Genomic DNA, 260,813 nt, shown 5'->3' on the forward strand with positions numbered 1-260,813 from the left:
TGGCCTCATGGCACTTTATATTGTAAGGTAGACCCTACAATAATTCATACAGAGAAAAACCCAACAATCATATGACCCCCTATGAGCAAGCACTTTGGCAACAGTGGGAAGGAAAAACTCCCTTTTAACAGGAAGAAACCTCCGGCAGAACCAGGCTCAGGGAGGGGCGGGGCCATCTGCTGCGACCGGTTGGGGTGAGAGAAGGAAGACAGGATAAAGACATGCTGTGGAAGAGAGACAGAGGTTAATAACAGATATGATTCAATGCAGAGAGGTCTATTAACACATAGTGAGTGAGAAAGGTGACTGGAAAGGAAAAACTCAATGCATCATGGGAATCCCCCGGCAGCCTACGTCTATTGCAGCATAACTAAGGGAGGATTCAGGGTCACCTGGTCCAGCCCTAACTATATGCTTTAGCAAAAAGGAAAGTTTTAAGCCTAATCTTAAAAGTAGAGATAGTGTCTGTCTCCCAAATCCAAACTGGAAGCTGGTTCCACAGAAGAGGGGCCTGAAAACTGAAGGCTCTCCTCCCATTCTACTTTTAAATACTCTAGGAACAACAAGTAGGCCTGCAGAGCGAGAGCGAAGAGCTCCAATGGGGTGATACTACAAGGTCATTAAGATAGGATGGGACCTGAATATTTAGGACCCATCTAATCTTAAGGCTCTCACACACACACACACACACACACACACACACACACACACACACACACACACACACACACACACACACAAGTGTATATTTTTCAACATTTCTTACTGAACAAAGTATTGACAATGCTGTTGAGGTCCAAAGTCCTGGGAATATTCTCATCGTTTTGTCTTCTCTCCTTCTTCTACTTTGAAGCACCATGGTTTGTTTTGTTTTTTGCTTGGCTTGGTTAACTAAATTTATAGTGCTGTGCTGCATGTCAAACATCCAACTGTGACATAGTTTGTGCGGTTTGTGCTCATTTTCCATAAATGACAGCACAGTTAGGAAGTACAAGTAATACACTTACCTGGTATGCCAAACACTATCAAAACTTTTCAGAAAACTTTTAATCAGCACAGTTCAAATTGACTTAGCATGTGCAGCTAAAATTCAGTTCATAAGAAAAACTTAACTGCATAAATTAGGCTTTGGTTCACAAGGTAGAACCATGACTTAAACATATAGTGACATTTTTAAAATACTTCCAATATTAAATGTAGTGAATACATATGCATGCCATGTAATGCAAATTTGATAATTATGTTGACTGGGCCCATTCTACAGCTGCCTTCCAGCTGCGTCATTGGAAATTACATCTTTGACAATGACCACATCCATTAGTAAAGAAGAGACACTGAATAGTTTGAGTATGAAAATTACATTTTTTGAAAACATGATTGGGATGTTGTTTTTAATTTTCCCATTGGTCACATAAAAAGTTTAAAAACTAACAAACAAAACAAAAAACGAAGCAAACAAACAAAAACACTACAATGCCTTGAAAAAGTGTTAATTAGTGGTCTAGTCAAAGTCTGGATGCCCAACTAGTTATTAGATTTAAGGACAATTACTTTTTCACCTGGGTCCAGGTAGGTTTGGGTGTCTTTCAGTTAATATATGAAATCACTGTCATTTACTCAGGTTATCTTTGTCTAAAATTAAAATTTATTTATCTTACACATGTGTGAAAATCTGTGCAAAAAAACCTACAAAATCAAGAAGGGAAAAACACTTTTTACAGCACTGTACCTCTCATTTGAAAATGCAATGAAAGCTACATTTATACTGTCTTATTCAACTAAGAACAAGATGGTGAAGAGAGTGTGGCAATTATTGAAAATTGCAGGTGCCAATAGCTAGATATTGTGACAGAGCCAGTCTTTCTATTTCAGTCTTTATGCTAAATTACCATAACCAGCTGCTGGCTTCAGGCATATATTAAATAAACACTTATGAGGAAGGTGTTGATTTATTATTTTTTCCACCAACTTTATGCCAGAAATCAAAAAATCGAAACCTGGTACTTGTTTTTAAAAACACAGATGTGACTGAAAACACAGACTGGATGATGCAAATTATTTTTTTAACCTTCAAATTACAGTTTCTGGTCATTCCACGGTGCAGCACAGAAAATCACATCACCAGCAATGTGCAGAGACAAAATAAAAAGCATTTTCTTACTCTAAATGCTGGGGAACAATGCAACGATCAAAGTTTTAATTTGATCGAATTTTATTTAAAAGAGTTTTAGTAAATTTTGAAGCAATTTTACAAAGCTGATAAATCATTTCTGAACTCAACTGGAAGCAATTTTCAGACATTAATCAACTAATCTAACTCCAGTCTCAGCTGTGCTGCTGTTCTGTTGCAAAAAGTAATTTTACTTAGAGTAGGCTTTCTTTCTCTCTTTTTCTTTCTGTCTCTTGCTCGATGTAATGTATGCTGATTGCAGAGCCTATAGAGAGTGAACCAGCTGCCTCTGATAAGCTCTGCATTGTAATCTGTGCCAGGTGAAAAGAAAAAATAAACTTCCAAACTTCCAGATGCCAGTTGTGAAATTCAGTCTACAGCACATTTAACATAGGGTGGAAAACAGGTGTCAGTAGATGTTTATAGGATGGTGCTGTTAAATAAAAAAGGGTAGTTCCACCAGTCTCATTTTGAATGAGTGTAATTAGTTAGAGTTAGTTAACAAGTTTAATGTCCCCCAATTTGTACCATAGCACAGTATTTCTGAAAGAGAATGGGGGAGAAACAATGTAAACATTTTCAAATATGCACTATTTGGATCTACTGCTTACTAGACTTTTAGAGTGGATTAGTTTTGATTTATTAAACCAGTGCTTTGTTTGATGAAGATAATTCCCAACAGAACCATGTTTCCCACAACTGCATCAGTTTCCAGTTCAAAAAGCCTCGAAAAACATCAATAAAATTTGTATAGTGTTAAATACCCCAATTCTTTGATCTTTGGGCTGAAGGAAGAGCAACACTCGGTGTATAAATGCTCAATCAACAATCTCTTTATTCCATATGATTCTCATTGTTCCATACAACACTTTGAGCATTACAAATGTCCGGACAGGAGATGTGCACAGGAGGGTGTCTGGCAACATCTCGAAGTATCTAACAGTTACTCTTATAGCTTCTTCCCAGGGCCATAAAGCCTAAACCATATTCTTTCTAACTTACGGTGCCTAAGTGACGGCCTTGGCTTCCTGTTTTATCTCCTCCTGATGAGATGGGGCAGGAAACTCTACACAGTATGTTCTCTTCTCTTTGTAAATGTAACTAATATGTAGTAAGAATTGGCTGGCGAAACATTGGTAGAGTTTCTGAAAGTGTATGAGTGACACCTAGTGGAAGACATGATATGAGCCTAACCTAACCCAACACACTGCATTGTTCAAATTTTGATTAACTAAATAATCACTGAAAAAAAACTTTAATGAATCTAAAAACTAATTTGGTATTTTAGATGCCACCCATCTATAAAATCAAATAAAAAAAATATTTATTAAGTAATTTATTCATTCAGTTATGGAATATGTTATTTTGAAAGGAAATCAAAACAAATAAGTTCAATCAGTGGGAATAGAATTATAAAGTTTTAACATTATAATGTTGGAAACTCAGTAAATCAAACAAGTTGAAATGTTTATGTTTTTAAGCACAGGGTAACTTTTTTTAAGAATGTGAGGACCTGCTTTGATTGCCACCCTCTCAGTGTGAAGCAGTGGTAGAGACTGTAACTTGACCTTGGCTCTTAATGGCTGTGCGACAATGGTGCCCCGTCCCACTGGCCTGTCTGCCCCTTTGTTGTGTCTATTTATATTGTCCAGACACAGTGCAGAGGTTATTCAGAGGTGCCAGTGAACAAAGGAACAAAGGGTGAGAAATATTTCTCTTATTGTCTCCACTCTTATTGCTTTTTTCAAAGAAAAACTTTGAGATTTGTGGTTTTCATATTTTTTTTTTCTTTTTAACCTGAACATATAATTCAACTTATCAGCTGTGAATTTCAGTTTTTTGGACAGCATGTGACTGTAAACATGTTTCTGGTTTGACTTGTTCTTAGATGATCACACTGCTGTGTTCTTAAGCCAAAATGGTATGTAAAGTAATTTTCACTTTTTAAAACTATCAGAAATTTTTAAGTCTTACTCTACTTGAAAATTTTACTACTGTTACTACCTTCTGTGCTGGGTTATCTCTCTCATTAGGTAAAAAGCATGAAGATGCCAGTGGGCTATCATAAGCATTGTGACAAGTGTTACAATGTCCACTGTCAAGTCCCTGCGCAGACCTCTGTTTCATGTATAGTCGTGAAATGTCACAAAAACTGTGGTGCAAGCCTCCACATGTGCAAGCAAGAAGAGCACCAGCTTCTCTGTCCAAATGAGATAGTCCCTTGCCTTAATGTTTATTATGGCTGTCCTCTCACCATGCTGCGCCACAGGTTGGCCAAACACTTAGAGGTCTGTCCTGCCAGCTTGGTCTGTTGCTCTCAGGAGTGGAACCGCTGGCCTATTTCAGAAACTGACCTGACCTTTTATAGAAATGTTTCTGAAAACCCTGTGGTAAACACTGAGGAAAATCTTGATGTCGCTATGGCTCATAGGGACCAAGAGCAGCTGTTTCAATCAATCAAAATGAAGAACATTTTTCCCGAGTTGATATTGGAGGATTCTGCCGTGCAAAACATTGCTGCTGGAATCAATAGTCCTGCAGATAATGCTTGCTGTTCTGTAGACGGTGGTGAATATACAGAAAATGGCAGTGCAAAGTTGGACGAAGAACTGAGTCAAGAGGAGAGAGATACTTTGGCAAAGTGCACGGATGTGACAAGTATTCAAAATTATAGCTCCTGGGAGAAAATATTCAATAAGGAGAAGGAGGGATGCAAGGAAACCATCAAAAACCTGAATAAGGGAGAAAAAGGAAAAGAAAAGGAAGACCAAGAATCATCAAAGAGTCAGAAAGAATTACACCAGGGTGGAGAATGTCCTGTAACTGCCAGAACCATGGACGGTGCCACTGGCCTTGCACCATGGCAAGATGGGGTCCTTGAGCGTTTAGGCAAAGAAGTCAACATTGCAGAATATAATATGTATCTGGTGCACAATGGGGTAATGCTGATTAACTTTGGGCAACTTGCTGCTTGCACACCAAGAGAAAAGGATTTTGTCTATGGGAGTCTGGAGCCCATTGAGGTGAAAAGCGTCCGAACATTTAATGTGCCTACCAGCTATCGAGCAAAGCGCAATCACTTGAAAGACCCCTCACGCAAGGCCCAAACCACACACCAGAGTGTTGACACTTCAGATCTGGGCATTTCAATTGAGGATCTTCCAAAGTGTGAAGAGGTTAGCACAACACTTCTGTGCTCCCTGGAAAAGGAACTGAAGGGACATTCGATCTCAGAGAGTGTGTCGACAGATGGTCTTTACACAGATATAGGAACACAAACGTACATCTTTTCTTCTGCACCCTTCAAGCAAGATGCTTCCTTAGCTGATGTCATAGCAGGTAAACCTTGTCGTCTTTATTTATACATCGAAGCAGAATCTGTCACTAGAAGACACAACAAAACAAGTTCAGCCTTCAGCTACATGTGTGGCCACTACTTTCGCCGTGATGAATACTGCTTTCACTTCAAGAACGTGCATTCTGACATACAAGCCTCTCTAAATGGCTGGTTTCAGCAGCGTTGCCCTTTAGCATACCTTGGTTGTACTTTCACCCAGATGAGGTTTCACCCAACAGGTCAGGAAGCAATAGTTAAGTTCTCCAAAGATGGCAGCACTCTGGTACTCCAACCAAAAGCCAATTCATCACTCTGTGCAGGTGGGAAAACCTTCAGTCCTCAAAGGAATGATGCACAAAATCTGGATCCCCTAAGCAGCCTTCCTTTGGAGATCATTCAGCATATTGCTGGTTACCTTGACAGTTTTACATTGTCTCAGTTGTCCCAAGTCTCCCATCTATTGAGAGAGATGTGTGCCACATTGCTGCAGGAGAGAGGGATGGTCTCCCTCAAGTGGGAGAAAAAGAAACACTCCAGTGAAGGAAGTTCCTGGATTTGCCAAAAGAAAGCAAGTATTCTTATTTATCTAGATATATTGGTTTTCTTTTGCAAATGTGTTTTTTTTTTTTTTGTTATAGTCACTTTATATTCCCTGACCTGTAAATTTGATTGCATTCACAGATAAGTGTGTGCACCATATTGTTTTACCATTTCTATTTATTTACATCATGTCAAACTTCTCTATCAGTTTCCCTTTAGTACCTGGCATCATTCTATTAACTTTCACTGGAAAATCTGAGTCATTCATACAGTATGACAGCAGCTGCACTGTAAACACTCCTGACTCTCAATAGTCCTCTCTAACAATATTACAAACTGAGCCGCAGTTGTGTTGGCAACAGTTATTGAGTTCCCACTGAATCAGACCCTGGAGATTTACTGCCTTTGTCTGTGTCCTTGCAAAATATCAGCTTCTTCTAAGGTCAGGAACCACAAGGAAATGAAATTTAGTTTTCTTTCCTGACGTTGGTGTCCAAGCAATGGTTTGCTAATTAACAGCAACAGAAGAAAGAAAGAAAAACAAAAAAATAGCACTACATAGCATATTAAAAAAAAGTACGGCGATTGTAATTGGGCATTATTAGAGGTTCACCTACGACAACTAGAATTGAACCCTGGTTAAAGTCACACAGTTAGCTAGCTTGGTGGCTCAGGCCACTACCCCACAAGGATGCCTGTTGGTCCTGGAGCCGGAAATTAACTAAATCCTCTCTGGAATTATTAGAACTGAGTAAAGGGTTCACATTTTAAGTGGTTCAGATTTATGAATACTGAGCTGTGGAAATTGAAATGCATGTTTCATTAAAGTACCATCTCTTCAGGACAAACGTTGAGCTGTGCAGAACTTTTGCAGGCTCTGTAGATGCCTGCTTATCATTATTATTAAAGAATTTTGGTAGTTTACAGAAATACCTGAATTTGGCAGCTAGGAAGTTATAACAAAATGAAATAATTAAAAGCTTTTGACTGAGAACACAACTATAATGTCCCAGATTTTTTGAAGATCAAATTAAATACGCTGGTAAAAAAAAATGACTTGTTGTTGGTGAGCAGCGAAAATGGAGGTGGGATAGATAAGACATCTATTTTTCAGTTGCAATTTGGTTGTACTTGCTTTCATAATTTTTTAGCTACACTAAGTAGTTTTCCTGCTAACAAACGTGTGATCAAAGCCCCTCTGCTGGAGCTAATGAAGCAAAAAACACTATCAATGCACGTGTGTATATTTTTGCATTGACTATCTCTGTACTGCAGTGATCATGAGACAAAGAGCATGCCGATGACATCAGTGATGTGGAATGGCCTGAGGCTTTGCTGCCAGTAAACAGAGTGCTACCATAACAAGTCAGATATGTGATCATTCATGGAAACATAGGATGTTAATAAGACTGTGTAGGCAACAGCTGGGTATTTGCTCTCAGATGAATTGCATAATTTGTATACATTTGTCACGGATCAAAACAGAAATAACACCATGCCCTAACATGTGATAAAAGTATTATGCGATCTAGATTCCATGGTATTTAAAAATACATTCCTCCTCATCGCAGTATACTGTAGCTGCAAAACAGTTGATAGATGCCATGACAGCCTCCCACACCTCCTTCAATTCTGCCTCTGTGTTTTACAGGTTTGGAAATTCAGCTCTCAGTTTTCCTCTGTGGACAGATGGAGCTTCAGCGATACTCCTTCCATGTCAAATCACCTGGGAACCTGCTCCTTCTACCAGAGAGAAGATCGCACTGAGCCGGTGGCTTTACCCTGCCTGGGAGAGGTCAGAGACAAACATGGGAAACTAAAGCATAAAAGATAACGCTCACGTTTCAGAGCACAGCGGGCAGACCACAACACGAGTTATGCCTTGTTTGAAATCACTGAGACGTAACATGTATGCACTCATCTGAAAAGTGGAAAAAGCCTCCGCATGTAGAGCTGCTGTATAAAAACAGAGCTGCAGTGTGTTAAAGCCCTGCAGAAAGACAATCTGTCGTATATTAGAAATAAGAATAATTTAGTGTAACAGGATATCTTGGTGATGTAATCATCTTTTTTTTTAAAGCATTTACTCAGATCATTTTTCTCGTTGGTGTGCAAAATTCTCTGAGATGGATCTTGTCATGCATTGTACATGAATGCTAAAAGTCTTTTTTGCATTTCGAATTTTCGCATTTGGGCATGTTTTGCCTGGGGAACATCCTCTTGATATTAGATGAACCATTTGGCATGACTGAGATGACAAGTGCTGTTTGTTCCAGCATATTTCATTCTTATGGTGAAAGGCAATGTTTGAAAGAAAAATCAAGGAAGGGGAAACGCTGATGACTGTTTCAGTATGACAAGACTGACATCTAGTGGATAAAAACTTAAGTATCCCATCTGTATCAAATGGTGTGGTTTGGCATTTTAATGCTGGAGATTACATCACATGCTGCATGTGTCATATTTAATAAAATACAGCAGTGCTTGCTTTGTGATGAGAACAACTCAGTTTGAAATAAGTGTGATCTGCATATGTGAATAAATGTGATTTTTAGTTGGATTCGTGACTTTTTTTAAAGCAGCACAATGAACAGAATTTAAAGAACATCATAAAAAGGTTAATTTATTGATTTCAGACTTTCAAAGAAGACGAACACCTAATGTTTTACATCACTGCATGTCAGATGTTTCAGGGTTGCGCAGTTTGTTGATCACCTCTGACAGCATTTTGTTACACAGGGCAGCATATGGATTGAGGACCACAGCCTGTTGTCGAGCAAATTCACTTCCAAGTGCAGCTGCTTTTTCAAAATCTGCTCTGGCTTCATCATTCTGGCGTGCTAGTCTATGTAAAAGGCCTCGTTGCACCAGCGCCTGGCAGGCAGTACGCCCAGTGCTGCCGCTCAGAGCAATCGCTTGGTCCAGATCCCCCAGGGCTCCTGCAAAGAGAACAGCACCGTGAACCAAACACATGTCTGGAAAGTTGATTTTTTTTTTTAGGCCATGATGTTCTAAGATACTCAGCTTTGGCTTTGGGTAAGGCTACTGAAAAATTCATTCTGATAAACACAGCTGAAATGTGCTTGAACTACTTTTCTCTCAAGTACTGTGGAAATCAAATAATGAGGAAAAAACAAAAAGTCATTCTCAAGTAAACTGCTCATAACTGAGCATTATCCATTCAAAAGCTTTATATGTATTAGTAATATCCTTGTTCTACTGGTTCAACAACACATAACAATGACTTTCAGATGAATAGACGTTCTTTTAGAAATCTGCAGTTGCTAGTGACATGCTAGTCATTAGTGAGTCAAGGACTGTTGTTTTTGCCTACAAACCTGCCCTTCTTATGTCAGGCAGCAGGTAAAAGCAACCAAACACCACACTATCTCAGAGCACCATCGCTGTTGACAAAGTGCATTAGCTAGACAAAGCTCCGGTATTCACGCTGGCCTTAGACTCGGCAGTCTGATAAGTTGGCACACCATGGCATCTCTGGAAAGGGTTATTATTGAATTTGTTGCACATACCTGCTGTGTCCCCCTTCAGTCGCAGGGCCTGTGCCCGGTTGTTATAGGCAGAGGCTCGCTGAGGAAGAATCTGGATTGCCTGGCTGAACAGCTGAAGCGCAGTTTGTAAATCCCCAGTCTCTGCTGCTGAGACACCCCGCATCTCCAGCTCTTTCACTTGCTTCAGCAACTCTCTGTCAAAGCCACTGTCTGGCAGGAGGAGATAAACAGGTTGAAAAAGGACTCAAACTCAATTGACAGGTACCGTGGAAAGGAAAACAGAGAAATGTCACTCGGAAATCAGTTTGGATTACAATGTCATGTTTTTCGCAGCCCAGAAATGGAATGTGTTCAAATAAATTCAATATACTGTGACATGATATGTTGAGACACACCAGTCAGAAGCTCATGCTCACCATCATCAATTAATTCCTCCTCTTGGTTTAGGCTGGGAATGTCTCCAAAGGGGGTGGTGGGGTTGAATATAGCCTGCAGTACAGCTCTGTCATGTGCCGAGGCCATCTTACTGTCTTACTGGTGTCTGCAAAACAAGGAGAGAAAGACAGGAAGAAAAAATCATTCCACCAAAATTACAGCAGGACAGAGATTTCTTCCTCCCCTAACTTTTGCCATTTCTATTAGCCAATCAGAGAAGGGGGCGGAAGCAGAGGTGGACTTTGAGATTTTCTGGCACTAAATACATCTGCATCCTGTTAACTAAAAAATGCAGGCCAGTAAAAACTGCATACCGCACAGCACAGACATAAGTACAGCAGAACAAACTGGAGGTCTGCAAACATTGGAAAAACTCTTATTGTTCACTTTTATTACAGTTCGTATATTATCAAGATTCATTTTTATCATGATTGTATGTGTTTGCTTTATATCATGACATGTTCACATATGTTTAGTGTCTCTTTCAACCCCTCTGTAAAACACTCTTGCCATGTTTGAATAGTATTATACAAATACTGTTGGCCTGGGTTCATTTGACTCTTGTTGTTTTGGTAGAAGGAGACAGAATAACTTTAGAAATGTTTTATATGATAGTTTGTGTTTGCTTGTTTGATTTATCCATAAGCATACTCTATCCATGGTGGGTCATTTTATTAACCACACAAACTGTTGCCATGAGTGGCAAAGTGGCTACTTTATAAGACCGTAGGTGTACCCAATAAAGTGGCCACAGGTGAATGCACACGGTGCGCCAAATTAAGTGACCAGGATTTACTTAATAAAGTGGCTGGCCATAGGACTTTATCATAAAATAATAACCATTACAACAAATACTGGGTGCTTTTATTTTCCTTTGGTTTGCTAAATTTTTGAACAATTTATCGCCCCAAAATTTACTGTTCATTTTATTCAATTTATTACATTTTTCCAGGAAAATCAAATCCCACTGATGATTTGATTTTAGTCTCAAAAACACAGAAAAAAAAACTCATGTAAAAAACATGAGACCCTTGCATAGACACATTTGGGTGTTTGTGGATTTTGTGCAAGAGGTTGTTTCTCAGAAAGCTCTAGTAAGTTGTTTGTGGTACTAAAAACACAGGAAGGAAGGAAGATGATGCCGCATCCACACAGATCAGAAGCTATATTTGCCTATCATCCCTACTGCTTGCAGATGTTCCTCCACTTAGCAATATCTGCACCAAAGTATATATACACATTGATCAACTTGCGTATTTGAAAACTGAGAACCATCAGTAAAAATATCTATGATGGTTCTGTTCATCACTCTCCTTGTGCTCTCTACAGGTAACTGAGCTCTTATACCTCTAAAGAAAAAATGTTGCTTTATTGTATGTGATTATTAATATCATTGCTGCTCCTTTGTGCTGCTTTTATCATATAATTTATGCTTTATTTTAGTACTTCTCTTAGTATATCTCAAATTACTGAGTAGAGAAATAAAACAATTGCATAATAACTCATTTTTGATGTAAAGAAGCTATGTAAAGGTTTGCATTTAGTGCAATTTCAACAAGTTCCAATACATGTTTGTGGTGAGTGTGACTCAAGAAGTACAGTGGGTTGTCTGTTAATCATACGGTTGGTGTTTTGGTCCCGTCTCTTCCAGTTTGCATATTGCAAACTGATAATATACCCCGAATAGCCCCTGATGCATTTATGCTAGTCTATACATGTTAAACAAGATGCTTAGGCATAGAATTGAAGCACTCTATGAATGTGTAGATGATAAGGTAAAAAGAACTCTCAGTGTTCAATTAGAGTAACAAAAGCACTATATACGTACCAATCCAGTCTAGGTACTTGGTAAAGTTGCTGTAAAGTGGTACAACTGAAAGTTTCCCAGAACCTTCAGTTGTAGTACAGGCTGGTACCACAGTAATGATCCTTTAACCACATGTACCCACATTGGGGCACACAAGTTTTACCACAGTTCTGACCTTCTCAACATTTATAATTGTCATCAAAAGGCTTTCAGAAATACTAAATTGAGCATGTGTAGATATCCAAATAAAGCTCTGCTAATCTATGGTACTTAATGTACTGGCACAACAGCAGTGTGGGCCAATGACACAGAGTTTGGAGTTTTGGTTGGTTTATAATTTCTTTTAGTTTTGAAAGTGGATTATATTTGTCGGGTTTTTTTTTTTTAAATAGTTTTTTGTGTTTCCTTGTGTTCATGAATTTCATTACCACTTTGATTGATCATATGTTTTCCTGTTGTTTTATTATTTGCACCTCTACTCTTCAGGTTTGTTAGTCTCTCTTTCCTTCCTGTCTCCTCTGTCTTGTCTTGTGTTCAGTCCTCGTCTCTGTGTTAGTGACTTCTTGTTTTATTTTTCTGTTAGTGGTTCCATGTGTTTAGTGCAGGGGTAGGCAACCTTTCTGATAGCCATTTAAAAGAAGTCACACACAATATAAAGAACCACTTTATAGAATTAGATTTGTTTGCAGATGTTGGCAGCTATCAGCGAATAGTTATCAGCTATATGAAACAAATCCATAACAAGAACTCCATAACAGCAAATGAACTGTACAACAGAAAATACAAATGCTATTTATGGTCTCCTCACAACAATGATAAGAAAAATAAACTAAGCCAATATGGCATGTTTGTTAATACAGAGACACACATGTTAATCTGATCTCTGGTCTCCCACTCAGAGACACAGGTCTCCGAGTGTCCAGCATTCAGACGGCTACCTGAGGACACTCATGTGAGAGAAAATCTGCTCACACAGATATGTAGAGCCAAATACTGTCAATAAGGCCTCTGCAATGTTCTGAAGACAGTTAAACTTGTCAGGTAGTGATGTCCAGCAGGTGAAAATGCAAGCTCCATGAACACGCACAGCTATGGATTCCAGCTGCTTCGATGTTGCATTAACTGGCATTAACTCAGCCAGTTAATGCGAGACAAATCTAGCTGCTCATTAAAGATTTCTGGTTTGATCAGAAAATAAAACATTGGTCCATACACCTGAAAGTCCCAAAAATGCATTGTGTCTCGAGTCTACGGATGTATCCGTGTATTTCCGTGGTGCTGATGTACTGCGTGTCGTGCCCAGGCCTGGACTGAGACAAAAAATCGAGCCCGGGCATTTGACTAGAGACCGGCCCCCAGGTATTAAAGCCATAAGCAATGAAAACAAACGCTGTTGTGACAGTGATGTACAGTCTTGTTGGTATATGTATGATTGCTATACATTTTCACGATAAAAACTTTGGTTGTAAGATTCAGATAATTATTTAATAAAGCCAGACATTTTAAATGAGAATAAGAAAGTATTTCTTTGTGCCCCCCTTTCCCTGTTAATGCCCGTACCCCCCCTGCCACAGTTACCAGCTGTCAGCTACCTAAAAAAGGATCCTGGTGTTATTTGTCTCTCAGAAACAGTTCATAACTTCCCTTCAACTCATTCATGTCACCTAAAAGGTAAACCTGTTTCTCCATCACCTGTTCAGCTCTGATGATTCCAGTAAGGACATCTCCTGGTTTCATCTTCATGTTTCCCTCTCACCAGATATACAAACCGATATCATGACCAGCAGCTTTTACAGCTGTGGCTCCAGCAAACATCAGCTGATACTAGAAATTAATATTAAATAAATTCTAACAACAGCTGATCAAGCTTAAACGTGCTGCTGTTGTTTAGCGCGACATCCGGCGGTTTCCTCTTTCTGGCGCAAAGTGGGCGATAAACAAACAAGAGAGAAAAGCCGATCAGCTGATCATTGATCAGTTTCATGATTAAAGTAGCAACAAGGAGAGAGAGGGGAGAGAATGAAGAAGAGGCAGCTATGCAGCCTAACCACAGAATAAATCCACATTTGTGTCTCAAACTGCGTCCCTTCTCAGCTCAACACGAAACGCGTAATAATTTCTCTGAATGCGGGACGATTCCGTTTTTTACGGGACGGTTGGCAACTCTACTAACTACCTTATGAATAAAATAAAGTTCACTATCAGTAACATCATAGCACCCACCCAGCTGTATAGAAACTCTGTCATGCTAGCTAGTACGCAGTACGAGTTATTGTAACTGACTGTAAAAAGTCAGCACAACGAAAATAAACTCCACCTAAACTTGGTTTATATCTGACCCAGATAGACTGCAGGTCATAACTTCTTACCTGAAGTTCAGTTCACCTGACACTCGGACCGGCGGCCGCCTCGGGTCTCTGCCTCCTCCTGCCTCCCCTTTCCCTCATCCACCTGCTGGCCTCCACCACTTGTTAATGTTACTGAATCTGTGGAAGCTCCGCCATAGCCACCACCAAACAACTGAGTTATTTTTACACACCGGCCAGCATCTGGCCAATCCACCACCTTTCATTGTTTATACCGTTACAAAGGAGGAAAAAAAAGTCACTGGGCCACAGAGCAAATGCCCGGTATGCCCGATGGCCAGTCCAGCTATGGTCGTGCCATCAGTTAACCCTTCGTGTGCCAGCTGTGGCACGCGTGCCTAGGGTTGCCGACCCCTGCCCTATATTATCGTTTAACATCAACAGCAGAAATTTGCTGTACTTTGCAATATAAACTATCATTTCCAATACTGTAAATAAAACATAGCAAATAAAAAAAAAACATTAGTGGTTCGTGACCCCCTTCAATCAAAGCAATATCCATTTGAAAACCTTTGTCGCAGTATGAACAGTGTAACCAATGGGAGATTTTGCCTGCTCAAAGAGTTTCATGTGAATACATTTTTCAATGTTCCACAAAGAGAAGCAGCAGAGATAAAAGGAAAATATTCATTCTGCACAGTAATAAATTACCATAACTTTATGCAACCCTGACTGATTTTTTTTCTATCCTGCTAAATATTATATATTTTGTATACACTTAATGTGAATAAAATAAATCAAAAAATGGAAAAACTCACTTGATTGCAATATTTAGTACAGCACAGTTTAAACTCTTTTTATCAATTAAAGTTATCCAAATTTCAAATAATGATCTTGTACATTTTTCTCCAAAATAGTTAAGATAATATATCAATCTCAATTTGCAGCATACAGGAGCAATTTGGTAACTAGACATCAAAATTGGCCTCCATCACGCCTCTGTCTGTGGCTGTAGAACTAAATGGAAAAATCCATGTAGTTCTACAATCAGCAGAAGCCAATCAGAAAAAATCAGACTATGTGAAAGAAAGTAGCAGTATGCATCTGGCTCATCAACAGTTGCCCAAAGCATTGCAAACTTTTTCTGGGTGTCAGAAAATGTGTTCTTTTTCCAATACTCCTACACCTAAGGTCATAATATCAAAACTAACTGTGGTAAGTTGATGAAACTAACACATTACATGGTTAAATAGTTCTTCTAAAAGTTGAAATAGATTTTGTTTGCATAGGATTCCTAGAAATTGGTGAAATTTGAGGAATGAAAAATGACGCCACCATATTTGATCATATGCCCTGTTTACCTATAACTACAGCAAATGATGGTAGGCCCATTTTCAACATATACCATGTGCATCTATTAAGCCATACTTAGGAATAAACTGTAGGACAGTGATGAAATGAGAAATGTAACTAATTTTGGACATTTTCAAGCAATAAATAGTGAAAGGTGTGATTTTGCTCCTTTTTATGACTTTATTAGTTTATATTATACTGATATGACAGATAATATACTTTATTATTTTACTTCATATGGTTTATTTTTTCTGAGTTTTAATAATGCTATAATTTGTCTAGTAATTCAGTAAGTATTTAGTATAAGTATTCAGTTTAATATTTGTCTTTTTAGATCATTTATAGAAAGAGGAATTATCAAGTGTTAACGAGTGAGGCCCAAAATACAGAGATGCCGATTGAATTTAAAAAGACAAGCAGTTTATTTGTGCTAATGATATATGCAAACACCCGGGAAGATAGCTGAAACTGACTGCAGAAACAAGACTGGGAAAGTAAAACTATACACTAGGGCTTGATATGCACCATCTGGGGCTGATTACTATATTACTGATAATAAAGTAGACAAATACAAATATTTGAAACCTATACAATTCAATTCAATTTTATTTATATAGCGCCAAATCACAACATAAGTCGCCTCAAGGCACTTCATATACAGAGAAAAACCCAACAATCATATGACCCCCTATGAGCAAGCACTTTGGCGACAGTGGGAAGGAAAAACTCCCTTTTAACAGGAAGAAACCTCCGGCAGAACCAGGCTCAGGGAGGGGCGGGGCCATCTGCTGCGACCGGTTGGGGTGAGAGAAGGAAGACAGGATAAAGACATGCTGTGGAAGAGAGACAGAGGTTAATAACAGATATGATTCAATGCAGAGAGGTCTATTAACACATAGTGAGTGAGAAAGGTGACTGGAAAGGAAAAACTCAATGCATCATGGGAATCCCCGGCAGCCTACGTCTATTGCAGCATAACTAAGGGAGGATTCAGGGTCACCTGGTCCAGCCCTAACTATATGCTTTAGCAAAAAGGAAAGTTTTGAAGCCTAATCTTAAAAGTAGAGATAGTGTCTGTCTCCTGAATCCAAACTGGAAGCTGGTTCCACAGAAGAGGGGCCTGAAAACTGAAGGCTCTGCCTCCCATTCTACTTTTAAATACTCTAGGAACAACAAGTAAGCCTGCAGAGCGAGAGCGAAGTGCTCTAATAGGGTGATATGGTACTACAAGGTCATTAAGATAAGATGGGGCCTGATTATTTAAGACCTTGTATGTGAGGAGCAGGATTTTGAATTCAATTCTGGATTTAACAGGAAGCCAATGAAGGGAAGCCAAAACAGGAGAAATATGCTCTCTCTTTCTAGTCCCTGTCAGGACTCTTGCTGCAGCATTTTGGATTAGCTGAAGGCTTTTCAGTGAGTTTTTTGGACATCCTGATAATAATGAATTACAGTAGTCCAGCCTGGAAGTAATAAATGCATGAACTAGTTTTTCAGCGTCACTCTGAGACAGGATATTTCTAATTTTAGAGATGTTGCGCAAATGGAAGAAAGCAGTCTTACATATTTGTTTAATATGTGCGTTGAAGGACATGTCCTGGTCAAAAATGACTCCAAGGTTATATACATTTTATACCATGTATAAGATGTATATAATTATTATGGATATGTGATAACAGAGAACTTTCTATTTGAAACAGTGTAATAGTTCTGCTGTTGAATTGTTTTCTACTGACATGTTCAATGGAGCTGCTGTGTGGGAGATATTAGCGCACTCTACAGAAATAGAAATGTTCAGCGAGGGGAGGGGAGAAAAGTGGTGCAGTTGTATAAAATGTGCAATGTAAACTTTATTTTGCATGCTCAGTTCTGTTTTTGACTGTCATATTGGTCTAAAGTCATGGCCATTTACCCACTCTCCCAATAGATTCAGTGGATTTATCAGGGCTGATAACAGTAATTATCTTAAAGAGGTGTCATGAAGTGATATGTTAACTGTTATAGTCAGTCTTACAAATACAAAGTTGCAAAGAGGATACTGAAGCTTCATCAGCTATGATCAAACCCCTTTGTTGAAACTTAGCTAATTCAAAAAATGTACAGACAAATTAAAGCCAAACTGTATCTGTTATTGATAAACATGAATAAGCTTTGAACACATAAAACTAACTTGATCTTGATCTTTTATTGCTATTTTGACTTACAGCTCTGTGGTTAGATTCATCTAGTTCTCTGTGCTGCTCCAGTACATCTGCTAGACAGGAGCACTGAGTGGTGTAGTTGAACTTACTGCTGAAGTGAAAGTGGAATTCACCACAGTTTGAGATGCACAGCTGATAAGAGTGAACTCTAGTTTCTAGCGTGTTCATAAAATTGTACTACAGCCTTAAAGAGTGCTGAATGTCACACTTGTTTTCTCAGTTCTTCGCAAAAGGAACAAAGAAAATAGTTAACTGGCACATCACAAACTATTCACCTTTTTTTAAAGAGAAAATCTAAGGTTAGGGCTACCACCAAATGATTGATTCAGTTACAAATACTCTCAATGCCAGTTGTATGCTCTTTGATTTTGAATTTAACTTAGGAAATGTCTCAGAGTTGATGTCTCTGTTTTTCTATCTGAATTCCTGTAAATGAGTAATTTACCTGTGACATCTAAACAACCTGTGATCACTATGGGCAGGCTATTTAGCCAGAATAAAAGCAAAATAAAAAAGGTGATAACCAAGCGCACATTTTTCATTTAGTCTAAAATCAGATCAGGGACACTCAGCTCTTAAAAGTGGAAAAAATATGTAGTGCACATCCTTGTTCACCAACGGTTATACCCATACTGCAGGAAAACGATTACAGTATCAAAAGAATGTCACTGCTACTGTCATTGGTGAAATGAAGAGCACTGAGCAGACTCGGGTATAGGGAGACTGAAAGTAATAGCTTCAAATAGAGGTGCCGTTGTGTTACAAATGGGTGATAACAGCAGCAGGGAATACCCAGATGATCAAACATGGAAACACTGTGGCTTGTCAAGGTTCTCATTGGCTTAGAAAGTAACTGCAAGTATCTCCACAAATATCTGTAAGTGAGTCCCAGAGATGAAACTGGTTCCAGCTCAAAGCCTTTTCCAGTGGTTTCCAATTACTGACAGCAGTGATCTGGAACAAGAGGGAGATTGTGGAGGTATGAGTTTCTGGTACCTTTAAAAGGATAAGGCAGATCTGACATTGAACTGTAGTAGTTGAAACACAATGTTTGTCTTGATAGGGGGTCCTCGGTTATTATGAACTGCATTTTTGGTTCATTTTTAGCTTTGTGAATCTTACTTTACTCAAATGATGTGGCTGTTTCAATTGGCACACAGATCCTGTGGCATTCAGAGTTGAGGTCTGTAGCTAAACACTTCTTTCTGATATTCTTGTTGTGCTGCATTATGCTGACATATTTATTATCAACTAGGAGTATAGGGTTTTGCTGCATGCTTCTATTCAAAGAATATCCACAAGGTTTACCCTTTAGCTAATGTATTAAAAATGAAATGAAATGTATAAAATTGTGCATGTTGTGAAATATTGTGGCTGCAAGGCAATGGCTACTGTTGGCTCTACATGATGTAGGCGTATTTGCCTATTTATTAGTGATCAAGAAAAGACCTCATGACCTGAGCCACAGAGGCAGACTACCTCTGGGAGACCTCACAACAGAAAGGTCAGGCTAAGGTTTATTTAAAAAATACAAAAAAATACAGAATTAGAGTTCTGGAACAAAGTGCTGTAGACTGATGAGATAAAATCTAAAGCTAGAATATCTCACGATAGCTTGAGCTTAAAAGCTGCCAGTAGAACTGGCACACTAGCATTTTCAATTTACTGCTGATCAAGGAAATGGGATGCACACAGAAGTATATAAGAGCTTTGGATGTGCACAGATTCCAGAAACTCTCTGATAACATTATATTATTAGGGAGTTTTTTTTTTCCTGTTTTTAAAGTGGCCAAAGATTGTTTTAGGGTAAAGAGGTGGAATGTCATTGATTAAAGTGGCTGCTGTGACTGGGAGAAAAATTTTAAGCATGTACTGTTTATGCTTTAAACATTTAGGGCAATGGCTGCAAAGAGTTTGCAGATTATATAATGTTTTTTCCACATTTTGGACAAAAAGATCTGTCTCCCACTTCTTTGAATGTTGATTTAAATATGCTTAAATTAAAGGTTAGATTTGGTACTTAATATCTATCATTTTAATTCAGTTAGAATGGCTGTAGCACATACCCTGAAGAAAGAAAGAAAGAAAAGCAATCATTCAAATACTTACAGTTGGGGCTCTGGATTTAAGTGTCTGTTATACTTCTGCATTTTTTTCTGAAGTTAAATCCTTTAGGCAGAATGGTTGCTTTTGTAGATGAGGGGAATCTGTGAGAAATAAAAAATGACTGAGAACCTTCACAGACATATGTGAGAAATAAAGGCTTGATTGCTGAGCTGAGAGAAGTTTCATTTTTAACCACTTGAGAGAGCTCTTGCTGCTTTTATTTCAGCTGGGCCTCCTGCTCTCCTTCCACCAAGTCAGCACACATAGCTTGATCCTGCAGGACTCCCATTTTCCACAGGGTAATACAAGTTAAAGAGTAAGGGCTGGGCTATCATGTCCACGGTCACTCAGTAAGAAGTAGATTTTCTGCAGACCCATGGTGTGTTCCCCATGGTCTCCCTTATAGTGCAAAAGCAGAAAGGCAATTGTGTGCGGATTATCGGTCTCCTATTACCACAAATGTCATTGCATCAGCACCACTTAGCCTGATTATGTCAATAGAGAAACACATTGACAGTATTAACAGACAGAGGGTGGTGGTGTCTTCGGCATAGACCAACAGGGAAATTGCCAGATAATCTAAAAGCATTGACCAACAGTGGCAGCACTGCGGTAAAATCCACACATAAACAGCAGTGAGTGCATTCTTTGTATTTCTTCTGAGCAGTTGCAAGGACAATAGATTAAATCTGACTGTAAAGGCAGAGAATAAATAATGGAGCAGCATTAACTGGTGCTCTAACAGGGAATTAAAGCGAATGCTCATTAATTGTTAGTAAAATGGAAATTTCCACCACCAGTGAGATTTTGTTTTTTACAAGATATCCACTGAGTTTAGCTGAGCAGCTAAATACAGATGATTAAAATTTTGTAAGAAATGTTTCTTTTCTTCTGCTTCTTTCATTTTTAATGTCTGGTAGAGAAATTGACTTGGATAACCTAATAACTGTGAGAGGCTTTAGCTTTGCTCCACTACTGTCTGTAAATCTGACATCAAAGCTTGTGCTCATAATCCTTCTGCCCTATGGAGGTAAACAGGGGCCTCTGTGTCGATACCTGGCCTGTTATGATGACGAAGGACTGTTGCGTGCTGTGCAGGGGCATTCTGAGCTGGATTAAAACAAAATAATCTGCTCTGCGGAGAGTTAGGGAATAAATGCAGTGGTATTTATTGTGTTAGGTAAATAAACAATGTATGCCTTTTATGGGAAATCTTTGCTAACATTGTCTGTGCTGCAGCTCAATAAGTACTACATCGTCTTGTCTCAGACTTGCAGGGAAAATATTATCCATTATTTCTGAATCCTGTATGCTTAATTTAAAGCTAAAAATGGATGGCTACCCAATTTAGCCACCACCTTTGTCATTTTTTTTAATTTGTAAATTGCACAAAATGCTGAACACCAATATGAAAACACTTCACAGCTTAAAGCCCTTTTGTTGAACATTGTAATGGGTTGTCCATGTTCTCAATCAAGTTATCCACTCTTCTTTGTGTACTCTATGACCTTTTGTGAATTTGTAAACAAGCTCCAATAAACATGCTCCGATGTGGAAATTCCTTCTGTTTGCCTCATGTTTCAGCCAGGCTCAATGTGGAAACACTGTCAGGCGCCACTGATGTCTCCCACAACGTGTGAAACGTGCTGCATGTTGGGGAATCCATATTCAAGCTCATTATAATTTATTACCAGCTCATATTGATGTTGTGGTTTGGTTTTTCTATTCAAAGAGGCTACTCAGAGTGCTCTAGTTTCAAAACTTTCAAACCCCAAACTGATGAATCCAAAGACTTGTGTGTTAGATTAAATGGTGATTTCTAAATATGCTGAAGATGTGGATGAAGTGTCAGATTGTAACCTGCGTCATGGCCACTGACAGCTAGGATAAGCTTAAGCATTCTTGCAAAGCAAGTTGGATAAGCTGTTAAGAATGTGGATGGATAAGGAAATGGATAAAATAGTATGACCTTGATGGCTCTTTGTGTGATTGTGCGACTATATGATGTGACTCCTCGCCTTGAAAAGCAACCATAGACTGTGTCTCTCTACCATCAGGGTGATTCTAAGACAAGAAACCATTTGCATGTTTAGATTTAAATATTGCAATGCTGTATTTCATAGGCAAATGTCAATGGACTCGTGGACATATATTTATTCTCTGACTGACGTGTGATGCAGACAGATCTTTACTGTATTTGCTGCAACTTGACAAAAATGGCACACAATAGTAATTTTAAATGCTAATTTTAATCCTTAAACATATGCATTAGTTAGCCAGGTTCTTGTTAACATCATTTCCACTATGCAAATTAATATATTTGGAACTGTCACTGCACTGCTTCCATCAGGCTGAGATGCATTACATTTACCATCCAAGTCATTCTTGTATGAGATGTCATTTATAAATGGGTTAGTAAAAACATTAAAACCCCAAACTGATGAAGTGAACATTGATCACCTTGTTGCAGTGTGCTGTAACAATCTTGGGGCCTGACACTTATATGAATGTACTTTGAAATGGAACAGCTACCAGAAAGTTGTTGTAGTCCAAGCACACTGCTTTATGTCCCTCCAGAATACTTGCTTCCTGAACTAGCAAACGTTCCAACACACTACAAAACTGGAACACGACAAAGAGCTCAAGGCAGCGATCGAACTCTCCAGATCCTGCAGATCATGGGCATTCAAAGACTGCTGTAACAAGTGTGATATCCCCACAATCCACAGAAGTTGCCTTCTGAATAATGCTGTCTGTCACACACCACAAGACATCATTTGAAGTCACATATCTATACACAAACAGGTCGGAGATGTTTTGACGGTATACAGGGGTGGTTTTAATATTGTGGCTCATTAGCGTATATCACACGTTCGACTTTTAAACTGCCAGGCCTAATTCATTATTGACTGTAAAATAGGCAGAGTATATATTTTTAAATGGTAGAATTGACATTGTAATATAATGTTGGACAAGACATACACTAACTAAGAACCATCATGGTTTGTGTTTTGAATGCAACTCTATCTTTTGAGTTTTAAAACAAAATTAGATTCACGTGGGCATACACATTCCCTCATGCTTCCAACGAACCAACCAACCAACTATGATTAAAATCATGATTGCATCAACTGAGGCACAGAGGAAAAACTAAATCCAAATAGCAATTTTAGGATTCGGGATATCTGGACATGTAACTGTAATGTTTTCCCAAAGTAAAGTGGTGGAGCGTGGCCGGAACTGTCATAACGAACCAAGGATGATTTATGGTTTTTACTAGGGGGAAATACAGTGGGATTTAAGAGGAACAGGTTGCTTTGTTAGAGAGGTGATGTGTACACCTCAGCTGTTGATATAAAACAACACACTGAAACTTTAGGACAGAACTAAAACTAGTGAGGTGAGCCATTCCAACAGATTTCCCCAGGCTAATGTACATTTCAACCCTTCTGGGATTGTTTTGCAGATGTTGAGTGAAATTTGATCTCGGTTTGGAGTCATAGTGCATGCGCACAGATGTGTGTCTTTAAGGTGAAATTTAACACATCTGAACGCATGCACTTGAATTAATACAGTGTTAGCATGCAATTTAAAAGTGTAATCTATCTATATTTAGAATATAGAAGGGACATTAAACAAAGAACATGAGTGGAAGCTTTTGTCACTAAATAATTAACTTTATTGAGAGACAAACATACCAGTGCTTAATGATGTATTCAATTTTTTTTCTATTGATGTCTAATGTTAGATTAGTGCACAGAGCTCTGTTGTACGTGCTAGTACAAAAGAGCAAATACATGCACTAGTATGTGCTAGTGCATGTATTTGCAAATCATAAGTCAAATTATTCCAATGCATGTATGAATATAAATAAAGTTAAAACAACCAATCAGTATCCACTCATCCATCCATCTATCCAAATTCCTGGTTACAAGGTTTTAGATTACAATATTTTAGAACATTTCAGGCTTTTGTACAAATCACCAAAATAGAACATTGTGTGACTAAGTCAGGGAACTAGAAGTACAGCCATTTGGGATACTGAGTCATGGAGGTACTCTTCATGTGATCCAAAGGTCCACTGCCAATAATGCTAAGGAAGGGATAGTTTAACTACTTACCTTGGAAATCGGTAATGCAGTACCAGATGCATTGCAGTCTGCTGTTTTGGTTGCTTAAAAATGGTTTCCACTGAGGTTCACTAAGTAATATTGGCTTCTTCTTTTCAAACCAAGGTATGTAGCTGAAAGGGAAGTGAGGAAATTCATCCACTGGGAGCGAGGGAAACGCCACCTTTTGTTCCAAAAGTCCAAGCCCTGTTTAAATCAGTGACAAAAACAATACCCAAACCACTCTGCTTCTTCTTAGAGAGACAGAGAAGTGTGTTAAGTGTGTTAAGCTCTGTAGCTGCATTTTCTTTGGCAACAATAAACCTTGATAAGTTGGTAACATCAATTCCAGCTGATGCATGTGAGTCTGATATCTGCAGGGAATTAAACACTATATCATAGTTAGAGGCAGTGTCTCAAAGAGGAATATCATTACAGTTTGTCCATGAAAAATATAAATGATAGATGAACACATAATCCACAAATTCACTTCTAGTCTCAAAATTTGGCAACAAAGATGCTTTATCTTTATTTCCTTTTGTACTATAATATTTTCAGTATATTTGGGGTGTATTCTCTTTTATACTGTGTTTGTGTTTCTTTCTTTTTTCATATTACACATTAATGATACAATATCAACTGCATTTGTGAAGAAAATTACATTTTGCTATTAAATGTATTCCTCTACAAAACAGGTATTATGCTCGCTCCACCGCATTGACAATGAACACATATAACACTATTCAATCAGTGTTACTCCTCTGCTCATCTGACAGCTCTGTCTGGGTTTATAAACATGAGTAAGAGTTTTTCACTGCACTCGCTGACATTTTGATTGGTGCTGAGGGTTTCTTTAGCAGAAAGAGTAATAGTCGGTGGTTCTGACTGTGGAACAGTGAAATAAACAGTGTTATATTAAACAGTTACATCACAATTAGATATTCTGTCAGTTCATGAATTTGGTAAGAGTGCAGATACTTATATAGGTGCTTATTTTGAAAAAGCAAAAGATAGAAATATTCTGAAAGATCTAATCTAAGGGGCAACGCACCTTTAAGAATCAAAACACGTAAGCGGAAGCTTCTGTCATTCCTAAATTACTGTAATTGAGTAACAACAGAACGAGATTGCTAGAAGATGTATGCAAGCAAATATTTTCTGTTGCTGTCTAAGGTAAGATTGGTGATACTGAATATTGCAGTTTGATTCCAGTGTTTATCTACAATGTATTACATTGTACCTTTAACATCAGAGGCAGAAAATAAATACAAAACGCTCCTCCACTTGCAGTTTTCCCTAGAAAGCACACATCATCCTACCATCACATTTCTCATGCATTTTTTAGAGTCAACTGTTCTCATGCCAGGATGCACTTGAGAAGGTCTAGTTGATCTTTGTAAGGTGCCATCTGCATGTCTTTAAAGTACCCTTTTAGAAAGTTAAACAGGCACATGAATATCCCTGGAGATTATTTACCTGAATTGTATAGAAAATACGATTTTTATGGTGGAGTAGACATTACAGTTTAGCCACAAAGTAGAATGGATAGCCTTGGTCCAAAGCTTATTTAACACTTGATGTCATGCGGCTACACCATTTGTGCAGGCGGGATAACTCATTTGGAAAATGAAAAGTCCCTTGGAATGATGTGTGAGATCTAATCGGGCGCAATATTGTATGGTTTGTAGATTACTTCTTGTCAGCCAGTTCACCGGGTGCAAAAACGGTTAGTTAATGTGTCAGGCAGGATTGTTTGAAAAACTGGGCATAGCTGTATAGAACTCAGAGAAACATTTCATTTCAAAGCAATATTGTTCAATCTATGTTATCCTCAGAAAGCTTGCAATAAATACACAATATACATAAAAGTAGTAACTGTGAAATAGATCATATTCATTGCTATTTCCCACCAAGACTATTCAGTTCTATGGAAAGCCTTAACAAGCCTGTGTGCTGATGCAGTTATGCATATTGACCAAAGGATGGAGCCCAAAGACAGAGCTTCCTGGGCCTGCTGCTGGTCACTTGAAGGGATACAGTCTGTGAGGTTCATGCACGGAGACTGAATAAAACATGATGCCTCTCTTACACCTTCAGCAATACAACAGCACTGAGCCTTCATTTCATCACCGTCTAGCTGAAGCTGCATTTGATTTCTTTTTTCCACATTAGAGTATTCCAAGGGCTTATCACTCAGAGCAAGATCTCAGGTTTTATTGTGGTAATTGAAAGCTCCAAGGTAGTTTCCATTATTATAAGTCAACAAGGTATTAATAGAAACAAAAAAGGAAAAGCATTAAGGGCAAATTTGCTGGTCTCTTCTTTAGTGACTCATAACAGTTGTATCTGGAGGCTGCACTGTTTTCATCTGGCGCAGGTCTTTTTGGAGCTGTCCGCCCACTTGCAGTTCCCATGTAAATACAGTTGTTTGTTATGAGCTATAGTTCTTGCTGCAGGTTTGAGGCACTGACCTCAGTCCAAATCTAATTAATCAACAGAGCAGTGCCACGTCCCACACCATTAACCTTTTTTAGGAGTGAGACAATCATAAAAGGCACAAGCCAGACCTGTGAGATAAAGCCCAGTGATTTTATAAACTCAGCCTCTGCTGCTACTGTTGGTTCAACTGTTACATCAGAGTAAGTTTCCAGCAAGCAGCTTGTCCTGTTTAGGCTGTTTTTGTTTTACATTGGAGACTGTAATGTACTGTACTATACTGAAGTAGTTTGCTTAAATAGTCATAAACAAAAATGTTTTTACGTCTTGTTTAGTTAACAGTTAAACAAAAAATGGTGTTATGTGGGCAGCAGCACAGTGGTGCAGTGGTTAGCCATGTTGCCTCACAGCAGGAGGGTCCTTGTCCCTGCATGGGTTTTCTCCAGGCACTCCAGCTTCTTCCAATCTGTTTTCTAATAGATTGGCAAACTGTCGAAGGTGTACCTCCACCTCTGTTGCTATGACAACAGGGACAGTCTCCAAGGATTTTAAATTGTTTACAAAAGATGTTTCGAATGGATGTTATATATCAGTATATTATGCTTTACTTAACATTAAAATCTATTTTTTAATGTATGTCACAAGGTAGTCTGAGAAATAATTCATGATCAGTGTATAAAATGCTCCAGCATGTTCCCTTAAAGCATGATGCAAGCTTTAAGGGACAGAACAGAACAGTGGGCTTTACACTGTTGATTTATTTTAACTGTGATTTATTTTTTTTCTAACCCTAATCATTTAGTTTTGGTTGCCAAACCACAAACTTTTCTCAACATTTATCAAGTCATTTGGTGTGACTTGCCACATTAGCAGAATACTCGCATGAGTCATTTTTAAACACAATGACAAACTATTTTGTCATTTAGGCATGACTGAGGGCAATACTGAAGATGATTTAACTTTCATGTAATTAGGTGCACATCTTCAACCCTTTAATCTGCCAACAAGCAGCTCCAGAAGTTGCACTGGATACTTTTTGTCTTTCACCTAGGCATTACTTATGCAGGAGAGGAGGACATTTCCTTATTTAGTTTCCAATCTTCTTTTAAATTCAAACTGTAGTCCTTCCAGTCACAAGTCTGTTTTTCAAAGGTCAGCGAATCTCCAGGAGAAATAACCATCTGTTTCACAGTTGTCTTGTGTACTCTGTTTGGAGATGTGAAAATAGAGAAAATACAACTTGCCATGTGCACAGCGAACTAAAAAAAAAAAAGGGGGGAAAAAGGTACACTGTCAAGTGCAAGAAAAAAAAAGAAGAAGAAAGAAGAAACTGAAAATCAGCCAAGCATCACCTTGTGCTCTACTTCGCATTTTTTTAAATAAAAAAGCTACTCACTGTTTTCCATATTTGGCAGTGTGTGGTAACTGATTATTTAAATGGTCTTTACTAATAGTAAATCATATATTGCACATCAAAGTTTACTTAAGAAACAGAATGTGTAAGCACATGGTTATTATTACTACTGAGTACTTTCAGAAATGAATCACACAGCAATGCTAAAACATAACATTCTGAAGTTATTTAATAAAGAAAGGGATAGTTTTATATTTCTGAATTTCAAGCTGATACTTTTTCTTCATTAAATTCTTGTCATTTTGCTTTTTATCTGTAATGGAAGTCAATGCTTATGCAGCAGACCTGATTCAAATTAGGTTTCCAACAATGAAAATCCATCGTCTGATTCTCTTTCAGACTTCTCAGAGCTTGACTGCAAATACCACCATTCTAGCAGTAATCTGTAAAAGGGAAATTTAGGTGGACCTATCTGGGAGACCTTTGGATGCAGTACTTTTGCAAAAATAGACTTATGTACATAATTAAGTTACATTAAGTTACATTTTAGTATTGGCATAATTAACTTAAGGCTCCTGATGATGGCATAGTGTTGAAACACTAATGAAGGACCACTTGGATTTAGCAGAAACAACTTCTGCAACATACGTACAGACACACATTTAAAAACAATTAACAATGCTAATGGGCATAGCAGCAAGTGACCCTGCAATAAGAGCCAGAGGACTACGGTTGCAGAAAAAGCAACATAAAAGTTAGAGGACTATGTACAATAAATCAGAGAAGGTGAGGCATCAAGGACAACAAATGTAAATGTGATGACTGCACAGCACTATTGGAATTATTTCCCTGTAGTCAAACGCAGCCAGTTCTCTTTCATAGAAAGTGTGAGGAAAGTTCAATCTCTGTGCCACCACTGATGCTACATTGCCAGGTTTTATCTGACCAACAGGTCAGCTTGCAGTTTTTCATTTATTGTGGCTTGGGCCTTTGCGACTCCATTAACTTTGGAATTCTTTCACTGTAGCTTATCTGTACATTATTTTGTAATTATGATAATGAGTAGTTTTTTTCATCATTTCCACTGCTGTGGAAAACTAGCTTCTGGCTGGTCGATTAGAGACTGAATTAGCACACATATTAATAAAAATGAGGGTCGTACTGTAGGAGAGAATGGTCTGTGTCATGTCGCTTTAGGTATTTAGGTAGGTATCCCCTTTGTCAAAAAGTGTTTTTTGAGTGATTTTACTTACTCTAAATCAACCCTCTTTAACAAACCTTAGACTGGGTGTCCTTGAGATGCAAGTAGCTTGACTCACTTGTAGCAGGACTTTTGTCACACACAAAACCATAAAAAAGGACAAACAAGCATATATGGTAACATTTTCTGACATGATGCAATGAGCAGAATTTTGAAGTTGTTAAGAAAAGAAACATCTACTAGTCAGCCCCCGAGAGGCTTTTTACTCAGGCGTTATTTCAGTTTGTTGGTGGCATCCTTGGTGAGATAAGATGAGATAATCTCTGATTGTGCCCTTCTCAGCTGAGTGGCAGGTTTCATCTGCGTGGGATGCCACCTAATGTGACAGGAGGTGACACCCTGGAACTAATTTATTCTGCTCTTAAGAGAAATTCCATTTCTCATCTGTCTGTGACACATGCAGCAGTACATATCATGTAGTTAGCAAATTATAGAGACGTCTCATTGGCTGACCAGTGTGAGAAATGAAGTGCTCCTCTGCATGTGCTGAATCCACCTTGGCGCTGTAGAAATTATTTTAGTGTAACAAAAATCTGAAAGTGATACTTTGAATAAAGTATGAGGTAGTCAGCTCATGCCCCGCAAACAGGGGCTGATGGCAAAACAGGTAAGCACATGAAAAAATGTATGTCACTTTAATAAATGTATCAGACTGTGGAATCAATTATAATTGATCCCCCATTTATGAAACTTGGCAGGGACATTTATTAAACATCTGAGGGTTTGGGGTTTGATTAAATGGGCTGAGTGGCTGGGTCTGGTTGTTTTCATGTCAAGACAGCACTTAGTTGTAAAGTGCTTTAATAGTGTGTCAGATAACATTTACTTGCTGGTTGTATATTGTCATTTGTGGACAGGTGTTGGCTCCGTGAAGGGTGTAAAGCAGTAACTTTGCCTCACATTAAAATGTGTAATAGCTAGGATTGTAAACAACACAAAACACGTCGTTTTCACAGGGAGGGTTCTAAAACTGTGACATGCTTGTGTGTTTTGGGGTTTTTTGCTTACTTTTATTGTAATGGAGACGCAGGGTTCCTGTATTTTACTCATTCATTGATGATTGATGGACTGATCCTGGAAGCTAAATATGTAAGGCCCAACATTTTATTAGGGCTATTCTTTATTGTTTATTTTGAGAGTATTATTTAAGTGGCAGTTTATGGAAGGTAAAAATAGCAGAGAGGACGACTGTCAGAAAGAAAACCTCAATCAGAATTGTTCACAACTTGCAATTACTTGTCTTGTAGACTGTAATACTGGGTTTCATATAGTAGTTTACTAAAAGTGTGTGTTGATATAGATATTAGCTGTTCTCACCTTTCTTCTCAGCAGGACATGAAGCAAAGGAGTGAAATTAGCTCAGTCAGCTGCTTGGGGCAATCCAAAATGGCAAGTTAGGGTAGTGTTGTCATGGTATCTCTAAAATGTGCAAGTGATTTATTTACAGGATTTTTATATGTATATAAATATTGTTCTTTGTCTTATATTTTAGTTTGATTCTCGTTTATGAGGATATTTAGCTTTTTACTCGGTTTTGTTAACCCCCCAGATTTATGCCCTCCAGTTGCATTCAGAGTGTTGATGTTTGTGAAATCCTGTCCAAACAGAAAGACCGTTTCAATCTCATTCCTCTTTGTTTGAATCTGAAGCTACTGTTTGCCAAACTGACACTTATCAGTTGGCCATGAGTATCTCTGTGTCTTTGCAGATGGTCATATTTCTCTCTTATTGTTTGCCTTCTGTCTTAGGACAAGAAGATTGTTGTAGCTTTACTATTTTTGTGTTATTTTAAGTTTTGGTTTTGTAATATTTTTCATTCAGCTTTAGTTTTTCGGTTTGTTTGTGTTTCCTGTGTGGTACAGTCATTTCACGTTCTACTTATAGTCTCACCTTTTTCTTATATTTAAACTTGCTCTTCTTTTTAGTCCCCGTTTGCCTTTAATGTAACATGCTGCTCAGTTAGGTTTACTCAGTCTCACTGGTTTGCCTTTACATGTGCCCTTTTAGGACCAAATTGTCTGGTTGATGAGTCATGCACCAATAAGATTACTTTTATGTAAAAGCACCTTTTTTTTTGCTTTGTTTCAATGCTAAAAAGAGGGTGAGAATTGCCTCGGTATAAGAAGCAAATAAATTCTAATAGTGACCAGGAGAAAATCACGACACGCGGGCTGGTAATAGGGAACACTACACTACTTTTTTTTTTCAAAGCAACCTAGTGGGCCAGGATTGTGATTCTTGCCTGCAGTCCATGGCCCAAGGAGATCCCCTAGGCACCCTCACGCTCACTGTTTGATAATGAAATTTACATCACAGCGACCCAAGTGGACCCTAGCAGACTCACAGACACAGAAAGTATAAAATCCATTGAAGTCTTCTGGCTAGGGCCTAGGAGTGCAACTCTCAATCTCTTCCTCTAGTCCTAGGTGCATCCATCAGGCTGGCGACCTCATAAATGCACAGTAAGCTTTTTCTCCTTAGACTTCTCTATCACACAGGTTCATACAGGAAGTTCCCAGTCCAGTCCTTTGTTAAAAACGTCCCAAAAGTGGATTAATATTTCAATAGAAAAACAGATTATTAAAAAAAAAATAGAAGCAGCCAGATTTTCTCTGTACAGCTAAGGACTTCAAACAGCACCAAGCAGTATATTCAAAACTTTGCCTTGGCTTTTACTCGGTGGTAAAGTTCTGGCAAAAAAATGTATGGCTACGCAAGCACTTCAGAAATACTTGGTTGAATTTTAGGTAATTGGTTACATTTAGATAACCTACTAAAAGTTGGAGGCAGATTTACTAAATGGGGTAAAACAACATGTGACCACAATCCTCCACTAGCATTCATAGGTATTTTATGGGGGATTTACAAAGGTTGCACAGTTTTCTAAACACAGAAGCAGTCTCTTCATTTTATGATGCCTTTGTATACACCCCCTCAATGTTTCTTGTAACTTGCACATTGTGCACCTTTGTGATCTTGCTAGCTAATTTTGCTGTGGAGGCAGCTGTACAATGACAATAAATAAAGTTCTAAGTTCTTAATATCTAATATCTATATTTAATAAACAAAGCACGCTTTTTTTGTATTAAATATGTGATGTGGAGTGAGCAGTGTCTGTATTCATCACATTCTGGACTATCATGCCACAGTAAAAAAATACTTTATTACATATTAGATATTCTATTTTAAAAATGGAGCTAAATATTTGATAAGTCAGTGTTTTTATAGGCACATGACTGCACATGCCTACAAAGGTGGCATTTTAGATATTCAAGTTAACAGTCTTTAGTCAGCTAATCAAAAATAACATTAACACAGCAAATGAGCCAAAATGGGAGTGTAGCAGCCAGTGGTAGATTACTTTGTAGGAAACATTATTTATTTGAGATTATCTGAGATTAAACCCCAGACTGGATCAAATGTATTTCCTGTACTTAAATTTAAAATATTACAGTCAAGATAAGCAATGACTTAGCTTTTAGTGACATTAGATTTGCATTAGTGCATTAGATTGCATTTGGGTTGTTCTCCCTACTTTCCCCTTACGCTCTCTTACGCACACACGCATGCACGCACACACACACACACACGAAACCTGCAATTCAATTTCAGTAATCAGATTTATTTTCACCATAGACCATGCTGTTTCCGCCAGAAGCTAACATTGGAACCTTTCATCAACATCTTGACACAATCACAAGTCAAATGTCTAATTTACATTTGGCCTCGTGCCACTGAGCTAATTAAAGATTTAAATTTGTTTGGATAGTGAACACAAATCAATAGTTCTTCTCTTTAGACACTTTAGTGGAGTCATCAGTTGCAAAGTTTAACACACAAGTTGGTTTAAGAAGCCGTTGCAGTGACTTAACTTGTGCCATTTGAAAATTGCTTCCCTGCTTCCTCTGATTCATCTGATTTCCTGGTTGCACAAGCATCGTGCATAATGCAGTAATGATGAGTTAAATCTAGTGTCTTGCATTTTGTTAGAGAAGGAAATGTCAGATGTAAAATTTCACAACTTAAAGTCATGAATTTAGGTGGAATTGGTCTTTTATTAATTCACTGATCATTTATTCACGTTGTGCTCTTCAATTCCTGTTTAATACGTAATATTTTATTTTGTAGCAGTCATTGCAATGGTGAAGAGTGCTGTAAAGGTCCTGTAAATGACAAATAACCATGTTTAAGATGATGTGAAGTGTCTGCCCAGGCACTTCACATCATCTCTTGAAATCCCCTCAAAGTCTATGAAGGTCTTTGGAAGAGTTGAGAAACAGGATAGAGTTTTATAGACTTATAATGAACAACTCTCCCTGTCCTCTTAGAAGCAGGGAAAGTCTGCCTGTTGCCCTGTCTGGCCTTTTTGCCTTTTTGCCCGTGTTGATCGCAGTGAAGCACCTGAAAACCCTAGCAGACTGAGATTAGAGAAAGGATAGAAATAAAGTTGCTGCTTGGTGAAGTGGTCATGAACTCGAGGTTTGAGATGTGCATGATGAATGTAAAAGTAAGCGAGACTGAAGAACACCATTGGTTCACTGGAATACAGATAACCTGAAAAGTTCAAGTAACATGCAATATATCAGATTCCAATTCAGTGAATATATGCCAAGCATCATTAGGTGAGGAGTGAGGGGTAGAGTAGTCCTCTGGAGATCAGGCATTGTGGCAGATAATCGTAGGGTGCAGGCTTTTAAACTGTAGTGAGTCTATATATTTTTTAAGATGGCAATATTTTATTGCAATATTAAAAAGAACATGCAAAAGTGCTTCAGGTGTTCAAAGTTGTGGATTCAACTGATGGTTTGACCATAAAGCACAGGATTCAGACAGCTAATCCTTGAAAGGAAGGCCCAGAGTTCACATGTCTAGTTTTCTATTGTGTAATAGTGGGACCTTTCATTCACATATTTTACCATCACCCAAAATGCAGCACTATACTACTAATACTATTTTAGAATTTTATGGGAAATGATGATTCATTTTCTATAATAATGTGGAAAATTTTGATGGCATAGATTAAAATGACACTATGATGCATCGCCTCCATTTGTCTGAAGGTCTTCCATGATGAGCTACAGATATATTTCCTGGTAAATTAATGTCAAGTATGTGTCCAGCAGTTATGTGGATGCCGTTGGATTTCATATTGTGGCACTTTCACCTGAGAATTGTCTCACTTCAGCTCTGCTCTCAGAGCATTAGTTTAAGATAGCTTCCCGAGCATGCTGACCTATTTGTAACATCTCTGCACTGCATTCTTAACAACTACAGTGTGAGTGAATCAGTTTGACTTCAACAGTTGTTGCACTGATTTGGACTGTGATGTGCACATGCTTTGCACATTATTGGATATTTGCGCCAAGATTTCAAGATTTGATGCAATTAATTTGTACTTCATCATCCCAGAAAATAATAACTTCCTTCATAAAAAGAATTGGAAATCAGAACAGCTAAAAACCCTTAAAAGAAATGTCAAAAAGATCTGTAAAAGCAACGTGATGTGAGTTTAGATGTGACGATGTCCTACTATTCGGTTGTCGAAATGAATAGTGAATAATCATTTTCATCACAGAGGTTCAACTCTTCTCCTGTTTTGGGTCTTATCCATGTGGAACATTTTAGTGTACAAGGCTAATCTGATTATTCATCCATTGATGCCTGAAAGCTTGCAGGCAATGCATTTTAACTTGGAGTCAAGCAAAGTCAATTTTTACTCCATTACTTCTCCCTTCATACATATTTCTCACAGTCCTTAAAATTCATTTTAATCAAAATCTATAAAAGCTAGTTAGCATTGTGGTAATTGTGGTCATGGCCCAATAATTAGCATTTTGTGGATGCTTTGCTGGGTAGCCACAGTTTCTAGTGTGTATTATGAGTCTGCAGGTTTGACTGTTTTATTGTATCAAATGAATATTCCTTTATTCCCAGACTCTGCCCTTGGCATTCTTGCAGTCACTTTAAAAATGTTTGGCATTTTTGTCTCTAATGAGCAACTATGCTGTTAAAGCCTGATGGCATCACAGGTTTGACTCACACAAAAGTGCTTTATTTCCTGCTATGGGAGAGATTTCTTCATGATTGCAATTAATCTCTGGGCTATTTCAGGCAAAGTGAATAACAGGAAGATTCAGAAACTTGAGTTCTCCTACTGTCTGCAGAGAATTTAAAATAAACTTTCTGCGAGCTGTGTAGCATGAAATGATGGCACTGTGTAGATAAAAAAAAAAAAAAGAAATGTAGGAAACCTGTCTGTAGAAGCAGAATGTTCATAAATGCTACAGTTGATCAACTGGAATCCAAAAAAAGGTGATGTAGAGCAAAATAAATAAATAAATATCCTGAAATACATCACTGAATTTTGATATCAAACGAAAGATTCTATGCGATTTGGAATTACCTTCTCAAGTTTTTAGAAGCTATCTCTCCCTAAAAGATCTGACAGTTCAGGGTGTTCCCAAAGTTTAATTTGCCCTGTTCATCAAGTGTTCACGCAGAAACCTACTGTCAGAAACCAGCTCAAAGAACACACTCACCTATAATAGATGACCTGAATGAATGTGAACTTTTATCTGGTGTTTTCAGGCCCCTGGTTTCAGTGGATGTACTTGGCTATTAATTATTTACGTCTTATTTAGAGCAGATTGCCCCATTTGGCTTTTGAATGAGACAATCAAACTTTAACACGCTGTTCATGAGAAAAGGCACAACAATCATGACTTCCCTTGTCTACGTCCTTGTCAGTGACTTTAGTATCATTGTTAGATCAGCCACAGTGCTTGCAGGCTATAGTTGCAAAGCAATGAGAAAAAACATCATGTTCCCTGTGCATCTTGCACTCTTGCACTTAGGAGCTGGGACGTTCATACATTCATGACTTTCCTGTCTGATCGCTCTCTTGTGCTGCTTTCATGTTATATTTTTCAAAATTCATGATTTCTTGCAGTTCCTTGCTTTAAGGTTTGCTTTAGGGTTGCTTTAACCTAAAGTTGGTGTGAGGTGTAGGAGCCTAGGACCCCAACTCAGTAAAGGTCCTCCACATTGGTTCAATTGTCTTCTTCATTTTTCTTTTTTCTTTTTTCAGTTTACCTCATTCTGGCCATCAGCACTACCCTGCTGTCTAGCCGATTACAGTATTAGATTTGATGAGGATTTACACATGGTGCATTTACATGATGCAATTGGAGCAAGAATGAATAGTGATACTGTTTCTAATTACTAGATTAAACAACAATAATAAGAGTAATTTATTGTTGCAAGTGTGTGCGTAGATCATTTTATGTTAGATTGTTTGTCCTCCTGATAGGAGCAACATTAAGCTGTAACACTCAGGCGGGGATTCCCTTAACTGTAGGATTATGCCTTCATTTGTCAGCAGCCCTGCTCATTATACTAACCTATATAACTCATGAGAGTTATATAGGTTAGCATAATGAGACATTTCACATGAGATCTTAGGGAAGAAATGGACGAAGGTTTGGAGTACTCTGATTCAAAGGAACAGGACAGGATCAAATAGAAGAAAAAGGTCTTTTGCCTTTTCAGTAAGCCAAAGTGAAACTGCTTAAGTTTTATTTAAACAAGCAAAGGTTATGCAAAACATGTAACATCTGAAGAGGAGTACACAGCTGCCCTGGAGGTTCAGGGATGGGGCAATGGAAATGTTCAGAGAAACTCAGGTGACTAAATGTGTACTTAAGAAAATGCACGGCAGCACCAGGCAGGGTAATGTTTGCACTGACAAAGCCATTCAGGGAGATTCAGACTGTATCAGCACAGAAGAGACAGGTAGCAGGGAAACATCCAAGCACACAGTTTAACTTTTAAGGTTTATATATTTAACAGCACATCTTCGTAAAGCAACAATGAGTTTAATGTTTCAACCGTTTATTAAAGCCGTGCGCTCTCTTCAAGCTAGGATTAAGATCCACTGTTAGCCGCTCCCATATTCCAACAGTGGAAGATGCTGGGAATATCTGAAGACATTAATTTGTGAGAGAAGAACTAAACTGCAGAAATTTAATCTAAAGCCATCACCACCGGCAGTTGTAGCTAAATCCAATCCAGTATTGCAAACGTAGTTGGTTTATCTGTTAATAAACTTCTCCAAATATGTAACACAGGAACAGAAGCGAGTACAATTACTATGTTAGCCGTGGGGAAGCCATATTGTAATAATACTTCTCAGTAAGATTCACAAGACATCTCCGCTGGCTTGTCGGACTCGGATAATAATCAGATTTCTGTTGACTACTCAAATGATTGGCTAATTATTTCAGTCAAAAGTGAGAATATATATATTTTATTTGACTTAATAACATGCTTATCAGTCTAAAGCAAGCTATATTTGGATGTTTCATGTAGAAAAACAGAAGGACAATTGTCAGGACAACTCCAAGGACTCCCAGTTTTATTTAAGGGTGTTGAATAAACAAGGACTCATTAGCTCTCATCAGTTAGAGGACACAGTGATATTGTGCTTAGGAAATTGTAAACTGATTGTCAATATCTTTATAATAATATAGGGTTTTTTTAGCCCTTCCAAACCACAAAATGACCTTCAGTAACATATTCGACTATTTCATTTCAAAATACATCACTGATATTATGTGCTTCCTTATACCTCATTAATAAAAGTGGATTATTAATCCCATTTTTGCAACATTTGTATCTCTGAAAATGACAAGCAACCCTCAGCTGAGAATTTGTTGACTCTTGCAAAGGATAAATTAGCCGTTATCTGAGACCTCTTTAACTCTGACTGCTAAACAGGTTTGTGCTGGTCCACAAAGTCTAAACCACATATGGCCAAAACATACCCCAAGCTTAAGGTGAGGTTTACAGTAATAATATAGCAAAAGTTCCCAGATGCTTCTGTGTTTTAACATTGGTCAGTCAATTTAGTTTCAACTAGAAGCAAACAGAGAATAATCCTTGTGATTCTGTATGAAATTAGCGTATTCTTACAGATGCAGCAACAAAACAGCTTTTTTAATCACTCGGACTATTTGAGTCTCTTCACGACACGCAGACTAAACGCTGCATTTTATTAAGCTCACATGTGATATTCTCATCTGTGCCTTCCTGCAGGGTTATATAACTCAAACATCCCTGAAGCCAGTGAGATAGAAAATGTCGTCTTCAGTTCACTGAGGCATACCAGCCCCTGACAACCATTACTGTGGCCCCGTGCTTCTTCTACATTGTGAGCATGAATACATTTCAATGACTCCCACATGCTCAATCTTTCATGACAGGGATGTGTGTGAATTCTTAAGCCAGCCTCCCTACCTATAGTGCAGTAGAGCTATCAGGGTAGTAAGCTGACTGGCAGAGGAAGAGGCATTTCCTTTTTACACGCTGTCACAGCTTTCTTCACTTACAGCCTGCAAGATTGTTAAAAAGGAATAACCTATCTTTTATGAGCAAAGCTGTGTCAAAACAAGCTAAGGATGAGCCCTGGCAATAATAAAATAAAGAGTTGGGGATTTGATTCAGTTTCACATTAAGAAAAGATCCTTTCAGTGATAACTAAACTTACGGGATGATTGTAATGGTCAGCTAAGAGTTAAATTTTTATGTAAAGAACAGCAGCATAAACACTAATCGTCTTGCTACACAATTGATTGCAATGCCATCCATTGCTACATGAATGTTACCATCACTAAATATGCAAGTGAGAGCGGTGGCTAATGGTGCTTGCCAATAGGGGCTTGAGTTGATATTATAACAGATTGCACTCCAGTCAGGGTCTAGCCAGTGGGAGAAAGGCACAGCTTCTTTATTCATGTAGAAAATTGCAAGCACAAAGAGGAGAGGTAAACGTCATGGATGGGAGAGAGTTGTTTACACTCTAAGGGAAATTTTACACTTCAAAGGATTGACTGTGTCTCAGTTTTGACAGTGAAAGATAAAGGTTATTTGAAATACATTTTTCCCTTTATAGTTTCCAATCCAAGAAGCCCTTATTGGTCCTGTAGTATCTCAGCCGTATATATGTATATTTTTTGGAAAGCTTATTGGAGCGCTCTTGTAAGAAATTTGCAAAATTGAACAATAGTATGTCCTCATTTGTGATGCTTAACTTTCTCTTTCATTTGTCACATCCTGCGAAACCCCACACATGCTGTGTGGCACATCAAACAGACAATGTGGATGTGTGATTCTTATTAAAAAGAATGACAAATGCGGAGAGAAGATTAGGGTCTGGGATTTACTGTTGAAAATGAAAGATGGTGCAGGAGCTGCCAAAAACAAAAGAGAACATCTAGATTTATTGAATGATATATATCTCAAAAGAATAAAGGGGGGGGGGGGAATTTTGCTACACATTTGTATGAGGCGATCTCATCTAACTTTGGCCAGAAATCTATCTTCCATCTCTCTATTTCAAAACTATAAATCAAAATAAATATACGAGTGGTCATCTTCCATAAAGATGGGTTTCGCAGCAGTAACTTAGCTCACAGATAAAATGTACTCTTTCAATGGTTGTGACTGAAGCCTGAAAGTGTGTACGCTTTTTATGCCAACTATTTTCTCCCAAAACCCGAGTGCAGCAAGCTTTTACCTGTATGATGTGTCAAATAAGTTGTCGTTTTCCTTCTTTTGATGTGCAGTGTTTTGTCGTCTTCCTGCAAGAGCCCTTTTTGAGATCTCACTTTCAAAAAAATTTCCATCTAAGCTAACAAGATGAAAAGTGGTTTGAGGCAAAGCTAGCATAAACATCATCTGCGCTGAGATTAAAGCGCTGTTTCTATGATGAAAGTGCATGCTTAGATGTTCTGCTAATTTTCACCTGTTTCATTCTTAGCGCTGTCAGCTCCCGTTGTCAGGATTGTGTTGGTGTGGCAAATTTGAATGTCTGGATGTGATTAAGAAAGTATGGCGGAAAATACACTGTTGTTAGATGTGCTGAAATACTGAAGTACTTTTATAATGGAAACAGTGTGAGACTCACTGAATTTGACTAATTGAGTTTTATGATGGGGGGTCTTCAAGTGTGACTGTGATTTAGACGTACTATTATTGTGTTGGCCTCTATTCATCTGAATGACAAAAGTCACAAAGAATCAAAGCAAAAGTGCTCTTTTAAGATATCTAGGACTAGATTCATCTTTAATTAATCTGTCCTTGAGTAGTCTCTCTTATATACATTTAGCATACGAAACAGGAATATCATGAAGGCCGCTGTACACATTTGCTGAATGCCTGTCATTTTGTTTGACCTATTTATATTTCCTTTCGTTTATTTTTTATATGTTTTATATATCTTTTTAACAAAAAAATGTATTACATTTTATTTCAGTATATTTTTTTAATTATGCCTTTTTATCTTTGAGAGGGGCAGTCCTCTCATGACATTGCATATATACTTTAGGTATAGTAAAGCTGCTGCATTCCCCTTAATTAAAACATGACAAGGGAATTTAATTAGTCATACACTAACCTTATTTAACACATACTTTCTTTGAGCAGCACAAATATTTACACGTCCTTTAAATATTATACTAGCAGATATACAGTATGTTTTAACTGACAGAGGTAACTAAAAGATGGAATACTGTTCCAGACAAAGTAAACACTAATCCTATAAATCAGGTTACTTTCAGAAAAAGATAGATGGCATTTAGGTCACTAATTTGTGTGGCCCCCAACTTGTCAGTGATATCCGAGAATGTGGTGAAGGCTGTTAAACGTGACAGAAAAGAGAATGAACTTGCTGACACATGTAACCCTCAGAGATATCTAGAAGACTTGCCTGTAGTCAGGCAATTATATGAAGTAACCTTGTAGGAACCAAGAGCCAAGATGCAGTGGTAGGAAGAGGGAAAAAAGGAACAATATAGCAGTGTGTCTTTCAAAGCGACTCCACTGAGTGTTTTGACAAAACCCCAAAGCCCTGCAACAGAAGAAAACTGGAAAGCATAGATATATGTAGCTCTGCCAAGGCCACATAAACCACTAGATTAGTTCAATATTAGTTTTTTTTTCTCCTTTAATCTGCCTCAAATATTAACACTTATAATCATATAGGTTGTCTGAATGCTGCCTGGTTCAAGTCAAATGAATTGTGTGCAGTCTGAATTGGCTGCAGTGTGACTAACAATGTTTAAATAAAGTTAATACATTGTTATTGTAATCTCTGCTATGGAAAAATAAAGCTAAGGATTATTTTATCACTGGAAATCTTTTCATATCAGTTCCGTGTGAGAGTCCTCATTAGATTTTGCTTTCATTGAAGGTCTTCCCTTTGGATTCCTGTCTTTGATTCACAGTGTGTAGACTTCTCAACAATAATAAAAAGTCATAATTTTATTGTGCAATTTAAACTGAAAATCCAAGGATTTAATAATAGCTAGGTGCTAATAGATAATGATAGATTGTTGCAAACCCATAGATTGAGAAGCACCAGTCTATATATTTATTTTGGGTATATTTATTTGAATGCAATTTTTAAAAAATGCTTTAAAAGTTCAGTTTTCAATGAAATGTTATTTATATAGTGCCAAATCATAACAACAGTCACCAAGGCTGGACTGGGACAAAAAAATCGGCCCAGGCATTTTGACTAGAGACCGGCCCACCAGGATAAAGATTGAAAATGTGACGTCATTCAGGGGAAAACCGCAAAGGATTCTGGGAACTTGTGGCAAGAGGTACTAGCGCACGCAGGCGTTCAATTGAACTCAGTTACACAGCGATAAAAAGAAACCCAAAAAATGCCAAGAAGCTGTTGTATTATTAACTGCAATAGCCGGTCGCATGACAGCCACGGGAAGCCGACGGGTAAAGAGATCGTTTCTTTTTTATTGGATTACTTCGTTGAAGAGAAATTTTTTAAGCCATGTTTCCGAAGTAAGAGCCGATGGATGGTCTGGATATACCAAATATAACGTCTCAGAACACTCCAGCTCACATGTTAGTCTGCTCCAAGCATTCCCACAAAGGTCAGAGTTTTGTAGTAGTTAATATGTCATTTTTCTTAACATAATTGGTGATATAGGTTACAAGCAAGTCTGGCGCTGAACAGAAAGCCATTGGAACCGGAGAATGAACGTTTTGCGGTGCTGCAAATGCTTGCATTTGATGCGGTACTTTGATTGTTTTGCCACGGGTTCCCGGCATGCAATGCGCGAAAATCACGTGATTGCTAAACAAGGGGGAGGGTGCATCCGGCCTCCTCGGCTGTAATTGGTCCAGCCCAGAGTCGATCATGACCAATTGGCCAATCCAACACCTTTCACTATATATACACCCTTCCTAAAAAAGAAAAAAAAAATCCATCGGCCCATAAAAACAAAAAATCGCCATCGGGCATACCAGGCAAATGCCCGGTATGCCCGATGGCCAGTCCAGCTATGACAGTGACCTCATGATGCTTTATATTGTAAGGTAAACCCCAACAATCGCACGACCCCTTGTGAGCAAGGACTGGAAGTAGCTTATTTGCGTGCTGCTACAATATGAGTGTATAAATGTGACTCTTGGTGTCTGCATTGACATCGTTCTAGCCGAACCAAGTTAATGTAATAACCACCATAAAAATCATGCTGGCTGAAGGAACCTGTTTGAACTTTTACCTGAAAAGGACAAACTGAAAGACCAGACTCTTCATTCTAAGAGAAAAGCAATGCATTTATTTTACTTTTGAGATTCTTTCACATCAGCATACAGTAAATTGATTTTTAGGATGAAGGTCTTCATTTTAACATCCCAGGCCATTTGTAACCGCGAGAGCGAGAGCTTCACATCAGCTCTTTAAAAATTAAGAATTATTGGCTTCCAGGAGAATATGAAGAGGAGTTGTTCACGCTCAAAATACAACTCTCTAAAGCTTGACTCATATGGGATGATACTTTTGATTCTTTGATCATTTTCATTGCTTGTTTACCCAGCAGCAGTTGGCCCAGGAGAATTTGAAAGGTAACTACAGAGAAAACCAGTACTCTTTGCTTTGTTCGTCCCATAAATTTCTTTTATTTTTCATTGAAGATAAAGTCAGTAAGCAAGATTAACACCAACACTTTGCAAGCTTCTTTGAACACCAAAATAAAACATTTTTGTAACAGTTATTTATTTATACTTTATATTGAAATATTTGCTACCCAGTAAAACTGCCTTATGTGTTTGGGGGTTTTTTTTCCCTCATTTGTGAGGAAGGATCATTACGTTGTTTCACCAAGCTTCCAGATAAGTAGAACACGAAATAAAGTCATTATGCGGGTGTCAGTGCAGCTTAAATGAAACTAACGTGTAAACATAACCCATGTGTGATAGACAGCTATTTAATATAGTCAGTTGCAATCATATAACAACACTGTTTATCAATTTTCTGCTCCTGTCACCTCCCACAGAGATGCTGGCTTTAGATTTTGTAGAGGAACAAGTTTAACATTTGATTGTCAGCATGAATCAGTGGTCGTCATACAATCAGGAGATGTGTATGCAGTTTTGCTCAAATTTGAGCTTTTAGCTGAGTTTTTCTGAACTCCATCAAAAGACATTATCTGTGGAGAAATAATTTGTTTGCCTTCTCATTGTGTTTCCTTTGTAGTTGAAGTTTAGCACTTCAGCACAAATGATTTAAAATCTCAGCTATGGGAAGCTTTTGAAGTCCCTTTATTTGATGCACATTTCAGCTAGACTTAATTATTAAAATAGAACTCAAAAGAAAAGCTTTGCATATGGCTTGCTGCTCAGCACAAATTACACTTACGCTATGGGAGAGCCTAACAAAGCTTTTTTGCACAGCTTCTGCTTGTATGGCTAAACACATCTGCTGATTCAAAGTGTGTGTCTGTGTGTGTTGTGTGTCCTGTCTAGCTATCTTTGTGAGGACCGAAATCTGCATTCTCTATACTTGTGAGAACCAACAGTCACTTGTGAGGACACACAACCGGTCCTCACAAATTTGAAGGCATTTAGGCATTTTTGAGGCTCAAAATGTGGTTTTAGTGTCAGGGTTACAATTAGGTTATGGTTAGGTTTAGGGTAAGGGTAGGGAAACCATTATGTCAATGAGAGGTCCTCACTAAGATAGCTGAACGGGGTTGGTGTGTGTGTGTGTGTGTGTCTTAAGTGCACGCTCTATGTCAATGAAGGTCCTCACTAAGATAGCTGAACGGGGTTGTGTGTGTGTGTGTGTGTGTGGGTAGCACAGCATGTGGCAGGCTACTATCCCCTTATACAGTTTGCAAGGACAGATGTTGTTTTCCATTATTTCTATTGTGCACTGGTTATCCACAGGAAGCCACTCAAAGTCTAAATAGCACTGATCCATGATACCAGAACCTGTCATCAAGAAATATCTTCTTAAATCTGAAAATAAAATGTGGTAGTGAAGATGGGGTCGAAGTTTGCATACAGCCTCAAAGAAAAGGGCATTATGAAACTTTAAAATGCTCCACAGGAACATGCAATTTTCTTTCCACAGGCTTCTCATATAGTCTAACATGTTGGCTTTTACCATATAAATACTGGTATTACTGTTATTACATATCTTACTGCTATTATTGTTATTACTCAGATTGTCCTCTGTGTGAAGAGCCAAGGGTAGTCAACATTTTGGACCTTTAGTGTTTTGAATTCACAGAGTTCGTACCATTTTCAGAGTTACAGCATGTTTCTACAAGGTTTATCTTTTTATGATACAAAGGGAAAAAAATATTTAACGAAGCATTTATGACAGTAAACCTTACGTCATCCAACAGAGACACAGTGATATTTCTAGCTATTCCATTATCTCCTACTTTATGTACAAAGTGGCTGAATATTGAGTTATATGATTATTTCTTTTTTTAAACCACATTTCAAAGCTACCGATATCTTAGCATTACTCCAAACTCCTGAAATATCATCCATGCTGTTGAGCTCATGAAGAAGGAAAGAGAATATTTAACAACTGTTTAATTTCACATCATTCAGCCTGTTTTGACCCTGTTAAAATGAATATTATTGATTGAACAATGGATACTGGTATATTTTTGGATACCGGTCAGTGGATGTTTCTTCATAACACTATATCTCCATTTATTTGTTGCCTCTGAACACAGTGCATCTTCATTTTAGTTTTGAATAGGACAGAGGCATATTAAGAACTGAATATGCAGTGTAAATGCAGCTGCCTCATTAATTTGAGCATAATCTACAGTTTAGTAATTTGACATGATTTATGATGCACTGCACTTTGGGCTGAGGAAATCATGAAATAATGTATTTTGTTTTTCATTTGAAATATGAAAATCTGTTTATCTGCGCCAGCAGTTTTGCCAGATGCAAAGCTAATGACAAAGGAAAAATATTGATGTTATCTATCTTTTATTGGTGCAAAACTTTATCCATGTAAGTTGCTTGCCCTGAGATGTATCGGACGTCATCTTATGTGGGGAGGCTGCAGTCTGACTGATTAAAAACACTGAGATCTAAATGGCAGGATAAATCGTGTTTGCTCTGTTTTGTAGGAACTGCAGATTGAATATCCATTTCAGTTATTCAGAAACCAGTAACACAATTTAATTTATTACCTGGGTTTTTCTGACTCAACAGTTCATGGCCTAATATGTTAGTATGCAGGTGTGAAACTAGAAAGAGAGTGCTGGACATAGTGTGAGGCTTTTAAAAGAAAAAAGTCAAGTGTTTGACTTATATCACGCTTGATGTACAAGACCTGACAAACTTTATGTCTCTATTAGAACTGGACATAGCAAGCAATGAAAAGTTCTACAGTACTTAACAACAAATAACGCAAAATTCATAGTTACACCTTACACACACGCACACATATTTACACTCCAAAGCAAGTATATATCCTACACAAACGACACTGGAATGTCATTCCTGTGTGGAAGTGTGGTCGTATGGACCCAAGGGATGGTACTCGGAACTGAGGGGATTGCACTACCAGAGAAGGCAATATTGCAAGTAACTGGGAATCCCACATGCAAAGGGGGACGATGAACGGGCCGCTAGAAAAGACACAACCACCAGATACCTGCAGAGAGTAAGGCAAGTCCTGATAAGTTAGCTCAATGGGAAGAACACACTGGCCAAAGGAGGAGATAGAAGCCACTGACATCAAGATGAGGAGGCTCCTTACCATGCATGGATGAGACATAAGAATCATAATCCAAGAAACAACAAAGATCCATGAGTACATCAGGAAGAGGGCCACGACTGGCTCATGTTTTGTGAATACCTCAGGCAACAGAAACCCCCCCCCCAAAAAAAGAGGAGGAAGAAGAGGCACCATTACAGAAGGATGGGTACCTGCATGCCATGTACCACCAGCAGATAGAAGAAGGGGATGATACTGAGAAATTCTACCAATAGCTGGACAGAGCTGGGCTGAAAGACAGCACAAAATCAACAATCATGGCAGCACAGGAACCGCACAGGAGCAAGGATGCCCCTGAGACAGTCTATCACATAACACCAGGTTGCAAGATGCTAGCAGGCAGGGCATACATGGCATGCCATAACCAAGCAGCTGGAATAGTTTAAAGGAACACCTGTCCCAAGTATGGCCTAGAAATCGCAAAGTCAATATGGGATACACCTCCTAGGGTGACCGAGCTAAGATCCTGTGAGACTTCCAGATACAGACAGACAAGCTGGTGTTCACTAACCAGCCAGACAGCGTAGTGGTGGACAAGCAGAGAAAGACGGCCGTAGTGACAGATGCACATAACAACATCAGGAATAAGGAACACGAGAAGCTTGAGAAGCTCGAACTCTTCTCCAGGCACAGGAATAAATAAATCAAAACTAAAGAGTGAAATCCAAAACTGCTGCCTAGAGCGATTACTTTAGATGTTGTCAGTTTCTTTCCCTCTTGAGGCCTTGTGGCATCTTTTGGTATAAAGTGATCAGAGACCATTCAGGTTGGTAAACATGAGCAGACTGTGTGCAGTTTACCAAGTATTTTGCAACATTCAAGTTTAATTTATTCAGAAACGGATTTCCTAAAAACGTCTATCTTTACATCAAATTCTAAATTGGCCCCTTGAAGTTAGAATGAAAGGGACTACTTACAAATGCTATTAAACAAAGTCCACGTGTAAAATTATGAAATGGCTTTTTCAAACGTGCATCCCTCATTTTGAGTACAGAATGCACTTTGCAAAGACCATTTGGCCAGCAGGTAACAGATGGCAGAACCCCTATTACACTTTCATTCATGTTTTCATTTGGGTTTCCAGTTAGCATAAAAGACAGGGAGACAAAAGCAAAGGGTGAAATGAGAAAAAGCGTCTGTGCTGCCAGTTAATGGCATTCAAGCCACTCAACACTTTTCATAAATAGTTAAACCCATTACGTTTTCAGAAGTGTTAAAAGGGATAATCACAGTTTTTGACTTGTCAGCAGGACATTTAGCGTAGTCCTGACCATTCTGCTCAGTCGTTCAGCTAAAAGTAAAACTAAATCACATATTAAAAAAAGAAGAAAAAAAACAAAACTTTCTGTTGGTTCTGCTTCATCACACTCATATTGTTCATTGTTGTGGAGAGCAAGACAGGACAGAAGCAGATTAGACTGTCCTCTGATGAATGCGTTGGAGATATCACCTCACAGGTACAGGTTTACACAGAATTACAAATATGGTGAGGCAGCTTGTGACAGGGCAACAGTGAGGCTAGCGGAGTGCACCCAAGTGAGACAAAATACAGCTAGATAGTAAATCACTGGCTTTGGCTCCTGGGGGCAGTCACACTTTTGAGCTGCATCATGGATGAGGTACTATATTGGCAGTGAGCTGAGGATGTGTTTGAAGTGATGAATAGTGGAACCCAAACACATAACATATCTGGGCGCAATTTTGTTGCTTAGTATACAGCCAGGATAAAAGCGGATAAAACAGATTCATCTTCTCAGCCCTGAAGAAAACCACTTCTGCTTTTTTTTTTTAACACATGAAGTGTTTCTGCTCCAGTGGTAACTGCCTGCACCTTTTCAGGTTTGAAAACATTTCGCACAGTAAATTGAGCATAAAAATGCATTTGTTAAGTTGATTCTTGAGTGTTTATTTGTACCCATTTTGCTATGTGAAATAGCAATGATATAGTTACTCCATGACGTTAACATTTTTACCTAACTTGCAAAAGAGCCCTGGATCAGTTTTGGGAGGGGAGGAGACGCAAAACCAGGATCACTTAAACCCGAGGATTACGTCAGGGAAGGCATCTGGTATATAAAACCTGTGCCAAATCAAATATGTGACTCTATCTGCCGTGGTGTATGCTTGGAAAATTAGGGACCAGTCCAATGCGTCTATAGTATTAACCTATATTAACTTAATGTTCACTGTACCGGCATAGAAGAGTCATTTGGAGAACTCACTTTTGTGACTTGATCATGTTAAAAAAACAAATGACGTTATTTAGTCATCACCATAATTGCTGGCACAAAGCCAGTGAAATGGTAAGAGTGCCCTTCCAAAGAAGTACCAGAGGAAAATGATGTTTGAAAATAGAGGAGCAACAACGTACATGCCTGAAGTGAGTTAAACCATCAAGTGTCCGTCAAATTAGCCGTTAAGAGCGTTCACTCAATTTCTTCCTTGTTCTTTTCCTTTAGAAGGCTTTTGCTGTCGGGTGGACTGTTCTGTTGTTGTCCTGCATTGCAGAGGAACCTATAAAAAGGTATAAGGCGAGCGGTTATGACAGCCCATAGGAAGGTTTACCCAGTATAGTCCAACCAATGTGTAAAACTTTCCTGAAACCATGATTTCTGACACTACACATAAAAAGAGAAACAAACTTCAAGATTTGTCTTCTTAGTTTCTCGACTGCAGTATAGAAATGGAAAAAAAACAAACACGTCTAATACATGAGAGTCAGAGTTTCTGCTCCTTACTCTGACTGTGTGCCTCTTTGAAGAAATAAGAGGGAATGTAAAAAAGTACATTTTGCAGACCTTGTCACAAGGGATTAAAGAGTATTGGGACATGATATACAAATATGACAAACCTGTGATAACAGTGATGGAATGGAATTGGAAATGTTGTACCCAGTTTTAAAAATTCCTTTTATATCACACCAGTACCCACCCCGCTGTCAGTGTGATATTTTCTGTTCTTGGCTCTGCTCTGGAATATTGGAAAGCAGCTGTAATTCCTTTGTAGTGTATTGTTGTAGTTTCTGATTCCTGGTTTCCAAATGATTACAATACAATTCTATCTTCACCTCCATACCACACCGTGTACAAGGATCTTAATAGTTTTTTCATCATTGTAGTTCAGCAGAACAGCAATACATTGAATGTGTACAGCATAATCATTTGAATGTGTTTTCTAAGGTATACTTTTACTTATACTTTATGATATTATTAAAAAAATGACAAAAAATGACTTGTCTGCAAACAATCTGGGTAATCAGGGTTGCTAAGGCTGGAGCCTATCCCAGTTACCACAGGGCAAGATGTGGGATACACCCTTGGACAGATTATCAGTCTTTCCAGGGCTAAAACAAACAGAGAGACAACCTATGGGCAATTTAGATTCACCAGTTAACCTAACCCCACTAGCTGCATGTCTTTGGACTGTGATTTTTCACTGGTTTTAACACCTTTCCTGCTTTTTTAGTCATGCTTATAACAGTGGCATATAATCTCATTAGCCTGACAATGCTAACATAAACCAGTTGGATGACTTTATATAGTTCTACACTATATGGGACAAAGCAAGTCAGTCCAGGTTGATGAGCACTATTAAATAATGTATTTAATAACATCTGCCCTGAATCTGCCCACTTTTAATGGGATGATAAATTGTGCACTGGCTTGTTATTTTAAGAGCCATATGGCTGTCTCTCAGGAATTAATTAATTTCATTTATATATTTGAAAAGGTGGGCCTACTCTAATTCACATAAATTGTCATCAAAATGCAGCACAGAAAGGCTTTTAGTTCACCCTCCTGTTTTTATTCCACAATAACTCAGCGGACTTCCTGTTCTACTATTTCCTGCCTGTGAAAATATATTTACATACGTTTTAAGGTTACAAACACAATCACTATTCAAACCTTGTTTGTGATTTGATATGGGATTTGTTCCGCTGCACAGTATTCCTCGGGGTAGAGAAAATAACATGTTCTTTTATCCTAGCCACTCAAAAATGTAGTTTAAGATTGAGGCAAGTCTATAAATCTGTAAAAGAAATATCGCCGATAACTCAAAGCAATCAGTGAATAGCGATATTAAATGGCATTTCCTCTTGTGTTGTTGTCTGATTTGAAAGAAAATAAATAAATAACAAAAACAAACAGTCCCCACATGGGGCCTGTGTGAAGGATGTACATTATCTTATGACTCTGCAGTCTGCTCTCTTGGCTGCCTCATCAAACATTGCCATTATCCCAGATCAGCATGTGCGACATGGGTAGATAAGAAGTGGTAAATTACACAGCAGTTATATACTGCAAGTGGCAGGCAGTATATTTCTCCCCAGCAGCTGCATTAAATCGCATCCTCTCGACAGAAAGGTGTCTCCTCAGTTTGAACTCGTGTGTAAGTCTTTGCAGCATGGTGCCTCATCTCCCTTTTAAAATACCTCTTACTTGTCCTCTGTGGAGGTTTCTGATGTCCCTCAGCACATATTACTAAACAGGAAATTGCACGGATAGACTCCTCTGGTGATCCAGATTCTAATTATGTAAATGAACGTGATTTTATTTTAAGATTTAATGCTGATAGTGAACTCCCCAGTTTTGGTAAAACAGGATTTTGCCTGGCTGGAAGGTCAGTTGCTTTCTTTCATTAGATGTCCAGCCTTGAGGTATTGCCAACAAAATATAATGACTTTCCTGCATTAATATGCTGATCAAATTCTGGGTTACAGGCATAGACATGTTTTTTTATCCTCACATTTCCCATCAGATATTTAACATCAAATATGCAGGAGCATCATCAGTTTAGTTTTAAGCACACTGTAACTGCTGGGGGTTACTTCCCGACATCACATAAAGAAGCATGCATCCTCACTGGCCATTTAAACATGAATGGATAGCACTCATGGCAACGCCTGGCTGCAGAGATCATTGCAATCTGTTTGGTTTCAAGAGTTATGCATTTTAAATGCCCCCCCCCCCTTTTTTTTTAAGGAAATGACCTTGGAAGAATGCTTAAGACACTGTTCTCCAATAATTTATCCATGCAAAAACATGAAATTCCCTGCCCTCCTAATGTCCTTTTCAAATAGTGTATCAGTACAATGCAGAATTGTTAGCTCATACAGCTATGAGATCATTGCTAAGACACAGTGCTTTTCTGAAGGAGGTTTGGATAAAAGGTACACAAAGTAACCCTGTAAGGAAAAACTGGAATATACAGAGTATATGTGTTCAGGGAGTACTTTAGATGTAGTCAGAACAGGCAAACCTTGCCTCATAGCATCACTGTCATACCCATAATCACATTAAAAATGTCCTCTCAGCTGCCATTCCTTGCAAGAATTCTCTGAAAGAAGGTTTGTCAGTGATGCCAAACTGGTTTTAAATATGATCCCCCATCCCATGAAATTGGTTACATGTTCTAATATTGCATTAAAAATGAGGAATCTCTGTATAAATTTATGCCCATTCTGTGGTTTTTCATGACAACCTATTTCAACCTATTTCAAATAAAGTGGTAGAAGTGGACTTTTTCAACAAACAGATATAATGACATAGAGGCATAGCTTATAAGTAAACTTCCAATGAATGACATCTCAAACTAATGACGCTATTGTGACTTTGATCGAGGGATCTGCACTACACTTATTGGGCACTATAAATAAAAGCGAACAACAAAATAAAGACAAACGTCACAGAGAAGTATTGCCAGGGGTTGTTTTCATAATGTAAATATTGAGGGCAAACATCAACATTAAGTCAAATAATACCGAACATATCTGCAAGCTTCAGTAAACTGTGTTTCAGGATTTGTACTTCACAAACTCACAGCGCACACAAATTTCTGAGCAGTGATAACTGTCATCCTGAAGGTCAAGATTTTCAATAGCCTGTCTTCAGAATTTGAGATAGCCAAGGTATGAAGAGATGGAGATAGAATAAGAAAAAATGATTATAGTGGAATCTGGCATTTTCTGGATGAATGCACTTTGGCACTCACAGGCTGATTGTGAGTGACACTCTATGACTGGGCCCAGCCCATCTGAGCATCTGTGCTGTCAGAGACAGAGAGGGGAGAAAGGGGGTCTGGTTTTGTGATCATGTGGCTGTTATTTTCTAGCCGAATAACTTACAGCTGGAAGATTATATTCGACAACAGTATGAGAGAATAAAGTAAGGTTGGCATTTCTTCGTTTTTGTTGCTGTGCTCTAGTGTCAGGTGATTTAATGCACTTCTGGCAGCCATATTGGAAGCACTCAGATCCTAGCTTCAGTGGATTTTAACACCTAATTGTATTTCTAAACAAAGTGACAACGTTGTTGTCTCAACTAAATTTATTAGACATGGGACTACTTTAGCACAAATACATCTGATTTTGCTTTAAGTTGCCATCAGCTTATTTGCTAGAGAAACATACTACTCTAACCATCACTGTGTCAGTTTTAACACATCAGATTTTCACACCAGATGAGTTAGGCAGCCCACACATGGGTTGCCGGCTGGGGAATATGCTTCAGTGTCTTGGAAAGGAAAAACAAGAATCTAATTTATTTTCAGAAAGGCACAAGTTTAACAGTAGTCCATGTGGATGTATCGCATCCACAGCATCAAACATTGTAAATATCACATCTAGTGACGTAAGTGCAACCCACTCAACCAAGCAATACAAATGTCCATTATTACTACTACCAAAATGAAAGCAACATTAGAAACAATAATATGATTGATGACCTGTGCAGAGTAAAGCCTCTCGCCCTAGGATAGGCTCCAGCCCCCCCTAAGATAATGATGGATGGAAATATGTAATTATATTAACAAAGTTACTTTTGAATATTTGTTTTGATTGGTCCTGTAGCAGCTAACTAACTTTAGTGGTCTAGACCTCTGCATCACTCTGATTATGATGGATGGCAGCGATATTTTTTGGCAGTGTTTAAAAGCAGGAACTTTATATCCCCTGAATCAGAAAACACATCGCACAGTGCTTCGACATGTAATTTTGAATTATCGATACATTTTTACTTCATAAAACTATAATAACTCACTACCTGCAGCATATTTTTATGTGACTGGTGTAATGTCACTTCGTTCAGATGAGAAAAACGACAAGGTGCCTTAGGGGAAATGCTTTTTACACTTAAAAGCAATAAATAAACTACAAGAGTTGTGTAAATGTAACTGTAACGTAATGCATTTTAAAGGCAAGGAAAACCAATTTCAGTTGAGTCCTATATGTCTCGTGATATTTGAGGAAAATTTTAGCTATTTTTCATGTTTTAGTAGTTGATAGAAATTCTACATGGCATAATTCTGTTTTGGGTATCTTTATCTAATCTGGCTGTTTGGACAGTTTTCCAGTGGACCGTCATGATGTTGTCAGTCGCAGATATCTGGAGATTTATGATGCAATCGCACAGCCATTATAAAAATGAGAGTGAATATATCATTTGGCTTACATTTTTTTTGTAACTTTTCACACCTATAAGGAAAAGTAATTGTAAAATGTCTGAATGTAATGTCACCATTTTTTTTTCCAGTCTGAGAAATATTGATGCCCCTTGAAATGCAGTCTGGGAATGATAAGACATTTGAAACCTTGATCAGATTGGAGATCACATGAGCTGCGATTATAGACTGCTGCATAAAACAAAGGTTTTCTTTGGCTGTGGGAAGCAGTTAGGCTGCTTTTGTTCTTTCTGCAGAGCTCCTGTTGGCTTGACCTAAGTCGGGATGACATGTTCACCTCTTATCCTCAGTACCTATTTCTGGATGACTGTAACTTACTCTGACATTGCTAGGGGCAGCACTTCCTCTGTATTACTCATGATAGAAAATCTCACTGATGCATTTTGGCCGTTATTTATCTCAGGAAGGAAAAAATAAATAAAAGTATGAAATAAAATTCTGAGAAGTGAAAGGGAGTAAAATGTATTTTGCAGCAACAAAATTGATAGTGTAGAGTAAATAAATCATTTAGCTGAATTTCAAAGCTTTAATGAGGAAGCAAGTGAGAAATTGAATTATTTTGTCAACATTCATCACTACTTGGAATAAATCATATACCTAATCATATACTACCAAATCAAAACAATAAGAAATATATGACACAGGAGTTTTGTTTCAGAAACTAGAAAATAGTACAGCAAATGTAAGATACCATGACTAACTAACACAAGTTCATGTCAAAATCGGATTTCAAGTCAATGAGGACCAGCAGTCACTTGAATATTATTTATTTGTGGACACAGGGGCTTTGTGTAGGATAGTTTCAAATGCTCAAGGTCAGACATCCGCCAACGATATGTACAGGAACTTGTAAGTACAATGCATAGACTACAAATATTGTAATCATTACAAAAAAGTGGTCCCTTTCCATTGTGATGTCCAGTGGCAAAAATAGCACTACATCCACACATTTTTTAGGAATGATCACAAAATAATAACAAATTTCTTTCTGCATTTCAGGAGGTTAGTGGCATTTTCACTAACATTGCAGAATTCATTTGTGATATAAAAAAAAATCATCTTCAAGAACATTGCCAGAAGGCGTGCTGAATAGTTTAAATGACTGATCAAGTTGTACATACTTCAATTATTGTCCAGTTTGGTGAATAATCTGGAAATATAAAGTGTGTCTGATCTATTCAAGTCTTAGGAGGCGATCAGGCAAAGAGAGGTTCGGGGGGGGAAAAAAAAAGCAGAGTTCACTCGAAACTCATTTTAATCAACCTTTTCTCACCACACATAATAGGCCACATTTTTCTATCTAGTCCATCAGGATAATCACCTTTGGTTTCTCATGGTGCAATCAGTTTGACTCAGTATCAAAGTTTAAATCACAGAACGCAGCACAAAGGAGTCTTTCAGAGGTCTGAAGGTCTGATAGAGAAGGAGGGTCCTGGTGACACGACCATTTGAATAAAATATGCTTGAAGATTAAAACCAGCTTTTGGCATTTAAAAGAAACAGGGTGGAATTTAAATAATCAAAGGGGCTTTTCTGAAAAGCTCGGTGTTTTGCTTCAGATTGGAGTTGAACCTTTTTTTCTCTCTCTTTTCTTTAGCAGCGCGGGGAAATTAGAGATTGAGATAGCGTGCATCAAAGGCAGTCACTTATACTGAAGGCTGTAATGTTGGAGTGTTGAATTCTGGATGAGTTTATTTTATTTTTTAATGTTCTTCATCACATCATTGGAGCAAAACTAGAAAATATTACCAACAGAGGAAGTTCAAACATAAACAGGGCCGACAGTAAATCTGCTTTTATGTGAGCAAAGCAAACATAATTTCCAGACTGTGAATGTCACTACTTGTATATTGACTGAAATTTGGAAATCCACAGATAGCGAGCAAATTGTCGAATCAAGCATCACTAATCTGTAATTGAGAAAAACAGTAAACAAAACTCATTGTTTTCTGTTTTATTAAGATGTGTTAATGTGTTCGCAATATTGCTACATTTTAGAGTGCAAACCTGTAGTGACCGGCGAAATGCAGACAGATCCTGAGAGGGCTGAGAGCTCAGTTCTATTTATAATGCATGGGGCACTTGCCTGTCCTCATGAATAAACTGTACTGGAATGAATGCTTCCCACTGGGATTACAGTATGGGAGTGAATGGGAGGATAATGTCAGCTGGTGTTTTAGGTGGAAAATTGGTGGGGCATGTACCCTTCCTTTGGTGGTTTGCAAGTGGATCAGTTATTGATGACTTAAAACATAAACAAGGTTTGTTATTTCATATTTAAAACAAACTGTATGCAGTTCCCTTTTTTTTTTTAATCTTATTACCATGATTTACAGCATGTGAAAACCCTGTATGTTGATTCTGTAACTGCAAGCTCACCAAAGCTTTCCACTGTTCACTGTCTCCATAACATTGTGTGTGACCAGGGGGTCTTCAAGGGTTGCATAACGCTGACTCCTTTGCCTCACTACACTACTTTGTGCACTGGGTTTATTTTTCCCACATTAGGCCATGTCTCTAAATGCTGAAATTCATGTATGATTACATGTAACGGCATATAAATAAAAGAATACATTACATTGTATTTTTATCTTATACATATGTCTTGTTTTAAGACTTTATCCTAAAACTTATATAGCAGGACCAGCTTTCCTCAGCATAGACTAATTCATCAATTATCCTCCCAAGCCAACTGAGCTTTGACTTTCACTGGTTACTGCTTGCAGTCTGGCCTTGTGTCCTGCTCACAGCATTTTCAGATTGGTCCTAAGTAAAACCTAATCAATACTGCACTCCATATTTGTGAGCCAGAGATGACAGAAAGGGGGATGCTTAAGCAGGATTCCACTGCTGTTAATATATATGTGCAGTTGCCATAAACACCACACACAGTTTTGATGAATTTTTATGATAAAAAAAGGTTTTAATCTTTATGACCAACATCACCTCACATTTCCAGAATTTTGTAGTGGCAGAATAAGCACAAAAACAGAAAAAAGAGGCGCTTTTTTTTAAACCTGCCCTGTCCAGCTGTTAGTTTTTCCAATTAAGGGTAGATATGATTTTGTGTGACATGATGTGACATCTTGTATCCAGGCTGCAGTATAATACACTATGTTCCAATAAAAGACAGTCAACATTAATGTTCAATGAAATTGTTCGTGCATTGGTTTTGTGTGACTTCAGTGGTAAGACAAACAGCAAACCACTGAAAAATAGATGAGAAAGATGAGATGGGGTTTAGAAAATGCAACATCCTTGACCTCTAATTTCCTACTTCTAAATTCAGACGAAACTGAGGTTAGTGGACTTGATCCTAAAAATCAGTGTGTCTAACTAGACATTTACTTCATATGACATTGCATTGGCCCCTAGTTCACTGTGAGGAATCTTACTTGTAGGTTGTAATATTGTAAATTCATTATTGTTAGTATCATAATCACCCCAGCTCTCAGACTATAGAGCTGGGCAGAACTTGTGGTTCTTACGACTTTTAAAAGTAGAATGGGAAGCAGAGCCTTTAGCTTTCAGGCTCCTCTTCAGTGGAACCAGCTTAGGCTACTGGGGGCTTCCCATGAAGTACTGAGGAGTTCTTCTTCCCTCAGCCCCTTTTCACTTCTTGTGTGTTTATACCACTATTGTATTTAATCATTAATAATCATTAAACCTGGGCTTTTTCTACAATTTGTCTTGTCTCTCTTCTGTCTTCGCTTTCTCCTCATCCCCACATAAATAACTGACTCTTCTTGACCCTTGGTATTTATGTCTAGAATTGAAGGGTCTTTACCTTACAATATAAAATGCTTTGAGGAGACAGTTGTTGTAACTTTTCACTATGTAAGTGTAACTGAATGGAACAGTGCACCTCCACTGTAAGTTAAATTTTCCTTATTTTTCATTTACTAACAGGATAGTTTGCTGGCTAACTTCCCCATAGGCCATCCCCTCAAAAAGCTATGGGAATCATCTGGTCTCATCTTTCGAGGTGACAAAAGGTTATTAATAAATACAGTTGCCAAAAAATAAAATAAAATAAAGATACATTATGTTTTTTTTAATAAATTAAAAGTAGCCTATCATAAAGTTGCTCATTACTGCATAAATGTAACTCTATTATTTGGCCAAGTAAGAATTTGTGGGGTTTTGTGTCTGTTTTATACTTTACAACAGAAAAGTCTGAGAATTAATTGGATAACTTGAAAATTGGATTCCAGTTACCTGCCACACCTCTGTATGAGCACTCTGTATGCCAACTCTCTGACCTGTTCTATGCAAGTTTATCTCCCACAGAGCAGACAGACTCAAAGGGGAGTCCTCTGCAAAGCGTGATGCAATAGAAGAAATCCTCTGCCAGCAATAACAGTATTTTCACGGGTTTCCTGTTATCACATTAATATATAACATCCAAAGAATGTTGCAAGTATGTAAAACAATTCAAGATATCGACTAAAAGGGCCCAAACATAGTAACGATTTCTATCTGCCTTTGAAAGCTCTGTGTCAGCCAAACCCTTATTTAAAGTTGCACTTTGTATTGAAGCATTTTGTTTTGACTCTAAACTAAGCTGTGGTGACTTAAGCAAAAGCAATGCTGAGGCACTGTTGTATTGTTTGTGGTGATTAATAAGCCCATTGACCCCTAGGTATCATTGTGTGAAAAAAAAAAAGTGATGACTCAAGCATTCAAGCATGATGAATAAGGGCATACTGTGACTCTAAGGGTGAACTGAATATCCTGTTTGCATTGTTAGTTTATAATATGTGTATAAGCGTGCCATCCTTTAAATTGCTCATCTCTGCAAATCACTGTATCCTGCCTAATCTAGCATACATCCATTATATGCGTGAAAATACTCTTCAGTAAATCACCATAAAGCATTAAGAAATTCTAGCTGTAAAATGTAAATGTAAAAAAAAAAAATCAAACATTACTGATTGATTTAATTGCAAAGCTCTGTGATTCTCAGACATGCAATCTCCTTTTCATATTTAATACCAGCAGCCCAATTTACTTTTTAATTCCTTTTTCCAACCAAGAACAAAACAGGCGATGGAATTTGTAAACAACTGTCTCTGTTTTTTCCATCTCAGTGCTTTGATGTGACCCTCAGGTGATGCCAGTGGGATTGACAACACGTTCCTGCAGGGCTTTCGGATTTGGAATAAATCACCAAGACAGGCGTTACCCTCTCGGTGCTTTGCTCCTGGACACTAATATATCTCCTATATAGCTCACTGCCCTAGTCACTTCGTTCAGATGAGAAAAACGACAAGGTGCCTTAGGGGAAATGAATTGCATGCACGCAATTTATTAATACATGGGAGAAATAACGCCTCATAAATGTCGGTAGGTAAGGCAAAGACAGTGTATATTTGACAACGATTAATTTATTCCCGACAACGCGTTGCTTATGATACAGAAAGAAGGTGTGAAACAGGCTTTTTCAAGTGTATCATGTCGCAACGGGAAAAAATAAGAGACAAAACAAAGAGAGAAGATGTTGGATATGACACCTTTAGATAAATAAACACACCATCAACTGTAAAAACAGATAATGAGGTCAATAATAAGTGAAAACATCTCCAAAACAAAGATAAGCAGTAATTAAAAAATGTGGTTTTACTCATCTAGTAATAGCAGTACTGTAATTTCCCAGTGTCATAATTAAACAGAAACATGTATGAGAACTAAAATGACAACACGCTTCTACTAAAAGTGTTGTTATAATAAGACGAGCCCTTAATTCTTTGTTATGTTGCTTTCATTTTTGTCAGAAATGGTTAGGGGATTGAATATTGGATTACATCCAGATTAATGCAAAACCAGTTGGCAGATTATCCAATGGCTGCATCACATCTTATTTCACGGGTAAATAAAGGATCAAGAACACATTAGAGACTACTATCGTATTTAATCAAGTCAGAGCTGAACATTATTTGCCCACGTGACATAATAAAATGTTTCATTTGAAGTGGATGTTAAGTATTTATGCCACAAATCACATGACCTCTTAAAATATCTCTGTCTTTTTCATATTTTATGCCTCCTGCCTAATTTAAAGGAAAGAATTAGAGCATAAAATTACTTAGCTCTCTACGGGGAGGAAGCGGTGGACACACACATGACATTAAGCACTATCCTTTTCCTCACCCAGAGCTGATGCCAACAAAAGAGATATTTTGCTTCCCACAGACTCTGAAAATGTTCAGTGTAAAAGCTCACTGGCATCAAAAAAGTTGTGTTTTTTCAGGCTGATGTGGGAGTTGACTTTTATGTATTAATCCATTCGGTACCAAGAGCTTGAAATCCAAACATGCAAAGTTGTGAGGACAGGATTACATGCTGCAGAATTAGAAAATAAAGAAATAAAGAAAATAATAATAATAATAATAACGTGATTAGGTTTGATGCCATCTGCAGCCAGAAAATCATCCTTACTCTGGAATCTAGAAATTTCTCCTCTAGGTAAACTATAGTGTAGATTTTTTTTCAATTATAAACAGGCAAAAAAGTCACCTGAAATTGATCCAAACTATATTTTTTTAATATATATTTGCAGTGGGAATCACCAGACATTCCACAACACGATATTCTGACAATACTTCACTCACACTATGATATCATTGTGATTTTTAACATTTTGTGATTTTTCACCTTTTTTACAACTGCAACTTGTGTCTTCAAAGTTAAACTTGGTCATAGTGTTTTTTATAATTTTTTGCTACAAAATAAGATTATCAAATACCAACACTATCATTAAAACCTGCCATAAATCTTGCCACAAGCCGGAGTAGGTCTGCTATCAGTTTGATATCAGTCTGAATGGTTTCAATTTGGTAATTACATGCAATCTGTTTGTGATAACATAGCAATTAAATGGGATATATCATATAAAATCACATATCTGCTGGGAGAGAGGGAGAGAGAGGACAAGAAAGAGAGAGAGACTTTAGTGCCTAAACTGGATTGGTTGGATTTGGGAATCATTTTCAGTTTGATCCTTTCAGGCTTTCACCCAGTTAACTAAAAACTTAAATCAACCTTCAAAAACTCTGCTGCCCTTAATATTTAATGATGCATCTGCAATTTTCATTTCTCCTAAAATGTTATTCAGCATGTTGTTCAAGAAATGGTTCAAAATGTTAAAACTAAGAACAAAGACTTCAAGTGGCCACTCTGGCTGGAGGTAATTCATTATCCACAGTATCTGCACGCACATACACTGAGGGGTAGGGTAGATGTATATATAAAAACACACCAGGAGTCTGTGACAGGCTCTGAGTGCAGGATGGGTTAAATTCTTTCCAAACTGCACGAATCTGACAGCATTACTGAATTAACACACACCTACACACACACTTATATGTACATACATACACATACACAGACATAAATATATATGATCTCCCCACTAGAGCCGTGTTTATTCGAAATGACATATTTGCTGCCCCATATCGTTAGCTTCATAGCATAAGTGCCTAAGTCATTTTTTGGTCAAATTGAGATTTTTGCCTAACTTTACTCCCCTACCACTGCTGCATCATCCTGTCCGTCTGAAACATAAAACACAAAAAAATGACTTAGGCACTTATGCTATGAAGCTAACGATATGCTCTAGTCTCATAATCTTAATTTCTTTCATGTCAAAGCAGCAGACATGACTGTAACTGGAACACTCCACAAAGCCTACACAAGGAAAGAGTTTTTGTTACAGATATATAGGTAGAAAAAATATGAACTTTTTTATGCCTCCTTTTTGTCTGGAAAAAAAAAAGCAGTTCAGTTTCTCTGAGAGCAACATTGAGGCTCCAGTTCAGAGAAATAGCGAATGCTGCATGTCATTTTCATTTGCTAAGTACTTAAAACAAAAGCTATTTGCAACCACTGGCACAGAAACACATGCTGACAAGCAAGTGATTGTATACATTATATAATTTTTTATGTAGAGCAAAGGCACTGACCTCTACAAGAAAAGTCACTTGGTCTCCAGAGATTCTAAAGACCAATCTCACAGCAGCATAACAGGATGTAAAACAAGCATGAGTAGCTCGCAGCATCAGGAGGAGTGTTAGCTAAGCCAGCCTTGACATCTCTTATATAATGCTAAAAGGGAGCGCTACGTTGGGCTCTAACCAGTCTTGGGCACAGCTATTTCAATAAAGAATATTCCAGCTCCACTCCCCGGTAATTCTGCATTGTCTGTATTTCTTTTATTATTCTTTTTTTGCATAAATAAAATGAACGACCCGTGTCCCAAATGGACTTAAACGCATCGCCTCCTTTGCACCAGATGCACATAGTGCTCATTGCTCAGTCAGTTATTTCGAATGTAGGAAATCCATTACACATGCATCATTGATTTTAAGCTGCATTTGCATTGTGAAGAGCCTTAGGTGTTGACTGTGTTGTAAAAAGAACTGTGTTTTTACTGGCAAACAAAACCCCAGCTAAAGCAGACACTAAGCACTTTTTGTAGCTTTCTCAGACTGTTTCATTATGGTGCCTTTCATGAATTAATAAAAGCAGGAACAGATGAAAAATAACATTTCACAGTGTAGAGGCTTTGATTTCTCTCAGACCAGCATGCTAAGCATCATTTGGTTCAGTTCCTGAGCTGGAACATTACTGGAACAGTGATTATATTTTCTTAAACTTCTAAAAAAAATTAATCGAATTTTTTGGCACTTTCCCAAATCAGGTTTCGCAGTAGGCATTTTCTTTAAAGACTGCAGGTTGTGTTTGAGTGTTGCACTGCAGGATCAGAGTGTGGGTTGTAATGCACTCATTCAAAACATTCATTCAAAAGCCAAATGGAGGTTTGAACTCAACAAAACTGTAGGGCAACCAGCACTGATGATATACTATATATCCACCCAATTTTTTTTGAAGTAAATAAAAACAAAAAGAGCCTTTTTATTTTGTTTAATAAAGGTGACTTCCACCCCAAAGAGGTGAGACAAACAATCAGAAACGTAGTTTATAATTACACCCTGTGTCAATGGATTTATACAGTATTGTGCGAGTGTTGTTGTTAAGCTGTTATCTGAAGTTCCAGGCTCTCTAACTGTGCCTGTGAATGTAACATAACATTAATCACATACTAACAACCAGAAATTACTTTGAAACTCTTTGGTGTAAAACTTTAAATCCCGTACTTGTTAAAAGGTACGCTCCAATCAGCGAGAAGGGGGCTTAAATTATGGTAGATGAAGTGTTATTATGCTGCTGATTGACCCTTTATGATGCCCTCCATTCTTGCATCACTAAAAGTTCGATTACCCAATTGCATACACATAAGATTTATTTGCATTTTATTTACAGCAAGCGTTGATGATGTGACTCTAGTGACCATGACATTGTCTCTCGGCAAATTTGCATAATAGCAAGTTAGGAGAACACCCCTGCAATAGTTTCACGTCCCTATAATAGCAAGCATGTGAGATACTGAAGTGTCCTTGAGCATACACTGTAACTGCTCCAGGCATGCTGTTTTGTAGCTGGAGCCACAGTCTGACCTCTGTAAAAAAAAAAAAAGAAAAAAAGAAAAGAATAAAAAGATAGTTTCCTATTCAAGAATCTGTAGCCTCTCATGCATAAAGAAAATTCAAACTGTGACAGCTTTCCTATTATAATACATGAATAAAATACAAAATATACAGAGAAGTCTGCAACCAAGCTCAATTCATGGAAGGGAATCTTTCTCAAATATGAAAAGGTTTCTGTGAGAATGTGGAAATCGCTTCAGACTGTTGCAATGATTAATCTAAGCACTAATCAATGTCAGCTATAATTACATGTTGCAATGTGTGTTCGTGGTTTGATAAACTGTTTTCCTATCTCCCCCCACATCCATCACATTTTATTTTGTCTGTTGCTTGGGAGGACACAAAAAACTGGGCCGTTCCCTTCCAGAGGGAGAGGATGGTCTCCAGGGAGAATTTGCAACACACATGATTATCATCCAGCTGTTCAATTAACTATCAGCTTTCTCAGAAATGAATGAACAGGCTGCAAAAATGAAGAACACTGACGAAGTCAAGAGACAAATTGAAACAGTGGCCTCGTGCATCTGAAGGCGTGAAATATGAAAATGGACACATAAAATGCAAACTGTGGAGAAAAAAAAAGGGATTTAGCTAATTTCCGACAAGAGCCTCACAAAATATGCATAATATCGATATCTTGCCTCTCTGACAAGTGATAAGGATAATGAGCTTTTCTTCTTCCTCTGCTGGATTCAAGGAAATCACATTCTCTATGTTACAGATGTAAGTCTCATTATCTGACCTGAGTTTCTTCACTTCAATTCCCACAGTCTTTGCTCACTAAGCGCATCAGGCTGATTAAAGAACTTTTCTAGGAGACTAAGCCTGTTTTATGTGTGGGTCGTGTGTTATCACACCACAAGCACAGCCCTGTGCTCTGGCGGCCAAATAGATAATATAGCCTACACATCCAAAAGCTGGCTTTAACTCAGACAGCAGCTCATCACCTTCTTCGATTCCTCAGGTTCCCTCTCCTTCAAATAGCATGTCACATAAGCACATGGTGTGTACTCATCAAAGCATTGCTGCAGTGAAATGTACAGCATTTTGCAAAGCTTTTACAAACATTGCTGCAATTTACTTAAATATTGTTATAAATTGTCATTAGAATTATTGTTCAGGAAAAGATGGTATTTCAAGCTTCACTAGCAACTAAAGCTGATAATTGAAATTAGGATAAAACATGAAAATTGTAATCAGCTGTATTTATTTATAGATATATTTTTTAAGAATATGCCCATTTAATTGTACATGTTGATCGTTAGACTGCTACATTAGCACTGACGTGTTTTAAATATATTCTCTCATATTTTCAAAAATAACTGCACTTTTCTATCTTGCAATTACGTTTGTTTTATTTGTTGTTTTCCAAGCTATCAGCATTTATTATTTTCTGCTGGTTCGTATAATGGGAATTTTAACTTTACTCATACCTGTTTTAGTCTCTTTGTGGTTTTAAAGGTCACGAAGCAGATTTTGTTTTCAAATGTAAGCCATCCTGTCTCCAGCAGTGAAATGATGTTTGAGATCTTGTTTGATCAAGTCAGTGTGATGGCTTCTTCCTTTTTCTATGGGGACAGTAAAAATATTGTCAGGTCGGCTTATCATCAAAAAGAACCTCAGACCAGAGTGTGGCAGGCTTGTAGGACCCCTGTAGCTATTTCAGCTTTCTGTTTGCTATGACAACCATATTCATCAAGCAATCAAACACTTCTTCTAGCTTAAATTGTTGTTATTGCTCTATTATGAGAGGAAAATGTTTCATTTAAAAGGTTTCCACGGGATGGCATAGAAAAAAAGAAGTTACAGCCTTGTTCAAGATCTCTTTCATCCTTTATAAATCTCCCACTTTACTGCAGCCAAAGTATCTATCACATTTCCTCCGCCCTGTTTGAAAGATGGCATCAAGCACTCTTCCAGCATGTTTTTGGTGTTCTGTGACTCACAAATGTTCTTAGATTTTTATCCAAACACTTCAAAAATATCCTAGATTTGTCTGTCACTTTCTTTGGATCATCCTCTGTACACTCTGTTCTTCTGCTTATCTTGTTGTTTTTTCCTTTATTGGTCAGTTTGACATAGGTCTTTTCTTTGCACAAGTGCTAGCATCATGGAGCAATGTCTTTATTGCTGACATGTACCATTTAATGAAGCTATTATTTAAGGGTGACTGTTGTCTGTTTCTCAAACTAGAATCTCTCCCACTTTACTTTTTATTATCGTTAGAGGTAAATGGTGTCTACTGTTCCCTTTAGACATCTTTATAAAATCTTTAGTAGTATTCTACATGGGCCTTACTTTTTCCAAATAAAAGACCCTGCCATTTTTGAGAAGATCTATAGTCGTACCCAGATTGTTGCTGCAGACACACAAGCAGCTAAAATTACTGCTTCATTAATCAGCACAGTTTTATTTTACTTACAGGACTTTGCTATACGTTATGCAGTATTTTTCACTTACACAATTACTATTGCCTTGTATACACTATAAGCATTTATGTAATGTATATGCAGTGTATTACCTCATACATTGCTTTAAGCCCTGAATTGAAATGCACTGAAATTACATTTACAAATGTTTTCTTCTATTTCTCTCTTTTTTTCTCAAATCATTTTAGATCAATTCCAATATTTCTCATTTTACAAGAATGATAAAATAGTGTTATTTTTTAGATTTCATCCAAGCATTAGGACAAAATGTTCATCGTCCATCAGGGAACACAGTTCTCTGTGTTTACAGAAAAATGGTCCAATTTCCCTTTATGCCAGTACCAGGCATTAAATGCACATTTCTGTTCAACAAGTTGGAAACAGCATGATGCATTGCAAATTATTCAATCAATTATCACAGACAGGATGCCTGCGTTTATCATACAGGGTCTAAAACGTTGTTTTTACTGAGAAGTAGAGTCTGTTTTAAAAAGGAAGTGGCACCTTCTCTAACAGGAAAGAGGTTTTAGCCACTCACCTCTACATCAAGATAATCAGCAGACCTATTACCGCCTGTGTGGTTAGCAAGTCGCCAGTGATGGGCAGCTCAGTGGGATAGGTTGCTGTCGGGCAAAGCAGAAGGAGGACTTACTAATGTAGAAATAAGTTAACGGGAGAATCTATTTATTGTCCTCATAAACGTGGCTGTTGTGAAACTATGGGTCATGCAACTTTCAACCTTATAGAAAGAGTCAAGAGAAAAAAGAATGCTTGTGGGGGGAAAACAACTGTAAATTGGGATGAGTGGAGTGAGCCTAGTACCCAGCGGAAAATTTTGCTGCTCACAATGGCATTTTCTTTGTCCCATCAGAAATAAATGATGTTCTTATTAGGAGATTACTGGATTCTTCCCTGTTTCTCTGAACACCCTCCTCGCCCCTTTAGGAGAAATAAGGAGCCATAGAATAAATCAATATAAGACAAATTATCCTGTCCACTTTGAGAAAAGCAAGAAAAACAGCGAGATAAAATACTAGGAGCTGAGACTTGAATTTCATCACTGAAACAAATTTCTGATTATGTGCAAGCTCATTTATAAGCCAAACAAAATTTCTTTTGGATCTTGCTGTTATCTCAAGAGCTGATTATTTCAGACAAATCGAGATCGATGCAGTGAGAAAAAATGAGCATTTTAAATAGAGCCTGCAAATTTTTTGCTGCTGATCCTCATACCGTTTATTTTTTTCCTTTGCATTATACTCTTTTCTCCATTTTGGGCTTTTAAAACAAGTGCATATCATATCAGTGCATAAAAGACAACACATGTCTATGATAGGCTATTATCAGGCCATAATATCAGGCTAATGTGAAAACTGTCACATTTTACGCTCCTGATGTTTCAAGCCTGAGGGACACTCACTTCTCCTGTGTCAAACACATGCCTGAAGAGAGATGCAGTGTAGCATCAGTCAGTGAAAACATCACCATTCTACTTGTTCTGCTGCAGTCCTGTGTTGATCATAGAAATTGAGTTTCTTCCGGCAAATGGCAAAATAAAAAAACAACAACAACTATAGAATACGTTTTAAAGCCTTGTTGTGATACTACTTTGTCAGCTGGCCTTCAGTTCCTATTCTGTCCCAAAAGAGGCCCTTGAACTGAGCTACTTGACTATCACAGATACAGGATGTTATCGGGTCAAAATCCATCCGTTTCTACAGTATTTTCCCGTAGATTTTAGTTAAATCAGCAAAATCCAAATGCAGAGGAAAACAGGCTATAATCAATTTCCACATCCTGAAGTGTTATCAGCTACAGCAGATCCAATTTTTTTTATTTCAGTTATCTTTGTATTCTCAAATGTTGCTACGTTGACTGAAAAAAAACCCCCAAACAAACTGTTTTTTTACACAACAACTTTATAAGACAGGTTGTTACCAGGAGGTGAATGCTGATAACCCCCTGGCATGCTCAGAGGGTATTATTCAAACTCATGCAGGCACAAGGCAGCAGAGATAGGCTCCTGAACTGTTGAGGTTTCAAACAGGAATATGAGACCAACATGACAGGATGATGTTTTTGTGATTGGGGGAGGTGGATTTATTAATCTGGGGCTGTTGACTGGGGTTTATTTTCTGTTAGATGACTTATATTCCTGCAGCATGCTTGATCTCTTTGAATCAGATTGCACCTTATCAGGAGAAACAGACTGTGCAGAGTTATCTTAAGATACTGCAGCAGGCTCAGCTCTCCATCCACGTGTTGTTCGATAGGCTCATTAGCCACATCATTATTGCAGGCCCAGTGACATTACAGCTACTTTGAGGTAACTCCCTATTGCGGGGCTTGCTAAATATCTAATTGAAAACCAGATGTTTCTCTCACATAAGCATTAAACGGGATTGATCTTGAGCTGATTTCTTGCCCCCTCTGTGATAATATGAAAATAAACAAGATGCACTTTATGAGGTATAAACAGCCTTCTCCCCCCTTCTCTTAAATAAAATGTGCTTTTCCTTATCTTTTATAAAATAAATAGATAAATGTGTTACCTTTGGTGGTTTTTATTACATTTTATAAATTATAATTATATAAGTTCCATGACTTTCTGATGGTTCAGCTGTAATAAAATATATTATTTAACTCCTGTTGCCTACAGCTAGAATTTATTCAGACAGACAGAGTAATTTTGTCCTGTGTGCACCTCCAGAATAGCACCAATGATGAGCCCTGTGTCACTGCCCACCCATTTGCTGATAGCCTACTGGTCACTCACAGACTCTCTCATTTTCTCAGAGCAGGCCTTTGAAGCACAAGACTGAAATTAAAGATCTCCAGATATAATACTTTCCTTGCAGCACTTTACTCTTTTTTTCTCCATCTTACTTAGCACTTCAACTCCACACACTCTGCACAGTAGCATTTACAAGTATAAGTTGCAATATTTTTACATTTTTCAAAGAGTGAAATAGCACTTCATTCATTCACTTCATTGTATTACAAACATGTTTTAATACAGAAGTGAGTGGTTGTGTTTGGAGTACGCACTGTGTATGTTGGCATAATGAATATCTGCTAAAATGTTTTATGCAGCACATGATAATTTTTACAAGTATGTTGTTGTTGTTTTTTAATTTAAAAGTTTTGGCTAGATGAGCACAAACTAACTTTTTGCTCTCCTTGTTATATGTTGACTTTCCAACCCCTAACACGAGATCATAATCCCACTGAAATGGCAAAATAAAATATATCTCTTGCATGCAGATCATTTCCTGAAAGCTAAACATAAGAGCTATTGATTGAATTTGGGTGCACATCTGATGGCTTTTGTAATTGTTAATATTGATGCCGGTGCAGAAAATTACATTGAAATCTGCAAGAACACAAGGAGTGAAATTAGTTTCTGTCTGCTGCCATGCTGTTAAAAGCATTAAAGAGTATTTATGGAGTGCAGATATTGTCTATCTTCCTTATTATGTGTATGAATTACAAGATGACAGCCTCTAAAAAGTCAGATCATGCCTTTACCTTACCTTCGCCCAACCTGATGATGTTATTATTGTAAAACGAGACAAACAAAAGAGAGAGATTAGACTGTGGCTTGATGCCATGCAGATATACGAGGACATGCATGCTACCTTAAGACTCTTCTTCTAACTTTTATTATAACCTTTAGACTTGGACATTTTTGAATTGGACTTGAGGTGGATAGTCTAGCTTTGCTCTATCTTAAATTGATATGCTATTTATCACTTATCATTAGAGTTTCATCTTAATTTTAATCTTTTAAGCTTTATTTGCTGTGCCTATGATTTTATTGTAGTGGATTATGTGTATTCTGTGTTTTTGTATTCTGTAACACTGGATTTAAAAAGCACTACACGCACAAAACAACAGATTGTTATTAATGTAAAATATCTGATTATTGAAATTCTATTCTCTCATTCCATTCATCCACTTCTCACCTCTTGGAATCATGTTTAAAGGCACTAGGCAAGTGGCATTTTTCCAAACAGCAGTCTTAATGTTTTGGACCAAAACTAACCAAAACTGAAATCTTTTCCAAAATGTAATCAAGCAGTTTTTAGTGTTTAAACATAACAAAGCAGCAAGTGAAAGTAGAACAAAGATAAAATAAAATAAAAAGCTCCCAAATGGACACAAACTGTGACTTCCTTGATTTACTCCACTGGCACCCCTCCAACCTCCTCGTGTGGATTTGTGGATTTCATCACACTTTAAAAAAGGACCATTATCTCTCAATGTCTAATATTACTGTAGCTAATGGATCGAAGCACTCAAGCCAAAAGACACTTTATGAGCAACTGACAGAATGGCATTATGAGATGCCCTGGTATGAAAATGCATTGCTTAAAATCCTATATCTGTACGACAAACACCAAACACGTTGATACTGTTTGAAATGCAGAAACGACCATATAGAAAAATGAAAATAATAATCATTAAAATGCACATATAATTTTGTAGTTTTACATATAGAAACCTTGCTCGCAGCGAGTTCGTCTGTTGTAACATATGCACAAGGTGAACGCATGGTGATAACGCATTTGCGGTTTTAAAGCTATAATATGTTGATTTTACATTAAGGTATGCTTTTGTGTCGAAGATAGATCATTTATAATTCAAGTAAAGTTCTATCACTTTTGCTCAAGAGTATGCTGCAAGACAGCTTGAGGCTACATTTCTACGGCGTGGTGTTAAAGTTCTGAAAAACAACAAAAAGAATAGAACATTCATTGTACACCATTCTTACCTCTGTGGTATCTGTTTCATGATCCCTACCTATATGGTGACGGGCTTAAAAGATCATTTTCATACACTTCTTATATTTTGAAGTGTCAGTTTATTTAGGCTGGTATTGTTTTACATTAGTGGAAAACCAAAAGTAGTCTTTTGTGTCATTTCTCCCTGATAAATTTATGCTAATCAGCTCCTGGTAAATAAATCATGAAATATAAATAGAAGTTAATAGGCACCAGCATAAAGCATATGTCTCTCTGCAAACACTTTTAATGATGCATTCCTTTGAAATAAAATGAAATCACCCGCCTCAGGCAATAGTCGGGAATATCCTGAGCTCGATGCAGTCAGCATTCAAAATGTCCTATCTAGGTTTGTGTACATTTACTCTGCTTTAATTTACATAGTCCAGTGAAAACAATATTTCTTATAAATCCAGTTCTTTCTCTCTCATTGCCCAATTTTGTCTGTTTTTTTATAGGTTTATTAAGTCTATGCCCAAGTATGTGTGTGTGGATGCTTTCAGTGAAAAACGGTATCCTGTCAAAGATATAACAGCAAAGCAAACTAGCTGATATTTGTTATTTAAGAATTATGTTTTGGAGGTCCAATGCTCTGGAAACATTCACTCAACAAGGGGCCTAATTTAATGATCCCAGTATAGGTGGCACAGCAGATGATAGACAATATAATTACATAAACAAGAAATTTAGTTAACTTAACGCTGATTCATCAAGCATCTCGACTGGAGGATTGAGACTGTGATAGTTGCATGGTGACAGAGCAGCTGTGTCACCTTCAGGTGTCCTCCTCAGAGTCTCAGAGAAAGAGATTCTCTTTCCATTATCACTTTGTAAAATTGCTGATGTAGCCTGTACTTTGACAACACTGTGAAAGTTTTTCACATCACTTTTTGACTTTGATTCCTTTGCTCTCTAGATAATGGGTCTAGAAGAGTAGTTTGTGGGTGTAACTGGTTTTAAATTGTCTTTAAATATTTCTGTGGTATACTGCGTCTAATGGAGACCATTTTCTACACGGAATTTTAAAGCACAACAGGGGCTGTTTTTTCTTTCCCAACACAGCAAATCCTTGTTGTATAGAAGCAAGAAGGATGTCAATTATATTAGGTCTTTTTATCAGACAGGACAGGCCTGGAGCATTTTCTGCAAATTTGTAAAGCACATGTGCTAAACCGCGGCTTTAAATGCTGCCACAAAGGCTGGATTCAATTCGTTCTCCACTCAGCAATCAATTCAGGGAAGTGGGTATTCTTCAAAATTCAAAAAATTGAAAAGCTTTTGGCATGAAAAGGTTGTCATACAGAACCAGGGGATATCAAAATGAATGCTCGACCATTAGCAAATGAGGCAGTTTCTATTTACAATTTGCAATGATTGGATTGAAAGCAAATCATCCCTGTCTGGTGCACATGGACATCATTGACAGTAACCTGCCTTCCACAGCTTTAGATGAAACAGTTATGCTAAACCTCGCCTATTTTTAGCACTGATGAGGGAAATAAATGTGGCTTATTGCCATCAGGAAGGTGCCGTGATTATGGAACCACAAGTGATTTAGGGACGCTTGATAGCACCCTTAGTATGATAATTTAGTTTTCATGTCGGAGGAAGTCAGGTCGCTTGTGTATAAGTGCAGAAAGAGCCACATTTTAACAAGGCAGACAGTCAAAGTGGAAACATCCTATCTAAGCTATAGGAGGCAGAAGTGGCTTGAAAATGAGTGTGCTGATAGATAGTTAAAGCCATGTAACTTAGCAAGTGCTGCCATGCATGTGATCCATCTCATTATCCTCAGAGCAGAGATTTTATCCTGCTGCCACTGCAAAAGCGCCTTCGTGCTGAGACGTAGCTGTTGGATCCACATTCCCAAAGATAATGCAATCCACAACACTTCTACATAGTTTCATCTAGTGCTCAGAGACAGAAAAGTCAGCCGTAAATGGATTAGTATAGCTTTTAGTATTAGAATATATAGACAATAAGAAATGTTAAGGGACAAATGTGGACCGGATTGTGGTTGTTTAAAGTTAGAATCATTTAATATATATATATAAATATTGTTTTAGAGTAAGTAATATGTAGGATATTAGTATTAAAAATCAAGTGTTTGCTTCGGAAACCCAATTGAAAGTATAATTTCCACTCTACTTTGTGTCTGTGACAGGATACATTGTTTTGCCATTTACCATTTGCCAGCTATTCACTCATCTTAGGTGAGCGAGAGGATATGAATTTGCCTTCTTTGTTCGAGATTGATTTCTTCTTTAAGCTGGAAACGCTGGCATTTTCCTAAATGTTCCCTGAAGGGAAGAATAATCCAAAGTCTATATTTTCTGTGGACACATTGGCAAATTCACGTGCACAATTACAGCAGCCTTTCTTGTCTAGTAAATGGAAGACATCGCGATTCATAAATAAAAGGCTGAATACCTGCTCGGCACACACAATATGAAATGCTGTAGGCTGGTTGTTTTCTTTGGATAGTCTTTTTTTGTTTGTTTGTTTTTTGGTAAAGCTTGCCACATTTACAACCTCATGGAAGAATACTGAGTTTAGCTTGATAAAGAAAACTCACCATATTTTTCATAGGAATGAAAACTTTGGTTGGTATTAGGAGCTATAGTTTCTATTCCTCTGAAAAATCTTGTAATGCCCCCTTTTCTCTCTATTGGGATTTTATTTTGTCCCATTTCCTTTGACCTCCATAAAACATATTAGTAAATATCTCAGCTTTAACTTCATATTTCATATCGGAAAACTTGTTTGATATTCTCTGGGCTTCTCAGCTGAGAACCAAAGTCTCCAAGGCTTTTTTTTCCCAGTGATTTTTGGATTTCATGCTTGTCATACCAGAGAATGCTTTTTCTCCTCCCACTGGTTTATATTTGAAGAACTAGATGAAGCATTGTCAATAAAGACATAATAAGATTGACCCACCTTTTCTAAAACATATAAGCTGCCTCAAATGTCCATTGCTAGCTTTTCTCCTCTTATGTTTTTTTCATGTTGTGTTGGTGTGTGATATTTTTAGAGCACATGAATATAAACTTTCTATTATGGTCATGTATGAATTATATTTTAAGTAAGTTCAACTAGTGAGTTGTTCTATGTGTATTTTCTTTCTAATTGTAGCACAGATTTCTGGAAGTTGCCTTTTTTTCCTTATACACATACATACAAATGATTTATAATCACTATGACCTGTCTATCAACATACCCTCCTGGACATCTCTGCTTAGAGAATGTCGATTTGAAGTCATTATCCCCTCAAGTATTTTATCATGCAATGCATCAATAATCTTCTTTTTTATATAATTGAACAGTGTTAAATCTTGAAGGAAATCAGTTAACAGATACCTAGCAGGTGCATTTTTTATTTCCAGATGTTAGTATGCTGTATTCAGCCTGAATACCTGCCTGTGTGGCTGCATGCGGATCCTACTTGACAATATAATGTAAGTTTTCCACATGTTAAAGCAGCACTGTAGATTTGCCTTTGTTCAGACTGCTTCTAGGCAAAAATGTCTCCATCAGATGGTTTTTCAGGCCAGGCAAACTAACAGCATTGGATCAAAAGACTTGTCTGCTCTCCAGGGAAGCTGACTTGGGTCGGACCCAATGCAGATTTCATGCTATTACGGAGTGCAGAAAACCTGGATTCTGTTTTGCTCATCAGCACATTGCCAATGCGCTGCCATATTTTTTTGTGCTCACAATTGCAAGTTTGTGACAGCCTACATTAGGTCACGAATACGGCACATGTCTTGCTGTATAAATCAGTGTTTGCATCACTTCCTGAGGTGCTGACAGTATTTGGGATTGAAGCATTAAATAAATGCAACACACCCTGTGTATAGTGTACTGATCTGTGGCACAATGTAAGTGAATGATTTGTTTTTCAATGGTTTTAAATTTGAAATTGGGGCAAATTGAATATCATTGGGTGGTTATGAGTTAAATGAATGTTTTTACCTCAAATTTTGATCCATAACATTATGAATACGAATTTTGGGGTCTTTAAGTCATTTCTAAAAACTTTTAAATAAAGGTAAACATTGAAAAAGGATAACAAAGATACTGAGAAAAAACACATAAAAGAAACAAAACCTTAGGGACGCACCAATACTGAACACTGGTATTGACTGCTCTGACATATTGGCAACTACGATTGAACTGACTAACATCTATGGTTGAAAACTGCCACTATCAGCATCTTCTAGTGGCCACACTGGCTGTTGGTATCAGCCCAAAATTCACAGAATGCACACTCCTATAAAGGACCAACTACCTACATTGTTTACATGCAAGTTTTAAGAACTATTGTCCATTTATATACTCTTGTGAAATTTAAATCTGAAAATTTTATCGGAAAGTCCAGCTGAATTAATCACTGCCTCTCAATATATGTCCAATTTTAAAATTCTGTGATAATGTCAATTATTTTGTCTCTGTAGTCAAACAAATCACCATTTATTTGGTGGAGAAACTTTTTCCTTGTTACCTTTGTTGGACCTACTCAGTACTTTAGCCATCGCTACTTTTTCTGATTCAGCTCCATACATAAATTATTATGCAGGGCAGTTCCTAAGTCTCGACAGCAGCTCAAACCTCGCCTTGAGCTCTGACACAAGCAGTAGTTCAGAATAATCGTATCAAATTTCATCAGCTTGCCTGTAAATCAATCACCTCGGCCGCTCGATGAAGGGGGCATCGGAGTTAATGCACCAAAGGCAAGGGGCAAATCCGGAGGTTTTTTTGTTGCTTTTTTTAAACTGTTATCTCTTGTAGGAAGTTCCAAGTGTGGAAGCTTTCTGACAGCTGAGTTTCGACTCACACAGCTACAAACACTCAAGCTGGCAAGTTTAGCCACCTGCAGTAATGAAATGCCTTGCTCAAGGGCAAAGTTAAGGTAGCTGGCCTTGAAGGGAAGGATTTTATGTTCCCTTCCAGATCCAGATTTTCCAGGTCTATCAGATTTAGACTAATTCCTACAGTATACCTCCAGGCTTCTCCTGCTGCTCTGACCTTTCAAGGTATATTAAGTTAAATGATTATCTTCCCAATGGTAAAATGTAATGTTAAATTGACATTGTTAATTCATATTGCATGTTTTATTCATAACCCTGGAAAATACTCCTGCTATCTCGTGTGATACCCATGAATTTCCACCTTCAGTATGTGCCTCATCAATAGTCAGCGAAACATTTTAGCTGCAAACTACACAGTACATTCTGATGGCATGATTACATTTTGTAAAAACCATTACCACAGGAAATGTGTGCAGAATTTTTAGCAGCGAGTCTTTTGTTTTTCTTTCTATTTGACGAAACAGAATGTCAACTTTTTAGTTTATCTGCATGCTCCCTGTGGAAATGCCTTGTCTTACTCTTATTACATTTAACAGAACTGCAGGCATGTATATAAACTGCACACTGTACACCTAGAGAGAATAGTTTTTGTTGTTTGTAGTTTTCCATTTTATACAGAATGAATAATGTCGCCACCACTCTGACCCTAATAAGCAGTTGGCTCGGTATTCTTTCGTCGTGCCAGACAATTTCTCTTGCTGTTCTGCAGATTATTCTGTGGAGCTGATCTTAGATCACGATCAAAGACAGGATTTGGACCACATGCAAACCAGCACCCTTCAAACAACACAGTCGAATCTGCAATTCTAACCATGTTACTCCTGATCTGTTGTAATTATCTAAAGACCTTCTGTCCACAAGAGGGAAGTGTTATCACATTCATCCCCAAAATCATTTACAGCCAGTACCTTCCTGTTTGGTTGCTCCTGAGAGTAGGATGAGAAAGTATGGAAGACGGAAGGGAAAAGGTTTACTGAGTGTGGTTAGTCAGCTCTCACAGTTGCTTCATGATATAAACTAGCTCTCTACCCCCACCCCACCAGACACACAGAGTCATGGTGAGTCACTTTTTGCAGTAAAATCAGATTCCTCCACTGTCACTTCCTCTGTTTTTAATTTAGGAGCCATTACCTCACTAGCAGTGTATGCATGGATAACTTTGGATCATAATTCAGCTTTCACTGCCCCAGCTTATTTTTTTAAAATTGTGGTTTACTTGAGGTCTGGGGTTTCTGTAGGCGTCACTGAGGAGATTCATGGGTATTCCCCACTTGTAAAAATAATATACGTTGTCAATTATCTAATTAATTTGAAGTTGAAAGTGTAATAATTGACGGGTAAGTCTTATTGGGCTTTGCCTTATGAGATGAGCCTCAAAATATGTGCTTCACCTTTGGCCACTGGAAATAAATCAAATTTGATTTTGATACTGGATTGTTTCCGTCTGCTAGACCACGCAAAACAGACAATAACAAAGACAGAAATAGGATTCATTTGGCTGTTAATTTCACTGACTGAATTCTCTGGCTCCCTCGATACTATGAGCTAAGAAATAGTTTTAATATGTAGGCCATGTATTCACTGAAAGTTTTTATTTTGATTCTCATTTCTCTTTTCCTGTCAGACGCCTCGCCAAGTGTCAATAGTTTCAGTGGCTCCGTTGGCCCTAAGGGGATTCCAATATGTGAGTAGTGCGTGCACTGGATTATTCCACTTTTGTATACTTATACGGGTTGTGCCATTGTCTTCCCACATCCCCACTCAGTCTTTTCGACAGATCTATCCTCCAGCAGTTGTATTTTTTACTCCTCTGCGAACATTTTTAACGCCTGCTCCAATCGTGCCATATATGAGACCACATGGCATGCAAAAAAAGTTGAGAGCACCCCGAGTAGGAGCTACTTGCCTGCTGCAGTATGCCAGGCGATGCTTTTTGCAGGACAATCCAAGCTCCTCCCTTGCACAACGTCATCCGATCCCGATCTCTCTCCCAAAGCGTCAGCGATAGTCAGCAACATACTGTGGTGGCAGATCAGCGGGGCGGTACGCGCAGCAGGATAAAGCCACACTGTATTTCATCCAAAAAAGAACCAGAAAAGGGGGCGCATCCCACCATTTCTGGAGTTGCAACAACTTCGCCGGCCTGGTGTGCTGATTTCTGAAAGCTGGCCGTGGCTGCACACCGGGAGAACCGGGACATACGGAACTAAAACAGGGACCATTCCCACTAATCTGCAAGGTGTTGTGCTAGTTTTGCAAAGGAAGTGGAAAGAGAAACAACATTGCCTCGGAGGAACTCTTAAGTGTTGGAAACTTCCCAGTAGAGCATCGATCGAGGACCTCCCGCCCACTTTACCTCAGTTCCACAATACTGGAGGGGGGGGAGAGAGAGAGTTCAGCAGGCGCTGCGGTGGATGGAGCAACAAAGGCTATATGGTTAAACTGGAAGAGCTTCTTTGATAAGAACCCAGCGCTCCTTTCTGTTCTTGCCTGCTATTTTGTAAAGCACTTCTACGCCTAAACAGCAATTCTACAGCTGCTTGGATCTTGCTTTGGGGACCAAGCCAGGTTCTCCTTAGTGCAAACTCTCTCTGGCAGACAGGGAATCGCCGCAGACGAGAAATTGATGCTTTGGCACGGAGAAGCGCACCACCAATCCTCTAGTTTTGCGAAAGTCTCCTACTGCTGTGTAAGGGAGGTAGACTAGTTTGGACCGAAGTGGGATTTCCAGAAGTTGCATGCGGGGTCTGTGTTGTGTCGAGTGAGCACTATCCATCTACTCTCAGGTTATCAGACCAGATCCGGATAGTTGAGGTGCCATGGCGGTGTATGTGGGGATATGGGCGCTCCTGTTGGCGCTGAACATTCAAGGTAAGCCGTAGAAATAGACTTCAGCAGTGAATCGTCTGCCTTATTTTATCATTAGCTCCCTGCTTTCTGTGTGTGTGTGTACGCGTGAGAGAGATGCATGATGTTCCCGTAATGACAGACTTGATTAGACAAATGCACGAATGTGTGGATTGATAAGACTGCATGGCTTATGTTTTGCAACAAAATGTGCGACAGGAGTGAGGAAAAAAAATGGAAAGTGGTGTCTGCCTTTGAATCCAAAACGGCTGCAGAATACTTATTTAGTTGCCAAAAAATGAACTTACCCCGGCAGCAGGCAGATGGCGATACATGCGAGCCATGTAGGCCAGCAGCCCTTTAAGTTTTTCCAATATTTCATCGTAATGGCAGAGTGCAGAGACACAGAGTGCACTGGAATGATAATTGAAACATATTATCCTCTGCGCCTGCCTGTTAGTTGATTTATTAAAATAGTAAATAATTAGTACTTACAATAATTAAATATAATTAGGATAGATTTTAATTCCCACATTTTAATCTCCGAATGACACATTGGGGGCTTTGTTTTGTAGTTTCCTTGTCGAATAATCATATTTTCAGACGAATGACTCATGGTGACGTTTAACTCTCTGTCACACTGAAACCAATTCTTCTGGGAGTTTGTGTTTTGGAGTGGGTGGTGGTGCTGAGCGAATTAATATGTGAATAATTGAAGCAATACTCTGACATTGATCACCCTGGCATTAAAGCTTCCCCAAAGTGGGGCTGATCATTAAGCAAATACCTAAGAACTGTATTTGACTCATTTTTAAGGTGTGTCATTATTAACAATCTTTTAGTTGGAACGCATATTTGTGCATGTGTGTTCATGTTTTTGGTTAGTTATGCAGAGAGGGCTTTAAGGCCTAGCTGAAGATTTACCAAACTGTTTACATCCTAGACTGATAAACTCTGTAAGGGGCCCCCAATTTAAGTAAACAATGGAAGAAAGTCAAGTGTGGTCTAAAAAAGGTCACACCAGAGTTTCGATGGGCACTAATACCCTCATTCTTCAGGTTGTAGGTGTTTACTCGATGTAATATGTTGGAGCTCTTACTTTGGTGATCCCCTTTGAGCCTAATAGCTCTTAATAAGTCTTTACTAGAGAAATATTCTGGCACATCCTGTTTTCTTCAACTCCTTTGAGCTTGAGAACAACCAAGATGTTGACCTTGTTCGCAGTGAGGCTCCGTGTGGCTCCATGCATTTAAGACTGATTGAATACTTTGATCAAAAGCCCTGTCTGATTTATATTGAGATGATCCCTTTGCTTGTGGAGAAGATCAGGATTAACTGGTTCCCTTGGGATTCACGGTAGAAATCTTTTGAAGCTGTTCAATGGAGGGAGTGGAAAAATGTCTCGAAAAGTGCACCTAAAGCATCCTGGAAATGTCTTATTTGAGCAAAGCAAGAAACGTTTTCTAAGCGTAATCAGAAATGTATGAAAATGCTTTGCTCCTATCTCTTTTTTTATTGCTGTAATTGATTTAAAACCAAAGTGAATACATTATTAATGTGTTTCGACATCTTCATGAAGAGAACAGCTTTGAAAGTTCGTGTTTCAGCATCTGTTTGGACCCATTTCTTTTGACAAAAACAAAGATTTGCTCCTTCACCCTGAGGTTAAAGGGCGTTGCCATAAATGCCCACTAGCTTTGATGGTCTAATTGATATACAACATGTTCCAGACTCTTTCCTCATTACTAAAGCACAAACAAGTGGGAAAGGCCCTAACAAATGCAAGTCACAGCAACCCATGTTGCAGCTATCCACGAGGGAAAACCATTTGTGCTTGGTAATAACCATTTGTGGAAAACCCAGCAGTGCCAAATTCATAAACACAGAAATATTCTGAGACGCTCGCCAAATAGATTATCAAATAAAAGGAAGATTGAGAATAATGGATCTGCGCATAATAACAGCAGCTCTGTTCCTGTGTTTGTATATTAGCACTCAGTCTCTCCTGTATTCCAGACTGATATTTAATTGAGTGTGAATGCAGTTAGCAACCAGGTGGTTGTTTATGGCTTGGCTCCATTCTTTTGGCCCCGGTGCAGTAGGAACCCATATAGATATCACTCTGAGTGGTGGGATAAGGGGATTTCCGAGCTCTAATTCCTCATCTTAGTTGGATTTAACGTTTGGGAAATGAACTATGAATGGTGGACGAGTGTCAAGTTTGAATGTGCTATTATTCAGGATTGGAAATTATGTGGCTGTGAATTATAATCTTTGTAATAACTTGGCAGCATGAAAGCTAAAATCATTCTGCTGCAGACCCCTGTTGTTCAGCTCTCTTCTCCGTGTTTGTCTACAGTGTTCAGTCATAAGCTACTCTTGTGATGGCACTACACAGCTGCATCGTCTTGTGTCCGTGACCTTTAACTGTGCTTAGTTGTTGATTAGATTCTCACATAATGTCCCATGAGACATGTGAATAAGTCTCAATGTTGCTCTTTTTTTTTTCTTTTTCTTGATATACGGCTTTCTTGTTTCATCCATCACAGATTAGTCGAGCAGCTAACTACCTGGTTTCTATGTGCAAGCTCATCATCAAAGCCTAACACACAAGACTTCATTTTGACTTGTGACGAACGGCAATGTGCTGTGCTGCTGCAGCAGCTTGTATTTGACTCATTTGAAGTACACTGAAAATCTACTTTTGTTTGGAAATGTCATGCACTTCAGTTGGATTGATTGATTGATTGATTGGGGAGTCAGGGGGTCGAGGGAACATTTCGGGCAAATTCATAAACGGATTTGAAGTCTTTGCTTGATGTTGAGTGTTGAAACAGCCAATGCGGATAATTCGTTTTTTATGACATGGGAGGTAGGTATACAGGCTAGCCTTTGGAACATTGTAATTAGCATTTTAGCTTTTAACTAAGTTAAAATGCTCTTTTGAAGAAAACTGTAATTGCCGCCGCTCCATGACATTTTGCATTTCATTTGGGTGACAGTTGTGATATAATGAAATGGAGAGTGTCACTGTGGGATTGTTGGGCCTTGATGGTTTCGGTGTGGATGCAAATTGCTTTGATCCTCGCTCCTTTGGGGAGTCTCCCGTTGGTCCCCGCTGAGGTGATGGATGGGTGAGAGCACTCTGAGTCCTGGGAGAGTAGCTTGAGGGGAGCTGACAGGAGATTAAGCTTTGCTTTTGCCAGAAGAACTAATGGAGGCACTTGGCCACTCAAACTTCATCTCACTGTGTTTAGCTCATTGGGGTTGTGCTGTCATCTCCTTAGCAAATCCTTCTCAAATCACTGCATGAAATGTCCCTGTAAAGGGTAGATTCTTTTTGTGTGTCTGCTGTCATTATGGAAATTGAATGGCCCTTCATTAATTTCAGGAGGTACTCTCAAACAAGTGATATTTCTTTGTTTTTTCAAAGTATTGCTCTATACACCTCTGCCGAGGACAAGAGGCACATTTTCTCTTTTCTTTGTTAGTTCATGATGCACATTTCCAGCCCCTGTGGTCTTCACATAGAGTCTGCGTGTCGCAAAACTGATGAATAAAACATGATGATAAGCACTGAACCTAAATAATGGAAAGGTTATGGCAAAATAGAGTGTTCCTTGCATGCGGATGACTGCACAAATACTATTAAAGACTGAATGAATGTTAAATTAAGTTCATCTTTCCAATTGTTTGGAGTTAATAGTGTACATATAGGATTGTAGTTATGTTTCAGGGCCCCAAGTTAGGACGTTACAGTCTTTTGCATGTTTCTCTGATAAAGAAATAGTTTGGAGCTGCGCTCCAGTCACTGAATGAAGCTATTTTAGGAGACGTTTATTCAAATATCACAAGTAGCGTTTGTCCCAGACAACAGCAGTTTAAAGTTACCAGATAGCCTGTTTTGTAAGAACATGCAGTTCAGTATCATATATAATGTTTTATTTGGTCTTTATTTTGGTGTATAGTGTCTGTCAGGTGTCCTCTCTGCATCCTTTGCTGTCTTAACACCAGACAGTCACCATATAGAAACAGGATGGAAAACACATTTATCAGCAAGCTGCAGCTGCAATTTTATGCTTTAAATCATTGAAATGCTTCTCTGTTTCAAGTCGGATCGCAGTATCAGCAAAGTGAAGGAAAGGGAAATCAATAAAAGGGATCAAATCTAGCCCTCAGCTTTTCTGATTTGGCATTAATCTGTTCAGTCGTTTTCTTTCTGTTTAGCCGAACCTTGTCAAGGGATTAAATGGTTAAACTCCAGTTCTGATCTTGAGAATGAGAATTGACTAACTATACTTGTTCCATGTTTTCTTTACTCTTTGTCAGATTGCTGTTGCAGCATCTTAGGATAGGCTTATTATGGTTGCTGACTAGATGTAAATCTTCACAGACGAAAAAGTAAATAATCTCACATGCTGGAAGGATTCTGACAGTCTGTGCTGTTTTCATGAGACACCGTCTTGGCTTGCCAATAGCTTGTAGAGTTTCTCTGAACCGTTTTTTCCCTTTAGTGCTCCGTTACTATAGTTACTACCTGTAATCTGTCATTTTTTTTTTTTTTTTAAAGAAAATTGTATTTATTTCTCTACAGGATCTGCATCCATTTCTGTTTTTCAAAGTTGTTGTGAAGGGAGTGCAGCCTTTTAACGGGTCTGTTTTGTTTTTTTTTCTTTTTCCTTTCTTGTATTTTCTGCTTCATTGGTTTTAAAGAAGATGCCATATGGAAGTACCATTCATTGCTCATTGCAACTGGGTTTACAACTAGAGCATTTAGTCATGGGCTGATCAGGGATTGAGAGTGTGGATAATTCCTGATCTTTTTACTAAGGCCGTATACTTGTAAATAAAGCAGATCTGATCAGCACAGCTCCCAGCCCCCCCAGTGTGACTGCCTGAAAAAGTCAATTTACAACAGGCAGCTGGGCTGGTGGTGTGCCTCCATTAGGGTGCAGAGTACTACTGGAAACCAGTCAGTGAACAACCTGCTGAGTTTGAAGAAAAAAGCGGAAAACTGATGCTTAGAGGTTCCCAAATTTACACATGATTAGAGTGCTACAGGTGGACGCACAGACAGTGTCACAGTGCACACAGTCTGTTCTGTTACCCACTTGACTTGATCAGCTTTTAGGTTTTGTTTCATTGGCTGTGAGCTCATATTGTCCAGCTCTGTAAGCCAGACACTTTTGTATTTTACTCACAAGCCTGCTTTGTGAATTACACCAGCTGGACTCGTTTTAAAAGTTGATGGAGTAGTTGATACTGTTGCCATGTCTTCTGCTGTTCCACTCAGTTGAATTTTGTGCTGACTTGTGCGCTCTGTTGACAAGAGCTGGCCTGCAGCTCTGCCTCTTACTGTCTTGGGTCAAACCGACATATCAGTTGGCTGACACATTAGACAAGTGGAGGCTATAAATTAAATATTAGCTACAAGTTCTTCCCTGGAAACGGTGGCGTTCTGATGATGTTGTTTTTTTTTTTTTGCCTCAACTTAATAATGTCACTATCCATCCATCCATTCGCTTCCGCTTATCCTTTTCAGGGTCGCGGGGGGCGCTGGAGCCTATCCCAGCTGTCATAGGGCGAAAGGCGGGGTACACCCTGGACAGGTCGCCAGTCTGTCACAGGGCTAACACATAGGGACAGACAACCATTCACACCTAGTGACAATTTGGATTAATCAATTAACCTATCCCCACAAGCTGCATGTCTTTGGACGGTGGGAGGAAGCCGGAGTACCCGGAGAGAACCGACGCAAACACGGGGAGAACATGCAAACTCCACACAGAAAGAGCCCGGCCTGATGGTGGAATTGAACTCAGGACCTTCTTGCTGTGCGGCAACAGTGCTAACCACCGTGCCACCGTGCTCTTTTTTTTTCTACCCATTCACACAGACATTCACACACTGGTGATGGCAAGCTACATTGTAGCCACAGCCACCATGGGGCGCACTGACAGAGGCGAGGCTGCCGGACACTGGCGCCACCGGGCCCTCTGACCACCACCAGTAGGCAACGGGTGAAGTGTCTTGCCCAAGGACACAACGACTGAGACTGTCCAAGCCGGGGCTCAAACCGGCAACCTTCCAATTACAAGGCGAACTCCCAACTCTTGAGCCACAATCGCCCCAGTTAATGTCACTAATAAATACTAAAATTGTATTTCTCTATTTATCTTAAGTGTAATGTGGGGTATTTTGTACATTTTCCAGTTGCCACAGTGACAGTTTCCTACCTTAACTTGTAAGGTTAAAGTCACCATCAGCGATGAACAGTAAGCCTGACCCTATTCTATCAAAATATGGATTTCTTTTTTATTTGTTCTCACAGAAAAATTAATAACAAAAAAAAATTCTATATTTGGGGTTGTGGTTTGGGGCTGGGGTTGGAGTTGACATCACAGCGCTAAATATAGTGGCGGGAAAAAAAAACTTTTTTTGTGTCGTTAGAGATGTCTTGTGTTTTTGAAACACTTGCGGCTGAATAGATGGGTTTTCCATCCCGCTGAAAGCAAATTGGGATGAAAATCTTGACCTCAGACAGGTCAACTTTTAACACAGTGAATGTCTGCACAAGCTGCCTCCAACGTCTGACTAAAAACTGCCTTGAAAAACCATATCTGTCAATCCCATTACAAGCCTTCCAGCTCACCCACTGCATATGCCATCCGCTGATAAATACCTCCAGGGGTCAGGCTGAAATGGAATATTGGCTTGCAGAGCACATTCAAATGAAAATATAGAGGATTTCTAATATTTAGCAGTGTTTCTAGTCTTTATAGGTTCGTAAAATAGTGAGGAATTTCCGTCATTGTGACACACAGCAGAAGCTTTCGCGAGGCTCAGAGTTGATCTCCTGCCAGAACTTTACATTTTTCTCTTTTTACTTTCTGCAAACTTGGGTGTACCGCCCTCTATCTTTATTCTCCCCTTTTCTCTCTCTCCTGTTTCCTCGCTTTGCCTTTGAGAACGGTGCGTGCTGAGAGTCGGCTTGGTTAGCACTTGATACAAAAGGGGGTTTGTTTCATGAAATGTTTCCCTTTTTAATGAGTGATGGTGTTCGCTCATTTAATATTCCGCACTGATATCTCTCTGGGAGCTGACTGTGCTTCAAAGCAACAGCGTGGTTGTAAATGGGGTGGGGCGGGGGGACCAGCAACCGTGGTGGTGGTGCTATAAGAAAGGGGGGCTGCATAGAAAATACAAACACAGGTTTATTTATTCTCGCTGACATATAGTTAAGCTCCCAATGTGCTGCAGCTTGGCGTAAAGCTCCTTAGTGCCCTAGTCCTGTGCTGACAGACTGTCAGAATATGACTGATAACAGGTCACCTCATATTTCTCTCAGTGTCTTTCATTTATTTTTGCGCTGTTCCCCGTTATGATCAATTTTATAGGTTATTGCTCAATTCAGAAGGATTTATATAGCTTATATGTGTGCGTGTCTCTTATTTCTCCTATGGCCTCACAGGTGACGTGTGATTTCCCAATACTTCTCATTATTAATAAGACTGAGGTCCACTTTGTGGTAGAAATTCTTCATTTTTCTGCACGTAGTTCAATTTTGTTTTGAGAGCAGTGAAGATAAACATGTAGATGGCCTGCAGTTTGGCATTGATCCTTCCAGTTTGTTAGCAGGGTCTATGCCAAAGCAACTAATGCAGTCTGCTATTGATTCCTCAGTTTCAAGCCTGGCTGAATTTCACTCCAGTGTTGCATTGTTTTCAGAAAGTCAGGTGTGCCAAATGGCCTCCGCCGCTTCCTTCCTGTATGTCCTCTCTCTTTTTAGGCTGGCAATGCAGGCTACTGTGGTATCAGTAGATTTGGTGTTTGAATGTGTGTGAAAAGCGGGCGGGTGGGTAGGTGAGTAATCTAACCACTCGCCCCACCCCAGAGCGAGCAAAGGGGTTCTGTTTATCCCTTTATCTCGACCTGTAACGGCCTGAGTCTTTATCAGCAGTGCACCTATTTAAACTCTCGAGTCGTATGCGTTAAAAGCAAAGCTGTGAGCTGTGTTGTGCTTGAACTACGTTTACTCCTGTAACTGAAATTCATTATATTAAAAGTACAGTACGTCATATGCCAGTAAGAGGGAACCGTCTATTATTTTGTTATTTTCCTGACATTTATTAGGAGCAGCTTTTGTGAGCATTGACCAAAGGGACTCGTACTCATAAATATAAAATGTGCACATGCCCTCCTTAGGGTTTGCATCAAAGAAAATGCATACAGGGTTGCTGCAGTGTCCCTTGAGCATTGTATTTTGAACTGGAACTAGATGCAGGTCTCCCAGGTGACAACATGCTGCTGTACCTAACTGCTCATTATCCCCCTTTGTATCATGGCTTAGGCTGATATTTAATTCACCTTTTCTTGGAATAGATAGAAACTGCTTTAAACCACAGTTAAGCTATATGTGGTGGTGGTGGGAGTTATGTTCATCATGTTCATTTCCAGTCTCATGTTTCTGTTCTCAGACTCTACTACACTAGCTTTACATGATTTACAATTTGAAATGATCTCTATTTACCTTACACTGCGGCTGACTGCTGACTACAGCCCCTCAGTTCATCCTCTATCTGGAACAATCCATTTTAGTCTCCTCCCTCTAAGCCAACTTTGTTGTGATTAGCTGCCCTTCGTAAACAGAACCTTTGAACGGCAGATGGGTAAGCCTTCTGTGTACCCTGGACAGTGCTCCAGCCCATTCAGGGCTAACACACCTATGGCCAGTTTAGATTCACCCATTAATCAAATAAGCATGCCTCTGGACTGTGGGAGGAAGCAAAAGCATTTAGAGAAATACACAGACACGGGGAATAGATTCAAAATCCAAAGAGACAAGCTGCAATTTCCAATTTTCTTTTTCTAAATATGTACTTTTTTATTGAATATATAGCAAATAAAATCACAAGCTTTATGTTGGCTAAGAGAAGAAACGAAACAAAAACTGTTCCTAAAGTTTAGAAGAGGATTTAGGTCATATTTGACCACCAGTTGGCATTGACATTTTATTTAGATTATTTTTTTACTGTTTTCCCTGAAGGTAATCATTTCTAATTCCGAACAGTTCTGTATAGGATTCCTTCCTCTTCTCTTTTTTCCTCTTCTCCCTCACTTTAACTTGCAGCTGAACAACACTGCCAGAGGTCTCCACATGGGACCTTCAATTCTGGCAGCACACGCCTTACTTGGCTACAACGTTGCAAGTAGAATTTACCAGTCAGGAATCTGGAGAGGGCTTTGATACCAGTAAAGGCATCACACAGGGCCATTTTGTAGTTCACACCAATTGTCCATTGAGCCATGAAGATGCCAAATGTCATGTTAGTCCACAGAAACAGAAGGCTCGGGGATCAAGGGTTTCCCGTTCGCCCACCCGCATGTCCAATATACGAGTTCTAACATCTATATGATTATAAGTTATGCAGATGTAAGTGGTCACAAGAACACCCACTCAGTGACCCTGCACCCACACAGCTCAAAGACTCACTGATGAAGAGTGAGAATGAACACTGCTTTTGCATGCCTTTGTCTGAGTCAGATTTGTTGCCCCACTTTTGTTGTATGCTCTGTTCACACGGAGCACGAGCACCGTAAATATTTATTTCAGATGGATGAAGGGACTTGCAATTGTTCCTTGCACTCTGTACCTTTTTTTGTCAGCATTAGGAAACTGAAAATAGAAGCTAAAGAGGAACAAATGTTTGAATGAGAAACTCAGCGGTACAGAGGTTGTTTAATACCTCAGCAAAACCCTTAAAATACCTACCCTCTTACAGCCTGCAGACTCGTACCCTTCAGGTTGCTGAGTTTCAAATAGTTCTGCAGAATGGGTTTATGGATTGTACCTCACTTCCTAAGTCATGGCAAAGAAAAAAATTTGCATGAGAAAACAGCCTTATCCCAAAGAGAAAAAGTGAATCTAGAGAATTGAGATGTACGTGCACACCCTGCGGGGGATGGGAGTTTGCAGTGGGTCATGCTGTTCCTGAATAAGGCTATGTTCCAAGGGTGATTCTAGTTTGCCTTGAAATACTGTTCTTGGCACAAGTTCTATTTAGGCACATTGGGGCTGCTCACTGGAAGAAAAGCCTTGTGCAAATAAAAGTTCATTCAATTTTTTCCAACTCATTAGGTCTTTTTTGTTTCTATGCGGGAAGCCAAGGGAACCCCCCTAGAACTAACTCGTGTTCTCCATTAAAACTGACTTCAAACAAATGCATTTCTTATGGCATAATTCTAAGAATATTATGACACATAAAACGGTAAATTCAATTAAAAGCCCCATAGTGTGCTAAAGCTCATATTGTCTGCTAAATTAGTTGAATTAAAGCTTTCCTAAATGTAAGGATCGAGCAAGTCAGAAGCTATAACAAGTTGGTCCAAGTGTAGATTAAATGGAAGTCCATGTTTCAAGAGTCTGATCAATATGCAGTGAAAGCTGACAGGGGATGAAAGTGATTGGATTTACCCCACGTCACCAAGAGTGCGTTTCATTCCTGCTTTTTGTGAAATTTTGGTTGAACTGTAATAATCCAAATAACAGAGGTGATTCCGTATGTCACTGACAGTTAAAGGGTTTATCCTATTGATTAGGTTGTGGGAATCTCTGGAGGAAGTTTTTATCAGCAGATTTGGGGGGCAATTTATTGTGAACTGCACTTCCCTGTATCCCTAACCCCTCTTTTTATTCTCACACTGCTCATGCTATGTGGCCGGTGAGGGGTGGATATTTGTTTTTGCTGAGAAGACCCGGGATGGGATGCACTGATGCATAAACTCACTCATATGTGTGTGCGCACGTCGCTGAGTGCGCTACTGCACACGTCTGCGCGCAAGCCCAAGGCAGAGGCAGCTTCACGTTCCCGGCCCTGCTCCCTCCTGATCCTGACCCACTTTCTTTTCCCCGCTCATCACTCCCTCTTTAATTGCCGCGCGGCACACTGAGGCCATCTGCTCGACTGAGGCCCGTCGCCATGGAGATGCTGGGAGGCTTTTCGGATTTACTGTGGACTGACCAACAGGGAAATGGAGGTCAGGGAATGGGGGTAGGGTGTTGAACAGTAGTAGGGGCACCACAAGTGTATTATGAGGCACTTATTGACATTATAATAGCACACCTGTATGATCAGATACAGAATTCAAGTGCTTTTAAAAAAAGGAAAAAGATGAAGCATGTCTTTGCAAAGTCCTTTTCCCCGAGGAGTTTTCCCAAAACCAAAGGTAGCAGTGAGCAAGAATGACACAATTTTACTCGGAACATGGAATTAATTACATTTGGAAGTAGACACTGACATGAGATGGCATCGCACCAGCTGCCATTCCAAGGATTTCCCCGACCAGACCCATCGCTGTGCGTGAATCTTGGATAAACAATACCAGCTGCACTAGCGGACCAGGTAAATATTTTATGTTTACATGCAGATGACGATATTTCCCAATTGGGAATTACAAATACATTAAAAATTAAAAGAGAGTCATAATAAGAAGAGGCCATGGGCACTTCCATGGCCCCACCTCTCCACATCTGCTCACCCTTAGGACAATGCACCAGCGAATACACCTGTCGACACGTGCGTGTCCTAAACCGTAAATGCACACATTCATTTCTACATTGCTGCATTTGTCATCAGTATTCATGGGTCAGGCCACACTACAGACCTGAGAAGAAACAACCAAACGTTTGCCAAAAACTCAAAACATCCTTTGCGGTGGTTTATTCCACAGCGAGTGTGTCCAAAATGACACCGAGATTAAGCTAGAAATTCCAACATGAAAAAGGTTTTACAGCTGGAACCACACTGAACTTTTTCAAATTAATTTTGAGGCTCAAGGACAAAAAAAAAGGTTTCCCGACGAGTACAAATTACATTTTTTTTGCTACCAGGGCAGTTTAAGACAAAAGGCTATTTGTCTGTGTTAAGATAACAGCATTGCCACAGTCAGATGTGTTTTTAGTGTCATCTGCTGGCTCCAATCATACCGAGCAGAGTTCTTTTATACTTATGAGTAGTTTGTATATTTTGCTGCTGCTACTTATTTCCTTTCTAATGACACGCTTCAGTGAGGAAGCAGTTATGTTTCCAATTAACACTCAGGCATATTTCAGAGCTGTGGTCTGCACAGCCAGGTTGCCTCTTGTCCATCAGTCTGCCAGCTGTACTCACATCAAGCCCGCTTTGCATGTTGTTAATGCATTCACATATTCCGTGCTTGTTCAACGGGATCATTTGGGCCAAATGGCTAAATGTGGCATTGTATTCCAAGTGATTGTTTTACTCAAACATCTCTAATGGAGTCTTGGTATTGACCTCTGGCACATTATCAGTGCTGAGCTTTGGGAACCACTCTTTATTCATACTTTATTTATACTCTATCTTTTAAAGGTCAATATTGGTAGCTGTCATTTCTAAAGTGCCATTCATAGGTCAATACCTCATTAGTAATCTGGTGGAGTTTGGATCAAATGCAGCTCCTGTCTTGTCTGTGTCGCTGAGCTGCAGCCACTACCAATTTCAAGTTCACAGCTATTCCACAGGATTCTGTTACAGGCATTCAAAGTTTGACACATTTAGCAGTATTTTTATCGTAACTGTAAGAAGTTTTTATCTTTTTCGGCCATATTGTTTGATCTGTATGTTTGTGTAAAAGCAGTCAAAAATCAGAAGATGTGCAAGAAAATAAGGAAATAAGCACAGCAGCAAATCGTCACTTTTCAAAAGCTGTATCTCATGTTCATTAACCTCCTAAGACCCGAACTCTTCCACAGCATGCCTTTTTAATTTTTCTTTGATATTTGGGCATATTGGGGACGGATGAATGTAAAAACAAAGAATTACCAGATTTTTTTTTTTACCCTATTTTTTGTTTTTAAGAAAAATAAGAGCTGCAAATGAGGATATTCGTTTAAAATTTTGATAGAACAGTAGCAGTATAATGTCCTCATAAGTGGATATCAGGCGCTTGTAGAGCAAAATTTAGTATTTTGGTCTAAATAACCCAAAATGTGATGTCCACATATGTGGACGCCAGGTCCTAGGAGGTTAAACGCCTTCGTCGACTTTATTGATCATCTTAATTTAACCAGCACATTACTACAACACCACTACTGTTACTGCCAGTAGGCTACAGAGTTCTATGGTAATGGTATTGCTTCAGGGTATTGGAGCTTTAGCAGTTGTTTATGCGACCAGTAATGCAGTGAACATGTCATGACAGACAGACTAAACTATCATGGCAGTTGCACCTCTTCCATGAATTTCTACTCCATTGTGTTGTCTGAGTTCCAGAGCTTTTCTACTAGATTGCTTAACAAGAGTCAGACCTCCTACGAAGGCTGTCAGAATATGCCGGCTTTGATGCCGTCACTATCTGCATAGATGTCTCAGAGAGCTTATTTTGCTCCTCCATCACCCGCCAGTGACAGAGTAACACAGGAGGCTGTGACAGCGGAAAAGGTAGCTCTGTCAATTTAAACTCCAGTGAGCGCTTGATCTCTGAGCTGCCCAAATGTACAGTCAGAGCTGAAGCTAACAAGACAATGTACCCAGGGCCTGTAATTGGACCGGGCCCTTTTCAGCAGTGTGAAAAGATAGAGACCGTCTGTCAGCCTGCTCTCCAGTCAAGGTCATGATGTTGAGTGCTGGATGTGTTGTATATTCTACAATGCCCTTCATCCTATCACAGCTTATCCAGCTGCTGCTGTGCAGAGGTTGGGTGAGAACTGCTGCACTCTGTGGGCATCACACTAGATTATGTGCTTGGAGAGATTAATCAAATCGTATGATGTTTTGCTGTGAAAGAGTGACCAAGAAAAATTTCATCCAACCGGTCTTGCCAGCAAATGCCCCTTAAGCTGAGTTGAAAGTTGTTTTGTTCGTCCTTCATGTCATTGCCAAAGGAGCAGCACATTTATAACTTGACATAAACTGGTACAGTGATGGGAAATAAACTGTCTTTCTGAAGGATTGTGTCATGGTATAGCACAGTTGATAGACCTGGTTAGCTGAAGTCATTTTTCTTTGATGGCTACGCTCAAAAAGTCGTCCTCAAATGCAACTGTTGGCTTTTGTTTTGTTTAAAGAGAGACACCTTCTTCCTTATTTCACCTGAGCTTTAGCACTAGTTTAAAGCATCACCTGACTCCAGATTCTCTTCTGCACCTGTGTCCAATATTGTGTATGTTCGAATGCTTGCGAACAAGAACATTCTTTATGAGCAGCAGGAGAAAGAAAGGCTGTTCACTGTTTAGAAGAATACACTCCATTCTTCCACCACTAAAATATTTATTTATTTTTTTACCCTCCTGATGCCATTTTGGTCTGCGGCATCCCTGGAGAGTAAAGTGCATTAAGCCACTCACTGTATTTACTCGTGCTGGACTGAAGCTGATGTGTGAGGGCAGGTCAGAGGATGGAGGATGGGACATTGATCATCGTTGAATGAGTGTCAGGGGAATCTTGACATCCAGAACAGTTTTTCACACTTGGAGTTCAGAGGCCAACAGCTAGAGACTCATTACTATGTGAAAATACACTACCACAACTCGATAAAACTACAGTAGATCAAGACATTGTTTTGTCACTCGTAAACTATTCAGTTTTATGTGATTTTATTGAATAATTGAACTTTTTTGAACTTGTAGCAGACACACATCAGGATAAAGAAGCCTGTTTTCTCCCACGAATAAACAGTGAGATCCTGCAAATGTAGCCTAAAACAGCGGTCCCCAACCTTTTTTGCGCCACGGACCGGTTTATGCCCGACATTATTTTCACGGACCGGCCTTTAAGGTGTCGCGGATAAATACAACAAAATAAAACTAGTACCGGTACCGAAAAAAAGAAGATCTATTCATAACACACGTGAAAAGACCCAGGAAAACCGAGTTAACGATAAAAACGATAACAAAATAACGCTGAAGACCGACAAAAACCCTGAAAACCATACATTTCACACCTGAGCCTCAACTCTCACCGAGGCCCGGGGGTTGTGGACCGCTGGCCTAAAAAATGTGCCAAAAAAACAAACCAACAACAAAAATTTCCAGTAGAATAATTTAATAGATCACATACTTGAAAACAACTCTAGGGAGCTACACAGGTCTGTGTGACTGTCGAATTTTGACTTGCAGTCATTGCACTTTTACTGAGATATCCACAGTAAATATAGAGTTCCTTGATATGTTCTGGAAAAAAAGAAAAGATCATTTAGACATCTTAAAGCACAACTGCCACACGATCAAAATAAATAATCATAAAGACCACAGCAGGAGGACGACTTAAGTATGGATGGCTATAAAGATGACCACAGTGTGAATAGATTTAAAAGAAAGCTTGCTGTTACATAATTGAAGACCAGCTGTATTATTGTGAAAGAAAATGGTAAAGAGGTCAATTGGGAGTTTATGTACTGTATCACAGAGTAAACAGTCTGACATTTGTCTTGTTTGTCCTATTGTGGAGGAACTCTGTATTGAAAACGCGAATGACAAATACCTGGTTTATTTAACGTGAACACAAAGAAGTTCTCCAAAACCAAGTTCAGCTCCGACTCTAGTCCGCAAATACAGTTTGAATAATGAATTGTACCCTTTTAAAATCACCTCCGAGGTAAACAAAAACCAGGAATGAAAGGTTTATCTATGTGCCTTTGAGGTTCGCCTTCCCACACACCTTGAACAAAGGTCTGATCTGACAATTTTTATTTGAATTTATGTGAAAAGCCTGTGGAAATTTAAGAGGAGAACCAACAAAAACTAACATTAAAAGGTAGGGTGTTATATTTTGAATTAAAGGCATTTCAAGGATGGGTAGCAGGATCTCCCGGGCATGAATAAGCTCTTTGTGCTGCATGTGTAGACTCATTTGTTTAGCGCGTCATGTAGACAGTACCGAGTTTCATGTGGTGAATGTGAAAGCAGACTTTATGAATAACGAGAGGATTACTGGCATTACTGTTTCACGATAATGCAAGTTTATTTTAATCCACGTAATTGTTGATTATTTTTCTTTCTGTGCAGAGTGGAAAACTTGTTCCCACAGGTTTGAGGCACGCAGCATTTGTGTTGTTTTCTTTTTTTCTTTTCTTTTCTTTTTAATTGCCAAGTCATTATTGTAAATCAAATTTGTTCTCAGCTGATTTCCCTGATTAAACTTAGGTTTAATTAAATTTTTAATTCTGTACAATGAATTAACCGCGATGCCGTTACCTTCACAAACCTCTAAAAGTTAACGTCGCGCATGCTTTGTACTTGTTTTCCAAGTCAAGTAGCCATAGGCTGTTGAAACTTTCTCTACTCCTTAATTTGGAGGATTCATTAAATTAGTTAATTAATATTCTCGACTGGTTGTGTCTTTCGGATTATTCACCAGTGTGGTTTGAACCTTAGATTTATGATTAATATTTATAGGAGACTGTCAGGAGCTGTCAGCCTCATATGAATCAACAAGGCTTCATGACTCAAGAGCCAGTTGATGTGCGATAAATCAAAGGGTGAGTGGGGAAAAATCCCACAAAGATGAATAAAAAGAATCCAATTAGAAATGTGTAACCTTTCTGCAGGGAGGCTTACTTTCTGATTTATTAGTACAAAGCTGTTTACTCTTCCCGTTTCTATTATATGTTTTAAGCATTGGAGGAAATGAATATGTCCAAGAGAGTGAATGAGCTCAGGCAGCATGACCGCAACTCATGCATTACAATGGGGTGTGTGCAGGCATCTCTTTCATGCAACGCTGCCTCACCAACACACATAAACACCCACACACACATTCACCGGTGAGATACTACTATACTATCCTATCCTCTGGAGCATCTTGCGTGCGTAGAAGTATTTTTAGTAACACGCAGCACTCTGTGTTTTCAGCGCAATGTGTCAGGACAGCAACATGTTAAGGATTCAGTCAGATGGGCCTCAACGCTTTGCCCAGAGCTCTGCAGAAAGGATGTGTTTGTCCCCAGTGCTGGAGGGGGGTCACGTGCTGACCTCATTGTGTGCACGAGTAAGTGCACTCTGCATTATCAGCGTGCAGCTTCCCTCCGCGTAACAAAAAAGGCGACTTATCTCGCAATAGCTAATTGATTGATTTCCTTGGCACAAATATCCTAGACAGTAACATTTTTTTTATCTTCTCAAGTCAGTAGAGAGGCAGAGGAGCCGGTGAAAAATGAAAATGGACTCTTCTCTGGAAATGGAAAGATTTAATATTTTTCATCCCTAGAAAAAGGACTGACAAGCTTTATTACTCTTTGCTTCACCGCCCCCTCCCTTTGGTCAGGGAGAGCTGTACGCTACAGAAGTGCTATGGAAAAACACTTTGCAATAAAAAAAAATAAAAAAAACATTGTGCCTTCATAAACACAAAGGTTAATATCTTATTTACAAGCTGCAGCCCCAGTGGTCGACACGCTAGCACAAATGTCTTCCTGTCTTTTTGAGTTGACTCAGGCAGAGGTGATCCAAAACAGGCAAATCCATCTTATACCGTCCTCTTCACAGGGTTGTAGCTTCATGGAAGTCACACACCCTCCTCTTGGACCTTCAAAGATTGCAGCTGGCTCACTTTCTTCACCGGTACATTAACTCCTGCTGCCTGCATTGCCTCACTACAGCAGATGCTGCCAAAAGAAAACAAAGCTAGTAGGCCACAGGGTTAATCACACTCATCTAGGGGTCTGTCACACTGTTGCCAGGTGTGTCACATTCACAGTACACTTGGCTTCCTTTTGTTGCTGCTCTTTGACCTCTGCTTTTTTCACTAAGTGTAAAAGGGGATCAATTCAGAAGTCTCAGTCTGATGGAATCTGTTTCAGCTCAAATGATAAGTTTCTACAGAAAGGACAGAAAATGAGTGAAGAAAAATTCAGCTGTTTTTCTTTTTCTCCTTTGGTTTTTATTTAAGCTCATTTGAGCTTGGAAGTCTTCTCCGTCTCAAAGGTCTGGGTTGTACGCAAAATACCAGTGTAGTCAAAGCAGTGTCACAGAGCTGTTGTGATACTGTATGTCAAAAGCAGGGATTTGGTTTGTGGAGTCATTATATTTCTCTGTTACAACTTAAGAGCATTGATTTCACGTGGTGTATCAGCCCATGTTTATTCTGTCTTTCTTGGATTGTAACACAATGCACAAGGGTTGAATTTTTGTGTGGAATATATTGGTATTCCCTCTCCTTCGCTGATCTGTGACATTCACATTGTAACTTAGATGGTATTACTTGTGACAGATTGCATTGGACTAAGGCAGAGTTGTACATCAATATGCCATTTATATTTTCTATTATATTGGCTCTTGGCAGCATATTGCCTTTGTCTGCGTGTGCAACCAGCAGAGAAGATAGCTTATCTTTTAAGAAAAGCAATCAAAGAACTACTTGCTTTGCCATATTTAGCTAATTTTAGAATAGGTTTGAGTAGCTAGTAAAGAACATAAAGGTCTTCTCTTGGCCTTGCATTGTTGCTAAACACAATGTCGAGTTTTCCAAGATGGCGTTGCCTTAGTCAAATTCTTGTTAAGTCTGTTCTACGCTTATCATTTCTCTCAGTTCTCAGCGATGCATTTGTGTGGTGAAATGCCAATTCCTTCTTTTGAATGCATCTCCTAAGACACAGCTGCCTACTTAGATAGCTAATGGCTGTGTTTTGTGCTGCAGCGCTGTGAGCCAAGTGCGGCGTGATGGCATTTGTTCTGTCTGCCCAAGGCCTGGTCTGTCATTGTGTATCAGTCCAGCCAATGGCCATGACTCACACATGAACCCTCTGGGTGCTTGAGCTCACAGAGAAGACACAGTAGTTTAATGTTCAGCACACGGAAATACATACGGGGCGGGGGTAGCTGGTGGTCACGGTGTTGAAGGCTTTTCTGGGCACTGGTAGTGCTGATGAGGAGGTGTTAGTGACTATTTTCTCATCATAACAGCAGGGGCTGCAGAGCTGTTTTCATGGTGCTAAAACCGTATTTTCTCTCCTGCATCTTTGACTGTAAGCAATCATTGCTACTATGATTTTGTACAGAGTTTCCTCTGCAGGCAAACAGCTTGTCCAAGTCTGTAGCATCAGCTTTGCTTGGAGTGTCTGTTGATATAGTTGATGCTGTTTAGGCATTGTCCCGGTTTTTGATCAGTGATAGTGCTGCTCATGCTGTGATTCTGTTTCCTTTCAACTATTGTTCTCTGCTGTTCCACAATTAAACGACATCACTTTGCGTGCTGCAGATATTTTTTTTGGTTTTTCCCCAAGGACCAACCGTGCATTTAGAACAGAAAAACTTGCAAATGTAAGCACTTTCCTGGCCAGGGCTGGATTTCTTTTGTAGTTTTTTAAATGAATGATTAAGAAGAGCAAAACAAACATTTAAAAAGAAAATGTCAGAGATAATTGCTTCAACCTCAGTCCCTGAGACGCTTGTCGATATTGTCAGTTTCCTGTTTTCATTCCTTTGGTGTCCTTTCTCAGATGGCTTCATCTCTCCATAGTGACGTAGCCTGAGAATCATATCCATCAATAGATGTCAGAAAGAACCCCCGCCATTCGCTGACAAAAACAGTGGCCGTTGTATAACATCATCTATCATCCCGGGCCTTTGTTCAGCATCCTGTCTCATACGGGGGTGAGCAGCCAGTGTGAGGGTGGCATTCTGTTTGACAGGCCAGTGCAGATGCTAAATGACAGTGACACAAAGAGGAGGCCCACCACACAGGTCCTGACAGGGCTGTTTTCCATAGAGAAGAGGCTTGACTTGACTCAAAGCCCAACCCGACATCAGATTACAGCGCAACTCTTGACACCTCTTTGGCCTGCTTTTAATGTTTATAATTCAGCTCTTTCCCTTTGTGATAGGTGAAAACAATAGTTGTCATATATCTTTGTACATACCTGCTAACCTAAAATATATTGTCAGCTTTTAATGATTTAACTTATCAACTTTGGAGTAACTTGAAACTTTGCTTGACACAGTTCTGTTACAGCATGTACAGCCAACTGAGAGTACTGTTGAAGTGTCCTAGAAACTGAAACGCTGTGTGTCTCTTATTGTAAGTCAGTCTGGATTAGAACATTTGCCAAAAGCCTCGAGAGTTAGTGTGATGATAATATCCATTACGGTGTTTCAGTTTATGCCGTATCCATCTCTTCTGATCCCCTGAAGGGGAACTGCTCTGCGTTCCCCTCTTTGTTAAAATGGTGACTATAAAGTGCATTCATATCTGCAGCTTTATCTGCTACAGTGATATGGATACTCAGACAAGTCTCCAAGTTTCATACTGTAGTCAGATCACACATCCTTGCCATTTGCAAAGTTGTCTTTCTTGCTTAGGTGTGCCACGGCTGGTTTTGGATTCGCATCTTTTTCTTTTTTGTTTTTGTGTTTTCTTATGCAGTTATTGTATCACCCGAAGGCTGTAATCTTACAGGATTAGTGTTTTGTAGAGGGTTTATCGTCATGCAATCCAAACCGCAGTTTTCTCATGATACCAGCTCCTGTGTCTATGAAGTGCAAACTACAAAATATCTGAAAGTGTTTGACTAGTTTACTTTTTCGACATAAAAGGTAAAGAATGTTGATGACCAGAATTTTTTTTTGGAAGAAAAAAAGTACTCCTCTGGTGTGTTACAAATATTTGTTCAGCACCTGGAAGAGCGAGGAATTATAATAATGGCTTCATTTCAAAGGGCTTTCAACACAACTTTGATGTCCAGTCAGTCTTATTGTGTGAGATCCATTAGCGAAAAGAAAAGCTCGCCTTGATTTGCCTCTAGTGAAATAAATGAAATATAAATGGAGGGTATTTATAGATCTGAGGTGGCCCTTTGAGGGGGTGCGTCTTTGAATCTGAAACTTTTAAGAGTGCAGACAAAAGCAAATAGCAAAGGAGATGCAGTGTTACACAGTCAGAGGAAACAGAAAGTCCACCTGGGCGATCGTGGCTCAAGAGTTGTAATCGGAAGGTTGCCGGTTCGAGCCCCGGCTTGGACAGTCTCGGTCGTTGTGTCCTTGGGCAAGACACTTCACCCGTTGCCTACTGGTGGTGGTCAGAGGGCCCGGTGGCGCCAGTGTCCGGCAGCCTCGCCTCTGTCAGTGCGCCCCAGGGTGGCTGTGGCTACAATGTAGCTGCCATCACCAGTGTGTGAATGGGTGGATGACTGGATGTGTAAAGCGCTTTGGGGTAAAGCGCTATACAAATTAGGGCCACTAGCAGTAAGTGCTGTAACGATTGTGGAACGATTATGGAAAATAATCTAATTGCGATTTTTTGCCCCAATATTGCGATTGCGATGCGATATGCGATTATTTTTTAAGGTCTTTGTCTTCTGTATTATTAAACAAAGACAAGCAATACATCATATAGTATGGCCAATACTATATTACATTAATTTTAAACTGTTCTTTCCTGGAAGACAGACCTCTGTTATGATGACATGAGGTGATGCATGAATTGATGACTGACATTTTTATTTAACTTCTTCAATCACAACAGTATATTTGAACATACACAATAGTTTATTTTTAGCTTACAAACATCTGAGCATAAAGTGCTGACAAGGAACCCTGGTGTAAACATTAAAATGAAAGTCAGTACAATGTGCAGATTGCAGAAATATACATAAAAAAAATCAGTGGCTTTACCACACTCAGTTTTTCGACATCTGTGAACTACTAGACAGTCATTCAATTAAAAAATAATATTAAATAAATAAAACTAATAAATAAAAAATACACACATCTTACTGATCTCTGCAGTCAGTAACATTACACATAAAGTGCAAACATAATAGCAATTGTATAAACACACACACAAACACGCCTTTAAAATTTAAAGGCGTGAAATTGGACGGTCTAGCCTTCTGACTAGTTCTGATTAGCGTCACCGCTGTCTCGGTGGAGTTTAATAAACTCGGCCGTCTGCTTCTTGCTATCTAAAATATAACCAGACACTGGTGTAAATTCTCGACTGTCTCATACTTCTGTTTAATCAGTTTTCTGTTTGACGTTTAGTCAGCTGTGTGAAAACCAAGGAGGAACCCACCCGGGGGATTAATAAAGTTTTATTTTATCTAATCTAATAACTTTAATCTCAGCCAAACCGATTTACTCACGAACAAACAAAACACTGAAAAAAGCCCAACAATAACATTTTTAGGTTGTCTAAGTGACTTATATATTACGTTTAACCCGAGCAGCGAAACTCCGCGGTGATCTGAAAATGATGTGCCGGGAGTTGTGCCGTTCTCGGCCGCATCAGTAACCCTCGAGCTCCCGGCTAGCTGTCGAGCTGGTGGGTAGCAGACGCCTCTGAAAACGTCGAAGCACTTTTGCAAATATGGGATATCTTGATAAACCGAGCAGATATTTGATGTTTACACAACTACTTTCTCGCCTGAAAATATGTTAAAAGTTTATTTTGTGACCCAGAAAGATTAGTATGAGTAATTTTAAAACTTAGTAGCGGCCGCCATTGCTGGAAACTGGAGTTTGGCTGGGCCGCGCTATGAATTCTGGGATATGGTAGTAATTTGGACAGCCTTCGGCGCGTCGCTGTGACGTAATCGGTCTACAAATGCGGCCTCAGGAGGATGCAGCCCATGAATTTGGACATGTCCAGAGTATAATCGCAGCCTTTGCGGTTAGAAAATTGCACTTGATCATGTCGCGATATTATCGCAAATGCGATATATCGTTCAGCCCTAATACAAATACAGGCCATTTACCATTTACCTGGAGCCAGCATGTTGATACATACATGGCAGTTAGTGGCAAGAAGAGCAGAAGTTAAAACTGGTTGGAGTGGATAAGTGCATTGAGTAGGTTAGCTTTTTCAGAGGTCAGCTGATCATTTTTGCCAATATTGTGCTGTTTGCCACCAATGACGTGCAATTTTTCTGTGTGGTACCATCACACAGCAGAAGCAGTATTTTCTGTAAGTTTCCTTGAAGTTTGTGAAATAAACTTGGAAATTCAATAAACAATTAATGCATAATTCTCTCCAACATTAAAAATATTGGCAGACATATATGAATGTTTCACTTTAATCAAACTGCAAAGTGTAGAAAATTTTTTAAAATGAGACTTTGTGGTTTGGAAATTTCCAAACTTCATGCTCACATCACAGAGTGGAGTGGGGTGGTAAAGACATGTGATGAGTGGCCACAGTTCAGAAGTGCTACATCTGCTTTTCCTAAATTGGTGGCCTTGAATGCAGATACCTGAATTGCCCCGTGTTAAAATGAGTTGACCTAGCTTTCTCAAAGGGGGAAAAAAAGTTGAAATTCAGCGTCTTCTATTTTTTTTCTAAATGGCTTCTATCACAGAGCATTGTAAGTGGCTATCCACTCACAGACTACAGCAGAAAAAAGGAGTGGTGCTGAGCTTTTTGGAGTCCCAAACAGACAAGACTGATGGATTGTAAAGTGATCATTATCTAAAGGTTAAAGGGGAACCATTAGCAGGGACTGGATTTGCCTTTCACAAAACAGGTTGTTTTAATTCAGGACACATAGAAGGACGTCTTTTATTTAACGTTGAATGGGCTTAGACATGTCTTGTAAGACAGTCTTACATATGCTCTGACTGAATATTATACTACTTTGTGTTTTTCTCCTTGAAAAAAATAAAAACAGCTTTCTGCCCTACTTAACAGATTCATTTCAGACACCATCTCTGAATATGACACAGCTACATTTATGTTCAAAAGGGTACTTCACACTTGCCATTAAGAAAGATATGGATTTAAAGGGGAGTTTAGATATTCAGGGGAATAAAAGCCTCTGTATTTCTAGAGATGTTCTGGAATTGCAAGTGTCATCTTTATCTCTTAGCCCAAATGCCTGACATTTACTTTACTATTAGCCACTTTTGTGCAACTTTGTGGACTGCAGGGATAATGCACCGGAGACTTGGATGGTATAGGTCTTGCCATCATTTGAACTTGTTCTAGCAACGTTGAGGAACCAGGCTAAAGGCTTTTCATATCCAATTCAAAACAGGGAAGGCTGACTCATCAAAATATATCTCGGCTTTCTCCTTGGGGTGCAAGTTAACAAATTTGTTCGTCCAGCCTTCTGTCTTTTATTTATAGTAATAACCCGGGGAGACATTGTCATAAAGGCCTCTTGTCAGTCTGGATCTGCTGAGCCTTTTAACACTAACAGCATCCCTCTTTCCACCTTGCCATTCTTTGCTGCAGAGTTTGTATTCCCATCAGTTTTCTTTGTGAGCTCGCCGCTGCGATCATTTTTTTTCCCAATGCCACTGCACACTTCTTCATTTACACAAAAGAGGACAGTGCAAGCAGCAAATTCTTTTCAAGAACAAAAGTGTAACTGATTACACAGACATCCTTAGATAAAATGCTAACGAGCAATTTTTTTTTTTTTGGTTTCAGAAAATGAAGATTTTGTACATTCATGTCATAACGCTCTCATATACGACAGGTGAAAAGCGCCTGCAAAGCCTGCTGCTGAACACAAGCTGTTTCCTGTGACAGCTTCATCTGTGAAACTGTATTCTCCAAGGGCTCAAAGCCTGCCCAGGGATCACTGAGACCGTTTAAGATTACATGTCTGCTGGCAGGGAGCAGCAGATAGGTGAAAATAATTGGCTTCGTCACCAGCCGCCCCTCCACCTCCCTATTCCTTTTACTCCTTGCGGTGACGACAAACAGAGTGACATGGCGAGGTAAGATGAGCCCAACCTCCCAACACCCACCTTAGCTACTTGTCTAATCGGCAACGATGCCTTTACCTGGCTTCTGTGGCATATAATCAAGAGAGGAACCCTTGTGCCCCCCACTGATTGGGTGTAAAAGAGGTTGCAGACCTAGTTTCATGCAATTAGTGGAGGAATGCCAGACGCTAATGGAGCCCAGAAGTGTTGGCAAAGCATTATGATGGGATTGTTGGGGCCACGGGAAGTTTAAAAAAAACAAACAAAAAAACCCCACACAGGGCATTTGCCCAGAGGAAGAGTAAGAGGTACAGTATATGAAACAATAAACTGGAATGGACGTGGGGGAAATTATCTGTGCACAGCTTGCTTTTGGGTCTGGGGCTTATTAAGGAGGGGCATTGTGGGAAAGTGAGACTGCTCAGTAAAACATGATAAATATTATTGAAGTATTGCAGATGGTTAGGCACGGGGGAGCACTCTGGAGAGAAACAATACTGAATGGGTATCTCTGTAGTAATTACGCCCTAATTTGCGTTGACGGCAGATGCAATGTTGATGTTTTCTCGAGACTCTCGGCCAAATCTGATTGGTGACAGCGGAGGGGAGGAGACTATTGTATGCAGACAAAACAGCTTGGAGTAAAAAAACAAAAAATTACACGTCTAATATGGATGCTTTAAATGTCATGTTTGAAGTGAATCTCCCAGAAATAATCATTCTTAGCAGAGGATGCAGGAGAGTTTCAGACTTGGCAGTGAGCCTTTAGGATGGTGTGAAATTAAGGCTGAAATGCTCACGTGCAAGTAATTTGGTATATTAGCATTAATATATTTGTTTTTTTTATTATAATGCATGTTGACTTAATTTTTAATATAGTGGAATATAACTATTTTCTAGTGATATGTCTTAATTTTGTTTATTTTAAGACATATCACGATAAATTTTTAGTGCAAAACCCTCTGCAGTCATCTTTTAGTCATGCAATTCAGCTTTATTTACTTGTACTGTATAGATGGCCATTTCTGCATTATGTTGTAGTATTTTGTTGCTCATAAAGGACTAAAACAATAGCAGCTTGGCTACTTTAAGTTGCTAATACATTTTCCCAAAACTGCTTTATTAGTTTTAGGCTAACAACAGGAAAAATACTGAATTCCAGTCGATACCAAATGCAACTGTTCTTAGCAGTCTGTCTTGGTTGGCTCGGTAGCTTCTCTGTAACCCTACCAATTAGAAGACACAAACATGACAGATCATACCAAAGCAGCACAGATAAATTGGGGGAACTATATATAAGTGTAGCTTATCCTCTGAGCTGGGGGTTTGTAATGTCACCACCTCCAAGTGAATTTGCAGCTACAGCAAGATCTAAACAATTTCACCAGCTGTCTCTTGGGTATTCTCTCACTTTTTCCCCCCCTTTGTTTGCTCTTCCCTCATAAGAAATGCACACTGCCAAAGTGTCACTGGGGGTTTTAAATAAATAATCACAAAATGCATTTATTCGATGACAGCGCTGCCTTCTATTTACCCCCCTACACTCATCTCCAGGAAGTTCAGGTTTGAGCACTGACAGGAAGGACAAGTCCCTGCCTGCACCTACAACGGCAAACCAACTGTCTTTTAGTCACTGTTGAAACAATTCCTGATAATACCATGGGCTCAGCCCACTGAATAGGGCTGTTGTTTAGCTGTTGCCATGTGAATATTCAGTGCATGAATCATTCTTTATATTCGTGAACCTGCACAGTTTACACAGACTTTGACATTGGTTCTCTGTCAGCTCACGGATATAAGTGGAGCGGGTGGCATTCAGCAAAACCGTCAAGCTGTTGAGGCCCTAAGAAAACTCACAATAAAGCCATTTGCTTAAATATAAAGTGCCAACCAGACGGGTGAGTGAGGGAAAAGGAAGGTTCTTCCTCCACAGTGAGCCTTTATTATCACTTGCTCTTTTTCCCTCCAGTGGCACAGTGTCCTTGGTACAGATGTTGAGATTTCATGTGTGGTTAGAGCATTTTCATAGCCTTTCAGAAACACAGCTCCTTACGGATAATGGCAGTGGATGGGCACTGAGTGGCTGTCAAACCTTGAAGCTTGTTTGCACAAAGCAGTGACTGAGGCATTTTTGGCTGGCAAGAGCGCTCGTGGGGTTTTCAAGCTTCTCATATTGGCCATGTCGTGGTCGCTGAAATGTGTCGAAATTATATGTGACTCTGGCCAGAGAGTAAGCTGCGGCAGCACAGGCTGCCACACCCAGTTCGCCCACATGTCTGTACCAAAGGAAGGGAAAAAAAACCCATGGGTGACATCAGCGGTGGCCCGAGCTGTTTAACCGGTCTGTGAATGGCTGTCGCGATCTAGAATCCAGGAAAGCCGTTAAACTCCGCCACGGGTGGTTTGGACTGGTTTGTGCATGTGTGCTTTTGTTAAAGAACGTGTGTTTGTATAGTGAATATTGCCATTAGGCATTTTTATTTGTTTTTGGGCGAAACGTATTTACTGTTTTATTTAGGCGCTCTGAAAGTTGTGGATTAGTTTGATCAACTTCTCCCAAGTTGACTGTGCCATTGCTTTAAATGCTCATAGATGTGTTGTATTATTGAGAAGTAGCTGCACGTCTCTGTTTCTGATTCACTGTCATGTGTGCGAGCATGAACTTGAATCTCTGCTATGTCTAACTCAATTTCTGCTCCCAGGTGGATAATGTTCAAGACTGCAAATAGGGATTTATTGGAACCGAGTTAGCGGGGAAACTAACATCATCTAAGTTATATTATTTAACCTAGAGGTCTAACTCATTTAATTTCAATCGTTTTAGCACAGTTTTAACAGAAACCTTTACATCTCTTGCCCTGAGAGAGTGACTACCTAATTTTTAAATTTTCTTTATTTATGGCCTTATTCTTTGAGCCTGTCTTTAAAAAGTTGTGTTGTTTAGCCTAATTTCTACAAACATTAGAACATTTTTTGTATTTTAGACATTTATGATTTTATATATATTTATTATGGCATATGCCACAAATAACATTTCCTGGTTTGGGGGAAAAAAAGCACTGTGTCAGCTCTAAACTGACTGCTCTGAACAAGTATGTCTTAATACAGAAGCAGAAGGATCATGGATAAAATTTCAGTAGTACTAAGGAAGATCTGAATTTTGCTTGAAACCTGAAAAACGTCCGCGCTCCATCTTTACAGATGTTCAAGATTAAACTTTGAACAGCATTTGAATGTGCCACTTACACCTTTCAATTTTTTGCTTAACGGCGATTTCGCGAGGAAAATCGTCTGGCTTTGGAAAGCGGGATCTTTCTTGACACCATTACCTTGCCATTCTGAGATATCACAATTTCACACTAGGGACCGTGAAACTGCCTTATCACACCGAGCAGCCCTTTCTGTCTGCTGCTGTTTAGCTCGCACCGCTCTCGCTCGTCTCACTCGTGGTTCAGGTTTTGCTTTGTTTTTTTCCTCCAAATGTATTGACCTTAACAGAAACCATTTAAATTTGTTGTAGCCAATATAATCGTGCAAAAGGTACCAGATCAAATTTCATTAAACGTCCAGAAGAGTTGGAATATGACGGGGGGGGGGGGGGTAGTTCTGGATCATTTAAAATTACAAGACAAGGCATTTGCATTGGCATTGGCACTGGCTGAGGAGTGCCCTTGCCAAGTGCCCTTGTAGTTTTTGTTTCTCTTCTTTTGCATTCTTCTTCTATGCCCTCTTTCCTTGTCAAGAAGCTCCCCTTGAATTGCTTTATCGACCTCCGCTGAGCCAAAGGCTGCCTTGTCTCAGAGTTAACAAACGAAGAGAGACAAAAGTTGAAACATTAAAACAGGTGCACTTGCCTTCCTTGTTGCTTTTGCGCTGAGCATAACGTGTTCACACAATTTTACTGGACAAAGTCGTTTTAAGCAGCTTGCTCACAAAAAAACAGTAAACTTGTTTCATATCTCTGAATATTGTAATCCTGTGGGCTGTTTACTCATGCTTTTTACGCACACATTACAAAGCGCCATTTCTTCTCAATGGCACATCTGCTAACTGCATCTGTGAAGCGGGTGCCAAAGCTGCAAACCAGGTGTGCTGGCGAACATGACCCAAGTATTATACAGAGAGCTCTCATTTGTCATACAGAACTCTCATTATTCCCTCGCCAGTGCCTGTGCACCTTTGTTGTAGTGCGTTCTAGAGATTTCTCCGCCAGGTTTGGTCTTGTTTTCTTTTCTTTTTTTTGTTAAACTTTGATAAAGACAAACAAATCCTTGTCAGAAAAGCCTGACAGACATTTTTAATATTGGTTTCTTTTAAAACCTATACCAGCGTTGCACCAGCTGCACATTTCTCTCTCGGGTTTTTTTGTTTTTGTTTGTTTTTTGCTTTTTTATTATTTGGAATGCCCTCAGATTCCTGTTTTTGTAAAAGTATCGGAAAAAATGTCCATCAAGGACATGATAACATTTTTGCAATGTTACGTGCACGCCTCAAGTGCTTGATAAAAATGTTCTTGTTAGATTTGGTTCCAAAAAAATGTACACTCAAAAAAGAAACAACGAAAAGAAAGGAAAACGCTGAAGCTTGTTGGATTTTTTGGCATCTTTATACAGTGTGCGCTCATGTTGTTTCATGGGCCAGATGTCTGATATCATGTGAGTATCGTAGCTTACATTCCGTTACATCTGTAGAAATCCTGTCATAACGGAGTCAATGGATTTAACTGACACTCTTGTGAAAAGCAAAAGCCATTAGTTTCACACATAGCAGAAGGTTACAGATAGTTTCCCGTTAGTTTCACCGTCGGTTTTTTTCCTCTCACAATGGAAACCTTCACAATCTGAAGCAGTTTTTTTCCCCTGAAACGTAACCAGGACCACACATGCACGGCTGTGAACGCAGGTTTTGTTTACAATCAACAGCACTCCCAGTCCTGACATGATTGCTTGTGAGAGCATTTTGGAAATGATCTCTGTGGAGAGATTCCAGGATATGTTTACACAACACTGAAGAATAAAAACAACATATAACTACAATAGTGTACTCACTTGGACTCACTTAAAACTATATTTTACCTGGTGAGTCTATTGATTTTTTTTTTCCTTTGCACATTTAGATTAGTATAATATATTTAAATGGCTATACAATGTGGCACATTTAAGAATAATAGCACATACATTATAGTATAAATAGATATTTTGCTTGATGGCCCTTCACTGTCCTTTAATTAGCTTAATTAAATCATTCAAATGTGTTCTCATCATGGTCTATAAATAAGCCACATTTTTATTCAGCTGCTCCTCAAGGATATTTTCTGCTGCTTTGGTTCCATAATGCAGTTCTAAGCTGTGCACTGATGCTCATATGAAAATTTGATGCACTACACGCTTGGTTCTCCCCCATCGCTGCACAGGGGCAAAACAAGCTTCTCTCTCTCGCGTTCCCATTTGATCTGGCATCCCAGCTGTTTCCGTGATCTCTGTCCTCTCCATCAGCCTCCTGGTTCTTCTCTCTTTCGTTTCCCTTTTTTTTTCTCCTCCTTTTTTTTCTGACTTTCCACATCTCTTTAAATGTGTAAGAGTCATATATTACAGGCTTAGGTTTGGCTCTGGTTCTTCTGGATTCTAAAAGCAGCCAGTGAGAAGCTTATGTCTCCCCTTCATGAAAAATTCACCCTTGACTGACCTTTTAGGTGTCAAGAATCGCAGAAGCGCTGGAACATGCTTTCTGGGTGCTTTTAAGAAACTACCTGGGGAAAACTGCTTCACTGTGATAAAAAAAAAAAAAGCATTTGGTCTGTTACTTTTTCTTTTTTTCTTTTTTTTCAATAGCTTTAAGTTTACTTCCAATATAAAGACTGAAAATAAAATGGTAAAAAAAATAAATCCTACATTTTCTGCTAAACCTTTGGAGAAATCTCTTTGGTTCCACTTTGTCCCACCTGTGATCATTCCTCATTTCACTAAACAGCTATTCTTTCATCAGGACCTTCTTTGTTTACAGCGTGGGTGTTGCACATTCACAAGGTAGAGTGAAGTATATTGCTAATGCATGAAAGGAGACGCAGCAGAGAGCAGAGTTGTCTGATAAAATGATTCTCCAAGGAATGAAAGTGCTCATCTCTCTTTCCCTTCCTCATCCCACTGTTTGTCTATATTTGTGTCTCTCCCTGCCTTAGTTATTAAACTCCCCCGCCTTCTGTCACTGTGCCATCCTTTTGCCGTATACCAGTAGTAGGTCACTCGTACCCTTTCATTAGAAAGAGTTTAGACATTGAATTTTTTTTTTGATTGTTTTTTTTTTTTTTTTTTTTTTTTTTAAATCTGGAAATAAAGCTGCTGCAAATGGCCTCATGTCATATATTTCATGTAGCTGTGTTCATTGGATTTCCAGCCACCAGGGGATTTCTACATGACTCCGAACCTTGCAGAGCAGGCCAAATACTCAGCATATACATGTCAGAGGCAAATCTCAGGGTGATTGCCTCAGCAAGGTCAGTCAAGGACAGTGCTGTCTGAAGGAGAGGACACACACACACACACACACACACATACCCATACATACGTTACCATGCAGTAATGCTGAACAGCAATTTTATTCTTGCTCTCACTGTGTTGAACTTATTGAATATTTAGCCAAGATGAAATTTAAATTTGTCTCTGCTGTTGTTTTTATTCATTAGCACCTTGAAGTTTAGAGTGAGGTCATTTCAGGTCAATGAATTGCAAATAGAAGAGACCCTCAGTTTTTTGAAATGTAATCCCATCTATAGGCCTTTTATCTGAATGACTTTTTCCCCCTCAGTCACAAGTTGCACTGGAAGTTTTTAATTTCAGCATTAAAAGAAGTGAACCTACTGCCCCGCAGAGTATTTCTGTAATCTACAAGCTCTGTTTTTGAGTATATTGGCCCAGCGCCCCATTTTTCTTTGTTTATTTTGTTGTTTCTTTGATTTGCTTTATAGACGGTGTCTGGGTCAAGGGCATCTCTGTTAGATCTTTAAAGGAAATTTTCTAAGAAGGAACGAAAATAATGATCGGTTCAAAATTCGTGGCACGTTGCTCTGATAAGAAGGAAATATGGGAAGAGTTAAAGTGTCAGGCAATTGCTCGACAGCAACTTGTCTAATTATATTAACTGTCAGTGCAGCTAAAATAGAAATGTCTGCTCTGTCTGTGTCAAATTGTTGCCTCAGATGAAGAGCGAGTGCCAAACAGTGCAGCTTTATTTAATTCATGGCACAGTTTGTTATTACTTATCGTAACATCCATAAAGCTAAGCTGAGCTCAGTGCTGCACCGCACGTCTCAGAGTTCACTTGTTAAACTGCTCGGGTGCACATACTCGAAATCTCTTCAGACATGGCTAACTACCTAAGGATTCTTAGCACTTAGGAACAGAGCAAGGCCCGGTAATTAAAATTGCATAATTATTTTGGCTTTGCATTAATCTCTATGGCATTTATTAAGGAGTGCTTTATGTTTTCGGGAGGTTTTTTTTTGGAGCTTGTAGAAAGTCTAGATTCTATAATACGTGAATTTTGGATTGTATTTTTTTATTTGCTCCTCAACAACAAATCACTGTTTCTTTTCCGTTCTTTTGCCCAAAGTAATTTTGTTTTTTCATGGGATTTGTATTGATGCTATTAAACTTCTAGTAGGTGGCATTCATTTCTAATGGTACATGGTACACACAAGTCAACACTTCCAAACTCTACCAGTTATTGTCTGATATTCTCAGACAACACACTTTTTTTTTTTTTTTAAACAATGTGGATTTTGGCTGATCACACCTTAACAGATACCTGTCGGCAGTTTCCATCCACAAACAGAAGACGAGCAACAGCAGCTGAACCTTACAAGGTCATTATTTAACTCTCTAATGAGAGCAAATGCATGTACAATTACTCCTAACAGCAAGTCTTGGTAATATCGATTTTTATTTTTTTCCACATGAGTGTTCAACAAAACACTCCCTGTTTATTTCAGCAGTTTGCACATTCTTACTTTAAAACCTCCTTACATCTATCTGACTTGGTGGGAATGCATAGCTCCTCTTTGTTTCCACAGATAGGATCTATGCTACTGTTGCCAAATCCAATTATAGTACCATCTACCCTGCGGCTAACGAAACTTTTAATTCTCTTATGGTGTCTCATTCAGTAATTGGTTTATGTAGTCAAACCAACAAGCATTACTCATCTAGAATAGTCCTCTGTTAAAATCGTCCCTTAACAAATACACAAAGAAAACTTCAAAAAACCTTTGGGAAATCCAGCACTAGTCTGGTGGATGTAAGAGGCCAGCAGACATCTGTCATCGAGTATTTACAGAGGGGTTAACGGGAACTCTGGTGGATGAAGCACTAAGCTGGAAGAATGACTATACAGTAAAATTGTGGAAAGCAACATAATCTCTTTGCTGGGATGTGTTCTTATTGTGTTTCTGGCTAGTATCTCCTAACACCCTGCAATCACACAGAATTTCTAATTTTCTTAATTTTGAAGTGATAATTGTAGTTATTTCTCTTTCTTTGACTTTTCCAGAGGGAATACCTGCTTTACTTGATTTGGATGAAAGTGATGAACACAAATGTGAGAATGTCGTCATTCTCCAAATAAAGCGGCTGCTTAAAGCCTGGGAAAAGATCCTGTTTAAGGTGGTTCAAGTGGGCGTGGACCTGGTGTGACTTTGAGGTGTGTTAACTGCTAGGCGTGTTATTTCTGTAGAAGGGAGACGCAACGGCAACAAAAGGAGTCGTTTGCATGAGTTTTGCTCCTCGAGAGGCCGGCTCCGGAAAAATCTGCTTAGTCGAAACTACACTGCTCGTCTGGTATCTTGTGGGGATTGATGACTATTTGAAGTGGATCTTTGCATAATAAACATGCAGTGGTTTTGACAGACTCTTACACTGTAGCAATTTTGTAAAGTTTCATGCAGAAAATAAATAAAAATCATAGCAGTTGTATGCTTGCTTTGTAGAACTGGGCAGGATGAAAATTTGTGGTTCCTATTCAGGAAACATGAATGAGATGTTGAAGTACAGTGACATAAAGTACTGTACGATTTCTGATGTGTAAGAGTTGAAAGCGCAGCACAAACTAACAACTTTCCCAGCACAAGGGGCTCTTTGTAACGCTTCTCAGTAGAGGTAAGAAAATGATCACAAAAGTGGCAGCAGAAAGCTGTACAATGTGCTTTGAGACCCGTAAATGGTGGTGATAGGCTCTCTAGTAGAGATAGAAACAGCCTATAGAGGTGAACTGAATAACAATCTCCTCACGCACACGTACACGCGCGCACACCTCAGTCAGAAACCTTCGTTTAGATTGATTTGTGAAACAAGCTCCCTGGAGTTTGAGTGCTCCGCTGTCTGCAATCATAGGACTGACTCATTTTAAGTTGTGCAAGGTAATTCGTGTCTGGGCAGGTTTGTGGCGTTGTTTATTCTCTTCTTTTTGTATTTAAACATAACCAGCTGGCTCTACGGCCCCGCAACTCGTACATCCTGACAGTGTGGATCCTTCAGGTGTTCACTGGAGTGTGCCCCAGGTGCAGTCGAGCCAGCTGATATAAAGGTTGAGAGCCATCAGCAGAGTTCAACATTGTTTCATGCTCTCACTCTGACTGGCTTGTCTGTTGCATTCTTTTTTCTTTTTCACTTTTTTTTCCTTTTAACCAACAACCTTGGAGTTGTGTCCCGTCACAGTTCATCAGCCAAGCAAAGTCAAGCTGGCTGAGCTGTGGGAACGAGGGAAGCGTCACTCCAGCCTGTCCAGGCCCGCTTACCCTGCAGGGGAGTGGCTGAACATTTACAAAACTCAGCCGCCTCTGCTTCCTGTGACGAAGAGCCAGAGCAGCCAGGGCCTGTCCTTCACCCATCTAATCAGCCAAGGAGTAGGACACAGACCTGGCTGCTCTCTGTCCTGCTAACAAACTGTCAATAAGGAACCTTGTGCAAAATATCACGCTTGATACAGCTGTTTCTGCTTGGCTAGCCTCACGGATAGAGGGCGGGCATGGCCTTGTCGTGCGGCATTCTTCTAACTAGGTCACAACGAGTTTCATTTTAGTGCAGCCAAGCGAGATGTGCTTGTAGCTAGAAAATGGGTACATAAATATTTACCAGTTTGGGTTTTTTTATTCGCATGTCTTTTTTTTCTCTCCACAACAATGGGATTTTAAAAAAAAAGAAAAAAGGACATGAACATTTATATTCATAAAGTAAATAGCATTTCTAAACTATAGTAAAATTATGGTGAGCATAATAACTGCTAAACAACTAACTGTTTAGGGAATAGGAAGACAATGCACCCTTAATTACTGTACACCATCAGTGTTCCCACGTCTCAGAAAATGAATGTCTTTGATCATTGCTGCAATAAAAATGCAGTTAAATCTAAATGCATCTGCTATTAATAACAGTTTGGTGCTTAATTAACCTTCATTAGGAACAATAAGCCGATATGTTAATAAAATACTCTTGTGGACTTGCGCTGACGACGTTTATAAATACACGTTTTGAGATGTGTTTTGTGCATCATTCTTCAGAGCCAACATGCAGCCAGTTACAACATTTTGCTTCTAACAGGTTCCATAAACATATTTACCCATAATTTAAATTCAGTAAAGTGAAAGTGATACTTGAAGGGGGAAAAAAAGGTTGGATTTGGCCTATGCCATAGTATAGTTTCATGTTAGACTGTGTAAAGTGTGTCCTCATCAGCTACCACATTAGCATAATAAATGCAAACAGCATCACTGGAGAGGCGGCTGATTGGTATGAAGCATCCAAGCCTGTAAAACAGTGGAAAAAACAAACAAAAAAACCCCTTTTATTGTCTGTGGCCTGCACCAACCCTTAGCCTCTAGCATCTGCAGTTTCATGGACACGAACACATCTATTATGTATGAAGGGTCGGCTGTGTCACAGTATAGCACGTGAGAATTACATTGCAGCTGAGCAGGGAAAGATAAAAGCAGTAAAAGCTCAGTCTCGGTAGAAATCCTTACGCACCCCACTGGCCTTCATCACTCAGTGATTTGTTGGATGTTTTCCAAGAAAGTGACAGCTTTTGATGGGTTGACGCGAGTCTTTCATGTATTTTGAGACTACATTTTTTTATTTCTTTTTTTTGTAATTGTACTCTTGTATGATAAGGATAAACAAATGCATTGGGTTTCTTTCATGCTGGATTTATGCTGCGTTTATGGTGTCAGACATTTTCAATACTGGAATTTCTTGTTTTCTGCTGATGATGCGCTGTACTTCCTGAAAACACTTTGTGAAAGCGTCAATATTTCAAACCAAATTACACCAATCAGACCCAAAATTAAAAACTCCACCGAATCTGCACAGGTCCCTCTTGCGCTGATATAACCAGCATCTGGACATGGACGCAGGACTGCTGCTGGTTCCCTGTGGTGTCAGGCATACACAGTTTAGATGCTAATAGGATGCTAGCTGTTATCGTCTCTTGCGTGATTAATGCTGGGATGAGTGAATAATAAACTCTTGTCAACTGTTTTCATGGTATCTTTGAAACCTGCATGGCTTATGTTGCATTTCCAGCTGTCACAAAAAGCTAGTTTACCCAAAGATGGAATGATTAATGAGTATTTGTTTTGTTATCCTAAACATATCCATCATTCTGAAATTAATACTAACTATAATTACCACATTGATATGCATGGCGGGTTATTGAACAACACACTCACACAAAATTATAAATAACTTTAAACAAGATTAAACACACAATTATGCCCACGAGGGATACACCTGTCTCAGCTCGCTGCCCTTTATTTTACTCTGGCCTGCACTAGCCCATATGTCGAGTTTTATCCTTGCATCCATTCACGACACGATATTTGGAGTGCACAAATGCAGTTTTGTCAGTTGTCCAAACACCTCCATTGGACTCATTTCTGCTCCAATGTTTTCCACCAGCCTTGTGAGTATGAGATCGTTTTAAGTGTGCGAGTGAATGTAGGAGTACAGGGTACACTTGCAATCTGTGAAGGACACTGTGAATATAAAACATTTTCACCCAGCCTAGAATAGAGTGAGCTGTTTTTGTTTTTCCACACTAAGTTAAGCACCTACAACGAAAGCAGGAAAATATTTTACACTTACTATGAAAATCGTAAGACCAGTGTTAGAGATGAAATGTTTTCTTTTTCTTCGTTACACAAGTATCTCCCCCCGCTGTACTTTCGACCTTGCTTTCAGATGAGCTCCCACAAATAAAAGGCAAAAATGCATACGTGAGGAATGTCCAAAGAGCAGCTGCGAATGGAGATGTGACCTAGCACTTCACTAACACCATCGCATTTTCCTCCTGCAAAGCCACTTTCACACCTACTTTAAAACACCACTGGCAAAGTGTGAATTTGTTTCTTTTCACCTTACTGTTGTGCTACATCTTCATCAAATATCTAAATGTGGAAAAGTCGTGAATTAATGACACTTTTTGGCAAATTAGTGGTTCATTGCAATAATGGTTATTTGGCGATATTGTCATTAAAAAAAGTCTCGTCGATGACAGCAGCATTTCCGTTTATAGAACATCCCGGGGTTTTCTTATTGGTTCTGTTCTCATTTACAAGAGACATAAAAGTTGGCACTGATAATTTCTGTTTGTCTTTCTTATGTCTGTTACATCATTTTAGTCAACGTCTTTGTTTTCCCAGCAAACAGAAACAAGATTATGTGGTTGATCTGATAAACACAATGCATCTTTTTGCACAGTGAGTCATATCAAGAAAGACCATCTAGGTGACTGTGTGGGAAACGGAAACCTGCGAAAATAGAAGTACTCTGGAGACAAAAGTAGTGATGAGTGGTGTGTGGGACGTGGTCTGAGATATCTTTCGGTAAAAGTCACCCAACCTTTGAGGTCTTATCCCGTGACTAAAGCTACGGTATTAGGTTTCATTTTATAGATTACTGTGAGATGGCAAAAAAAGAACATTTTCTCCTCTGTGAACTTGGGAGTGGAAACCCTACCAGAAGGGATAAAATTGGTAAGGTATCCACAGAAGCAGGTATCTTAATTCGCTATCATCCGAACTCGAGCTGAAGTAAATTGAAACGTCCATTTCTGGATTATGACTCCAGAGAGTATGAGCAGCTGTAAAAGAAAACTGGCTACAACTAAACAGAAATTGTGAGGCCGTGACACCATAAAAGTGAGTCCTCTAACTTATTTGGAGAGGATTCAAGTGAACTTCAAAGATCTCTTTAATGATCTATAATCCTGTGGCAAATCTTGAGTGGGCAGCCCCGCTTTCCAAGTTATTTTTAACAGGATGTTGAAATCCATGATGAAATTAAGTCTAAAGCTGGGAAAAAATAAATACATTGCAGCATGTGCCTGTCAGTCGGCATTTTATTCCAGGCAGTCTCTAACTGAGGAGAGTGGTGGTCAGTGGCATTGTAGTTGTACACAAAACTGCAAGAAAGGCAAAGGGAAGTAAAAAGAGGAAGAGAGAGGTGAAATGTTCTTTGCAAGCCAAAGCAGCATTGTCACATGCGCCAAAAAAACCTGTCTAGGTTGTGTCTTAATGGAGCCATTGATCCTGTGCCAGTGGAGGACACACCCTACAGGGGACTGGCTCACAGCGAGGAGACAGGTGTTCGCTCGATATCTGTCCCACTTCTCTGACCTTAAAGCTTTTAATCAGCTCTGCCAGGGAGCTTGTCAATCCTGTCAAACAATGAGCAGTCCATAGTATAGACACAGTAAAGGAAGGCAACTTGAGGGTAAGAGCTCTAAATAATAGTGCTGCAGCCCTGAGGAGGAAACAAAAAAAATCTGTGCATGCAGTGTACAGCTATTTGGTCTCTCACTGGACAGGCGCCTGCGTCTCGTAGCCAGCGACAGTCTAAACCCCATCAGCAGATTTCAAAGGTTGTTAGTGTCAGAGGTAGATTCACGTAAGTGACTTCACCTCGGTTAATAATTGTTGGTGGCTGCAAAAAAGCTTGGGTTAACTTCCACACCATCGCATAGAAAGAGGCTGACATCATGTGGTACCCTTGCCTGTTGATATAGTAATGAGACTAATTAGATTTTCTTTTTCCTTGCAAAGAAGCAGTATGTTTCTGCATTGGTTGAGTGACAGGGACTTCAATATGACCTAATTGAGTTGTTGTAGCTCCCTTTGACTGCCTGCTTCATTTTCTCTGCTTCTGATCAATAGTAATACACTATCAGGATTTATCAGCTATATTTTCTTTCTTTGTTTCATCAAAGCTGTCAGAACAGTCAGAACCAGTTCCATTCCTGCCTGGCTCATTTCACTATATGTGCTCTTGCATTTCAAGTGTGAGTTGGCATCCTGTGAAGTTTAACACCCTGCCCTTACCATTCTCCTCTATTTTCCTCCTGCCCATTGTCGAGTATATCCACGTTCCCTCCTTCCACATGGTCAATCCAATACCTTCAGCTCTACCAATTCCAGCTTTTTGCCAGTGCCACCATCTCCAAATCACACATCCCAGCATAGCTGTTTTGCTTCTACTTTCATTCCACTTCTCCGCAGATCATACCTCAACCTCCTAAGGCTCTCCTCCACCCGCTCAGTACTCGCACTACAGATCATTGCTGATTTGTTCGCAGTGAATATCACAATCTGTCTGAGCAGTCACACAGTTACAATTTTGCCACACTATTTTCACCAGTCGCAGCCGGCCCCCTTTTTTTTCCACTTCATCCTGAAGCTACTTGACATTAAACTTTAAATTGTGTTAATAATCAGAAGAAAAAACACTCACAGGGACTGGAAGTGTTGAATATCCACTCCTCAGTTTTGAACAGCAAAAACAACACATAGTTAAAAACAAATAAAAAAGATAAACATGAGTTTATTTCTTCTTTTTTTTTTTATACTCCAAGCCCACAGCCCACCCACTGCAGTGGTTTCAGATGAAACTGAGAGAAACCCAGAGAGAGGCATTTTATGATTTTTGATTCCTATGATTGATTACTGCTCCCATTCTTTCTCCTTTCAGTCACTTTTTCGAAATGTCTGTCCTGTTTTTCTTGCGGGATTCCGTCTTTGAGAATGTACCAAATGGTTTTTGTATTCTGGGTCCTTGTGTCAATAGACATCTAACGAGCAGTGGAGACTGGGGTAACTTATACCACCCGACTCAGTTTTCAGTCTCCTTTCCCCTTGCTGTGGCTTTGTGGCTCACTACTTATGTCTACGTGCCAGTTGCTTTTCTCTTGAAAGGCCAGTTACAAACTGTGCAGACATTTTTTAGCTTTTCTTTCTTTTTCCTTTTAACTTTTATCAGAAATAATGTCACAATATAAAGAACGAAAGGGATAACAACCTCGAAAAAATTACTACCGTCACTCAGTTGTCTGCATTCTATCTTTGCTTACAATTCTGTATGTAATAGTCATAATAGATGTGGTGTCAGAATGACATAAAAGCCCAGATCAGAGCTATTTCATAATATCCTGGAGAGGCTTGATCTACTGAAAGATGCTGTAGAGAAACATGCTAAGCTGTGAGAAAAATACTGTATATGGTTAAGCTCAAACACTGGTGGGAAAGACAATACTTGATCCCAGCTGGAAAGCACATGCAGCAGAATATGAACATGGTCCTGAGATGTGGTGAGCATTCCAACGGTTATATGTATGTGGAACATGGAGCCGTACTTGCCTTGGAAAGATGGGCTGTGGTCGTGGTTTAGGAAATGGTTCAGCCCTGGCCTCAGAGTTCTGCCGAGAACCACTGGATTTCATAGAGTTTCATGATCAAAACACACATGAAAAGCAGATTTTGGCAAAGGCCAGTCTCAGCATTTATGCAGAAACCTTGTGTGTAGCCATTTCTACCACATGTTAGTATCAATCTTGTCTTTTTGTTTACATGTCATGCTTGCTGTTGATGATTCTACTGTAATTTCTCTTTTTTTTTTCCCCCTTCCATGTCATTCTTTTGAAAAAAACCTGACTTCTTCTGCCAGCGATGCAGTGTCACAGTTAAACTGTACCAAGGAATGCCTGTTAAAATCTACAAGCATTGCAAATGTAAAAAATAATTTAAATAACAAGATAAGATAACGTGTTCAAGGATAAAGTACGTCTAGCATATCTAACGTTATCAGCTTAAGTAACTGAACACATTCATTCCTCCAGTGGTGAAATCAGGATACTAATCCATGCCTAAATGATGTTACTGCAGGGCAAAATTCATAATCGTGTTTATTTGTACTTAATTCCTTGTACACGTGCACAGAGATGACTTGTTTGTTGCAGTATTAGATCAGCGGTGCTGGTGAGTTGCTTCTGTTGCTTACAGTTAGAAGACCATCAGACATGGTACAACGGCTGCTAATCTGCAGCATGGCTATTGACGGCACATCTTGAGCAAATGCACAGCATTTTCTGAGTCCCATGACGATCATGACTCAGACACATACTAAGTGTGCTTGTTAATTGATAGCAGACTGGGGCTTCAGCCCACTTCCCACTCCAGCTGGAGTGTGAATTCCCTCTCCTATATGTTAATGGATCTGTTGTATAAATGGCCTGCTCCAGCAATGCTAGAGAAAAATAGCTCTGTGCAAAACACCAACAAGACTAGCTGTGTGCACGTTGCCCCCACTGTCCTGTTTGTGTCCCAAGCACAATTAGAGATGCACTTTGATGACTGCCAGTTCTTCTATTTTTCTCTACACGTCCTTAAAAATGTATGATATGCACAACTTTAATTTGTTTCAAGAAATCTACAGAGGCTACTCAGAGTGGAAATGTCAGAAAAAATCACAAGTGTCTCTAATCAAATATTGATTGTACGTTCTCATTCCTTGGGTTTAATAAGCCACTGGTCATGCAACAGTGCTCCTCGCTATGCTTATACTGGACCTATTTATCCTCGAAAGGCTTCTTCCAGCCTGCATGCCTGTAGGATATCAGCTGGCCTTTGTTGGTGGAAAAAGGGAAAAAAAACTCCAAACAATAAAGGTCAGCAGGGGTCAGACATGCAAAAAAAGTGATATTCTGTGCTCTCACTGAGTATTTCTAAAGGTCACCTTGCATGGGGTGTATGGATTTACACCCATACAATGTTGTTTTGACTGAGCGTGCAGATTCCCGCATCCAATGCCCATTTCTATTCTTATGTGCAGCCAATAATTGATCATCCGGTTTCAGCTGAATGGTTGTTTGATTTTTGAAATCTTAATGTTTTAGAATGTATCCAACACAAGTGCTTGGCATAATCACATGGAAATATTCCGTGTTTGTACTCTATGCAAGACTTATCTTTACTTCTGGACAATGGAACAGATGGTGTGAGAGAAGGATTTGTCATGCGTGGTTGTCCAGGGCCAGACTCTTTCTCAGCACTTTTTGGCAGGACTTTATATGCATTTCATGCTGTATTTGCTGAGTGCTTAGCAGAGGTATAGGGTACTGCTGTGGGTGCTGGCTTAGCCATCCTATACTGCCCATCCCAGTATCATTCTTATGCATAATCTGTGTGCTTCATTGTCCTATGCATATTGAGTCAAGGCATTTGAAGTTCATATGTAGAAAAACACCATTAATACTGGCTGATGCAAGGGCAAGATATCAGAAAATTGTTAACTTAAAAGTCCCAAGGGTTCAAGGTGATACCCTGAAACATCTTTTGACAGAAAAATGTAAAATCCCCTCTCAGCAAGTAGACATATCTGCTAATTTGGGGGATTTATGCACATGGCTTAGTTTTACTGGTATTTCTACACTTAAAAAATATATTGTTTTACTTTTAAATGGCGTTTGAAGTGAGCTTAAGGCAATGGTTCTTAAACTGTTTTTGCAATGCCCCACTTCAGCAGCAAAACATTTACATGCCCCTCACCCCACTCTATTTTTTAATCAGTCATAAATAATTACAAAAAAAGTGGAATTTTACTTTGAAAAGGATGAGTATGGTGAGTTTTGCTCCCAAATCAAATAGATTCAGTGTAATATTTTTCACACTGTTGTGTCGTGCCCCACCGGTGACAACCAGTGGCTCAAGGGAGTGTTAACCCACCAAACGTCAAATTTATGTATCTCTGAAGTGTGTACTATTCCTTAGTCTGAATCTTTCCCCTGTCCACTAGTACTATGTCCCATTGCTCCTGCAGCAATTGTGTTATTGTGTTGCTATGTCAACTGTGTCAAATGTATATGTGGACATAGCCGCTTTGTCGGCCCGTACTAATGCTGAAATTTCCACGGGAGTTGTGCCGCCTGCAGCATCGTCTCTCCTCTGCTTTAATATCCTGAGTGCTGTAATCTGCTCACCGCGTCTGACCCACTACGTGTCACTCTCACTGCTTACCCTCCTCCTTAACTCCCCAAAATCCTCTACATCACATTTATGTAACCCCACCCCTTAACTGCTCCGTGCTCCAAGCTGATACCTGCAGACGCTGTGGCTCAACCTGTCTGAGGCCGTAATGCATCGCGTCGCGGTTCGCCTGTGGCCCCCTTTTTATTTATTGATCAGCTCTTTCCTATTAAGACGTCCAACAGCTGCTCTTGTTTGAAAGCCCAGGGAAACGTTTGCATTATTGAAAAATAACCAGCGCGCATCATTGTGAACGCTGAACCCATTCTGTGGACGAGATGCTTTGCTGACTAATTGTCTGGTCCATGTAAGCGGTCCCTAGCGTCATGGCTTGAGAGCTGTCTGATAAAGCGTGCTGTTATCTGGCTGATGTTACTCTTATAGCGCAGCATTTTATTTCTGATACCACAGTTGTAGATACTTGAAACACATGGAGGGTTCCCAGCTTTTCTCTCCAAGTATCAGTCAGCCGCACACAACTCTGACGCTTACAGTCACTCATTTACTAAGAGGAAGGTTATCGCTGCGTTTCCCTTGCACCCGGCCTTTTGTTTGCTGACAGTTGATTGCTATCTGGTATCAGTGGATGATGTCATCTCGCCATTTGGTCAGGTAACGTCAGCTCTGTTTATTTTGTGTCGTAGAACCGAAACCTTGGTGGCCTTGTTTTGTTAAGCTGCAGGCTGAGGGAGGAGGGTCAGAGCTCTTTCTGTGTTTACACTCAATACGTGCTATACTTTCTCTGTCTCTCTCTTCCACTCTTGCTCTCTCTCTCTGTAGGGCAAAAGTCTTATTTTTGGCCAAGCTTTATTTGTCATTGCCTCGGTCAAAGACAACCAAAATCCCAAATTGCTTTTAGCTTATTTCCTGCTAGACTAGAATAAAAACACATATTAATTACTGAAAATCCACAGGCACTGCTATCCATTTTATGTTTTAAATTCAAAGGGTATCGTGAGAGGTTCCCAAAAAGGGCACACTAAACTCCACTGTCTTGTAGATTTGCTTCTTTGAAATTGTCTGATAACAAAATGGAGTAGTGATGTTTTCCACTTTTTCATTCAAGGATGAATCATTATCCCGCTGAACTAAGATGAGAAGCTCTGTTGCAGGCAAAGTGATGCATCCCCTTGACATTTGAAATGCCTTAAAGCTGCTCGAGGGGCATGTGTGTGTGTGTGTGTGTGTGTGTGGGCTTGTGCTCTGAACCCCATGTTGCTTTACAAACGATGGATGCAGCTACATTAGGTGAGAGCCTGTGTGCATAGTTGAGTAGCCGATGCTACACACTGCCAACCCGAAAGTAGCAATTTTATAGCCCCGGTGGAAAACACATGACTACTGTGCGACGGTAGTCGGCCATTACGATACTCTTTTGCTCAAACAGCCATTGCAAATAGTTCAAATGAAATGCACAGTGCCTCTCATGGAGCCGTCCCAGGTTGGGAAGTTGCCTAACATAATAAATATTCCTGATAATCATTAACATTTACAGCGCAGCAGATGTTACATTGTCCTCAATGAAAGAGCGTGTTGTACAAAAAAGCATTTCAAATTTGAACCAGATAGTGGAAAATTATGAGCACGGGTACTAAACCATCTGTTCCAGTGAGGTTTCGCTTGCCTCTGCAGTCGGATGTTTGCTTGGGGAGACAGAGGGTAAAGAGAGCTGCTTTGGCAGGTACACCATTGTTTACCCAAGAGACCTGGCTGAAGCACCATCAAATAGTGTCTGAGTGTAGATTAAAACAAATTCTCTGACACGTACTGCTCTGTCTCAAAAAGCTAAATGGCCACAGTCAATAAAGAGCAGCAGTACACATAGCATATGGCTTATCCTTAAATGAAGTGCCCTATCTGTTTGTATTAAAGCTTCGGGGATAGTAAGAGTTCCCAGATGCCCCTAGGAAGAATACCATCATTTATTTTATAAATCATTTTGGGAATCACTACTATTTGTTATAAAACATGAGCAAAATGCCACTGCAAGAGCTTTAAATTACTCACTGACAAACAAAAAGAGTAAAATTGTCCTACCAGGGGAATAAACAAGCTGCTAATGGGAGGTTTCTGTGTGTGTATGAGACAGTAGATTTGGACTCCCCCTAAACACCCCATGTGTGGTCATGAATAGGGGAGCATAGAGGACTGTGCCATTGCCGTGGGAACTGGGACTACATTAAACAGTCATTATCCCGTGCGGCTCAAGCCATGTTTTATCTATCAGCATCCCACTTAAGCAACAGTAGAGTGGAGCAACCAAAGCATATCAAGCGTGAGGAGATGATGTGTTTTCATGTGATAAGCTTTAAAGCTGCACTTGGCAAGAAGTTTATACCAAAATACTTCACGCTTGCAGGGGAGCTAGAAAAGACTGTAGTGCCACTGAAAACTTTGACATATTTGCGTAAGTGAAATAATTTTACGGAAGTTGGATCTCCTCTTGTTTAAGGAAGTGGCACTCTTTTCAGTGAAAACTAAAACTCTTTCTCATTTCTATCCTCCGAAGCCCCTGAAAAGATGACATTTCAGTCCAAAAAGAATTGATGACATCACATTACACATTTGGGGCTTTTTGAAGTGTTGAAACTTCAAACGGAGACGTCTCGCTGCCATTTGGGACTGACAGTGTGCCGAGTTGCCTGGTGCAGCTTTAAATAGAAGACATTAATGAGTGCTTCTTCTAAAATATGCATTCAGTTCTATTTAATCTTTGCCTTCCTCGCATTGCAGCAGCTTGAGGTGAATTATTCTGAACTTTATTTGACTCACGCACAATGGATTCCTTTGGATGCACAATATTGAAGTAGGCAATAACTACCTTTGAAATACTGCCAATTTGGCTGATAAAAGACAACAGTGTTAGATTTTAGCTATGAGATATATTCCTTCCTGGTCTGAAGGAGATGTTGGGCCTGTTTTCGATGTTATGTATACTTATTAAATTTATTAGTTTAATATTATCATGGTGATTTTATATGTACCAGAACAAGGTCCTATGGGCTTATCTGTGGGCTGATCTTTGTATTTGGTTAAAAAACTTAAATTCTCTACAGCAAAGAAAAAAGGCAAATGTTAAATGTTTGCATCCTTCATTTTGGCTCGCTACAGACAGGAATTAATTCTGTTTTTTTTGTTTTGTTTTATCTTTGTTTTCCCACCTGGTTAATAAAATGTTTCAATGTGACTAATTTGAATACATTTTCTATTTTCCTGGACATTGTCCATGCACCATGGAGAGTCCATTTGACTGAAGGCTTTTATTTGGTGCAGCTTCTAATGCACAATGTCCAATGCGCCATATGCAAACAACACAAAGCACATGCTTTTCCTTTCTGCCTGACAGGCCAGATCTTATTACAGTTGAACGTTCCGTGCACAGCTCTGTGCCGAGGCCTTGGGAGTCTCTTGCTATCAGCGCAGGGCCAGACGGCACAGCAGCTGTTTTAATACTGCCCCTTATGTCCCCGTTGATCCAACTCAGCTCACCTGGTGAGAATCAAGCCACTCTTTTTTTAATTTTTTTTATTTAATATTTTGCCAGCTTGGAAGTACTTTCTGCTTTGTTTGTTTGTCCTATCGCTTTTCCTTCCAGAAACACGACTCCTCTCTCCTTTGGCAACTCTTAAGGCAGTGCCTACCCTATCCACAGGTGTATTAGAGCATGACTGTTCCCCCAATCATCCTCTTGTCAGTGTGAGAACAAAGAAGCAGCAGCACAGGCAATAATGCCAGCCAACCTCAAACCAGTAGCGCACCTACAGTCCTCCCTACAGCTCCACCTACTTCTTTGTCTCTCTCTCCCTCTCGACAGTTCTACACTTCTCTACTTTGCCTATCTCTTTTTCCGTTTTTCTCTTCTGTTTTTGCACCACTGATTTTCATTAAACCCCCACTCCAACCTACCTTCTTAGAATCTCATGCATGTATGTGACAGTGCTTTCTGTGGCATTTGCCACTCTGTTATGTAGTCTGTAATTATAGACTCTGTTCAGCCAAAGAGTCCAACAGTCCTTGAGTGAAAGGGGTCCCAGTGGGGGCTTCTGGCCCTTTCACAGAGTGAATTTGGGCTCTGTGACTGTATAATTATGCCTATTCCTCGAGTTTCCATTTGCATTAGTTGCTGTTTAGTTGATTCAATCTGAGTTGGTAGCATCAGAGAAAGAAGGAAGGAAGAGCAAAGCGAGAGGGGGAAGGGGCTCTTTGCACAGCCGGCCCCTGCCACTATTGTTTTAGCGCTGAAATGGATGAGGTCTGGCCAGGTACATATTTATGAGTTCTTTACAGCCCCCGCCACATGCAGCATGCAGCTCCTCCACTTCAGACCAACTTAAGATTAAACTTTAACTAGTGTTGTCACGCAGTAAATTGTGTTTGCTATTTCAAAAATATCATACTATAGCTGCCACAACTGGTAATCTAAGCTGTGATAAAATGGAGTAAAGCATTGCCCTGGGGTGCACAAGGACACAGGTGGTTCTCAAGGTACAGATGACAAGGTTGCCAGTCCTCTCTGTCAAACTGCATTAGTAAATCAATCTGTCATCTTCAAATCCCCCAAGTCTAAATCTCTATAGAGAGGGTCTTGCTGATGTGGTCAGAAGGAAATGAAAGATGATGTGCACTCAGTAACTTCAAAAGGTTGTCACTTTGTTTTTTTATGTGATTTGATGTAGGCCGCAAAGGCAGCATTTGAGCGAAAGCACATAATAATAGATCGAAATTGCCTTTCTCTCATAATGCATTGCTTTCCAGCCTAAGTCATTCAACCTGAGAGTTCTCAGCCTGCTGAGGAAAAATACATGGTTAATCTTAATGGTCTACCCAGAGTCTGCACCATTTCCTCTCTACATGCATGTATTGGGCCTTCACGTCCTTTGGCTGACTACCTACCGTTTTTACAAGAAAAATCTTAACATAACAGTCGCTGCCGGTACTTAAGACAGTTTGACAGCCTTGCATACACAGAATTCGCTTTCCCCTCTTCCTCAGATCCTTGTATAGTTAAAGATCAACTACATCAGATATTGTAGTGAGTGAGTGTATACAGAAATGGATTTCTCTCACGCATTCTTACACATTTTAAAGTCCCCCTGTGGAAACTTTATTTCTGAGGGCAGCGATTATCCATCATTGTGATGTAGTTATTCAGCGTTAAAGAGCCGCTCTGCTTGTGGTGCATATGTTTAGGCCCCACTTCCCTACTTGAGACCACAGCATATTTTCAGTCTGTTTATGAGTGGATACATTGGTGGCTTTATGAGTCCTGCGTGATTAACGAAGGAATTTCAGTCTTTCTTCCTGCGGATAGTTGTGTATCCATAGAAGATAATTATGGCTGCCTCTGGTTGTAAATACAAGCTCAGTCAGGGGCTGTCGCTTCAGGAAATGGGACATCATCAGACTTCACCTGGAAACGACCATAAATTGTAGCACGAGATAACAAAGAAGTGTTGAAACAACAGGATGTAGGTGCCCTGCAATGGCACATCTGTTCAGACTGCTGACACTGCAGAGCTCAGAGCAGGTTTAAGTGAAACTTGTACTTGTTTGTTATCCATGAAGAAGACCTATTACTACAGATTATAAAAAGAAACCAAAAAAATGCACTAGTTAATTAGGCTTAAAACTTAATGTATTCTTTTTCAACTAATCAGTTATTCAGTTTGGAAAAATTGCTGCTCGCACTGAAATGACATCCATGACTGAAATGACATCCATGTTGAGACTACAGATTGTGTCAAGCCAATAGACCCAAACCCCAAAATGTTCTTTTTATACTGATATAGAAAAAAGTATCAAATGATCAATTCTGACAGATCGGTATGTGTGAATAAGGGAGTGACTTGTGTAATTATTCTTCCTGTCACTTAATTTTCCATCTTATGCTTCCAGTTCTTAATAAAGGCATAGAGACTGTAAGGAACAGTTAATCCAAGGCTGATAACTGCTAATGTTAAATAAAAAGCAAAAACGCATTACAAAGAACGGCATTCAACAGTTCAGTTTAGCACAAGGTCAATATATGCATGAAAGACTAAACCGAAGGTCCATGTTCTCTAATTGACCTTTTCTTTTGCCACCATGTTCCGCACAGGCTTAGATAGTAAAGGAGGAGTGCCTAATTGCTGGGTTCTTTTAATACAGCTAATGTGTGTGTTCTCATTGTTTTGAGTGCTTACACAGGACTACACATTGTTTCTCCTAATAGGAGCTCCAGGCAGTCATTGAAGTATTTGTGAGTAAAAAGTAATTAAAATTACAATAGGCTACCCAGTGTGTTGCTGGGTAGGTGGAGGAGAGCGCAGCAGACGACGACTTGGCTCCAGCTCACTGCCCTTGTACTCATTCATTAGTGATGCATTGGTTCTCGCTCGGCCCTCCCATCTCATCAGAAACAGCACCTTTGTGGACAAAGGCAGGCTTGTATGGATGTGCCCATTATGTTAATAACAACTCCCACAGCTTTCGCACACAACCACCACCATGAACCAACTTGTTTTATGTATAGGGGGCAGATATAGTATCTGTGGCACACAGGTGCGTATGGTTGAATCCACGAGTCTGACTTCTGAGTGTTGTGCGTGCTTGTACTACCTAGGAGGCTGAATTGACTCCTTGACTTTCAGTGCATGTACTTGCTATTGACTGGAGTGCTTGCTTGGCCTTGGACACTTGTTAATCGTAATTAAATGTTTTTTTTTCCTTTCCACCCCCCTCTTTGTGTCTAGCTGGCAGTGGACAGATGGTACAGATGGACACCAGTAAGTCTGGCTTCGTGGGTTCACAAGTGGAGCTGCGCTGCGTTTTCAGCAACAGTAATCCACCAGTCAAGATCTCCCAAGTAACCTGGCAGAAGCTTCTCAATGGCACCAAACAGAATGTGGCCATCGCCAACCCGGCCCTGGGTGTGTCTGTGCTGCCGCCCTTCAAGGAGCGGGTCAGCTTCAAACATGCAGCTGTTCGTCATCGTACTCCCTCATTGGAAGACACCACAATTGTGTTCTCCAACCTGCAGCTGTCCGACGAGGCTGCCTACATTTGCGAGTATACCACATTTCCTGCAGGCAACCGTGAGAACATGGTCAACCTTACTGTGTATGGTAAGAACTGCACTGATTTTAATTCTGCTTTAATCTGTAATTTGAAAGGAACATTTTTTTTCCTAATCTGGTTTTAGCAGTTCTGTAGGGATCTAAATCTTAGTAATCTAATCTCTCATTGTTTCCCATTCTCCAGGCTTGTGTCTAGAATTTATCCAAGACTTATCTCCAATAAAGCAGTAGCTGAACATTCAAAACATGTTCTTAATGTATATATGGACCTTTGGGTTTCTCATTAAAACTGTGAGAGATTTCATTAATGGCAGTAATATTCCCAAAACGCTGCCTGATAAACATCCATCTTCAAGACATCTACATTTAAGAAAGGCTAAATTGTGGCGAGATCAAATTATTAAGCTTAATCCACCGAGTGAATGGGAACATTTAAAATTACCAGCTTCTGGGAAACAGAAAGTATGTCTTTAGTGAGTGGAACAACCTGCCTAACATACTCTGTGACTTCTTACAAAGATCCTATGGAAAAAAAGTTAGTCACATATACTTCACTGGAAAAGTTACCTATCTTTAGAGTCAAGATAAGAGAGTAAACCCCCCCCCCAAAAAAACAGGTTAAACGTCTGAACATCAGTTAAGGAGTTATTTCCTGGAGCACGCTTATGCTGGTCTGATGAACAATCAAAGGAATGAAAACCCTGTTGCTCAAATTTGGTGTCCTATTGACTTTGAAACAGATCAAACAGGGTCAACCTGACAACCTGAGTGAAAGGCTTAGTAAAAACATATTTACAGCTCTTCTCTTCGACGCCGGCTGCTTTCTATATGTTTGCTGAAGCTCTCGGTATAACTGTCCTCTTTGTTGTTGAAACTATTGAAGTTGCAGAGCAGCACCAAGAGCCACGTCAATGAATGCTATATATATTGGTGAATTCCATATAACATGGGCCTAATAGCTTTTATAAAACAGGAAACTTTCGCAGAGGTTAGTTGATAAAAATGGCAGGTGAAATGGAAATCAATAGGAGCACTTCTGAGTGTATAATTTGGCTTGAATAGTAGTGTGGCAAAAAAAAGAGTTCTCGAGATGTAGTTTATCTTGGAAAGAGGCAGCTTTGAAAAGGTTGCGTGCTGACTCTGATTAGAGAGCTAATTAGAAATTAAGTGTTGGTTTGTGTTCTATTGAGCACCGGTAAAAGAAATAGCACTTGGCTTAAGTAGTCCCTGTTGCTGGGTCTTCTTAGTCAGCTCCGAGTCCCCATTTTGTGTCATTTGGCCTCCCAGGACTTTTTAGGCTTCAGTGAACATCAGGAACATGTGTGCAGATAACCAACCGGCAGCCTTCAAAGAGGACTCTTTATAGCCTATCTCTTTCAGTTGTGCATTTGCTCAAGCTCAAGCCTGCCTTTTGATGTACTAAGAGTAGATTTCTGATTGGCAACTCACAAAGGATTGAAATTGGATGACTGCGCATTTGGATAGGCAAGTGGGTTCTACATCTGAGAGCTTTGAGGAGTGAAGGAAGAAAAACAATGTTATTTTCATCTCAGCTTCTTAGTTTAATTTACTTCAGGAAATTGATTGTTAGAAAAGCAGACAAGACTACACACTAAAATAAAATGGAAAGTGAAATTAAAAAATCAAGCTCATTCTTGAGTGACTCTTTTCTTCCTGAAAATTAATTTCTCCTTTCTACTCGGCAGCTCGGCCCATGACACGTATGACCTTGACGACCCCTACGATTGTGGCTAGGGCTCAGAAGCGTAAGATGACAGTTGCAACTTGTGTATCTGCGAATGGAAAGCCCCCAAGCGTGATCAAATGGGATACCAGGTTGAAAGGCGAAGCCACTTACCAGGAGACTCGCAACCAGAATGGGACAGTGACGGTCCGGAGCAACTATGTGGTGATACCGAGCCGCGAGACCCACAAACAGAAGCTCACGTGCATCGTCACGTACCGAAATGAGAAGATCACAGACAGCGTGGTGCTCAACGTTCAGTGTAAGACACTGCTCTCCTACTACTTCACTATTTTTTGTCTGTGCTTTTATTTTGTCCTGCATCCACGTGATGATTTTGTCACCAGATGACACCACTCAGCACAGTTTACACCAAAACAAAGGTTAATTACTAGAAAACAAATGAGCAGTAAACTACAGTGCCAGACTCAGTCTAAGCATGTTAGAAATCTATTTTTCCCCAGTTCTGTTGACATAACTAATAGAATCAATAATTAATAGAATGACTGAATAAACAATTATTCAAGACAAACACTATTTACCAAAAATTATGTATTTAGAGAAAAATCAATGCTTAAACAAGACCTGCTTTTCAATGTTGTGTTGGCAAGTGTGCAATGGTTCTTTTACACTGCTGTTTTATTTGGATGACCAAATTTTTTTAACCTTTTTTCAAGATTCTGGTGTTTTCAAGCTATTATTATTAATATTATTTTTGCAAAAGTAGGCTTAGGAAATGTTGAAAAGTATCATTGTTGTCATTAAAAAGATGAATAAATAAATAAAATTAAACCACACAACCTAAACAATAGCCTCCTAGTCTACTTTTAGGGTATATTAACAACAGTTAGTATTTGGTGCAGGGCTTTAGACTCAGTCATTAACAGCTGGCTGGTTCTGCCTTTCAGGTAGATGTAATGCCAGTTTTTGTTGCCACTATTTTCTCTTAAATTTTCAAAGTGAGACTTTGAAACAAACTCCACTGGAGCCTGTCCTTTTAAACGTTGTGGCAAAATGTATTCTATCATCCACTAGAAAAAAAACTTCAAAACACCAGACAAAGCTTCTTCTCTTCTTTATATATTACTTTCGGGCATCTCTGCTCTCTTTTCTTCAACATCCATCTTGAATGTAGGGACAGAGCCAGCGGTTAACTGACTATTATGCTACCTGGCTAGATAGCATTATCCAGGATGGCATTCAGCTGTATAATTTTATAAATGTGCAGTTATTATTGCTACGATTGTTCATATGTCATACGTTTTCTTGTGCCTTAAGACAGGTAAATGTTCATTGATGTCTATATAATTGTTAGAACAGTGAGTAATGTGGGTGTTAATAGAATTAATAGGTGTCCTTTCTGAATAAGCACTCCAAAGTGCTCTAGGTGGCCAAAATCGTAATGCAGTTATGTTTATAATACATAAACACAGTTGGCATTTTGTCTGTTTACCAGTAAAGCATTATTTGTATCATGCATTATCTGAAATTATTAGCAGTATACCATTAGATCCTGTGAACTCCTTACACTACTAGTCCATTGAATCTTTTATATGCAGTTTTCATGTGAATAAGTAGCATAAAGGTAGAAATTAAATGTGAAGAAGTAGATAATTTTTTTTTTTTTTTAGATCATCTGGTCAAGACGATTTTTGATCCAGTGTCTCAAGCTAATATGAGCTATCTGCTACTTGAAAGTGGACGGGTTTGGAAAGGCAAACTGCTAGTGTCCTTCAGCAAAGGCACAATAATAGAGCAGTGGATTATGAGGGATAACTGACAGGAGTGCTCTTTCCTTGCAGATGAACCCGAGGTGCAGATCGAGGGGTTTGATGGAAACTGGTACCTGAACCGTCAGAATGTTCAGCTGACCTGCAGGGCTGATGCTAACCCCCCTGTCACGATCTACCAGTGGAAACTGTAAGTATGGCTAAACCGTAACAAAACACCTTAAGGCTCAGAGGACGAGGCTGCAGGGATACACGCTGTTTTTCTCAGGTTAAATTTCTAGGGGAGGAAAAAAAGTTTTATAGAGGGCTTACTAATGCAACGGGAGGCAATTTCACCGAATGGTCAAAGTGAACATTTGTTTCAAGGCATATATACAAGAAAGTAATCTTCAAAGATAAAAACGCTGCTGCTTCCTTCATCCTCTCCAGAAATGTGTCTCAGTTTATTTGTTTGTTTAGAAAACGTGTAATGAAGATAAGACTAGGACCCAAGGCAGAGCACAATGGGCCTATTACAGCAGCAACATATACCCCTATCTCCCCGATGGTCACAGATAGTGGGAGATAAATGCAAACAGAACACCATTTGCTTTGCTTTTGGGGATGTGCTTTGAAGTCGGAGGGCCAGGATGCAGGTAGAGGGGTGAGAAAGCATCTTTGTTAGTGCTGTTGTGTTCTCTGAAGGGCACAGATGCAGCGGGTTGTCCCCGAGACAGTGAAGAGAGGGCTGAAACTGAAGCTGAAGTGGGAGCCATGGATTAAGCCCACATACCGCAGGCCTGACATCAGGGCTTTCGCCTGAGAGCCTACCGCTGAAAATACAAAGGCTAGAACAGACACAAACATGATTTCGAGCTGTTGGAGAATTGCTAAGTAACCTCAGGTTTGATCTGCTCTAAGGAACAGCATGAAAAGTGGGCTTACAGAAATAATGAAGTACTGAGATATAAAAGAAATAAAAGTGAATGCATAACTGCCATAATTTTGACTGATCAAACCCCTCACTGCCTTTGAATATCAGATGCAAGTACCAAAAAAAAAAAAGACGAGGAAAGAATAAAGAAGTAAAGTGGGTGCGGTTCTTCGGATATAAAGAGTATCACCTTTTTAAATTCAAGTATTATATTATAAAATTGAGAGATAAATGTAGCAATTTGTCCTTTAATTGCTTAGTAAAAGAAAGGTTGAGAAATATGTCAGTGGACTTGAGTGGATGTGGATTAATAGACCATTGTGCCCTCATTGTATCTACTCTACAGACGACTGCTGGATTTTAATGAGACAGAAGGGGTTTCTTTTTCTCCCGTTCTGTCTTATTCATAGATTTAGCTTTCAGGGCAGAAAGACTGATACTTACTGATATATAGACATAGCAGCAGAAGACAAAGACAAAATGGATATTCTGTTTGGCCTGTTTGGGTTTATTTTTTTATCAGAAGCAAGGCGAGATTTAGGGAGATAGAGGAAGATAGGAAGAGAAGAGGAGGCGAAGAGGAAGAGATGTTAAGAGATGTGATCTAGAAAGACGAGGGCACTGTGCTGACAGATAGGAGAGGACGGCCATTGCTGCACTGAAAATGAGATGCCAAATCTGTTGTGAAGGTTCCCCTGGGCTCCACTGTGGAGGTCAGCACAAGGCTGTGACGGAATGATCCAGAACAAGCTGGCAGGATTGCGTCACACTCAACTCCAAACACAGAGATCTAAAAAGGAATTGAATATAGAAATTCCAAGAAAAAAAACACTACATAAAAGGTTTATTTTATATATTTTTTATTTTGTGTTGTGTTCAATTTACTGTTGGAACTATAATTAAAAAAAGTTTGCTTTTACTTTGCACAATCACTTTCTGCCTTCATATATAGTCCTTGAGGAAAGCATCTAAGCCTCTTTGATTTTTTTCTCTTGTTCTTAGAGCACATTGCCAGAGCTATTTCTCAAAATGGGTTAATGGGGAGCTTCACTCAAGTAGCTCAGCTAAAAAAAGGAATGCATCCTGTATGAACTGTGTTGTTTGTTTTTGAAATGTTTGTTCGTACGGCATCATTTCTGGAGTCTGTTTTAAGTGCACACAGCAGTTTTGAGTGGGCATTAGAACAATAAGTGCAGGAAAGGTGAGCTAAACATGGCTATTCTTTTATACATTCAATTCACTACAGTTATGAGATGTTTTTAAAAGAAAAGAAAGTATTTCAAGCAGACACATCATTTCCCGTTAAAAATAAAAATCTGTATTATTTAAAGTAGACTGCTGCATTCCACTGTGTGATTGCTGCAGACTTAATTAGCCAGCTTACTTATCTGTATTATGAAAAATGTGATTCTATTAGTCATGTCAATGAAAGGCCACAATAAAACAACTGTTGGTTACATTTTTTGGTCACCAGTCAGTGTGAATAAAACCTGGAGAGCCCTCTAAATTTTATTTAAGTTGTATAACAGCTTTGTACAACTACTTCTGCTTGAGCACTTACTAAATATTGCTCCTGTTGCCTGGGGTTTCTCCAAAAAAATAACATTTCACGTTACACAAATTTAAATTATAAGCGGACAGATGTGTGATTAAAAAGAGCAATCCTGTTAATCTCTTCTTTTAACTAAAATTAGGTTGTGATCTTATCAGTTTCCTATTACCAGTCCCATTAATTATTGGTAGTATGTTTTTCACCTCCACATAATGTTGTTAGTTGTTAAATGCTGCTGTTTGGCATTCTGTCCAATCACACACACACCTATATGCACACACATATCATATATATGCTTGCGCATGACTGGCTAGCCAGTGAATAGAGAATATACATAACTCGTAAGTTGTTTGTTAGTCTTTCATTTTTCTGGTTCCGCACACACGTGCACACGCAGACATGCATTCAAATGTCTGACTCAAATGCAGACATCTTCGGTAGTGGCAGAGTCCGTGGTGAATCACAGTTTGCCGGCCTTTCATTTCTGCAACAAATCAATTGGGCTTTGCAGAACTCAGCATTTGATAGCGGCTCACAAGGTAACTGATTATTGAATCGTGACATACTGTATTGAGGGTTGTTTGTGGCTCCATTGCAATTGCTTTGCCAAGGTGGCCAATGAAAACAGCTCAGCCGTAGCTCTTTCTATTACTTTTGTTCTGAACTATGGACTTTTTGTTGCTACGAAACTATACTGTGGTATTTTTTATATTTTTATTTTGCCTTGTTTTGACATTTTCTTCTGTCAGATAAATTTAACCACACGGAGATCAGCTATTTGTACTTAACGTTTTTATTAAATACCTTGTCGGTGTGTCGTAGGCCCTGTCATTGCAGAGCCTTGTTAAAAGCCTGTTAAGTGAACCTCAAGTGCTTGATGCGTGACCATTGTGAGCATGAAACTTAATATTGTTGCCTCGCCGTGATGTTATTTTGTTTTTCTCTCACTGTAATGAATAGGAGCACTACATTGTTTTTGATGTTCTTGCACGCCTGCACTTCTCAGTGTGCCTTTCTGAGCCCACAGTAGTGGAGGAAATCTTTGCAGCATCCTTATTGATTAAAGAAACAACCAGCAGCTCACCTCAGTCAGACCAGGGGGCTCTTTAATATTATCATGATGTTTTGTAACTCTGCTCAAGCTGGGCCTATTCAGAGCAGGTGATGAGGCTAATTGAGGGAAACTCAACAGGAAACATCTAATTGTCGTGAAATTTGATGCCTTTTCTAGCCTGCGGGCTCCATAAAAAGGGTCCAGATAATACAATAGAGGCTTTGTTTGTTCATGATCCATGGCCTCAAAGTCTGCTGACCTGATCAAAGGACATGAGCAAGTCTGAACACAGTAGAGATAGTGAACCATGAAGACAAACACCTCAGGCAGGAGAAACAGGCTGCAGTTCTCAATGACAGCACAGCATTTGGTAGATTCTGCATTTATCGCTTGATCAGCTGCCTCTCCTGACAGCTCCCCTGAGTTTTGACTTCAGCCATGTGTGCTGTGCTGTAGTTTAGGAAGGAAGCCCCCCCCCCCATCCCCTTTACCCCCTACAATCCTCTCCTCTGCCACTGCTTTGTATTCCACGTGTCAAAAAGTCCATGTCCTCAGGCATCAGCTATATCTTACCTGTTTGGACCTGCTGGGATTCCCTGTCCTCATAATTTTGTTTGGACTTGATGGATGATGGCTGAAATATAGCACTGTCAAATATTCTTGGTATTTATCTCACACCCACACCCACATCCAAGTTTGTTTGGCACTAGAGACTGTATTTTTTATGCGCTTTGAATTGCTTTGCTGCATCTGGGAGGGTTTTTTTTTCCTTTTTTTTCAGTGGTCTGGAGTAATTCTGCCTTTTTATGGCATCTGCATTATTGTTCCTCTCTCTTTTTCTCTCTCTCTCTTTCATCGCAGTTTGAATGGCTCCCTACCCAGCAATGTGGAAATCAAGAACAACACCTTGTTCTTCAAGGGTCCTGTGACCTACGACTTGGCTGGGACGTATGTCTGTGACGCTACCAACGGCATCGGGACTCGCACCGGCATCGTGGACGTCAACATCACAGGTAGGCTGATTAAGCTGGTCATTTCTCTCTCTCCAGTAACTCTGGCATGGCCTGATCAGTGCAGTAGCCCTCTAAAAATTCAGTCAGAAAGGATCAGACCCCCTTCTGCCCAAATAAACACAGCTATCAGTGCACATGCACATACCAGGTGATTGCAGCAGATCGCCTGCGTAGTTTCAATGTGGATCCAGCTTGCCTTAGCTGTGGGGCACCCTGCTGAACAGTGTGGCAGGTTGGGTGAAAAAAAAATCCTCTCTGTTTGTGTATCAGACTTTCACACACTGTGAGAACCACCGCCCCCCTCCCGACCTGCCCTGTTACACATCCAAGCACATGTGTGGGAGCAACATAAAGCAGGTCTATTATCAGTGCCTAAAATAACATCAAGGAAATTGGGGGTTTGAGGTGAGGGTACTGTATTGATCATAGTTTGCTTGCATCATGCTCACATCTCTCTGAGCTCTGTGCTAGTTCTTTTGTCTCCTCTTCTTCTTCTTCTTGTCTTCTGGGGAAAACAAAATGCTGAACAAAACTGATTCAGTTTCCTTGTATTCCACATAATTGTTGGCACACACGCACTGTGGTTCCTCTGGGTTCTTATCCATAGGAGACGATATTATGCCCTCAAAGCCCCAACTGCAATATATGCCAGATCTGACCTTGCTAGACAGACTACAAATGTGGAGATCATCTATTATTGCTACCAGCTGTGTGCGTGTGGTATTGGGAGACTGTCACAGTTTTGCTCTGGTCAGACTGGAAAGTCTTTTCCCCTTTGCTCTCTGCGCTGCTTGGTTTCTGGGAAGCCGAGGTGTTCTAACTTGCATTGCTTTGCATGTTGACTCATGTTGTGTCTCTGGAAACGCTCTGCTTGGTGTGAAGTGAACAGCTGCGCCTTACAGTATCATTGCATACCTTTTTTTTTTCTGTTTCCTCTCTTTCAGTGTGTTATTCTCTGCTGGTAAGGGTAAGGCTAAGACAAAGAAGCTTTGTAGGATGTTGTGTGATGTCATTACCTGCATTGTGAGAAGTTGCCCTCCCAAAGCAGATGGGCTAGTAGCGTTATAATAGAGGTTTCAAAGGAGTCGGAACAGGCCTTTCTTATCAAACAGACGATGAGGAAGTAATCTGCTGTTAGGAAATCGCTGTGCACCAGCTTGTATTGAGTAACTGGGTTCCAAGGAGATGTACTGTTTGGCATAAAGTACTGTACCCCCTTTTGGAAAGGCAAAACAAAGGCACCAAAGTAATTTTCTATTTCTTCTTTTTCATTGATTGCTTAAATTAACAAACCACATTGCTATTGTCCCAGTAGTCTTTCTGTTTATTCTCATCATTTGTCTATATAATTGTATCCAGTGAGTGAGGTGAACAATGCGTGGGTACACGATGTAAGTGCGTTCGCTTTCAGGTCGCCTCCGTGCAAAATTGGAATCTAAGCATTCTGCTTTGTTTTTGTCTTTGAACCTTTTGAGTTTTGAAGAAGTTTGCACTGTGCTCAGTAGCAGGTTAGAGGAAGCAAAATGACTAATTCCGAGGCTGTGAAAATACATTTGGTTCTCAGTAGTAGGTCATTGTTCCTTTCTGTCACTCTGCATGTTTACAAATAATGAATGTGCTTCATTATTACAGTTATTACATATAATTATGCATTAAAACTAATTATTGAATTTTTTCTACTTGACAGTTAGATTGTCACTTGATATTTGTAGCTATAATAACTGCCGTCAAAGAAAAACTATATTATCAAAGATTAAATGCCACAAAGCACCCAGTGGTCTGTTTGCCGTCTCTGTAGTAACACACTGGCTGAATATATTGTTGTTCTGTACTATTTGATGGCAAAAGTTCCCAATTTCTTTTAAGGATATATTCTCAAAGGGTACCACACAAGTCTTAAAAGCATGTTGCCAGTTCCCATAGTAACAGTTACAAGTTAAAGGGAGAACAGCCAGATTCCCCCTGCGAAAGCACAGTTCAGAGCCTCAGCTCTGACATGAAGCCCCATCAAATTACACAATGCCTTATAAGCAACTCAGGTTGATTTGAAGCATTAATGCAGTTTCCTGCTTTAGGATGCACACAAAGGGCGACAGAGGCGGTCTCGTCCCCGTGTCTCGTATACTAGCAACATGGATATCTTGCAGTGGTGTGATGCATCTGCTTATGCACTCTTTGCTGATGATGTGAAATTGATAGCATTCCCATGATAGTGTGTACCTGTCACCAGAAACTCTGAGTTCAGTTAAGATAGTTCAGTTCGGTTCAGGAGACATTTGTGACTGCAGATCTGCACGGCTGACATGACTGAAAAGACCTTTACATGGGAACTTCAGGGTGTTCGCAACATTTCCTATTGACTTTTCTGAAGTGCTCTTTGCTGCCTTGACATTGGCGGTGCATAATGACCCAGTGGCGCTGGTGTAAGAAGTGTGCTGATGCTTCATTAACTTCAAAAAGCATCTTTGTGCTTTGCAACTTCAAAGAGGTCTGGCTGAGACATAGCAGGTGAGAGAGCCCACTGCTGGCTGCTGTTCATGGCTGCACCATTAGGCTTCAGTAATCCTAGCTAAGTGTTCTGTGCTGAAAAAGACCAAACCACTATCTTCGGCACATTTGTTCAGAACATCATATAGCTGCTAGAGCTGCCAGATTTTTTTGACCAGTGAAAACACAAAATAATAATTTATTTCCCTTGTTAAAAGCCCATTTTAATGGTCTTTGAACATGGAGACTCCCAGGAGAGTTTTGTGTTACTAGAGTCAATAAATCATCATTGTTCCTGGTCTTTTTATCCTTTATTAAACTCTATCATTGACAAATATGACACCCAAGCAATCTTGTCACTATTATACATAATTTTGTCCATAGAGAGATTTATCCATATGCATACGTTTGTTTGTTTTTTTTTGTTTTCAAGTTCACTTATAGATTGCCACCATAATATTCACCTGCTGTGGCGACAACCTTACTTGATGTCAGGAAGATAAAACATCCATGACGTCTCATTTGTATAGCAGAAAAGCTATTTTCCCACAGTGGAATGCAGCACACGTGGGGGATTTTAAGAAAGTGTGTTTTAATCAAACTACTCAGTTTTCATGGACAGATTGGTAGCTGCATAGCTGTCACCTATGCAGATAGCAGGGCCACAGAGCACCTTGTTTCAATTAGTTCTGGGATAGTGTTTGCTGCGGAGATGGCATCGACTATGGTCGAGTCACATGGGCTAAAATGGCTTTCTCCAAGGACATGTGTTCTGGAGAAATGGTGTCACTTGTCAGAATCTAATGAAGCACTCTCCTGGTTTAATCAATCCTCGCTCTCAGAAAAAGAGGTGGAAAGGAAGTCTAGGGGAAAAGGAAGAGAGGGAGGGGGAGGGATCTATAGCGAGGGAGATGAGTTTCATGTAATGGGCCTCTTCTTAGCAAATACCTCACTCATTTACATGCAGTTCAGAAATCTCCTGAGAGAAAGTTGACAAGTCGTCAGATCTGATTAATCAGCTAATTACCAACGGGTATCAGAGGCCGTGTTAAAAAATAGAGACAATTAAACAGCCTCACAATGTAAGTTATTTTTGATGAATCCTTCTCAGCAGCCTTTAACTGTCTAATAGGAATGTCACTCAAGCAGTCACCCCTGTAAAATATTGCAGCTGAGAAAGCCACAGGAATAATGCGGTTAAACCTCAAAGATCCTCCCCAACTTAAGAGAGACAGAATCAGTCTTTCATTAAGATAATCAGCTTTTCCACCATCAGACTCTGTTTTTGTGCTTGGAACAAATCAATGCTGCCATCTTAAATTTCTTCCTAGAGCTTAATAAGTTCTGATGAATGGCTGTTTTGCAAGGATGGCCTTACAATTATGTCATTATCACCCCTGAGAAAGGATATGTGTGGTTTTATTCTTGGCAGCGCACAGTTTTGTGACATGTGGGAAAATTAGCTTCAGTGAGGGGGAAGTGCATTTGTTTACTCATTTTAACCTTGACTCACCCACACACCAGCACTCGTCTTTGAGAGATAGGGGCCAGAGTGAGTCAAAGACGTTGCATTATTCCAGCCATATTAGCAGGATCAGCTATGAATGATGATATCAGATCAGCTAGGGGTCAGCTAGTATGTGAACCTTTGGATGATTCCCCTTACAGCTTAGCAGCGCTAACTTTCATCTTCCTTTGTCAGAGCTGTGGCAGAGAGCTGCTTTAGAGAGCAGAGGTGCAGTCAGCTTTGCCACAGGGCTTTACCAGTTGGGTTAAACTGGATGGAGTGACAGCGTTCTCATCAATTTAGCAAGAAAGCGTGAGGATGGATCCTTCTGTAAGCACAGTCAACCGGTGCCAACATCTGTTCACGCTTCCCTGAACACGCAATAGTTGGCTGCCATGTGAGAAAATGAAGTTTAGAAAGAAGAGGTGGGGGAGAAATCCTAGTCATGTGCCAAAATTATTTGAATAAAAAATATATATGTAGTTAGACATGTATAGGTAATGTATTTATGTCACTGAAGGAGAAATTTGAGTTCGTCTGTCTGATTTTTAAAATTTATTTCCAGCCAGACAGCATCGGGGACGTGAAAGAGGAAGAGAGGGCATGGAACTGTTTACAGGCCTTTATGTAACAGCCTGTGTCAACTTCTAGTGTTCACTGGTTGTCACTTCTTCTTTCCTTCTAGTCCTACAACACTATAATGTGCAAAGACAGTAACACACAGTGATAGTGAGAGAAGGTGACATTGATTTAAGAAAAAAAAAGGCCTATGTGGTTTTTTATTTACATTTCTTCTTCACCGGAAGCAAATGAGGTTATTGTCAGGAGAATTCAGTATGCCTATATAATGATTGTGAATGCTTACCCGCCAGGTTGGCAGGAAAGCAGCAGCGGGTAATGGGAAATAGCACAGGGAGCTTCCTCAGCATAAATTTAAATTACTGACAAGAAGATGCTATCTGAGCTGACATTAGATCTTTTAATTGCCTTAAATATTATCACGACTCTAACTGGTTGTGAAACACACCCTTAAAAATGTACTTAACTTCACTAGTCTAGATTGTTGCAAGATATTTTTTCTAAAATTTGATCTCTCAATTTTTTTTTTCGCATAGGAAATTAACAGCTCAGGATTTAACATCCGGATTTAAAAAACAAGAAAAGAAAGAAAGAAAAAGATTTAAAATTTTTAATCACTCCTATTGGATTAAAAGTCTACTAAAACCTTATTGATTCTTCACTGTTATATTCCAGTTTCCATTACTGAAAGAGTCTTTGTAACAGAATATACCAAAAATAATCTTAAACTGACTTCAGTGACTTTGGGAAGATTTCAGCTTACATGTGTATTATTTAAAATACTTTACTGTCTCCGCATAACAGTAAATTCCAGTAGATAATGTAGTTTATTTTTAGCAGCTGTGAAACAGACATGGCGGTCAGTCCATTGCTGCAGGATCTGTTGGTTTTCTCAATGTGATAATGTGGCGATCGGTCAGTGTAATAAAACTTGCGAGACTACGGCAAGAACATCCTTGAATAAAACAAGTAATGCACCATATATTACTGACATCTAACAGCAGTGCCGCTACGTGCAGCCATTTGTCTCTTTCTTTTCTCTGACAGAGACAAGAGACATTATGATGTCAGCTTTGCAAAGGCTCCTCTAGCTATGTGAAATTTGTTTGTCTTCGCCTGTCATGGTGGAGTCTGTCTCAATCTGTGCGCTATAGCACATTGCGCTTCTCACATCGCCGCCTGCATTATTCATAGATTCAAAGGCCACATGTGTATATCCTGTATATTATTACACTGTCACTTCAAGCAGATGCAGGTTAAGGGAGCATTTTGAGGATCTTGGTCTTCTGCTCCCTTTGCTAGCTTGTTATCACCCTTGAACTTCCTGCTTCTGCAAACCTACAAGGGTTTTGGTGTGCAGGCTGACAGAGTGACTTCTAGCCCCCACGTTCTCACTGCGGGGAGGGGGAGTTGCTCTTTGCTCAGATCCTGCCAAGATCACACCTCATTATCCAAATGAGACATTAGCATGGCCCGTTCCCTCGCTTGCACAGCATAGGCCGCCCCATAAAGTCTCTTCTGTGTTCTGTGCTGTGCCAGGGGAAAGCACTGAGGGGGAAGATATTGTGGCTGCAGCTCATTTTGCATAAAATGGAGGAGGGAAGTGCTCACTGTGTAAAAAGAGTCTTTTTTTTATATTTGGAGAAGAAGAGATAACCCGGCTGGAGATGTGAAATGCAAATGTCACCAGGGGAGAGCATGTGAGAGCAGAGCAGCTGAGATCGTAGTGATTTATCTTAACATTTGTTTCTGCATGGCTTGCTGTTTCTGCTCTCCGGAGGATATGCAGAGGAGAGGGATGTGGCAGACAGATGGAGCAGGGGGATTGGCTGAGCCCCTTCGGCCCAGCTCACCTCCTCTGTCCTCCTCCTCCCTGTCCACCCATGTGGTGTTGGATCTGTCACGCCTCCATGAGAGCCTGATGAAGTAGGTCAGACGCTGTCCCGGGGTCTGACCACTGGCTCCGAAGCTGCTGCTGCTGCTGTTGGTGATGCTTTGTGGTGATTCACTCATTACGCTCAAAAATAACAACAGGGGGAGAAAATAAAAGGGGGGGACAGAGAAAAAGCACAGGGTAGGATGGTGTGGTAAACAAACAGCTCGCTGACCTCTTGCTGACTTAATACGTGCTAACATGCAGATTTGTTTGCTGCATGTCTGCTGACCCAATAACTCAGCTGCACATCACTTTGACTAAGCACTGCAGCCGCAGGTGCAAATGCATTAATAATGTTACCTGCGTAAACATAATTTTTTAAAAGAGTTGCATTGGCATTTAGATGCTGGTGTAAATATTCATTGCTCATTAAGGGTGCATTAAAAATGATTATTGCCCCGTAGCGCAAAATGACGGATATTATACTTGCAAGAGGACCAGCTTGCTTTCTGAAATGTTCTGGCGCGCCAGTATTTTCCTGTACTTTCAAATGCGACCTTCATGTCGGATTACTGTTATAATAGTCATAACAATGGCGGCTTTGTTTATTTCAACTACAAATAACCATATATGAAAGCAGAGAGTCGGTGGTGTGAATTCTTGGTCTCAGTCAGAGATGACACGCTGTTTCTGCTGAGAGGAGATGAAAACAAGAAACAGTCGCTGTTTTTCTGACTCGATGGTCCTGCAAGTTGCTGCATGTTCACACGTTGAGGCTACAGATGATGTCACCCGTGTTTTGATTCCAGTAGTTTCACAGCATTGTCTCCTCCAGCATATCCCATCCTTCTAACCCACTGGTTTTATGACAGGGAATTGGATTTGAATTTGTGGGAAGCTTTTAATGGCACAAGTGAGGTGAGCTTGTGTCTCCGAAGTCAGTGGAAGCAAAAACAATCTATAGTGACAAACGGGAAGAAATGGCAGCTATTGGGAGGGAATATCTGATAGGCTGAAAAAGAGATTTGCCCCAGCCGCAACTCTCAAAGCAGCATGTTAAATTCCTGTCAGTGATGAGCTTTTATTCGTCGTGGCAGCATTACATTTCCATGACTTCAAAACCACTGGCAAATTCAGACAAGAGAGGTAATGAGGATCTGTTAAATCAGTGAATTAATGTGTCTTCTCTGATTGTGCCCTTCCTCACTCACTCACTCGCTCATTATGCCATTCTTTATTTTGTGTTGTCACTCCTCAAGCTCTTAAGGCGTTTGCTCAATCTTTTTCCTTGTTGCCACTCCTCAACTTCTTAGAGTAGCCCTCTATGTTCTTTTCATCTTTTGTTGTCAGCTGCTTGTTCCTCCTTTAGTCATATTAAAACACCACTCCCAGCGCCACTCTTTGAAAATCCTCTCTCATTTTCCCAGCTTCTTTCATAACCTTGTCCAAGTGATTGCGCTAAGTCTCAGGAATGTTTTTACCTGTCTCTCCTCCTTTTTTTCATGTGCAGACATGACTGGAGCACACCCAGTAACAGTATCTGCAGGACGGAGTTGTGAAACTGTTTCTCTCACTTTAAAGCCCCCTTTGCTTTCTACAATCATTTCCCGCACTATCTCCGAGCATCTGCTGCTTCTACATTGAAATGCAAACCCCTGCTCAGAATACATGTTGTTTTCTGAAGCCACAAATCATTTTTATTACAAAATATATATGCATGTATATTATATATACACAGCATTTATTCATTTTTTTTCTTAAGTCTCACTTGTGTTTTGCACAAATGACTCAGATGAGAAGCTCTCATTGCGTTGTGAAGAAAACATATTGTGTCACTTGGGTATTTGGAGGTAGTAAATCATCCACTTGATCATGTCAGATGTGAGGGTTCAGAGTGGTATGAATAACCCAATACGAAATGGCATTGTTGTTAGAGTAGCTGTAAGATTTCCTGTTATTTTTCCCCCCCCTGTATAAATCTATCGTGCCTCTGGATTGAATTATAGTCTTTCACAGCACATCCTTCCACCTATTAATCTCAATACTACATTTTATTCGTTGCAACTAAAAGTTCCCCCACTATCTGCATTTTTCCTCACGGGTGTTAATAGACATTGCCTTTTACAGCGTGGAACAGTATCAGGGCCATTGTTGTGCTGCTGAGGTCTTTTTTGATCTGTCCATTGGCAGGTAATGCCGGCAGCGAAGGCGCGCTAGTGAAACGCCTCCTCATTTTTCTGTGCTGTCAAACACCTACATAACTCAGCCATTCATTTCATTTATTTTTGGATTATATAAGGTGATTAGCTTGCACCCTAGCTGCTCTAATTTAACATAAATTCACAGAGTCCGTGAACTAGACAAAGCTGCTGTGCTGGAGATATGTTCACGTATGCACATGGCTGGTGGTGTGATTTTACAGAGGGATAAGCACAGAGAGGAAATGCGCTGGGTAACATGGTGAGAGCAGACAGTCCTCTTTGCCAACACGGCGTTTTAAGTTGCAAAATAGAAGCAGTGTTCCTGTACTGCACTCAGTGATTTGATGAGCAATTTCTGGTCTTTCTGAGTTCCTCTCTCTCCCTTAAAGTGCCCCAAACACAGAGCTGAAGCTATCTAAAAACATCAGTAGTCCTCCTTCCATTGCCGCTCCAGTAAAACAACTTAATACCTCCTTTCGAAAACGCAATATGTTGTTTTTGGTGCAGCAGCTTGCAAAGCTTCCTCCAGGCTGGATACACCAGCCTAAAACCCACAAAAAATACCTGGAGGTTTACAACCTCTTTCGTGTCTGTGCTTTTTTTTTTTTTAAATGAACACTTGTACAGTTATTAGTGTTGACATTCACATTCGGCAAATACGAGTGTCAGAGGTAGCTTCGCTTGATGCTTTATAGCAATGAAGATGGCAGGGATCACCTTCTTTCACTGCTGCTATTCTGCAATTTAAATGCTCTGTCCTTATGTTTTTCACCTCTTTAAATGATGGTAAATATGGAGTCTTGGCAACCTTTGAAATGCAGTACAATAATCTCCCTAATTAAGATTGAATAAGGGGACTGATGAGAGCAAAAACAGATCCTAGTTACAGACGAGGGCAGTGAAGGGTAGAAGAGAGGATTACAGGAGAATATTTTTCCTTTTCTCTTTGCCCCTTCAATCCTCTGGATTTTCACCCGTCTTTGGACTTGGTGAGAGGATGTGTTCTCTAGCAGGGGTGACCTGGCTCTGCTCTCTCATTGATGTGTGTAATGAAGGCCTGTGTCTGAATAATCCCATTAGGTGGTCAGATTAAAACCTGAGCTGATATTTGAGACTGTGCCCGGCACGGCTATAGAAATTGGAGAGCTTTGCTGTCGGCCCTTGGAGAAAGGGTCCAGATGAAGAGCGGCTACGGAGAGCGACCGTGTTTGGGAGGTCTCGTCTGTAGACTGATAAAGTGTCATTGTAATTAAAGCAGAGCGGAAGGCTTTAGTAGCTTCCTAACTTCACTCACTACCATCATTTTATACTTGAATTAGGTTTGAGATTCATCATTTCCAGTAAAGAGCATTTCTCACCATGTGTAATGGCTTTGATTCACCCGTTAAGGGCAATAATTTGAAAAAGATTTTCTGCTTAAGTGGGAAATTTGTCTTTTTTGTGTTGCTTGATGAGGATGGCTTAGATTTGCTGTTATTGCAGTGGTGTTCTGATTCACCTCTATCCGACTTACTGATTACGCGTGGGGATAATTTATCTCCAAGGAACATTTAGGATTGCTCAACGTAAACCTTCATTTTTGTTCAATTATGACCCATTACTTGTAAATGAGCTTCAAATTTCAGAAAGACACTTTGCCCATGCATATTTTCCCCACCCCTGTTAGATCAACACAGATACAATTCTGATCTCGGTTGTTGCCTTTAAAACCTTTAATAAGCACCATAAATCATTTGTGTGCATGTTGTACAGACTACAGCTGAAATTCAGTCGTAAAAATGTCATAAAATAAGAAACGCATCCTTTTTCTTTTCGAATACAGCTAACGTATTTAGTGTTATCAGTGTGTGTTACATTATCATGTGCCTAATGGGCGTGTAATTAAGCAGTAAGACTGGAAAGACAGTATCAGAAGGAAATGAAAAAGCAGCATGTATTTCACCTATATTGCTTTTCCCTGCCTTTTTTCGGACTTTACATACAATTCTCTGATTTGCTCCGTGTGAACAGGAAGCTCATTCCTTTGTTTCTCACAGTCTCGTATTCCCTTCTTCCAGGCCTTTCCCACACCATTTGTTTAGTAGATGGTGTAACTGTGTTGTATCCCCCTACCTTTCTGTTGAGGATTCAGTGTTCACCATTGAAGTTAAATGTGCTTCTGCTCTGCCGGTTTACCTAAGCACTACCTATGCGCCTCAAGGCTTTGATCACATTTCAGATAAAAAGTCCCTCTTGTCTGTGTGCTCTAAGGAGCTTTGCACAGTTTGTAGTTTCAAGTGAAGATGTACACATACGGGACAGCACTTTCATGTTAGTTTTACTGTATGCTGCTCCCACATTTGACTCAAAAGTAGTCCTTTTGTTTTGTGTTTTTTTTGTTTTGTTTTGTTTTTTCCTGTATGTACGCTGTGCACTCTCTAAATGGTGGACTGAACACAGCGCCTCATTTTAGTGATGCTATGGACATGGCAGTTGGGAATTTGAATTTTGAATGTCAGTATAGAGTCAACATATTCCTTTGGCTTTTGCAAGGTGAAATCGCAGCCTTCATACTCTAGCATCTTTGTCATTATCTCTCACGGGCCATTAGTCATATTCGCTCTGTTCTAGATTGGAGAACACCGAGGCTTATGATAATTTTCTCTCTTTTCCTCCTCTCTCTGTAGTCAATAATATATATTTTTCATGGAGGCATATGCTATTTTTTGCCGTGTGCTCCTCTGCTTGAATGGAAGAGCTTCGTGTTTATCAGCTCTCTAAATGCATCATGGCTGTGTATGCTTGGCTGCTGATAATCATCTCTGGCAGTGCTCTTTCATTTCATTACCACGATGCTGGTGATCAAAATGTCTTGTTTTAATTATTTATGCTGGACTGTACTGCAGTATATCGTTGAATATGTTTACTTTGACTTGTAAGTAAAACTTGTTAACTGAAGAGCCATATCAATTATAAACCCATCTCCAAAATGTTAGGATGCTGTTTAGAGTAAGAATAAAAACAGAATGATTTGCAAGTAGCGCAGTGCCTATGTTCATCAGGAACAGTAAAATACCAATGTGCTGGGGACAGGTCTGGACAGCAGATAAGCCAGTAGACTCCTTACAGAGACATGTCTTAAAAAGACAAAAGGAAAAAAAGAAGTAGTGCATGTAGGACCACCTAGTTATCACAATGACGCATTTTAGACTATGCACTGCTCCACCCTGGTTGCCTTTCTGCTCTTTAACTCAAAGAATACGATTCTTAAAAATGAGCAGACATTTTCAACATTTGAAATGTTGTATTTGTACCACTTTCAATTGAATATAGGCTTTAAATCACTTGCAAATCATTTCATTCTCTTTTCATTTTACACAGCATCCCAGCTTCTCTGGAAATGGGGTTGTAATTCCTTCACTGTTTGCCTATTAAATTGTTTAATTTTCCTCCGCCTTCTAATCAGAGAAGAAATGATGGTTAATGCATGCTGACAAAGCTTCATTTACTTTAATGTCTTCAGTCATTTTACTCTTTGATGGTGTTCTGTGGTGGACTGGCTGGTTTTTTCATTATTTCTGCGTCTAAAACTGCATGTGGCTGTAGCTGAGCTTTTATGATATGTCACTAAAGACTACTGTTGGGCTGGGAGAGGGTGTTGTCGTGGGGCCAGGGGTCCTTCCCTTTCCCCTTTGCTTTTCCGTCCTTGTCTCCCTTACTCCATCTTTCCTAAAAAAAAATAAAAAAAAAAAAGCACCTGCACAAATGCACCTCTTCCCACCAGAGCACTGACACACTCCCTTCCATCTGTGTTTTCCTACCCAGAAATTCCTGTCCCCACCTACGGTGGCACCACACATGTCCCACAGGAGCAACACAATGCAGGTGTCGCCATCGGGGGTGCTGTGGGGGGTGTTGCCCTCTTGGGTCTGGCGGCCATACTGCTCTTCATATTCCTGCGCCGCCGCCAGCGCACCTTCAAGGGAGACTACAGCACCAAGAAACATGTGTTCGGAAATGGGTACAGCAAGGCTGGTGGGCTGCCTACCCACCCCCCCATCCCTAAGAACTTGCAGTACCCGGACGACTCGGACGAAGAGAAGAAACCCGCCCAGATTGGTACCACTGGAGGGTTTGAGGCAGGCGACCGTGATTTCGATGCTGAATCAGACCTGAAGAGGCCCTATTTCACTGTGGATGAAGGAGAGAGCCGAGATTACGATGAGCGGACTCTGGCTTTCCAGTATGAGCCTGAATCTGAAATAGCCGATGATATGATCTCTCAAACCGATGGTTCTGTCATTTCTAAGAAAGAATGGTATGTGTAGTGGCATGCAACAACCAAACCAAACAACCCTTTGTCCCCCACCTCCATTCCACCTCACCCTTCACCTCCATCACGACCCCCACCCTCCCATTTATCAAACTGCACTATCATAGTCCCTCTTTTGGTCACCCTAATATCCCGCCCCCTTTCACATCTGACCCCATCCAACTAATATCAACTAGAAAATCAAGTGTCTATTTAAAGTGCTAGCAACATCAACTTCTCAGCATTGGTATCAGTACCATCAGGTGAATGGGCAAAGTGTACAAACTAAGGTATGTAGATGGACACACTGTTGCTGACATACAAGGTCGGTGTGGTGATTGGTCGATTAATCCTGGTGTATTCTTCATTTCGTGTATTTTTTCATATTATAAATGTGTTAAATGTATAAAAAGAGACAGCAGGTTGAGGTTTTGCTGAGCACATTTGTGAAAGTCCTACACTGGATGTTCAGTTTGTTTTCTTTTTCTTTCTACATTAGCATTGCAGTTTTGTTATTGTTTTTATAAATGTCTTTTTGTATGATTTTTAAGTGACCAGAGAACTGAGAGTTAAGTGTCTAACATGATTACAGGTGGAGTTCTACGTGTGTGTAGTTTTGTGGTCAAATGTTTCAGAGAAATTGGGGGAGGGGGGAAATGGGATACATACTGTTTCTCAGTGGGGTTAGCGTTACTAATTTTTATATATTCGCAGCATTAAAACACATATGTTAATGCTGTTTTCCAAAGGTGTGGCTAGCATTTCTTGATCCCCTGTGTTTATGTGCTCGACTTGTTTCTTTACCGAGAGGAAGTCAGTCTACTGAGCCATATGGACATGGCAGTAACATATAAATATCCAGTATGCTTTATTTTTTTTTAAATTAATTTCAAGCATTAGTGCCCTTATTGTTGCAGCAGTATAGCCGAGGAGAGAAGGGCTGCAATTGTATCATACGAAACAGTTTCTACTTTTCAGTGGTGCATCACAGTCATGTCCAAAAGACACTTGGTGAGTTTCACAGGGAAATCTTCAAAAATGCTCTGAAATGTCATGATTGTCATTTGACTTGAACAGTTTGACTTGTGTACACAATCTCGAAATCTTACCACTGTAATGAAATGTCTGTCTTTTGCATTTAGCTGTCATAATTATATTTTTTTCTGACCCTCTTTTTTTTTTTTTCTTCTTTTCAAATGGATGTCAGTCAAAAGTGTCTGAGGAGTTTTCCTGTAACGACTCTGTCTCTCTTTATAATTGTGACTTTACTGAATAGTTGGCTTACATCAACAGCATTTTCTATGAGGAGTCATCCATGGACACAAAGGACACAAATAGGAGAAACTGATGTTTTCATTTCAGTCTGAAGAGAAAACATGCTAACAAGTAAAGGGAATTTAAAATATGGTGGCCCTTCTGAAGTCACCTGCTGCTTTCATGATGCTTTTGTTCATTTTCTTTTGCTTTTTAAGTGACTATCCAGAGATTTTAAGGTGATTTTAAAATTAGGAAGAGTTGCTTCCTTAATTTTGGCATCTCAGTCTGCTAATGGGGAATCAATGACTCTGTCTGCAGGCTCTCTATATACTATATCTATATATGTTTTTAAAATCACCGCTAACAAGTGCCAGTGGATGCTAGCATAGCTAATGACTTGTTTCTCTCCTCAGCACAGAGGTTCATTACACAATCAGCAAAATGTATTTGCATCAAAAAAAAAAGCGCAATGTGAAAAATTGGTTATAATGGAAGCATTGGAGGAAATCTATCAATGTAAACGACATATCTGACTGGCTCTGAACAATATAAATACTGTATTAAGCCTTATTTTATGCATGTTTTGTGTGTGGGAGTGGAAGTGCATATGTTGCTATTTTTTTCCTATCAGTTCCAGTGTGCTTATCCTCATTTGCAGCTCAGAAGACTACACTTTGTCGGTGTCGTCAGTATTGACAGAGGTATGAGTTCCTAGGTACACAGTACCCAGCAACAATTTTGCAGTTAACACAAGAAAAGTGTAAAGTATATATAAATATATATAGAATAATAAAAATGAAAAAAATAACATCTCTGTGAGAGCAGTTCCCTCTGCTCGAGATGTGAATGTTTTACAGTCCACGCTTGTCTACTGTATGTTTTTAGATGAGCATGTTAATCATGAACCTCAAACTATATTGTATTTTCAAAACAAATCAGCATCACAGTATGGGGAATTGGTTTTTTTTAAGTCTGTTAGTCTCAATTTAGTTAGTCAGCCTTATTTTCTAAAGCCTTACATCTTTTCTGTTAAGTGCATCTACTATGGAGTGAGGAGTACAAGGTCTGCCACTGAAGGTTTCAGAGGGGGAAGCTCATTGACAGCAGTGGGGTTGCTACTTTCAATATTCTGAAGCAAAATACAGTTTTATAGTCTTTACTTTATTGTTCACCTGCAGGTGGAGTGCTTTGCTGTAACTTTTGAACTTCACACAGTTTGCATCACAGCATAATAGACACAAACACATCGAAAGCATCCTTTGTTCATGCATTCAGTGCCTGTCAAAGTTAGGAGGCATGGGGTAGTCTAAACAGTTACTGCTCCACCATTCAAGCTATTCATACCCAGAATAATATCGTGGCTATTATTAAACTACAATGCAGACCGCAAACCTGTTAAATATAAGACAGCTTATGGTCGCTTGCTTACATTGAATATTATAGAAGGTATAGAGGAGCTTTAGCAAGGTACGAACAATGTGTGTACACTTGATCTTTAAATCAGCTAATTCTGCACTAATTCTGAGAGTTGAACACCTGAAGAGATCTAACCTTTGCAACTTGGTTGCACGTCGCTGAATTTTCTGAGCACAACATTTGAAACGCTGGTCCAGTTAAGAGAAATTCAACTTGTACTTACAAACATCACCCCCTTTTAAAGCACAATTTTAAGGTTTCATCTGACATCTAACATCAGTTATGTAACCACTGCCACACTTGCTTGTCAGATATGTTGGCGTGAGAAAGCCTTTTATTTTGGGGTCAACAGTCTGTATAGTTGTATATGTAAACATTGTCTTCATGTCGTTGGGGTTTTATGAGTTTCTATTTTGTAATACTGACTGTAATTTCATTCCATCCTAATCTCTCTTTTTTTGTATGTTTCAGTATGTTTCAACATTCCACTGTAAATAATGTACATAAGGTTGAGATTATAGTTGGGATTTATTTCGGGACAGCCGTGTAGGGACCCTGTCATGTAAAATATGCCTATTTTGACCACAAACATGGAGACTCGATGATGGATAGATGATGTTGATGCATAGCTTATTTCCAAAGTCCCACCTAAAAATGCTCCCCTAGTACATTTTTTTAATATGCCAGTAGTGGCTTCACTGTTGGGGGTAATGCATACAGTGTGTCGATGTAATGTTATTAAAAGAAAGTCAAAAGAGAGAAATTGTCTGTATGCAGCCATGTGAATGTATATTTCTGAGGGTGATACAAATACAAAAAACAAAAAAATCTATTGTTCAATTGTGATGACCCAGTGAAGTAACTTGTATTTGTTTTCAGCATTAAATGAGTTCAATAGTCAAAAGCGTTCTGTCCCAGTTCACTGATTGGATAGATGTGTGTTATCTGATTGAATATGGTTTATGTCTGCAGCACATTTCTTATCGCTGTGTATTGATTTTGGTAATTGCAGCTTTTTCCCAGTCGGTTCGACCAGTAATTTATCCTTGTCACCTCATGCCGGTGCTTATTTGGACTTTTTTTTTATTATTATTATTATTATTTTCTTGTGAGCCTTAAATGTAAGACATGATACGTTTGTTCTGTAAATAAATAAGACTACAAATAAATCAAATTTAACAAACATAGACCTTGTTAGTACAATATTTAACAATTTCAAAAAGCACAAATAGTGTCCAGGCTACAACGGGACAGTTCTCTTTGTATCTTATCGATCTGTTCACAGTCATCGCTGTAGTTTACTGTATTTTTTTTAACCTTATGAGACAAAGACGACAGATTCAAAGCGTTTTTCAAAGCTACAGTTTCCATATGTGAATTACTTTAGTATAACGTATGTCTTCATTTTATCTGAAGTTAACACAAGACAGATAAAAGGATACATACAGTATATAATAAGAGCCTTTGATGGTTATAACAGTAGTTTTTGGTATTTTTCTACTTTAATTGGAGAGCAAAAACTGTCAGGCAGATGTTGATTTTGAGTTCAGTGCTTAATGAAGCTACAGTGATATGATGAGAGAGGCCCAGTGTAGAGGCAGACAGATCTGTCTCAGACTGTGGGACTCAAGTGCAGACATCTGCATCGTGCACATTAAGAACAGCCCAGAGTTTGCAGCTGTTGCCATCCATTTGCTAAAAGAGCCCTTTGTAGCCCAAGGGGCTTTGATGGCACATAGGCTTTTAACATGCATGGCCATCTAGTTTTTTCTCCTCCTAATAGAGCCAGGAATGGAATTCTACAGCATATCCTCTATCAAAGTACTTTTTGGATGAAATATGGCTAGATTCCTGTTCTAAAGTATGTTCCTCCTGGGTCATAAATTCAAAAGCGAGTTTGTTAAAGTGTCTTTTACAGTGTGTGATGTCACTCCATTTAACATGGAGTGCAATAAGAGAATACAGATTACTCTAACATATTATGAATGAGAAAATTGAAAAACCATCTGACCGTGCCTGTCATTATTTATGTATTTCATTTTGTCATTAAATCAAGTTCCGAAATGCTTTATATTCAAATTTGAAGAAATCTTCAGTACTTCAACAGTTTTCATACATTTTTGTGGTGAATCACATACCAATTCGATTTAGATTTTTCTTTAGACGTCTGTTACATTTTGTAGGCCACAACTGTTCGCTAAATTCTGGTTTTAACCCAACCATCTGTGAGTTGTTGAGCTGCCAACAAGCCAGAAAAATAAATAAATAAATAAATAAATAAGTAAATAAATAAAAATATCAGTCTTAATGAGTTCAGGAAAGCACACAGACAGCCTACGCCACGAGTCATTAAACTACAGTAATTAAATAGTTAATGATCATAGTGTATATTAATAAGCAATCCTTTGGGATGGCTTCAGGAGGAGAGTGTAGTCAATCAGTGAGGTGGCTTTTAGTAGCACTAGTTTGTTCCTTTAAGGCTACTTTGTGCACATATTTGCATACTGAAACAGGGAAAATAATATCTGATTTTGTCTCATTTAGATTTATAATGATTGCACTCGGCTGTGCAAGTCGCATTGTGAAATATTTGTAATTGTTATTAAAATAAAATCAGATGATCATACCTGTGTCACAGACTGTCTTAGTTCCACAGTTTATGCATCACTCTTTTTAATACTGCGTTCTTATTTTAAATAAAATGTATTGTTATTTGCACTTGTGCTATCCCACATACACTCTGAACTTATATTGCAGTGATCCATAATGAAATGTATAACTCTGAGGGGCACGTGTGCTCTCATAATAAATATGCTGCAAGTATTTAAACACATTCCCAAAAATGATACCGTCTACCAATATACACCGTTCAACCTTTAATCAACAATGCCATCTCAGTTTTGTTTTTACATTTACACAAACGGCCTCAGAAGTTAATGTTCTGTAGATGTGTTAAAAGATAAAATACTTCATTTTTGGAACATGATAAGATAATATGCTGATATTTCAGATCTTACAGCTTTGCTAGTGGCACTCTGAGAATGCACTTCATATCAGCTCTGAGTCCTTGTTAACATGTGTAGAATGACATAACCTGCCAGCAAAGGTGCCTCTCAAGTAGTAGTGATATTACTTGCAATTGAATTCTGAACACTTTCTGAACAATCGTTTCAACATTCTATCATGATTATATCAGGAATGTAATTTGCAATTGGAAGTTATGGGAAGCCTAAACTTAGTTTCAAAATAATTAAATCTTTGTTTAAAGTTGCTAACAAATAAATATGCAATTTAAATTCGCTAATTTTAAAAATGTCATTGAATAACACAATGGTGGCAATACACTTGTTTGATGTTCAGCAGAACAGTGTCTGCTATGTTGGCTGATATACTTTTTTTTTAACTTTGATAAATAAAAGTTGGGCTGATTTTAACTCCATCAGTGTTGTACTAGAAATCCCTAAAGTTCAAGGATGATAAAACATAATGCGATTCAGTTGCATATAATTTGTGTGTTAGCAAAATTAAAAACAGTAAGTGTACTACAAATTGTTTTTTAATTTAGTAGAACTTGAAATGTTTATCAGTGGGTAAACAATTAGCATTGCTTACCCAGAAAGATCAAGTACTGTATACTTGCAATAAATAAGTTGCCCTAACTTAGTTATCTGAAGTAAGCTTTACTTGGTTGTTTTGAGGTTATGAGTTTGCATCATTTTTTTAAGTTCTAAGAACTAATTCGATTTTACAGCATGATCGGAATGTAATAATCACATATAAACTGAAGCACTGGATATAGATTTAGTTTTTCTTATGACGGCACTAAATACAAAATTTTAAGCATATTTTATCTGAGAGGACACTAATAACCGTGCCAGTCTTCATGGCACTGATCCAGTAGTTCTTATGTGATGATTTTGTCCAACAGAGAGAAAGGAGGACATCCAAAAGCAATGTTCTAAAGATACATACACAATGAACTTTTAGGCAAACACCTTAGAATGTGTTGTCACATTCATTCTTGGTCACCTCAGTGTGAGTATGTTCAAATGCTCATCCATTCAAGTCTTTTTTGCTCTTAGTTTTTCTCACTAGTGCAAATTAACTAGAAATATTTGGAGCTATTGTATGATACACAGTTACAAGGTACAATCAAAAAGTTGCCAGGTAAATAAAATAACATAAAATACTCAGCAGATTTTCCCTTTTCTGATATTTTTGCATTTTAGCATTAATGTCTCAAACTGGCTCAACTTCCATGCTGAGGATCATTGGTGGTGATGAGAGCTGTGTCTTTGGCTAAGACCCAGCAGTTTTCAGTAGAAGAGTCCACAGTTTCCAATCCCATAGAGCAGCTTGCTCTTTTTTTCCTTTTTGTTGCATTTATGAGGTTGTACACTGTAAACTTGTACCAGTGGGTGCGACTGTCAACACTGTAGCTTTCTGAGGTCTCTAGAGGAGAATATTCAGCAGAAACAGACTAAACTCTGATGCGGGCACATGATGAAAAGCTGGACTTTTCTTGCCGCGTCAACACAATCAGCACCTGCCCCACTCACCAGATTTGCCTCCCTGTGAGATCCTCTACTTCCCCAAAATGAAATCAAGGTGAAGAGTCAGAATTTTGATAAAGTGTAAATCCAGTGTGCATCACAGATGCATAAGTACAAGTGGACCAATGGGACATCTGAACGATCTAAAAACAGCAGCCACCCAGACATGCAGAAGAACACGATATTAAACGAGAGACAGCCAAAATAAAATTAGGAGGGTTTTTTGTTTTTTAACTTCAGAGTTCTGGGATCTTGTACATCTGACATGTGCTGTTACATAATTTTAATAGAAACCTGCCAGGCAATTTACATGGTACATCAATTTATCCCATAATATAATATAAGACCCAGAGGCGCCTCATGCCAGCAGGCAAGGCAGGTAACCGTGTGGGCCCCAGGTGAGGAATAACAAACGTTAAACTGCAGCAGTGGCAATGCGCAAAGTTTGACGTGAAAGTCAGAGAGACCTCCCCAAGGGGGATCCACCTTACTCCTCTCACTCCCACTGCAAGTGGTGTTTGTGATTCTGTTTAAACAAACCAAATGACTGACTGTCAATCAATGAAAATGAAGAAGAGTTGTCCTTCTGTGAGAGAAAAAAGAAGGAAAGAGCAAGATAGTGGTGAGTCGAGCAGAATTTAATAATGATTAAATATAGTTATTATGAAAATAACTCAATGCTACTAGAATGTAATGTAACCATCATCACATTATATCCTTTGTTTACGTTGATATTTTACAAGTTAGCTGTTAAGTTAGCTGCCAGAGCAGCCTGGTGTGGCCATGATCACATAATATGTCATGTTCTGTTTTTTGGCATTTCAGTCCAGTCAAGGAAAAAAATCACTTAGTTGTGATATCATTATAAAGCTATAAGACACTGGCGTGGTCTAAATAGACTTTGCTATGTTTTTATTTTAGAGGAAGGATGTGAAGGATTTTGTTTGTTTGTTTATTTTTCACAATTAGATCTCTCATTTTTTGTAGCCTACACAGGATAGTATGCATCAGTTACAACATAATAAATATAATGCAGGTAAATACAGATATTATTAAATAAACATATTTCTAATGTCAGTGAAATTTGGATGTCTCCAGTAACTCTTTTTTTGAGTGTATCCATTTAACTGGAATAGCATTTTTGGCAGGCCCATTACTGTCATCACATGATACACTATTTTCAGCTTTTAACCAGTTATTTATAACAAAATGTCAGATTGATTTTCATGCCAAAAACAACTACAGCTCCATGAGAAACATCAGTAGATACCGCTGGTATCTATCCCTTGTGGTATTTTCATTGGTCATATGAGCAAATGTGTCCTAAGATGACTTGCGTCATCCCGTACTTCATTTCTGCATTTTGACTCTCAGTTCCCTGTTTATGTCTCCTCAGATTTCATCTCTCAGGCAACAAGTGGTGCGACCAAAGTTGACATATGTTTCCCTTGGAGCTCTATCCAATGCGAAGGCACAAAATTTGGAGACATAAACCTGCCATGACCAAACTGGGAAAATGAACTATGAGAAAGGCACATTCAAATCTCACGCCGTTCTTTCCATTCCCCAGATCCGCTCTTAACAATGAGCTGTTTTGTGCTGCACTGCTGCAGCTGACTGTATGATCCCACTAAAACAAGCACTATTGTAAATGACTATTGTTTCTAAAACACTAACACTGACACCTGGCTCAGTTTTCCTGTCATGTTTGGAGCTGATATGGTGTTTGCCATCCATTTAGGTCTTTCTCAATGCCTCTGTTTGTGTTTACAAAAAGAAAAAAATGTTTATGAATATATAAACATGGAGTGAGGCTGCTGCTCAAAATAAGCAGTGAAGTGATTCGTCTTCGTTGATCCTTCCATTGTTTGTTGTTATGTTATCTTTTGGCTTTTTTTCTGCTTCATGGTGTGCATCACTGTCCTTGCGAACCTCTAGTTTCTTGTGAAATGTGTACACTACCTCGTGCCTCCTTTAATGCAAATGAAGTCTTGAACTGTATCCTGTCAACTCAGAGCGAAGCATTTCCACTGGAGAACATAAATCCATTGCAGCTCACAAGCTGGACTGACCAGCCGCTGGACTCGTTCAGGAACAATGACATCATTCTTCCCCCACCTCCTCCTCAGCCAGAGGCACCGCTGCTGGGACTTAGCTCAGGTCCCATTGGTGTTTTAGCTCCAGGTTCTCCACTGGGATGCACCATCCCTGGAAACTTAAAATAAGAGTGCAAGCAGCTTTATACCTTTCAGTCCTGAAAAATGAATCAAAGGCTGCTAAAACAAAGCTCCTCGGATTATAATCCAGTGGGAATCATAACCGCCAGCACATATTGCCCTCTGTAACCTGACACAAATTACTGACTTCAAAACCACAGGCAGCTCTACATTTCAACAAAGCCACCTCATCTTGTATTTAGTGTAACCAAACATTCACTGTTTTCACAGACGATTTCAACAAAAGTGAAACTATGAAAATACTAGATTCCACTAGAAATGGTTCCACAATAAAGGTTGAGTTTTCATCAAAAAGCATTTAGCAAATGTTTGAGTGTGTTATTCAAAATAATAGAAAAATATCCATGAGAAATGAACAGCACACATTCGTATTTCATCAGTTTTGTGCTAAAGAGCTGGTCGATGCGTTGGGCTTCTCCCGTGGAGCTTTCTGATTCGACCACATCAAAACAGTGAAATAAGTCACAAATCACAAAAGTAAAGCATGATTGATCATCTATAAATAGAAAGGAATAACAACCAAAAATGATGTGTTCCCAAATGAAGCATTTATGTTGTATTTCAATGAATAACACGCCATTATTTATTTCTTTTATTTGTTTGCGGTCTCTCTCAGAGGTCAAGAGTTTTGCAATCATACAGTGGAATTGTTACTGCACTGTCAAATGTCGTTTCCATTGTGCTGAATGTTTTCTGATATTGTTTGCAAAGTTTTGTTTTTCTTTGGTAGAACATGTTTCACGTATAATCTGATCAATTAAGCATGCAGTTTACACCCCACTGATGGACAGAATAAGTAAATTCTATTTCCAGAAAATGTGAAATGATAATGAATTGGCAATTATTTGGATTAACCCAGGATCAGTCTGCTGAAATTATTATTGCCTATTATTTTGTAAATGAGATGGCTCATAACAAACTGCTTGGATCCTATGAATACATTTGTTGGCACCTTGAGGGATGTCTGCACTAGCTACTGGAGACACACACAGACACACACACCAGCCCTGCTTTGACACCCTCCCATTTTCAGAGCCAGTCATGGCGTGAGCAGCTCTGCTATCCAGCTGCGCATTAGCGTTCTCCAATTAAACTCAGCCATCCCAGAGCAGAACGAAAGGCCTAAACCCTCTGGTGAGAAAAGTGCTGACAACCCTCATCTACAAAGTCCTGCTGGGAATACTTTGTCCCTGTGACCATTTACCCAGTGTCATAGAAGTGGCGTGTGTGAGTGTCTGTGTGTGGGTTTAGGAGAGCCAGAGAGGAAGTTTGTGTGCATACCCTTCATCCCTTTGTTGACCAGTGCTTTTTTCTGCACTCAGCCTGAGTGACTTTAGACACAATAACAAATTAAAGTTTGTGCGCATGACCACTAATTCTTGATTTAGTGTGAAAATATGTCCTATTTCCTGTGCTTTTGAAGTTGGACTGATCAGTATTTTTATTTTTTATTTTTTGCGTGCAAGTCTTGTCAAGAGCTTAAATTTACAAAAAAAAGTTTAAATATAAATCCCTGGAGAAGCTGAATAAACAACTAGCATCCTCCTTAAAAGATGGGGCGTGGCAGCAGAAACAGAGAGCTAGATTGAATATAGGCACAATCATGCCCAGTCATACTGAAGTAGAAGTCCAGAACGTTCCTTCATCAGTGATGCCAACAAAGGATGATTTTTGGTCTTAATTTTGTATGAAAACAAACAAACACAAAAAACATTTTTGTTTTTTTTACTTTTTATTTTTTTCTTAATTATGTTTTTGGATAAAATTCTACATCATTTACCATGCAGATTATTTCATTACGCAGATGGATTTCTGATTAAATGCACTATTTGAAATTATTAATATTAAAAATCAATGTAGCTTGATATACCTTACCCCCCTCCTCTTTTTTTCCCCACTAGCCCAGTGGCAGGCTCATTTTACTAGCACTATTTAAATGACTAATGCTAAAGAGACAAAATTCTAATGGTTTTGGAAAGAAGAGACGATGAGCTTTATGAGGATCCTGGCGTATCACAGTAGCACAAAGCATTCACAAGGTACTGCACGCTGAACACAGACAGAAAAATTAGCTCTGTTAGATTCTACCATGTAAAATTTAAACGGGTATCAAAAAATGATGGTATAATTTTATCATCATACACTTCCACTTACCGTAACCATTTTGGGCTAAAGAGAAAATTCAAATGGTTTCATAAAGATGAAAATTATTTTGTAATTTTACAGCCAAAATTACAAAATATCTCCAGGCGTGCTGTGTGATACTTGGGTAATAAAGGGTACATTTGTCATTATTATTATTAGTTAAAAACTCTAATTTTTATAGCTAACATCAAGAAATCATACATATCCCCATGCTGCTGAAAACTAGGGCACCGTATTATTTTTCCAATACCAGCACTTTCTCTTCAGCAGCAGAGCTGACAGGTCTTGCCACATTCGGCTTTGACATGTATCTATGAAAATTATCCTCCTGTTAAATCCAGCTCTTAGCCAGTGTCCTTGGTGATCATCGAGCATGAATCTGCTGCTCTTGCTGGGAAAGAAAACGAATCACAGGATGAGTCAAATTTCTCTCAGCATCATTATGTCAGTTGAAATTAAAATTTCTCTGTCTCCCAGACATTAGGCATGCCATGAAATGAACCTTCACCTGTTAAAAATCACTGAACCCACTGACTGTAGGGAGAGCTCTATAGTCAACATTCGGAATGATTCATCAACCCGGTTACCACAGAGTTTCAGCATCTGACAAATGGGACAAATGGGGTAAATTAAGAACCCAGTGTTTCTCACCCCCACCCTCTCTTCCCTGACTATTGACTCTCACAGCTTTATCAGTGTACATTAGTGTCAGTGCCAGTCTACATTTAGACTAACTGTGCCAGAGGAGGCAGGCCATCAGCACATACAGCCATGTCTGTCGTCATGCAGAGCCAATGACCCTTTGTCAGAAACAATCCTCATCAGCAGAGCTATCAAGCCAAGGCTGCACTGTCCAGTGTTTGAGCTCTGAGACTGTTCTCCAATTGTGAAAAAAAAATCTTGAGGTTAGTATACAGATTTAAACCACAAAACTGCACAAGTTAGGACTTTTGTGTCTAAATGCGCCAGCTTCGTCAGCACAAATCACAGAACTGTGCCCCCGGCATGAAGTTGGTACAAAATTGACCGATGTCCAAATTGAACTCGGTGTTTGGGGAGAAACATTCTCCAACAACAAGGAAGAAAATTAATCATAACTAAAGAACATAATTAACAGCAGAAAATGGAAAAAACTGAAGCCATCAGTGCTTGATGTCTCGCTTCAGTTTTCTTACTTTTACTTTTGGTGTTCTTTATTGTACGGCAGCGCGCAATTCTGTGTGCACTTCACACAATATCTCACTTTTGATGTTTGCAAAACTCAAATTCTTACCTCTGGGTGACAATGTTCCTGCTGCACCTTAAAGCTCCACAAAATGTGGAGTGTGCCAATTAAAATGTAGATGTGATTAGTTGTTAAAAGAGCAGCAGTTTTTAGAATAGATTTTTTTCTCCTTTTTACTGCTAAAAAGAGACAGGCACAGTAAGATGTGAAGGCAGTGGAGAAAAAGAAGCTGAGGGACCTGATTGCATGTCAGCAGGGACATAAGCAGGTAGCTGCAGCACAGACTGACTTAACCACTCAATTATCTTTAGGCACCAGAGGTCATCAGAGAATATTTAATGGAGTCCAGAGTTCTACATGCGTCTTCATGAATCTGTAGCTGTGGATTTGTGGGCCCTGACCCCTAAACTGTGATCTTTGAAGCCTCTAAATTACTGCTAACGAAAATAAGTCCCCTAATCTGCCACAAATACCCATGTGGAGCCAGCCATTGATTAGATTACAGTGCTATTTGCAACTTCATCTGCAAGAAGCTGATCCATGCAAAAATGCAAACAAACTAACTGATCCTAAAGCAGAGCCAGTCACGACAAATTGCTCTGATGTTTAGTGGCCGGTTGCCATGACGAGTCACAACCAGTTAGTTGCCTCAGGAGAATTGGCTTTCTTCAGCAGCACGTTTCAATACCCAAACCTGAGGTCAGTCACTGAGTCCACATTACTAAAGCTGAAACTTCTTTCTTTTGTCAGTTTGTCAATGGTATTTTATTTCCTGAGAAGGACTGGATCTAAATACAAAAAGGCGAGCTAAAAGCTTGATTTCTGCTTAAATCGTCATGCCGATCATCATCCCACCTAAAATGTAACATTATGTTTCATCAGAAAGGTGGAGAAGATGTCAGAAGTACAACCAACTGTTTGAAATATATACATTTTTTTAACCTTGTGTGCAGTCTCCCACAAGCTTCATCATTCGTGTTGCACTGAGTTTTGCTACTGTAGGCTATAAGAACGCAGTTTGATTAAGGGAACAAATTATTTTCAGCAACATTAATAATCACCAGGCATATGCTGCACTTATAAATTTATGTTTTCCTTACGATTTCTGATTGATGAGCCCTGAGATTTTAACTTATTTTTTGAGCTTTAATTTGCTAATCAAAGTTAGAAATGTATTACCATAATTTATTCACACAATGACTGATGACATGTTTATTTATATCTGTCTCTCCCTGAATTTGATGAAGGCATGCAAGCTGATAATCACTCGGGCCTTTTTTCTAAAGAGCTTTGTCATTTTGTTTTGCTTCGAAGCTGGGAGAAGCTGTGGCCTTCAAAGACATTTCTGATTAATTTGACTACTTGTTGATCTTTATTCATTACTTGGAATGTGCATATTGCGGTGTTTGCTTTGCATTAGCCGCCCTCTGTGTACTCAGTCATCAAATCACTTTTATTGCTCTTGCACTTTGCCAAAGTGAACATTTTTAGACAATCGAAATGCTTACGATCTGAACTTGTTCCCATAAAGTCAGCCAATTTAACACTTTGATTCGTTTATCTATCACTTACTAAGAAATATATTTCTTTCTTCCCCCCACTTTTATTGCTTTCATCTGTGATTTGATACAAATAAAATTCAGCTGCTTGGATTATTACATACAGTAATTTCTTGGTACACTAATGCTTGAGAAGGCTTCATGCTGTCTCTGACACATCCATCCTGAGGCCCTTAAATCTGTCTCTGAAAGCAGGAAAAAAAGCAATGGATGACTCACTCTGCATGTGCAGGTATTGACAGAAGGACTTCCTGCCATGAGGCATCTTGTTAAAGGGAAATGTGATACAGTAGTGTTGGTTTAACAGGTCTTCCTTCTTCTAATGAATAGCCTTATGCGATAAAAGCTTCCTGTTTGAAGATAAGGTATTCAGCAACAACAAGTGGATGCATGGCTGATTGTCACGAGTACCTTGGTATTATGTGTCTCTTTGACAGGAAAATGCACAAGAAAACAAAGCTCCACTTTAAACCTCAAATTAAACAGCACCAGCACAAAGTCTAAAACATTCAAGGGGGATCAGTTTTCTTCACTTTAATGCCAACCATGTCACATCTAATTTATTTGTCTGGACTTTTTTAAAACCCTTTTCTAGAATAAAAAAAATATTTTTTGGAAAGCAAGAAAGTGTTGAGTGCACCCTTACTGTAAATAAAAAGTGGTTTTGTCTTTCACCTATTTAAAAAGGGGTCTGAGCGTACACAGCATATGGTTGTGTATTTTCTTACATTTCAGTGACAGAGCTGAAAGATGTTTTCTTGTGAGCGGCCCTGCGGTCACAAAGTGGAGCACTACATGTGCCGTTGACAGTGGAAAAAAATAATCTGAAGTACAGCCCCAACAGAACACATCTATCAGCTGGCTGCAGTGTGTGAGAAGTATATTGAAACAGCCTTTGTGGCTTTGATTTTCTTTTCTTTTCATATGTCAGCTCAGGGGTAGCCACCCCGAGACTGTGTGCTAATAGTCGTTTATCTGTTCTTAGAAATCTAAGCAGAATGATTTTATAGGAAAAACAATCAAAAACCTCTAGTTCAAATATCCTCTAGCAACTAAGGTTAATCTAAACATGATACAGGAGATAGTTGTTACCACTGTCTTGTCTATATGGTGAACAGTGTTGGGAAGGTTACTTTTAAAATGTATTCCACTACAGATTACAGAATACATGCCCCAAAATGTATTTTGTAACGTATTCCGTTAAGTTACTCACTGTGAGAAACGTATTTTGAATACTTTGGATTACTTGATATATTATCGTGCTTTTTACAATCACATGAATGTACTAATGCTGTGTGATTTATTATTATTACTTAAGTCTATTTGCCATACCAATACCAACTAGATGGTTAAACTTTTTGCATCGATCTCGTATAGAAAACTTCAGTATCAGTACAATGTTTCTTTCTGTCTGCTTTCAGAACTACACATTATTATTTGCAGCTAGCAGGTTGCAATGCAGCCTTCATTAATAGTAATAAATCACACAGCAACACTACACTTAGGATACAAAAGGGGCACATAACCCAGGTAGCTACCACAACTAAAACAAGCTAACATTAGTTTTTAAAAAATAACTTACTTCCAGATGTTTCTTTAGGTTGGAGGTGGAGTCTTTTGATGCTGAGAGCAGCTTGCTTGCTGCCAAACAGAGTTTGCATTGCACAGTCAGATTTCACCCATCTCTGCCATTCCTGCCGTGCACTGCTGGCTCTGTTGTGCTGGCTCCGGGTCCATTGTGTAACTGACGCCACCAACATTAACAGAACGCTTACATTAGAGCCTTTTATCTCGTGTCTTGTTTGCATTTCTGGCAATGCATAGAATTACCAAAATTAGAGAGGGAATAGCCAAACATGTGAAACAGGAAAAGAATGTTGTGTAATTTTATTTCAACAAAGTAACTGTATTCTAATCATCACGTATTTAAGCGGTAACTGTAACAGAACCAGTACATGTATTCGGTTACTCCCCAACAATGATGGTAAACAGGAACCTACAGCAAGGAGGTAGTTAGCATGGCTCAGTTAAAGACAAGAAATTAGTGAAACATGACACAAAACACAGCTATCTAAAAAAAAAAACTGTAAAAGTGTTCATACATACTTTCTTGTGCTGTTGTAGTTTTAGCCTGAAAGAAGGCATTGAGAGTCCAAGCTTCTGTGTGCACACATGTACATCAGAGTTTTATTTTTTCTTCATCTGACCTCATAGACTCTGAATTGTTATGGAGTCAAAGAAACAACACTCACATTTCTACCTGCAGGGTATGTTTACTACTTATCAAACCTCTGTAGATTTAAACTTGAAAACAAGCGCAGTTTTGAATTTTTTCTAAATGAAATAGTGTTTTTTACTCTTTTATTTAGAAAGAATTGTAAAAACAACCCTATTTTCATCCAACTGAAAAAAAATCAAATAAGTGTATTTTCTTACCATGTGAACAATATCTTCAAACCTGTTACGTATTAGATTGCTGAGGAAAGGAGATCTACTCAACCAGTGACCTCACTAATATAGCGTACATACAGTATTGGATGAACGTGAAAGCAGTGATAGAAACCCTAGATGGCAGCTCCCTGCAATGAGATAATGAGTTCAATAAACTTTATTCATCCCCACGGGCACAAAACCAACAAATATGATACAGTATACAATGGCGTACACACTATTCACAGATAATGATACATAAAAACTGTATCTGCCAGTTCAGTAGTAAACATGCTGCTGTGGGATGTTGGAAATGGACTTCAGGTTAGTGTATTGTTGTTAAATGGAGTTTCAGCACTTGGGAGTGATACTGTATCACAATACACAAGGTAATTATTATTACTCTTATTATTGTTGCTCGTGGAATAGCTGAATTGAGTAAATGCTGCTGCCATACATGTTGCTGTGGTGCAGCAGAGGCCGTATTAGTTCTTTCTTTATATTGAAGGACAAATTTCAACTACAGCACTGTTGCTGGCAGACAAGAGGAAATTGCAGTTTCCATTCAGTGCAGTAGATTGAAGTTTGGTCCATATTGTGTTTGGACAATGACGCAATTTTTTTATTTTTTTGCCTTTGTACCCCACCACGGCAGATTTAAAGTCAAACAGTCAAAATTTGATTTGAAGTTCAGAGTTTCATCGTTAATTCAAAGGATTTAATTAAAACATTGTATTAGCTGTTTACAGTCACTTCTATGCACAGTCCCCAATTTTTAGAGGCTCAAAACTAAATGGACAAATTAGCATAATTTCAACTTTTTCATACTTGGATGAAAATCCTTTCCATTCAATGACTGCAAAGTTAAAATCCGAGGTTCCATGTTACCAAGTGCTACGTTACCTCTTGAGAGCTTCACCTTCAGTTACTGCTTGTTTGTGGATCTTTCTACCTTCAGTTTTGTTGTCAGTAACTAAAAAGTGTCTTCTTTTGCTTTGAGATCATGACTAGCTTGGCCATTAAAAATATCCAATTTATTTACCTTTAGAAATCTTTCAGTTGCCTTTGCAGTATGTTTTTGGTCATATCCATTTGCTCTGTAAAGCGCTATCCTATCCAGTCAGTTTTGCAGCATCTGAGCAGAAAGTAGAGCATCGTACGCTTCAGAATTCATCCTTATGTTACTTCTATCAGCAGTCACATCATCAATAAACGCTAGAGACCTGGTTCTACTGACAGCCATGCATGCACATGCCAAAAGACAGCTTCCACCAAGCTTGATGATGATATGAGACCTTCTATCTCTTTCCATCATTTTGGTACCAGTTCATCTTGTTTTCACCTATCCAAACTATTATCAGTATATCCAAAGTCTAACCTGGCCTAATATTCTTGAATGTACAGCTTGTTGTAAATGTTTTGCATTCTTCAACAATGATATCCTCTCTCCTTGAGAGTGTTCTTGGCTTGGCAAAACATTGCAAAGGCTTTTTTCTACCAGAAAAAGAATTCTGCAATCATCCACTTCAGGCCTGTGGTCTTCCAGGCCTTTTGGTGCTGATGAGCTCGCCCGTGGATTCAGTTCATTCCAGACTTTTTTTTTCTTTTCTTTTTTTTTACAGCTCTTGAATTAAAGATCATTGTCTGTTGTTCAATCAAATCTTCACTGTTGGATTTAAAATATGATACCCTGTGGCTCCAATGGAAATCTACAATAATACTTTCACTGTCCAGAAACTTATGGACTAACTATACATTATCACTCTGCTGCTGAGCTCTGACTGCCACTTTTTCACAATTCTTCAGTAATTTCTTCTCATGCATGTCTCTAGCATGTTTGTGATTGTAGTATCAATGAGGTATCCAGTAAAGACTGGACTGTTTTTATATGTGGTATACAGTACAGTCACATTTGCTTTAGACAGCAAATGTGAGCTGTATTTACTCAAGTCTGTGTGGCATCCTTTAATTGAAATATAAATGATTTGATTGTTTGATTGTTTTTTTATATATAAAAAAATAATACTGACAAGACAAACAATGGCTGCAATATGAACACAGCTGTAGGGTGGGCTTAAAATGCCTGCAGAGCTTACAGAGGATTACTCTACAATAGATGTTAAAGAAATTGGGTAAAATCAAATGAAAGTATGAAAGACAGCAAATTCACACCTGCAGATGTGAATTCAAAGGCAAAATTCCTGTTATTATGGTAAACCATTACACACATTTCCACTTAAAAAACAAAAAAACATTAAATCTGACCTTTGCATCATACCAGCAAAATGACACAGGTTTATGAGTCTTTTTTTCTGGTTCCTAATGTCATCACTGACAATGAACAGAAGTGTGATTTTTGTGGCAGATGTATTAGATATTAAAACACCGTCACTAAGAGTTTAAATTCAATTTAAATGCAAATAGATGACACCTTACATGTGTTTGAGAATGGGAGAATATCTCATGTCTATACATCTATCTAACATATAATGTGTGAAAGGGAGAGAGCATGTGAATATTAATATGCATTAAAGAAAAGTACAGATTTTTTTCTCAAACTTTTTCAGTGAACAATGAATGGATAAATACACAAAGCAATCTTTTCAGCCAAAATTAATTTGGCTATGAAACGGCAAAAATGAAAACTAAATACAGTTTAATCATTAGCCTGAATACAATGAAGGAACAGAGGCTGCAAAGAGGCAACGGGGATATTGTTTTAGACTGACTAGTTTTGTATGCAACATCTGTAATCTTATGCTTTCATTTATCTGAATGATGAAGCCCTGTATCAGAGCAGGTGTGCCTATTTGAACAATGACAGCTCTCTGAATGTTTTCGAGAAACATCATTGTAGAGGTGCCTGATATGATTTTATGTACCTCATAATTAAGCGCCCGTTCATCCATCAGGTGATGTCTCTTATTTTTTGCGAGGCTGTGCTGCTTTATGTTTTTTAGCAGTTTTCGTCTCTCATCTATTTTCAGGTCAGAATGAATCAGCTTCTCCTCGCTTTTTTGTTCATTTTGACACCCGACAAAACTCATCGCCTCTAAGGGAATTGGAGTAGAGGGTCTTGTTTTGTTCTGGCAGTTCTTTCAGGAATGGCCATCAATCAGGTGATCTATTGTGTTAGAGGGAGACCTTTCTCTATTGAATTCATGACTTGCTCCAAAAAGCAGATGCTACAAAGGTATTGAAAGTTTGCAGGGTACATTATAATCTGACGTGAGAGAAGCACGGCGAAAGACAATGGGGCTGTGCTTCATAATGATTTTGCTGCCAGTTTATATGTCAGGATGAGGTGACCCCATTGGACAGTGACTCTCATGATTATTCTCCTCAGATCATACTGGTACAGTGATTCCAACAAAACAAAAGGAGCAACCAGTGACTGAAAATAAAGCCAGCTTGGTTACAAAGCACCACAATGAAAAACTCACTAGCCAGTTATTTTGAGCCAGAAAATATATCCCATCAAATAACAACACAATTATATTGTTGAGTGAAGTTCTTTATTCAGTCTAAGAATTGCATTTTTGGATTTCTTTATGACAGAGAAAAGAGCAATCTTTTCCATGCAGCAACCAAATGTTGATAGATTTGTAAAATATCAGCTGGCAAGAGCAAAAGAAAAAAACACAAGGGGAAAGAAAACAGGAGCTGAACTGAACATTTTGCCTGATGTTCGAGCTGATTGATGGGACTGGTTCTGGTGAGCTATTGTAAACACATTTACTTCTTGTTTCAAAGACTGCAGAGTAACTGGGAAAGGAGTTTGTAAGTCTTAATTTGCTGGCATTGTCAGTCAATGCCTGTGTCCATCAGGCTGAAACTACCCAGACAAAGCATAAACAAAGTGTAGGCTCTGTTTAGAGAGAGGTGGATAGAGGGGAATCAGAGACAAAACAAAGATGCGGCTGAAATTCTGAATGCATGCGTCATTTCTCCAGTTGAGAACTTTTGGAACAATGCACATTTCTTGTGGGGTCACACATAAAAAAGAACAGATTACTCTGACAAACCACTTGGTTAGTGAACCTCACAAAACCTAAATATCACATGCCAAAAATTGTCATCATCATTCCTGAGCTTTCGCATTCAAACTCAAACAAGTTGGTGATGCCAGTTCAGACACTCGTGTAATTGTATGTCACCAAAATCTGCAACTATTCAAAGAAACTAATATGGCAACGGCAGTAGAAGCAGTGCAAACTACTCTGCTCTCATCTGACCAAAAGCAACACTTTTTTTGCAGGTCTAGTAATTTAATGATGCACAATGTCTTCAGTGTTTTTTTCAGTATTTTTGAAATTCTGGGATGCCGATCACCAGCACCCAGCAGCACGGCACAGAATATGTCATTGTCAGCTTTTATGATCTTCAAATTAATCATCGTTCTCATATCAAGTCATTGATTCTTCACTGTGCATTTTTTTCTTGCAGATATCTTATCAGCCGCACGCTCCTTTTCAGGTTTTCTTTTTTATTTAAAAAAAAATGCTTTTTGAGATATTTGCCTTGTGGTTTTCCCATTAATTATTGTGGGTCTGCATAATGGTGCTTGTTAGGATGACATTCAAATTTCATTGCTGCTCAGGCTTTCTCGTGTGTTTCAGTGTGGCTCGCTATTGTCTCTGGGTGAAAATTTAAAAAATAATGTGTTTCCACCCCCTGCCAGCCCAGGCCAATGTGTCTCCCACACAGTGTTTGTTCTGAAGTCTCCTGTGGAACAGTTTTGTCAGCTGTGTGGTGTCGGAGTAGATAATGACATGCTTACTATGCTTCTATGTCTGTAAGATGTGTCTTATGAGTCATGATAGGCAAACAGTGGAGCCCAACTGTGCCTATTAATTCCACTGGACAAGGTTTGATTTGAATTGTTGTGCCCTGGATGACTTGAGGAGCTGAGGGTAATAACAATAATAATGATAAAATAATGGTGGTTGTAAGTGTAGAGTGTTGACTGCAAAAATGAAAAAGACATTTATTTGATTGGACAGTTAGACATAAATTTTTTGCAAGTTTAACTTTGCAAATTGTTGTTTGGAATTTTTGCAAGATTTATAGTGTGCACTTGTTTCCTTTTGGAACCTGTTTCTCACTGTCCTATATTTGTAACCCCATTAAAGCTCAATATTTTGTTAATCGACATTGCTTTTTCACTGTGTACACTGGATATATGATGCATCATTTAACCTCTCTCCTGTACATAGCTAATCAAAGGCAAAAATATTGCTAAAATAGTCACTGATATCTTGCACTTTGGGAGTTTGCAGTTGAGAGGAGGGGTGGAGGTAGTATAAAGGTTCGATTCAAATTTGAGCACTTTGTTGCTCGAACACTGTGGTGTTGATTGTATGTATCGTTTTATAGCTAAATAATTACAACTGATTGCTAGTTTTTAAGCTAGCTACCTAAAAAGCTAACTTGTTACAAGCTAAACACAGTTCATCAACAGTATTGATTAGCTGCCAAAACACAAACCCTATTAAAACCATCTCCCTAGTCTTACCCCTGCTTGTGTATAGTTCTTTCACATTTCTACAGATCCTGTAGAGATGCCCAAGGATGCTCAGCAGCAAGTACTTTATTCTGTCTGTGAATACACTCAGCAATATTATCAAGACAATGAACACTTGAACAAACATGACTGTGCTACAGTCTTTATTACAGAACCCATACTTTTTACCTCAATTTCTCCTCAGGTGCAGTTTGAATCTGGATTTCCTTCTATCAGCTAACGCAGAGAGGGTGACGTTTAGGACTTATACTGCAACCAGTAACAAGGCGGACAGCTGAAATGTTTTTGCTAGTGGCTGGTGAGAAATATGTTTGGGCATTTATTGGGTCTTTGGTTGTCTGCAAGATTTCTGTTCTCCCAGTCACAGAAAACTACTTGTTGTCTTATGTCAACTACACTACACTTCTCCTTGGGCTAAATTTAGATTTTCCACTTGCTCTTGCCATTGGCCACATGTCAGTAAAGGGTAAAATTGAACCTTTAAATATGTCTGCCATCTGTGGTTGACATTAGGCACTATGAAAACACTCTTCTATAGTCAGAGAGAAATACGTGATCAGCTAAAAAGAGGAAGATTGGTGGCGACCATTAAAATGTCCTTTGCCTTGAGTCCAGAGTGCGATTAAGGGAAAGGTTTCCCTTTGAGACTTATGAGATAAAGAGTTCATCACTCCTGATACCCTCGAGAGACTCTGCAGAAAAGATTAGGTTCATGTGCCACTCAATTATCTTTTCCCTTAAAGCATTCTCTTTGAGGATGCAATTATACAGAATGGATGTGAATAAGAATGTTGGACACTGTGATGTGGGGCTGGCCACTGGTGGAGCTTTCAATTTGGTCAGCTTAATAGATCACATATGCCTTGGCAATGTTTTTGTTTTCATTCAGTAGACAAGAGTCAAAATTCGTTATGGAAACATGAATGCAAAACTTGGGGACAGCATGCAGAGAGAAGGACATTTTATTTTTCCATCTGCTCAATTAATTTGCCATGGAAAGTGCTCCCAATGCTTTTCGAAACTTTTGTTTTTTCTACGACCTTCATCTAATCCAAAAACGAATCAGACAATACTGTATAAAAAGCACAAAGAAACACGGTACAACTATCATGATGGTGCTGTTACGGCCTGGCTTTTGAGTCTTTACGGAGAGGTTTAACTGTACGCTGCCTGCTTCAGCAGATCAGGTTTCTACTGTTCCCCCACCGAATCTCCCTCAGGCCCAGCTGCCTGGCAAAACATTCATGATTAAATGTGAGACACGAGCCATCCTGCCAAGAGAAAGCAGGAGGAGGGGTTGCAGGCTTAGGACAACCACAGTTTGGAATTTCTGCGCTGTTTGTCATACACACAGAGAAAAATGAAAGCAGATGTAGGAGCACAGGGAGAGGGGAGAGGAAGGGAGAGAGGCAATCATCAAAGACAAGAGGTCTCTCAGGCAAGAGATACTGTAGGAATAAATCTGAAGCAATATTTATAAAGCAATATATGCTGTACACAGAACAACCCTAACCCTAACAACAGAGTGGGGCTTTAACTATACAAACATTTCTGACAAGGCACAAAGAGTCTTATTGGCTGGGCTAAACCACAATGGGTGGTGCTAGAAAACCAGTGTTTTTTCTGGATAACAAACCCACATGTATTAAAGCTTCTCTAAGATTATAATTATACAGGAAGGAGTGGAATTAATATTCTTGGTGTTGGCAGTGAATGAAATGATGAATGCAAAAAAGAAAGAAAAAACAAAGAACATGTAGAGGATTTTTTCTTTTTGTAATATTGTGCAATGACTAGTCTGCATGGTGACACAGTGGTTAGCTATGTTGCCTCACAGCAAGAAGGTCATGAGTTTTATTCCACCATCAGGCCTGTGTGGAGTTTGCATGTTCTCCCCGTGTTTGCGTGTGTTCTCTCCCGGTACTCCGGCTTCCTCCCACTGTCCAAAGACATTGGACAGTTAACTTAATTGGTAACTCTAAATTGCCCATAGGTGTAAATCGTTGTTTGTCTCTATGTGTTAGCCCTGCGACAGACTGGCGACCTGTCCTCTCACTCTAAGACAGCTGGGATAGGCTCCAGCACCCCCGCGAACCTCATAAGGATAAGTGGATGTGCAGTGACTTCAGCGTCTTTTAGACCAGAATTTATATTTTAAAGCCTTCGAGTATCCAACTCAACACAGATGATCGTGCGTGGGAACCAACGGTCCTAAAAGAAAACAAAATGGTGCTCCTACCTGGAAACCTTAGTCTTTTGTCCACAATACACTCACTGCACGCCGAGAGGTCCATCCCTTAGGTCGCCGAGCTGCACGCTTACTCCTTTTAAGCAGAAAACCTGATCGGCCCGCCTTGGCAGTCAGTAGCCTCCCACGCCGTGCAGGTCAGGTGACGCCCAGCGAAATCCGCCCTTAGGGCTAACTCCGATTAGCCAAGTTAGCATGCCGCCAACTAGGGATATTTCGAGGCAACAGTGCAAACCAGTCCGGGCCGCACCACCTCACAGTCACGCTCTGTTACTCAGCCATCGGCATGGGATGATTTATCCTCACTGTCCATTGGGGAAAGTCTCTGCAGACGCTAACCGCATCTCGCGCACACTTTTCTCTCTCCTCTGCTCTCTCGTGGCTGCACTCCGCTCCTCATTCTGTCCTTCTGCTCCCCTCCTTTCAAAGTAAATGCACCTAAACACACTTCCTTACCACTACTACCAACACAGTAAAATTAACAACAGAACTATTCAGATATATCCAACTGGAAATAAAACTTCCAGTTGTCCCACGTACTGTCCCGCGTACTTCACCTTCGGCTGACAGAATTGGCACTTATCCAATGAGAGTTTTAATCCCACTTCTTCCAGTCTGTCTAGCACCTTCAAAAGTTGCTCCTCATGTTCCTCCAGTGACCTGCCAAAGACAGGTCATCGAGGTACACTAGTACCTGCAGGAGGTTCATGTCCCCCACCGCCTTCTCCATCAATCTCTGGAAAGTGGCGGGTGCCCCTGTGATACCTTGGGGCATTCTCTCGAACTGATAGAAACCCAACGGACAAATGAATGCGGTCTTTTCTTTGTCCTCCTCCGCCATGGGTATCTGGTAATAGCCACTGCGAAGGTCCAGGACAGAGAACCACTTACTCCCTGACAAACAATCAAGTGCATCATCGATGCGGGGAGTGGTGTACTGATCAGAAATGGTACGTCGATTTAGTGTTTGATAGTCAATGCGCATCCTGATACTGCCATTTTTCTTTCTGGCAATGACAATGCGAGATTCCTTGATAATGCCGGCTTGTAATAGGTCTTGTATGTGTCTACGCACATCGTCAATGTCAGCTGGTGCAAGATGCCGTGACCGTTCGCGGAAAGGTCTGGAGTCTGACATCCGAATGTGATGCTCTACCCCCTTTGCCAGACTGACATCCCATTCACTGAGGGAAAACACATTAGCACCCTTGGACAACTTCTGTCGGAGCCGCTCTTTCCATTAATTTGGCAAAGATGAGTCACCAAAATTTATGAGAAGGTGATCTAGCTCTCTCTGATCTTTCCCCTTTTTTGGACAACTGTTGCAGTTACAGTATCAACTGTACACAACTGACCCATAACGGTTCCTTCTGGGAGAACGATATCCCAGGAGGACTGATTCTGCACTGCCACAACAAAATTGTCTACCTCCAAAGCAGAGCTAGGCAACACCATGGGCTGCAGCAGCACGCTAGCTGGCAACGGAATGGTTGGGGATGCTTCCACCATTAATATGCCTTTGCTGAGTGGTTCTTCTAGCTCCACCCGGCATATAGCATGGCAGCTTTAACTGGCTGGGAGTGACAGGGAGCTGGGCCCAACCCACTTCACCCAGCCTACTCCACCCTCATCCTCTACAGGGATCTCCACGGGGGCTGGTGGGGTTAAAACTCCAGCTGTTTGGCTTACAGTCTGCACGCTACTCACGCCTACGGTGTCCTGGCACAAGGTGGCCAATCTCTGGAAAAGGGAGGCATTGGTGCCTATGATCATGGAGGTCTGGTCCAGACCTCTGGAGTCGGGACAGATCAAAGCTAAGACCGAAATGGTCTCGTGACCTCCTTTAACTTGCTCAGGAAATTCCACATCCACAACGACATAGCCGAGATAAGGGTAACTAGAATTACTCAATCCCCAGATGGCCAGACCTGAAACTGGGTAAATTGGGACACCTGATAAGTGCTCCTTATACCAGTTCTCAAAAAGGATGGTTACTCTTGACCCACTGTCTAACAAAGCATTGCACGGTTCACCGTTCACTCTGCTGAACTGTCTACACCGTCAGTCTTGCTTGTTTGAACAGGCTCTGCAACTTCTCTTGGTGCGGGGCATGACTGGTTTACCACTGATGAAACCATAGACTTCAGTTCTCTAATCTCAGTTTTCAGATTCTGAATTTCAATCTGTCTATTTTCCTGTTCTGATTGTGCTTGGAGTTTGTGTGCTACCAGATGCAATTTAGCCCGGGAGGCTTCATACTCCTTCTCACCTCTGATCTCACATAAGAGCTCTACAAAACTGGGTGGGGTTTCTTTCCTGTCTCTCAGCTTGAGCTGCACTAACATCATGTCGGAGTACACGGCACCCCCCGAGGAGCTGTTCTACTCTGGCCCTATCGACACAGTGGGCTTCAATACCGCCATGATTCACTACCCTACTCAGCGACTGCTCTAATCGCCTCAGATAGTCGGATAGTTTTTCTCTGCCTGGTTGGTACTGTGCCTGAGAATATTCTGAGTCTACGATAACTACTGCCTTCACTGGAGGGTCTCTCCATCTTTGCCAACAAATCCCCTACAGCACGGATTATTGACTCCGCAGAGTTACCATTCTCCTGTGCTTCTGCCCCACGTTTCGATTTACTCTGGGACAAATCCTCACGAGGCGAAGCCTCAGCTGTCACTATGATGGACCAAGGTTCACCAGCCCCCCGTAGGATACACTTCAGGTGGGATTCTTCTGGCATCTATTCCCTCTTTGGTTTCACACAGGACAGTTAGCCTATCAAGCGCTTTGTTGTATCTCCGGCCTCTCACCCGGACTCGGCCCAAAGCTTTAACACTCTCTAGCGTGTGTTCTATTTGGTCTATCTCCACTCCTTCGGGAGTAAGCACCATCAATGTGTGAGCCTCATCTAAGGTCTCTCCACGACTCCATTCCTGAAGCTCCTCGACCAACTCAGAGTGCATAGCTTGAACATCCATGACCAAAAAATATAAAAGTTGCTGCTTTTATCTCAAAATACACGTGCTTGGGAACTTTAGACTGAAACAACAAAATATCCCTGTGGTGCCTCCGTTTTATGTAGCACCCCGGACTGTGTACTCCACTATAGCCGGGTACGCCCTGAGTTCTAATTATCTTAAACTTACTTAGTTGCCCTCAGTGCAAGTTCCCCTGATTTACACATGTATAACACACAGATAAACTTTTACCTTACTCTGAACTATAGATACGAAGCAGTACCAGACACAAGATCTTCTGTTTAAACCAAGCAGGTTTACTGAATGAACTGGTAAACACCCAATAAATCAATAAAGTAAGAAGTCTCTTGCAATGATAAAATATAACAATAATAACAGTTACACAGTTCTTTACCGTAATTGCCCCCCCCACCACACACACACACACACACACACTCTCTCACACCACCCAGTTTTCCAAGTCCCCTCGGTGCAGGCCTGGATCGATGCTAGGGTGCGTGGGAACCAACGGTCCTAAAAGAAAACAAAATGGTGCTCCTACCTGGAAACCTTAATCTTTTGTCCACAATACACTCACTGCACACCGAGAGGTCTGTCCCTTAGGTCGCTGAGCTGCACGCTTACTCCTTTTAAGCAGAAAACCTGATCGGCCCGCCTTGGCAGTCAGTAGCCTCCCACGCCGTGCAGGTCAGGTGACGCCCAGCGAAGTCCGTCTTTAGGGCTAACTCCGATTAGCCAAGTTAGCACGCCGCCAACTAGGGATATTTTGAGGTAACAGTGCAAACCAGTCCGGGCCTCTCCTCTGCTCTCTCGTGGCTGCACTCCGCTCCTCCGTCTCTCCTTCCGCTCCCTTCCTTTCAAAGTAAAAGCAACTAAACACACTTCCTTACCACTACTACCAACACAGTAAAATGAACAACAGAACTATTCAGATATATCCAACTGGAAATAAAAGCCCCATAAAATATACCCGGGCTACATTAATTTTTTATATTTCCCTTCATACTGTCAGTGAGTTTCCCCAAATGCCACCTTGCAGATTAACCCTTTCATCTGTCTGTCAATTGACACAAATCACATGAATAGATGGATGATAGAGTAGGGAGAGAAGTGGGTTGGAAAGACAACCCTCATTTTGTTTAATAAGTTAATGTATTTTGGTCTGATATTCTGCCTAAATGATATGTGTCAGTTGTTAATAAATGCTTTTCTAAAAGACCCTTTAAGCTAAGCTAGCTGACGGGTTTTGCTCAAACTCAAATAATGCAATCACTAGTTGTTTCTTAGCTGCAACATCATTGTATTCTTTAATACTGTATGATGTATATTCATTCCTTTTTAATGAAGTTCTTAGTATATTTGGTCATCACTGAGACCACACATTACAAATCCCAATTTAACCCCTGAATAAGAGTGAAGCTATTATTGGACAAGAAACCAAGGTTGACAAATTTAGGATGAATATATAAATGACTTACGCAAAATTATGCAAAAATTACGCAAGTTTCTTACCTTCCAAGCAGACAATATTTTACTCTTACCCTCTACTTAATAAAATATTCTTTAATATAAACTGTATGTATATAAACTATACAAAACTGCTTTTTAAGATGAGATGGTCCCATATGCTCTCAAGATCTTAAATTAATCTTCTAAAAAATAGAGGGGCTGGGGTGCAGTTGGAGTTTTAATTATTATATTTTTCTTAATTTTACTTCATCTCTGCCTACTGACATCAACACATGGTAATAATTTCTATCTCCAGAGTCACCAGTAAAAGAAAAGCTAACTAAAACTACCCGCAGGAACCTGGAGGGTGGAATCAAGGAGTAGCTGAGGAGGAAAACTGAGGAAATCTCCCTGGGTCTCACTTCTATCCTATTTCAGTTACTACTTTCTTATTTTTTTTTCTTTTTGCTATTTGTTGAATTTCAGTTTTATGTTTTTTTCTTCTGCATCATCATTTTAATGATTCAATGATCACTCAATTCTCTCTTTTATCAAATTCTCTTCAAATTATTTTCTTAATTTGTAAGGCAGCATGCACATGACAGCATGACAATGTTACTTCACTCAAAGCATGTTCTAATTAATAAATTAGTTGCAGTTGTTTTGGTTTGTGCAGCATGTGAACATTGAGAGAAAGCACGAAGCTATCTGACATTAAATGTTCAAGGACAATAAATACGGAAACCAACACATATTTAAAGAGTCAAACTGTCAATAATCATGAAATCCGCTAACTAAAACAACTACATTTTGATTATTTTAAGTTCATTGTTATTATTCTGCAGGAGTTTATGGTATTGCCTTGTTGCTTACACTCTTCACTCCTCACTGTTTCCTCTCCCCATAAGAGATTTAAGAGATTGATGGTTGAAATCATTTTTGTCTGCTTCATTAAGTCCATTATATACACAAATACATTCACTGAATTTATGGTGCGTTTAGAATCCTCTCCTATGATTCTCTTTCCTTATGTAAACATTACATTTAAAATGAGCCTTTCAAAACGTAAACACAAAAGCTTGAGTGAGGACTAACTTTGTGCTCCTAACTTTGTCGAGCTTTCTCTCTATTTAACAGCAAGGTGCTCCAGCTGTTTTCATCCTCTATATGAACATCAAGAGATCCAAAACCTGATAATCAGAGTATTTTGTTAAAGTGATGGAAGCTAAGAAAATGAGGGACAAACATAGCCTATGTTGGTTGTATGTGAATAAAAGAAACAAGGTGGAGCGATAGCAGATGCTTAACTTTGTTCCTATACGACAGAACTATGTGCAATTTCGTCCTACTGTAGGAGTTTTTGAAATATCCGAGATTTATCTCTCAATGAGCCAGCCATTTTTTATGATTATTTGTGTTCTCTAGAATATCATAAAACTCACATCCACTTCGTTCACTGTCTGAACGCTATATTTTTTAGTAACTGTGGTGTGGATGAAAATCCATGGCCTGGCACAAATTAACATAAAGCAAAAATGAACTGTAGCCCTGGCACTGGTGTTTTGTTTATTTATGTTTTCCCTCTGATATTTCTTTCCTTACTAAACGATTGCAGGCACTCTTGCCCAGTTTCAGCGAGGATATATTTCTCTTGGTTTGATGTGATGCCTTAGGAGTAAAATGTGTTTTCTTTGCCTCCTTTATTACTTTCTTACAGCCCTGTCTTTTAAACTCTTTGTGATTTTTGCACTTTTGAAAGCATAATTACATTTCGAGAATGAATTGTTCCTGGTTTTGTACTGTTGTTTTTATAAATACTCTCAGAACAACGAGAGAAAACCCCCACATCTTTAATTAAAATCAGTTTGGTTACAATTGACATGGCAACTAGAAATAGATGCATTTGTACACTTGTAGCATTTCTGTTAAGCTCTATATTGTGTGACCAGCAATATGTTCTGTGAAAATCTGATGTCACTGTTGTCAGGAGTTGGGAGAAGAGAGACCGAGAGGAAGAAGAATTGTTAGAGAGACAAAGAGAGGGAACAAGCCGTGCTGTCTGATTGAGGTGTTTGATCCAGGTTGTTCCGCGGTTTAATCAATGTAGCTGTGGATAACCACAGTTGGTGGGTTGTTTTATAAAGAAGAGATGGTTGTGCAGGCCATCTCTCTAGGACCTAATTCAATTGAAGAATAAATGAGTTCTGTTGGTAATTTGGAGATAACCTGTGCAGTAGCCGAGCTTAAAGGAAGATAAGAAATGACACAGAAATGAAGACAAGAAAACGAGACAATTTTTCACCCTGCCAATGCCAAATTAAACTTTTCCCAGTCCTCCTCAAACTTTAATTAAAACACACACACTTGCATGCACATTGCACACACGGGTTCACACAGTCATGATCACGTTGCCCCGTATCCAGCAGATAATCCAAGAAGAGCGGTCAAGTCGTTTGAAAGAGATCAGTAGACGGTGAGCACTGAGCTTAACTCGAACATACTGTAGCTTCTTTATCTGTCCCGCCATTATTTGGATTAAACAGTGAGGTGCTGTGTGAAAGCCAGTCATCCTTTGTACCAGAGTGGAGATTTTTAAAGGGTCAGTTCACTCAAAGAACAAAAGCATGTTTTCTCAATGCTGCGTTCAGTATTGGGGAAAAACAAACAAACAAACAGTGCAGATTCATCCAAAAATGATTTTACTGCATTTATGAACGAAGAGGGAATGGAGAAGATAATGAAGAGGTGTGTCTTAGTGTGCAGAAATACATTAGAAGTGCTTCAAAAACACCACAGTTTTCAAGTTTTTCTGCAGATTTGTGACATGAGACTTTGTAATCTTTGAATGCAACCGCAATGAACCATGATGCAGAAGTGCTAAACTTTCAACTGTCTTTAACATGGATGTTTTCAGATAATAACTAAGACATGACTGTGTAGCACAACAGATCCAACTTTTTAACAATCCAAATAAATTACTGCCGATAGTAGACACTCAGTAACTCATGATAGATGTCAAAGTAAAAGCAGCCATTTGGCCGTGGCTAACAGTGTTTGTTTGTCACAGCATGAGTTTAACTGATTTCAAATTAGTTTTGACTGGTGCAACACTTCAGGCTACATTGTTGCATTTTATCACTGCTTTTATCAGGTCAATATGAATTTTGGTCCTGTTAAACTCGATGAAAAGGCTTGGATGAAAGATCCTACTAAAAAGGATAAAAGAGCTTTCTTTCATCTCGAACAAGACTATTTATAGAGCCATTACTATCACAAAAAACAAACTGAAACCTCCCAACCTCAAACCAAGTATTCATTGGGAATGAATGGATCATCTGTGCATCTGGTTTTTGGGGAAAAAAAGCTGCCCACCATGGTCCTCGCCTCCAATCCTCCCTGAAATTACACTGTTGCAGCTCCACTGCAACCGAACAAAGAAACATTTGGTCCTAAATGGTAATGCAAACTTCCACATGGCAACATTTTGTGGATGGGACCATTTAGCAAGTTGTCTCCAGAGCAGTTCCCCTCATTCTCAGATGATTACTAGTCAAAGACCCACTCTGCTGTTGTGTTTATTAACTTCTCTCACACTGTAGTGTGATTGTTGCTGGCAAGACCCAAATCTGTAATTAATGCAGTGTTGAGGCATTACAAGTTGTGGTGCACGTACAAGCTTGGTCTTTTGAGTTCAGCCTTTGTCTTCAGAGAGGTTTGACTGCATATATATTAATAATCCATGCATTTTTCAGATTAGACAGGCTGTTCTTTCAGTTGTGACACTAGGACAACAACAGCATTAATTTTTAATTAATATAGCTATATATTTATATATAGAACATCATTAAAATTTGCTGATTAAAGTCCCAGATTTTTTAAACTACACACGCAACAATGGAGAATCACTGCACCACTAAATCCTGATTAACTCTTGACAACCTTGTCTGAACAGCTTCTGTATAGGTAGGGTTAAGGTTAGACGTGTGTCTCTAGATTCTGTTGTGAACTGTGTGTGTATTTTTGTAAGCGCTCGTGTGTTTTCATGCCTCTTGGAGAATAATAAAGCATGTTTTCACTGGGTCGTATCGACATCTTTTATTTTTCTTCTGTTTCTTTTTCTTTACCACACGTGTGCGCTTTCCAAAAGCAACAAAGCGAGTCCAAAGAAGATAGATATGTAAATGTTTAAACCTTTTACGCTTTTACTGTCCTGTCTAGTGGGGTTTTCTTTGACTTTAACTCTGCACATGTTTGAGATCATTTTTTAAATTTAAATGCATTTTTATCAAAATAACCGCACATCCATAACATGCTCCCAGACTTCTCCTCGCCCAGAGGTAATTTCAGGCATAACGTTGAAAAAAAGACCCCAGTTTTGTTTCCAAGGACTTGCACAACTTCATCGTATCCCTGTGCTCTTTCCCCTCACTGATTTCCAACCACAGATAATTTTAGTGACCACAGCTGAGTCTTGAGATTCCGTGGCAGTATTTAGTGGTGGAAGTAAGCAGCTTCAGCCGCTCGATGAAATGCCTTTGAAACTCTGGTGTCTGTCTAAGCAGTGTGTGCTCAGAGTGAAGCTGCACCCTGCTTGGATGAGGGGCTGATGGTATGCGTGCAGAATCACAATAGTCACCCCTATTACGTGGTCTGGAGCTGATCTGAGTTGAGCTAGCTTCTGCGAGTAAGGAGAGAGCTTTTTCTCTTGTCTGTGGTGAAGAGGACATACCTCCTTCTTTAAACTTTAAACCCTGAGCCACAGATCAGAGGGGTTGTCAGGTATATATATATGTAGCCACTGCCATTAATCAGTCTGTCTGTCTTGGAAAATGTGCATGGATTGAAGCAATACTGCGCATAAAGGTGCACAAGAGTCAAGTGGAAATACTTTGTAAGTTTGTTGTATACTCATTTCTCCTTTTAAATACCATCTCAGCTTCAGTATGAGTACACATACATTTCAATCCCCCAGTGAGATTACTCAGTGATTTTCTTGGCTTGACCTTCATGGCAGAAATCTCCCCAAATAGTTCTCCTCATCATTGACTGTATTAGCCATAAAATTGTGGTTTGTGGTGATGGGTCATATTCGCATCAGTGGTCATTCTTTGCTTAATCAGCACAGTTTTAAATGACAGATATAGTCTTTGCTGGAGTATTACAACCTGTCTGACACACTTGTGTGCCTTCATGTCAGGGTCCACATTTCAGTTTTATTTGACTTTTCCTGGAACGACAAACTGGTGACACAAACACATTTTTTTTGCAGTGGAGGTAGGGATTGCTGAGATTCAAGAAATCCCCTGTGTGAAGTTTAAGGGGTTTATTTCCACTTGGAAAATTCAGTATGCACCCATACAGTGTTGTTCTCTTTAGCTTCTTCTTCTGCAAGTGCAATGAATCCAGGATGAAAGGATTTCATCCATCCATCGATTGCTGTTTCCACTCCTAGTGCCACATCATGCTTTCAGTGAAGTGTTTGCTTGAATTCTCAAGAGCTGTGGAAGCAGTCAATTGTGGAGTCCTCATAGCAGCCTGGCTTTCCATAAACCACAATGAAGTGCACATTAGTGCCAGACTGTTGAACCTGATTTCCAGTGAAACAGCATGGAGGCTGTTTCTACCAGTGTAATTGTTCTGGCATGCTCACAACCATTATATTTGTTGCATATTGACTGATTCTCCTCACAGGTGTTTATGAATATGGACATGCCTTTTTAAAGCTTCTTTTTCTCAATCACGAGCTAAAAAATTATATTTTCTCCACTTTTGTCTGATACTATACCAGGGGCGATTTTAGCCCATTTTTGGGGGTGCTTCAGCACCCCCAAAAATGCTTCAGCACCCCCAAAGATTTCTTAATTTTTTGACAATAATTGCTGTTTGTCTGACACACTACTAAAAATATAAAAAGCATACAGTACTTGGTTGAGACGTAACATTTCAACAAAAAAGTATAGATACCCCTCTCCCCCCCCACCAAAAAAAAAAAAAGAATGGTTTGTTCCAGCTCTCTAGCGCCGTTGCTGCCAGAGCGATGTTGGCTGAGACGTAGCGGAGCAGAGGTGTAAGTGCCTGGCTTAAAACAAGACATATTAGCTGCATTTAACCTTCAGTTACTCTTCATATAGTTAGGTAGGTGTCAGGCCATGTTTCTTTTTAGCTGAAAAACATTACACCCAGGTAACCTGCAGTGTTGAAAACTTTTCCGTCGATGTTTGCTACCCTACAATCCGTCCTGCTCTGTAGTAAAATCAGCGACATTTGACCGTCCTGTTGCTCCCATTGAAATGTATACAGCCTATTTAAAATCTAAAACTTAATATTGTCCGTAGCCTGCTGTTGTTACCACTGTCCTGTTTGAAATGGATACTAACTAGCTGACTGACTGAATGCCCATTAATCTTATAACTCCCGGTGTGTGTGTGTGTACACAGAGACAGCCAGGTTCATAGTGGATATAAAGAAGTTTTGTTTTGTTTTGTTGTTTTTTTTAAAAAAGGAGCCACATTTAGAATAATGTTGGATCAGTGTTTCAATATTTATATCTTTTATTAGATGTTCATGTGGTTTGGTTATTTGCCTTTTGGTTGAAAGTACACTGAGAGAGGACTTTTTGTTAGTGATCTTAATAGTTTTTTTTTTCATATTAATGTAATTTTTCATCTAATTGAATCTATTTGTGTATGATTGTCAGTCTAAAGAGGGGAATGTGAGGAGAAAGTACAAGGTCAGGAAGAACCAGGTAAGAAAACAGACAGGGAATAGTGACAGCCAAAACAGAAACTGTTAAACTGACAAACAGAAAAAAAGGGTTTTTGCTCACACAATCTGGAAGTTGTGTTCTCCCTATATTAAAGCTGCTATACAGAATCTGCAAAACGAACTGGGTTGAAACATTTTTGACCCTCTTTAACAACATTCCAACATAACATTATCATTGATTGCGGAGATTAAAATTAATGATATATTATGTGGTTCAGCCACAACTCTACTAAAACCTCAGCCAGTAATAGGTAGGCCAACTTTTGGACCGTCCAGTTGTCTGTATGACTGCCGCAGTACGTACATCACATTTGCACACTATCAGAAATAGGGCTGGGTATCGTCACTGATTTCTAGAATCGATTCGATTCCGATTCACAAGGGCCTGAATCGATTCGATCCACGATTCGATTCGATTCAATTCGATTCGAATCTGGGAAATTTTTCCTCAGACAGTCAGAAAGATTATAATTCAGATCAGCACATTTACATATTTTTGTATCTATAAAAAGGAAGCTGACATTTTCCAGGCTCAAAGGTGTGAGCATCACAGCAGATCTTTGTGTCAAAGTAGCTGAAGATAAAACACAGAAAAACATGAAGGTGATTTCCTGGCCTGGGATTTTATAAAAATATTCTGCAGTAGATCAAAAACGAAAGAAAACCATTAATCAACTATGAACATTACCTCTGAAGTTACAGCGGTTTTATTAGAGATAATTTTAAAAAGTTTAAATTTGTTCAAAGCCTATTGAACGGCGAAATTAGGTTTTCTTTTCGGAAGTAAGTAAAAGGAAAAAAAACACGACAGCTGTAGCGTAACAAGCAAGCGAATAATGCAGAAAACAGATTTCGGGGATAGACGGGAAACTGTTCTTGAAGTACACTGAGAGAAGAGAGAGAGCTGTGCATGAAGTGTGATTTTATTGGTGGAAGCAAAACAGCAAAAGTCAGAGGGAGTCCATGAGATGTTTATGTGAAGCGGCAAGGATATTTATTTGTATAGCACAATTCAACAACAAGGTGATTCAAAGTGCTTTACAGAGACATTAGAAACAAAAACAAATAAAAAGCATGATTTAAAATTGATTAAAACAAGCAAACAAACAAACTAACTAAAGACACACATTTCACACCTGTTCGCGCGATCTGAACCCTTATCGTAAGGGGAGCTACCAGTCCTTCTGTGGACGAGCTACTTTCTATTTTAAATTCCCTGAATTTAAAATACTCTCTAGACCCAGTCTAGACCCAGCTGAGGGAGCTAGGAGTCTTTCAGATGACACACTAAAACTTGAGAAAGACATCAACTAACAGCTTTAGAATCAGCGCAAAAAGGGCGTAAACACAAACGCGGACCCGCCGAAACATCAGAATCAGCGAGCTGTCGGCTTTCAGCCCCGACCGTGTCCGTGCCGTCGGGTGAGAAAGGCGACATCTCACTGATTCTGATCCGCGGTCCCGCTTTGTGTTTACGTCTTTGTGCAGAAGCCGTGTACCTGCTCTCATTTACTGTTTTAAATGTTTGGTGGTTGTCAAAATTTTGTGACGTTTCACCTGAGATTCTGGAATTTTGGGCAAAATACATTTATATAAAAAAATCGATTCAGGATTTTAATGAATGAATCCATATCACATTATTAAAACCTACCCCTAATCAGAAAGTGCCAAACAGAACCCTGGTGGAGTGAGGAGCTGTAAAGAGAAGCAGAGTGCTCTGTTTATATTCTAAAAATCAAACTTTTTACAGTGTTTACCACCTGAGAAAAATGTCAAGCTCTCCCAAGTACCACTATGAAAGCATGAAACTCATAAATCTTACAACACAAAATTAGTATTATTAAATTAGTAAAATTAGTATCTGCAGTAAAGATTTTTTTTCATACATTGTATACATTCTACCACAGGCAAAGTTGCCTCCATCTTAATAGTTTTTTATTAAAATTTTATAATAATTTATTCTGTTTTGGGAGTGTTTTTTTATGTATCTGTATTATACTGTTGGCGTCATTCATTTTCCCCCAGCAATTAAGGTTAGGATATGTATTTGTTTTTTTTATTCCAATCCATTCTTCTTTTGCAGCATTTAAATAACCTTTATCAGATTTGATGGTTTTGTTCCAGACTTTTCAAAAAAGTGTTCTGGTTTTCTTTCACTGTGGGGATTCAATTGCATTAAAATGTACAAAACAGTGATGTCATGTGTTGTGACGAGGACCCAGGCACAGAGAGACTTGATGAATTTAAGAATCTTATGATTTAATAAAGAAATTTGCAGACTTGCACAGAGATGGTAAAATTTTGATGACTGATAACAGAGATGAAGACAACAGATGACAAGGACAGGGAGGAACAGGTGATTAAATGCACCAAGGAGACAGTCATAGAGAACTCGGGACAACTGGAGACATTTAAGGATGCAGGGACTGAAAGAGACAGGGAAGAAGTCTCATCGTGACGTGTAAAGTTTATCTTGCTTGGCTGGTCAGCTCTCTGGGTGCTCAGCACCCCCAAAGCTCTAATCCTAGAATTGCCCCTGTACTATACAAAGTTTTTGATCAGTAGCATCTCTCATGTCACTTACTAACTTGGCATCCAAGAAGATATTGACTTTTTTTTTGGCCTTTGTGTAACTTGAACAAAGCTCAATTATGTGGCTTTGCTTACCAAAAAAATGTGTCATTTAGTCTGCAACAACATCCCAAATCATTTCTGTCATCCATCCATTCATCCATTCATTCTCTTCCGCTTATCCAATTTAGGGCGAGTTGTTGGCGAGAGGCGAGCTAAACGCTGGACAGGCTGCCAGCCTGTCGCAGGCCTAACAGAGAGACAGAATGGGAAGAATATGCAAACTCCACACAGAAAGGCCTCAGTCAGATGGTGAATTCAATGAAAGGTGTTCATCTCATTTCATTTCAAAGCAAAACAAAATAAATAGAAAATATGTGAAATGTTTGTAACTTTTTTCTAAATTAATCTATATACACCAGAGATGGGCAGTAACGTGTAGTCCAATTACTTTTTTCAAGTAACGAGTAAAGTAAGGGATTACTATTGCAAATACGGTAATTAGATTACCGTTACTTTCCCGTAAGCACGCTGTGTTACTGCGTTACTAAAACCGTGATTCTTTTGTGAGTATCTCATGACAATGACGTAAGCGAGTGCGATTCGTGACAACAGCTGTGTGCAGATCAACAATGGATCATATATCGAGTGCGGAGAGAGTATGCCGTGCAGCGTTTAAAGCGTGGAAGTACTGACCTTATTTGAGTTTGATTCCATAAAAAGTGACAAAAACATTAGTGTCCGCTTCTGCGTGGAAGAAAACTTCTTTTTACAGAAACCAACGAAAAACCGAGTACACTACGATGTAATGGAAATTCACAAATAATCTCGCGGATTCTTCAACTGACCGCTGCGGCACACCTGCACCAGGGTAAACCTCCGCCTACCCCACTCCTGCTATACAGGTGAAAATAGAGCAACAGGACCGCTAGTCTTTGACTTTATTTATTTTCTGCTGTGTTTTACTTGCATCTGTTTGAAAGAGTGAGTGTAAACACAAAAAATATTTTATTTTATGTGCAGGAATGTGCAGAAAATAGGTTTAAACGTTAAACAAATTTCTTCCAGTCAGTGAATGTTGTATATAATTAAATCTTTGTTTGATGCATTAAAAGATTAAAACTAATAAACAAATTTTAAAAGGAGACTTTTCCATTTGATTACATTTTATATGATGGATTATGCAGAAAAAGTAGAATTGTGCTGAAAGACCTATTGCTTTATCACCTATTCAGGTTGTAAATCAAGTTTTTAAAAAGTAACTAAGTAACTAATTACTTTTGAAAATATGTAATCAGTAAAGTAACGGGATTACTTTTTGGGGGACATAATCAGTAATTAGTTACTGATTACTTTTTTCAAGTAACTTGACCAACACTGATATACAAACTGAACAAAGCATATGTAGAAACAAATTTGGGAAGTGAATGCATTGTGCATCAGGCAATTTTTTTAAAATGTTAGCATTAACATAGCTCACTCTTATCATATCTTCATGAGAACCGGGGAAAAAAGGATCTTCCCATTGAACTTTTTGTAATTTCTTGGCTCTCTCCTCTTTAGGTGGGTAAGTCAAAAGATGTAGACCAAAACCAAATGTCCGTGACAGAGGACATAAAAGAATAGGCTGGTAGTAGGCTATCGGTGCCATTGCTGCATTGCATTACTTCTGTTTTGATACTTTGGCCAGGTGTAGACAAGAGAAATACTTTCGATATACAACATACAGTGCCATAAAAAAAATTATTTTTCCCGTTCCTGATTTCTTAATTTGTTTGCATATTCGTCACAGTTAAATGTTTCAGTTCGTCAAACAAATTATAATCTACCTACCTGGCCCTGTGTGAGGAAAATCCAATATATTCTACCGTTGGCCACAAGAACTGCTATCAAGCATCTGCGATAACTAGCAATGAGTTTTTCTTCTTTGCAAATTTGTTTTAGCTTTAGGGAACAAATTGATGTCCAGATATTCCCCTTCAGGATTTTCTGGTAGAGGACAGAATTCACGATTCCATCAATTAGAGCAAATCTTCCAAGTCCTGAGGCAGCAAAGCATCCCCAGACAGCACACTACCACCATGTTTGAATGATGTTCCTCTTATGAAATGCTGTGTTCATTTTACGCCATGTAACGAGACTCAAACCTTTCAAAAAGTTACAATTTTGACTTCACACTCCACAGAATATTCTCCCAAATGTGAGATGAGCCTTTGTGGGGGGTTTTTTTTGTTTTGATTTTTTGCGTCAGCAGTGTGTTTTACCTTGTAACTCTCCCATTGATGCCATGTTTGCACAGTCTCTTTCTTCGTGAACACTGACCTCAACTGAGGTAAATAAGGCCTGCAGTTCCTTTAGATGTTGTTCTGGGTTTTTGGTTCTTTTATGACCTTCTGGATGAGTCATTGATGCGCTCTTGGAGTAATTTGGGGAGGCTGGTAACTTCTGCTGGAGTTCACTTCTAGGTTTCCTCCATTTGTGAATAATGGCTCCCACCGTGGTTCACTGGAGTCCCAAAGCATTAGAAATGGCTGCGTAACCTTTTCCAGACTGATAGATGACAATGTCAATGACTTGTTTCTCAGCTGTTTCTTTAGATCATGGCATGATTTATTGCTTTTTGAGATCTTTTAACCTACTTCACTTTGTCAGACAGGTTCTATTGAAGTGATTTCTTGCTTCAACAGCCCTGGGTGTGGCTCAGCTTTCAAAAAATGTGGTTAATTTATTATTTAACAAGGGAGGCAATTAGTTTGTAACACAGTGCGTGCTAGGTCTTGATAGCCCTTTCCCCTTAAGAAGTGAAATAATCAATTAAAAATAACATTTTTGTATTTAACTCAGCCTATTTTTGTTTAATATTAAAATTTCTTTGATGATCTGAAAAATGTAAGTAGTTAGGACGGGGTCAAATACTTTTCCAAAGCACAAACTGTATTTGCTGATGAACTTGGCATAGATGCCAAACTCTAACTCCTTAATTCTGCTGTTACAATAAATAGGTGATTGGTAAATAGGCCAGTTTTTCCTGACCAACTGAAGTTATCTGTGCACTTAATCTAGGCAGTGTGTATTTACTACACTTTTAGGTAATTGCTTTGCCTTAAACACTTATTAAACCCCCCCAAAAGTTTGTCTCTGGGTCACCTAAAGATAATCTTTTTGTTTTGTTACATGAATAACTGGTGCCATAAACACAATTGACACATAATTACTACCCAGCTTCTACGTGGTATGTTAACTATGCAAAACAAATGTCATTGTTACTTTACAAACTAACTAGATAAAACATGAAGTCCACTTATTTTACTGTGTTTGAGAGGGTGTTGTGCTCACTTAAAGCCCCCTAGATTTGCACTGAATTGTTCCTCAGTACAGATAAGAAAGAATTTAAAATTCTAAAAATATAACTGGGGTGAAGTCAGGGTCCCTCCACTACAACACCATTAATATGTTAGACTGCAGGAAGCCTGTGAATAATTTTAGAAATATGCTATATTTCATTTCCCATGCTGCTTCCAGAGCCTTTATGATTTTTTTTTTTTTTTTTTTGGCGATCGCTATTTCGAGGATTTGGCCTGGGGTAGACATCACTTCTGAAAACACGGTTGGAAATCCAAGGCTGGAGAAGTATCAACAGACAGGTCTTGTTTAAAGACATGTTTACTTTTGTGTGCTCCAAACAGACAAGATGGTTATCTCTGAGATGGCCATCTTTTGAATCTTTTCCCAAAGAGCTTTGCCTATTTTACTGAATAGCTGGAAGAAGTCATTGCCCGAGGCCATGTCTTTTCTGGTAGGTTTCTTTTCATTTGTCAGTTCAGATTTCCTCTGGAGTAATTTGTGAGTTGTAGATCATCGTTTTAGCCATCCTAATTTAAGAAACACACTCTCTCTTAAAAAAAGGTATTGCATTGCACAATGCAGGGCATATTATCAGGTTTAAAATTGGAAAATAAATTGTTGATGACAGACAAGGCCACATTTGAATCAGCTTAATTAACTAATATCACATTTGGCACCATTAATTTTAAGAACTTTCAGACACAGGAGACAGTAACTCATCCAAGTTTAGCATCACCAGTACACCTAGAAAACGAAAACAAAAAGTGAAATAACTCTGAGGCTTGTCAGAAACGTGATGAATGACTTTGTTTGATATACTTGGACATAATCAATCAAAACATTTAGGTGATTTCTAATTAGGAATTGGATAATAATTCTGAGTGATGAACATAATGACTTTGTGTGTCTATGTAGACAATAACAATTCATCTTTTAGTGTTAAGATGAACATCAGCTTAATGTCTGCCTTATGAACAAGTATTGCTAATCACCATATGTTCCCATATAATTTGCATCAGAAGAATCCAGTTATGTATTTGACATCATGATTGAATTAATTAAATGTTTTAACTGAGATTGTAAAGCTCAAGGATTATAAATTAATTCCCTATCTATTTGACCTTGAGTTGTAGCTGATCTTCTTCTCATTTCTTTTTAGATCACCTTGTTAGGAAACAACATACATAACACATTGAAAACACATGGCATATGTAAGTCAAATACTTGTTGGCACATTAAGTTGAAATGTCAGACCTGCAGAGATAATGAGAGGTTCGCACAGAAAACTGTCATCGGTGACATGAAAATGTGAAGATGTCTGGTGTTACGCGCCTTTTATAGGCATTTCATTTATACTAGGTGTTATATTGTGTTTATGAAGTGATACATTAAAAAAGAGAAAGCTCTAATGATTCACAGAAACAAAAAATGCAAATTGCAATCTATTAACCCTCTCAAGGCAGGCGTTGCAGATTTGCAACAGTTAAAAGCTAACAACCTGATTACCCCACATACATATTTCATGAGTATTTTTACTCAGAAGTACCGCTGCAGGTATTCTTTTGTGCATTAGCAACAAAAACTTAATTTGAGCCTGAGAGGGTTAAAAGGTAAAAAGAAAAGCTGATGTTAGATACATTGACAAAAGACTCAGCAGGGGAAAAAATTAAAATGTCAAACGGGAGATGGGTGCTTTACAATTAAATATCGAAGAGCAAATTTGTATTCTTCCACTGAAATCCAGAGGTCTGCCAGTGCGAATAAAGGAATCAATGGTAATTTTCCAGAGAGAACACAAACAGTCCTGTCCAGGAATATAAATATATTGTATTTCAGATCTAATACTGACTCCCACAGTGGTTATTTGAATATGTTTGAGTGTGTATAGTGCTTGAGATGAAACACTTGCTTAGCAGCGGGGGCAGTGAAAGGGGCTGGCCTTTGGGATGGGATCTGCAGATTCCCCAGTCCAAGTGTTGCTAAATTGAAAACCCCCTCTCGAACATAACCAGACTGACTGGGTCTGTTGCTCTGTCAGCTTTTAACCAGGCAAAGGAAATTACAGCCGTGACCTCGTGGAGCTTGCCAGAGAGAGACAGTGAGAGGTAATTTTGCTTACATCGAAAAGAAGGCAGAAGAGGGAGGACATAGTAGAGAAGGGGGTACAGATCTGTAGAAGCGCTGCTGTTCTTCCAGTTTAGAGCTGGAAGCATCCATTAAATTAACATTCAACACATAGAGGAGTTCAGCTGGGGGATGAAAGGGCTCAAGCACGAGAGAGTGCCTGCTATAGCACACTGGGAGCCCTATCATCAAACCTTCCTGCAAGGCCAGCTCTTTTTAGGGCCAAACTTGTTTTCAGATTAATGACAATGCATAGCAAAAGAAACAGCAGTGGAGTTACTGTATACTTCTAAAAATTCAACATCTTTCACACAAAACTATTGGACAGTCTGTCTATAACATTGGTATATGCTTATTTCTAATTGAAGATCTCGGTTGAATGGATCAATAAGCAGAATGCATAGAAAGTTCTGTAGCTTTAAAACTAAGCCATTATACCTTGACAGCAGCTACTGGCTTCCTGAAGTTAATAAATGAACGCAATTCACTTCCTGGAGTGATGCTGCGGGTTTATTCCCCCATTAGGAGGCAGTGGTCCACCCATTCCAATCACTTTTTAATTAGAACTGTTGTTATTTGGGCTGTCACATGGGGTAATACCTCATGACAGCATCAGCTTGGCAACCAGCAATCTCATATTCATTGACAGGGGCTTTGGTGCTGCTTACTGTTGCTTCATCTACCTCACTGGACCCAGCGGTTCATCAGACACCTCAAGCTAATATTTGTGGTTACATGGAGATCTCCAGCTCACTGTGCTGGCTTTGAGTGTCATCTGTTTAACCATGGAAACAGGCTGTGTTTTTTATTTTTCTTATTGAAGATTGGTGATTACTCCCCCAGATTGCCTTAACGTACCATTGAGTGGCAAAATGTTTACACAAGAGTGAAAGAGGCTATAAAGGGAAACAGGATGGCTCAGCAGACATTTATTCAGCCATGCAGTGATATGAATCCATTATTACTGCAATTGTCAGGAATGTATTAAAAAAAGAAAAAGAGAAAATTTGTTATTATTATAGTGTACTTGCAACTTTTTGTTGTTGTTGTTGTTATGTCAGCCCAGCAGGTGCAAGGTAGTTAGCTTTGTAATGGGCTTGGTTTCATCTTAATAGACACATCACATGTGTTAACAATTTGTATTTAATGAAGTGCTGCCCTCTGTGGAGTGATGTCGAACAGCAATCAGACCATTACAATTCCCCTGCTCCCTTCACCTCCAAGCTTCTGTCTCCATTTTGACGCATCAGGTCTGAAAGGTGGCGAAGAAACAGACCATCAATGTGAATCTAGGTGAAATGGGATGCAGACCTCTCCAGAGGGTAAACTACTGTCGAAAAGACGATGACATCAGGAGCCCCTGCTCTCAGAGGAGAGCGCTCTGGAAACATTGAACTTTAACGAGATTACCAACTCAGGGGAGGGGTAGGGGAACGAAACAGCATGTACCGCTTGGAGTTGGCAGCTTGAAATACAGATTTATGAACTCCATTAAACCGCATTTCTTTCTCTTTATTGGGCCTGTAGCATTTACCCATTGAGGAAAAGAGTTGGAAAAAAAATCTCTGCTAGATAAATTACTAACAGCCTGGGCATTTGGATCCTCATAAGGTAACGGTAAAACTTGTGAATAGAGAGATAAAGCTAGACACCTTGCCTGCTTTGCTGTGTTAGTTGACTGGCAACTTGTGCAAGCAAGGTAGAAAACCAGTCAGTGTGGTGTTTGGAACAGGTTGCTGTCTCAAACTGGCATTGGTGGTGTGGAGTTGGCATGGGTTACTAGCCAGACTCTCAATCTGTCCACTTGAAAACTCCCCAGTATTGCTGGAAAGTATTACAGCCCCTGTGGAGGAGATAGCAATTACAATTTCTGATGGGAGAGAGGGAGAACGCCAGGAGCCACATCCATTCTTGGAGAGTGATCAGACTTATGCCTGGAACATTTTTGCAAAACACCACTACACAAATGTCCTCTTAATATTGTCTGTGTGACACCTTCTAGATTCTGACCTTCATTCTGCTTTACTGCTTTTTTCCACTTGCCAAGGATGAATTTATATGTATAAAAACTGTGAATTGTCTTACCTGTGCCAGTGTTTAACAAACCATACTGGGCTTTTGGAGGCACACAGTACTGATCTGGTTAAATAAAAAAAGGGAGAGGAAAATGCTTCCCTTTAAATCCTGCATTGCTCCGTTCTGTGACAGATTGGATTTGGAGTGGGCAAAACCTGCTCCAGCTGGAGGCTGCTCACCCTTTGACCTCCTACCTGAACTCTTCCTGCTCTGGTATGTGTGACTAACAAGTTCTATGGGAGACTGGTAACACTAGAGCCCACATGTTTTGGCTATTGAGTACAGCTGGTCCTTGAGATTACACTGTTTTCACTCATTTGGACACCCCAGACGGTGAATTGCTCTGTCACTCTGCATGTAGTTTACATTTACTCAAAAAGGGCTTCAAGCAGTAATGAGAAAACAATCACTTTTCAGGCCAGAGCTTCAGCTCATTAGGTGAATTCTTTAATAAAATGATGCCAGGTCTTCCCTAGGTACCAACTGCCTCCTGTTGGAAGCATGTATTAGAATCTGTAGCATCAGCCTGTGAAATGAATCATCAAATGCAAAGCTCTTATTTACTGCGTCCCCCCCAAATACCATGGCACCTCTGGCTGGTCTCACATCTAAACTCCACAGCAAACAGAACAACCTGCTGGGTAGAAGTTGCACTTATCCAATGATGCCTACTTAATAGATCATCAGGGAATTTTGACGCAAGCGCAATGCCACAAACTCTGTTGCAGCTGGAGAACTAAATGTATTCCTGTCACTGAGATCTATGTTTGAATACAGCGGTGCAGAAAAGAAATAGCACATACATCTGGTGCAGCTCAATGAGCGCCGGAGAGTAGGTGTGACAAGAATGAAGGTTACTACCACCTCAGAGGGAGCTGCAGCCTCGAAAAAGCCAAGGTCAAGTTTGTCAGCTTAAATGTGCTACAGCGGTGGAGTGACAGCACAGAGAGAACTGCTGCATGGATGAGTGCTTCACACTTATTGAAAATCAATAGCAATCTTTCAGTGGCAGCTACAAAACATATTTGAACAACGGACTTTACTAAAAAGAGTTGATTTCAGATGATCAGATTTTATGCAGGTTTTCCACTTGTAAAAAAATCAAAGGTCAGAGGGTTATTTGATCTTATAGTTTATGGGTATTTATAAGGGTCTCTGTGTTTCTGGATACGGTGACTTATCAATGATAGGCAATATCTTTTATCTTGGAGTCAAATAAGTCAGCAAATATTATCTTTTAAGACCTTTGTAGAAGACACAAACCTATAAGACTTGTGTTTCTGTTTGTTCTCCATATGTTCTTCATCCAATCACAGATAAATAACAGAAGATGCTCTACTGATCTTTTTAGCCTGTTTTTGCTTGTTTTTTTGGTAGCATTACCTGCAGAAACTCATGTTAGAGACAAATGTTTTCAGCTTTTTGTTTCTCTTCGACTAGAGCTGAAAAAAGATTCTGAATCAATACACTCAAGTGTCAATATTCATGCACTTTGAAGTCTTGCCTTCCAATATGTGCTTAATTGAGATATCTAAGAAGTTTGTTGAAATGTTATAATTAAAAGTAATAATTTAACTATTAATTTCTCTGAGATGCAGTAGCATTTTTTTAAAGCAGGTACAATAACTCTTAGGTACACGACATCACTTCTTATATGAAGTACATATTCAAAACAAACTGAAGTGGTTGTTTTTTTTCCAAGAAAAGAACCTTGCCTATTCTTAACGTTTCCTAATGCTGAAAGTAAAATTTGTACTTGTGTCAAAGCAGAGTGTAGAGACAGGGTGTATTATATAACAACTTTATTTGTTTCGATCCTTATTGTGCTTTGAGCTGGGAGGTTTTCTTTTTCAGTGTAATTTTTTTCCTTCATTGTTTGATGACAACACAGAAGGTGAACATAATGCCAGGGCTGGTGTTATAACTGAGAATGAGCTGAATTCAGTCCCTTGCTTGTTACTGGTTGGTGATCCAAAGCTTGTTTTGCCCTTATCATTGGCTGCTGTGCACCCAACGCAAACATTGTAAATACTATATTTTTAATTCAATTTTATTGAAGGCGCTTTATATTGCAAGGTAGACCCTACAATAATACATACAGCGAAAAGCCTAATGATCATATGACCCCTGTGAGCAAGCATTTTGGCGACAGTGGGAAGGAAAAATTCCCTTTAAACAGGAAGAAACCTGGAAGCAGGCCCAGGGAGGGGCGGGGCCATCTGCTACGACCATTTGGTGAGAGAGAAGGACAACAGGACAAAAGACATGCTGTAGAAGAGAGACAGAGATTAATAACATGTATGATTCAGTGCAGAGAGGTCTGTTAACACATAGTGAGTGTCATATCTGATGATTGTTACCAGCAGTAATCCTTTAAAGTAGAACTCATGGACAGAAAATGTAAGTGTTAATTTTTTTCTCCAGCTATATGAGAAACAAACAAAGCACTCAGACTGCGCACCAGATGGCTCCCCCAACTTTATGTGTTAGGAGGTGACAGTGTAAGTCCTGTGTGTCTAGTGCCTAAGGCTCCACAACAGGGAAATTGCATTCTGATCCAGTCCACTCCTGTGTGTATTAGTGTTATACAACACACTATTGTGTCTGGCATTTGCATTAGGGCCATGAAATTCAGCCCACTGGCTTTCACTATGTAGTGCAATGAGACAACAGTAGGAATTCCGGCTTATCTATTCCCGTGCTGCAGCAAGATCACATTTACGCTTGGTCTTCAAAGCTACTCCACAGCCTTTTTATTGAAATACATCACAAGAAAGAAGTGTGTGTTCAGTACAAGAAAACCTATTTGCTTTCTTTTAGTGTGTAGATTTGACACAATGCGACTCTTACGTACCTGACGACAGAAAATTAGATCAGCCATAGCAACCGTGGCATGACAATCTGATGGACACGATATATAATCACCGACTTTGAGGCAGTGTGTGTTGGGTACAAGGTAGGGTAACGTGCTTGCTATTGTGTGGCTGTATGTGAAGTAGTCCTCTGTGTACCCATCATTATGGGCATTGAATCAAGCAAGCGGGGGCTGTTGAGAAGAGGGCTCCTGGGAGGCAGGCCTTGTCCTGTCACTACCAAAAAGGACAGACAGATAATAATAGAGACATCATGAGGGCAGGAGATAGGCTTTCCTTTTCAAAGTGGAAGATAGTGAGAATTTGCAGTGTCCCATCACAACAGGCTCACATCCACTGATTGGTCCCTGGCCTGTCTTAAAAAGGACGCCTTTAACTGCTCTTTCAAAGACAACAGATGCCAGTGCTGTGTGTCCTCAGAAGCAAAATATCATACATACAGTAGGATTCTGAAAAGAGATGGCTGTTCTATTTTAGTGTTACCTGACATCAGTTGGGAAGATTTGCACATTGTAATAATTTACCTTTTTGACTGCGTGTGTGACAGCAGATGTATTACACTTTTGATATATTCAGACCTCACACAGAATGACTCATTGTTTATCAGATGTCAAAGCATAAAAAAACAACAGGCTCTCATGCAAAGAAGGTGCAAGAATGTCTCGTTTCCTTTAATATATTTAGTTGAAAGAATAGTACGTTAACATCAAAGGATATATGCTTTTCAATATTTTCTGTAAATGTTCCCTCTGGTGCTGGTCAAAGTTTACATTTGACTGACATAAAAAAAATAAAAAAATAATAAAAAAAAATTATTGATTATATATATATTTATATATATATAATATATATATAGAATATATAATAGTTATTATTATTATCAATATAAATATACTTTATAAATATATATATATATCAAGTTTTAGGGATTGCTTTGTTTTATTATTTTCATTGCAAACCCTGTGTATAGCTCTGGTGTTATCAGCAGTAGGGAGACAGAAGTATTGAACAAACTCCAGAGAGTCACTTCAACAATCTGCAATGTTTACTGGATTAGACCTCCATGTTGTCTTCATAACTCAGTTGAACCGACTTTTGTAGACGTATCTCTCTCATCTTTTGCTCTCAACTGAATTAAATGAATTGTTTTGCTTCTGAAACCACACACATTTTTTCTCTGCTACGCTGGAAATATATTTTGCATTTTGTTGGCCCCTGCTGGCAATGACTTTAAAGTATAATAGCATTGTTGTGCTCTTAAGAGTGCCTTTGGGTTCACTGTCAAATCCAATCCAATTTAGGCTTCTTTTGAACAGATGATGGAGCACACATTAGGCATGCAACAGCAGCTGCTGAATGACCACAACAGTGTGGCATTCATGAAGTGCCAGGACAGGCAGGACAATGGTCTCATCCTGAAATAATTCTCTGAAAATATTGTTTGGATGTGTTTTATGAGAGAAAAACCTCAAGTCTGACATATGTTGTGTCAAATGGTTTGTAAAGGTTTTCTTTGGACAATAGCCTGTTGTTTTGTTTTTGTTTCTCTTGAGTGCATTGCTGCTTTGCTTTTGAATTATTTTAACCTTTTGTCCAAGATTTCTATTAATAACAGCATAAAGTTGGACTCCCTCTGTGATAACATAGAAGTCTATTTGTCATTGGTATTGTTTTGGAGGCTGTAGTTGATTTTTCTTTTTTTAAAGTTCATCCAGGCAGCGTCAATTACTCAAAGAGCACATACTCTGACACTGTTATTTCTCCTCTTGTCTGCAGAGAAGCCAATGGCGCAGGGTCCCCCAGGTGGTGTTATCGGGATCCTTGGAGGTGTTGTTGCCATTGGACTCATCATTGGCGTGGCTGTTACTGTTGTCATGGTCCATCGGCGGCAGCAGAAGACCCGCACTGAGACAGATAATGACCTGTGAGTACCAAGCCTCTCCCGGAGAATATTGCAGGGGGATGGACAGGTGGTAAGATTAGGTGTGCACTCTTTGTCACTCCACGAGAGAAAAAACACTTCGAAAAGGACGAAACTCTTTTTTAGGGGAGTAAATGTGTTTGGAGACGGAGGAACATGCTGCAGACATGTCACTGTCTCATTCTCATTTACTCTGGGAGCCAGCAGTCTCCTTTCATAAAGGTCACGGTATGAAAATGAATTTAATTGCACTAAAAAAAGAGAATGTCTATCTTCATTTACCAAAGCAGATAGAATCAATGATTTTTATTAAAGCAGCTATTAAGTGGTTGCTTGATTGTAATGTGGGCTGCAATGAGCCCATTTCCCATTAAAACACTATTGTTTTAATCACGGCTGATTGCAGGAGTATGTACTGCAGAGTCTTCTCAGGAAACATTTGCTTCTGTTGGATGGTCACAATATTGTCGAGAAGTTAAAGGAGATTACTTTGAGATTTTAAAGTATGCAGGAGGTCCAGAGGTCGGGTCAGCCGATTGTAGAATTATGCAAATTCATTTTAATTTAAACAGTAATTAGAGTATGAACGACTTCTTTTCCATCGCTGCTTTTGCAAATAGATATACCTCAAATCAAGCACAATTTAGCAAGGCCTGTGATGCAGATCTAATGGTGAGGTATCCTACAAATGTAAACTTTGTAATGTATTCTTAAATAGATGGTGTAAGACTTCTTCTTGCATCCATTAAGACATTCAAACTGCTGAAGACACATTAAGGGGCCTTGTAACTCTGATGTTATTTACTCTGCAACACCTCCTCCGGCCAACCAGGTAATTTTGTTCTGTCTGCAAACCAGCGCCCATGACAATTTTCAGCATTGCCAGCTGCTGCCCATACACAAAGGAGAAAACAGAAGTAGCAGAGGGTGCAGCTGAGAGAACAATAAGCAACAGAGCTGTGAAAATCTAAAATAGCTTTTTGCGTTATTTCGAGGTACTAAAAGTCTCTGCCATCTGGTTTGGAGCAATTGTCAGAAATCTGTTTTCAATGAAGAAGGAAACACGCATTCAAGTTACGTCCTGCTAATTCCCTTCATCTAAAACACCTGGCCAGGACAGATAGCTCAGTGGTTGCCAAGGGTTTTCATGATGCTCTTGGCTATTCTGAATATACAAGATTCAAACCACATTCCCATGGGAATGATGCTGCTGTGAGCATGAGCTGGCTATCTCTCTCCCTGGGATTATTACCAAAACAACTGAGGTTGGGGGGGTGTGCAGAATCTGGCTCAGGGTGCACATGAGCCTTTAATCAATTCAGATGATGAGATTACAATGCTTATTTTAGAGGTCCCCCTCCAGAATCTTCTAGCTTATTTGATTATTCAAAGCGGTGATGCTAACATCAGACGAGGCGTTCTGCCAGGTTTTTGGTCTCCGCCGGCTGCATGTTGTGGTGCTCTGTGGTGGCAGCAGGTCCACCAAGTCTGAGGCCACGCAGACGCAGAAACCACACTGTTTTTAGCTCTCTGCATTGTCTTTCAAGATAAATGAAGCACACAAACTCTTACCGCTCCCATTGCTTTCTGTCTCTTTCTCCCGCCTTGCTAATCTATCTTTCTTTCTCACTCTGATGCCAAAGTAACTGCTCTCTGTTTCCCACTCCACTCCCTCAGCATTGCTGTTGCTGCTGTTGCTGATAGTTGTGTGACACAGGGTCCTGAGAAGCCAGAGTCCCCCACAAGGAAAGTAGAGGCTCCTGACCCCAGTCTATCCCCTGCTGATCCCTGTACTCCTGGATCCTCTATTCTGTTGCCTGCATGTAATGGTGGCCTGCAAGTGACATACTTGAGCACACCATTGTGAGTGCTGAAAGCAGCAAATGATCAATAATCATTCACTAACGAGTCACACTGCACTTGATGCCTAAAATCTGAGCAATTTCTCTGCTTGCTTTGACAGCATACAGCAAATAAATACTTTGGAGTGAAATTTAGGCTTTACATGTCAATCCGATGAATGGCAAAAATAAACTCTTACATCAAATAACGACAATGATGTTTGGAAAAAAGAAAGAATGAAAATAAAGCTTGATGAAAACAGTTCCACGACCAATTAAACCTTATCAGAATTCTTTAGATGGAAAATCCAGCTCCACTTAGAGTTTATCCGATTCAGGGAGCTTGGACAGAACAGAATTACAAGGCGAGATGAGAGTTAACATACATATCAAATTGTTAATCAAACAGAAATCCGCAAGCTTATACAGGCTTTGTTTTACATAAGCTGATGCTGAGTGATAATGTCTTTGACAGACCACACTGTCCAACCTCTCTCCTCCACCTCTTGCTCTTTTCCCTCCTTTTGTTTGCATGACTCTCATCAAATATGCATGACAACAGTTGTGCCAGTGCTGTAAATGTTGTTGTTTCCCACTAGTTTGGCATGTAATGCTTAATGTAGTGAAATGTGATTCAAAGCTTTAATTGTTCATATGAATTTTTGTCATTTTTCTGTGGCTTGTCATCAAATATGTTCAGTGTCTTACTCAGAAACTGTTTACTTGTTCTCGTTTAACCGTCTATGTGGATGCAGAAAAGTTGCAAAAGAATGTGTGGGGCATATTTCAATGTAGCGGGATATTCATAGTTGTATATGAGTGTCTAATGTCAGAGTAAAGGGGAAGCATTTAGCCAGACTGTTTAATTCTGCATGTTGATGAGCTGTTAATCAAGCCTGGGCATTTGATAACATGCCTGACTGCACCGCCAGTCACGCCTCTGTTTGCCCTAACAAAGCAGCACATGATGTGACTCAAAATTGGTCAATCCTAATAAATCACTGGCCCTTTAGAGGCTGCACTGGCACAATAGTCAACTGATTATCAAAATAGATGGGCATTGTCAAAGGCGATGTTCTCAGAATAATATGTTCATCGTCTTTTGCCCGGGTGTGATGTATGACCTCCAAAATGCAGAAGAGCACTGCCAATTGTGGCCAAAAAACCTCCCCCCCCCCCAATCTTTTGAGTGTTCCTGACATACAGCTGGTGTTGACACAGTTGTAAATACTTGCTTGCATAAATCACTTTGTTGCCAATTTTCCAGTCATATTTACAAAAGTATCTGAAAAGTATTGCATGCAGAATGTAAAACGGATGTTTAACCATGAGCCGAGAGCCCATGTCACGACACAACCATGATTAATTTGAACTGAGCACAGGTTTCAAACTTGTTCTGAGACTGAAATGTAGCATAACTGGAGGACATTTGGACAAACTAGAAGTACACAGTACTACTAAGTCAATGAAGTTAGATTTCATTTTGAGATGTAACGTTAGCAGAAGTGATTTGTGGAGACGTGATTTGTTTTTGTGTACCCTTTGGTCTATAAACTGGTCACCAGTGCTTTTCACTTTTGCTGTGTGGAGACCTTTTAAATGTGATAAATGGTAATTTCTTAATGGACACCTTCTTGCTTTAAGCTGTAACCAAAGTAGAACTGTCTTGTCTTTCTGAGTCGCTCAACATGGACTGTGTTGTACTCGGTGTGATTTCCAATTATTTGCTATTTTTATTTATGCATAAAATGGTGCTTGGTTTCTCTGCACAGAAAGTTATACATGCAGTACAAATGTTTATAACAATCACCTTATATCTATGTTTTTGCATAGTAGTGTATGTACACTAGTAGCATTGCCTGAGGTGTTGAAAAAGGTTTGGAAAGTGACTGTTTGTGTACAACTGTAAAGTTAAGTGTTCTAAAGAGCAAAATTTTCCCCCAGCAACAGAAGTAGTTTTTGATAAACTTGTCAAAGAACAAAAACACCATTTTGCTTCATTCTTGTTTTTTCCTTTCTTCTCTTGTGAGAGGAGAAAAAAAAGCTGAGCTTTGCAGAGTAATTGTTGTCCGCCTTTTGAAAAGATCGGAGCTAGACAAAGCATGAAAGTAATTGCCTCCTAAAGATCAAATCACATTTATCCCGTCTTGCAATTAAAAGTATCATTAGCATTTAAATTGCCAAATAAGATTGTGATCAACAGAAATCAATGAGAGCACCGAGGATCGGCTCAAACACTCCACGTTTTTTCCACGAGCAGGGCTGCAGGCATACGGTGGCTCTCTAATCCAAACGCTTGTGGGAATGCGACACTTCACTTTCTCTCACATGAAGTGGACGGAAAGAGGGTTTTCTGTCACCTTCGAGAACATCTTAATTCTGAGTGTGAGCTTGAAGACTTCCTCAATGGTGCGAAAATTTCAGATAGGAAAGTCACTTTTTTGTGAGTGCATTGTAAAAGTCATTTTCTTTGCTGTAAATCTTCCCTCACAGACTACTCTTCTCAGTTTAAGGATTAGTTATGTTTTCTCCTTGCTATCCCCTTTAAATCTCCCCCTAAGCTGCCCTGAGCCTTTCGTAGCCAACAGAGCGAGGAGGAGCAAGGTCTTCAAGGTGGATGTCTGAGTAGGAAACACTGCAAACTTGAATGTAGCTTATGGTTCCCTGCCCAGTGCTTTCTGCTCCCCACGGGCTTGTGTTGCTTGTCAGCTTTCATTAGTGTCTGCGTTTTCACAGATCCAACGCCCCCATGCTGCCTGCATCACATTCAGCACTAAGGAAGTACGAGATGCACATGTGGTGGTCAAGCTGTGCGGGACTGCAATGTAGCTTATTAATGACTGATTGAGATTGCATCATCTGCATTCCTGAAGAGCGCACAGATCTGTAGCAGTGAATATTTCGCTCATTTTTACATGTTGACGTACAAATATTAGCAGAAAACATCTCCAATATTCAGTCTTTTTCAGGGAGTTGATATATTATGCATTACACCTTTACAAATTCCAAAATTGCAGTTTGAACAAAAAGCTTCTCCTTCCAGGAATTTTAAACCGAGAGCATGTGCACATATTAAAACATATTTTTTAGTTTAAAACTAACCCAACTTACTTGCCGTGAGAATAATAATGGATTTTCTGTGTGAATAAATGTGAGCTTGATATCAATATTTCAGGTATGTTCATTCTGCTTCTACTTCCCAATAATGTGGTTTAGATGGCCACGCATAACAGCTGGCTAATTTAAAATCTGTCTGATCCTCTGACCACTTCTTTTGGCACAACACAGAGTGTTGCTGTGGAAGATCTGAGCAATTACTTGGAGTTCCAAATTATTTTTGCTAAAGGAAATTATGGACCTCAACTAAGACATTCAAACCCAAACTAGAATAAACAGTAATCTGCAAGATAATGATTGCTTATTTTCCTTGATTTTTGATTGCGGTGCTAATGGACACTGGTTTGACTCACAGTAAAACACAGAGATGGTGGATAGAGTTGTTTTTGGATATTTTTCAAAAGTGGCTGCTACATCATAACATGCAACCATTAAATCTTAAAAATACATTTTACTTTTGACCTTTTCTTGTTTTGTTTTGTTTTTACTTCCTCTCCTACAAGTATACTTCATTAATAATATACTATACATGTCAAGTTCTTTATATTATTAATATCAAATACGGAATTGATATGCCGACTGAATGACCGGCCACACACATGCTGTATATCTATCTTGCGTGAGCTGTAGCTGTGCTATACGTTTTCCCTCTCTGCACACACAGCACTTCATGAAACGCTTGTGCTACTTTTTGGTCTGTTTTCCCACCCTTGTGTCAAACAGTAGTGACAGTCTATGCACTGATGTTCTCCTGAGACTGCTTCTTGTGTGTAATGTGATTACAAAAGTAGCTGGATGACAGGGAGAAAGTTGTTGCCGTGGGGTGGTAGTCATGAGACGAGGGAATTTCTTCATGTTTGGTCAGATTTAATAAACTCACTCCGCATAAGGGGCCCCAGCACAGTACCTATTTGAACAAGCTCCTTTGCAATAAAATGCAATCATTGGAGGTCCTATGGGATCAAACGTAAGTTCAAACGAATTCAGCAAATCATACATAAAAAACATCAGATTTCATCCTACTTGAATAAACCTGTCAAATCCCGATGGTGCATAACTGATTTATCTCAAACTACAGTAAAATCAAAATCCAGTCAGGCATAATGTTGTAATGCTGCATGTCCTTTTATAAAATTCCAGTTAGGTCATTGCATGATGTTCATTAGTGTTATGTTTCAGCAAACTGAAAAAAGACCGTTATCTGTTGTCTCACATACACGAGACAGACAGAAGCAAAAAATGACACTTAGTATCACACATTTCATGGATACAAATGATCTTGTCTTGTCTTAAGTTCTCACCTGTATCAGAATCCAGTCAGTCATAAGCAGTGAATTATAATACTTTATAATGAGCACACTGCTGTACCTGTGAAAACCGCATTCCCACAAGACTCATAATTATCTGTCTCAGGAAAAAATGGATGTTTCTCCTCTCAAAGCTCTGCAGCGGAAGGCGTTATTGTTGAAGAGCTAGTGTGCTGCACGCTGCTTTTCTGTACATTTGCTGTGCCTCTGTGCTGCAGGCAGGCTGAGGAGGGTGCCACATGAATCTGGCAGTGGTACGGCAGCCCTGTCTGGAGACAAGGTGATACGGACTGGAAATAATGAGCGTGAAAGAAAGAGTTAAGAGGTGCACTCATGCACAAATTTTCTGCACATTAAAACGGCAGCATGGCCTTGCGGAAAGGTCATGTTATTCAATAAGGACGTGAACCAGTGCGAATGGGAGGCGGGAGGAGCTGGAGATAATGCATGTAGGTACACAGCTCAGTGTCTGTGCTCCACTTCATTATCTTTGATCACTCCTGATATCATGTCAGAATACGACAGATGACATCTGACTGCCAGCGTGTTTGAGGCAAGGGGTTTTCTTTATAACGATTCCGTAGCAACAACCCTTCTGCTTCCTTGTCTGAAATAATTATACAGATACACATCAAACTATTTCAACAGAATGCTTTCAGTTACCGCTGTCTTTCCTGATCACATTTTATTTCAGTAATTTTCTATAATAACTCAGAATGACTCTGTACAGAGTGGCTTTTACCTCCATCGAAATTTGATTGTTGGTGATTTACAGAAAACGGTTGCTTACTCCATTGTTAATAGCGGCGTATAAACTAGCACAGGTGTTCAGTTTTTGAGGCTTTGTTCTTACCCAGGTGTGCCAACAGAGGGGTGGGGTGAGTGCCTTGGGATTAGAGGATGTTAGTACCAGGGATCCTGAAAAAGGTGGAGAGCTGAAGCCGCCTGCCGAGCTCTCCGTGTCACAGCTCAGGACTATATGTCAAACAAACAGTCGCTGCACAGTAGGCAGGGTGTTTGTCCGCGTGGCACTCTGGATGAGGCTCAAACCACCCTTGACTCACACATGCCCTTCTCCCTGCCCCCTATACCCCCTCCATTCCTATCTCCTCACTTCAGTCCAATTACAGCCTACTCTCATTAGCACAGTGTCTCTCCAGCGAGAGCCTTTGAAAGGGCAGGGATGGCTGCTGCTGCAACAAAGCCACCAACACGAGATCTATCAAAATCCAAGGAAAGAGTGAAAAAGGCAAGTGCAGGCAGGACTTCTCATTATAGAGTGGTGTAGAAGGTGAGGGACGTAAAGAGTGGTGATCCCTTACTGTGCTGAGTGTCATGTTATCTTTTTACTCTCTTAACAGGACTGACCTCCCACCTGCGCACAAACCAGCCCCTCCTCCACCCAAAAAGAAGAACAGTGACATGAAGGGACACTTGACATCTGATGACATCCAGGTAAGCTCCTCCCCCTACTTCTTTTCCTTGCTTATTCTCCTGATCCAACACAAGGTATGACAACTTTGGCAGTATCTGTCTCTTTCATATGAAATCCAAGCCCAAATATATTTTTAACAAAAGAGTGATGTGATGTTTTTTACCTCCATATATCTTTAAGAGCAGCGAACCAGCTTAGGTCTCTTTTTGTTTTTGGAAAGTTATTTTCATTTATTGGATTTTCAGGTGAATTTTTAAATCGCAAAAATGTCAGTTTAGTGCCGTGAGCCTTTTGTGTGTGTGTGTGTGTGTGTGTGTGTGTTCCTCGTCTTACACAGCTGTCCAAAGCAACTGTCACAAAGACGGTGAATAAAGTTAGCTGAATATAGAAATGTCACATTCTCCAAGTGAAGCCAATGACATGTAACATAATTATCCATGTGTGTAATTAATTTCCCTCTTAATAAATAAAGTAATTGTCAGTGGGCAATTTTTGACATATAAATAAACGACCATATCCCTGCTTGCACTGCAGCAGGGATATGAAAAAGGACTTTGTTGCTTATAAAAGTATTGTCAGAGATTTTTATCTGTACTTTGAATATGCTGTGCAGAGAGTCTTTGACATTGTCCATTTTATTATTTAATCACTGCACACAGTACAAGTGCAGTATGTTAAATGAAGCTGTTTATAGCTTAGTAAATGAGTGCTGAAGATTTCAAAGTGTGACTCGAGTTTGATAAACAGCTTAATTTCTCACAGACTTTTAACCTCAAGACATGTTTTCATCATTTTAACAAGCAGTGTTTTTTATGTTAATCAGTGACAAACTTACTTGTCACTGATGGGAATCTAGTGATTCTCATCAGTGATAATTTGTTCATCCCAACTTTGAAGACTGCTGCTGAATCCATGGAAGTTGTACTGTCTGAATGTACAATAACAAACATGCAGAGCCTGGAGTGGTTGCACGGGAACCGCTTTTTACAGTGCTCCCTCCCGCTGAAGTTACTTCCTGGCAACATTAAAGAAATTTGCAATTTTCTCAAGTCCCCAAATTTTACTGTCTCTAATTCTAAGCAGATTTGAGTATACTCCATTCAGACCTCATTTATATTGTCAGTACTGGAATGTGCTGTCATCTGGAAAAGATTAAAATAATAATTGATGGTGAAATAGTGCCAATAGCATCTTTAAAAGCAAGAAAAAAATCACAGCAGTCAATCACTGGTTGTGTTAATGGCAAAAAAATTGAATACAAGTCACATGCTCTTATATTAATATATCGGGTGTATTATATGCAGCCAGTATAAAGTAAGATGGCCACTCATGTGCTCTTCCACGTTATGAAAGTGCAGTTAAACCTCAAACTTCCTTTGGTGAAAAAGTATTCTGAACATGCCCTTGGAATTTGAAACCTCGTTTTCCACGGTCACACTGATTCTGCATAGCCTCCCTATTCATGTTTGGCTTCCGGTCTGTGTTGCCACTAGAACATTTTTTTCTAATTTCTTGTCGAGCTTCCATGAGAACACAATCCTTATATTGCATTAGGCTGTTTAAATAGCACAGAACCAGTACTATGTAATTGTATTCCTGGATGTTCTGCCTCAACCAGCCCGATAGGTTTCCAATCTGCTTATTGCAAACGTTACTGTAGCACAAGCTGTAGTTTAGGAAAACAAAAGTTACTCTCATAAGATTGAATGTGCAGCACTATTTACATGTGAAGTGTCATCAGGAGTGTGCAGAGGTTGCAGTGACTTTTACTGTTGTCAAGGACTACAGTATGTGAGAAACTGAGGAGCTAAAGAAGTAAAAAAAAAAAAAGGCGCTATTAGGCTCTGAATAATTAAAGATTCACGTAACTGTCAAGTTGGTCACCACCTATCAGCACCGCTGAGAATTTAAATCAAACTTTGATACTTTTCATAAGCCCAAGGTCAAACTGCTAGGCATCTGGGCAGAGAAAGTCATGGAGAGAGGGGAAATAATGCGCTCTTCTTCCTGCACAACTACTGCAGAAGATTACTTGAGCAAGGCATCGTAACCCTGACTGGTGATTAGTATAAAAATGAGGCTTTAATGGTCACATTACAGGATTTAATGTGTTTGGTTTTATGGCTGCCATTGCTTTAAAAGAAGGTGCACGTTCAGCAAACTTACATCTGGATAGATAAAAGTAACAAAACCCCCCCCAAAACAAAACAAGAAAACATCACGGCAGGTTTATTACACAGTGAGTAGAGAATGCATAGATAAGCAATCCTTCCCCCCCCACCCCAACTCCCCAATAAAAAGTTAAAATGCCCAAGCAGATCCTGGTGTATAGATAGCTTCTTTATAAACATGCTTTTATGAACTACATTTTTAAAATGTCCATAAATACAAACAAGTTGTTAAGAAATAATCTTATCTACAACTTTTAATCATATCGTATACCAGAAAAAAAAGTCTCTTGGTGGTGCCTTCATCAGTTCAGCTGGACAAGTTCGTGCCCCAAAGCCTGTCAATCATCATGATTAGCTGTTTCTTTAAATTATACTGATCAGCATCTGCAGAGCCACCAGGCAATTTGTAATGACATAGTTCTAATTATTGTTCGCTGCTATTTTTTGCTCCGGGTTTAGCTTTTCAAGGGTTTCCTTTTGAGAATGAACTCGATGAAAAGCTACGAAATGGACTATTTGAACGAGAAATGAGATCAGGGATAATTTTTCACCTTCAAATGTAGTGAAAAGATTTTGTGGGTTATGCAGCATATCTGAATGTTACAACTGGTCTTAAACAGCTTGGTATTCGGGCAGAGGTTGCTTGGTCACTTCATTGGGCGACAGAGCCAAAGTATCAGTGTGTGCTTCCTATAATTAAATGTTGTGTATTGGTGTGAATTAGACTTTGACAGCCAAACTCACTATCAGGGAGTTCAGCGTCTTTATAGCTTGAACAAACGTTTCCCTCCCCCCCAAGTAATTGCATATGAAGTCTGGCACTCAGCTCACTGTTTGACCACTCAACCATTAAATGCTTCACCTTTTGATGTAACGTGAGTAGAAAAGTTCACATCACCCAGATACATATTGTCATTCAAAAGCTTTTTGAAAAGTGGATGAAAAAAGTGGATGAAAAAAACAGATTAAACAGAATTTGCGGGTATGAAGAGGGAAAACCATTGTTCAGCAACCATTATGAGTCTCACATTTTCATTGATGACCTCATTGTTCCGAGTGACTTTAATTTCTTTCATTAACTCTTATTTCTTTTCATTGCAAAATGTGCAGTTCTGACAAACGTTCTATGAAGGTTTCGCCTTCATTTGTCATTAAAATATTAATTAATTCCTTTATGCCAGTAAGCTTCTCTATAGACTGTTTTGAGTACCCCACCTAAGAAACACTTTCAAGGTACTTTGATGTCAGAAGCATCAAATTTTGCTTTTGTGATTATGACAGGTTTTGACAGATCAATTAGAAGTACTCTGTGGGAAAAGTCTAAGACAGACAACCTGGTGAAAAGGAAAACTATAGGAGTGGCCCCCTTTCCTCACACAAACCCACCCTTCAAAACACTGTGCCTATTATGCCACAGAAAACTTGTGAAACAGCCAAATCTTGATTTTTAAAGTGAGAATCTTAACCCTCACCCCTTGTAGATTTACAGTCATCATCATACAGTCATTACCCAATCTGAATATTTATCAGCGCCTAAGCGAATTATGTACGGAAATTATAGTGCAACTCAAGTTGTTTTGGAATTTACATATACATTGAGAGAAACCTGCAATTAATATGAACCTCAAGAAGCTTCTTCACTGACAAGATTTCCATATAACTAAGTCTTTCAGGCATCACATGAAGATACAGAACCAACCGAGACAGCATAGCTCTTCAGAAGAAATAGGTCAAGTTTTCTAGGATGATTATACAACCTACCTGTTAACCTACCTTGCCAAGTGTGCATGTGGAAGACCACTGGAGGTGTTTAATGTCTCATTCTCACTACCCTTTTTAATTAAACAAAACCATAAATAATGTGACACCACCTGTTGTTTATTAAGACTTTTATGTTGCATGTAATAGGTTATAGATTACAATTGAGTTGGCCTGAATTGACTTGACTTTATTGGTTTTCGATCTTTTCCTCTGGTTCACATTGAGTTCATTGATGTTTTCCCCCTGAGCAACCATGATTTACTCTGTACGGTCATGCTAGTGCCCTTTTCTGATTTCTGAGGCAAAATGTTGTTGAATTTCCAGCACTGAAAGGAACTGTTGTCCAGCGACAAAGCCACCTGCTTTGGTGTGATCAGCTGGTCATAGACGTGCTAGACAGGTTTCTTAGAGTGATTTGACAAGCTGATGAGGGGGAGAGTAAATACAGACAAGAGAACCAAATGAATTGAGCCTGTTTTGATGTAGACACAGCTGTTTTAATCCATTCCTCTGGATGGTATGGCAGACAAATTTGTGCCAGCTGCATTGCAGACCTGCATTGTCCAGTAATACACTAACTGAAGCTACAGTGTAAAATCATGCAAACCAACATACTGATCGGATCGTTGTCTGTCTACAGAAAGATTTTGGTGTTAACCAAAAAGATATTCATCTACAATCTCAATGTAACTGTAATGCCCCAGAAATTATGATGGATTACAATTTAATTTATTTTATAATATAGTACCATACTCCATTAAAGGTAATTAGTCACCCTTGAGAAACTGACATATGTTGAATGGTCACCACAGAACATCATGCTCTGCAAGTCCACTGATTAAGGATGTAGGTTAATTTTGAATTTAATTCAGAAGGTTTCTGAATCTAGCTAAGCCCCCTCTTTATTTATACAACACTTTGAAACATGTTTTTGTGTCTTTTTGAACCATATTGCTCTTTTATTTGCATAAATAAAATAACATCTGACTTAATAGAGACTTAAAGATCTTGCACCCTAAGCAAAAAATAAATAAAGAAAACATGTGAAATGAAAATTTAGCATTTGTACCTAAACCTTAATCCTTCAAACACAGTGAAAATGTTTACGTTCTACCTTTTAAAATAAATATCTATACAAAGGGATTTAAAGAAACATTTAAGAATCAAAATAGATCACCACTACACTCTAAAATATAACCCAGTTTAAACCTTTTTGAAAACAAAAGTAGAAAATGTAAAAGCCGAATTTATGTTATGTTGTGCTGGACTACATACATTTTCTTAGACGTACCTAATGAAATGTCTGTACCATATTAAAATGGTTTCAGTGAGCCTTGTTTACATAGGCAAACTATTCTTTTCAAATAGTTTATTTATGTCAGGTTTATGTAAGAAATGAAATCCCTCTGTAATATAGTGGCTATGAATCTCAGCTAGCTCTTGCAGCTTTACAGTTACTTTAGCATTTCAGCTCAGATGTTTCAAAAGTTTGCATCATATATTTATGTGATCTGGAAGTGATTCATTTGACAAAATTACTTTGATGCACATAATAACTTTAGGTTCAACTGAGCTGCTGAAGTTCAAACTGCTGTCAAGCTGTATTCTCTGTCGGATGCGAGATTAACATTGCTGATTTCTGTTCATTACCACAGACACACAAAAAAAAATGTGAGCAACAACTGTCAACATAATGTTTTGCTGCTGATGTGTTTTAATTAATGCACATGCAATAAGAGGTAGCAGTTCACACTCATAGACTAATTGCAAAGTTAACCTTGGTGAGGACTAGAGCTGGCTGATCTATCCCGGTTTCGAGCTCATTATAAGTCACGCTGAGCTCTTGGTGTTTCCCGTAGGTGGTTCATCTCGACAAGGAGGAAGAAATGCAGAAGCTTCCTCTTCAGCCTCCTTATTACGACATGGCACCCTCTGAGTCGACCCCCTTCACCGATAAGCCGGTGAGTACTGATGCCATGAGCGGAGTCACGTGAGCTTCACTATGGAGGGGTCATCCACAGCTGCTGCCTTTGGTCAGTAGTAACTGCTGCTGAAAGGGTGAATATTTGGTGAGGTTCTGCTTGGTGGTATTGTAGAACTGATTTACAATGAACGGTGCTTCTGTACAGTCACTGAGGAGCTTTCATTTTTGCTTGTCTGGTGTTATGAGTAGATGCTGACCAGCAAATCCACTGGGCGGTTTGACTAAGCTTCTTATCTCATCATCAAAATCAGCACCTCTCATCTTCTATGTAAACCTGGCCAGCCGCCATCCTCTCTCTTTCTCTCTCTGTGGACGATTTCATGTTCTGACCCCGACGGCCTGCCCTCTGCCTCACCTCCCCTACTCTTCCTCTAATCCATCGTAATTACTTGTGGGTTTGCCAGGCAACCGTCTGCAGATACGTTACAGTGTGGTGCTCCACAGTACATCATCACCCCTGAGTCTTAACTGTTGACTATGAAATGTTTGACTTGTTGTATCAGATGCCTCTGCTAACTGTGGGGAAACCTCCCTCAGTGGCACAGATGCTTGAGAGCACTGAGGGCTTTATTTGCTTTGGCAGCATTTCTTTCTGAGATGAATTTAAAAAACAACAACAACCAGGATTTTAGACAATTTGTGTGGATGTGCAAGCTTCTGCATGTTGTGTGTGCTGGCTGAAAACAAAATCATTTTCAGTGTGTCTCTTGGTAATGTGACAATTTGTAACCACACAATTGCTAAGTTTCTTTCTTTCTTCAGTCTCAGTTTTACTTATTTGGTAAGCAGTGTCGTGCAAAATGCAAATTGCTCAAATGCGTAACAACACGTGGGTATCAACTGTATCTTAATGAGATCCACTTTTAGCTCCTTAGATTTATGCCAGTATTCCTTCACAAATCCAGAACCATTTGGAAAGTTATTTTAAATTTTGATAATTAAAGGTTAAGCTGATATGTTGACTTAAGTCAGGTTGTATGTGTTACCCTTGTGCATGATGGAACTTCACAATTCAAATTAAAAGCCACATCAGTGTGACACAACTGCTGACATGCTATTCTCTATTGTTTCTATGCTACCCATTTTCTGGCTACTTGAAATCATGACAAGATATCAGTGTACAGGGCCTGCGGTCCTTACAGCCTACAGACATGTTTTAAATAGTGCTGCCAGCGTTAATCTCGTTAAAATGGCATTAACGCTATAACCGCATTAACATGCCAAATCTCTGTTAGTGAGTTAGCGCGTATCGCCCTGTGCGTGGGGCCGCATGGCGTCAACGCATTAGCGCGGTTAGCTCGTTAACGTGTTAGCGCCGTGCAGCCCCATGCACGGGGCGATCCGCGCTAACTCGCTAATGGAGATTTGCCGTGTTAATGCGGTTATGGCGTTAACGTCATTTCAACGAGATTAACGCTGACAGCACTAGTTTTAAGATAAAAGTTCCTGTGTTGAATATTTATTAATTTATTGATGTCTGACATTTTGTTAAAAAAATTATTCAGAACTTTTGAAATTGCATCTTATACATTCTCACTTATTGAGGACAGCAATTCTAAAAGCCTATTTCCAAAGTTTAACTATTAAATGCAAGACTTGTTTTTATACAAAAACTCCATTCATAACGTAGAGTGACTGTAGCTTTCCAGATCGCACTTATTTAAGTTGGGCACTAGTCTTGCAATTCCTATTGCGGGTACTTTTCAGACTTTTAACCTAGAGAAACAAACTTGCAGCAAATAAATCAGAAAACTTCACTGCATTGTCAAACTCTGAATATACATCATCTAAGCAGTGAAGGTCAAAGTAACTCAAAGGCATTTTTAAATGGAAGGAGGCTTTAAATCTATAGTGTTCAACTGTTTCAGAGGATTAATTAACCTTTTTTAACAATTTAAATGTGGTCTGCATTTGCTTTCAGTAAGAACCAATGAACTTAGAGCTGGGTGTCACTGACAAGGTCAGTAATTCAGAAATTAATCAAGCACGCCAGTAAAAATCTGGAATCCTTGAAGTATGGTTTTAGAGTAAACTAGATATTAAATATACATTTTTTCTTTCTCTAAAGTGGATATCTTTTGAAGGACTTAAATCATCGTAATTTAATTTAGAGTGTTAAAGTAAAGAGCCTGTTCTATTCACATTTACAGGTCCGTAGTTTTGTTTCAGGTACTTATCAGAATAGGTCTACCTGTTTCAGTATTCATAAAACAGAATATATCAGTTTCATAAAACTTCTGCATAGCTGTCACCTGGCATTAAAACCAGCTTTTCAGATCCAGAATAAGAAAACTCCTTTAGAAGTCACACTGTTTCACATTCCACAAAATTACCTATATCACAACTATATAATTTGTATGTGTTTAAAAAAAAAAAGCTAGCAGAGTTATAGGTCTCACTATAGCACAAGAGACTGCATTAAAACACAATGTGTTAGATATATTTTCTGGTTTGGGTCCACTTGTCCTGTTAGAGGAAAGGGTCACTGTAAATCAATATAAAGTTGTTCTATGTGATCACCTCTAACCTCCTATGAAACATCTTCCAGAAAGACAATGCCTCAATAAACTGGCTCTAGTAGTTTACTGAATAGTTTTTTCGAAGGATCAAGTCATATGACGAATTTAGCTTTCAGTCACCAGATCTCATCACAAACAAACACGTCTTTAGACGTCACTTTTTCAAAGCATCGGCAAACATCCGCAGCTCTACAGCCTATTGTTCTGAGGACATAAACACACACACACAGACACACATATACAGTATACATATCTACACAATTTAGAGGTAGCAGAAGTGACTCTAGCAGGTAAAATAAAAGTGGTGGACTGTGAGACAGCTGAAATAATGTTTAGATTGTCTCTCTAACCAAGTGTTTCCCAACCACTGGGCAAAAAATGATCAGGTGTGCCATGGAAGATTATCTGGTTCCACCTAATTAGTACTCTAAGTCAGCGGTCCCCAACCTTTTTTGCGCGACGGACAGATTTACATCCGACAATGTTTTCACAACGTTTTATTTTTTTTGTATTTATTTTATTTTGTTATGTTTATCTACCAAATACATACAATAAATATAAATAATAAATATATATACAATAAACAAATACAACCCTGAAAACCATAAATTTCACACCGAGTCTCTTGCGGCCCGGTACCAAACGACTCCGGTCCGTGGCCTGGGGGTTAGGGACCGCTGCTCTAAGCAATCGGCGTGAGTCACAGGTGCATTCTCTTCCACTAGAGGGCAGTACAACTGCTCTAATTAAATAGGTTGCCAACTGCCAGTAAAAGAGAAGAAGACTGAGAAGAAATTACATAATAGTCAAGCTGTGAGACCATGCATTGCATAATAGCAATAGTTAAATATTTGAAAAGAAAAAGTAATCAATCTAACCTGGGTCCTGGAGGAAATTCTGACCCAGATAAAGGCCCTAGCATGAGTAGTGCTCAGAAGAAAGCAAAAAATGGTATATTGCGGACAAGCTGAGCCAATTCTGCTATACCTGGTGCGTTGGGGAAAATGATCAATATGCTTTTTGTGAAATTTTGTGTTTGGTGGTGTGCCGTGTGACTTTTCTAATGTGATATATGTGCCGTGGCTCCAAGGTTGGGAAACACTGCTCTAACCATTAGGGTAAAAATGCTTTGTTACGTTCTAAGCCTAACTAACTCATGCATAATAGTACAAATAATAAAAAAAATAAAAACCGCACTGATGTTATATTGATGCCACCAACTTCAATATATTAGCCTGTCAGCTAACCTTGTTAAAACTGCTTTGCATTTTTGGTGCACTTTATAAATGGCTCATTCTCACCGAACTTGAGGGATAACTCAATTACTATCATTCTTTTCCCTGGGCGAATTGATTTTGATTTTCTGTGTAGTTATTCAAGGATATTAAACTATCATCTTCAATTCTATGCTCAAAGGGACTGGATGTTTAATTCAGATAATCCTTGGACACCAAGGGTAGATCTTCCTAAGATTTATTTCTTATCTCTGATAACATTCCACTTAAATTGAAGTTTAGGGCTGCTCTTAAGATGAATAGGGTATCACTGAGTTTTTCAAAACACTATTTGTGAAAGACATGCATTGACTGCTGAGCGTCGAGTGTTACTAATGATGATTCTCTAGGGGCAAAACACTATCTGCCAATTTTGAATGCAATGTGGCTGTAATTTTCCCCCTGATTGCACTCCGGTCATGACAAATACTCTCGATATTTAAATATCCAGTGAGTGCAGAGTGTGAGCGGCGGGGAAATATGCAATAGTGGAGAGATTGCAAAGTAGATTTAAATTATTTACAGGAGATTCTGTAAAAGCTTCCGTCATTTCTACGTAATCTTTTCTCAGATGGAATTAAAGTACATTGATGCAACACGTATCATTTCATTCCATTTCTCGTTCACAAGTCTTTACCACGCAGCTTTAGATGTGGTGCATTTGTGCTTTGCATTTACTTAACCACTCTTAATTTTACTCCACTGATTTCATTACAGCAAGCATTTTGTTTGTGGGTTGTACAATCAGTTCAGAGACACTTTGAACCCTGTTGTTCTGTTTTTAAAAAACTTACATTTTATTTCATCATCATTGCCTATCTGAGCTCTGTTTAGATTGTTTATTTTATTAAAATAAGGAAAATCAAATAAATCCATTTTCACTTTTCCTACATAAGATACATTTTTAAAGGGGGCAGAAGATATTATGTTGGTTTTCTACAGTTTTCAGCTGTTTTCAATTGATAAATGATAAACGAAATCACCTTTTTTATTTTTTGTAAATTTTTATTAATGGAGGAACAACGTGTTTTGTTTTATTGGATTTGGATAAAGAGCGTTCAAAGCTGTCATTGTCATTTATTGATCACCCCATTAAGGTCATTTGCTCAATCATCCACTTGGCCAATTCCTCATCGAATCAGTCATTGGATTTGTTTTTTGTGCTCAGTGGTCGAATTCTAGTTGAATGAAGGTCTTTGTCTATGTTTACATGCACACTGAAATATCAGCACAATGGAAGCCACACAAGCATCTCCATTAACTCGCTTCTGGGCTTTGCAAGTATCTCCATGTGCCACAGGGTAACCGTGGTTGCCAATGTAAACAGTTAATTCAGACTGTGATCAGGACACATTTATTAGTTTCATTGTAGTCTGAAGGATTACATGGACATATGTTCAGTATAATCCAGGCATTAGAGCTGCGCGTGCCCGCGGTGGGTTTGGCTTGTTTTGTGTTCATTTCCGTTGGAATCCAGTTTTCATGACTATCAAATGTACATGATTTCCTGGATATACATAGATGAGCTATGCACACATAATCTTAAGAAAAAAAAATAGCAGCTGGACCAAAATATGTTCCTGTTGCACATGCCAACACTTTATGGATAAATATGGAAAAATAATAGAATAATGGTATGTGCATAGTAAACAAAGATTAAGTTCTTTTCCATCTCTAATTTTTAATTTAATATATAATAATTTCCCCACTGTTGTGAGTTTCTGTTCAACGACTCCATTGCTGGCTCGTCATAATAATTTTCACCTTTCACGTTTTCTTTTCCTCCCCATGCGCACACATTTTTCTTTGTCTTCCACTCTAACACTGCTGCTCACACACTCAAAATGTCCCCACGACCATTCAACCTTCAGCCATCAATTTTCTCATCTGTCTGCCTTTCACTTGCTCTCTCCCACTTTCTCTTTCTCTCGTCAGCTTTCTATCTTTTTCACACTCTCATTTTTTTGGCTGCCTCACTCCTCACACACTTTCGCCTCTCTTGTCTCCAGAACTCTGGCCACAAGGACTGTGATGTCCAGTATGCGGAGCTGGATACTGCAGCTTTGGCCTCCTCTCCAAGCCCACGAAGCTCTGCTCACACTGGCCCTGGGGATCTTGTCGAGTATGCAACCATCCAGCCTAGCTCACACTAGCGCATGCCATTATAGGCCTTTCCCCTCAGACTTTGGCCTCAAGGTATACAGACCAATGCACTCCATCCCTTCATTCATACCCTTTTCACATGCACTGACCTTCCTTTATATGATCCACATGGTTCCCTTGTCTACCTTCCTCTTCAGCCTTGGTCATCTTTTGATATCCCCCATGTTGCTCTTCAGAAAGTTTGATTGAATCAGAGTGATTTTTAGGGTGTCATTTAACACAACAGCACTCGAGCAGAGACGTGTGGTGCAGAAATTGAAAAGCACATTGTAGTGAGAGAATATAAGATCAGCCACACAAGTGCTCTATAATTTTCACAAAATGTCATGCAAAATATGGCTCGCTGGCAAAGACAAAGCAATTTTTAACTCCTTTTCTTCATGTTTTCTTGATGCTCCTTTTAGTCTCTTTATGCATGAAGTCTGATTCCAGAGAAATCTGTAGAGCATTCCTGTCCATAATGTGCGAGATTTAGCAGCATGACTGTTTTGCATGAAAAACGTTTGGGATTTTGATCATCTCTGGTCTTATAAAAACAAAATGAAATAGTTCTTTAGTGTGTTTTTATGTCACTTTTTTGACTTAATGGCAAAATAATGTAAAATATTGAAGATATCATATGTAAAATGCTTTTCTGAGCAGTTGCGCACACGCCAAAGGTGGTTGTCAAGTGATTATGACACACTTGACAGCCCTGATTGGTGGCAGAGGAAACATGCTCTCATCTACAAGACTCTGCTCTGATGTCTGATCTGTACCCAAATCAAGACAGCTGGGAGAAATCCTTCCATCACATGCAAACAGTCATCTACACCACTTGAAATACTCCTTATACGCATACAGGAAAGTGGGACAGGGGCACAAATCGCCGTGCTGCTAAAGTGGTTAGACTGGTTTCTGTGTGTTTCTGCAAGTTGTTGTTCAGCCAAGCCAGGAGGCTTCAAGGTTAAAGGCATGAAGAGAAGTAGTGCAAAGTGTGTGTTCATAAAACACTGTTGCAGGATTTACTTGTTTTTTGTTTTTTTTTTCCAAATTTTAGCTAAATGAGCTAAATGTAGATATAAAATGCATTACTGCACACTAAAGCTTTGAGAAATCACATCTTAAAATGAATGTTTTGCATTAGTTAACAAAGCTGGAATGAGAATCTTTATGTGATAACAGAAGCACCATTATTACTACTTGTTGCCCTAAACTGCAATTTCAGATTTACTATTGAAGTAATTTGCAGGTGTGACATCTCTAGAGAGCAAAATATTTAAAGCTACATTAGGTATTCACTCACTGGCAGCCCCAGATGGTATCAGGAGATACTGTTTGAATTTTGAGCAGCTAAGTAGCCAGAAATCACAGGACGTGATGTCCGTAAATAACAAACACTTTTCTCAACCCAGACGCTCTGTGATGTCTTACACTAAAACAAACAAAAGACGACAATAAACAGAGGAGTCTAGCTTGTTGCCAGGAGACAAGAAGCTGGGCTCATCTACTTAGTTCTAATTATTTGCCCCTTGATGACCCAATGTGACAACAAGGGTAAATTAAAATGTGTGCCATCAATAAATAGACCCACACATAACAGTTCAGTTAAACTAAAAGTTCTGTTGTGGAAGAGTTTGTCTGTCAGTTTTTCAGCACAATAATAAAACAACACAGAGAAAATGTGCTTCAGTTTGACAATTCAGATGGAACACATTTATTTTTTTGAATGTAGAGTAAACTAGCCTGTCCCTGCAAATGCAGAGCAAACTTTGCATTGCATAGACTGGGAGAGTGACAATAATTTTACTATAAAATGTTTTTATGTATTTATTTAAATTTCCTAATTTATTCCATATGTCATCAGACATGTACAATGACAATAAAATGCTACTCTGTTCTATTCTTTCCTAAATTATCCAATGGATTGTGCCATATTCTTAAGCCATACTGCTTTTTGGGGGTTTTTTGCTAGTAAAACAAGAAAAAGAACAATTATAACAAACTTGAAAGTCAGTATTTGCTATCACCACCTTCATCCTTCAACATAGCCTGAATGAACTTATACAAGTTTTCTTGTCATTTTTAAGTAGTCTTCAGGTATAGTTCTCCAGGGTTTCTGAAGTGACTTCCAATGTACTCTTCATTGGATGCTGACCATTTTTGGCTCCATTCTCTGTCAAGATGATCCCAGATGGATTAAAAGATGTTGAGGTCTGGGCACTGTGTTTCACTCTGTGCCCAGACCTCTGTGTTTCTCTCCAGGCATCATTTTATTTCACTAGTACTCCATGCTAAAAAATAAACCCATTACCATTTATACTCTTTCCAGATGGCTTTGCATGGTAGGTAAAAAATCTGATGGAGCCCATAATTCCATCAATTTCTCCAACACCACTGACTGAAATTCAGCCCAAACCCTGACAGAGATTCCACTGTATTTTAAAGAGTTACTATAAGTACTGTCCATCGGCTATAGATAGTTTTGAAGGCCTGACACTTATTCTTTTGTGCCCCACTTGTCCAGTTTCCTCGCACTTTATAAGGACACACTGTACATCAGGCGAAGGCATGCCAAATTTCCAGCTAGTAATGCTTTAGCCATCATCTTGTTGGTGCAAAAATTGTGTTTCTGTTTTTGTGCATACTTTTTATCTTTGTGCATGTTTTATTCAACTGATGAAATGGACAAAAATGTTATTCATAGTTAAGTAAGTTGTTTGTAATGTATGTGACACAAAATGGGTTCATCCCTTGAGTGAGGTGCCATTTTTATACTGAAATATTTTAATTGGTCAGTTCTAGGTGGCAAAACTAACAAAAACAAAAACAAGGACTGCACTGAAAACGAGAGAAAAAGCAACTAATGTCCTATCCTTCAAAGCAAGGCATAAAGAAATGATGATGGCACTTTTGCACAGTGTTGTATTTGTATGTATTATTAGTTTTTTCTAACTTACACTGTTTGGACAAAGTCTGAAGAAAGTACTATAGTGATATTTCTATATTTCTACACAGGGAGCATAAAACTTGTTCAAATTTGTTCTGAGTGAGTGCAGAGATGGCCAGAGATGTAACAAAAAAGATTGTACTTGCATTACGCATTTTATATTAGCAAAAGAGAGAGAGAGACGACAAAGGATTACTTCAGGCAAGCAGTCATGCAATGCAGCCCAGCCCAGCAGAGATTGGAGAGTGACAACAATAAACTACCAACAAAGTCGGGGCCTACAAGTGAATGTCAGGTGGGGGCAAGGCTAATAAAAAGCTACATAACAAGCAGCCAGTAGAGTATTAGTAGCAACTGTTTGTAAATTACCAGACAATTAGTCTAGCAGAAGCATCAGTAGCACTGACAGTTTAAATACACATTATTATTGCAAGGGTGCACTAAATGTACTGAGAAATGGTCTCATGTATTTGGAGTAAGATTTTAAGCCTAAGAACCTATTTGCATAAGAGAAAAGAAACATAGTCTATTTAGTGTAGATGCCGGTAAATATTTAAATGTGGATTAAAACCAGTTGAAATTTGAAAAAAGATAGCATTATTTTTTTTTGTTACCAAATAGACAATATATCAATAAAATGTGCTACTGCACCATCCTGAGATTAAGGCTAAATAAATTACAGATTTCAATATTCTTGCATACAGTACCCCGGCTTTGATGTGGAGCCAAGTCTTTACTAACACCCAAGACTTATCTTTGGTATTAAACCTTTGGCAGCTGCATGCTGGAAGAATTCGTCCAAAAAATATCCACAGTTAAATACAATTATTTCTGGTTTTGGGTTCTCAAAATCTTTATCACACTCACATCCTGTAAGTGGAAAAATGTAAAGAGTGTATTAGTTTTATGGTAGAAAGAAAGAAAGAAAGAAAGAAAGAAAGAAAGAAAGAAAGAAAGAAAGAAAGAAAGAAAGAAAGAAAGTCAGTCTTGTGTCAAAGTATCATAACTTTTAAAAATATTGTGAATATTGTGGCCAGTGGTATCCCTCTGCCTCCTAGTAGATGTAGTTTTCAGTAGATATAGTATCAAAATCTTAGATAACATCTTACTTGAATCATAGCATTCACAAGAGTTTTAGAAAACCTGACCTCTGACCTTTTCCACTGTGCAAAGTGACTACCGAGTAATGTCTTTTGTAAGTCATTTTGGACATACATTTTGGTCCACTGAGGGGGTTGTTTTGTATTTCCAGGTGTCTTTTTTTTTCTACATCTGTTGAACGTCTAGTGTTGAGGTCCGTAGGACCTCCGTGTACTGGCTACTAATAGTCCAAATGTGTTTGTTGTGGACATGTTTTCAGTGCCAGACTTTGACTCATTTTAGACCTTGTTTTAATGCTGCTTATATAGTCTTTGTAGGCCCATGTTTTATTTACTGAAACAGTTATGTGTGAAGGAATGCAGAGTGATCAGCAGACGTCTCCAAGATGGCGCGGGCTCTTGACACTAAAAAAAGTGAGCTTCTGCATGGAGCATGTCCCGAGTTTCTCAAAGGCAGTTTGCAAAATGTGTGTATCGACAAAGACTGTCGAGCAGATAATCCAGTTCATACACACTTGCACAATCTTCTCGTACTTTTCATCACAACCTCTCTCAGTCTTGCTACTGATCACAACCACATTTACTTCCTCTTAGAAAGGTCTTCACAAGAAAACAGGATACTTGTAAAAATGAACCAAATATAATGCAAATGCTCTTTTAAACTTGTTAAACATATCATATTCCTTTTAAAAGGAAGCCTAACATTTTTCTAAATATTTTAAACATTTTTATTTTATATTTTAACATGGATTTCAATGTTTTTAATATTTCAACACATAAATGACATTTTTAAACTGGTTACAAACAAATAATTTGAATAATTGAAATAAAAGAAACCAGTAGAAGAAAAACAGCAAAATGTAAAATAACCCCCCAAAAATACCCACATGTACTTTTTTATACATAACCCATATTCAAATGTATTATGTTGATAAGAACAATATTGATATTAATCATTAATCATGTAAATTTCTTGCACCTGTCATAGACGTCCAGATGATTTCCAGAAAAATGAATAAGTCCAAAGTTCAAGTGTTGAGCATCACACTGACATTAAAGTTGTTTCATGGTTGGACATCTTGTGGACCTAGTTTGGACATCGTATAGATGTGCCAAATTGGTCATGGACCGACAGACCCAATGTAGACATGATCCGCACATCTGACGTTCACTGTTTAGTGGGTTAGGTCGAGGTCACTGAGACTCTGACTCACCCTTGATTTTTAGTGGAGACACTGAGGGTATCATTTTGAAAACCCTGAGTGTCTTTCTTCTCGAGTTATTGCATTCACAAGATTTTCATAAATCTTAGACCCTTACCGCCCGCCTGCCCAAAGGGGTGATGACTGAAACCGCTGTTTGGTATTTAATGGTTATGAAATATAGACACAAACGCAAAGGATTACCATTTGTAGTGTTAGAAGTGTGTAATCATAATAATAACATTTTTACAAAACTAGAAGTCAACGCATTTTTCCAGCACTGGGCAAAAACAGTAGATTACAGTATCTGAAAACTGGTATCTGAGCGAAACAGATTATTGGATCTGTTCAACATTCACGTTCCACAGTTCTGAGACAAAGCAGAAAAATTAATGTTTATTGATTTACTTCTTCTGTTAGTTTATATAACACGTTCAGTCAGCAGCTCTATAATGGATGGCCCGCTGTTCCAACATTAACTTCTCTGGGGAAATGCCTGTTGACATTCCCTGTTTGTAATAAGCCTTGTCTTGGCTGGCTCCAGTCACGGGGTTACACCATTCAATAAAATCTGTGTTTGCTGAGCCAGAGACTCAACCACTAGTTTATATCCAGGGTGACAACATTATCATTTCATTTTCTGCCTGTGCAGTTCACCTTTGGCCTATGATTTAGAAGTAATCAGTGAAATAAATCAGCGAACTGTTAATCACAGCCTGATTGTATTTTTCTAGCATCCGCTGGCTTTGACAGAGCTATTACATTATCAGATATGAAAACGTATTTGTGCCATCATTCTCCAAGGTTATGTTATCTACTCTTTATATACCGGTGCTTAAAATGACTTCAAGGTGAATCAGATTTCATTTAGATTAGCGTTCATTTTTTAAGTATGCACAGGTGATGGTTCTTTTTGTGCGCTTTCGCTTTACATTTAAACAAAGTTAGAAGTCTGACTTTACTATGAGTATAACCCAATTATAGTGAAAAATAATTTAAATAGCTTTTGAAGTTTTACATTTCAAATGCTTGTTTCCACTATTATCCAAATCCTCCAAAACACTTCTTGCAATAGTTTTGAAATAATTGTGAAACTGGTAACACAATTAGCTTTGTTTTTTATTGTTTTCATACTGTTTGTTTGAACAGAACCATACTGTCAAAGCTATTGATGCTCCTTTTTAAAAATATCCACTTAATTTGACCCTTTCTGTTTCCTGATGTAGTTTATGTTTATTATGTTTAAATACAATAGGGCATCTTATGTGTTTGTTGTTGTCTTCTTGTTCTTCTTTCTGGCCTTAGCTGTCTGGATAGTGATGCTAGACAAAACCAGCGCTGGTAGGCAGGCTGTGGTTGTCTTTCTTTTACACTGCAAACAGTGCATGTTTTTTCCTCAAGGGGAATAAAATGATACTGGAAGTTTAAGTGAACTCTACAAAACCATAAATATCAGCTGTATTACTGTGTTGAATTACGGACTTTTGACAAATGTTTTATTTTGGAGTGAACGTGGCCTGAAGCACAGATGCTGAGCAACATGGGAATAAATCAAACCACAAGGGTCAATAAATCCAATTACTCTTCAATTAAATGCTGGAACGAGTAAGATGTGTAATTTGTGAAACGATGGATCAATGGTGACTGATGGTGCAATGTGCAGCGCTCTCCGAAACAAAGCATGTCGACTTTTAATGTGAAACAGCTCCAAGAAATATCTTTATTTTTTCTTTATAAAAAGGAAAACATACACATTCTACTTCAAGCTTACTTTAAGCTTGTAATGTTCAGTGTAACAATTTTAGGTTAATTATTTTATGTTAATTATTTTAATTCACCCAGCCAGTGCAATGCAAGGTACTACAAACTGTAATAAAAATGTCAAATTAAGGTGGTTTAAAGTAGCGAAGATAAAATTAATCATGGTAGCCTGAAATAAGGGACAATGGTACAATCTCAGTTCATGATCAAATCTAGTGAAGGGAAAGCTACATTTAACTGCAGATGTACTATCTCTGTTTCATCAAATGTTCAATCTGCTTCTGCTCACATGACAGAAAGAAAGAAGAGCATAGGTATGTTGAAGATTTTCAGTTGGCTTCTGTCATCTAGCTTAGATGCAGTTTCAGGGTTTGAGAACAACCTTGTCTCATTTATAGACTTTCTGTGTCTATGAGTGACCCTTATCCCCGCCTTAATAACGTATACAGACTACTACACACTGTCGTTCTGACCTATAGCACCAGAACTAGGCTTAAGCAACAAATGCACTACAGTTAAATTACCAAAAAGATAGAATTGAAATAAACACACTGTGTTTCAACTCACTGTTAACTTGTTCTATATTAATGCTGAGATATATACGTTACACTTACAACTATTACCTATAAGCTGTACATCTAAATTTTGAGCTGTACACTCAAAAGTTTCTGGTCAATGTATTTAAGATATATTAAAAAAAAAAGAAACTGTAACCAGTGACGTTATTTAAATGTTGAGTTCCTCCAATATTATTTTATTATTAATTGTTTAACCATTACTGAAAAACACAGATATGGAAACTATCGAGAAGTATAGCAATTAAAAATAAAGAATAATCTAAGCTAATGTTAAGTGTGAGCTTAGGATCCCATTTTTCAGACAGGACTTAGTCAACTTTATTTTTTCACTTCTTGTGGGCAGTAAATACCTCGAGTAATGGCCATTCCTTATTTAAACACACTTTGATTGGGGAAATAACGCTGATAAGTAGGCTGATAAAAATGTCTTGTCTTGTACTCCTTTAAATCTTAATTCCAAAAAAGTATTTTCCATAAATGACCTTTGCATTTAATTTCCCTTCAAAAATCATTACACAGCTTCAGATAGGCAATTGTCCTAAATCATGAAAACTCCTGGGCTGACTGCCCAGCAGTTTAATGGAACTCTGGAATTTGTTAGCAACAGAAAAGATGCTTTCAAACTGGCCTCTATTCAGAGTCACCATTAAGTGGAAAAAATAGCATAAATTTAACAAAAAAAAAAGTGTGTCTATGTGTGTCTGTTTTTTTGTTGCCACCATTTTGATTTAATCTTGAGTCACTGTTAAACGTTCAGTTTTGTGTTCCTGTCTTGATTTCCTTGTATTCCACAATAAGTCTGATCATTTGTAATATTTGAAATCTCTGGTTAGGTCTGTTGTGTGATTTTCATTGTTTTGTTTTGTGCTTTAAGTTCTTCATCCTATAGCTTCCCTTGTGTTTCTATCATTTTAGTGTGTTTTCATGTCTCTGTGTTTAGTTGAATCCTCTTGTCCATTAATGTTGTACTTTAATAGTCAGTTTTCTCTTTTGTCTTGCTTTGAGTTTCCCTGATTGCCTTATGCGTATAAAAAGTTCTCTAAAAATGTTCTCTTTGCTACCTTTAATAAAGGTTTGATTTTTGTTTGCTGGTATCCTTCATTTGAGTTATTTAATCTACAAATTGCAGTGATATTTTAAAGTTCTAAATACAAGCATCAAAGCCTTGCTCTTCCAATGTTCTAATTAAACAGTCTTTTTTTATAATTGAAAATCAATTCTAGAATGTCTGGGACAGAAAGAAAAAATGTCTGGTTAATCATAGCAAGAGTACTTTTCTATGATTTTTCTTTTTCTTTTGCACATTTGGAACTTTCCAAAGACATACAGGGGTTTAATGATGATTCTAAATTGGCTGAAGGTGTGGACATAAGAGTGAATGGCTGTCTCTTTGTGTTAGCCCTGAGATAGACTGGTGACCTGTGCAGTGCATACGTCTTATGACAGGTGCAGACCAAGCATGAAGCATGAATTTGTGGATGGATAATGCAGCTCAAACAAAAACAGGGAAAACAGACTGCCTGCATGGAGTTTTTCTTCTTCTTCTTCTTTTTTTTTTTTAAATATATGGAGGTGCAAAAACAATTTTACAGGGTGTTTGCTGTGACACATAATTTTTAACTGACACATATTTAAATAAATAAATAGCTAAATCAAGACAATTAATACAATAATAAAATACATACCACAATGTTTTTCACCCATCATCCATCCTTCCATCCATTCTCATCCACTTATGTTTCCATTTTAAATTTGTTACATTTTGGTTTCATTTACTTAATCCTTTTGTTGGTCATTGTTTAAATGTACAGAATAACCAGATTAGTAGTTTCCAGTTGTTATCTGCATGCTAACTTAATATTCTTTGTAAGAATCAAATTACTGGATGGTATATAACTCTTGTCTGAGCTCTTTTCTGAGCCCCCTGCCCCCCTGTACTTCTCAAGCTTCTCGTGTTCCATCTTCCTGATGTCGCTGTAGTGATCACAAATGACAACAACATCAGTAAAAAGGAACAGCTAGAGAAGTACAAAGGGCTCAGAGAAGAGCTTGAGAAGATGTGGAAGGTGAAGGTAACACTGGTCCCAGTGGTAATCGGAGCACTAGGTACGGTGACTCCCAAGCTGGACGAGTGGCTCCAGCAGATCCCAGGAACAACATCGGAGATCTCTGTCCAGAGGAGCGCAGTCCCAGGAACAGCTAAGATACTGCAGGACCCTCAAGCTCCCAGGCCTCTGGTAGAAGACACGAGCTTGAAGGATAGACCGCCCGCAGGGGCAAGAGGGGAATTTTTTTTTTTTTTAAATCAAATAATCTCTGATTTATTCAGCCTATAAATTTAGAATTCAGGGTTTTTACTCGTGCAAGAGTGTATTTGAATTAGGCAGGGTGCATTTCTCTTCAAAGGGACAATACCTAACATTGAATCAGACTTTTTCTACAGACGTCTGCTAAAGTTTCAAATCTAAATCCCAAATGTCTTGAGACAAGCCTTTAAGATGGAAAAGCTGCTCCTCAGACTGCTGCTTTTAATTTTTCTTGATATCACCAAGGTCTTTTCTGCACACAAAAGAAATTAATAACGTGACAAAGTAGAAAGTTTTCTTAACATCTTCAGTGGTCCTTGATACTGACCTGAAACAAATAAGCTTTTCAGACGCTTCTGCCAATGTCTGCCGCATGTGTGTCAAGAGGGGTTTACTTGCATGTCTTATGCTGTGAAAAATCCAGTTCACCTTCACGCAAGCTTAGTTCTCACACTGTCACCATTAACAGCTTCCCCTTGCTTTACTATTACAGCATCTTTTGTCTCTCAAAATATCATACATGTAGCAATACAGAGGTTTACGTTATGCTATTTGAAAAATCTTTTTTGTGTGTGTCATTGTGCTGGTTGCCTGCCTAGTAACAGTTCCTCGATGTGTACCTCATGTTTTATCCATTTTACTATATTTATTTGTTCTGCTGGGCTAGCTTTTCATGTAATGGAGTTATCAATTTTATACTTTGTTTTGATGAATGCAATGATTTGTAGGCAGGTTTAAGTCTCCTTCTGGTTTTGTTGCTCCACCTCAATATTTACAGAGTTGGGATCATCGTTTTCGTAGATGTAGAGATGCTTGACGATTATTCGTAAGTTGCATTTTCACTATCATTCTTATCATTTTGTTTTGTTTTTGCATGTCTTCTATTCACCACCTCATTTCATTTTTATTATAATCACCTCACTTCAAAGCACATCCAAGATCTTTTAAAAGCACTATTTAATTTAGAGCTGCTTAAGGTTTTCAGTGATTTCAATTAACGTTCTTTAAAAAGCTAGAAGTTTAATTTCTCAGAGTCCCCCAAAACAGCTCAGTGCTGAGGGCACTATATTCATGACTGGTAATGTTATACTGCCACTAAGGTAATTTTGTTTCTGTGGTGTACTGTGGTGAGTTCATGGCTTCATCTGCTTGTGCTATTTTAAAAAAAACGAATCTGTTGAATTGGACAGGGAGCATCCTGGGAAGGAGTGTCAACAAATGTAACAGCGGAAAACAATTATGATGTTTGAAACTTGACTTCCCACCTACCAAATCACATGTTGGCACACAGTTTAATTTAGTAAAGGGATTGCTGATGGTAATGCAGAATATTCAGTGAGGTAAATCTAACCTGTCAATGTCACCCACAAGTAGGTGTATAATTGCCTTTTCTGTCGGGAAATCGCATTTATGCAGATATTAAAGTGTGAAGTACATACACAACATATTTATTCACTATCAATGATGTTTATAATGAGGATGAACCTAAAAAAAGTGCTAATTAAATTATTATTTAATACAAAATAAATACCAAAGTTGCATCTTTTCTGCCAGCTGAATTTGTTGATTCTAACTCATCGACTCCCAAGTTGGAGCCAAATTCCCAGTTCAAGCATAACAAAGTGACTGACACGCTGAGAAGGTGGACTTGCTGCTCTATCAGAGATCTTAGTGCAATTATAAGCTTTATAAGTAGCACTTAGAGCATTTTATTGTAAAAAGCAGATGAACAATCAGACCCTTCTGACAACATCATGTAACATCAGAATAATGGCTGTTTTTGTTTCATAAAAACTGACAAAAGCAGGATAGACTACAACACCAAAACACTTCATGCTGTTCTGTGTAGACATTTATTTATAAAGAAATACTTTATAAGATGATAACAGCATAAATAATTTGTCTTGGTCTGTGAAATCAGTGGCTCACTGATTATTAACATAAATATAATTTTGTAAGTTAGAGTCAATGAGGTTTGAACCATGTTATGGAGAGTTTTTAAACTATAGACAGACTATTTTTAGATTTTGACAATGCATAATTAAATCTTGTGAAGGTGGTGAAATTAAAAGAAAAAAGTTAAAATGTTGAGGAAAAAAATCAAGAATAAAATTTTGATAACTCTTATCTTATCCTGTATGTGACCCTAATATTTTGCAATTGAAAGATATTTTATTGCTGTATTTTTCTATAATAAAGGATCAGCAGCTTTGTGATTCATGAATATAGGGCCCTCGGTGCAAAGAGTTGTGTTGTGCATATGTGACATGGCAGAAGTGTGACATGCCCAAATCATTTAAAGACATAAAATGCTTGAGTACTTCAAAAGACGCTGCTCTGCTGTGTATGGTTCTGTATTACTGTGAAGTCGCTCAGTCAACTCTCATCAAAAACTTTGTGACCCTGCAGTATTTTCTTCTTTTTTCCGTCTCCACACAGGACTCTGGGAGGCATCCAGAAGAGCCTTTGAACCCAGCTGAATATATGAGCTACCAACGTGTCTGCAACATGGAACAATTCCCCGAGTCTCAGCCTGCTCACCCTCCTGTTACTTTCCTGCCTCAGCACCCTTACACTCAGCACCCCTCCAACGAGCCCATGTACTCCAACACGAGCTTCCCCACCCACGGCCCTCGAGCTCCATTCACTTTCCCAAAGGAGCAATCTGTGTGACATGCCACGTAACTATTATCTCAGCGAGAGGCAACATGATAGTGCCACAAATGCTTCGTGAAAAACAAAGCTCTGCTGAACAGATGTGCATCTATCCCCACCTTGCTTCTGTTTCCTCTATAGGCTTAAAACACTTGTGGGCTTCCCCCTGTCATATGAAAGTGTCCCTCAATCCCCTGTGTATTGTGTGCTGCTTGCTCCACTGAAGCTATAGGGCCCCAGTTATCTCGTGATGTTAGCATCCTCGCCACCAGCTACTCTCTTCCACCACTCAATCCTTTACCCTTCACATGTGCCCACTCATCCTGTTTGCTTTTTATTGCCTCCTCACCTTTGAATATTTTGGGTTTTGCCAACTGTCTGTACAGAATATGCCACTCAAAATGTTTTCTCTATTTTTTTTTTTTTACATCTCCCACAGTGGTAGTGACCTTTTATAGCAACGTGGTTCTTTTGTTTGTATTCTGTTTGTCTGTCAATCATATGCTTGCTTCTTTGAAAGTCATATACTATAATGTATGTGTGATCAGGTGTTTACTGGTGGACTAAAAAAAATATAAGAAATGCCAATTAATTTGTAAAACTAATTATCAATCTGTAATGACATGGACTACCCCTTTAATGATGGTTAATGACTGGGTTGTTATGTGAAGAGGTGAATTGGCAGTCTTTCAGCTGGATCCTTCATTACGTTTCATAATTGCTTTGCTGTTATGAAGTTTGACTGGCTATTTTGGACTGTTAGAAGAGAATGTTATCCTCATTAGCTAAGAAGAAAAACAAAGGGCTTGAGATCCAACAGTACCTACTTTCTGCTCACTGTCCATGTCTCATTATCCTTCCCTTCAGGCTACTGTTATTTTCATTGTCATCTACCAGTAGTTGCCAAAGACATAGTTTTGCTTGGATTTTTTTTGTCCATTTGCTTTCACGCTAGCAATTACATTAAAATTATCTGAAGGGAAATAAAAACATACTTGATTGGCAACTTGCTACGCTTTCCCAGTTTACATTATCCGTTTACCATATGCTGTATTAATCATATCTTTATACGAAAACGTGTTCAGAGGTTGGTTTGAGGTTCATTACTTCATGGGTCCATTCTCAGATAGCAGATGCATTTGGGCCTAATCTGGATGACTTTGTCACCTAAGGCTCTACCAAGTATTGTGTAGGACAGATATGGCCCGCAAATCATGAGCCGGGCTTAGTATGGGTTATAGTAAATATCGTGCTCAAATGTCAAGGCAAACCCGACCCCTGGATCACATAAAGTAAACTTGAGGTAGATTTGAGGCAGGCAGGGTCATTCCTGAATCAGTGAAGTCAGTCAAGGTCAAATATGGTCCATAGAAATCTGCAAATGTGGGCCACAGTTGGACCAAATATTCCTTGTTCTCTAGGTTGCGTTCGTTCAGAGTTATCAACTAACTGGTGCGGGTAAAAGGTGAAGACAATCACATACAAGGGTTGTCCTGGAAAAAACAAATCATGGATAAAGTGAAAAGGCTTTTTCAAGGACAGCCCACCCACTTAACATATTTAAATATTTTTTAAATATGATTTGTACTAATATAACCTAAATAAGTTTAAATCAATCTAAGGAACCGAAGATAAAAGCTTGCTACTGTATTTTTTTAGACAATACTCAGTTATATATGATAACACTCCACATATTTTCATAGTCCATTTTACACTGTTACTTTCAGACCATACATAAGCTAACATGCTTGACGAGCCAATTTCAGGATACCGCCTCCTACACGCAAGCCCTCTAGACACAGAAAATTAGCATAAACTGAAAGTTCACATTTTTTGCCATGTCAGATGTATGTTTGGAAAAAAAATAAAGAAAAGAAAATACTTGTGTTTGTGCTCGATGTGAAAAAAAAAACCTTGAGGTGTTGAAGGTAATTTAGTGTTTACTCTTAATGGTGATGGTAAATGGAATAGAGTAAAACTTGTGAGACTTTCTCCTGTGCTCACCTTGTTGTCTTGCAATGGCTTGATATGTGTGCTAGCATTTAGTTTAAGCAGTGGTATCTGGTTTGAACCACTGAAGGAGTTTGTTATCGCTGTACCTGCTGTGAGAAAAGACACTTACACACATCTTTGTCTTTTTGTGACACATTTAATCTTCAAGAGATCCTTCCTTTTTTATTATTATTATTATGATTATTATTAGTATTATTATTATTGATAAGTACTACTACATACTATATAATATGCTAGAATTTGGGCTTTACATCCATAAAAAATATATACATTTTTACTCTGTTCCTTTTTGATGTCCTGACAATGATTGCCATGTTTTGATTTGTGTTTTGTAAGACTGTAACATTTTGTTTTATTACTATTGTTTTTGTTTTGTTTTTGTTTTTGTTTTTTTACAATTTACAATATTCATATACAGTAAAGGAAGCCTACATCACATTTCTTTTGACATTCATTGCACATTTGTGGAATAGTAAAACCCAAATAAATATTATGATTATAAGCTCTTTTGACTGAAATAATGAAAGAAAGTTCAACAGTTTAACCTGTTTTTCTTCTATTTGTTTTTAGAGATTTGAGTTATGTCGATGTAAATATTAACAATGTATCTGATGTGTGTAAAAAAAAATAATCATGCAATTTAACATTAAAGTTCACAAACTAAACATTATTGCTGTTTTTATTTTTGTTGTAACTATTGCCAGTACAACACGTTTTTTTAGTGTTTTACTGTCACATATACAACTTGGGGATGGGGGGAGGCTGCAGCTTACTGTTCTGAGGCAGGAGGCAGGGAACATGCTGGGCAGGTTACTGGTTTATAGCAGAGACAATATCCACACCACTTTCGATATAATCACCATTTAACCTAACATGCATCTTGCTGGACTGACTGGGTCCATACAGGCATAGAAAATCCACAGGCTCCTCAAAGAAAGTCCCTAACCAATCAGGAAGTTTCCTCACCTTGGTGGAGAGAAAGAAAAAAAAGAAAGAAAGAATGAAAGTGAGGCAGTAAGGATTAAAAAACTGTTTGAAACAAAGGACACATTTCTGAATAGACTTTGCCTTGTGTCCACTCTTAATCATGTCTCTAATTTCTCCTTAGCACACCATCAAAGTCCATTTGGACTTCACAGGACCCAGTGTCAATGGACTTAAGTATCCAACCTAATCTCAAGTGTATGTGAGGTTCCAGTGGCTGTACTCTCACACAGTCACCTGGTTTCTAGCATATCATTTGTACCAGGTACTCTGGTGCTGTTTGTTTTTCAGATCATGCTGTGCAGGAGTCTTGTTTTGTTTGTTTTTTAGCAACAGTATTCTGGCATGGTGTTTGAGTCGTCTCTGAGCTGCACTGGTTTCCAGACCTTATGATAATGTGTGATTGTAGTGATCTAATAGTACAGGATAGGGATCCTCTCCTGCAACTTGCAACAAGAGTCTTTTAGCTACCTTTATGGAAGATTCTGTCTTATCATTGCTCCATGGGAGCAATTGTTTTTCCCACAGTCTGCTGAATCTCTGGAATTCTTGAGATGTACATTGAGATCCATTATCTGAGCTTTCAGTTTCTTTATCATGGTAGTAGACTTTGTGTCTGGTTAACTGTCTATTGCTTATTACCAAAATATCGGTAATAACTACGCTGATAAAGTAGTCTCTGTTGTCAAATGAAAACAAATCCAATCCCATTTTTGTCCATGGACTGCTTGGCATTTTACATGGAAGGAGGGTTGCGTGAAGCCTACCACTCTGAAGATATCACACTTGGCTGTATATGTCTTTATCTGGTCATTCATGCCATGTCAGTAGATGCATTCTCTAGCAACTTTCCACACCAAGATGTGAGGATGGTAAACGATAAATGAACTTTCTCCTTACATTATCAGGCTTCACATCTGGATACTATTGCGTTTTGCAAATACAGTATGGCCTCATTTCACTTGCTGTTGTTGCTTTATCTTTTAGCCATCCCTGCTGTATCCTTTGAATGAGAATCTGTATTATCTTCTGTCCTGTACTAAATGAGAGACCATATTAATGGTGGACATTCAGGAAGATATGCTCTGCTTAGAGTGTTGGCGAGTAACATATTATTTCCTGATACGTACACCACATCCAAATCATAGTTTTGAGTGCATAACATAGTTTTTCCTGAATTTATTTAGGAGCACTCAGTGGCTCTTTCACTATGGCCTCTAATGACTTACAGGCACTTTAAAAGATAACTTTGCAGCTGGATGTTTACTGGTGGAACTTTTCCATTCTGAACACCACAGCCAAGGATTCTTTTTCCATTTGAACATGGCGTCACTCTGTGTCTTTGAGTGTTCTGCTTGCAGAAACAATAGGCTCAACCTCCTGAAATGTTCCACCCAAACCTGTGTCTGAGTCATCAAACTGCACTGTCAGTTATTTCTGTAGGTTATAATGTTTCAGGACTGGAGAAAATTGCATTCGCAATCACCTCTGTCAGTTTGAGGAATGCTTTTTAAGATCAGGCTTAAAACTTACATTTTTGCCAAAGGATATAGTTACAGCTGGTGACTCTGACGTCATATGATTGTTGGGGTTTTCTCTGTTTTCTCTGTATCATTACCAGGTCTTTACTTTACAATATCAAGCCCCTTGAGGTAACTGTTGTTGTGATTTGGTGCTATATAAATAAAATTGAACTGAACCGAAATCCTCATGCTGTGATGAAAACTTCCACTCACAGTTTCTGTGTGTTAATTGCTTCAGTGCCTCACGGTGACCAGAGAGGTGTGGGCAAAACTTTGTTAGGTAATCCGCCATACCCAGCAGCCTCTGGACCCCTTCTACATCTGTTGGTTTTGGCATCTGTCATGCACTTTTTCAATGCCTGGTTTTAGTCCATCTGCCTTCAGGAGGTGTCCTATATATGTAACCTCCTTTTGTCTCAGTTTAAACTTGTCTGCATTCAGTTTGATGTTCTTTTGCCTATATCAGTTTAGACAGTCTCAGTTTTCCACCATCATCACATTCGGCTTCCTCTTGCATTTCTCCTTGTCTTGTGATCAACACCTCAGCCGTAATAATGTACAACCCAAGCAGTCATCTAGAGCTTGTGTCAGTTTTCTCTGAAAGATTTCAGGAGCAGACATATAACTATTGGTATTCTCAGCTATCTGTAGCAGCCACATGGAGAATGGTGTAAGGTAGCTAGACTCATCCTCTTACTTGATATGCCAGAACCCACTTTTGACGTCACATACCAAGGGCGTAGATTTGGTTTTGGCATTGGTGGGGACGGATGATTCAACCACCGAACTCTGCCCTGTTTCTTTTTCTTTTCCTTTTTGTTTTTGCTTCTTAATAAAAAGAGGAGAAATATACTTGCCCACATATGCTATTCTACGTGCTTTTAAACCATTTAAAATCACAATTCATATTTTTATATGGGAATTATATAATGTTAAATTACTATTAAAAAAATGACTGACTAAGTATTTTAGGCTTTAGTTTACTTCAGCCATAATCCATATAAATCAGGTATCATACAAAAATAAAAATAGCTTCAAATACAGTCATGACAATAAAAGAATATGACTTTAAGGACTTAACATCATTACTTCAGTTATAGTACACCAACATCTGTTATACTTTGGCACTAAGGGAACACTGAATGACCTGGTGGTTTTTGTCCATAAAACTACTCATCTAAGATTACCACAAAGTAAAAGATCTCTCAGCAAAATTATGCAACAGTTTAGGCACACAATTGCCCCGATCAAATCAGTGAGCTGAGATTTTCTGTTCTAAACATGGACTACTGTTACAGCAACAGACATGGACTACTGGTGCCCCACACAACAACTCAATGTCCACTATGTGAAGGAGCCAAACACATGCCTGCTCCTCTCGTTAACTGAGATAAACTGCTGGCATATTTGTTTTACATCTATACTGTCCAGTCTCTCCTAGTGGACATACAGCAGCATTGTTTAATCTCATTTGAGTCATTGTTAAGCTTAGCCATCTTTTTAGTCTTCTGAGAGCACTGAAGCTTCTTTCAGCCTCAGTACATGCGTTTTATCCTCAGATTACAATTATTATTCTGTGCTTGATGTGCCTCACCTTTGGCCCTGGCTCTTCCCCTCTGACTGCACTAGGACATATTGCCACCTGATAAAATAACACATTGATTCGTGCCATATAAAAAGTGAGACATGTCAATTCAGATTCTTTGTCAAATATACACTAATGAACAATTTACATCAGCAGCCTAACAACTGTCATGATAATAAATACTAGTTAATCTATAGCACCAAATCATCAGTCAGTCACCTGTGACCTCGCCTCTTCACCTCTGAGCTACAACATGGCAGAGCTGCCTCTGTCACCTGATAATAACAGTGAGACATTCCACATACATGCAGTCACACATGTGCTTCAAATACAGTCATGAACCAACAAGTCATCATCCAATTTCACCTGTGATCTTGTATCACCATTGCTCTCTGAGCTTTGTGTTGGTTCTTCTGTCACCTGACAAATAGGACATACATGACAATAAGAATAAAATGTGAGCTGCTTCAGTGTTTCTGTCAATTTGTGCAGATCTTGACTCATCAGTAATGTTTGTAGGTGAGTGCATTTTTAAAACAATTTGTGCAAACTGCACTACAAGGTGGAATATTTGCAAAATCATGACTACCTCATGATATTTTGTCTCAAAAATTAACCCTATGAATATGTCAGTACCATTAGGATGAAATTATTGTGTCACCAACATTTTAAGTTAGACATATAATTTTAACAGCCTCTGTAAACTAATATCCTGGCTTGCTCAAAGCTGCCGTTTTCTCTGACAGTTTCAATCAAAATTAGAAATGCTACTCTGGAGACTGAGATAACTAATAGTGCTGCCTGTTGTGCAGTTAGTTTCCAAAACACGTTATTCTGGTTACATACAATTTTAGACTGATGTGGGCCAAAGCCTAGCATAGCCTGTAACGTTATTATGACGGACACATTTTATGAGTTAATTTGGCTTTAAGTGACTTGCAGGTTTCTTTGAAAAATACTTATATGCAGGTTCTTCCTTTTTGCTGCCATCCTCCTCTCCTCCTTGCAGCGCAGGCTTGCCGCTGCTAAAACTAAACAGAGCTCCCTGAAATGCACAGCCAATCACATTGGCCATATTTGTCACATGAGGTAGGACTCCAGTAGAGGACGTAATTTAACTCTTTCTGCACCGCTGGGTCAACGAGACGTTGACAGATCGTTTTTTTTTTTCTTCTTTCTATCGGGTTTGATTTTCTTTACTCGAATAGATCAAATTATTGGTGGGGACAATTCAATAATCGCTGAATATTGGTGGGGACATGTCCCTTCTGTCCATGCCAAATCTACGCCCTTGTCACATACTGTAAAGACATTGGCTTTGTAAAGATCTTGAAGCTGGGAATATATCCTTCAATGGTTGGTAATGAGAAGCGTCTGCACTTTAAAGCCTTGTTTAGGGGTCTTGAACCAATGCATACCCTTGATCAGCTGTTCTGTTTTTTCACCATAACTATTCCACTGATCCAGTCTATGCAGCATTAGCTGAAGTGGCGATCCCTCTGCACAGGACGCCCTACAGTTTCTCCTTCAGCAGCTCCATCATTGGAACATTCAGCAGCTTTGCAGGTTTCTCGTATTGTCTCCCTCAAGACATCCATCACCAGTAAGCACATCAGCATACTTTGCTATTCTTTATCCCATTAACCACGGTCAATCTGTGGGCCTTTCTGGTGTAACCACGCTATCTGTTTTATCAGAATGTTTTGCAGTGTACCTTTAAAAGTTTAACAACATCAGAGTCATTTGCCAATTATTGGGGAAAATAACCCCTTCATTGTCCACCTGAAATTTCAGTTGAGATATTTTGTTTCTTCTTGGAGTTCTTAAAGAAAAATCAGTTTTATTATTATCAGTACAATTTTGGTATATTCAAGCTTTGTGTCAGGTTTGAGCAAGCTAATTGGAATAATGCAACAAGTACTGTAGCACCACAGACTATTTGGAAGTTCACAACATTCATGCCTCGGAGTATTCCTCCTAAAAGTGCTATTTTCTTGTTTAGTGTTGACTGAATTCACATTATTTGTCACTGCTTCAGTAACACAGAATAGCTATCACTCTCACATTCAGGTTTGAGTGCAGGTTTCTTTTCTTTGTGTTCTGGGCATGCTTTATGATCGTCTCTGCAACACTTTGTTCTTATCATATGCTGGGCATTTGAATTTGCTTTTCTCAAATGGTTTCCTACAGTATCGACACTACACTGTGTTGCTGGTTTGTCTCTGGCTTGCTGTGCCTTGCCACCCATCCTGAGATTTTCTTTGCAGGGTTGCAAAGCTGATTTCAGGAGATTTGGTTTTGTGGGCAATAACATTCTGGTATGGTGGACTTTCAGTCCCTCAATACTGATGCTTACTCTTCTCCTCTGGTGAAGTCAGTTACGCTATATCCTATCTCATATTCACAACACAGTCAATAACTACTGTCACCATTTTTGATTCTTACCCACGCTGAGCAACCACTTTGTTAAACTTGTCAGACACATGTCTTTAACACATTGCTTATCCTGCGTACTCAACCAGTGCAACCACAAGGCATGACAATAGAGGTAGACAGATACACTTAAACATATACATAATTAATAATCTCTATTGTCACAAATATTTACCTTAATGCCAGTATGCTTATGCTATAAGCTAACTAAATTAACTGTTGTTCAGTGTTCTTATAATATAAATGTTCAGTATGTCAGCTTTCTAATCAATTACAAAAATGACAAAAACTTCATACAAAAAACTATAGAGATAATTAGTAAGAAAATCACACACTGAAAACAACTCTCAAAGTCAGTTTTAAAATTGTTAAATTTAGACATTGTGTGGTTTATTTAAAAAAAAAAGTGTGCTGATTGACTTCCTGCACACTCTTGATAAGACTGGTTGCATTTATTTGACTTGATGATTATATACTGTTGTATAATAATGTGTGTGATACTTTTTTCTTGTCAGATTTACAGACATTTTTCAAGGCCAGCTTTCTATCTAGGTTTTGAGGAGGCCAACGAGCCAGTCAATCCTTTAATCAGGGTTAGAGTTACCACATAAGATGACTTAGACCACAGAGAGTTAAACTTTATGTCATTCATTTATTTTTCTGATTTTTCTTTTATCACTTCAATTTCACTCCGAGGAGAATAGCAAAATATAAAATGTAATTTACACCCAGATAATGACATGTCCATAATAGTATTGGTGTAATCAAAGGGTTTCCTGAATGGGCCTAAAAAGCAATAATCTTACTTTATTGAAATTTGGATTCTATCCTCTTCAAGGTTGCCTGCTTGGGCAGTAATACAATACTGCCAGTGTTCATGCTATGTTTGGATCAGGACCTGGAAGTCACATTGTAACTCCTGTGCAAGTGTGCATTTCCAATTTCACCACTGACTTCTGTGGACTTATAGACTTCCAAGCGGTAAGTTACAGAGCTGAAAATGAAGTCATCGTTGAAGTGCCAAAGACTGCAGATGTCTAGCCACTGCTTGAGGCTGGCTCCAACAGGGGGTCAATCCCCTAAGACTCCTATATTAAGGTGAAGCTCTTCAGTGTGTGTGTACTGCTGGACCCGTACGCTACACTATAATTGTCAGATTTTCGAAACTTCCTAGAACCACCAGGAGGGGTTGTTTTGACCCCCTACTGCAACAACCAAAGTTATTCCCTAATGGCAAAGATGTAATTTCTTGTACAATTGTTAATTATCATCTAATTCTTCCAACTGTAGGATTTTGCAAAATGAGTATTTAAAATTAAGTTAAAGCTCTTTTATTAGTTTTTTTTTCAGATGATTGAGATGATTTATTATTTTATTTCAGACTTTGAAGTTGAAATACATATTAGTATTCGTAAATGGATGGTGCAAAAAACAACTCAATAGGTAACATCTAAAAAAATATAGCTATTTTAGAAAAAATCATGGGGTACATTTTAAAAATTATTTTTTACAATAACATGTTGTATCCATGTGGTGTTTGACTGAAAGTGTTGAAGAACAAGATGAGTTGCTGGTGTTCTGAGCAACGAAGGGACTGTAGCTTAACTGAGCAGAGAGTCCATAGTGTGGAGAACTAATCCGAGAAAATAAAGAGTGAAATCCAGAGCACACCAGCCAAACGAGTTTCAGGGCTGAGCAGGAGAGCAGCGCAGAGTGGACATGGGCTGGGCTGCTGCAGGTTTGGTGATAGTAGGCAGATGTTCACAAGATGATAAACTTTGTTCTAATTTTATAGTGGTTATTTAAATATGTTTGTGATGCTTTTGTCCCCAGGGCCCTGATAAGAATGTGTGTGTGTGTTTGCTGTGAGATAAATTTTAAAATATAGGCAATCAGCTGTTGAATCTGTTTCACAGTGAACACTTTGCCCTTATACCATCTTTATCTTAGCACTACCAATCCTCTAAGTTATAAAAATTCTTCTTTAATAATTACATTTTTTTCAGAAGTTTAGCTGTCATGTTATTTGTTATGCTATACCAAATGTGTGTTTTCCCTATACAATATATGAAGAGATTATTTAAATCATTGATAAAAATTAATAAAATCCCTAAAAATTAATCTAGAATACTTGTTTTGTCAAATCTTACTTAAAATGAGAAAAAAATAGATGAAATTTTTAAATTTCTTTACATGACGATTTATTTGCCATCACTGCTGCTGTTGCCATCACAACAACCCTTCTACAGCCCATTCACATGGTACCATGTGGTGGCTAGCTTCAAAAAGCTACAGAGCTATGGTTAACAATAAAAACATTAGCAAAGTGAAGCTCAGGGATGAACACCAACTTTTTTTCCCCTCAAAAAAAATTCATGTGAGGGTCCCTGATGAACAGAGACAAATGCAATTGCATGACAGGAAAAATAATAATATACTGCTGCATGGTTTGGATTACTCACTATGAAAAAATCCTGATCCTTAGCTTCATGCACCCATTTAAATCTTAGCTAGCCTCAGAGGTATACTTTCCTGACCCATTCAAATAGTTGGTGTCTCACTGTGAGGCAATTAGCTGTGGTCACATTATAAGGTTTTAAAAACTGAACTTTAAAATATACTGCAGATGGAAAGTGGTCATAAAAACCCAGAGAAGCCAACAGTAATCACTGACTGTTTTTAGGGACTTTTCAAATTAAATAGAACAAGATACAAGATGTGTTGCTTTAACTTACTGTAACAGATATGATTTTTAAAATGTAAAGGGGTCAATCTTCCACTAGTATATGTTTGCAGCTTGCTAATCAAGCTACCTGGCATTAGCTTTGAACATGGTGTTGACCACAAAACTAATACAGAGGCTTCAAAATAAAAAGCCCAAAACAAATAGGTGGCATTAATCTTTTATGGTGTCTTTGTATTAAACTGACCGAATGCCCACGCTGAGGATCATTAGTGTTGACAAGAGTTTAGTGTATTCAGTTTATGAGTTTCTGAGTCTAAAGAAGCACATCAAGAGTACAACCACAGGGATGTTCATCCATTTCTTCGCCATTAATGGGTTTGTGCAGTGTGAATGTTTCCCCGAAACAGACTATGAAAATTCTCTTGCAGTGCCATGAGGCATCTGAATGAAAACATTTGGGTCAAATGACATAAGGACAGGAACTCAACAACTCAACAACTCAACAACACAGATGAGCATTTAATAAGAAAGTAACAAAAAAAGAAACCAAATTAATGAACTGATGACCAGCAGCTTAGTATAATGAGCAGTGAGATAAGTATAAGAGTTTTCTTAACATAACTCTTAGCCATAAACACTGTATAGTTACACACCTAAAGGAAAATTGTTGTTTATTCTTTAATCTTTAAACAGAAGATCAAAATTCTGAAACCATGTGAGTTTAGAGGCTGCCAATCAACAACCACGAGGCAGACATGAAAGCCTCTACAAGTTTCAAATTGTAACGAACTCAATAAAAATTCACAAACTAGAATAGAAAGAATCAAGTTTAGCATCTGATGCCATAATGATTCAAAAAAGAACAACTTAGTTAAGGAATACAGGTAAACGGGAACCAGTGACCTTGTTTTGCTTTGTCTTTCCCTTTTGAGATTGCAGATAAGAACTACAGAAATTAGTTTAGTGCTTAGGGCGATCATTTGTAATATTAATGGAAAGGATACACAGCAGACACACAGATTTAAAGCACAATAGTAACTCTTCTTGCGTCAGTTAAAACGCTTTTTGGACAGAAAATCAAACTGCCTTTAGGAAGCCTCCAGTTAGAGTAAAGGTTAGATCTCAGTCCATTTTGTATTAGTTATCAAAAACAGTAAAAAACAAAAGTAAGAGTAAAATCATAAATATTTATAAGCTGTCACCATTGGAATAATGTTTACAACGAGTCTACTGACAAGTGCACTGAATGGTTTTGAGATTTGACGGGTAATTTATCAAAAACAAAAAAGTCCAGTAAATCATTCTTAAAACATTAAAAACAGTTTTACAGTGTGGCAACAATATGATTAATCTTTGGTTATATTAATGCAGAAAAAACACTATCATTAAGTTTACAGAATAACAATTGCTGGGTTGTGGAACAAAGAGTGGACTCCCAAGTTAAAGTCAAATGTTTTTGTCCACCCAGCTTCCTCCATAAGCAGCCTTTGTCAAGCAGTATCATTGTGTGCTCCCTTCAGAATTCCTTTAACTGCTAACCTTTAACTGTGTCCTTTTTTTTCTTATTTTGTTGTTGAAAAAAAATTATGATTTATTGGGTGGACGGAAGGTTTTATAAATAAATGTATTAATAATGCTATGTGAATATAGCTAAAAAAAGATATATAATTAAATACCTACATTATGTAGTGTTAACTTTAATAAACATAGACAAATATTGCCACTCGTCATGTCAGCACAGTGATAAAATGAAAATTATATGTGTCGATTATTAACAGGCATGCAAAGATGACAAAACCTTTCTGAGAAGAATTATAATTTGATAAAATAACACCATCATCTCTCTGCTGCCTTCTGCATTAACAATACAGTTTACATTGCTGGTGTACACATTTTCTATGTGGGCAGTAAGAGCCACAAAATGCAGCAGAACATCATACTTGTAAGAAAAAAGCTAATTTCCTCATTACTGAAGGACAGGTTAACTCGAGTGCTTTCTTCTAAGACATGCAAGAATCGCTTGAGAACTCATCCAGAAAAGCCCACTTGATTGGATTGGGTGAAGTCTCCTGGAACAAATCCTCTGTGTCACTTTTATGTAAGACATTGCTCCTCTCTTCTTTTCTGTACCCTAATTTGCTTTGTCTCTCATATCTGTGCCACAGACATCTCAGTAGCACATACTTTAATGATACAAGTTAAACTATAGTATTACATGTTTTGCAGGTATTGTAGATCTCACAGTTTCTAACTTCACATTTCACAGTGATTACAGGTGCAGATGGCTGGTTTGAAACTCTAGCTTTAGAAATGACTGTGGAGCCTAAGAAGTGTCTGCAAGCCTATGGGTTTGTCCAAAATAAAGGAAAGGAGGCATTATTTGTCACCATCCTCTCATCCCTGATTTAGCAATATTGTTTGTCAGTGCCTGTCAAAATAAATATGACAGCTATTGCAATCATTTATTTCAAATGTCTATAATGCTAATCATTTGAGTGTTCTTTCTTGATACCAAGGACATCAGAAAACACGCTGATCGTTATCTTCTTCTGTCATTCATAGCATTCTTCTTGCCAGTGCCTGCAGTGTAGCTTTGGCACTCACCACTCATTTGGAGAACTGGGAGCGTTATGCTATTAGTGGTTATGCAGCTTCAAGGTACAGCCCTTGAGCAGACAGCTATGTTGCGTAAATCTGGTGAACTGATATTTCTAACTCCACATCCACAAATTTACAATATGACACTTGATTAACGCTGGAGAAAATGGTGAGCATGCTCGTGGTTTCACTCTTGAGCTCGTGTTCCTTCTTTGGACTAAGATACTACAGAAACACTAAACTGTTGGTTTTGGTTGGGCTGGTTAACAAACAGATCCCATCCCTGTTTTTTTGCTGTTCGTGTGGTTTTGTTGACTTTGTCAAGAAGTAACCTTGTAGTTTTGTAGCCTAGTGTAAACAGGTGGGATGTGAATTGGCACTTCCAAAGCCATGGTTCTCAGTCAGAAAAGGATGGAGTACCTACCCCAGGTCTGGCACGAGTTACTGCCCTGGGCGGAAGCATTTTAGTATCTCAGGGTCTTGTTCACAAGTTAGAGGAGAGCAGAGTAGGAGATCAACAGACAGATTGGATCAGCGTTGGCAGTGATGTGAACTCTGTATCAGTCTGAAGAAAGAGCTGAGGATGAAAGTGAAACTGTTAATTTACTACTCAATCTACATTCCTATCCTCATCTATAGTCATGAGCTCTGGGTAGTGACTGAAAGAATAAGATCTTCCTTCAAAGGGTGATTTAGAGATAGGATGAGCAGCTATCAGAGTAAAACTGATGCTCCTTTACAGTGAAAGGAGACAGTTGTGGTGGTTTGGACATTTGAACATTTTGGAAATGTTCAAAAGCTGGAAAAAAAGTGGCCAGAGAGAGAAGACTGGGCATCTTTGCTTAGACCACTGCCTCTACAACCCTGATATGTATACGTGACAGAAAATGGACGGATGGAAATTTATACACAAACCTGCCTCAAACATATTAGGACTTCAACCTCTATGACACAATGCATGCTCTGAAAGAGTGGATACTGCTTGTTCTATTGGCAGTTGTAATATTGAACAAGTTTCTGATATTTTTTCCACATTTCGTAGCTTGTAAAATGGATAAGATTGCTAACAAGCTCCCTGGTTACCACATGAGGTGGCATAGCAACAGGCAATACTAAGCTTGTGCATGCTGTATGGGAATTATCAGCACAACTGCAATATATCTGTGACCAATTATCCTGCCGGGCTATCAGTGTGTGTGTGTGTGTGTGTGTGTGTGTGTGTGTGTGTGTGTATATATATGCTTTAAAGACATCTCTGTCACACTGAAATTCAAAGACAGATTTGACCATCAGCATATTAAAACAGAACCTGAAGTAATTTCTCATTTTCTGTTATGTATCGCAAATACCGAAAAAACCCACATCAATTGGGACAAGTGTTTTGTAAATGGATAAACAATTCCATCTCATTACACTCTGCAATAAGTTGGACCAGGAAATTTTCTTTGAACATTTGACCTTTCACACAAGCATATAAAACACATCTGTTTTGCTGTGTACATGCACATATGTGTCTTTAGAGTTCTACTTTTACCCAAATTTAGCAGTCAGAATCAATGCACCTGATGTGGATGCAGGGAAAAGGGACAGATGGTAGAAGCAGCCGCTCAGACGAGCATTACACTCATTTTTTCTCATCAGCTTTCTGCCATATTTTAATATTATGTTAAGCTCATTGGGATGCATAGAAAGGAAAAGAGAAATAGAGATAAAACTGAGTGATTCACTGACTTGAACAAATGGAAACAAATTCCATGTGACACTCCTCAGCAGAGGGAGATGAGCTCTTTCCTTACAGTGGCCACAGCCAATAAGTATTATTCCTCCCACTATGCCTCATACTCAGTCCCTGTAGTATAGACTTTGTTTTTCCTTTTCCTAATCATACATTGTTGGTAGGCTGTCTCTAGCTGAAATTTATTGATTCTGTGACTCAAGTTTTGCAAACTGATTCATATTATTTGGAAATGGTTCTCTTGTTTGGCAATTTGTGTGATATGACAAGCCACATAATGAATAAGAGATAACATTTTTTGGCTTGGAGGGTGGACGCACAGAAGCAGAACAGTTAAATATCCCGTCTCTTTCACATCAGTGCAGCAGGAACTCATCAAGAAATCCAAGCTCCTCCTGAGGATCACAAAAAAGAAAAACTTTTTTCTGCCCTCTCCAATAAGGCACAATGAGCCAGAATGCTTAAAGAGCTTAAAAAAGTCAGATTCACCTCATTACATCCACAGAGCATAATGGATTCAATTTTCTCAACTATCACACCGGTCACTGATGATTACCAATACCAGTGTGTCAGTCTTGGATTTTTGTTCTCTCTGAAACTAATACAGATGGTACATATAATAACATGTAGTCCAATTTTTGTCTGCTTTCTTGAATTACTTTGTAGGATTAATTTTTAAGCTTGGATTAAGCTTTCAGACAAGAAAAAAACAAAACAACTTTTGCATCATTATCAGTATCGATAATATATCAATACATTTTTTAAATTTTATGGTGGTTAATGAAGTATCATGACATATCATATGGGGGGAGCAGTGGGTCATAAAATTACTGCATCAACAACAAGCTACTTCTTAATAGAACTGCTTCATGCCTGAGTGATTTGCTAGTTATTAGGAATTTATTTTTCTGTTAATTAGTTAATTGCATGCTTGTTAAAGCACCAGACAGCTTTTTATAGCAAATAACAAATGTTTATTGCATGAATTTTCTGAAGTAATTGGGTGATTAATGTTGTTATGCCAGGCTTGTTCAGCACAAAACAAAAGAGGTACAATCAGATAGCTACAATTTTAACTAGGTCAAAATTTCGTTTTGGTAAATGAAAGACAATCTAGGTATTAAAAGTAAGAAAATAAGAACAAAAAAGAACAGTTGGTAAAACAAATTAACATCTCCTTAAACAATTAAGAACTTCAACACAATCAAACAAAATCTATAAGGTGCCAGTCTTTTTGATCCCTGACATGACATAGCAAAGCATTTTATTAAACAGAAATATAGGTGCTTGTATCACCCTTTTATGTTATTTTGGTCTTATCTCATTGGCTCTCACTATTACATGTGTAAAAGATTCACAAAACATACGTAGCAACCTGTTTTTGTTCTCAGTACATGCACTTGTTAGTGAATCATAATGATTTTGAATAAATAGGTATTCTCACTATCTGCAAAATACACCTGAAGCCCAGTTCTTTGTATGAGAAACATGCTCAAATTGAGTAGGATTAGGAGGAAAGAGGTAAAATGATTATAAAAGAAAGTCAGGTAGTAAAAGAAAAAACAATTATGTTCTTTTTTTTGATACGATCTTGGCAAATTACTCACAATTTTACTGTTTCTATTTTATTATAATTTTACTGTGCTTTCACTAGCTAAAGGATAAATTTGGGTGTCAAAAATGGTGAAACCAAATGTTCTTTTTGCCCAAAGAATGTGCTATCCCACAGTCTGGCAGTGTGACGCAGCCAGGCTAACATCTGATGCAGTCTAGAAAATCACCCTGATCAAGAGATGATCTGATCTCTGATCTAAATTTTCCTTCCTAAATCAGCTTTGTGTGGGTCCAAGATTAACAGTAAGAACAGTATATATGCATCAAGTGCAAGAAATATGTATCCAACACACATCAGTAGGCTGAACTTTATAGCAAAAAATAATGTAATTTTTTTTTTTATAAATGTGCTCCAGAGGTTAATACCAAATTTCAATCATACATGTAACTCAGATCACTGGGAATTGTGATAAACGTATGTATTAGTATTAGTCAGTTAGTATTAGTTTACTTTTTTGTTTCTTTGTTCAAAGCTGGATTGATTTAGAAAATCCAAAATGTAGTAGGTCCAACAGACCCCAAAATAATGGCTTAAAACAGGCAAACAAAAAACAAAAAAAACATAACCACCACACAAGTGTTGAGCACAGATTTGCCTGGACACACTGTTTGTAATTGACACCTAGTGTGGTGTCAGATGGATGGCTGAATGGATGAAGGTTTGCACGCATCTTGCTATTGCTGCAATTCTGATCATCAAGTCCACTGCACACTGTTGCCCACCACCACACACAGTTTAAAGTCATATCTTTTAACCAGGAAACCATAGCAATACACTGCACGCCATTTTCAAATTGAATGTACCCCAGCAGGTGCACCTCAGTGAGTAGGAGGAGCGAACAAAAAGGAAAGAGGGAACTTTAAGGTAGGTCAGACAACCAGTACTAATATAAAGCCCTAGGCCTTCATGCTGTGAACACTCAGATAGCAGCAATACTGAAGCAAAGAGTGACATTTTTCATATAGATCCACAGGATTTTCAACAGTATTCAGGATTTAGTACGGTGTTATATTCTGATAGTCTCGAAATCTAAAGTCCTGAAACTGGCAGGTAATGGAGCCGTTATGTTTATGTCTTATTAAAATTGTTTGGAATTCGTCATTATCAGTATCACTGCAGACTTGTCAAATCTCAGATAAGTGTTGTGTCATGATTAGGCTGTGTGCAGGCAGGATGAGGACCCAAATGCAAGCTCACAGAGGCAGGAATGAACTCAAAACACAGTTTTATTGCTGACCGAAGTTAAGGTGATATAAAATAATATGAAACTAAACTAGGAAGTCATAAAGGAACTGACTAACGAGGAAACACACACAGGGGGCACACAGTCATGATGGAGATCACAACACTGACACAGAGAAACACAGGGCTTAAATACACTGGGAAATAACGAGGGGAATGAGACACAGAAGGGGAGCACAACTGGGAGAAATCGGACATAACGAGACCCAAGGGAAGCGAAACTCAATACCTTCACTTAGGACACAGACCTTCAAAGTAAAACAGGAAATGTAACATAGACGCAGACTTGACTAGGGGAGACAGAGCAACTAAGAAACACAGAGAACAACAACAGGGAGACACAGAGGGCGGCTAACTAAATACTCAGAAACCTAAAGAGAATACAAGAAAGCCAAACTAAGACACTAGACTAAAGAATAAACTGGGGCAACAAAGAGAACTAAGATCATAATACAAAAACTCAGAGACACAAGAAACTCAAAACACTGGGTCACCGACCCAGTATCGTGACATGTTGAGGTTCTGAGTTACTGTTTGTTCCCAAAGCTCCTTGCTCCAAAAAAGTCTTTTAGTGGTCTATGAGAAATTTCTTTACAGGGAAGTCTTCAAAATTGTTTCTGAATTTCTCTGAGCTGTGCTTAATTTTTTCTTTATCTCATATTTAAATTTTTTTCAGTATGATGGTTGAGGACCACTAAGATGTAAACATATGCAAACCTTAATTTGCAAACAATTAAAATATGTTTTTTTTTTAATCAAAAACATATAAATGGTTGGAACAAAAAAAACAAAAACATTTTTTTTTAAAAACCCGACTAACTTTTGATTTGATTAAGCAGCACATTTCAGGAAAGCTTGGGACATTGAAAACATAAAAGTGGAGTGTTAAAAAGTCTTGTCAAACATTTCATAGCTAATTCGTTTTAATACATTTTATGATTAGTTATAAAAAGAGCCTCTCAGAGGGGCTAAGCCTTAGCTTTAGAGTAAAGATGAAAAAAGGGCTCACTATTGTGTGAGATTGTAAACATTGGGAAGATCTAGAGAACATGAAATGATTGATAGATTTGCCATGCCCCGCATGGGCCAAGACCAAAAAGATTCAGATTCAATAGACTCTTTTACATAACAATCTGCAAAGGCCGTCAGTGTATGGGATCAGGAAAACGTGCGGAAACCATTCACAAAGAATTATTATTATTATTAATATCATTATTATTTGATCATTTATCCATTTATTTGCTAAATGATACATACTAGTTTTAGAGTAATAGATTATGTTTTTCTCAGACTAGACCTTGCTTATTTCACTAAGACAATATCAAGCCACATTCTGCACATATTACAACATAAGGCACTGTAGAAGAAAATGTGCTAAACTGGCCTGCCTCCAGTCCAGATCTGTCACCCGATGAAAACATTTGGGATATTGTAAAAAGAAAATATTACAAAGGAAGCCTCGGACTGTTAAGTATCTGCAACCCTCTAACAAGTATGAGAAAAAAAGAGAGAGAGAGAAAAAAAACATTTGGCTTTCAAAAATACAGCATTTGGTCTCTTCAGTTCTCAAGCTTTGTTGAAAGAAGAGGTGATGTAATATAGTAAACATATATTACACTAAGAAATCTTAGTTTCAACCTTTTGATGTTTTGTTTTCAGGCTTAGTGGCATTTTAACTATTTAAATGTTTGTATTTTTATGAAGTTCATTGTATGTTTGTTAATGTTAAGCATTCAAGGAAAATAATTAGCTGTGGCCTGTTGGTTATTTTTCTGGTTACATTTAGAGAACGCAGATAATAAACTAACTGTATTTGCCCTCATGCTTTATCTCAAACTAAGGTCCTTAAGATGGTCAATCAAGGTCCCAGCTGCCAACATGAGGGTCACAGAAATGACACTCACATAAATTTCTGATCATACCCATCGCCACTCGGATTTTCTGTGACAGGAGCTGGGAGGAAGATTGCTTTAACAGAAAAGCCAGAGAAACTAATTTATATGAGATCAAAAGCATGAAAGAGCACTTCTGTGGAGAGATGATAAGCCTTCAAGGCCACTGCCAGAGCCCCAGGACAGTGCTCTGGTCTGAGCTGTGTGGACACCTTCTCCGACCACCTGTGTCCATCATTGTCCAAGAGACAAGCCACGGGGATGCTTTAACAGGAATGCCAGAGCAGCTGATAAATGGAGAGCAGCGGTGAGGAGGCAGATAAACAAAACACACTGAGAGATAAGAGGGTGGGGAGGGTGCCGCATGCTATCGTGTAAAAAGTAATTTTTGTGCATTACACTTCAAAAGCTTGTGTGTCTATGTGCTTGTGATGCATGTGTGTGCGCCTGTGCATGTGTGTGTGTGTGTGTGTGTGTAAGTAGGCAAGAAAGAGTGATTATTCATGATCATCCTTGGGTCACAAGAGTAAGTTGTCCCCTATATTATCTTTGTTATCAAGGCTGAACCTTGACTTCTCTTAAGTTGTTCTCACAGTTGAGCTTTATGTAGAAACACATGTATAAATCATTTGTGGTCATTAAAATGATTTTATATTGCTGGCTCCCTGGTACCAACTCTAATGTCCATTTGTCCTCATATGAAATTAGCACAGGTAAATATCCCCAGAAGAAGCCATGGGACCGGTCCACTGCACACCCTACCCAGTTGCATTGATGTACTGTAAAGAGAACTTTGAAGAATATCCAAACCCAACTCAACTGAAAGTTTAACCTAATATTTCTGTGTATTTCTAGTCAGTTCAATCAGGAGTATCTCAAAGCATAATGTAAATGTGATTTTAGACTAGGATCAGTAGTTAGATCATTAAGTGTGCCTATGTAATGGCACACTTATTACTATTCGACAGATTTATTACGGCCCGCAGCTTTGAGATGACCCCCACGTATGTTACACCGTTTCGTGCGGCTTGATCAGGAATGGTGTGCTATGACTCTTGGTAGGGATTCGTCACGCGGTTTTCCCAAAATTTCCAAAAAAGATCCCATTTTTCCCCATTCATTTCGATGGGGAAGGGTCAGAAAAAAGGCGCCAACCCAGGCCACTTTGAAGGCCTACTGCTCGGCCACACTTTGTCGTAGAAACGTCGTTTAAACTTTAAACGGGTCAAAAGATTTTGGACGTTTATTGACCAAACCCATGCTCAGATATGTTTTACAGTTGTTTCACAAGAGCAGTTTAAGTTTTAGGAAAATTGTGATTTTTCACAGAATGTTCGCCCCACTGTCAATTGCCATTAAACCAGAGTGTGGAGAATAATTTAAAAAATTTGTCTTTCTCTTCCTGTCCCACCCAAACCGTTTGCCCTACATCTATAATTTATACATCAAAACGTAGCTAGCGTTGTCTTCTTTCATCCAGTGTCTTCCTCATTGAGATCAGAGTTACAGTTTTCTCACAAATGTCATCAAATCACAGCCTCCTCCCTCTGTCCCCCATAGACGACCATTCTAAAGCTGCTCTCAATTTTCAGCTCAAACTTAACATCGAAGGGTGTCTTTACACTGTCACCACGTCAGTATAATACACTCTGCAGACTTGAAAATTTAGTATATTGTAGTCTGGAAGTTCTTGCCACTCACGGTGAAAGAATTTTTGCGATCGGACCTGCAGTTTTCTCTTGGGAAGCATTTGTTTGAGAGCTTAATTCCTGTTTGCCCTTCTCTGTGTCTGACCCCAACTGCAGTGTGTGTGTGTGTGTGTGTCCCAGTCCCTCCTGCCACTCACAGGAGTTACTATAGCAACCGGCCCTAACAGCTGAGTACTGAGGACTCTCTGCTTAACTTAACGCAACAGTTTTTTGCTCAAACCACATACATCCTGATCCGACAGTAGCATAGGCACACTTAAAATTTCTTCAGTAACTTTCGCTTTCTAGTCTTTATTTTTGTTTGTTTGTTTATTTGAAGTCATATTAAACATGTTTTTTATAAGTTTGTGTATCTGTATAGACATTTTTTTCTTTACATAGTCTTTTTCCACAGTCGCTGATTTGTTCAGTTTATGTTAGTAAAATGCCATGCTGAATCACGAAAAGGCAACTTGTGTTTTTGAAGAAATATTTATCATTCTCCACAGTGGCATTTACCCAGATGTAGTGAATGACTGGCAGTTTTTAAAGTACCTTAGCAGATTATGGCAGTGTCTGCAGGGAGTCCACATAAAGACACAAAATGTCAAAATAGTGGAAAATCCAGTGATTTATTATTTTCTTTGGCTTGTCCTTTTTGCTACATCTACTGCTGGTATTTGGTCCTGAAAAGACACAGAGCAAGGGCACAGGAAAAAAAAAATCAAACACCATTCAAAGATCAGATGAGACTCTCTCCCTGTCGGTTCTTGTGTCGCTCATCTTTTTTGCCTCACTATATGAATCCCAATCTCAGCCACCTTGTGTAAACTCTGCAGGTGCCAGAGCTCCTGCAGACAATCTCATAGAAAGCTTTCATCAAAATTAAGCTCTGATGGTTCCATTAAAGGCTGACAAGAAAAAAAAAAACATTCACCCAAATTGTCAGAAGTACTAAAACTAGACAATCTTGCAATGTGACACCAGCTGCCAGAATTCTAGACCACACCCATCTTTGAACTGGGTCTTCAGTTTAATGTTAATATTAAAAAGACTTTGGATCGGGGTGCAAAGACTGGCCTATACTCAGTACTCCCAAACTGTTCCTACTGTCATACTCTTCTTACTCAGGCCTCATTTTGATTTCAGCAACCCACCTGTAAGATGCACAATGGTGATGCTACCACAAACACTACCACACTGATTTATAAACAACTGGTAAGAACACAAACAGTCAGATACAAGCACTGGAATGAAAATAAGTGAAAAAGCAACTCATGTCCAAAGAAAAACTTGGAAAGACCTCCAAGCTTCAACGTTGGAGAAGTATTGCACAAAAGGCTCATTGGAAGCAAATATAAAGAAATTAGGTGTGGCTCCAGACTTTTATGCAGTACTGTAAATTGTGCAGAAAGAGCACCCGTAACTAATCAGTTTCATACTTGGTGTCTTTTTGCATTTGTCTTATCTAATTTAGCAGCAAACTCTAAATCGTAATCAACATATTTAGGTCAGTTGATTTCATTACAAGCATTTAATACACTGAAACCTAATTTAGTATTCATAATGCATGCTTTTTATAAGAATGTATGTAAGCAGAATGAGATTAAATAGAGGTGAAAGAAAGAAGCACATTTATAAATGTGTCTGTCACCAGTCAGTTGAGTGACCTTAAATTTCTTACCTGAGAACTTAATAGAACTACTGATAAATATTAAAGCCACACCGAACATGACCTGTATGTAAACCTGTCGTAATTGTCAAATGTCTGTGAATAGTTATTTTAAAACTCTAAGCGCTGCTATCGGAGTAGCACTATATTTCAATTAACTTATCAGAGTCAGTGACGACGTACTCATAAAAGGGAGGACTATATGATTAAAAGGAATAAAAGTACTATTATCCAACTGTAGATAATTACTATTACTGAAACCCTGTCACAGAACAATTCCCTCTGCACTTTATTTAGTTATGTAATGCTATTTAATTTAATTTAATGGTCACCTGACTTTGGATTGTCACTTTTATTCAACAGCTCCTAAAATGCACATTTTACCCATTAAATGTGGTATTGCCCTGAGGTGAGGATTGCAATGCATGAGCAGAGTGAGCGAGCGAGTAACCTGATGTGTGAAAGCACGCTTAATCTCCGACTCTTGATAGAGTCCAGGTGGGATGACAAATGCTCATCTCTCTAAACTGCACAAGTGAAGCTCAACAGTAGAAAAATTGTCTTCTCGAGGGGGGAAATGTTTGCTTTTTGCTTGAGAGTAAATGAGAAGATTAATAGCACTTTCAAGTTAGTTCCTCAAACATATAGTTTCAGCCAGCGAGGAATTACTTTAATTTGGTGTTAAGATGCAAAACATGGAGAAACTGTAAGCTTCAAACAAACTTTGATATGTCCATCAAAGAGCTTTAGAAAAGTTCTGGGATGGAATTTGTTACTTTTGACACAGCCAGGTTACTATTTCTATCTGTTTTGTTTTTTTTACACAGTAAATGCTCCTATAATCATTAGTCAAAGGGGGTTTACAGTGGGGGTGGAAGTTGGGGGCATGGTGTAGCATCACCCTCCTGGAAGTATCATCATCATTTCTGATCCTCTCTCCATGCCACCCCATATAGAAAAGATATCTTATAAAGTTTGTATCTGTCTTGTGTGAAACTTGTATGAAAAGCATACAAGAGTGAAAACAGATATAAGATCCCTTGAAAAATTATATAAATAAAACGTGTATGTTTTGGATACTTACTAAAAAAATATATGCAAGTAATGAGAAAGTGGCCACTTTCATGAGTAAATCATATAAGCCTTATATGATTCACTATATGAAGTAGGCCACATCTTATGCAAGTCTTTTATAAGTTTTTTCTATTTTTTTTTCCATATGGGACCCTTTAAAAAAATCCTGAAAACATCCTAGTTAAGTTCTTAAACACGTTTAATTTAAGAATTTGATGGATATTGAATGCATATCTCTAAATTACCTAAACCAATATGCTGAATATTGTGAAGCAACAATATGGAAGAACAAATTCATATGTGAAATTTTAACCTTAATGGGTATAGCATTTTTTTAGAATTGCATGCACAAATATTTTAGTATTTATTTTTGTCATACAAGATCAGAAGTGTCTGGTTTAATTTTTCAGACTCCTTAAAATAATAATGCACCAGACAGCAGCTGAAGTTCTCTCAGGAAACATTTCCCTTGCGGCCCTTCTGCAGAGAAGAAAGCATGCCACTCTAAATGCTGTGCTATTTAAGTAGGCATGAGTGAGGAGAGGTGCAAAGGGCAACACAGCACACAAAGGTAGTTAGACAATATGTCCAGGTCAGTAGGAGGTGGTGGTACTAGGTAGAATCAGGTCACACTGTAGTTCTACTGTGTTAAAAGCCCTGGGAAAAATGAAACTTAAATGGTAATTGACAAACTGAATGAGGCTAAACAATATAATCTGATCCAAAGGAGTAGAAAGGCACTGTTAGTATTAAGCTACACTGCTTAACTTTAACTCTCACATAACAAATTAAAAGTGTTTAACTGTGAGATTCATGATAGGCTACAGGGGATATTTTACTTAAGTAAATGTAAGACCTTTAATTAGTGTGATACTAGTACTTTTTTAAGGAGCTGCTTACCTTACCACTGGCTCCAGAGTCTGCCATTATTATATTGTACTGGCTACAGACATAATGAACTTGCTTCAAGGTAACTACACTACTATAGACTGGATTATTTTGTCCGTGTATGTTTTGTGAAAATAGAAAGTGATTTTCTTTAATCAGGTTTTTAACATTAATATTGATATACACACATAACACTTGTATTATTGTAGGATCTACCTTACAATAAAAAGGGCCTTGAGGCGACTGTTGTTGTGAGATGGCACTGAAACTGAATTGAATTGAATTTGGAAAACATATTTTTTAAATATATTTTGTCTACACTATGTCTCTTTCTCTATATATCTAGCTATCCATAGGGAATGTGTTCAAGGCTCACAGCTGCAAATAGACTACTCTGTGTGAGAAAATCAGTTTTTTAGTGCCAGTAATAATATACTGATACAACATAAGGTGCTGGCTAATTTCAGTACAAGCTGACACTCTGTGGCAGCTGTAGCTTTCAGCTTGTTCATGAGAGCTATCGCAGACAATAAAAAGAGAGACTCGCTCGCTGCACATTGCCAGTGACAAACTGCATCTTATTTAAGAACATAGTCATCCTTTGCTTTTTTGAGTTTTTAAAGACTGGGAAGACTGCCCTTTTTGATTTTGCTTTTTAAATAATGGCTAAAATGTAAGAACATCTGTGATGTTCTCTTTATCTGGGAGAACTTGTGCTAAAGCTTTGTAATGTATTTGACTTCTGGTGTCACAGGGCAATTAGCTGTTTTACAGCAATTAATTAATCAGAGGCTGAGTGATAGGGTTGCAAAATGGGAAGGGCTAATTTGGGATATCAGCAAAAGTAGGAGTCTAATGGACTCATTTTTACTGTAGACAATGTTGAACGACATGTCTATTCTCTAACTTTGTGTTTCTCAATCACATAAGAGTCTATTTAAAATAAAGAAGAAAGATTTTTTTCAACTAGTCCACTGACTGTGTTCACTCCTGCCTTATGCCACTGTCACACTAGGGACAACAGTGGTTGGAGACCAAAATGTTTTGTTATAATTCTAAGATCTCCTCTCAGCATTTGGCCTGTCTCACTCTGTTTGACTTGAGTAATGGGTCCACATCAGAGACATTTTAATCTTACATATCAAACAAAGCATTTTCAGAAATGATTCAGTGGCTGCTAAAGCCTGAAGTGTCTCCTGAGGCTGTCTTTTGTTATATGTATAAAGGCTAACACTGGAACACATCATTTAAAAACAATAGTAAGTGCTGTTGTTACATAGATGTGTTTTGTTTTTGTTTTTTTCCCAAAAAAAAGGGCACATTTTTATTTTCCTTGTTTGATCATTTCAGTTCAGCCTACTCAGTATTGTTCTCCTATTGTGCAAAATGCAACACATTGCAAAAGACCAAACTATATCTACCTTGCTTTAGCTTCCCTTTGTTACTAGGTTTATGAAGATTTGACTTTTTCAAACACATAGAAAACCTTTTTAAAAACATAAAATAATTTTTTATAGATCTCTTTTTAACCATTTATTTTTATATTGTTCTAGTAAGCAAGCAATGCTGTAGTTAAATAAGGGACATACAAAAGAAAATTTCAAAACAGGCTTGTTAATTTTGCTTGACTTATAATTTCCTTCATTGCCAACCTTCAAACATCAAACCGATTTGAGCCTAAAGAGTAGCACATGAATGGCAATCCTGTTCGTTTATTAATCACCATGGGATGCATACAAAGAGATGACGTATGCCATATATATAAAAGTGGGATGGTGTTTTTGTTTTTGCCAAAACACCGGAACCACTGCAGGTCTCCTAAGTTGCGGTACTTCGGCATCTAGCTAGCCCTACTGAAGAGGAGCGAACAAGTCATTTCAGATGCAACGTTTCTATCAGCTCAACAAACATCAGCAAACATGCAAATTGTTTGTGTGCAACACAGTGTGTTACTAGTTTCAGGAGTAACAAAGGATCCAGAAAGAGAGCTAACTTCACTCAGAGATTGAGAACGAAAAGAAAGCCAGGACATGACAGGAGGAAGAGAGGTTAGATTCAGGTAAGGACTGCTCATGTTTATGGTTCCCCCTGTGTTTTTAAATCAGATATTAGGCCTGTACACGTGACATTTTGTTGTTGTTGTTTTTAATTGTGAAAAGTGCTGCACAACAAACTGAGGTAGACTAGATGTGTTATTTAAAGGTTGCATGAAAATAGAGATAAATGCAGGATAAGCAGGTTAGTTTGCTGTACTGTGATGGGTTTAAAGTAAAGAACAGTATGTGACTGGTGCACAGTGGCTGTGGTCTCATGGTCAGAGTTAGATTACTTTAAGTGTAGCAGATATTCATTTGAATTTAAGCTGATGATGCTGAGATCCATTGACTGTGATTTCACCTTCATACCAACTTTGTACCATTTAGAAAAAAAACAGCATGAACCGTGAATTGTCAGTGTAGAGGATGGAAATCAGCCAGGACAACTCGTGAAACATCTGCTGGCATCTTGTTGAATGTTGTCCACAAAAAGCAGCAGGTCCGCTGATCACAGCCTGTACACTAAGGAAATCTACTGGAGCTCTCAATAGAAGTTATTGCTATGAGCTATGATTCTTTTCCCAACACTGAGCCAATACAACCAGTTTAGAGTTCCCCCTGCTGAATCCCACTTTAACCCCTGACTACAGAAGAAGGCCACACCACGTGTCACTTCTATCAGTTAAAAATAGAAAACCCAGGGTGGAGAGGACTCAATGTCAGGACTCAGAGAGGTCAAGTTTAGTGCATTTATTTACAGTGAAGCACTGATACATACAGGTTGCGATGGGGGAAACGGGGGGTCGAGGTTTTTTACTGTAACAACCACAAACATGTTTATTAAATCATATTTCATAACTTTAAATGCAAATATATGTATATATAATGCCTCTCTATCTCTCTCCGTCACTCCTAGAAATTCCCCCTCTTTCTAAACAACCAAATGTTATGTTGCCATAGGAAGCAGATTAATCAAGATAATAAACAGAGCCAATTAAGCCAGTGCCAGCCCCTTACTAACTTATGCCTATGCTGACAGTTACTGTAACTTCAGAGTGATGGGCAACAAGATTCTAGGAGCTAGCTCATGTGTCAAGTAAGCAGCAGCATCACTGCTGTAGTGAAGCTGCAATGATGCAATATTCAGTGAAAGAGTTTCATTGCACAGAAACAGCAGTGTCTTAGAGGAACGCAGATATAACTGCATAAAAAAATTAAATCTGCCTTATATGCACATTTATATGGAACATAGGTCAGATGCATACTGTATTTGTGGTTTAGTAGTACTAACTATGTTTCATTTTATTACAAACTAAATTTCTTTTTTGTGTGTGTGTGTGTGTATATACATATATATATATATATAT

At 38.9% G+C, this 260,813-nt stretch overlaps 3 protein-coding genes across 8 annotated transcripts; 2 read left to right on the plus strand and 1 right to left on the minus strand.

Moving 5' to 3' along the window:
- Positions 1-3,839: 3,839 nt before the first annotated feature.
- LOC102313590 (F-box only protein 40) lies at positions 3,840-6,792 on the plus strand. Its single transcript, XM_005936817.2, has 3 exons — positions 3,840-3,871; positions 4,059-4,091; positions 4,204-6,792. The coding sequence occupies exons 2-3, from the start codon at positions 4,089-4,091 to the stop codon at positions 6,190-6,192; spliced, it is 1,992 nt and encodes a 663-aa protein (XP_005936879.2). The 5' UTR covers positions 3,840-3,871; positions 4,059-4,088; the 3' UTR covers positions 6,193-6,792.
- A 1,851-nt stretch (positions 6,793-8,643) lies between these two features.
- On the minus strand, positions 8,644-10,204 carry ttc36 (tetratricopeptide repeat domain 36). Its single transcript, XM_005936816.2, has 3 exons — positions 9,973-10,204; positions 9,578-9,766; positions 8,644-8,986 (listed from the first exon to the last, which is right to left on the minus strand). The coding sequence occupies exons 1-3, from the start codon at positions 10,076-10,078 to the stop codon at positions 8,718-8,720; spliced, it is 564 nt and encodes a 187-aa protein (XP_005936878.1). The 5' UTR covers positions 10,079-10,204; the 3' UTR covers positions 8,644-8,717.
- Positions 10,205-77,095: 66,891 nt separating this feature from the next.
- nectin1b (nectin cell adhesion molecule 1b) lies at positions 77,096-234,460 on the plus strand. 6 transcript variants are annotated; one of them, XM_005936812.3, is made up of 11 exons: positions 77,097-77,998; positions 127,707-128,078; positions 129,737-130,036; positions 131,577-131,694; positions 135,885-136,036; positions 199,535-199,682; positions 201,357-201,425; positions 207,306-207,399; positions 213,171-213,272; positions 219,098-219,284; positions 231,567-231,692. In XM_005936812.3, the coding sequence occupies exons 1-10, from the start codon at positions 77,947-77,949 to the stop codon at positions 219,239-219,241; spliced, it is 1,551 nt and encodes a 516-aa protein (XP_005936874.1). In that variant the 5' UTR covers positions 77,097-77,946; the 3' UTR covers positions 219,242-219,284; positions 231,567-231,692. The 6 variants fall into 6 exon arrangements, with proteins under 6 accessions (XP_005936872.1, XP_005936874.1, XP_005936873.1 ...); XM_005936810.3 differs by lacking the exon at positions 219,098-219,284 and having other exon boundaries at positions 77,096-77,998; positions 231,567-234,460; XM_005936815.3 differs by lacking the exon at positions 213,171-213,272 and having other exon boundaries at positions 77,099-77,998.
- The last annotated feature ends 26,353 nt before the right edge of the window (positions 234,461-260,813 follow it).

Source organism: Haplochromis burtoni, unplaced genomic scaffold, assembly GCF_018398535.1.
Source record: "Haplochromis burtoni strain Fernald_Lab_line unplaced genomic scaffold, NCSU_Asbu1 Contig_36, whole genome shotgun sequence".
NCBI lineage: Eukaryota > Metazoa > Chordata > Actinopteri > Cichliformes > Cichlidae > Haplochromis > Haplochromis burtoni.

Excerpts from the sequence above, each read along its gene's own strand:
- ttc36 (XM_005936816.2), bottom strand. The coding sequence starts at position 10,078 with ATGGCCTCGGCACATGACAGAGCTGTACTGCAGGCTATATTCAACCCC. Across the intron at positions 9,767-9,972 it reads GGAGGAATTAATTGATGATG|ACAGTGGCTTTGACAGAGAG; the intron begins GTGAGCATGAGC and ends TCCTCCTGCCAG. Across the intron at positions 8,987-9,577 it reads ACTGAAGGGGGACACAGCAG|GAGCCCTGGGGGATCTGGAC; the intron begins GTATGTGCAACA and ends TTCTCTTTGCAG.
- nectin1b (XM_005936810.3), top strand. The coding sequence starts at position 77,947 with ATGGCGGTGTATGTGGGGATATGGGCGCTCCTGTTGGCGCTGAACATT. Across the intron at positions 128,079-129,736 it reads GGTCAACCTTACTGTGTATG|CTCGGCCCATGACACGTATG; the intron begins GTAAGAACTGCA and ends TCTACTCGGCAG. Across the intron at positions 201,426-207,305 it reads AAGCCAGAGTCCCCCACAAG|GACTGACCTCCCACCTGCGC; the intron begins GAAAGTAGAGGC and ends CTCTCTTAACAG.